Consider the following 250,163-nt stretch of genomic DNA (forward strand, 5'->3'; position numbering starts at 1 on the left):
GCAGGAGCAGAGGTTGCGTTCCTTGCAGCACCAATTCAGACTATTGCAGGAAGAAATGCAAAAAAGCCAAGCGGATAGAACAAGGTAAGGGAGAAAGGACCGAACAACTACAAAGACTGATAATAAGAAATACTCAGCTTCCACCAAATGTAGATCAATGATGAAGCAAAGAGTTCCAACAAATAGTACAAAGTCCAGTTTACAATACATTGCGAACACCAAAAATGCCAACATTTAAAGAGACAGACAATATTGAGCACTTTTTAACCATGTTTGAACGCATAGCTCAAGCAGCGAAATGGCCTGTAGAAAGCTGGTCGTTACATCTAGTTCCACTTTTAGAAGGAAAAGTCAGAGCTGCATATGTAGCTATGGATATTGAGGAGGTTGGTAATTACCAGAAGATCAAAGACACTACTTTAAAGAAATATGAAATAAATAAAGAAACTTACAGACACAGGTTTAGAAGCAAAATGATAAGAGAGGATGAGACACCGAAAGAACTCTACATCAGGCTGAAGGGTGTATATGAGAGAGGGATGACACCAAGAGAAAAAACAAAGGAACAATTTGGGGACACAATAATCCTGGAGCAATACCTGAGTATGGTGAGCCCGGAAATCAGAATTTGGATTACTGAATGTAGCCCACCCTCAGCAGAGAAGGCAGTAGAATTTTCAGAAGCATTTGTTGCCGCTAGGAGAGCAGAGGAAGAGTTCTGTTTAGAAAAGCACAACAAACCACGTCACCTCAACGAGCCCTGTAAGTTCGGGAGTGGAAGGGGTTATGGTCCTATGACACAATATTTTATTGTGTATAGCTTCACAAAGGCGTTTGAGTAACAGCAATGTGAGGGAGGAAACCCTTCAAAGCTGCTTAATGTCCACAAGAGAAAGTGTTAAAAGTGCTTTAATTGTAATCAAGTTAGATATAAAATTAGTGCATTTCCTAAATTTGAGAGTCAACTGTGTTTTATATCCAGAAGAGAGAACAATCTAGAATCATGGGATGACAGTGAAGAAAATGTCATATCAGTAAAAGTTAATGATAAGGAATTTAAAGCACTAATTTATACAGGAACAATGTCAGACTCTCATGTCAGTTAAAATATACAGGGAATTTGCGGGTGAAATGCATGGGGATGAAGAGGTCTACCCTACAGTTGAAGTTATCATAAAGATTAAAGGCCAGGCATATTGCTAAATGTTGGGTTAATGCAAACATGCAGTTATTTTAGGCAGACATGTGCCAGTTCTAATAGATCTTTTAATTACAGACCAGAATACAGCAGAAGCAATGGTAACAACCAGACTAGCGATTGACCTATAAGGGTTTTTCGATAGCTGATGCCGATGCCAATATTTAGACAGCAGTAGTGGCCGATGGCCGATATGTAAAGCCTATATTTAAATTCCTCAGGCAGTGAATAAACTAGAGGCATTATCATGATTTATTTTTTACAAAAATTCAAATTTGTAAAAGAAACCATTTAGAGGTCCTGAAATATATATGAAGTGGTCAAAAGCTTATGAAAACCACAAAAAAATGTAGGCGCTTGTCTTATTTATGAAAAAAATATGTTAGTGACTATATAAAGTGTTCATTACTTTATTCTTTTCAAAATTGTGTCTCCAGGGGTCTACTTTCATCAGGTATCAAAATTTGGAGATGATACCTCATACTGATTTGAAGTTATTCAAGCTGGAGCAGACAGTGGACAGAAGGCCTCTCCAAGTGTCTTTTTAGACCCCAAGCTCTCCATAAGGAAAATAATTATTTTTACTGCAAAAATACAATTTATATATCTTGTCTAGACCTAATGTCAACATCTTAGTGTTTTTTCTTTAATTTCTAAGAGAAATTCATCTCCTGTCCCTTTTATTGTGGAGGCTGCATGTCGAACCGCACTGCTAAGAGCTTCACAGTATTCAATCAGAGCGTCAGAGGTCAAGTGGACATCAGTTTTGCGCAGATCAATAGTTCCTGGTAGTGACATTGGTCATTCAGTAATCACCTCAAATCGACTCAAGCCAGTTTCCTTGTTATGAGGAGCACTGATGCTACAAAGTACTGCTGGAAGGGCTTCAGGCCATGGAATGCCTTCCTGATGCATCTTTGACAAGCATTCCTTGATGACATGGTTCAGTTCAGTTCAGTTGGTTATTATTATCCCTCAAAGATAAACTTTGTTTGCAAGCAGTCACTAACAATCCCATCCATACAGTAAAAAGACAAACATTAGCAAACTTGATCATGTATGCAAAAAAAAAAAGAAACAAACAGTATAAAGCGAAGAAATAAGGACCCTGGTTTGCTCTCTTATTTAACCATAAAATTGCACTAGGAATAAAAGAATTCTTAAATCTATTGCAGCGTATTTTCAGAAGACTGTAACGTAAACCCGATGGAAGACGTTGAAACTCCCCCTTCAAGGGATGATCAACAGATACAATAATTAACTCAGCTTTGTTCAATATATATTTCTTGTACAACTGTGATAAGGGTGCTTGCTGATACCCTGTAATCCGACTACTGATTTTAACGATACTGCTAAGAAGATTGTTGTTCTTAATAGTCCAGTTTTCAAACCAGGTAATAAATGCAAAATTCAATAAAACACTTATAAAATAAGTTCATGAGCTTTGAACACACCTGAAACCTACTTAGTTTTCTCAAGAAAAACACATTTTGTTGACATTTCTTAAGAATCCTGTTTGTATTTTGATCGAAGCAAAACTTGCCATCAATCACCGTACCAAGATATTTGTAACTACTAACCCTTTCAACAGTGGTACCATCAATAGTTATTGGGTGAATATCTTTTTCCACTTTCAAGATTAAGCTTCAAGAATGATTTTTTACACCACAACACAAACTCATCCACTACTGGTCCATAACTATTCTCACAGTCATGAAGTAGACTGACTATGACATTTTATTCTTTGGCAATTCCATTTCTATTCTATCCTTATACCTTCTTTTAGCAACTTTAATTTCTCTCTGTACCAGTTTACACATCTCGATTTGTTCTAATCTCGTTCCCTGTTTAAAGGTTTAGTGGAAATAGTTATGCCCACGTTGCGGTGGCATAAGCACTACATAGCAGAGTCAATGATAATTAATTATTATTTTATTAATAATTAATTAATTAATTCATTCTGCTAATCTCCATGTTTGAGAGCCATTAAATAATATGTAGTGTCCTTACCTGTCTTAATTTTAGCTTAGACAAGAAGGCCATCTTCACATATTATACAACAGAATTAGCTAGAATTAACTATTATTAATGAATTATGCTCATTGACCCGCCGTGGGTTCTTGACTCTGAAATGGAATCTGAACTAGAAGTTATAATTCCATACAAGAAAGGTGCACACACAAACAAATAACCAAGGATTGGTTTTATCACACAACTAGTTTATTAATTGTAAAATAGAATAATGAATATTGACTAAACATTCATATAATGAAATGGATTACTGTGGTCCGGAAGCTTTGGTCACCACTTTGAGTGTTAGAGGTCTGGTTGCCTCCAATGCTCTGGATGTGGCATTGAATTTTTGCTCTTCTAACTATAGTTTTCTATTAGAGATAAAAATTTAAATAGAAAAATCTGTTCTTTCTGGACCACGAGGGGCCCAAACTGTTTAGGAAAGTCATGAGAGTCTGACGCCTGCAGAGAAGCCTGCAGCGTCATTTCAAAAACCGAGTCATTTTACACTTTAGCCTTGAAAAAGGCTAAAAGAGAAAGTGCCCCAAGTGTCTGGAGCCTTGAAGTGAAGAGTCGAGTGGGGAAGAAGAAGGAGAAGGAGCAGAGTGTGTCGTTTGGCACCACAGGTTTTTAACCAGAGTTAAAACCAGAAGACCATTTAGACACCTTTACTACCGATTGGATAAGATTGGAGCCTCTCTTGCTCCTGATTGGCTGCTTCCTGTACCTTGGCAGTGACATCACATACAATTTATGACCCTGGAAAAGACAAAGTCTTGAAGACCATCTCCTTTGCATGAATCTCCAAGATTTTGAATCATACTTTTGCAATATAAAAGATTAGATGTTTACACAAAGTAATATAATTAAGACAACCATGTTCTACATAATTATTAACCAACTACACACATAGTATGTGGCTACCTTGGTTCTAAATAAATTCATATAAAACAAAAATGACTTTAAACACATGTAAATTAATCCCACCCATTTTGAATGTCCAAATGGAATTAATTTCAAACAGTTGTGCCCATATACAACTTGTTTTCCATGTAAGAACTTTCGGATGTTTGAGTCTTTAAAAAGGTGTAAGAAGACATTGTGTGAGTTTCAATCAAGATTGAGTCTGTGTGACTCTCTGCATACTTTTCTTGACCCTGTGGGTCCTTAAGTCATAAAAAAGGGTCCTTGGAGGGGGTTTTAAGAGCCTGTTCTGGAGGTTTATCTCACCTTCCATCTGCCTGTGTGGAGATGTCTCTGAAATGAGCTAAAAATTTGGGTATTTAAAAAATAAAACTCTCAGAAAGTCACAATTTCTTATTAGGAATTAATACACATTCATCATATCATACTACAAAGGCTAAATAATTTTTGTTTATTTGTTTATTATTTATAAGAGCCTTCAACTCTTTTTTTAATCCATGGTTTATTGTTAGGATATACTCTTATTTGTTTCACTGGTAGTACTCTTCACAAAAAGCCACGTAATCACTAACCACTTCTGTCAACTCATTAATATCCTTAAATTAATCTAAAAAAACATCCCAATCTGTACATGAGAAACAACCTTGCAACGCCAGAACTGAATTTTCATCCCAAAACCAAACTTGTTTTCTAATTACCTTCTCCCTTTTCAGCACTAATCTATAAGCTGGGACTAAATAAATGCAGTTATGATCTGCTAAGCAAATCTGCAAACATTCCACATATCTTGAGAACCACAACCACTAAGACATCCTGAAACCTGATGTAATTCATTTGAACATGTCTGAATGGACCAGGTGGAGCGGGTGATCCCACAGCAGGTGTTTTCACTCTTGTGCCAGGATTGTTTTTCTCACGTCGCACAGCTTTGAAGAACTTAACATGCTTCTGCTCTAAACTTTGGGTTCCACCAGACTTGAAGTTATTCAGTTGAGTCATTTTGTTAACCCCCACATGTCCCAGCGAGTGAATCTGAGTCGCTAGGTAGGAAAGCAGACATTTCGGAGCCACTAGATATGTCCCATGTCGCCAGATGGCATCTTTATGCAACTTGACATCATTCTCCATCCAACTCCAGACTTCGTCTCTTGAAGCATCCTGTTGCATTCGTTTGATATAAGAAATGGCTCGAACTTCCTTGTCTTGTTCAAGTTTAAGATGACAGACTGTGGTGTTGTCTTTGTTCGTTTTTCCATTGTCACTGCCGTCATGTTCGTGGTCTCCCTCTCTGGCAGTGAGTTTTGCAGCGGCATCTGCTAATGCATTTCCTCGACCTGTAGATGTACTTTCTTATGTGTGTGCTTTGACCTTTAAGATTGCGACTTCTTTGGGCAATCTTAATGCTTCCAAAAGTTCTTGGACCAATTGTCCATTTTTCACTGTCGTTCCTGCAGCAGTTATAAAACCGGGCTGTTTCCACAGTTGACCAAAATCATGGACGACACCGAAACCATAGCAGGAGTCAATGTAAATGTTGGCAGTATGGTCTTTCACCAGTTTACATGCTTCAGTCAGCGCTTTCAATTCAGCTTGTTGAGCTGATGTTCCTGGTGGCATTTGACCTTTTGCCAGGATATCAACTTCGGATGTCACTGACCATCCAGCTCGTCTCACCCCGTCTTCAATTGTTGAAGAACCGTCAGTGAAAAGAGTGAAGTCAGAATTTTGCAAAGGAATTTCTTTGATGTTCTGGTCCACTTCCAGTGTTGTCACAACTTCTTCGCACTCATGGTTGTCAGCCTGTCCAGGCATCATCCAAGTGGAAGGTTTTGACACACTGGCCCTTTTGATGATAATGTGGGGTGCTTCCAAGACTGCTAACCAATTTCCCCATCTATTTGCCGTTACTTGAGTGGCTCTGCTTTGATTTTATTTTTCAGCCGGTCATCTCGACAACGACTCACATGAAGTCGAATGTTAGCTGCATCAAAATATTGGCTTATACATTAAAGCATCTTATCTATTGAAACTTCTTGAGGTGCAGAACCATGTTTCTCAGTAGTTGGTCTTCCAACAACTTCAGAAACTTTGTTTTCTTGCATTTCAACTCTGCCCTTCTCCAATATAGTTAACACAGAGACAAACGTGCACACAAAGTGAGGGAGTCAAAAAGGGAGGGTGAAAAGATAAGACTTGATGAGAGAGCCTAGAAGGCCATTTAAAGCAGTGTGCAGCACAAATGAATTTAGCCCCCCTTTTTCTCCACACCACTGAGGCAAACACTTATGGAATAATTTGGCAAATGCCACAGCAAACAGAAAAATGCTTATGTATTTACAAAGAAAGTAGGCCTAAATTTTTACAAGTATTATACTCGAGTCATTTCCAGCACCCCATGTGAGGAAGAAAACCACAGTTACCGCTTTCACGTTGAACAGCAGCCTTAGTCAAATTACCACTTTCACGTTGAACAGCCGCCGTAACTAAATTATATTTACTTCGAAGTCATGCCAACCTCTAAGCTGTTAATCAATCCTTGGGATAACCATTTAGAAATATTTTTCAAACCTCCAAAGAGCTGATAAAGCTTAGGATCGCTATCTAATGTCTACAATCTTACTCCAATAACCTCATTAACCTCATAAAATGTAGTTAACTTAGCATCAAATAAGTTTTAATAAGGATAGCACCATTCAACCCACCACTGCGTGGTTTGGATGGATGTTTGTGTTTATGGGCCCTTCATCTCACACAGCACAGTAGGTATTGAAGTCAGCTCAAACTTGAATTTGGACTTTTTCAGAAGATGAATCTTGATTGATGTAAAGGCTCTTGGCTTTGGCGCGGCCAATTATTGGATTGAGGTGTTTGAGGTTGTCGAGAATGGATTAGACAAAATCACATGTGTAGGAACAGAGTAAAGATATTTTATTTTAAATTAGAGATGGAAAAGTTTACAGAGATGTTTCTTGGTCGCGACTTGGTTACTTTCTCCCACCATTAGTGGGAGCAAACACATATTATAGAAAATGTTATCACCCTCAATTGTTCCATAAACAAAAATTGTTCCATAAACCCCCTCCCCCCGAGAAGAGAAAGAGAAAAACAACTCTGAAAGATTTCACAGTAACCTAAAACAAAGTATAACAGTATCTGAATAAAATATGGAATTAATATGAAATTAATCACTTTCAAAAAGGCTTTATTTCCTTAGTCCTACATTTTAGCGTATATCCCCGTTATCCTGCCCGTTCGATTGGTGTATGATATGTACACATTGACTCAAATATTGCGCCGTGAAAAATCTGAAAATCTGTACTGTCACTAATATTTTTTCATAACAATTTCCAATAACATAGCAGAAATACTTATTTATCAAGTGGGATTATATATAAAGTGATTAAATCAATGAAAATCAGTGAATTTAAGCTTTAATTTGGTACATTAACTGTCGACTTTGTATCTGTAATACTTGAGATATACTGTCGGATATAACAATGAGTGATATTTTTATAAATAAAAAGCTAAATAACGATGGGTTTCTAGGTTACATCTATCAACTCAGTCGTTTATGATAGCAGATTATTGAGTGTATGTTACAAAGAGCAGCCAGTAACAAATAGTGAGAACTGAAAAAAAGAAAATAATTCATACAATTTTCTCTGGTGGTTGCTGGCTTGTACTGATGTACTTGTGCTCAAAGATGTCTGCCTGTAAGATGACAAAATGGATGCAAGGGGGGCTCTTACAGCAAGAATGACGGAGCTGCCCACATCATTGCATGTGTGTATTGTGTAAATATCGGCCTCTTGCACTAATATATTGGCTGATGCCGATATTATATAAAAATGCCTAAAATCAGCCCAATTAATCATCTGGTCGATCTGTGTCAATTTCATCCTACAACAGGACAACGACCCCAAACACAACTACTAAATGTGTCAGAAATATTTAGAATATAAAGAGTCAGCCAGTATCCTGACTGTAATGGAGTGGCCAGCACAGTCTCTGGATCTGACCCTATTGAGCTGTTGTGGGAGCAGCTTGACTGTCTGGTACGGAGGAAGACTGCATCAAGTCAATCTATGTTGTGGGAGATGCCCCAGAAAGAATGGGGTGAAATCTCATCAGATTACCTTGAAAGACTGACAGCTAGAATGCGTAGGGTCAGCCAGGCTGTAATTGCTGCAAAATGTGGCTTTTTTGATAAAAGCAATATTTGAAGTACAGAGTCGTCTTTTCCATTAAATTCAATATTTCTTATTCTGACGATGTCTGCATGTCCTGTTTATTTGCTGTATTTCCTAATCTTATGTGTGTTTCCATTGAAAACAATAACATTTCACAGTGTTCTACAACTTTTGAATGATAGTGTAGGTGTTCAAACATTCATTCATTATCTGTAACCTCTTATCCAGTTCAGGGTCATGGTGGGTCAAGAACCTAACTGGAATCATTGGGCACAAGTCGGGAACACACCCTGGAGGGGGCTCCAGTCCTTCACAGGAAGACACATTCACTCACACATACGAACACTTTTGAGTCGCCAATCCACCTACCAATGTGTGTTTTGGACTGTGGGAGGAAACCAGAGCACCCAGAGGAAACCCCAGCGGACACAGGGAGAACACACCAACACTAACAGACCTGGAGCAGGAATTGAACCCACAACCTCCAGGTTCCTGGAGCTGTGTGACTGCAACACTGCCTCTAAAGCATTCAGATCTATGTGTACATGAGATATCAACTGAAGTTCACCAAATGGAATCATATCACTTTTAGCTCAAACTTGCATGTACAATACCAGTTAAAAGTGACAAAGGGCTATTCACTGTATAGAACTGTTTACCTGCACAACCCAAATTATGGTCTCAAGCACATTAAGAAGGTGACCAATTCTACGAATTAACTCTTGACGAGGCCACAGCTGTTCACTGAAAACCATTCCAGGTGCCAAGAGTGTGCAAAGCTGTCATCAAAGCAAAAGGTGGCTCCTTTGAAGAATCTAAAGTATAAAACATATTCTGGTTTGTTTAACACGTATTTGTATACTACATAATTACATATGTATTCCTTCATAATTTAAATGTTTTCCATATTTATGTACAATGTAGAAAATAATAAAATATAAAGAAAACCGATTGAATCAGAAGATGTCCAAACTTTTGACTAGTACTGTTCTTGCCAAAATTGTAATTCAAACTAAGGATTACATAGCCATTTGGAATATTGCATTATCATTACATTATCGTTTCTATCACTACTGTTACACTTTCATAAACTGAGCAAAGTTTATGAAAGAGTACACTGTCAGAAAAACTGCCACTGTGGTGGAACCTTTTGCTGTCACTGTGGAAGTACCTTCAAAGGTACATATTCATGACTGGGTAACCTGGAGAATTGTGATTCAGAGGAATGGCCTGTCTGATCTGAACCACAGCGGTCTGATGTTATTAGACTTCTGTGCTAATCATGGTTTGTCCATGACGACGACCATGTTTGAACACAATGTTGCTCATAAGTGTACTTGGTACCAGAGCACCTTGGGTCAAATGTCAGTGATCGTCCTTGTGGCCTTGTTTTCTGATGTTTTGGATACTCGAGTAAAGAGTCGCTGAGCTGTCAAATAATCACCATCTGGTGGTGAGTTGGATCAGATGGTGGGGAAAGCTGCTGGACAGACCTGGTAGGCCCAAAAGTATAGTCAGGGCATGCTGGGAAAGGCTGGCAGAGGGATTTCAACTCTGACCTCCGGGAAAACTTTTTACACCTTCCAGAGGCGGGAAGGGCATGGATGAATGGACTCTAATATGGACTTCCATTGTGGCAGTGGCTGCATATAGCTGTGGTCAAAAACTGGTCAGTGTCATGGTAGCAGCACAAGAACTTGTTGGTGGACATGTGGGGGGAGGGACTCCAGATTTCATGGATGGGTACTGGCAGGCAAAAAGTTTGCAGATGCAGAAGCAAAACCTAGAGCATGTGAGGAATTTGGAGAGTCCATAGAGAATGACTTTCAGGCAGCCTCAAATAGGTTCTGGGAAACACTCTGACAGCTCAGGAGGGGGAGTGGGGATTTTGAGCTGTGCTCAATAAGGAAGATGAAACTCTAAACTCAACTGAGCATATGGTTAGGTTTTGGAAGGAGCACTATGAGAAACTCCTTAACCCGAGAGACATGCCTCCTGTAGGGCCAGATGTGCAGGGTGTCAAGATTCAATTTCCTTGGCACTGTGATGGTAAAAAGCTGAAGGCCCTTGATACTGTAGGACTGTCTTGGCTGTCACACCTCTAAAATATTTTATGGACCTCGGGAACTGTGCCTTTGGATTGGCAAACTGGGGAGGTGGTTCCCAATTTTAAAAAAGGGGACCAAAAAATGTGTGCCAATTATCATGGCATCAGTGTGCTGGAAAGGAGAATCCATCTGCTAGTCAAACCTAAGATTTTGGAGGAACAATGTGGAATTTGTCCAGGCCGTGGACTATGGACCAACTCTCCTCACAAATTATTGAGGGGGCATGGGATTTTGATACACCACTCCTAATGCTTTGTAAATTTGGAGAACCTGCATGACTGTGTTCCCCAAGATATTCTGTGGGAGGTGCTTTGGGAGTATAGGGTGCCAGGGCCGCTTAGCAGTCAGGGTTGTTCAGGGTGTGCATTGGACTATGTCAGGGCTGTGCCTTGTCTCCACTCATATTTCTGATATTCATTGACAGGGTGGCGAGACGTCACCTGGGGCAGAAGGGCTTTCGTCAAAGGTTTTCGTCAAGGGGTGCCATCTCTGCCAATTGCGCTTTCAAGTATGGATGCCTCCAGCATTCACTTGAGCGGTTATCAGCCTAGTGTGAAACAGTTGGTATACAGATCAGTGCCTCCAAGTCTAAGTCCATGGTTATATCCTGGAAACAAATGGCATGCTCCCTTCAGGCAGCTGGGGGGTTGGGGGGGGGGGTACCTACTCTAAGTCAAGGAGTTCAAGTATTGTGGGTTCTTGGTCACCAATGATTGAAAAAGGGATCCTGAGGTAGACCAAAAATTAAGTGCAGCATCTGAAGTAGTGCGGACACTGTACAGGACAATCATGGTGAAAGGAAAGCTGGGCCATACAGAAATTTACCAGTCAACCCATGTACTCATTCTCACCAAAATGAGTTTTCTCAGATTGGGCGTACTCTCCATGATCGTGTGAGGAGCTCAGTGATTAGGGAGGAGCTTGTAGTAGATTCGCTGCTCCTTCACCTTTAGAGGAGCCCGTTGAGGTGGTTCGGTCATCTGATACAGATGCCTTCCAGGACATATACCAGGCACTCACACATTAGATTTCCACACTGTACTTCAATCAGTAAAACAAGTTTTTTCTTATTAAGCATAAATGGGCATAATCTACCTGCAGCTAAACTCACGAGTATAAGCGTGCTCCTTCAACTGAAAACTCAATTCATCTGCATTCATCTTCAATACATAACCCAAATCACACAATGAAATATTAAGTTGGAGGGCACAATGCAGATGGCAGCAAGTGAGTTTGCAGGACAGCATTAGTCCTCAGTGGGGTTTTCCCTTCGAACTCACTTCCATCAGCAAGCACACAGGGAGGACCAGTGGAGAGAGACATAATTGAGATGACATCCTAACTGAGATGACACACTAAAGGGACCACGTCAAACTCCTTCTGAATCAGTGCACACTCAGACACCCATCAGAAGAAACCCATTGAGGTTACAGCTGATATGAGGAAGTCAGCAGTTCCAAAGTCTAAATCCAGAGGACAGCACTTTCTGCAGTCACTGGCCTTAAGTGTCACCTCCTTCAGGACCCCTGGCTGCATGTGGTGGCATGTCAAAAGGACATGAGGGAAAGTAGGGAAGAAAAATGAAAAGTTAAAGACATAAACGTTAAAAAGGTCACAATTCAGTCTTACTAATACAGTCATGGTTGAAAGTTTTGGCAACCCTGAATTTGTCCAGAAAATGAAGTATTTTACCCAGAAAATTATTGTAATTATACATGTTTTGTTATACACATGTTTATTTCCTTTGTGTGTATTGGAACAACACCAAAGCCAAAATGTATATAATTTCATACAAAAATTATAAAAATACAAAAATAACTGAAATCAATAGCTTTCTTTTATCCATTTTTCTCTTCCATCTATGTCCAAGGAGATAAACTACAGTGCCATGGGTTATAAACCTTTTGATTATGTTGCACACCGCGGACATAGGAACATCAAGATCTCTGGAGATGGACTTGTAACCTTGAGATTGTTGATATTTTTTACAGTTCTCATCTCCTCTTTCTGTTCTCCATGCTTACTGTGGAACTCAATGCACAATGCAAAGATTGATTCACCTTCTCTCATTTTATCTGGTTTCAGGTGTGATATTTTTATATCCCACATCTGTTACTTGCCACAGATGAGTTTAAACAAGCATCACATGCTTGAAACAATGTTATTTACCCACAATTTTGAAAAGGGGGCAATAATGCGTCTGGCCCATTTTAAAAAAAAAAGGGTTTTGGAGATATGTGCTTTTTTCTCTGCTTTTTGTATTGTTCCGATACACACAAAGGGAATAAAGGTGTATAACAAAAATGTAATTGCTAAATTTTCTGGGAGAGATTTTTTTGGAATGATTTCAGGGACACCAACACTTTCGGCCATGGCCAAGTAATACATTAAATTTTATAACTTTATATATTAACTATAAATAATAATTTATATTAGTTATATGACTACTATACTTATTCCATCTAAGTCTTTATATCAAATCAAATTTATTTGTTCAATGCTTTTTACAACTGATGTCACAAAGCAGCTTCACAGAATTCCAGTAAAGGCAAAGTTTTAACATGAAATGTAAAAGCCCCCATGTGAGCAAGCCAGGGGCGACAATGGCAAGGAAAAACTCCCTCAGAGCTGAGGAAATCAGCTCTTTGTCAGGTATCCACATTAAAACTAAATGAAGGGTTTAGGTGTTTCAGCTCCTTAACATGTGCCACCCTGTTTTTAAGGGACCTAATGTAATTGGACAATTGACTAAAAGGCTATTTCATGGGCGGGTGTGGGCAAATGCTTTGTATTGTCATTCTCAGTTAAGCAGATAAAAGACCTGGAGTTTATTTGAGGTGTGGTGCCTGCATTTGGAAGATTTTGCTGTGAAGAAAACATGTGGTCAAAGGAGCATGCAAGTGAAAAAAGCCATCCTTAAGCTACGAAAACAGAAATGTGAAAAAAAACCCATTCGAGAAATTGCTGCAATATTAGGAGTGACAAAATCTACAGTTTGGTACATACTGAGAAAGAAAGAAAGCACTGGTGAACCCATTGATGCAAAAAGATCTGGACGCCCACGGAAGACAACAGTGGTGGATCGCAGAATAATTTCCATGGTGAAGAGAAACCCCTTCACAACAGCAAACCAAGTGAAAAACACTCTCCAGGAGGTAGGCGTATCAATATCCAAATCGACCATAAAGAGAAGACTGTATGAAAGAAATACAGAGGGATCACTGCACGGTGCAAGCCACTCATAAGTATCAAGAACAAAAAGGCTAGATTGGACTTCGCTAAAAAAAAACTTCTAAAAAAGCCAGCACAGTTCTGGAAGAACATTCTTTGGACTGATAAAACCAAGATCAACCTCTACCAGAATGATGGAAAGAAAAAAGTATGGTGAAGATGTGGTACAGCTCATGATTCAAAGCATACCATATCATCTGTAAAACACAGTGGAGGCAAAGTGATGGCTTGGGCTTGCATGGCTGTCAGTGGCACTGGGTCACTAGTGATGATGTGACACAGGACAGAAGCATCCGGATGAATTCTGAAGTATTCAGAGACATACTGTGTGCTCAAATCCAGCCAAATGCAGTCACATTTTGGTCTGACCCTGTTATGAACTAGTCTTAAACTCCTTTGTCTAGCTGAATCTCTAAATTCTCATACAGTGGATTCATGGAACGCAAGAGTGAAAAAACCTGTCAGGCAGCTATCTTTCCTGAAATGTCCATCAAACAATCTAGACAGGAAATAGTCTCACACAGTCCCTCAGCATAGGTGACCAAATACAGTGCTCCATACTAATTTTAGCAAATATTTTAAGCAAAAACCTAGGCAAAACTTCAGAGAATAAAACCAAAACAACATCCAAATTTAGGCTTGTTGACCCATCTGATCGTCCAATGGACAATGAAAAAGAAAAAAACATCATACTTCACATGATTAAAATAAAAAAGTAAGTATTAAGTATTACTTAAAAAGTAATTTTAAGTATTACTCATACACTCTTCTATGAAAATCACATATTACAATATAATAAAACAAAATCCAATACTATGCAAATACATATAAGAAAAAAGAAATAAAAATATTATCACACTACAAGTCCTCAGCAATGTCAAATCTTAATGTAGTGTTGATGATGTTTTGAATCTGGGCATTTTATAAGTGTCCTTGTCCAGAATCCTTCAGTTCATTCTTTATTGCCCATATGTGAATGTATGAAGCCTTTCAGCATATCAGGATCCTTGAATAACCAACCAACTTTAGTGTTGTTCCCCAATATCATTCTAGAAAGAAAGAAAGAAAACACCAACCAGTATATATTGCAAAGACAACAAATTCATTAAAATATTGAAATATCAAATACAGATTAACACCTTATAAACAAATATGTAATTCACAATATGATACATTCGCATTACGGGCTGCATGGTGGCGCAGCAGGTAGTGTCACAGTCACACAGCTCCAGTGTTCGCGTGGGTTTCCTCCAGGTGGTCCGGTTTCCTCCCACAGTCCAAAAACACATGTTGGCAGGTGGATTGGTGACTCAAAAGTGTCTGTTGCTGTGAGTGAATATGTGTGTATGTTGCCCTGTGAAGGATGGGTGCCCCCTCCAGGGTGTGTTCCTGCCTTGCGCCCAATGATTCCAGGTAGACTCTGGACCCACCGCGACCCTAAACTGGATAAGCATTTACCCCACATGGAGTTATGAAAATTTAAGTTTGGGAGAAGGACCACGCCCAGACTCATCCTCTTCATCATTACGCACCATATAAAACCACTACTCTCTCTCCTTCTCATGGCAAAATTTGCACAGATGAAGTTGTTTTCTGTTTCAGTTGTGTTTTCTTTGTTACACCATGGAACTTGTGGTGTCAAGAGGAGTAATCATGTATTAATCTCATCTGGAAACAGAGGTTTTTAATCAAGACTGAACTATAGTTGACCCTTGATCTCCAGCTTAGCCCTTCACCAAGGCAAAGAGGAACTCCCCCCTCCCACCTTTTCTGTTGAGACATCACACACACACACACACAGACCCTAACCACCAGATTTGGTCAATGACCACCAGAGGTAATGGCCAAAAGCCGTTTGCAACCCACATGTCTCAATCAGTCATTGAGATAACAACACTTCTCCAAAAGCACACATGAAAGTCTTTTATATTCACAAAATAACATTTTGTGATATATATATATATGACAGAAGAGACCAGTTTCTCAAGTTTAGAAATAGGAAAGCTCTCCCATCCATGTCTTATACAGGCCTCTAACTGTTCAATCGTCTTGGGCCTTCTTTGTCCCACCTTCCTCTTTATGATGTGCCAAATGTTCTCATAGGTGAAAGATCTGGACTGCAGGCTGGCCATTTCAGCACCCGGATCCTTCTCCTACGTAGCCATGATGTTATGATTGCTGCAGAATGTTGTCTGGCATTATCTTGTTGAAAAATGCAGGGTCTTCCCTGAAAGAGATGACGTCTAGATGGGAGCATATGTTGTTCTAGAACCTGAACATAGTTCTCTGTATTAATGGTGCCTTTCCAGACATGCAAGCTGCCCATGCCACAAGCACTCATGCAACCCCATACCATCAGTGATGCAGGCTTCTGAACGGAGCGTTGATAACAACTTGGGTTATCCTTGTGCTCTCTGGTCTGGATGACATGGCGTCCCAGTGTTCCATAAAGAACTTCAAATCGTGACTCATCTGACCACAGAACAATCTTCCATTTTGCCACACTCCATTTTAAAAGACCCCTGGCCCAGTGCAAACATCTGAGCTTGTGGAGCATGCTTAGAAATGGCTTCCTCTTTGCACTGTAGAGTTTCAGCTGACAACGGCGGATGGCACGGTGGATTGTGTTCACTGACAATGCTTTCTGGAAGTATTCCTGAGCCCATTCTGTTATTTCCTTGACAGTGGCATTCCTGTTTGAGGTGCCGAGACGTTTAAGGGCCTGGAGATCACAAGCATCCAGTAGAGTTTTACGGCCTTGACCCTTATGCACAGCAATTGTTCCAGATTCTCTGAATCTTTTGATGATGTTATGCATGGTTGATGATGATAACTTAAAAGTCTTTGCTATTTTACGCTGGGTAACACCATTCTGGTGTTGCTGCACTATCTTTCTGCGCAACAATGGTGGAATTGGTGATCCTCTTACCATCTTGGCTTCAGAGAGTCACAGACACTCTGAGAATCTCTTTTTATACCCAATCATGTTGTCAATTGACCTAATTAGTGTTAATTGGTCTTCCAGCTGTTCGTTATATGCTCAATTTCCTTTTTCCAGCCACTTATTGCTACTTGTCCCAACTTTTTTGGGATTTGTTGACACTGTGAAATTTTGAATCAACATATTTTCCTTTAAAATGTTACATTTACTCAGATTAAACTTTTGCTCTGTCATCTATGTTCTATTACGAATAAAATATTGACATTTGCCATCTCCACATCATTGCATTCAGTTTTTATTCATAATTTGTTTAGTGTCCCAACTTTTTTCAATCCGGTTTGTACAATGCTCCAGAAAGCCCACGCCGAAAAATTTCATCTCGAGGGATACATAAGGTCACATGGTTTCATTTCTTTCATAGCTCAGGAGATAGCTGAATGCTTTGCTGGGATCAACTATAGCCTTTTTAAAATTTAGAGTAATTATCCCTCATAATCCATTTTATTATATGAATGGATAATCAATACTCATTATTTGATATTACATTTAATAAACCAGTTGTGTGATAAAACCAATCCTTGGTTATTTGTTTGGTTGTGCTCCTTTCTTGTACGGAATTATTAGTTTTAGTTCAGATTCAGTTTCAGAGCCAAGAACCTACAGTGGGTCAATGAGCATTATAATAATTAATTCTGTTATATTATATGTAAAGTCATCCAACATGATGACTGTCACGCCCTCGTCCTGTCATGTCTGTTTTCCCGACCATGTGCTCGTTCTCAGCACATGGTTCTTTGTTGTTGCCCTAGTCCCGCCTTTGTTCCGCCTCCTTGTCCTTTATTCTCGTTATCTGTGTCAGGTGTGTCTTGTTTGTTCATGTATTTAAGTTCCCTTGTGTCTCTCCTGTTTGTCGAATATTTCACCTTTGTTGTGTTTCGTGTCGAGTGGTTTCATAAGTAGTATCACTCCCGTCAGTTTGTCTGTTCCTCGTCCGCGCCTCGCTTCGTTTCCTGTCATTGTTTTGTTTCCCTGTCGTCATTTAGTCTCGAGTCTGTCTGTTTCTGCTTTCCCTCGTTTTGGTTTTTGCCCCAGTCCCAGTCTGTGTTTCGTGATTCTTTTTTGTAATAAAGTTTAACAGTGTTTTAGCAGGTGCGTCCGCCTCAGTCAGTCCGCCCCGCGATTCCTGACAATGACCTACCTGTCCAAGCTAAAATTGGACATGTAAAGACACTACGTATTACGTAATGGCCCCCAACCTTGGAGCTTAACAAAATTAATTAAGTAATTAAATATAAATCATATAATAATTAATTATCACTGACTCTACAAACTTAACATCACCGCATTCCTCCTCTTTTTCCCCCTCATTCTACTTCGCATCTGAGATTGGTTGTCTCTGTCCCTGCTACTCTTGCTAGTACCGCCTCATCAGGATTGTCTTCCCAGCATTGCCACTCTTGTTTACCTCACTCTGGTTCTCAGCACTCCTGCCAATATTTGCCTGCCTCCTCGGCTTACCATGGCCGGTCTCTCTGTCCGAGACATTCTTCCCGACTGCTTGACATCAATTCGCTTGCCTCCTCTCTGCCTCTCGAGCCTCTTTGTGCTTCCTCCTCCAAATCTCACTCCCCTCGCATCATGGACTGGACTTTCGCTAAGCTACAAAAGTTTTTTGGGGAACGCTGTGTTCCCTTTGCTTGCACCGCCCTCAAACTTTTTTCCTTGTATCTGGCCTCCTTCGTAGGTACCTGTGCGCACTGCAAATCTGGTCATGCAACCTAATGATGTCACACCTTCTGCATGCTCTGGCATCACCAAGAACTCTGAGGTCCCTCCAGGCATTGTTTCACTTCCCCCTGCTGCCACTTCTGTGATAGTTCGGCCTGAATCTACCTCCACTGCAGTTTCAGCCTGTGCTGTGTCAGCCTCTTCTGGCCCTCTGCCTGGTTATGGTGTCTTTTGTCTCCTCTCTTCTCCAATCCTCTGTTCTCAATATCCCAAGCTCCCTTTCCTCAATCCTCTATTCCTCTTTTCCCCAATCATCCTTCCTCTTACCTCAATTACCCATTGACCCCTTCCCTCAATCATCCCAACCCCTTCCCTCTGTCTGTCTTCCAGGTCCCCCTGCTGCCATGCCTCCTGCTCCACCCTGGACCACTTCCACAGATACTCCATTCACCCTCTCCACAGTTCCTCCATTTGGACATAGCCGTTCGCTTCGGCGGAATAAGGTTTTATGATTATCACAGTCTTTTCTCTGCTCGGGCCGCTGCACTACCCACCTACTGGGATGCCTTGGATCTGGAACTCTATTTTCGCATCTTTGCAGGTCGCACTGCACTCTCATCTGGCGTTAGCCTCAATAAACGTGTTCACAAAACCCATAACTGGTACACCTCATTCTTCCTCCAGTCACTCTGATTACCCTTTTCCTCAAAGGAATCTGAAAGGCTGAACCTCAGATATCACCAATGACTTCAGATATTTTATTACACTGCCTGAACATCGTTCCTAAATTAATGATCTCAGACTAGCACATGAGAAATTCTCTGAGGCGGAGCTTTTGTGGTCTAGCTTCACCCTTCACCCTTCACTAGCAGAAGCCGCCCAGGACTCCAGCCCATGTCCTTCTGAGTTTCCCTTCTTTGCCCTGCTTACATTAGACGTGGTCCTCACAAAATGGAGTTATTAAATAACTTAAGTTTGGGAGAAGGACCATGCCCAGATTCCTCTTCACCATTATGCACCATATAAAACCACTCTTCTCTCCTCACCTTCTTGTGAAGAAATTCACACCCCACCACCACCGCTACTCCTCCTCTTTTACCAATGATTTTGCCTTGCAAGAGTGGTCTGGCTTCACTCTTCTTTAGCAGAAGCCATGCAGAACTTCAGCCCAAGTCCTTCCGAGTTCCCCTTCCTTGACCTGCTTACATCAGGCGTGGTCATCACTTCGCAAATTCCCTCCTAGATTTATCCTCCAATGGCCGATTGGAGACTCCAGATTGTGAAATTGTGCCAGTTCCCTTTTCTATCTACTTCCCAAAATAGCATTGGACTGTCATTTCCACGACATATTGATCTCATAGCTATTCTAAAAAAATACTTGAAAACGAGCTTTTGGAAGATCAGCAGATTATTATTAGGGTCCTAGCACGTAGTGTGGGGACCCTATAGCGATTGTCGGGTTTTTTCTTATTATTATTATGGTCCTAACACGTAGTGTGGGGCCATATTGTAATTGTTCGGATTTTTCTTATTATTATTAGGGTTCCGAGCACGAAGTGCAAGGAACCCTATTGTTTTTGTTCAGATTTTTATTATGATTATTAGGGTTCCGAGCACGAAGTGCAAGGAACCCTATTGTTTTTGTTCAGATTTTTATTAGGGTTCAAGCACTCAGTGCGTAGAACCCTATTGTTTTTGTTACGGTTTTTAGGCTTCCGAGCACGAAGTGCAAAGGAAGCCTATTGTTTTTGTTCTGATTTTTATTATTATTCTTCCCCCAAATTTCGCCTGAAATGGATCGCACAGCCCAAACCGTAAGGCCTACAGACTTGGTACTTGGTGGAACAGTTGACAGTGGAATGAGACAGGTCCAAGATGGCGCCGGTGTGTGTGGCTGGCCGTCTGCTGCTCTCACTTTGCCTTGTGTTGTTGGTGTTGCTAAGCTTTGGCACTTCACATGTGAAGTCACTACTGGTGTATGATCGCCAATTTCTCCTGGATCTTAGATATAAAATCTGTGATGTAGGTGTTTTTAATCACAGTGGACAGAATCCTCTGCCCCTGCACCTATCGGGTATTCCGAATCACCTGCGCTGGGCCTCGGCCCAAACAATTCGGCGAAAGCGTCGCCGCGGTAAACGTGGCGGTCGGCTAGACAATCGTCATCCAGTTCCCGGCCACGACGTGGATTATCCCCCCAATTCGTTGTGTCCTGGCGTTTCCTGGAGCCCATCGACATCTCCCTGGTACCTGTCATCGGCCTGGATGAGGGATCCCGTCCCCGACGCCCCTGCTTTTCCTGGCTCCGCGAGCGTGGGGTGAATCCCCGCAACCTGAGGACGCCGGGTCATGCTCCTAATCTGTCTAAAGCACAGGCCTCAGCTCCTGCCAGGATCGGCCTTGTGAACGCCAGATCACTGGCAAATAAACCTTTTATCCTGAGGGACTTCTTCTCTTCTCAAAGCCTGGATTTTCTTTTTATGACAGAGACTTGGATTGGTGCTGGTGAGTACAGTGCTCTCGTTGAACTTCTGCCGGCTGGCTGGGGGTATTTTAATACCCCGCGGACGTCAGGCCGGGGAGGAGGAACGGCGACTGTTTTTAAAAATAATTTAAAAATGTAAACAGCGCGCTGTATCACCTTCATTTTTCAGTTTTGAAGTCACTTTATTTGAGGTGGGCCGCTCTGACCCGGCGCTGTGTGCTGTCATCTATCGACCCCCTAAATATAATAAGGACTTCATAAATGACTTTTCTGATTTTCTGGCGGGACATATGCTGAAGTATGATCGCATCCTTATCGTCGGGGACTTTAACATTCACGTCTGCTGTCCAGATAAACCGCTGGTGAAGGACTTTGTTAACATCATTGACTCTTTTAATTTAGTGCAGTATGTGTCCGGGCCCACACATGAACATGGACATACCTTAGACCTTGTTCTTTCTTATTGGGTTGTCTGTGTTAAATTTAGAGATCCATGATGGTGGGTTTTCTGATCACATGCCTGTTTTATTTGATGTTGCTTTATCCTGTGCTGCTTTTAAACCTTGCGCTCCTGCTCGGCTTGGTCGGAGTTTTAACTCTTTCACTGCCGGTCAGTTCACCTGCGCTTTCGACCAGCTTTGTCCTCCTCCTGATTCAGCCTCTATTAATACGGAGGACCTCAGCTTCTGGTTTCACTCCTCCTGCCAAACCATACTGGACTCAGTGGCTCCATTAAGAACTAAACAGCCCAAAGTTAAACCTGAGCCCTGGTTCAATGACCGAGCGCGTGCAGCAAAGCAGAAGTGTCGCAGAGCTGAACGCCGATGGAAAAAGGATAAGCTGCAGGTTTCATTTCAAATGTTAAAAGACTGCTGGCGTTCTTACCAGAGCACCATCAAAGAGGTTAAGAGAGAACACTTGTCAAATATTATTATGGCAAATTGTCATAAGCCACGTGTGTTATTTAAAACCATTGACTCTGTTCTTAAGGCCCCTCAGCCTGTCTGTTTGGAAGCATCTCCTGACATGTGTAATGACTTTCTGCACTTTTTTATTGATAAAATTGTTACTGCAAGAGCTCTTATGACAGCTCCTGCTGTTGACCCCTCTGACTCTGCCCCTTGCATGGCTGTGTTTGATAGGTTTGAGCCAGTGACTCTGTCACACTTGGAGGATGTGGTGGGCCATTTAAAGCCCTCGGGTTCTCCTTGTGATGTTTTGCCTCCTCACTTTCTAAAAGAGATTTTTCATACTAGCATGGCAGCAGGTTCTGGCCATTATTAACAGCACCCTGTTTTCTGGTGTTGTTCCTGTGAGTTTTAAACATGCTGTAGTATAACCCCTGCTCAAGAAACCTGGCCTCGACCATACAGTATTGGCTAATTATAGGCCTATTTCCAAGCTGCCTTTTATTTCAAAGATCTTGGAGAAAGTTGTTTATGCTCAACTGAAATTATTTTTGGATGAGCATAATATCCTGGAGGTTTTTCAGTCTGGTTTTAAAACCTTGCATAGTACAGAGTCAGCGTTGCTCAGGGTTTTCAATGACATTCTCCTGGCCAATGATTCTGGGGACCATGCAATTCTTGTCTTGCTGGATCTAACTGCTGCTTTTGTGTGTAGAACTTTGTGTGTTAGTTTTGCTGGCTCAGAATCCTCCTCAGCTCCCCTAACATATGGAGTTCCACAGGGCTCAATCTTAGGACCCCTCCTTTTCTCACTTTATCTGCTCCCATTAAGCTCTATCTTGAGAAAACATGGCATTGCATTCCACTGTTACACTGACGACAGCCAGATATATGTCCCTTTAAAGAAGAAAGATGCTTTCTTGATTAAACCACTGTTGTTATGTCTCAATGACATTAAAGACTGGATGGCTTTAAATTTTTTACATTTTAACGAAAACAAAACAGAAGTGATGGTCCCAGTGGGCCCTGTGAAGCCCCTCCAGTTGATTTGGGCCCCTTGACTTTGTATGTGAAGCTAACTATCTTAAATTTGGGTTTTAAGATGGACAGTGATTTTAAATTGGACCGCCAAATAGGCACAGTAGTTAGGTCCAGCTTTTTCCACCTGAGGCAGCTGGCAAAGGTGAAGCCATTTCTCTCACACGAGCACTTTCAAACAGTAATCCATGCCTTCATCACATCCCGGTTGGATTACTGCAATGCACTGTATTTTGGAGTCAGCCAGTCCTCCCTCAGACGTCTCCAATTGGTGCAAAATGCTGCTGCCCGACTTTTAACGGGCTCGTATAAGAGGGAAGTTATAACTCCCATTCTGGCCTCTCTCCACTGGTTGCCTGTGCACTTTAGACTACATTTTAAGATTCTCTTATTTGTTTTTAAATCTTTAAATGGACTCGCCCCACCTTACCTCACTGAGCTGCTACATCCCCACGTCTCTGCTCGGTGCCTCAGGTCAGCTGATCAGCTGCTCCTGGAGGTGCCGAGGTCAAATCGTAAGCTCAGAGGAGATAGAGCTTTTTCAATTGCTGCGCCGAAACTGTGGAATAGCCTACCATTACAGATTAGGCAGGCTTCTTCACTTTCGGTTTTTAAAACTTATCTTAAAACCCATTTTTATTCCTTGGCTTTCAACCCAGCATGAGACTTTTGTTTTGTTTTATTAGTGTTGTTTTTATTTAAGTTATTTATTTTTCCTTATTGGTTATTAGGGTTCAAGCACTAGAACCCTATTGTTTTTGTACCGGTTTTTTTCTTATTATTCTTTTTCTCCTGTAAAAGTCATTGTGCGGAAGAGACCGTAGGTCGTACAGACTTCCCACTTGGAGGGTAGATGTAGTTTGTGTGCATCTCGGAGGACAACAAAAATTACACTCATTGGCCTAATGGTGGCGCTATAGCGAAGTGAAACACGTTTAGGTTCATATCTCCTACACCGGGAGGCGTAGAGACAAAATCTTTTTTTTCACTGATTCTTTGGGTCCTGACAAATTAAAAACGCGTTAGTCAAAATTTCATTTATTATCACGCTAATTTGCATAATTTGCTAAAATTACTTTTGCGAACTAGTCTGTGGATTTTTGTCCAATTCTCTTGAGCATGGTGACAAATTGTCCGTAAGTGTCTGCAGGTTAATAATTATCAAAAAAATGTTAGAATTCTGATTCAAGATGGCCGCCATATGCAAATAAACCTCTTCGGCTTTTCGTCTGTTTTACTTAAAAATTCATAACAATTGTATACTTTACTCAAATGTGTTCAAATTGCATATTCCACTTCCAGATATGATTTGAGGTACGAAGTCAAAGGAGAAGCCAATATACCTATAGGGGGTGCTGTAAATGCTACAAGTTTATATCTCAGCATCCGTAAGGCATTTCGGACCGTCCTTTGGCATGCTGCTTCTATGGGCAACACTATAAGAGGAAAATTAAGGACAACGCGATTCGGGCAAAATTGTGATCGTCATCGGCCAATCAGATTTGAGCAGCTGTTTGACAACCTTAACAAGGTCCAATCATCATGAGACTTGACTGGTATGTTCCTGGGGGCACTTCCTAAGTGCATAAAAAGTTACGTAACGATGGCCACTAGGTAGCGCTATATCAAGAAAATGTGATATATCTAAGCAAAAATTAAGTGTATCGACACGCAGTTTGCTGCTTTGTATACCCTGCAGAGGGCCTAACAACTTTGTAATTGCAAGTGTTGTCAAAAAATGCATCGTTTTTTCTCAATAACCAGTTGTTCAAAATTGAACTTTTTCGAACTAGTCCGTGGAATTTGGCTCTATTCCAAAACAATTTACTTTGTTGGAATCTGCAGAGTTTGTAGGTAAATAATTATCCAAAAAAGTTCAACATTTGGACAAACTGTTGAAACAATAAATCAATTAGTTGAAGCGTGCTGAGTTTTTACATTCTTTCATCTGTAACTCAAACAGATGAAGCCCAATCAAGACCACACTTTACATACATATGTAGAGTCTTACCCTGAAGGAGCATGTATAATATGACACAAATCCATCAAAAGGGAGAGCTACAATTAGACAATTACATGTTATGTGCAGTTTCTGTGTTCATGTTGGATTTCTGTAATTGGGAGGGGACTGTAAGCCATATAGTGATGAAAGTTCCACATTTTGTATTATTAATTATTAAAATTCAGGTCCTTAGGATTCCTCTGATACCACACATGTCCATAAAAGTTAAATATCCAAAGACCAGTAGATGATTTAAAAGTCAGTATGTGCATTTGTAACAGCTCAGCTACATGATGGGACAGTAGTAAATTGTTTCACCAGCAGGTGGCACTCTAAGACCACATATTGCTTTGTTCATCTACATTGATGAGATCTTATTTCTGTGTACAGGTCAAAGGTCATAACATATGAACAAAAATATTTATCATAATTAACAACGGTACTCACCAGTCATATCATGTCCTTTGCTAAACTAAAACACATGGTTCATTAGCACTCATGAAGCCTCATCTGCCCAAAACTGCTTATGGTCTCTCTGTGCTAATGTTCCTTACACCAACACTAAGGCCTCATTGTGCAGATCCTTGCTTTAATGGACACCTCATGGACATGTGACATGCAGTTAGTGAATGATGTACTTAATCAGATTCCATGTTGTTGTTGATATTTACTATACACAATGGCTGCCATTGGCCACCGAGGTTTCAGCAGCTCTTTGAAAGTCCTAACAAGGCCCAATCATAAAGAAATATTTACAGGGTGTCTATGGGGCACTTCCTAAGTACATGAGACATTTTATAATGATAGCTGCTAATTGAAGATATAACAAAATCATAGATTCATTTTTACCTTGTTTGGCCTAAATGGTCCATGTGTCCTAAGGCCTCATTGACCTCTCAGACTGACCAAAGGTCCCAACTAGGCCCATTCGTGTTAGGACCCTCTCATTGCCACTTGCGGCTATATTTTTCTAAAGCACTGGGGAGCAGTCTCAGAAGCCTCCCTGCAGACTCACTCACACCTAATACAAGGAGAAACACAGTTTATATAGATAACATTTGGGGTGAGACCATCTTGCCCCTCCTATTTTTAACAAGGTTATTTACTAAGTGTTTTCTACCTCAACAAAATGCTACCAGGCTGTCTCATACTATTCCACACACCCTTCTCTTCGCTACAGGGTTCATGCCCGAGTCATGAACTCAAGCGTCTTTCTATACATATGACTCTTTTGTTTAAAACAAGCACATGTTTCTATATTATTTGTTTGTGACATTCATATGTCAGTCATATGTCTCTATATTCTTTGTGTGTGAGGAAAATCCCATGCCTGACCTAATGAATAAGTGGATTCATATGTTTTTCACATGCTCAATCTCCATCTCCATCGTTCCCCCCTTTTACGACTACTAGACGTGAACCCCTGCATGTTCTTTCATAAGTGTAAATAAAGGTGCATATACGCATTTATACAGTTGTTAGAATATACTATGTATAATAGCTGGATATATGTGTTTGAATAATACAGAGTATTGGACTAAAAATAAACTAACTAAACCATACCATAAAAAATAAAAATTAAAAATTAAACATATTAAAAATTAAACAATTCCTCCCCTGACAGGTCATACTACGGTATGATAGAATACTAGGCAGGTACCCTTAATAAGACACGTCCCATCAAGGATGGCTATAACACTTTTAGAAATGGCGACTGTCCTTGGATGAACTGTCCTGGGTGACTTTAAGAGTCAGTCAAAACTGGAGTCTGACACAGCTTATATACATAGACCATGCTCATTAGTCAAGCACAAACCCTCCCTTGGGTAATAGATCCATAATGCTGATTTGTCAGGTCCTTCTTTCTCCCATTATATGGGCAATTCCACAACTGCTCAGGCCTTATGGCCCTGTCTTCACACCCATTCACAGTCTTTGAGGCTAAACAGCCAATAACCAATAGGCCAAATTACATCCTACCATTGGCTACCATACAATATAGAGTCTATCTAGGAGTAGTGTATACATAAATATTTAGCAAGCTTAACTATCCCCGTTCCTAATAAACAAGAATGGCATGTGCAACTGCTTTTTCTTTTGGGTAAATACAAATGAATATATGGATAATTGATTACAGCAAACAACAACAAAAGGAATAACATATGAGTAAATACATGGATAGCATAAAACATGCAAAGAAGATATTTGCTCCTGAAGAGTTGTCTTCTACCTATTGTGATTTTACATCACATGGATAGGCACGTTGCTGAGTACAGGGAGAGGTTGCTAGCACTTCACCTCAGTCAGATGACTTGACGATCCAAATTGGAGTAAGGTCGGACATGACATGTCACATGAATAGTTCGAGAAGATCCACTAGATTGTACAGGTTGAAGTATGGGATGCTGTCCAATAAATGGTATAACACAACTTCCCAATATAAACAAAATAAGAAGAAACAAAAGTAACAACATACCCATTCTAACCAACACAGCTTTCCATTGGCCTGAAAATAGCCAAGACAACCATCCCTCTCCAGGGATTCCCCCCCTTGTGTTGGCCACATGTTCATCTCTTAAATCCTTTAACTGCGTCATAAATTTACTGAAATTACCATCTTCAGCAGTGTTCATAGGGATGTACAACACTCTTCTCCAAACAGAACACAAACACCATCATCAGGAGCTTGCATAGTATCAATAGCAAACCTATTTTGTACCACCATTTTGGAAGTTGCATCTAACTGATGGCCCAAAGAATAGCACCAATAGTGACATTCATAAATCTTTGCTGACTGTATCAAATATAATTAATCCAATGGGCATTCTTATAAGTCTGATGCCATGGAAAAAAGGCTACCCAATTGTCAATACTAGATTGTGACATTACCATGTGTTCAGCTGTAGTGGATATGATGAATGTGTATTAATTTCTAATAAGAAATTTTGACTTTCTGAAGATGTGATTTTAAATACCCAAGCTTTTGCTAGTTTTCAGAGACATCTCTAACCAAGATCGTAAGGTGAGATAAACCTCCAGAGCAGGCCCGTAAAACCCCCTCCAAAGACCCTTTTTTATGACTTAAGGACCCCCAGGGTCAAGAAAAGAATGCAGAGAGACACAGAGACTCAATCTTGATTGAAACCCACAATGCCCTCTTTAAAGGACACCTTTTTAAAGACTGTTAACTCTAAAAGACTCAAACATCCCAAAGTTCTTACATGGAAAACAAGTTGTATATGGGCACAACTGTTTGAAATTAACCCCGTTTGACAATCAAAATAGGTGGAATTAATTTACATATGTTTAAAGTCATTTTTGTTTATATGAATTTATGTAGAACCAAGGTAGTCACATACTATGTGTTTAGTTGGTTAATAATTATATAGAACATGGTTATCTTTTTCTTAATTATATTACTTTGTGTTAACATATGATCTTTTATATTGCAAAGTATTCACTCAGGGATGGTCAAGTCTTTGTCTTGTCAAGTGTCATAAATTCTATGTGATGCCACTCCCAAGGTACAAGAAACAGCCAATCAGGAGCAAGAAAGGCTCCAATTCTCCCTCATTGAGGACGAATCAGGTATTCGGGGCGGGTTTTCTAAACTCTATTTAAAAACCTGTGGCGCCAAATGACACAAGCTTTGTAAGGTTTTTCGAGCTTTTTGGGCTTCTGCCCCTTTTTCTCCGATGTTCGACTCTTCACTTCAAAGCTCCAGACACTTGGGACGTTGTCTCTTTTAGCTTTTTCAAGGCTAAAAGAGTAAAATGACTTGAGTTTTGGAAATGACTCTGCAGGCGTCAGACTCATGGCTTTCTTAAACAATCTTGGACCTTTAAAGCGTGGTCCAGATAGAAACTACAGATTAAGAAGAGCTATAGTTTAACCCTAGCAAATTTCAACGCCACACCCAGAGCATGAAGGCAACCTTAGACTTCTGACCCTCCAAACGACGACAACGCCACGAAGAGGACTGCTGCACGCACCCTCAGAATGACCTTCTGAGATGTGGAAACCTGCACAGGAGAGACCTGCATGGACGTCCCTCTCATAGAGGGCTATGTAGTGCAAATGCCACCGTGCATCCTACTTCCACTACATATAAATACTTTATTTAATTTTGACGCCCAACAGTAAGGCTCTGATTAATAGTCGTAATCGGAAGTTATGATTCCTATACATGAAAAAATCGCACACCAATAAGTTAAGCGCAGCCTTGTGCTTCAGCTATAAGAGCGGCCTGTTTAAGAGATACGGGCCTCACAACTGGTTCCTCCCAACCTTAATTCCCTCTAATTCATAACTAGGACCTGTTCCTAAATTAAGCCTTGAATGTGAGCGATGATTGTCATTTCACTGTTGTTTTGATTTAATGATTAGTGTGAACACGCTTTTCATTCGTGAAATTATTAGGCTGCCGCCGTGTGCCTAATTGTGAAGTAATACTGTGGGTTTGTCACCTGTGCTGCGTCACTGTTTAATCGCCTGCATGAAAAGCGTATGACACACCCGTGACAGGTTAAATTAATCACTACGCACGAATCTCCATGTAGGTGTACATTCTGAATCGCCCAAAAGTCTGCGAATTCCAGCTTTTGTTCGGCAAATTAGGTACCTCTGATATACGGCTTGTTAAAATACGTTCATAAATGCAGGAATTGTTTGTGTCAACCCATATGTAGTGAGACCGCGAATCCCGCGCTCATAATTGCACACAAAATCTCGTGCCTTGAATTTGTAAAACAACGTGAATAGTGAACTCGCTCTAAAGCGGCCCAAACAAAGGTCCCTGTTTTGTTTAAGACTGGCAATGATGTGTTTTCCCTTCAGTTTCCGAACTGGAATGGTTTAAATTATGCCAAACCAGTGAACCTACCCCAGGGGGAGGGGTTAAGTAAATAAGGTGTTGCCACTGACCCAGCCCTGGAAACATCAGGAGCCCTGTGGCTGACTTGTGCTATTGCAACTGAAGTCAATTTATGGTGCCCCCTTTCATATGATTTGCGCTACTGCATGTAAAATTTCTCTGGGGCACCCTTGTGTATAACTTGTGCTATTGCAACTGAAGTCAATTTATATTGCCCCCTTTCGCATGACTTGCGTTACTGCATTTGAAGTTTCTCTGGTGCACTCTTGTGTATGATTTGTTTAAGTGCAAGTTAATTAAAAGCAGTTTTCTTTCATATAGTACAGTAAATTCACATGTAAATTGTAAGTTATAATTGTTGTACTGCTTCTATCCTTTACTCATGCTTCCATAAGTGGAAGTAACCAATTACTGATTATAAAATCTATATTGGTTGAGGTGAAATAAAATAAAACTGCAGTAATTAGACATTAATGAGCATTAAATCTGACACACAACCCAGTCACCAAGCATCAGTGGTAAGTCCCCTGACTGATGTGTATTTGTAATTAGCAAGCTCAACAGGAGCCATAGTGACAGAATATAGAGCCATGATCCACAGCGCTGAGCCCTCTCACATGGCAAATCTGATGTCACAATTAATGGCCCTCCATTTAATGGAGAAACCTAAAGGCGAGGCCTTAATGAAGGTAGCCAGCCAAATGGCTACACTAGTAATAGAAAAACTCAAACACACTGTCCAGGACATAAACTTAGAAGCAGTGAAAACACAAATGATGAGCCCAGAAATGGAGAACATCAGAAATGCTCGCAAAGAGCCTGATCATTTAATGGCACTGCATGCAAAAACAGCAGAACTTGCTGCAGTCAGAGATGAACTCCAATTGTCTCAGCACCTGCAGTCAGAGACAGAAAGCAAGCTAAACATTGCTAAAGCAGAGCTAGAGAAGGTACGCTCACAGCTACTTAGCAACCAACAAAGAACTACTCACACTCAAAGGGAGCTGCAGAATTCGAAGTTCAAAAGTATTCCTGAGTCACCTTTCCTAGCACCAACAGGCCCTACACCAGCTCCACCACTGGAGGCTAACGGAGTCCTCCCAAACACAGCTGAACATAGGTTCTCTCAGGTTAGCTATGTGCCCCCAGCACATTACCAGACTCCCTCCTACAGGGACCTGGACAGAATTGCGCACCACATAACGCCCTTCGAACCAAAGCCGGATGGCTCAAATGAAATCTATTCGTACCTAAAAGACATAGATTTCTTTTTGCAAAGGTTCCCCGGAGCCACGGTAGATGACAGAATGTACCTGATCAGAATGACATCCAGCAGGGAAGTCAGCAGTTTCATTGAACGGCAACCTAACTATGTCAGGAGACAATATGATGTGCTCTGTGATGCTTTGGAGAAGGAGTTCTCCAATCAGCTGTCGCAGGCAGGACTGATGACAGCACTGCAAGTTAAACAACAAAGGCAGGAGTCACCCCGTCAGTACTATCACCACCTTAGACAAGCTTATTTCGGGCCCCGAAATGAACAGGGAATGGAAGAAGAGTTGGATTTCAAAACACTGTTTGTCCTAAATCACCATCCCAACACTAGTTATTATCTAGGGGTTGCAGCATGTCCATGCACCTTGTCTAGCAAACAGCTGCGTGACTTAGCACTCAAAGGCTTTTTAAAAGACCAACAAATTTTAAATCAACGGCCAGTAATGCCACAAAATTTTAATTGTTACACTCAGCCTTCCCCCATGGAGCTAGACAAAGCCACTAGGGCTGAATCATGGTATACAAAACCCGCTCCATCTCACAGGCTTACAGAAAATCGGGAGAATAATAAACATTTAAAATCCAATAGGAGTTCTCCTCACTCCAGTCCTCACTGGTCAGGTGAAACTCAACATCACTCAAGCCCCTGTGTTAATTTGTTAATGTCAGGGCACCCTCAGAATAAATACCCAGCCAGTAGGCATGAGAATCCAGCACCCAAGGAAAATATGTTGGACCACGGATGGCCCCAAAACTCTCACACACGCGACAAAACCCTAGACAAAAGCCCCTGTCCTAACTCGACTAACGAGAACAGGGATGAGAACTGGCACCAGTGTGAAAGCTCAGATGATGCGAATGAGTCTGAAGTATCTGGAATTAGCACAGAAATTCCAGTAACCACTGAACAGGTGTTTTCGCACCTGTGTAAAGAGGAGCGTCAGACAGCTGACCTCTTCTCAGACACTTCAGGTGAAACTGAGCATGTCCCAAGGACCCCCTTGCAGACTTGCACGTCTGACCAGTTTAATAAGGGGGGTGAAAATCAGACTCCTCTTAATGTCACGGTTGTTCAAAGTGATCCACCTGCACCACAGTTCCTGGGCCATTTAACAGAAAAGGGGGGTGCTCGTAGATTAAACCTGACCACAGTCCTGGAAAAGAAGCTTGTACAAGAAGCTGTCTTGGACACTGCATCAGACATCACACTGATGTCATCCACACTCTTTGATGAAGTGTGGGCTGCAGCAGACCATGCCCCACGGAGAATACAGTTACAAAACTGCTCCCTCCAAATTGTGCCTTATGGTTTTTGATACACTGGTATCAAAATAAAGTCTGTGGCAAGAGTGCTCATAACAATAGGACCCATAAGTCTGGTTCACCCTGTATATGTGTCTCCTATTGAAAACATTCCCTTCCTTATTGGCAAGGACCTGCTCAACAGGCTTGAGCCACTGATTGACTTCAAGTGTTTGAAGATCTGGGCCCAGGTTCACAAACTGCCCTGCCCATCTCACACTCACATCACCTTGAAGCTCAGTCCTGTCACCTAAACACCAGGTCCACAGAGACTATTAACACCTTTCACACTCCAGCAATGACAAAGGATGCCATGAGCCAGAGAATCTCAGCTCATGATGAACAAATGACTGTCCACACAATAACAGTCCCTTTTGCTAACACCCATTTGGATCCCAAATGGCCTCCAGAAAGAGATAAATTAAAAGACCTGACAAACCTGGGTAACCACAAAAACCCATGTGATTTTGATTCCATTCAATTCTCAAGTGCAGGACAAAAAGGGATTAAAGTGAAATATCACATAGTCCAGCAAAATACGTACAACACACAACAAGATAAGGGCAGCTTGCAAAACTCCTCAGAGCCGCATTTGCAGTCAGCCAGCAGAGACTGGAAAAGAGAAAAAAGGGGATGCAACAATGGTTATGACCAAAATGTGTTCCGTGAAAGGCTGAAAAGGGGGGACAAGTTGCAAAATTACAACTCAGTTAAACCAGCCCAAAAGTTCATGAAAAGTGAGAAACAGGCTAATAAGTCAGACCCACACAAGGTCCTAAATCTTTCCCCCACCTGTCATCCTCTGTTCAGGAATGTGAATAAAGATCAGCAAAGTGCTGACTTCAAATGGGTTCCTGACAACCAGATGGAACCTCACCAAATCACCATGAGACTTGTAGGGAACAACAACACCCTTGTTAAGTCATAAAAGAGCAGCAGACACCCAGAAGACCTTTAATGGTATTAATCGTCAGCTTCCACAACCGAATATATATAAAAAAACAAACAAACAAACTTTCATCTGTACTTAGGTTGTGTCCGCCTGATAAATTAATCCGTGGTATATAAATCTAGAAATAAAAATTCGAATTTCTACTTCAAGCATTGTAATCCATTCTAACTTGTGTATCGCTGTCCGTCACTATACACAGCTTATTCATTAAGCCACGACAAACTATTCAAAAGGGGGGTGACGCAGTCAGCACACAGTACTGTTTTAAAAAAAAATGTTTTTTCTTCCTCTGGAAAACTTATTTTTCTTTATTTCTTCAGCAATCTAAGGTGATAACGCTCACATTCAATGCCTAACAGGCCTATGCCCACTAGTCATGTTAAATCAGAGTTCTTAGTAGTTAGCATAACTATAGATGAACACCCTGCTTATACAGTAATTACCACTAAGGCAAAGATATGTTTTTAAGTATTTGCATGAATAACTACCCTTGAACATTTCCTTTGATAACAATAATATTTCCTAGTTAACAGACACTTTTAAAGTAAGAGGAACACTCATACCAGCATATTGGATCAAGTCCAATAAAGGTTTATTCTCATATTAACCCCATGGACCCTATATATAGCTATTTTGCTATTCCGTTTATTTGTCAGTGCCTCTTTCAGTTGCATTTAAACAGTAATTATGTGACATATTGAATATGGCTATGTTGTTTTATTTTCTAAAGAACCTTAGCTACTCAAATATGTAATCACTTGAGGTTTTCATGCTGACCGATAAATCAATTTTTCTATAAATTTGTCATGTTTTGACCAAAAATTTTACCTAGCGCCTGCTTTTTTTTATATATTTCTCAATGTACAGCCTTGAAATCATATTCCCACATCGGATATCTTGACACAGATTGTTAGTGTGAGGTGTCTTTTAGTTGAAAACATAAGCATTTTTGATGCTAATTTATTACATGTCATATTACTGTGATAAAATAAATTTGTAGCATCAGACGGACATATTTTTCTTGATATTCTAAGCTCTGGGATGTATGACTGATAAAGCTCTGACAGTCACAGCAGGCCCAGACTTTCAGGAATTTAGTTCAGGGCAAATATGGAGAATATCCCAACAAATAAAAAAACATTTTGGTACTTTGGCAGTTTTCTCAGATGCTGATAATGTTTACAATTATTATTATTATTATAATCTTTTTAAAAATGATGAAATAATACTTGTTTATTTAGAAAACACACAATAAATAATTATTTAAGCTTTTTAGTTTATATTTGTTGATCTAATGCAGTGTTATTTGATGTGAAACCTAAAAAAAACCTTGAAAAACTATAAATCAATAATAGGAATATGTTTTTGCTGATGACTCATATTTTTCCGCCCAGAGACAGCGTGGGTTGACGTTATGTGAGTCAAAACGAAACTGAAAGTAAACAGCGTCTTTCTTGTCCCTTTTTCAGCGGTTTTTTCTGATTTTAGCGCCTATCATTATAGTCTTTCATGACAAGAACATAACACACAGATTTTGAAGGAGCGCCTTGATTTTTAGGTGGTTTTTCACACTGGATTACTCCCAGAGGCTTCACAGCACCGCGATGAGAGCGCTATTTTTAGAAACGGTAGGATCTGCGCGGAGCTCACAGACGCGTTCAGACATTCAAGACTTACAAAGCTGATTATATAAGGTGTGTTTCTACCCCGCTCATTGCGGGGTTCGAGTTGAAAGGGTTAAATTATCCCAGAAAGGTATCAACCCTGAGTGTATGAATGAATGATTCCACTGACCTTGCTATTCACATTCATCTCTGCATTATCAGCTCAATGCTTCTAGAAAGAAAGCATGATCTGAAAGGGGGGATATGTAGTGGATATGATGAATGTGTATTAATTTCTAATAAGAAATTTTGACTTTCTGAAGATGTGATTTTAAATACCCAAGCTTTTGCTAGTTTTCAGAGACATCTCTAACCAAGATCGTAAGGTGAGATAAATGTAGTGTATGTTGGGTATACACCGTGATATATAAATATATATTTGATATATATTTATCAAATAATGAATATTGATTAGACATTCATATAATAAAATGGATTACAGCGATATATGAGGGAACAGGGAGATTAATATATGAGGGAATTTCTCTATGATAATTATTGTCCTAAGTTCTAAGAAAGGCTATTGTTTATCCCAGCAAACTTTCAGTACCAATCCATGAGCCATGAGAGACATGAAACCATGTGACCCCTTATGTATCCGGAGATGAACGGGGAGCATGACGCTGACGGTGCCTTCCGGCACGACTTCCTAGAGAATTGCAGACGCGGGCCTTGTAGGTTGCAACCGCGGGCGTTCATTTTCTCCCGAGGCTTTCAGACGCAGCCGTCGGAGCTGGTGGTGTTCTGAAGGTCTCTGAGGGGATTCTTCGTCGTCGCTGATCTGCTGCCTTGTGAGAGAGAGAGAGAGGGATGTCCATGAAGGTCTCTCCTGTGCAGGTTTCCACATCTCAGAAGGTCATTCTGAGGGTGCGTGCAGCAGTCCTCTTCGTGGCGTTGTCGTCAATTAGAGGGTCAGAGGTCTAAGGTTGCCTTCATGCTCTGGGTGTGATGTTGAAATTTTCCTAGGGTTAAACTATAGCTCTTCTTAATCTGTAGTTTCTATCTGGACCACGCTTCAAAGGTCCAAGACTGTTTAAGAAAGCCATGAGTCTGACGCCTGCAGAGTCATTTCCAAAACTCAGGTCATTTTACTCTTTTAGCCTTGAAAAAGCTAAAAGAGACAACGCCCCAAGTGTCTGGAGCCTTGAAGTGAAGAGTCGAACATCGGAGAAAAAGGGGCAGAAGCCCAAAAAGCTCGAAAAACCTTACAAAGCTTGTGTCATTTGGCACCACAGGTTTTTAACTAGAGTTTAGAAAACCCGCCCCGAATACCTGATTCGTCCTCAATGAGGGAGAATTGGAGCCTTTCTTGCTCCTGATTGGCTGTTTCCTGTACCTTGAGAGTGGCATCACATAGAATTTATGACACTTGACAAGACAAAGACTTGACCATCCCTGAGTGAATACTTTGCAATATAAAAGATTATATGTTAACACAAAGTAATATAATTAAGAAAAAGATAACCATGTTCTATGTAATTATTAACCAACTGAACACATAGTATGTGACTACCTTGGTTCTACATAAATTCATATAAACAAAAATGACTTTAAACATATGTAAATTAATTCCACCTATTTTGATTGTCAAACGGGGTTAATTTCAAACAGTTGTGCCCATATACAACTTGTTTTCCATGTAAGAACTTTGGGATGTTTGAGTCTTTTAGAGTTAACAGTCTTTAAAAAGGTGTCCTTTAAAGAGGGCATTGTGGGTTTCAATCAAGATTGAGTCTCTGTGTCTCTCTGCATTCTTTTCTTGACCCTGGGGGTCCTTAAGTCATAAAAAAGGTTTCTTTGGAGGGGGTTTTACGGGCCTGCTCTGGAGGTTTATGTAGTGGAGTATGGATCAAGAAATGAAAAATTCTGAGTGAGGAACTCTCCACTCTAACAAGAATTTTCGTCTGCAACAGAATCCAACATTCCACAGGATTGTATGTGTGTGCGCAGATCCATTTTAAAACACACACACAAAACTCACCTAAAGTCTACATCAAAGGACCCTGGTTACGGCCAGATAACAAGCCCATTTTTATGATGCTTTTAAGAAAGGTGGGGAGTTATAATCCAGTTTATGGCCGTGGCGCCTAAAAGGCGAAACTTATCTCGTGTAAAAATCAGCAGCTGGCAGCGCACTGAACTCGGCTTGACATCCTGGAAGCTCATCCGCACCGGACGAACAGCATGGACCAACAGCGACCCCAAGTGGACGTTTGCGAAATCGTGTTTCGCCCTACTGACTCCTAAATGCATACCGAGCGCAACAAGCGTTTATGAACATGTTTTATGCAAATCTGTATTAATTTCAACCCCTTTTATCGTCCTCAGATGAACATCTACCAACCAATGAAGTGATGTGTATTACTGTTTTCAATTATGAAAGAAAGTTCTGTCTCTATCTAAGGAAACAAATTAATATCTTCTAACATAAAATTGTAAATGGGACGTAAACACGACGTACCCAAGATAAAATTTTATGTAAATGTTTGATATTAATAATCCAGGACACTCATTGTGATATGTCACTAACATGTATAGGAAATTTCGATACGCGAAATTTCTATCTTATTACTTTTTGAATCTCTGATCCAGCCTTCCCCCTTTCCTGTCTCATGAAGCCAGTCACGTGAGCCTCGGACCCCGGATCCAATCAAAGGAAGGGCACCTCCCAATAAGGCGTGACGCGCTACCTTTGAAAAGGGGGTACCGACTCATTCTCTCTCTCTCTTACACTTCTCTCTCTCATTCATTTTCCGCTCTCTTACGTTTGTTTCTTAGCTCTCTCAACTTCTGAAGCTCTTACGCTTCTCTTTTACGCGTTCTCTTTGTTTTATTCCTTTAAGTTGCAACCTCTCGAAGCAAGACGTTTTATTTTCTTCCCTCCAACGAACAAAGACTTTAAGGACCTCGTTACACTACCCAGGAGACGTCTTGAATTAGCTAGAGTATAAAGTTTTTACTAGTAACGTCGAGGGATTTGAATACCTTCTTTTCTTTTAATTGTGTTTGTTTTATCGCCCCATCTAAGTTTAATCTCACGAGTGATCAAAGCAGGTGAAACTTATTCGTGGCCAGAATAAGATATCACCCCTTTAGATTAGTTGATAGCGGATATATTAGCGCTATAAGCCGACTTCTGAGGGCACTACTTCTGGAGAATCGAGCGACGAGGTAACTACTCTGAAGACGCCTCCCCTTTCTCAGGGGAAAACCAGCCAGGCCCGCGGTCCTCCGTGAAAAGGGAAATCCCGGCCAACGTCGCCACGCCCAAGGCCAAGAGTGTCTGACTCACCCTGGAAGGAATTCCCTTTCAACGAGCCTACCTTCAACGGCGCTGAGAGGATGAGAGGAATCGGATGAGGAATTGGAGTGGAGATCTGGCAACCCGTTTGGCTGTTTCTGTACCCGTTTGGAAGCTGTTTTGATCGCTCGGGTTTTCCTGTTTACTCGTTTCCATTGTTATTTCTATATTTATATCTGTTTTTATAACCTACTAACCATCCATAGATCTATCTTTTAGATTGTCTCCGCAGGAATATTCATTACAGAGGCACTAAAACTGCCACCGGACCCTGGAGTAACGTTCTTGGTGTAAGTTACTAAAATTCACTAAAAGCGGTAAGTACCTGCAATTCCATGGCTACTACTGGCTGTTTTGCCTGCTCAGAGTGTGGCATGTTTAGTTTAACGCCCTTTTCCACCTCTAGCGATAAATATAGTGGTTGTATTTGTAGTAAGTGTCAGCTAGTTAGCTCTCTGGTGGATAAAGTGGACCAGCTAGAAGTGCGCATCCGGAGCTTATTATTGTTGAGGGATAAACAGCGAGACTCAGTGTTAGCAACTCCGGGTGCCTTAGGGAGAGTTAGCACCCCCACGACTCCGGCGTTAGAGCCCTCACAGCGGGGTGAATGGGTGACGTCTCGGCGTCATAGCCGGAAAGCTAAGGCTGATGCTAACGCTGAGGCCAAAGCTAGCCCACCGGGACACCACGCTCCTCCGATTCGCGTGTCAAACAGGTTTGCCCTGCTCAGCGAAGCACCCGCTGAGGAGCCTGTTAAGAGTGCTCTGGTTATAGGAGACTCTATTGTTCGGCACGTGAAATTAGCTACTCCTTTAGGGGCGCCGGCAGTAACAGTTAGCTGTTTATTGGGAGCCAGAGCGCCGGATATTAGTGGCAACCTTAGACTGTTAGCTAATAGGAGATATTCGAGGGTAGTCATTCATGTAGGGGCCAATGATATTCGTCTGCGGCAGTCTGAGGTAACTAAGGGTAATATTAGAGAGGTGATTAAACTGGCCCAGACGATGTCCGATGCCGTAATCTGCTCTGGCCCCATACCAATGCGGCGTGGCGACGAAGCTTACAGCAGACTTTGGGCGTTAAACTGCTGGATGTCCAAGTGGTGTTCCGAAAATCAAGTGGGCTTTATAGACAATTGGTTACGTTTTGAGGGCAAGCCTGGTCTTATAGGTAGGGATGGTATCCACCCCACGCGGGAGGGTGCTGCCTTACTTTCTTGCAGTATAGCACATAGTCTTTTAGTTAGTCAGCAGAGTAGTGTAGATAGCTGCTGACAATCCAGAGCCGGGACCAGGCCGCAGACAGACAGGCTAAACCAACCGTCTGCGAACTGTCTTGAGATGTCACCCAGGTTCAACTGTATTGAGACTGTGTCTTTCCCCCGAACTAAATGTAAAAGTAGAAAAACAAAATCAGCCTGTTTCAGCAACCTAATCAATATTAAATCATACACAACACCTAGCAGCAACACCTCAGAACTAAAATTTGGGTTACTCAACATAAGATCACTAAACTCAAAAGCACTCATCGTAAATGATATTATAAGTGATCATAAATTCAATGTTTTCTGTCTCACGGAAACGTGGGTTAAACCAAATGAATATTTAGCACTAAATGAAGCCACCCCCCTAGGCTATAATTATGCACATAGCCCAAGAATATCAGGCAAAGGAGGTGGAGTATGTGTAATTTACCAAAATACCCTAGAAATTAGTCTTAAACAATGTGACACCTTCTCTTCTTTTGAGGTTCTCTCCACTATTATTACAAATCCGGTCACAAAAAAGGACGCATTTTTATTATGCAACATTTACAGACCACCAGGGCCTTACTTAGAATTTCTGAAAGAATTCAGCGATTTTGCTACAAACCTAGCGGTGTGCAATCATAAAGTTATAATTGTAGGAGATTTCAATATCCATTTTGAGAAGGAAAGTGACCCACTAAAAAAGGCATTTACCTCAATCTTAGACTCTATTGGTATTACTCAAAATGTAACAGGGCCTACACACTACTGCAGCCACACTTTAGACTTAGTTCTGACACTAGGTCTTAACATTGACAAAATTAATATCTTACCGCAATCCTCAGCAATCTCCGATCATTACTTAATTTCATATGAGCTACGTTTTATCCATAATATATGTAAGAACCCTCGCTATTCTACAAGGCGTATAATAAAACCATCTACCGCCCTACAATTTATAGAAAACCTACCAGAACTATCGACCCCAGTTCCAACTCCATCAGACCCAATGGACCTAGATGTACTAACTGATTACCTAGAAAATACCTGTCGATCTACTTTAGAAAAGGTAGCACCACTTAAACATAAAAGTATAAGACAGAAAAAGCTCGCACCATGGTACCGATAACGATAAGACCCGTACTTTAAAACAAACATTACGAAAACTAGAGCGGAAATGGCGATCAACCAAGCTTGAAGTGTTCCATTCTGCCTGGAAGGACAGCCTTATAGAGTATAGAAATGCCCTCACTAAAGCTCGCTCAGCATATCTGGCCTCGCTGATCTCCCATAATAAAAATAATCCGAGAGCACTGTTTAGTGTGTTTTCTAGAATTACAAAAAATCAAGCAGGTTCTGAACAACTAATTCCAGCAACTCTCACCAGTAAAGATTTTATGGACTTTTTTAATAATAAAATTGAGAATATTAGACAACAAACTCTAGCCACAGGATCAAATCCATCCTGGCTGCCACCTGATGTGAATGAAATAAAACATAATATAACTGTAAAAGAAAGACTTGAAACCTTTTGCCCACTCCCACAATTAGAACTAGAGAAGATTATCACCTCCGCAAACTGTACAACTTGCACACTTGATGCAATTCCCACAAAGTTGCTCAAAGAAGTACTACCAGCTATTATTGATCCTCTTTTAACTATAGTAAACTCATCGCTTAGTCTGGGCCATGTACCCAAAGCTTTTAAACTAGCAGTTATTAACCCTATGATCAAGAAACCAAATCTTGATGCTAGTACACTGTCTAATTACAGGCCTATTTCTAATTTGCCATTTCTGTCTAAGATCTTAGAAAAAGCTGTGGCCCAACAACTTAGTTCATATCTACATAAGAATCATATATATGAAAAATTCCAATCTGGATTCAGGCAACATCATAGTACAGAGACAGCTCTAGTCAAGATAACAAATGATCTTCTTCTTGCCTCTGATCAAGGCCACGTATCCCTGTTGGTGCTTCTTGACCTAAGCGCAGCCTTCGATACAATAGACCACAATATTCTCATAGAAAGGTTAGAAAACATGGTTGGAATCACAGGGACAGCCCTATTATGGTTTAAATCTTACTTAACGGAACGTTATCAATTCGTAAAAGTAAACAATCTAAATTCAAATTATTCTAAAGTAAGATTTGGAATTCCACAAGGCTCTATTTTAGGACCATTATTATTTACATTATACATGTTACCGCTAGGCACAGTTATAAGAAACCATGACATTAACTTTCACTGTTACGCAGACGACACACAATTGTATATTTCAGCCAAGCCCGATGACAAACACAGATTAAAGAAAATAGAGGACTGTGTAAAAGACGTGAAAGGCTGGATGTTGCGTAATTTCCTCCTCCTAAACAGCAACAAAACAGAGGTCCTGCTTTTGGGTCCAAAAGTGACAAGAAATAAATTATCAGACTTAATTTTAAATCTAGCTAACTTTCCAGTTAAACCTGGTTCAGCAGCAAAAAATCTTGGTGTCATAATTGACCCGGATTTATCATTTGATCAACACATAGGTAGTATCACTAGAGCAGCTTTTTTATTATATTATATATCTTAATATTGCTAAGATTAGAAATGCCTTATCCCTCCAGGACGCAGAAACATTAGTACATGCCTTTATTACTTCAAGGCTTGACTACTGTAACGCACTACTGTCAGGATGCACCAGCAGCAATTTAAGAAAACTTCAACTAGTTCAAAATGCTGCAGCTAGGGTCCTCACTAAAATTAGAAAATTTGAACATATCAGCCCAGTTTTATCATCACTTCATTGGCTGCCTGTTAAATTCCGCATTGACTACAAAATTTTGTTATTAACATATAAAGCTCTACATGGGCTTGCTCCTGAATATCTTCAAGATACAATTTCCTATTATGAGCCCCCACGTTCACTCAGATCACAGAATACTGGATTTTTAAATGTTCCCAGAATTCAGAAGGCCTCAGCTGGGGGAAGAGCCTTTTCTTATAAAGCCCCCCAACTCTGGAATGATCTTCCAGAAAATGTTCGGGACTCAGACACAGTCGCAATCTTCAAATGTAGGCTAAAAACTCATTTGTTTAGTTTATCATTTGGTAGCTAATGCTCCCCCATAGATAAAGGCGGCAGATCCGGGGGGTCCATGGACACAGGGAATTATAGTAAACTGAGATGCTGGTGCTGTCGTCCCGCCGCTTCACGCGTTCACTCAGGTTTGTTGACGGTGGAGCGGAGGGATGCCAGTGTTTCAGGATGCTCCCGTGTCTGTGTGTCCTCCTGGTTCTCTCCTTTTAGTTAATGCTGTCATAGTCAGATCTGCCGGAGTCATTAGCCACACTCTGGAAATTTTCATATTTTCTACTTTACAAACACAAAACAGTTCAAAACTAATTCCATCCCTTTACATCTTTCCGAGTAAACGACTGCCCACCTGTCTGTCTGGACACTGATGGATGACTGTCGAGATCCTCCTCCACGCTTCAGACCAGCTGCCCACGCTCCAGCAACCACCAAGTGCCTTGAAGCTTTCCCTACACTGAAGTTCTCATGGACTACTAACTATCATCACCAGTAGATTGACCAGAGGAGGATGGGTCACCCCTTGTGAGCCTTGGTTCCTCCCAAGGTTTCTTCCTCAGCTGGGGGAGTTTTTCCTTGCCACTGTCGCCCCTGGCTTGCTCACTTGAGGGTTTTACATTTGTCTTTACATTTCATGTCAAATCTTGTCTTACTGGAATTCTGTGAAGCTGCTTTGTGACAACATCAGTTGTGAAAAGCGCTATATAAATAAATTTGATTTGATTTGATTTGATTTGATGAGAGGCGAAACCCGGAGCACGGAGATCAAACCCGTGGGACCCGACGGCTCGGTAAACGGCCACAGAGTAAGCAAGCTAAATTCATCCATTCTCCAGAAGCTGGTGTCTAATTAAGTCCCTTGATAAATTTTATACCCTAATTAAAACCTCAGTAGCGACACATTAGTCATAAGTCCTAGTGCCTAGCTTATCTTTAAATTCGAATCGGCTTCCCCTGCGTTGATGCCGTGAGGTTTCAAGATTATGCTATGTTAAGTAAATATCCTTCATCTTTTTGTTAATAAATACTTGCAGTATTTGAAATCACAGTGTGTACACTCTTTTCATTAAAGGTCTGAAAATCCTGAAGATCTCACTTAGCTTGACTATTATTCATTCTCAAACTAATTATGAATTGCTTAAGCCAATTGTAAACTTTAATTACTATCATTAGTCAAATATCAGTAATCATAAGAGTTTGAATAAGGTCAACGCTATAAACACAATATATATTATTATTAATAAACCAGTTGTGTGATAAAACCAATCCTTGGTTATTTGTTTGTGTGTGCACCTTTCTTGTATGGAATTATAACTTCTAGTTCAGATTCCATTTCAGAGTCAAGAACCCACGGCGGATCAATGAGCATAATTCATTAATATTAGTTCATTCTAGCTAATTCTGCTGTATAATATGTGAAGATGACCTACTTGTCTAAGCTAAAATTAAGACAGTTAAAGACACTACATATTAGTTAATGGCTCCCAAACATGGAGCTTAGCAAAATGATTTAATTAATAATTAAATAATAAAATAATAAAAAAAATAATAATAAAATAATAATTCATTATCATTGAATCCGCTATGTAGTGCAAATGCTACCGTGCATACTACTTCCACTACACAGCTGGTATGTCAGTTGGCACTCCAGAATATGTTAAAGTAGGTTTTGAAAATCCAGTATCTTTACCTGCGAGCCAAGATGATGATATATCTCGCTTGTTCCAAGTTGTCGATAGATGCACAGGTAATAATGCAACCTGACCTGATAAAGTAACTGGAGCACAACATCCTTTCCAGGTAGGAGCTAAAGATTGAGCTAATTGTTTGCCATCATCACAAACCCAAAATATATCAGCCCCTGGTAGTGTACCCTCACCCAAGTCTATGTTCAATAACTTTGTTTTACTGTCCAGATCCCAACCTGTACTATTTAGCGTTCTTCTGCATCTGTGAACTATTCCTCTCTCAAACAATATGGATATGGCCATCCATCATCCTGCACCATAGGTGGAGGATGAGTGAATGGTCTGTAAAATGTTGAACAACTGTGAGCCCATTCAGGATTGTAGTTAACATCCATGCTTCACAATAAGCAGATTAATGGACATACTGTAGACTTGTTTACACACTCAGCTAAACCTCCCAATGAAATAATTTTTGGGACCACTTTTTTAGAGTAACATGCTAGGGCTTCCCATTTGTGCATAACTACTCTGTGTGAGTGATTAAGGTGTATACTCTCATAGCACATCAGCGAGTCACAATGTGCGCTTGACCTGTGAAAACAGTGAAAATCCCACGACTTGAACATTGTGAATTGTTTTGAGTTCCAGTTGATTGGAACTTGCCCTTTATGTCTGTAATTGTATCATTAGCTCCTAAATTCTGATACTTCACAAAATAATCTTGCTCTATCTTGGACTGATGTAGGTGATGTACCATTATCAATGCTAGGGCACAACGTATCTTATGAGACTGTTATCTTGGTTTTGTTGAAGCTGGATTGATACAATTGGATTTAAATACAATTTGCTATACCTGGCTTATGTAAGCATGTCATTGACCTCGTGTACTTCCTATTTCCTCTCATCAATGTTCATTCATTAAGCACATTGTATTCTCCTGGTGAAAAACTTGATGTCCCCATGCATACCTGCTGACTACTTATTGGACAGTAGCGTTCACAAACTAATCCTCCTGATGCGTTCCAAGGTAACTGCTCGCTTCTCACATTTAAGTGAAATTAGAACTGGACCTGTGTCATTTATTCTGACCTGCGTGAATGTGCTTAGTGATGTGAACACATGTGTATCATTCAAGTTACCTTGTGGGTCATTACCTGTGTAAGAAATACCTGCAGACAGAATGATTATCACAATTATGCTGGATAACATTAACAATACACAAGTGCTTCCCCTCAGTCCACAAAGTCCAGGATGTCTAAATGGATGCCAACCAGGCATAATGTCAAGTTATTCAGTCAGAGTTAATTAGTTTCCCTGTTACTTTGTTACTGCAGTAGAAGCGGCGCTTGGCTCACACCTCAAACTGAGTTAAATTAAAATGAGTCTGGATGACGGTTTACCAGCCGTTGCCTAGACTGTAACCTTCATCAATCAGAGTCGTCAGCTGATGGTTTTGTAGCTCTAGTGACGCTCCTAGTTACTGGTCTTTGTACTCCACTCGGACCTGGCTTGATGACGTCTGGTGCTGGCATTGTCTGGTCCCTTGCTTCTGCTCCTGTGTCTGTGCTTTGTTGTTGCACAGTGGGTGTAGCTGATGGGAGTGGGGATCTGGAGCTCTGGAACAATGATTAAGGTGAATCCAGACTTTTTGTTCATTTACCTTTACAGCTGTTGGGGTAGCTAGAATCACTTCAAATGGTCCTTCTCGTCTGGGCTCAGTCCAGCCTCTCTTGAACGTTTTGACGTAGACATAGTCCCCGGGGAGCACTTCCTTCAGTCCTTCATCAGCAATAGTCGAGGTCTTCTCACTGGTGGCTCCTTTCACCTGAGTGAAAATCTCTCTGTGGATTTTGTCAGACTTTTGACATATTCTTGTAGTTCTTTTTGCAATTGTTCAAGGTTGGGGCCACGGGTGGGTCCCCTCAAATACGTTACTGGCATTGGTCGACCAGTTAACATCTCATGAGGCGTTAGGTGAGTGACTCTTTTGGTTGACATTCTCATGCTCATCAATGCTAAAGGTTTTTTTCTGTTTACTGTCTGCCATAATCTTTGCAATCTTTGCACAAATTATTCCATTTTGCCTTTCTACTCTGCCTTGTGACTGAGGATGATAAACACACCCTAGTCTGTGTTTGATTCTCAGTGCTTGTGGGATTTTCTGAATCACTTTGTTCAAGTCTGAACTTATTTTATCAGGTATTCCAAATCTAGGTATGACTTCTCTAAGGAGAAATCTAGTTGCTGCATCTGCTGTTTCCCTAGTTGTAGCCTGAGCCTCTGTCCATCGACTGAAAATGTCAACCATCACAATTATGTATCTATACTTCCACACAGGTTTTCCCATGTCCATATAATCCATCATCACATGCCTAAATGGTCCATCTGGGACAGGAATATGACCTATAGGTGCAGTCATAGATTTTCTGTAGTTATATTCTACACACACACACAATATATAGTCAAGATATGATCTACTGTTGGAATCAAATAAGGAGACCACCAACCTTGCTTTATCTGATTTATCACTTCCTTAGCATTTTCTTACTTAACCATAGACAAACAAACACATAACACTTAACTTTCTTTCTGTGCACTTTTATTTTTCCTTCTCTTTTCTCTATATTTTTCTGAGCTCTTTCTCTTTCTTGTTATTACTTTTTATTCAGCCAAATATTTTTACGTATTTTGTTCTTTTTATGTTTTGCGGCCTTTGTTTTAACTTTTCAAAGGACCAACAACTGTATTTTTTAATTTTTGACTTTTATTTGGCTGGTTTTTCTATTGTTTCTCCTTTTTCTGGATTTTTCAAAAGTTTTTTAATCATGCCTCTCTTCCAACAAGCCTTCTTCACATATCAAATCACAACACCACTGCATTACAACTTTTTGTGGCAGAGAGACACAAACGCATCAATATGCAAAATTTATATGAAAAAAGGCTCTGCTTACCTGTTTTAATGTGCATGCTAAATTGACGTTGGTTCTCTCATCCCCAAAATGAAATGCAAAAAAGTTCTGGTGCTGATAACAATCTTTGCCACCGGTCGGGGTCTCTTAGGGTCCCCTTAGGACGGGCCACCAAACTGTTGTTTCCATGACATATTGATCGCATAGCTATTCTAAAGAAATACGTGAAGACTTCATCTGAGGTGCTACAGCAGTTACATGCAACACATTTATACCTTCAGTAACCTTCAGTGCTGAAAGTGTAAAATTCCCTAACGTCACTTCCTCCCTAGTTCTAGTCTGACCCTTTTCCGAACTGGTCTTGAACTCCTTTATCTAGCTGAATCGCTAAATTCTGTGTATTTGTGTATGATAGACTGCACCAAGACACTGTTTAATTCCCAGTTTATGCTAAATCTTTTTCACCATCTTATCCACAAACTCTTTCCCATTGCCTGGGGATATATGATCCAGATGTCCCCACCTGCTTATGACCTCTCTAAAACATAAAACATACCAACAGACTGAACATCCTACTGCTTGGTTGAACAAACATCAGGCCATCGTGAAAATCTATCCACAACATCTAACATATATCTTTTACCTTCAACTGGTTTTATCATATCAACAAAGTCCAAAACTAACTCAGGCATAGGACCCCTCAGAGTTGGACTGTAACCAGGAGGAACCATCACACCCCTCCGAACATTATTTTTCAAGCAAATAGTGCACCTGCCTATCACATAATCAGTCTGTTCAAGCAAACATGGTGCCCAAAAACCATACTCTGTTGTAATCTTTCTCTTGTCTTCACCCCTTGCAATGTGACCTAACTCCATATGCCTCCTGAATCATCAAACCTAACAGATATGGAGGTGCTATTATCAGCCCCTCAGGATTTCTCCAAAGACCAGTAGAATCTTGGATGGCACCTCTGTGTATCCACAACTGTCCATATATCTCAGAAATAGCTTCCTTCATTAACGTAGCATCACTGTGTGTAATTTTATCTTCTATATTGACTTCATGAGTGACCAGAAAAACTTCACCCAATTTGTCTGCTCCTGTAACTGCTTTTGCAGCTTCATCAGCCGATTTATTCTCTTGTATGACCTTCGACACATCCATTTTATGTGCTGCACATTTAGATGTGCAGGTGCAGGCTGTGGTATTACTTCTACTTACTTGGGCTTTTACTATTACATAACCAGCACTCAATTTTTCTCCTACACAATAACAAACCCCATTAGTCCAATATTCCAGGTCCACCTCACGCAGTGGGAGGGCTTGCAAATCTGATACAAACCTCAGGTATTTCTCTGCTCCTTGAACACAATCATGTGGTTCACCATCCTCTGGAGTTGGCAAATTCTTAGCTGGATTTACAGTAATGCACCTCAGTAGAGTAACATCTTCCTGCTCCTATGCCTAGGCTTAGAGCCAACAATAGTCTCTAAGCCTAGGCATAGTCAATGTACAGGGGCTGGTCATAAAATTAGAATATCATGAAAAGTTTATTTATTTCAGTAATTCTATTCAAAAAGTGAAACCTGTATATTATACAAATTCATTATACACAGACTGATATATTTCAAGTGTTTATTTTTTTTTTATTTGATGCTTATAACTGACAACTAATGAAAACCCCACATTCAGTATCTCAGAAAATTAGAATATTACTTAAGACAAATACAAAAAAAGGATTTTTAGAAATGCTGCGTATGCGTATGACATGGCACCCCAAACCATCACTGACTATGGAAACTTTACATTGGACCGCAAGCAACATGGGTTCTGTGCCTCTCCTCTCGTCCTCCAGACTTTGGGACCTTGATTTTCAAAGGAAATGCAAAATTTACTTTCATCAGAGAACATAACTTTGGACCACTAAGCAGCAGTCCAGTCCTTTTTGGAAGCAAGACACTTCTGACACTGTCTCTTGTTCAAGAGTGGCTTGACACAAGGAATGTGACAGCTGAAACCCATGTCTGCACGTGGTGGGTCTTGAAGCACTGAATGGGTTTAGTTTCACAATCCTCTCCAGGGTGCAGTTGTCCCTATTGGTTTGTACATTTTTCTACCACATCTTTTCTTTTCCTTTGCCTCTCTATTAATGTGCTTGGACACAGAGCTCTGTGAACAGCCAGCCTCTTTAGCAATGACCTTTTGTGTCTAGCCCTGCTTGTGTAAGGTGCCAGTGGTTGTCTTTTGGAAAACTGTCAGGTCAGCAGTCTTCCCCATGATTGTGTGGCTTACAGAACTAGACTGAGAGACCATTTAAAGGCCTTTGCAGGTGTTTTGAGTTAATTAGCTGGTTAGAGTGTGGCACCAGGAGGCTTGAATATTGAACCTTTTCACAACATTCTAATTTTCTGAGATACTTAATTTGGCGTTTTCATTAGTTGTCAGTTATAATCATCAAATTAAAAGAAATAAACACTTGAAATATATCAGTCTGTGTGTAATGAATGAGTACAATATAAATAGTTTCACTTTTTGAATGGAATTACTGAAATAAATCAACTTTTTCATAATATTCTAATTTTATGATGAGCACCTGTATTTATTTTTCTGACATTCTTGCTTTAATGGAAGTACAGATTGACAAATCTTCAAGGTTACATCATAAAACCACAGTGACTGTCTCTTATATGTATTTATTTACATTTTTGTTCATACATAGGTTTTGCTGAGTAATCAGAAAATGGAATGTGCTCTGGAACCCAAGACAAATTAGGTATTAGTTGTATTTGTATTTTCTCTAAATCACATGCTGACCCCATATATATAAAGGATCAAGACCATGGAAGTAAGTCTGGGGCAGTATTACAGGAAGATTCTCTTTTTAGCCAGGTTAGTCAGGTTAAGATTTTTCACAAATTCATATTATAGAAGTTACTACTCAGTCAACATTGACAGTTTACAGCCATGACTCTTACTTAGCAACCAACCATACACACATGCACACACACACACAAACTTAGAAATAAACATATTCAAAATAATGCAAACAAAATACAAACATTTAGTAAGCTCTATGGAACTTTCTAAATATCTGCACTTCCCTTTACTTGTTAAGGGGGCATGACCCTTCCCAGTTTGCTGTTCTCACTGAACAGCTTGTGTTCTGCACTGAAAAAAAAAGCCATAAGGGGAAAATAAAGGGAAAAAGGCTCATAAATAGAATCACCAATAGACTCAATACTTCACAAAGAGCTCATGCAGGTATTTACACAGAGGTTTGCAAGTGGCAATGATTAGAATTCGGGTGAACTAGAGCGCAGATAGCCTGAAGACGGGAACCTCTGGGTCAAGTGATCTCCCAGGGTGTTCTGGGAAATGGAGTCTCTGGAACGGCAAAAGACAGTCGGGTTTAAGGGGGGCGTGACAAAATCATGCACATATATACAAACTTGTTTATACTCTTAATAAATCATCTAGACATAAGTTGTTTTTCGGTTTCACAGTAAACTACTGTAAAAATTCCTGACGAATATTGATACATTTCTGAGAGTTTTCTAAAGGCTACTTCTCCATGTTTAGTTTTCACCTTAGGCAGGACTAACTGACTAGCTCCTAAAGATCTGCTCGGCTCATATCTCTGTAGCAGAGCTGATAAATACGCTGGTCCTACACTATTTAGACATTTTTAGACCAGTAACAACAACTTAAAGTCTATTCTGTAACAGACTGGTATCCAGTGTAAGGATTTGAAAATGGGGGCAATGTGATCTCTTCTTTTGCTGCTAGTGAGAACTCTGGTAGCTGCATTTTGAATCAGCTGAAGTTGTTTAATAGTCTTTTTTGGAAGTCCAGTTAAGAGACCATTACAGTAATCAATCCTGCTAGAAATAAAAGCATGGTTACATTTCTCCAGGTCTGGTTTAGTCAGAAAATCTCAAATCTTACTAATATTTGTAAGATGGTAAAATGCTGATCTAGTAACTTCTTTAACATGACTACTAAATCTGAGATCTGAGTCCGTTAATACACCAAGGCTGCGAGCCAGTTCTTTAGATATGAGGGCTCTGGAGTCCAGATTGCAGCCAATCTGTGTCTCTCATTGCTGTTCCCAAATAGAATAATGTCTGTTTTATCTTTATTCAACTGCAGAAAGTTGTGTCTCATCCAGTTAGTGATTGGTTGAAAGCACTTACATAATGAGTCAACTGAACCATATTCATTTGGGGACAGGTCCAAATAAATCATCTGCATAGCTCTGATAGGACAGCCCATAGTCTCGTAGAATCTGGCCAAGAGGAAGCATGTGTAAATTTAATAGTAGTGAACCAAGAATAGAACCAGGTCACTGGCACGTTCAAAGAAACATTATTATCTATTTCTACAAACAAGTTCTTGCCTTCCAGGTATGAAACAAACCATTTTATGACTGTTCCTGTGAGTCCAACCCATTTTGCTAGTCTATATATAAGAATGTTATGGTCAGTGATCTCAAAGGCAGCACTAAGATCAAGTAGTAGTAGACAAGATATCTTCCCAGTCAGTGTATTTAAGTGAATGTCATTAATGACTTTAATTTGAGCAGTCTCAGTGCTGTGATTAGCCCAAAACCCGGACTGGAATTTGTCTAGGCTGTTATTTATGGACATGAAGCTAGTGATTTGCCTGAAAACAAATTTCTCAGTGATATTGCCAAAGAATGGTAAATTAGAAATTGGTCTGTAGTTGCTTATCTGAGACATTTTTTCTTTTTTAGAAGAGGCTTTACAACTGCAGTTTTTAGTGAGCTCAGAAAAACCCCCGAGACAAATTAGGTGTTTACAATCTTGAGTATATCTGGTGCTATAGTGTGCAACATATTCTTTAAAACTTTGGTAGGTAGTGTGTCAAGACTGCAAGTGGATGGTGTGATGACTTACTGTAATCAATTAAAATTTCATTGTTAACAGTACTGAACTGTGACATTTCAACCAAGATATCTTTACGAGGTTATGGAGAGGGTACAGGCCCATGTTTGGATATTGATGTACTATTCACTCATCTGATGTTCTGGATTTTAGTGTCAAAAAACTCATTACATGTCTTAGTTGATACGAATCCAGGGAACATTTGTGTGGGTGAGTTTGTAACTCTGTTGACCACAGCAAAGAGGATTTTGCTGTGGTTAATGTTGTTGTTGATGATGCTAGAAAATTGGGATTGTCGTGTTTTGCATATTATCGCGTTGTATTCACATAGCCTGTCTTTGAAGATTTCTTTGTGAATATGAAGGCTGGTTTTACATCATTTGCATTCTACCTTGCAACATTCCTTCTTTCGGATTTAAACAACAAATGCATTTCTCCAAGATGCTTTCTGTTTGTAAGATGTAGCCTTCACTTTAACAGGAACAATCTCATTCATAACACTGATGATTTTTGAGTTAAAACTATCCAGCAGATCATCAACAGAGTCGTGTTTTTCACATGGTTTAGTGCATATTTTGCTCATGAAAAGTGTAACTGTGCAGTCTTTTATAATACTTTTCTTGACACAAACGTGTCTGCCCGTGGTGTTTAGTGAGGCCCATATATAAAAGAACACACAGCAGTGATCTGACAAAGAGACATCCTTCACAGTGGCTGATATGTTGAGACTCTTTGAGATAACTACATCCAGAGTGTGACCATGACAGTGTGTACTCACTGTATTATGTTGTGAAAGACCAAAAGAGTCCAATATGGTATGTAGTTCCATGGTAAGATTGTTCTTGGGATTGTCAATATGTATGTTAATGTCAGTAGAAATAAAAGACCATCTCTGTAAATTCATCAATAAAATCAGCGTTGTACTTTTGAGGCCTGTAGACAGTTACTAGTAATCTGTGGTGTTCCGTTCAGAACTGCACAGTGGTACTCAAATCATGTAACTGCTTGCATTGAAGAACAAGAACGATGGAACAGAACAGTTAGACCTCCAACTTTTCTACTGGCATGAGATACATTTAAAAAGAGTGGACTCCATTAAGACAGTTGCAGCACTACATTCATTTAGCAAAGTTTCAGTTAAAATTATAAAAGCAAGCCCATGTGCTGTAATAAAATCATTAATTAAATGTCAATTTTTTGTGAGAGATCTGATATTTAGAAGTGCTAACACAGTAACTTGTGCACTTTGCCATAGAATCTCGGTCTCATTTTATATATTGTAGATTGGCTACATTCAGTGTAGAAAATTCCCCTAAATGTGTAGGAGTTCAGGTTAGAAACCAGCAGGGGGCAGACGTTGACAGGGATAGAGCTAAGCGTAGGAGTTCTTGATTCATAGCGCAGTTGAAGTCTGTAGCCAGAGCTTCATTGTTCTATGCCTAAGAGTCATGCGTTCGTGAAGAGGTCTGTTTTTACCATTTATTCCTCTTTAAGTTAAGTATATGTTACCTCAGAGTATGTCTGAGGCTATTTTGATTATGTAAAGAATAATATAGCGAGTTGTGCATGCGTTATGTACACTGTGGGTTAGCCTAGCATGCTAGCTATGTCTATTAGGCTGTTTGTACCAGCAGGTTACTTTATGAGAATATGTTTCTCTATATTTACTCTGTGTATGTGTACTTCCAGATTACCATGTTTCTGTGCTCTGTACTCTCCTCTTGAGCTGTTATTCACTATAAAGATCCCGAACTGTATTCTCTGTCTCCGTCTCTATTTCTCTGACCGGAGAACCTTAATGGATGAGAAGTCCCAGCCTGTACTTCACCTATTACAAATCCTATATTCAAGAGAACTTTCGACCAAGATCTCTTTCACACAGTATCTGAAGTGAACTCCCTGTTCTTTCTCTCTCTGATAAGTACTGGAATGGGAGAGAGTACAGGAACCCAGGGTCCAAGCTTGCTCTGAAATCATGTACTGCTGACATCAGCACTGCAGCAGCCAGGACCCGAAAAACATCACTTATCCTCACCCCTATCAGCTGACGGAGAGGTGTGGAGCTCCTGCTGCCGAAGGGGCCATGAGCGAAGCTTCCTTTCCGTGGGTCGAGGAGCTTGTCTCTTTCTTTGAGGTGCTCTATGTGACATGCAGGAAGTCAAGCTAACCTGTAAGGTATTAAATAAAATAAAACGACAAATATATGACAATAGTCTCAAATTCAAATTGAAATTTTAAAGTTTCCAAAGTCAGTGAGGTTTTCGTAAACCTTCAGAACTGTTTTAAATATAATACTTTTTTTAATGCAATTTATTTTAACATTTTATTTAGTAATTTTACTATTTATTTTATATGTATCATAATGATTTAACTATGGAACTAGGCATTTTCAAGACATACATGCATTTTACATCAATGTAAAAAGCCCAGAATTAGAGTATGATACTTTCAGTATGTTAATCTAGCCTCACTGTCAGGATTCTGCCAGTTGCATTCTGTTTGGCTCTCTGTACATCCACATATATGCAATACTGTGTATCGTTTTGTACTTGCTCTGCTACTGGTCCAGCGTGAAACATAAAACTGCCTTCTTTAACATGTTATGCCATAATAGCAGACTTGTCATTGGCTCTTTTGTGTATCAGTCAATTTTTTTCCAGCAGTAGTAGGAGGTTCTTGGCCACATTAAGTATTGTAAGGTACCAGATTCTATCTAGAGACTCTGGGAAAGCAAGACTACATGAATATATGCATGTGCAAAGAGATCTAAACTTATAATTCAAACATTTTTTCATTTGTTTGGAAAAAAAGTCCAAGAAGGCATTTGCAGATTTATTGCAATTGTAAGTGTGACTGACCAGTTAGCTGTATCCTAATTGTTCAAGTTATTTCTTAGGATGTTGCAGTGGAGTGCAAGTTAAGAATTTTGGGTTTCCCCAGAATTTTCATGGGTATAATGATGATTTGGGGTCATTTATATCATACAAATAATGCTTATTTTGGATATGTTTTAGATTTTGTGTAATAAAGACATTTTGCGAATTAGTCCTACATATTCACTTTACTGAGTGAGTTACATTTAGGTAAACATTAATAAGTGCCTAATCAGTTTTTTAAAGGTATTTTTGCCTTGACCATATCATGCCTGAATATGTGGACAGATGTCAAGACCACCCAATTCTATTTTTTTTTTTACACATTTAATGTATGTAATGTAATAAAGTGTTTAAATCATTCTTTAAAGTTTCATGCATAAAAAACATCTAATTTTGTAATCGTTCTCCAGTCAAAGTAATATAAGGGTGAATTATTTAGGTATTTATGTGGTTTAGAGCAATGTAATTAACAATCCCTGAGATCAAGTAAAAAAATGTAAATACTAAACTATGCAGGACAAGACTACTGCAGGGCTAGTACTGGGAACCTGTGGCTTCCTCAAAAACAGAAAAACAGTTAATAGTTAAAAGCAGATCTGAAATGTTGGTGTGCTGGTCTGGGATTGGAGGACAAACAGCTTTGAAATGTCAGTGTGCGGATATGGGCCAGAGGACATACGGATCTGAAATGCTGGTGTGCTGATCTGGGCCAAAGCTAATCCAGATATAAAACGTGGCTACCTGATGTGGCCCCTCACTTGGGCCGAAAGAGCAAGGACTTTACTGAGAACTGGCCCTGCATTGTGTAAATGTTGGCCCAGATCCGTTAACTGGAACCATTCTGGTATTGGCCCCTTGTGCCGTAGGACACTGGGCCAGATCCATTTAATGGATCCAGGCCAGAACTTGTGTGATCTGGGCCAGTACCAAGCCAGGTCCTTTTTGCTATTTGGGTAGGTCCCTCCTGAGATTTTCCCTCGCTCCAATTTTGGCAGAATCTAAAATTGCATAACACCCAACATGTCTACGTGTGGCAGGTCCTACCTTTTGGGGCAACACATATTCCTTGTTGTATCTCCTTTGCACTTCAGAGTGCACGCCTTTTTCCTAGCCACAGAGGAAGACTATGTGAGAGTCTCTGTAAAGAGAGGCTTCTACATAGATTGCATTCAGAGACTGCCTACAGCAGCGCAACCCCTGCTTAACAGACATTAGACATATGCCAGTGGTCATCCAATGTTCCTGATGATGTCAGTCACCTGCCTCCAGAAGCCAGATCAGCTTAATCAGATCTTTGTTTTTTTCAAAGTCAGATCCACACTTGGTCTAAACTGGCACTGTGAAAGAGACAGATTAGGTTTCCGACACTGACTTGTTGCCTATGATATGCTGACTATGAGGAACATATATCAAGTATTGACTCACCAATATGATCCATGAAGTCATTCTCTTATACCACATGAGCCAAGTTGATCGTCCAGCAGCTGTGGGGAAGACCATACCAAGACTCAAGCTCTGTGCTGTCTTAACTGACACACAAAACTTTTGGCTAATGACCTTATTTGAGGAGATACCTTGTGAACTGATTCCAGTACTAAATTCTGTCACTTAAAAGTGTTTGTGGGAACTAGAGTAGCGGAGATTCATGAACTTACTGAACCCAAAGCCTGGTGATATATTGACTCTGCAACGAACCCTGCTGATGTACTCAGTACTGGATCCCAGCCACCCAATAGCACAATTACTCAAGACTGATAATCACTTGTGCCACCCAGGACAAGAATGAGTGTTGTTGCAAAATACGGATTCTTAGATGCAGAGAAACTATCAAGAGGCATCAACGCACATCTTTAGAGTGTCATAGGTGGAAATCCAAGCCAGCATACTAGAAGATTTCTGACCTGCCTCCCTCTTGTCTCTGACTATTTAAGCCCACCTTCGACTTAACTGGAGTGGGCTGTTTTGGACTGCTCCTCATTTAAGATAGGATAAAGAAAAGAAAAGTGGAGGGGTCTCCATAAGAGCAATTAACATAAAAGTGCTAACCACAATGGATAATGATGCATTCCTCATGGCACTTCAGACACTTTAGGTTGTTATTTGATATTAACATGTTAGCTCTATGTTGAATGAATATCGAATGTTCTAGAACTTGTATGCAATACTAACAGTGAACTACCATATTTCCCCACTAGAGGGAATGTTTTTTGCTGAATCGCTATAAAAGACTAACTCAACACTAACACTCCAGTGTTCAGACCGACATTCCAAGGGAGGACAAATCACCACAGAACTTGCCTTATTATATCAAATCAATTTTATTTGTATAGCACTTTTTACAACTAATGTTGTCACAAAGCAGCTTCACAGAATTTTGGTATAACAAAGTTTTAACATGAAATGTAAAGAATGTATAAATGTAAAAATCCCTAGGTGAGCAAGCCAAGGGTTACCATGGCAAGGAAAAACTCCCTCAGCTGAGGAAGAAACCTTGGGAGCAGCCAAGGCTCAGAAGGGGTGACCTATCCTCCTCTGGTCAATCTACTGGTAATAATAGTAATACTAGTTAGGAATCCTTGAAAACTTCAATGTAGGGCCATCAAGTCCAAGGCACTTGGTGGTGACTGGAACGTGGGCAGCTGGTCTAAAGCATGAAGGTGGAGCTCAACAATCATCCATCAGTGTCCAGCCGGACAGGTGGGCAGTTGTTTACTTGGACAAAGGTAGAGGGATGGAATTAGTTTTAATCTGTTTGGTGGTTGTAAAGTAGAAAATGTGAACATTTCCAGAGTGTGGCTAATGTTTTCTGCAGATCTGACTATGACAGCTTTAACTAAAAGGAGCAAACCAAAAGGACACATAAATGCAGGAGCATCCTGAAACACTGGCATCCCTCTGCTCCACCGTCAACAATCCTGATTGATTGTGTGAAGCGGCGAGACGACAGCACCAGTGTCTCAGTTTACAATAATTTCCTGTGTCCGTGGGCCCCCTGGAGCTGCTGCCTTTATAAAAACAATGATGTGGAGATGGCAAATGTCAATATTTTATTCATAATAGAACATAGATGACAGATCAAAAGTTTAATCTGAGTAAATGTAACATTTTAAAGAAAAAATATGTTGATTCAGAATTTCACAGTGTCAACAATCCCCAAAAAGTTGGGACAAGTAGCAACAAGTGGCTGGAAAAAGGAAATTGAGCGTATAACGAACAGCTGGAAGATCAAATAACACTAATTAGGTCAATTGACAACATGATTGGGTATAAAAAGAGCTTCTCAGAGTGTCAGTGTCTCTCTGAAGCCAAGATGGTAAGAGGATAACCAATTCCACCATTGTTGCGCAGAAAGATAGTGCAGCAATACCAGAATGGTGTTACCCAGGGTAAAATAGCAAAGACTTTTAAGTTATCATCATCAACCGCGCATCACATCACAAAAGATTCAGAGAATCTGGAACAATTGCTGTGCGTAAGGGTCAAGGCTGTAAAACTCTACTGGATGCTCATGATCTCCGGGCCCTTAAACGTCACTGCACCTCAAACAGGAATGCCACTGTCAAGGAAATAACAGAATGGGCTCAGGAATACTTCCAGAAAGCATTGTCAGTGAACACAATCCACCGTGCCGCCATTGCCAGCTGAAACTCTACAGTGCAAAGAGGAAGCCATTTCTAAGCATGCTCCACAAGCTCGGACGTTTGCACTGGGCCAGGGGTCTTATAAAATGGAGTGTGGCAAAATGGAAGACTGTTCTGTGGTCAGATGAGTCACGATTTGAAGTTCTTTATGGAACACTGGGACGCCATGTCATTCGGACCAGAGAGCACAAGGATAAACCAAGTTGTTATCAACGCTCCGTTCAGAAGCCTGCATCACTGATGGTATGGGGTTGCATGAGTGCTTGTGGCATGGGCAGTTTGCATGTATGGAAAGGCACCATTAATGCAGGGAACTATGTTCAGTTTCTAGAACAACAAATGCTCCCATCTAGACGTCATCTCTATCAGGGAAGACCCTGCTTTTTTCAACAAGATAATGCAAGACCACATTCTGCAGCAATCACATCATCATGGCTACGTAGGAGAAGGATCTGGGTACTGAAATGGCCAGCCTGCAGTCTAGATCATTCACCTATAGAGAACATTTGGTGTATTATAAAGAGGAAAGTGCGACAAAGAAGGCCCAAGATGATTGAACAGTTAGAGGCCTGTATAAGACATGAATGGGAGACCATTCCTATTTCTAAACTTGAGAAACTGGTCTCCTCTGTCACCAGACGTCTGTTGAGTGTTGTAAGAAGGGGGGATGCCACACAGTGGAAAAAAAATGGCCTTGTCCCAACTTTTTTGGGATTTGTTGATGCCATGATATTTTGAAACAACATATTTTTCCCTTAAAATGATAAATTCGCTCAGTTTAAACTTTTGGTCTGTGATTTGTGTTCTATTCTGAATAAAATATTAGATGTTGGCACGTCCACATCATTGCATTCAGTTTTTATTCACAATTTGTTTAGTGTCCCAACTTTTTTGGAATCCGGTTTGTATATGGGGGAGCATTAACTACCAAAAGCTAAACTAAACAAATGAGTTTTTAGCCTAAATTTGAAAATTGCGATTGTCCGAGTCCTGAACATTTTCTGGAAAAGCATTCCAGAGTTGGGGGGCTTTATAAGAAAAAGCTCTTCCCCCAGCTGAGGACTTCTGAATTCTGGGAACTAATAAAAATCCAGTACTCTGTGAGCTGAGGTATTTTGTGGAGGCTCATAATAGGAAATAGTATCTTGAAGGTATTCAGGAGCGAGCCCACGTAGAGCTTTATATGTTAATAACATAATTTTGTACTCGATGCAAAATTTTACAGGCATACAATGAAGTGATGATAGAACTGGGCTGATGTGTTAAAATTTTCTAGTTTTAGTGAGGACCCTGTCTATTTAAATTTCTGCTGCTGCACCATGACTGTAGTGCATTACAATAGTCAAGTCTTGAAGTAATAAAGGCATGTACTAATGTTTCTGCATCTTGCAGGTATAAGGCATTTCTAATCTTGGCGACATTGCGAAGATGTAAAAAAGCTGTCCTAGTGATACTGCCTATGTGCTGATCAAATGATACATCCAGTCAATTATGACGCCAAGATTTTTTGCTGCTGAACCAGATTTAACTGTAAAGTCAGCAAGATTTAAAATTAAATCTGATGATTTATTTCTTGGACCCAAAAGCAGGACCTCTGTTTTGTTGCTGTTTGGAAGGAGGAAGTTACACAACATCCAGCCTTTCACGTATTTTACACAGTCCTCTATTTTGATTAATCTTTGTTTGTCCATCGGCCTTGGCTGAAATAAACAATTGCATGTCATCTGCGTAACAGTGAAAGTTAATGTCATGGTTTTTTATAACTGTGCCTATTGGTAACATGTATAATATAAATAATAACTGTCCCAAAATAGAGCCTTTTGGAATTCCAAATCTTACTTTAGAATAATTTGAAGATACATCATTTACTTTTACGAACTGATAATTCCATTAAGTAAGAATTCAACCATAATAGGGTGGTCCCTGTAAATTCCAACCATGTTTTCTAACCTTTCTATGAGAATATTGTGGTCTATCAAATGGAAAGGTGTGCTGAGGTAAAAAAGCACCAACAGGAATATGTGGCCTTCACATAGGCAGAGGCAAGAAGAAGGTAATTTGTTATCTTGACTAGCGCTGTCTCAGTGCTATAATGCGGCCTGAATGCAGATTGGAATTTTTCTTATATATGATCCTTATGTATGTTCTTTTCTAAGATCTTGGATAGAAATGGACGACTAGAATAATAATAATAATTTAGAATAATTAATAATAGCTGGTAGCACTTCTTTGAGTAATTTTGTGGGAATTGCATCGAGTGTGCAAGTTGTACAGTTTGCGGAGGTGATAATATTCTCTAGTTCAGTAACTGTGGATGTGGGTAAAAGGTTTCAAGTTTTTCTTTTACAATTATGTTATGTTTTATATTAGCCACATTGGGGAAACCAGGCCGAATTTAATACTATGGGTTGAGTTTGTTGTCTAACATTTTTCTAATATTAGTTGTTCAGAAACTGCCTTAATTTTTTAGTTCTGGAAAACACACTAAACGTTAATCTAGGATTATTTTTATTATTGGAGATCAGACAGGCCAGATATGCTGAGCAAGCTTTAGTGAGAGAATGTCTATATAAGGCTGTCCTTTCCCTCAGAGTAGAACACTTCCAGCTTGGTTGATCACCATTTCTGCTCTAGTTTCCGTGATGTTTGTTTTAAGGTACAGGTTTTGTCACTGTACCATGTCTCATACATTTTCGTTTACGTGGTGCCACATTTTCTATAGTAGATCGACAGGTATTTTCTAAGTAGTTAGTTAGTACATCTAGCTCCATTGGGTCTGATGGAATGGGAACTGGGCTTGATAGTTCTGGGAGGTTTTCTATAAATTGTAGGGTGGTAGATGGTTTTAGTATATGCTTTGTAGAATAGCCAGGGGACATTTATTATATCTTATATATTTATTTATATATATATATATATATATATATATATTATATTATATAAATAGCTCATATGAAATTAGTTAATGACTCCTGAGGTTTGCAGTAAGATATTAATTTTGTCTATGTTAAGACCTAGTGTCAAAACTACGTCTAAAGTGTGACTACAGTAGTGTGTAGGCCCTGTTGCATTTTGAGTAATGCCAGTCTAGGATTGAAGTAAATGCCTTTTTTAGAGGATCATCCGCCTCAAAATGGATATTGAAATCTCCTACAATTATAACTTTATGATTGTGCACAACTACTTTGCAGCGAAATCACGAAATTATTTTAGACATTCTAAGTAGGGCCTTGGTGGTCTGTAAATGTAAACGTCCTTTTTTTGTGACCGGATTTTTAATAATGGTGGAGAGAACCTCAAAATTAGTGTAGGCTTTGCATTGTTTAAGACTGATATGCAGGGTGTTTTGGTAAATTACACATACTCCATCTTCTTTGCCTGATAATCTTGGGCTATGTACTATATATGTATTATAGTCTAGAGGGGTGGCTTCATTTAGTGCTGAATATTCATTTGGTCTAACCCATGTGTCTGTGAGACAGAAACCGTGAAATTTATGATCACTTATAATATTATTTACAATGACTGCTTTTGAGTTTAGTGAAAACTGAGTAACCCAATTTTTAGATCTGAGGTGTTCTATCATAAATGTATGATTTAATATTGATTAGGTTGTTGAAACAGGCTGATTTTGTTTTTCTACTTTTACATATAATTCTTCTAAATTTCTTGGTGTAGTTATTGTCCTATTGTCTTTCTTTTGGTTAAATCTTTATTGGCATAGCTTCCTCTGGTTAAAAAAGTAAAACTTGTATATTGTACTCATTCATTACACACAGACTGATATATTTAAAGTGCTTATTTCTTTTAATTTGATGACCAATTATGCTCCTTTATCAATGTATGCTTTGTGACAGCACAAGATCTGAGGTGTTTTTATAATAAACATTATTTTTGAGAGTATCACTGTCATTGCAGCTTTGCTGTAATTTAAGAGGAAAAGTGTCCAACACCTGGTCAAACAAGTCCCATTCAGATCCAATTAGCCTGTGTCCAGCCATGTGTTTTAAGACCTGGCCGTGTCCCTGACTGTGGTTGCCACTGTTTTTATCTTTTCTTCAGCGTGTTGTGTCATTTCAGATTTTCTTGTGTCACAGCAGCCACTGAGCAGAATTTGACACGGTAGGAATAAGCAAAGCTTCCTTCTTCCTCCTCAACGAAAAGAGCAGTTTTATACTTGTGTTGTTGTGTGTGCAGATCTGTCTGGCACCCTGTCAGGGAAAGAGTCTTTTAGATTAGTTTAGATTAGTCTCTCTGTCCTGTTTCTAGTTTGACCCTATATTTAGTGCTATATGGCCAACATTTCAATGAAGGTTGTCAATACATATTGTACCCCTATATCCTTCTAAGTGACTCTTCTCAGAAGGTGCAAGGTTGTGCTAAAGGTTAGGAATAGGTTTAGTGTTGAGTTAAACCTCCCACTTGAAGCTACCTCTCATTTGGAGGTGGCTCCTGCCTACAAAAAATTTTAGAAACAGATATGGACTGTATTACAAAAAGGGCAAAGTGGAAATGAGAAAAACAAGCTGAGATCAAGCCAAGAAATACTCCAGGGCCCAGAAGCACTAAATCTAGAGGCAAAAATGGAGAGAAACAAAGTGAGTATTTAACATATATAATATAAATATTGAACATACATAATAATGTAACCAGTTAGAACAGGTTTGAACTAGTCTTGACACTAGTGTAGGCTTCTGTTTCAGCTGGTATGTTGTATAACAAGCCATATTTTTGTGGTGAGTTTTTTTGTTTCACTTCCCCTTTATAAAGTCATCTGTTGCTCATTAGCTCTGTAACTTTTCTTTGTTCTCAGGGTGTGTCTGTGCTCCTATTGGCCTGACCCCAGAGGTGGCGGATTCCAATCTGGCAAACCTCACTTCTTATTTGAGGGTCCAGACAGTCTGTAAGCTTTGCTGCCAAGGCCCTTAGAAGATGAGCTCCATACTGGACTATGAGCTGCTGTCTCCAGGACCCCTACTGACTGGGGCCCCCAGTAGCCCCCTGCTGGCTGGGGATGCTGAGCAGCGGACGGCTTTTGCTTTTGTGGGCCTGCTGATGCTTTTCCTGTTCTTCTTGTTGGTACGCTGCTTCCGGATCCTTCTGGATCCCTATAGCCGCATGCCTGCATCCTCCTGGACCGACCACAAAGAGGGCCTTGAGAGGGGCCAGTTCGACTATGCTCTGGTGTAAAGCATCGCTTGGCGATGGTGAACAGGCCACATAGGCTCCACAAACACCTTGCCTCTGCATTTGCTCTGACTGTGGACAGTCCTGGCTGGAGTCAAACTTGGCTATTCTTCTTTGGTTTGTTTCTTTGGTCACTATAGTTCCTCAGGGCTACAGGGTTCCCTTTGCAGTATAGTTTCCCAAACCACAAACTATAAATAAACTTTCTTTTGGCCTTGAAATCTGCTTGGAAAATGTGATGAAAAGTATTTTGAATATATTATTTTAATGTTATACTCAACTTCTGGTATGCTCAACTTGTCTTTACTTCTGTTTAATGCAAAGGTTTAAAACCCCCTCATCAAATCATGTTTTGTTGGTTTTCTAAGTGAAAGTAAATTAATGGGGACCAGATATGTGTTCTCTGCAGGCAATGAAAATAAACAAAAACTGATGACAATGGTTGCCCAAGTTTTACACAATTAAATATTTATTAAAGACATATTTGTTGTCTTAGAAGTTTAGTGGTTCTGAAACTTCAGAAAAATAAATGTGCACTGCCTAGGCAACTGAATTCTCATGATTGTCACAAATAAAATAGAGTATTGCTGAGGTTAAGTACTAATGATGGATAAATAATTCTGGACCTATATGGGAAACCACCACAGTGTACAATTGCAGGCCTTGTCCTGTAAGTTGTGTAGTAGTATGACAAGCTGTATATCTATTTGTCTTGAATGCTGCTGTGTTGTGTGGTTGTAAGCCCTAGCTGATCTGCAAAGCTTTGTCATGAACTGTTTTAGGACCAGTAATTGAAGTTATGTAATAACATAACTTTGGGAGTAGGACCACGACCAAACTCCTCCTCTCAGCTCTATATATACCCCACAAATTCACGTCATTTCCACATTGGACAAACTCGCTTCATTTAGTTCAGGAGACGGATCTCGACTCAACTGCTTCATTACGTCAGCTCGCTCCTCCTTGCTGAGTCATTCCTGCTGATCTCCATATTCGGAGCCGTGTTCGGCCATTATCAAACCCACCGAGCCTCCTGTTTTAAAGCTTGCATCCACCTCCACCTCGTCTCCACCCTTTTCTCATATTCATTTATCCAACTGGGGGTCCGGCTTCGTACACATTCATAAGCCACCCTGAAGTCCTCCCCAAATACTTCTGAGTTCCCTCCCCATTTCAGACTCTACGGGTACGTACTAGCAAAAAGTGCTTACATTTTTTAATTCTGACTCAGATTTTGAAGTCAAATGATTGCTAAAATTCTATAATATTCTGTAAGCATGGGAGATTCTTAGCTCACTGGCTTCCCACTGGCATCCATTTGAAACCGAAGTGTGAAGTAAGGATGGTCCTGTGTTGCTTCATGTGAATTTTTTAAATTTGTACTCTACTGTAAGTTGATTGGGTATTTCTCAACTCTTTGTTTTTGCTAAGCTGGGGGCAAATGTGAAATAAAATGAGGGTTTATGCACTTGATGTTTCCAATGTCCTTAGTGAAAACGAGAATGGAAATGACCACCTTCCACTTACACAATCAATATAACATTTTACCACAACACAATACAATATCAAATATGCAGAATGTAAAAATAATGCAGCTTCTGTAGTTAAGGAATTACTGGGATAAAACAGTTTAAAAACCTACCCCACATTGTTTTTATTGTCATTGGGAGATTTTACAGAAGTACTAAATACAATTTTTCTTGATATGAAATTTTCTGAATTTTATAAGTATTCCTTCCTCAGAATGAAACCAATGGATGTTCCTACATAGCCTTTTTGGATCTTTTTATGGCTCCACAATCATAAAGATGACAATAACAGAGATATCAAGTTTGCAGATGTTTTTGAAATACAGTACAAACACGCACATTCGTTCTTTTACATGTAGTGGCAAATAAAATTATTATTAAAACAAAGATACAAAAGCATACAAAGTTCCCATGTTAGACAAAATGATTATGCATAAATATAGCTCAGGCTGTTTGAACAGTGCAGTAACTTTGATGTTCAAGACGTATTTGCTTTGTTTTAGCACCTAAGATAAAACAGCAGACACTGCAATCAGTTTATTATAAAACCAAAAACAAACAAACAATCAAAAAATATAATAAACCTCCATTCACCCATATCTTGGAGGACAGTGTCATGTAAACAATGATGGACGTCGCTCAGTATCTGGCGGCACTTTGACAGGAAAAACAAAGTCAGCACTTTTTTAAAGTCATTCTATCTTGCTGGATTTGGTGTAACAGCCTGAACTTCCTTAACGGAAAAACCCAACAAACTACATTGTACCTTAAAATATAATTTTTTTTTTAAGTATGTTGGTAATATTGTTTTTCAGCATTGACACAGTAGAGAAAATAGACACACACACAAAACAAAAAACTTTAAAAATGTCACAAATGCAATGCATGATTCAAGATTATATGCTTTTAAGTACAGCATTGGTGTTGGAATGGTTTAGCACCTTTTTTTTTCCTTGAGAGAAAAAAAGTAGAAAGGGAGTTGAACTGTCAGGCATCACGTACGTTGGATATTTTGTTCATATGTGAAAGATTTTGAGGACTGTGTTTGAATCCAATCCTGTGCTGCTTACGTTACTCAGGATTTTCTGTCCCATTTATGGCTGAAGTGACACTCCAGAGATGACTACATACACAGGCCATCAAAATTTACCAAAATAACCAAGCTGTCAGTAAAGATTAAGTAAATATATTGCCAAAAAACATTGCAGTGCTTAGTGTAGAGTAGTGGCTATTTGTGCTGCCTTGCCTTGGTAAGACTCCTCTAATGCTACCTCACCACTGTAACATGATTAAAACTAAGTCACTCTAGATAAGTGCAGGAGCAGGAATAGAGCAATATCCTCATTCTTTTATATAATTTTCATTGCTTTGTGCTGTCTTTGTTGTCAATCTGCTGTAAGCAAAGAGAGAGGAAGCCTAGCATGTATGAACAAGCCACTTAGTTTTTCTTTACTCTTTAACTAACCAGGGGTTTGTAAACACATTAGACTGTGGTAATGGTGATATCTGACTGTATGAAATATATATATATATATATATATATATATGTGTGTGTGGGTGTGTGTGTGTGTGTGCACATTTTTGATATTGTATTACTCAAATTAATTTTGCTCAAGCTTTAATATGTTGAGGCACCTGACAAAAAAGCTTAAAGCTATATGTCTCTTAATATTTTGATGGAGAGTGTATGTTGACCTCCTTACAGAAAAAGGTGTGATTGATTAGATTTCAAGAATAAGTTGGCCAGTGCCCATAGGCCCTTATGAGGTTATTGTGATAACTGACAAATGTATTTTGAAACAATTCTAAATTGATTATAAAATATTTTGCCTGTCTGTCTGATTAATTTGAGGCTGAATTGTAATGACACATTTTTGGATGAAAAATATTAACTGAGCAACAAAACTGCCTGGTTACAATGAGCACAGACAAACACATCTGCACACCTGATGAAATGAAAAATATTTTAAAATGTGTTGCTAATCTTCCGAATTCATTTGGTGTATAATATTTTTATCAATGTCAGGTATTGTAAGGAAGGGACTTTGGAAATATGCAGCCGTGCCACCAATCTTGACAATCACTTCTTTGAAGAAAAAGTGGTCAAAATTTGTATTTTCCACATTCACTTCCTCAACCACATATAGAAACTAAACCGCAAAAAAAAAAAAAAAAAAAAAAACATTTAAAGTTTGTAATGTTACAAAACATTTACATATATTAGGTCTAAAGCAGTTTATCCTCACACGTACATGTGTAATTTATGAAGTGAGAATGTGCCTATGCTGCCTTTCAGTATGGCAGCTGATTAAATCTCTTAAATGTATAGTCCCAAAACAGCCTCTTTAATGAAGAGTGTCACAAAAAAATGAAATATGAGATGGAATATGGGCACCTTTTATGTATTCTCAAACTGCCTTGCTTCTTTATTTTCTGTCACTGTATACCATTAACTAAAAAACTGATAATTCAGACAAATAAGTGTTGGTTAATGGAGCAGAATTAGACTAAGAATAAGTTTGAAGAATTTAGATGTTTTCTTTGTCAAACTTTAATTTTAAGCCATATAGGACTACATGTAGGGATACCCAACACTGTTTCTGGATTTCTTCTCACATTAATAGCCCTAATATATCACACTAAACATTCAGATATCACAATAAACATGTTCATATCCTATTTTTAACCACAGACCTGAACTGGATAAGAGGTTACCGACAATCAATGAATGAATGAATATCCTATTTTTAACACTGGAAATGTCTTGAATGAGCTTGACCACCTATATTTTCATGCCTGTTCAACTCCCATTTACACCTGAAATGTTGTGGTTATTGCTGCAGTCCTGCGTGTCATTTTTTTCTATTTTAAACAGTACGATCCATTACAAGTGACTCAATACTGAAATGAAGAATACCCTTTAACCTATTAATCTCTGAGAATAGGCTATAGAAAGGTCAGTGATTGATTGAGATATCACTGAAAACATTAAAGTCATTATATTTTGTTACATGAGACATATAATTTGTTTTTTATGTGCATTGTAAGGCATGATATAGGCACTTAGATTTTGAAAGATATACTGGTTGGTCCTATATTATACAAAAGAAGCATGTAAGATCTGGCACCAATTTTCATTCGCTGTAAGAGCTGTCACTAGTCTTTTGACTGCACAGAGGCTAAGGTTGTTAACAACTCAGATTGTCGCTCCAGCGACAATGCATGCTTTATAATTAGCAAGGTGAACAGAAGGCTCCTAACATGACTGTAATGTTTTGACATAAAATTAGTAATATTAGGGGCAGGTATATATTCCAGGATTGGGAAACTCTGAGGAAGTGTAAAAAAATAGTGTGAGGGTGATAAAAAGATTGTTCCTCAGTATAAAGCTCTATAGACATGGTCACCAGTGTATCTTCCTGCAGGTTTCACCTCCAAACCCTGTCTAACACACCTGGTCCAGCAAAACAAGGACATGTGAAGACAAATCGATTCTGGAAATACATTCCAGAATGTATAGCACACAAAAAATTGTCTTTATACAACAAATGTAAAAACTCACAGCAGAATTTAACAAACATGAGCTGATCTCATGTGAAAAATAATTAATTGCTGTCCAATGATACTGATACTTTTGTAATGTTGATATTAAAAAAAGTGTTAACTCTTTTTAAATGAAACACTTGAACTTCTAAAAGTGGACAGATAACACTCAAAACTACTACCTCACATATGCTGAGAAATACACATCTAACAACCTCATTTGGTGAGCATCACAAAGTGTGAATATCATATATGTTCAAACTTTGCATTAACATCCAACTGCAAATGCAGTTTACATTCACAAACAACCATGTGATGTGAGGTTGTTAGTTGCGAATTTCTTTGAGGGGCTGGAGAATGTTTGAATAGTTCTGAACAGGACCATCCATATTTTAGAAGAAGTGCTTGGTATGCCATCTCATGCATTCTGACGGATTTGTTAAGGAATGAAACATATATTTTTTTCTTACTAATTTCCCATCTAAACGTTCTGCAGAAAATGGGAACATTCACTGACTTAATTAGTGTCTTGGAAAAAATAACTGAAAGGTTTTCTAGGGTAGACTGTACCCTAATTAAAAACATAACTTAAATAACCTAAAATGTGTTAGATTACTGTCTACTGCAAGAGAAACAAGTTTGATGCCTGCACAAAAAAATACAGTCCCTAAAGCTGTGGAGGTTAATATTCCTTGTTTTTTGGCTGGATCAGGTATCAGATAAGGATTAGAGAAGAATAGCAGGACTGTAAATGTCCAGGAGCACGGCTGGTGACCCCTGCTCTATAGGATGGTGTGTCGTAAATCTAGGTTCAAAGGTCAGGCAGTCTGTGTGGCTGGCACTCAGTGCAGATGGATATGTAATTTGATGCGCAGGGCATCTCCAATCTCTCCAAGCAGGTAGTCGGTGTCATGCTGCTCTTCTAGCTCCTGAAGCTTATAGGGACCGAACAGGGGCAGCGAAACGATCTGTAGCACGTAGGAACCAGGTTGGGGGGGCTTACGGCCTAGACGCAGCACACTCTTACCGTCCCGTCGCTCCAGGAGACGAAAGTGCTCCCCCTGGTTGCCGTGGGTGATGACATAGCGTACATGGTGTTCCAGCGGCTCCAGAGCAGGTAACAGCTCCAGCAGTGGTTCTTTATTCTGCAGGGATGCCAGGGAGATGTTGATAGGGATGGAGTTCTGAGTGTCCACACTGGCCAGGCTCATTGTATCCTACACCACACAAAATACAAGACGGCAAGGGTTGAAGGGTGTTTCAGTGGACAGCAATATAATGTGATTATTTTTAACCCCTTAAACTTCAAAGGTTCCAAGTAAAAGGTAAAAGGAAAATCTGGACATCCTTTTCTCAGGCCTCTAGCTTGAATGCTGAATATAGTGGGCCAGGCTGCACTAATGTAAATATGTCACTTTTGTCTTCGCATTTAAGTTCCTTATATGGCATAAAACTGTATAATTAAATGTAAGCTTAACATAAAAATGTATTACTTTTCTTTTGTATTTCATGTTCATCATTTCAGCAGTAGAAAGTACTTATGAGCAGTTATATGTGGTATGTGTATAGGTTTGGTGTTAAGTCATTGCTAGCTATTTAAAGCTTTAATATTTTAGGATATAGTACAACATCTTGTGGTAGAATGGATCATATGCAAAACATTTAATGACAGATTTAACTTGGAAATTGATTGGATTCTTCTCCTTACTTTTTAAATATCCATTTCTTGGTGTTGTGTTGAGTGTGCTCCTGCCTTCGTGGTATAATTGTAGCCAGGAATATTGATTAGTCAGTGACTGGACCATCCAGACACAGTTGTATTTATACTATATAATAAACTGAGGTACAATCACTGCACTCAGGAGAGCTGCATTTCACTAAATATGAGATTTTAATATCTGTCAGAAAGGGGGTGAATACTTATACCTTTGTCATTATATATGTGAATACATTTTATAGGCCCAGTATATACACGCTATCAGCCATAACATTGTGACCACCTGCTTGTTTCTACTCTCGCTGTCCATAATCAGTTCCATAAAGTAGCACTTTGTAGTTCTACAATTAAAGAGTGTGGTACATTTGCTGCTCTGCATATTCTCTTTAATGACTTTCATACTGTGCTTCAATGATCAGGACAATTAGGAATTATTTGTATGTGTTGTGCTGATTTGAGTGCTGTTCTTTAACCCATCAGAGTTATTCCAGGACTGAGAATAGTCCACCAACCAAAAATATCCAACCAGCAGCATTCTGTTGGCAGTGTCCAGTGGAAAATGATGTGCGTGTGGATATTTTTGAGAAGGTATTTACAACGCACACTAGGGTCCAGAGCCTACCTGGAATCATTGAGCACAAGGCGGGAATACACCCTGGAGGGGGCGCCAGTCCTTCACAGGGCAACAAAGACAGACACACACACACACACACACACACACACACACACACCTACGGACATTTTTGAGTCACCAATCCACACAATCCAGTGTGTTTTTGGACTGTGGGAGGAGACCGGAGCACCCGGAGGAAACCCACGCGGACACGAGGAGAACACACCAACTCCTCACAGGCAGTCACCTGGAGTGGGAATCGAACCCACAACTTCCAGGTCCCTGGAGCAGTGTGACTGTGAAACTACCTGCTGCGCCACCATGCTGCCCCCTTCTGAGTTTTATACACACACCAAAAAAATAAATAAATAAAATAAAATAAAAAACACTGAAAAAAATAGGTTTTAACTCTGGAAAGCTCTACTGAGTTTATCAGAAAAAGACCAAAAAAATAAAAATAATAATAAATTACAGAAATATTTCACAGATCAGGTGGGTTCAGTTCACCCTTCTTTCATTCCCCTGTATGTTATTAAGGCTACATGCATTGCTTTGCCAATATTTACGGCAAAAAAACTGAAATACTCTTTTGCTATACCTAAATTGTGAAGCATAGTTAAATCAAATACACACTAATATATGCAGGTGTACGTTACTACATTACAGAGTTATAGCCAACAGAATTCTGAATAGCTAACCGAAAGCTAACTTTATTGCAGTATTAAGCTTCCTTTAGAAAGTTATTTAGATTACGCAATACACAATCAGCTAACCCTGTATGTTGATAACTACCTGTCTAGATAGCATTAACAGTACTTTCTGTTACTAATAAAGTAGTTTCTACAGTAGTTGCAGTTTAATTCCTGCTCTAAGTGCAAAAGTTTGAGGGACAGTAAAACCACAATCCTGAAACACTGCTACACCTTAAACCCATTTCAGGGTTGTTTCTACAGGTGTGGTGGCTATGACTTTAGAAGTGAAGGACGAGGAGAAAGATGTGGGAGTAAGGGAGCAAGAAGCAGTAGAGCATTTTTAAATTCTTTAAAGAACATCTTCCCTGCATGATTTTTCCTAGGATTATCCTTTTTTTATATTTTAGGATCCTTTAGGATACTTTATAAAAATCATCTGAGATAGAATGCATGTTTAGTCATAAATACCCAAAACAAATACATTTACAAAACTGAAACAACTACAAGTCTTAAGATGTTTTACAGTTAAAGTGGAAAATCAACCACTGCTGTCAAACACATTCTTTTCAATGCGATGTGTTGCGTAAAGCAGATTTTTGCTGCACCAATCTCAGTGGGAAAATGGAGTCTGCCATGGCAGACATACAGGTTCATATAAAGTTAAAATATTTTCAAGTTCTGCATGACACACATCAGCTGAGTCGCAGTGGTCAGTGCTATTGACTAATAGCAGGGCAAATTAATGGGTCTTGTATTTCCCTCCAACATGGAAAGGCTTCTCTCATAGCAGAGAGCACTTACCATTTTTGTGCCCAACCATTAAGCACCGCATACTACAAGGGAAGTTGACAGCACAGCTCATACCTTGTTCAGTTTGATTTAGCCTCATCAACAATTTTTCAAAACCAAGTGCATGTACATCATTTGTCTGGGGATTTTATTCACTGCTTAGAAGTACAGTACATGGTTGCCAGGAACAGTGATGTGTGAACTATGACCATGAAGCAAAGTGGACAGTCCAGTGTTACAATGAGTGCCATGCTTTGTACGCATTAAATATGAACCAGCCTTAGCTCTCCTCTAATCTGCCAGGCGTTAGAGTAGCCACTGCTTCCACATCAACTGGCTCAGGAAGAGCTTCTTCCCTGAGGCTGTGACCCTGCTGAACTCCACACAGTACTGCAGCACTATAGTTTATGTCATAATATTACTCCACTATTTATATTTGCAGTCTAACACTGCACTATTTTTATCTGCACAGACAGTTATGGTACTATATAAACCCACTGTTCATGTTATTTCTACTCTACTTATTTATCATTTTACATATGCTAATATGATCATATTTGTATTATCTCCATTTACTCTGCATATGTATATTATATTTGTATTACTACTCCGCTATCCTTAACTGTACATAATATAACCACTGTGTCACCTGCCACAATGAAAATAAAATAGAATGTAATCAAATGTATTCTAAATGTAATTTAATTTAATTTAATCAACAGTGAGCTTATTTGTTTTAGCATGTGTGAAGTTTATTATAGATGGGAAATTCAGGCAGAGGAAAAGAAAGTGTGTGCATTATGATAATAAGAATCAATCCTATTCCCACCTTGAGCTCATTGTCTGCAGTGTTGCGTCTTTGACGGCTACTCTTTCCTGCCTCTCCATTGATCTTACACTCATAGCAGGTTTCTGGAGAAAGGGCACTCTCATCATCTCCCTCAGAGCTAAACAGACCCTGGAAACCCACTCCTGTAATACAGTGCCTATATAACAGAACAAAACTCATTATATTACAGATGAGACAAATTTTCCAAATAATTATAATTGTATAAACCAGTGTCTGCATTTACAAACTTCATTTCTTGTGTTTATGATTTTTATGTTATCTTTGGACAGAAATGAAATTGTGATCAGCAACATCTTTTATCAAAACAGCAATTTAGAAATTAAATGATAACAACACTCTACTAAAGAATTCCATTCAAATATTCAAACATGACTTTATTTTAAAAATATATCTTAAGCATTAAAATACTGCAATGTTTTTTGCAGTATTATTGTTTTATTGTCAAAATATTCTGACTTATTATCAAATTATTAACTTTACTCTTTGAATATTAACCCTGCATGCTGGAATTTAATATGAAATTATTTGTTACCAGTACTGTAGAATGTAATATGTTGTAGTTGTGGCTACTTCTTACCCCTGTCCTGCTCTGTAGAAGCCTCCTGGGCAACCACACAGATATCCTCCATCTGTGTTGGAGCAGCCATAGCTGCAGGGGTTACTGCCGACTGCACACTCATTAATGTCCTGACACCCCCCTGCACCAGCCTGGAAATCAAACCCGGAAGGACATACACACTTGTAGCTGCCCAGAGTGTTATAACAAGAGGCTGAGCCACACATCTGATTGCCAGCACACTCGTTCTCATCTACAGAGGTGAAAATAGAAGGAGGAAATAAGAAAGAGGAAAAAAATTAAAGATTGTTTAATGATTATTATATAACATTACCTTAACATATACACTGGTAAAATGTTTTCCCCTATTAACACCCACCCCCACCCCCTCATTGTAATTAACAGAGAGGCTGCCAGAAATTTCAGTAATGGGAGCAGAATCCATTTAATACTTCAGACGAATTTGGATTCATTGCTTCTACGTTACAGCTGTCCAAATGCTGGCGCTTTTAATTTTCAGGAAATGTACTGAATTATTCACATGTATGTATTTGTCTGAGAATTATTATTAAATTGACATTCAAACATAGTAATGAGTGTGTTAGGTGTTTTGGTATTTGTTGTGTAGGTCTATTAGAAAGTAACTGACCCACACACTGGTTCCACTGGTAGTGCTGCACATAGCCTTGCGGACAACCACAGCGGAATCCTCCCAGCATGTTCTGACAGCCATGCTGACATCTGTGATTGCCCCCACATTCATCCACATCTGCACACAGACAAAGGTAGTTTCAATACATTTCAAAAGCTTCTTGCATATTTTAGGTGTTTCAGCAGGATTTCTGTTCTGAAATGCACAGACATGATAGTAATCACTAGCTAATCAACAGTGCACTATGGATCAGGAGCTAAAGATCAGGTAGGAACACACTGGACTGTTCCTTATTATGAAAAGTCAGTCTAGTTATTCAAACAGGAAAAACATGGGTAACAGAAAAAATAATAATTTTAGACTCAATTATCTTTGATCTGTAGAGATTTATAAAAGAAAAGCCACAGTGACATATTACACAACAGCTTCACTCTACAATAAAAATAATTTTATAATAATTGCTTTTCAAAATGAATGACTATTTTAATAATCTAAAACCAACTAATATAAATAAATATTTTTTTTTACTACCAAAGATTCTGTTACTAGACATATAAATGAAAGCAAGGCACACTAGTTCCAAATAATTTATAAAGCTCATTTATACTATTCAGTCATCTCTTCAAGACAAGAATTTAACAAGACAGGAAAATATATACCATATACCATATTTTGGCAAACCATCTTTTAAATAGATAAATAATAATAAAAAAAGATCATTATTATATTTTTGGTCATAGTTTTGTGACAGGAAGCAACAAGAAATGGCAAGCCTAGATTTCTGTTAGTTTCCCTGCTACCACTTTAAAATAAGACTACACTTATCAAAGTTTAGAAATGGTATGGTGAAAAGCCTGGTGTTACATGCTTATTATTCATTCATTCATCGTGTGTAACCTCTTATCCAGTTCAGGGTCATGGTGGGTCCTACCCGGAGTCACTGGGCACAAGGCAGGAACACACCCTGGAGGGGCGCCAGTCCTTCACAGCATGACACACACTCACACCTATGGACAATTTTGAGTCTGCAATCCACCTACCAACGATTGTTTTTGGACTGTGGGAGGAAACCTGAGCACCCGGAGGAAACCCATGGGGACACGGGGAGAACACACATCGTTATTAATTATAAACAAATAACTATTAATAAATTGATTTTGAACTATTTATAAACTTTTCTTATACTAAAGTGGTACAGCTTCCCCTGTGAAATTTAACCTTTCTTTGCTCTTTCTGTGAGCTAGCCGAATGCAGGTAAATCTCTCTTTACACAAACTGTTACTTTACCACCTCTGACAAGATGCCAAATCAAAGGCTCTTTTTCACATTTCAATTCAACCCATTTCTTCATGGCTTGACTACATTGGTGAGAGTACATTTCAAAACAGCAGCCAAGAAAACAAAAAAAGCAAAAAAGTTGACTATTCTGGATCAAAATCTGTTTTTTGTTTCCTGCTGCACTTTCCCTGATCCCAGCGGTAAGCATCACCTTCACACTCCAATCCGGTGCTGTCCAGGGAGAAGCCCTTCTGACACTCGCAGCTGAAGCTGCCAGGGCTGTTGAGGCAAGATGCTCGTGACCCACATGCACTTGGCTGGTTCATACACTCGTTGTTATCTAATAGGAAAACAGAAAGACCCTCACAAACACATTTCATTTCATTTAATATTGTTTTAAATAAATGAACTTGTATCTTTTACTCTTAGATAACTGCTGAAATTCTTAAGAGGTATAAGGCCCTGTCTGCTGAGGTTTTTGTCTGCTTTTAGGCCTCCTGTCCACAATGAAAGCATTTTTAAGTCCCTGAAAACTGAGATTTATGAAAATGCTCTCCAAGTTGGAGATTTTTTAAATATATCATTATCACTATTCTCACGTGGATGAAAGAATATTTTCATAAACGCTGCCATCAAGCAGCATGCCTGTCTCACTCACTATATAATGAAGTACATAAGTCATTCAACTACAATGTACATGCACCTAGCACTAGATTTCATATTTCCACATAAGAATAAATATAATTGAAGCTGTATTAGAAATATAAAATGCATTATTAAGATCTAGATTAGATCTAGAATTACATGACTTGCTTAGTGCACTAGGGAGTATGGTATGATTTGGAATAAAAACATCTGTTTCTTTTGTGCATTGTGGTGTTTTGATGCCACTCTTCAAGAGGTACTATTGCCTATGGACTGGCATGATAATACAGCTGTTTTCGTATTTGTCTGGAAGGGGACATTTTCAAAAATTGAGAGAGGAAAATCTCAGTTTTTAATATAAATGGATCCATGTGGATGGGGCCTAAGTTGATTCTGATACTTGAATACACATTGCTGATCTGCAATTATGCATCCAAACCACCTAGAAGCATAATTAAAATACAGCAAATATTCTCAGGCATGCTATGTTTACCTTTACAGTGGTAATGATAAAATGTATATGTAACAGTACAACATTGCCAGTGGAAGAACACCATCAGTTCCCAGCAGTTCCCACGCTTACCAATGCAGGCCGTTTGGTGTTGGGTAAATCCAGTGGGACATTTGCAGGTAAAACCTCCAACAGTGTTCACACAGAGGAACTGGCAGTTATGTTGCTTGGTGGAGCATTCGTCCAAGTCTATGTTCGAAAAATGTATTGTATAATTTATTGTGTACATAAATACATACCCTCCAGAATATCAATACATGTATACAAGGTACGCACCACCAAAAACAAAATATTGTGGCATTATCACACATACTCAAATATTACGTGGACCACAGCAGTCCTGGGATCAATGATAGAAGAGGTAGAAGGCTGACAAACTTTACAGAAACAAATGCTTACCTTTGCAAGTCTTTCCATCTGGCTGCAATATATATCCTCGAGGGCAAGAGCACAGGTAGCTGCCCTCTGTGTTCTTACACAGGAAATTACATGGCTTAGGAGACTGAGAACACTCGTCCAAGTCTAGGACAAATTGAAAATCACTAGTGAGAACAATTAATATAATAATCATTATTACCTCTTTTTTAGAATTAATCATATGTTTTTGAGTTATTTAACATAGCACACTCTTCATATATTGTACAAAATCATGAAACGTGGCTTCTTCACCCAAGATTCCCAGGAATATACTGTGTACATGTGGAATTTAAAATGCCTCTTGCTAGACAAGAGCTATAAAGTGAATGATATGGGGAGGTACTGAGATTCAGCCAGTATTGGCTGGAGCTATCTGGCATAGCAGAAGCACAGCTATCAACATTCCAACAGTAATATAAATTTTACTGAAATACCTACAAGTTGAAGCTGCAAAAAGCCATAATATAACATTTTATATAAAATATAGTTTCTTTGAATAATCTTTTATATAATCTTTTTCCAAACAAATCCTCTGCCCCATTCAGAACGTTATTCGAAGTTCGACTATATTACATCTGATAAGACTTCATATGCATTGCACTGCCATATGGCTTATGTTTATAAGATTCCACCCATTGGATAAAGCTTACTGTCCAATTAAGGCAGAGGTATTTACTTTTGCAAATTATCAGTCATAATATCCAATGGGGAGCATCCTTTGTCTTACTGGAATTCTGTGAAGCCACTTTGTGACATCAGTTGTGAAAAGCGCTATATAAATAAATTTGATTTGATTTGATTTTATTAATATGCACATATGCTCCCAGAATTGTATGGCTTCTGGAGGGGAACCTTAATGAAGTTGTCCAATAAACACTGATGTATCCTCCATTAAAACTGTATGCATTTGCATACCACAAATATATGTCTGGCTTACATGGGGCTATAGAGGATGTGCTTTCACTGGTTTTCAGACAAAAAATTACGCAGACTGAGCTTTCTATCAAACACAGCTTGAGCTAAACAAACATCACCACACAGCAAATTTACCAGTGTTACATAATTAATGTTAAATTAAGATTGTCAGTGTTAACATTTAGCACTCTATAACACTCTCAGTGTTAATTTATCACTAAAAGTGTTACTTTAACCTTGGTGAATTGGCTGTGCAGAGTGCAGTGATATGGAGTAAATATTTAGCACATTTTATTGATTAATATATTGCATTGCAGTATGAATAATTGTGAAGAAATATGGTTAACTAATATTGTTTTATGATGATATATTATGATGAAGCAGACTGTGCTTCCCATTTAGTGTTAAAACAATTGCCCCTGGATTCAGCCTATGTGAAAATTGGTTTCGTACCTTCACAGGAGCTTCCACTGAAGTCATTTGTGTATCCCAAGTTGCAGTGGCAGCGGAAAGAGCCCACAGTATTGATGCACTGGCCATTCTTACACAGGTTTGGTAAGACCTCACATTCATTAATATCTGAGGATTTTCAAAATAAAAAAAAACTATGACATTATGGTTTTGCTTTTCAGTTTAAAAATACTGAATCTGTATCTCCCCCTACAAATTCTGCACTGCAGTTTTTCAGAATGGCATTATAACAGTTTATTATATTATTATATAGTACAGTATTTAGAAAGTAATTTTGTGCATATCATGGTGTGGTCAGACTTGTAGTCTCCCTTGGTTCCTGCACTGCAGTTTTTCAGAATGGCAATGTAACGATTTATTATATTATTATATAGTATAGTGTTCAGAAAGTAATTTTGAGCCTATCATGGTGTGTTCAGGCTTGTAGTTTGGTTCCATTGCTATTATACTTATCGGGGTTGTATGTGAGGTTTGTTTAGATGCCTTGGTTTGTATTGCATTAACACTTGAAATGGACCACTTTAGGGACTGCAATTCTCTTTTTGCCCACAGGTGTCGCGAAGAATTTTACATGTCCTGAGGATGGGCCCATGTACCACTAGGGGAGCTTCATGGTGTAATCTGTGGCCCACATATGGTTCCCAACTGTCCCAAATAGGGAATCTTCCAGTTTTTGGACACTAAATGATGCGTTTCATACTGAACATATACAGAACGCATTTGTTCCACAGGGTGGGGCACCCGGACCGGGAATCAAACCCACAACCTCCAGGCTCCTGGAGCTGTGTGCCTGCGACACTACCTGCCGCCGGGGCACAATTCCTAAACAGAAAATGACAAATCTGACTTTTGATGTCAGTCCCTTTACTAAGCCAACCATCAGCCAGAGTTCATTCATTCATTCATTATCTGTAACCGCTTATCCAGTTCAGGGTCGCGGTGGGTCCAGAGCCTACCTGGAATCATTGGGCGCAAGGCGGGAATACACCCTGGAGGGGGCACCAGTCCTTCACAGGGCAACACAGACACACACACACACACATTCACTCACACCTATGGACACTTTTGAGTCACCAATCCACCTACCAACGTGTGTTTTTAGACTGTGGGAGGAAACCGGAGCACCTGGAGGAAACCCACGCGGACACGGGGACAACACACCAACTCCTCACAGACACCGTCACCCGGAGCGGGAAACGAACCCACAACCTCCAGGTCCCTGGAGCTGTGTGACTGAGACACTACCTGCTGCGCCACCGTGCCGCCCTCAGCCAGAGTTAGTGCCATCAATTCATTAAATACTGCACCCAATTAAGTCAGAGTTTCTCCTACAGGTTGATTTGCAGCAGTGCTGAGAGCAGCAAGGCAAAACACTGTAACAGTTACAGCTCTGTTTTTAGAAACTACATTTATCTAAATTAGATACACGATTAACGATAACATTATGAAAGTAGTCTATTAAACACAGGTCATTAAAACAATAAAACAGTAACAAACAGTAAAACAGTAAAACAATGGCAGCAAAAGTGTCTTAACCTTATTAGAGCCACTGGACATATAAGTTAAATGTCTCATCTTAATTTATGAACAGTTTAACATAGCACAGCAGTTTTTTAAATTGGTAACACAGTATTCTGCTTTACCCCTCTTCAGAAAGGCTACTGACGTTTCCTTTTCTTGGAAAATGACAGGCAAGTAACTTCTAATTAATAAATGACTGACAACAAAGTAGTCAAAAAAGAGTGACAGGTATATACTGGTTCCTGATTCCTACCCTGGGCATCAATTACTGTCCGTCCCCACCGACAGGTTGAGAGACCCTGCTGTAGAGCAACATCTCCACTGAAAAGTAAAAGCCCTACCATAAACACTCCACTCACCTCTTCCATCGGTCGTGTATCCTGGTCCAAGTGGACACATCTTCTTGTACTGGATTGTGCCAGGTAGTGGACACAGCTCACACTGCGCCCCCCAGCCACGGCCTCCGTTACAGCAGCACTCAGACTTTGTGACGCTGTTGCGATTGGTGAAGCTCTGCTGGCACATGGTCTGCAGAACCTCAGTGAAACAGAAGCCCTTACGATTATCTGAGGAAGTAAAGAGAAGGATATTTATTTGGTCTGGTCTACTATCCGTTATTAAACTTAAAACATAATACTTTAAATTGTTCATGCATTAAAATGCATGCCATTTGGAACCTAGTATGATAATAATAATTGTAATAATAATAATACCAAGATAGGGATTTTTGAAGGGAATACCAATGCTTGCAAAGTAAAGGTTAACAGTGTTTGTTAGGAAGTTTCTATGCTATCCCAAGTGTTTGTTAGATTGTTTATAAGTTGTTGCTATGCAGTTGCTATGATATTCCATGTTAAACAAAAACCAAATAGTCCATATAAAAGCAGACCTGGTTTTGTTTAAACAGGTTCAGTGCAATAACTGGTGCTAAAAGTTACATTGTGCAATAATTGATGCAGCAGTTGTGGATTGTGTACATAGGACAACTTTCATTCATTCATTCATTATCTGTAACCGCTTATCCAATTCAGGGTCGCGGTGGGTCCAGGGCCTACCTGGAATCATTGGGCGCAAGGCGGGAATACACCCTGGAGGGGGCGCCAGTCCTTCACAGGGCAACACAGACACACACACCTACAGACACTTTAGAATCGCCAATCCACCTACCACTGTGTGTTTTTGGACTGTGGGAGGAAACTGGAGCACCCGGAGGAAACCCACGCGGACACGGGGAGAACACACCAACTCCTCACAGACAGTCACCCGGAGCGGGAAACAAACCCACAACCTCCAGGCCCCTGGAGCTGTGTGACTGCGACACTACCTGCTGCGCCACCGTGCCGCCCCATAGGATAACTTATAGTTAATAATTTATGTTATGCTCTTAAATTTGTTACTGCCTTTTTAAAATAATGCTTTTTTAATTTTTTCTTGTTTCAGTTCCTTTTCTCTTAATTGGATGGGGGGGGCTGTAACCCAATTTCATTGTATAAGTACAATGTGCAATGACAAGGTTCATTTTGACTTAAAATTCATTAAGGTCCAGTTAGAATTTTCCCAAGTCAAGTTCTGGAACATAATGTATAACTTGCATTATGATCAGTTCCATATCCTGTACATATGGCCTTATAATCATAGCATCATTTTATTTAGTCAACAGCTGAATGTCAAATTAAAGTTTCAATTACATTTCAGCATTCATTAATTCATTCAATATCTGTAACCGCTTATCTAGTTCAGGGTGTGGAGCCTACCAGGAAACTTTGGGTGCACGGCAGGAACACCCAGAGGAATTCTACGTTGACACGAGGAGAACACACCAAACTCCTCATAGACAGTCACCCAGAACAGGAATCGAACCCACAATATCCAGGTCTCTGGAGCTGTCTGACTGCGACGCTACCTGCTGTGCCACCATGCCACCCACCCAAAACTTATTAATAATTATAAATAACAAACACGTTAAATAAAATTTTATTTTCTCACTTCAAGTAAAATTTAAGTCCCTAATGACTTTTGTAGTTGCAGTTGCTTCTTTTTTACTTTACTGCTTTTCCATAACCAGCAATTTGACTGGCTCTTTTTGCTAAAAAGCGGGACTTTATGCTTAAGGATGGGACTTTACCCGTAAACAGAATCCATGTTCAGCGTTATGTGAATATTTCAACCGGTAATCATTCCCTTCTTATTAAATCTGGTTTTACCTCACACAAAACTGTCATCCTGAAAGCGCCCCAAAACAGCTTTTATCACATCCCTTGAGCTATTTTTCTGGCCCTAGGACAGCGGTGTCTGGAGCCCCGCCCTGATTCACTCATTCAACTCACAGCGCTCATCATAACACAGATCTGATTAGCTGGGTAGCCTCATGTGTGACATGAAGAAACAATTAGTCTGGTCCTAGGTGGTTGCTAAAGTGTTGCTAGGCAGTTGCTATAATATCCCAATGGGTTGTTATAGCAGTTACTATGGTGTCTCTGGTGAAAGTAAACCCATAATACAGTGTTTTACTTTGCAAGCACTGTAATAATAATAACCCTATTACTTTTATTTACCTTTATTTAATATACTTAGCTTTGATTCTTTAGCTTTGTGTGCATACACAAATATATATATATATATATATATATATATATATATATATATATATATATATATATGGTTGTGCTTTAGTGGAAGCATATGTGTAGTTCTCCATGACAATTCCTGCTTTTCCTGCTGCCTGGAACATCTTACCGATACATTCGGTTCCTGTGGAGCTCGGCTCGAAACCTTCACTACACTCACAGCGGTAACTGCCCACAGTGTTCACACAGCGGCCGTTCTTACAAATACCAGGCTTAGTGCGGCACTCGTTTAGATCTGCCACATGAGACATGCAGAGGAAAAGAATGAGAGAGAGAGAGAGAGAGAGAGAGAGAGAGAGAGAGAGAATTAGTAAAGGCAGCCAGGGCAAATGACAGACATTTAGATGGGATAGGTTAGGAAGAAAGAAAGAATGAATGAGGGAGCAAGAAGGAGAAAATCAGAAAAATGTATTGATTTTGAAAGAGTGGGAGAGAAAAATACAGAAGAAGAGAAAACAAACAGAGAAAAAAGTGAATCAATCATTGTGGAATAACTTGTGCAATACAGCTATCAAAAGAATCAATAGTAACAGCATACATATACACTGAGCTGGCATAATTTTTATGCATGAGTGATACACACTCACCCATGCAGCCCTCTCCATCGGGTCGGCGAGTCATGCCAGCCGGGCAGATACACATGAAAGTGCCAATGAGATTTTTACAGGCCATTCCTCTACTGGCACAATCATCTAAACCCTCAGCACACTCATCCTGATCTATACTCACACAACAGAGAGAGAGAGAGAGAGAGAGAGAGAGAGAGAGAGAGAGAGAGAGAGAGAGAGAGAGAGAGAGTGTTTGCGTTTTATCTATTTTTTATGTTTTTATTTCAACTATTTTATTCTTCTCATTTTCCAACAAGCAAGACAGCCTAATAAAAGTTTCAGCATTGTGAAAATAAACTCATGAGAGCTCATAGAAATCTCCAGTTCTACACAATAAACGTATGATGTCAATCATAAGGTAATATCAGAAAGTTCCGCATAATCAGCAAATATAATCATTATGTGGTTGTGATTTTTCACCTCGACACATCCTTTGGTCATCCCTCAGCACGTATCCTGCAGGGCACATACACTCGTACGAGCCAAAAGTGTTTACACAGCGGAATGCACACAGTAGAGGGTTTAGTGCACACTCATTAATATCTGAGTGAAAGAGAGAAAGAAGAAGAATGAAAGAGAAAAATGAAAAGCAAAAGAAAGAAAGAGAAAGAAAGAAAAAGATAAACATACTAGTTAGAATAGAAAAACAATAAATATTAAAGTATTAAAAAACAAATGAACTGGCCTTAAATGAATACATTAGGCAGAGCATTGCTGTACAAGCCCCTGAATAGAAATGCAATACATCGGTCAAACTTTATAATTGCCCAGACTAAAGAAAAGCAATAATGAGCTTTGTGAATTGCTTCCTAAGTCTACAGATTCTCTCGCTATATTTCAACATACATTTTTAAAATGTTGTTATATTCCATCATTGTAAAAACAATACTTTCAATTACATTTGTTTAATCAATTTATTATATTTATAATAGGATTCAGAAGAATAAAACTCTAATTGACACTCATTAATGAACAAATGATTGCTTCGGAATTATTGTCCGGGATTTACAAGCTGGGATTACGCACCTTCACAGGTCATCATAGGTCCAGGTTCAAAACCCTCCTGACAGGAGCACTCAAATCCCCCCACCACATTAGTGCAGGTACCATTACCACATGGGTTCCCAATTGAACACTCATCTGTGTCTGAGAGTGGGGAAATCAAAAGGTGTAAATAAACATAATTCATTCCTCTCCCTTCAAGAAAGAATATGTATTTACTTATGCATCTTTATGCAGTTGTGTGTTTGTTGTGGTTGTTAATGCCCATGTTTATTGTAAATTTGTCTGCAATGACCTTTTCTTTGTAAAGGAATTAATCACATAAAAATAATGAACAACGTCTTCTATGCTCCTTTCAGTGGACTTTTAAGGGGCACTTAATATATGTAAAGCAGATCATAACCTAGGGGTATAACTACCACAATTCTGTATTATCACCAGACAACATCTGAAATAAACATGTTTAAAGCAAATAAATAGATTATTTTCCTGTCAAATATTCATTACAAGTTCAAATAAGTCAAAATGATAAAGAAGCCTACTATCTAACAACACTAAATTATAACATATATATGTCTTTTTTTTTTTTGCATTGCAGGTGAACAGCTGGATTTACTTGTTGACTGCTGCTCTGTGGACACAGTCACAGTTCTAAATTGCGATATCATAGTGACAGAATGTAGTGTTGCTTTATTATCAAAGGGTCCAAAATCTAATAATATAATCTTGCACACTTCAGCTATTTTTTGTACAATTTGTATGTGAACTTACCAACACAGTTGACCCCTGTGTAGTCTAGGTTGTAGCCGAAAGGACACTCACAACGGAAGGAGCCGTCTGTGTTGATGCACATTCCATTCGAACAGATTCCTGGGTTATCCAGGCACTCATTCATATCTGCACAGAAGAAAGAGAGCAAAAGGCAGACATATCAAAGTTGAATACCCATTGGACAGCACATTTTTTGTGTAGTTGCAACAGATTGGGGCTACTGTTTAGAGGACCGGACTGGGTACCGGAATGTTGCCAGTTCGATCCCTGTGGTCGGCACAAACATCCATCAATATTAAGTGCCCTTCAGTAAAGCACCTAACTGTGCGTTCACACTAGCAGGCGATAAGGCGACAAGCATCCAGTTCTTTCTTATGGAAGAACGTGATTTGTATCTGCGATTCAGTGACAAGAGGCAGGCGACAACTTTATGCAAATGAGTTATGACACAGGGAAGCAACATTCTAATCAAAGAAGCTGAAGTTCGGCCAGCTTCTACTCTCTGAACTTTTTGTTCCTACCTGCATTCCGTCATTCCGTTCCTAAGGATGGAAGAGAAGCTCATAATGGTTGTTTATTCTTTTCCCATGTTATATATATATATATATATATATATATATATATATATATATATATATAGGATGGCTGCCTGCTGCTCTTGGTGTGTGTTCACTGACCCTAATCATTAGTCTGAGTGTCTGTGTTCACTGCCATGGATGAATTACATGCAAAGGTCAAATTTCACTGTACAGTTATACAATTATCATAAAACATGTATACAATTATGTAAGTAAATGTCTTTTTTGTGTGGTGTGAAGTATTCTCACCCTCTCGGCCATCTCCTGGTCCAGGCAGGGCTCCATGACCATAGGGACACAGTGTATTAAATGCAGCTGCACAGAGATAACGCACAATATAAAATTAAAAATGTCATCAATATAGAACATACATTTACCAATGCACAGACATAAATGTATAACTAAATTATATACAGTAGCTGAACATTTCAATTTTAATACAAATCTTATACATTCACTTGAACCCCAGGACCCACAAGCTGTGTGACAGTGACAACAAGCCAGTAAGCCGCCCAAATCTTATACAATTTTATACCAATTACTGAAAATTTCATTGTTATTGCCTGTGTTACTGTTGAAAGCCTATATAATATATATGTATATATCTACAGTACTGTGCAGATGTTTTAGGCACCTAAGATAAATACATATATTTAAATAAATGCCTTTTCAGTAAGCTAGTGCATGTATAAATTTATATATAATCACAGGTAATAAAAAAATATATAATATAAATAAATATAATTAGTAGGTTTGGTAAACAATGATTTGTTCAGATTCTCCTTGATTGCATGAATTTGTTAAATCAACAGCACACATTATTTAAAATCATTATTTATTAATAAAATTTATTAAATCATTATTTATTATTTATTATTTATTATAAGTACAACTACATTTACATTCACAGCAAAAAGCAGATGCTCTTGTCAAGAGCGACTCACAAAAATGCTTAGTGTTCAAACAGAATGTTTATCCTAGCTAGTACAAATAGGTTTGAGTCCAATCTCCCATTGAGCTCAGACAAGAGCCAGTGCTGATACCTAGGAAGAACTAAACATAGTAAGTGCAATGCACAGCATCTAGTCAGTGCTATACCTAGAAAGAAGTTAAGTGCAGGTATTAGATGATAACCTCAAATAATATGGACAGCCACGAGGAGTGATTTGGAAAAAGTTAAACTAACATATTCACACACAGAATATCACACTTACTGGAATAATGTTATTTGGTTTTATCCAAATGTTGGGTGTGTTTTTTTTAGCAAATAAACACATACTGCTCAGATAAATAGCTCTTTAAATCTCAATCTTTGGTGCCTAAAACTTTTGCACAGTACTGTGTGTATGTATGTATGTATGTATGTATCTATCTATCAAGGTAAAAATAAAGTAAAATAAATGCAAGTATATTTAAATAATTCCAGTATGAGTATGTGATGATGCATATAAAACAGATGAAGTCACAGCTTATGCAAAGTAAAACAAAGCCAAGCTGACAAGTTAGTTGGTGTCAAAATTAAAGGCAAAAAAATCAAATGCAATCATTATGACAACTGATGCCAGCTGGAATTTTAAATGTTTACGTAGGTCTATGTTGTCAGATGAAGGGTCATGTAGGTGTCATGTAGCCTTATGAACACTGGCCTATAATAAATTGTTAACAATTTTATGACAACTGAAATGTACCTTTCGAACAATAGTGTAGAACAGTAAAATTACTTCTGTGTTATATTCATTCATTTAATAAATGTACTAATCATAAATATACATTTCAGTGAGAGTGTGTGTGTGTGTGTGTGTGTGTGTGTGTGTGTGTGTGTGTGTGTGCGTGTGCATTAGTGTAGAATGGCATGCAACTCACCCTCATTCTCGCGAGGGCAGAGTTCGCATGGGTCTCCCCAGCCTTCGCCTGGCATCTTACTGCAGCAGCATTTAGCTTTGGTTGTGTTCAGAGCTTTGGGCACAGAGCATTTACCGCCTTCAAAACGTGTGAAGCAGAAACTCTTCCTTGTATCTTTTTGGAAAGAGCAGGGGGAAAAAAAAGAACTTTAAATTTATAAACTTTAAACACTCAATTCCTAGAGGACTTCCAGCTTCCGGCACGAGTATTCATTCATTCATTGTCTGTAACTGCTTATCAAGCTCAGGATCGTGGTGGGTCCAGAGCTTACCCAGAATCACTGGACGTAAAGCAGGAACACACCCTGGAGGGGGCACCAGTCCTTTGCAGGGTGAGCCACACTCAAACATTCTCTCATACCTATGGAGATTTTTGAGTAGCCAATCCACCTACCAACTTATTTTTGGACCGTAGGAAGAAACAGGAGCACCTGGAGGAAACCCATGCAGACATGGGGAGAACACACCAAACTCCTCACAGACAATCACGTGGAGTGGTGGTGCTCTAACCCACAATCCCTCCCAGGTCCCTGCAGCTGTGTGACAGCGACACTACCTGCTGCACTACAGTGCTGCACAACACATGAGCATCTGCTTAGTTATTAGCAGATGCACTGAGAACAACAGCAGTTCTTACTAACACCCAATTTATAGTATGTGGCTATATAAACACTGGTATTCTTATGGATATATATTTTTTTAATATTGAAAATTTAAACACAACCCCTAAGCACTAGCCACAACTTCCTAAGGGAAAACAAGGAAATATGATGAGCCATATTTCAAAGCAAGCTTATACCAGTCACTTGAGAGATGAGGGGATTAAATGCATTTTTTTCTGTAAGTAGTTGCAGTTTTGTATGTCCTGTACTGTCCTATGTCTGTTTCCCTACCATGCACTCATGTAGCACATGGCTCTGTTTGTTTATGTTCTTCTCTTCGCCATAGTCACACATTTGTCCCACCTCTGTCTCATTAGTCTCTCTTGTCTGTTCTTGTGTGTGTAGATGTGTGTTTCTATGTCTCTGTGTCTCCTAGTTTACCCATGTCTACCCCGTTCCATGGCTGTTTCCTGTCTATCCCTCTCTAGTCCTGTTCAGTTTATTGTAGTTTGTTTTTTGTTCAAGTTTTTTGGCCTTTAAATAAAGTTTCTTGCATGTACGTCCGCCTCCTTGTCTTCCCTGCCCAGCCGTGACAACGTGTCAGTATTGGGGAGGGGGTGGGGATGAAAAGGGTGGGGTGGCTCTAATCAGCTAATTAACTCAAAACACCTGCAAAGGCCTTTAAATGGTCTCTCAGTCTAGTTCTGTAGGCTACACAATCATGGGGAAGACTGCTGACTTGACAGTTGTCCAAAAAACGACCATTGACACCTTACACATGCAGGACAAGACACAAAAGGTCATTGCTAAAGAGGCTGGCTTTTCACAGAGCTCTGTGTCCAAGCTTATTAACAGAGAGGCAAAGGGAAAGAAAATATGTGGTAGAAAAAAGTGTACAAGTACCATTACTTTCAAATTCCAAGATGGCTCAGCACGAGGTTCAGCGTCTCTCCAGATCTTGCTTTTTTGAAGTATTTATTCTATTGGTCTTAAAACCTTTTAGTCCAAGCTGCCAGTCAAGCATCTCATACAGTCAACATGCTTTACTTGACATTGGTATGAACTGCATAAACAATTTATGTAACGTTAATCTGCTCCCTCTGGAAATCATAAGGACTCCATTGACTCTTGAATCAACTCCCCAACTCCCCGGCTGAGCGGAGAACGTAAAGGAAGGCAAGGAAAGCACAGCGGACTGCGGACTAAACTAAAGCTGAACCTACATTGAACATCAGTCCCCATTATCTTTTCCTCTAATGTTCGGTCTTTGGTGAATAAACTGAATGAGCTGTGACTCTGGATTACAACAAATAGATGGATCATGGAGTCTAACATAATGAAACTAATGGAGATGTGGCTCAACAGTTACATCTGCACCCTGCTATTCTCACAGTTCTCCCATGACTGCAGATCTAATCAAGTTTGCATATGACACCACAGTCATCAGCCACATCAGTAACAATGATGAATTGGCCTACAGGGATCCAGCATCTGGCAGAATTCCTTTAACAACCTTTCCCTCAACACAAAGAAGACCAAAGAAATCATTGTGTATTACAGGAAATCCAAACACCAACATACTCTTATACAGATCAATGGAGCTGGAGTAGAATGTGTCTCCAGCTTTAAGTTCTTGGACATCCACATCTCTGAGGATATTTCTAGAACTAACAACACCTCTTGTTTAATTAAAAAGGTGCAACAGCATCTTTGTTTTCTGGGGAGACTGAGGAGGGATCATTAATTTCCTCATTTCACTGAAAGTGTATGGACCAACTGTGTAACCGTGTGGTATGGAAGCTCTCCTGTGAGAGGAAGGCCCTACAAAGGGTGATGAAAATCGTTCAGTGCATCACTAACGCACAACTTCCTGCCATCGAAGACATTCACCGCCAATGCTATGTACAAAGAATATTCAGGTATTTGTCTCACCCAAGCCACTCACAGTATAAACTCCTGGCCTCGGGGAGGATATACACGAGCATCCATGTCAGAACCAGCCAGCTCAGAAACTCAGCTTAGAAAGAAGCTTCTTACCCTCATCAATCACATTATTGAATTCTTCATTACAATGACATACACAACATACTACAATACACTACCATTTTACACTGGCTTCACAACTGCTTCATCACACACAACTGGACATATTTAACAATATTTATGTTATCAATATTTGTCTTATTTATAAATATTTTACTCTTGAACTTAACTCTTGAACTTACTCTTGAACACCCTGTATATAATGGTACAGTACTGGCATTTTGGCACTCTATCAGTTATTGCAAAATACTGCTATTTTTGCACTTTGCCATACCATATTAACTACTTTGCAACACCATAGCAACCACCTGGAATACCATAGCAAATGCCTACATATAGCATTTTTGTGGTATATAGGTATTTGTGCTGTACTGAACTCACCAAAGCAGCGTTGGCCATTATCAGAGAGAACGAAGCCAGGTTGACAGATACACTGGAAACTCCCTGGTGTATTAATACAGGTACCAAACTGACAGGTGTTGGGTTCAACTTCACACTCGTTAATGTCTGAAAACAGGAAGACAGACAGGGGGTGGGAGAGAGAGAGAGAGAGTTAATTGTTATGGTTAGATAGATGGGACACCAGGGACGTGCACACAAGAGATGACCAATGATGGATGTTTTGTGTATAAAGATTGCACCTTCTACTTTCTATTTTCTTTACTTTCTACATCCCTAGTGGGCTGAAATTTGTGACACTCCCACTGGAAAAAATAAAACAGCTACCAACATCACATTACACAGTGTGGATGTGTGCAGTTTCCACATACATTTCATCAGAAATGCATGGATTCTTTCTTCACATATCTAATAAATTTAAAGCTGATATTGACCTTATACCAATATCGGCTTGATGTGATACTTAAGCTTATATTTTTTGTTGATATTGGCTCAAAATTGATAACTGCAGGAGAGTATATACTGTTGATATCTGCATAAAAATAATACCTGAAAAAAAGACAGTACTGCTGAACCTGAATACAGCCTATTTTGCTGGTATCTGCTTTCTGATATCACAAAGCAACAAGTCCAAAAAGATTCACCTATGCACTGGTCATTCTGTACAGCATATCCAACTGGACAGATACAACGGAAGGAGCCATCCAGATTCTGACAGGTGCCAGGAGAGCAGGTTCCAGGGAACGTCACACATTCATTTATATCTAGAAGGAAAATAAGATCTCTTTATTAGTGGCTCAACGTAGAGTTATAATGTGCACCATAAATAATGGATACAAATTAGGAAAAATTGAATATATATAAAAATTTGCATTAGGATTTCATATGTTTACTCTACTAGATGATAAAATTAAAGAAAAAGGACAGTAAAAAGTAAATATAGATATGTAGGCTGTGGAGGTGTAACAGAGATGTGGAGTCTTACCCACGCAGTTTTTGTTATCGGGGGTGAGCTCATAGCCTTCCTGGCACAAGCATTGGAAAGAGCCAAGGCTGTTTATGCACTGTCCATGCCTACAAACCTGACCAACCAGTGTACTGCACTCATCCACATCTAAACACAAATAGACAACAAAACCAGACATAAGTACACAATACAAAATCTCACTCCCAAACACACAGATATTTTGTGTGTTTTGGTATGCGGGAATGCTGCTGAAATATAGTTTGTCCAAAAGTCTAGAATAAAGCTTTCAGTAATATTAAAATATGTTTGCAGATACATTTATAGAAGTGATTCTTGTATTTGATTCTAATATAAACTTTAAAAATTCAGTACAGTACATTTTCTACATACATATTTTTTTATATCACTGAAATAAAGCTGTTGCTATTTACATTGTGGGAGTATTCATATGTGGGACGATTTCATTAATGGACTAATAATTATGTTCTAAAAATCCTTGCTTATCACTCACAATAAATATTCCTATATTCTTTATTTATAAGTCATAATCCAGAAAAAAATAATAAGAATCAGACTAAAAAATACAAAACTTCACACTCCACATTGCCTTTTTAGCTAATGTTAACTATTCATGATACTGAGTGCTTTTGTGTGTGAACGACAACACTTCCTCTCCATCACTTTTATTTAATTGCCCAGGCCTTGTTAAGACTCACCCATACAATCATTGTTGTGTGTCAGCTCAAAGCCTGGGAAGCAGAGGCAGTTGTAGGAGCCCACAGTGTTTTTACATGTCCCATTTCCACATGGCTGCCTCTCACATTCATCAATATCTGTCAGAGGACATGAAAAAAACATGGAGTGAGTGGTAAGGATGAGGTAATGTAAAAGAGAGAGAAAGATGGTGAATCACAGAGAAAGAAACAGTAATGAACTGTTAGCTGTGTTCTTTTTCATGTCTATGCTGGTTTTCGAGATTCAGGGACACTTACCCATGCACATGGTTTGGTCAGCTGTAGCCCTGAATCCATTATGGCAGAGGCAGCGGTAGCTACCCTGTGTGTCGATGCACTCTCCATGGCTGCAGACGTTGGGTTTTTCTATGCATTCATTACGATCTATCGTAAAGAGTAAAACCATTAACTGACTTTCATTTTTCAATGTTTTTTTATTGCTTACCTAAGCAAAAATTAGACATTTCTCCACAAAACGCCACATGCTAAACACTGAATATTAAACATTCTGAATGAAATTGCAATTCTAAAAAAAATTTTTCTTTCAAGTACTATGTTACCTTATGTACATTAACTCTGTATGAGTCAATAAAAAAGTATGTTTTATACCAAAATGTTTGGCCAGGTTTAAGATGCAACATTCTGGGCAGTTTTACTATTCAGGACTCACCCACACAGGCTCCACTAGGGGAAAGCTTAAAGCCAGGAGAACATTCACAGCGATAACTCCCGGGGATGTTGATGCAGTTGGCATTCCGCTGACATAGGTTATCGCCACTGTTACACTCATCAATATCTGAAAAGCAAAAAAGTCATAGTGAAAATAAAGAAAGAAACAAAGTGGTGCGATCATTCAAGTGTGCTGCAAATGTCTAGTGAAAAAGCAATGAGAAGTCACATATCAACTCCAGGATTCTAAACCAAGAGCATCCAGGGGCTGTTGGGGCTTAGTATATTCACAATTAATGTCATACATATGAGGATCTGCATACTTTTTTGCCCCCTTTCATCTTGATCTTCAATGATAAGGCCACGTAGCAAACTATCATAGGACAGGTATCATTTGGGTGGTGAATCATTCTTAGTGCTTTAGTGACCCTGAGGTGGTGGTGTGTTAGTGTGTTTTGCAATGGCATTAGTGGACCAGAAGCAGCGGGACATATTTTATTTCTGTTATATATTATTATTATTCCCTTAATCAATGCACACTGGTTTCTCCACACCACATAACCATTGCACCAAGCAGCCTTTTGTTCTGATAATTGATTCCCCATCATCTGTAATGAAATGACCCTTCACCTCCAGTGGTTAAGGTGATAACAATCACTTCTGGTATAATCAGCAAGATGACAGGACAGTATAAATTTACTAAAGATTCAAAATATATTTAGAGGGCATTACAGTATTTACAATATATTTACCAAAATATATTATTGTGAGATATGAAAGCTGATATTATAAAGTCATTATAAAGTGTAACTATAACCAGTAAAAGATAAATTAAACTGGTTGCGCCTTATACCACCCAATAAATTAATTTGTACATTATTTTGCATAGAGGTTACTTAAGAAGTGTTGCCTTTTGTGTTTATCAAAGCCATCAAAGCAGCTTTTTTCCCTTTTAAAATGGGCAAAGGACAGAATTAAAATTTCAAAGTTATGTTTCTTAGCATCTTTTCATCAGCAGAAGTATACAGTAGGAAAATGTGCCATTGTTAAATATAGCAACACAGATAGACAGTGTGGTTGGAAGTAATTGAAGTCTTAATAACTGATGTTATTTTGTGTGTATAGGTGTGCTGGACCTTCACAGATGAGCAGAATGTTGTTGTAACTGAAGCCCATTGGACACTCGCAGCGGAAGCTGCCAATTTGATTGATACACACTCCGTTGGCACAGATCCCTGGGATCTCCCGGCACTCGTCAATATCTGAATCATTACACAAACATTTCTGATTAGACAAAAAGAAATAGCATGCCTGTGAGGACCCCTGGTTCAATGCAGAGTGACAAATGTCTTACCAATGGGTTTTCCCGTGTGAATATCAATGATGAAGCCTGGAGCCTGATTACCACACAGCAGTAGATACTCAGCTGAACAAAACAAAAACAAAAAAAACAGAGACAGTAGCTAAGCAATCACTATACTTTAAAAACTGAATAATTAACAACATTTATTATTATATATACAAAAATAACCGTTGCAATGTGGACCTAAAAATAATAAACATTTTAAAAAAAGCTATACATTTTATTTCAGTAATTCTTTGGGAAAGAAATGAAGCAGTAAAGTGTACTGTAATTTACACTTTATATTCATTTTTGATAACTTTGAGCACCCTTGAGATATGACTGATTCAGATTTTCAGAACTTCATGGTATCTCAGTGTAATAACCTCTGCCAATTCATCTCTATTAGTCACGTTCTTTGCAATGTATTGCCTTCCTGCCTTGATCCAGACACACCACACACTTGTGAGCCTTGAGTGTGTAACACTCTGTGTGCCCTGGATAGTAGCATATTCCCCCATCCCAATAGCCTTGTTTGCGTGTGCCAGCCTTTTTGCTCACTCTTTGACAATGTCATCCAACATCATCAAAGTGCACACTTCCAGGAATTCCTTAGGACAAGAACTGGGACAGTGGATTGTGTGCTATCAGGGGATCAGTTTAAGTCTTCTATATTCTACAATTTCATACTGTTTTCTCAGTTACTTGTGTCATAATTCATTTCAGGAGACAATTCAAAAGTTCAGAACACTGTGCATAAGCAAGTTTATAAGTTGAAGAAAAGCCAAAGCCAGAGAATATCTGAAGAAATTATGTTAGAGTTTTTAATACACTCACAGGTAGCAGGAGTGGGACATGCTTCACATGGCTTGTTCCATGCTTTTCCCACATTATATGAACAACAGCACATTTTCTTTGTCATGTTGAAGGACAGCTCATTCTCACATGTGTCATTAAAGTTACGGTAACACACACTCTTCCTCATGTCTGCAAGATAAAAGATAAAGAAATGGTAAAAAAAAAATTCCCACCTTTATATATGTATTTTGTGTAATGTATAAATGTACTAAAGGTGAAATATGCAGATGTTAACTGTCATAAACACAAAAATTTAATTAATGTGCAATTTCTATTCTAAAATATATCTAGAATGAATTAATTAATTATTATATATAGAAAGGCACTATCTAAATTAGATGGTAAACAGAGTTTAACAAAAATAATCACTTATTTTAGAATTATCACAATGTCAGGCATAGCATATATTCATATGCATATTGTGTAGTCCTACTGACATGCTACCCTTCTGTCATCCAGTAAGTGTGTGAATGTATTGATGTTATGTTTTATGTATTATGTTATATCTTAATGTGGGAAATTTTCTTTACCCATGCAGTTGTTTCCTCCATTGACCTGCATGTACTCTGGAGGGCAGACACAGGTGTAGTTGCCCAGAGTATTGTAGCAGGTTCCTGGGCCACAGATACCAATGTGGGCTGTGCATTCATCAATATCTGGAAGAACAAAGTGATATCAATTGAAACACTTAGAGGGTTGAATCATATTGCTAAGTCCTGTTTTTACATCCCTGAAATATCACAGCATGCATGGCTGAATAGTTGTGGAAGCATGGCATTACTTCCACAACTTTTTGTCATGTTATAACAGAATCATTATACTAATACCTGGTGACCTGGATGTATCAGAATGTCTGCGGTAAACCTATTTTAAACAAAAGTCCCCCATGTGGGGGACTCACTCTAATTCACTAAGGAAAATAAACTGGTCTTGATGTACCTACATCACATACATCGCCTCGAAAATTTTTGCTTTAGGAATTTGTGTTCCTAATGGTGCTGATTAACCCTAGCATGGCTGAAATTTCAGGATCCTGAGAACAAGAACCATCCTTCTTGCAGCCCATTAGTGGACTATTAACTAAACTTTCTTATGTAAATGAGGGTTAGAGAACTCTCCAAAGCAAGAATTCTCAGAGGGAGAAACAGAGAGATATAGCTACTATTTATTTTCCTTGTAATTTGATCTAGATTCATTGGTTAATTTCTCTGCCCTATTTTGGTGCACATTTTTCTTTTCTTACTGCCCACACATTTATGTTTTTATACATACGTATCAAAGACATTAGACAGGAAGATATTGATGTAGTTATATGTATTTTAATCTGTTTGAAAAATTTGTGATATATATTCATTCATTATCTGTAACCGCTTATCCAATTCAGGGTCGCGGTGGGTCCAGAGCCTACCTGGAGGGGGCGCCAGTCCTTCACAGGGCAACACAGACATTCACTTTTGAGTCGCCAATCCACCTACCAACATGTGTTTTTGGACTGTGGGAGGAAACCGGAGCACCCGGAGGAAACCCACGCGGACACGGGGAGAACACACCAACTCCTCACAGTCACTCGGAGCGGGAATCGAACCCACAACCTTCAGGTGCCTGGAGCTGTGTGACTGCGACACTATCAAATTTCATTATTATTTACTTGCAACATTTGCTTTTATCTTGGACTTGGTACAATATGGCAATACATTTATGAGGTAAATGCTTCAACAACTGGGTTGTATTTATTCAAGTTTTTGTAGTGTTTGGGGTTTTAGTCGAGTTTATGTTCAATAAAAAAAAAGCAATGAGACAAAAAAAATTTTGTAAAAATAATGGTCTAACAAATAACAAAATTTTAGCTTCTGATGAATCCTGAGTCTTGGCTTAGCCTAGACTTAGAAGTGAATCAATAAATGTGGAGAAAATGTCTCAGTCATAATGTGACCAAAAATAAATAGTAGTAATCTAATGAATTACAAAATACCAGCTTCAGATGAGTGTTTAGAAAGTCTAACATGATTTGCTGTTGGGGCTGTTTGTTTTTTAGCTGTCGAGTATAATACAGAATCGCCCTTGCTGTCTGTTCCAGCACGGCAGCGCAACCAGAGGAAGAGAGTGCGGTGAGCGCATTATTTAAGGTTGAGAGGCGTTAATGTTGGATTTTTGTCACATACAATAATATCAAAATCAAGTTCAGTAAACTAAAAGATAATTTCAGTAACAACAGTAAAAATAAGAACTTTTTTTTGTTTTGGTTTTATTTTGTTGTTTTCCATAATTTGAAAATGAAACTGAAACCTCATCTGCACTCTGTTGTAATAAATGGTGATTAAGAGCAGAATTCTGAATCTCTCAAAATCAAACCTGAAACTTACTTTACTCAGACCCAGTCTGACTGCCAAGTTGATGTTTGTCTCTAGTGTTTGGGCTGAGGGGGTTGAGGGGGTGTTGGTCTGTGTTTATATGTGCTGTGGGTCACTACCATATCAATAGGCTCCAAGTGTCTCACAGCAGGGGAACAGCGGATTGAGTGCACCATTTCACTTACGAAAAAAATTGTATCCTTTACTCATTCTAGTATTAAGAGGGCTACTCCAAACTGAGATATCAGAAGAGCAAACTCATCTGCTCATTCACACACAAATCAAAGAAAATATGTGGAATGTGACACGAGAGCTTGCAACCAATCAGAGGGTATAACAGACCTCATAAAAACAAGGATTAACTTTGGCTTGGCTTTTGAAAATTGCTGAACGGGTAAGATATTTCATTTTTTATAATCTAATAAAACAGGCAGCCAGGCTATAATTGTTGTGGATTTATATCTTGTAATGTAATGGATCTGCTTTACAGTGTACAGCTGTATTAACTGCATAGGACTGTTTATTTCCATATTGCTGCAGCTCAAAAAAAGCTGAGAGACCCATTGTCCCGATTTTAGTATTCTACTTTGTTGGTGTCTCGCCCTTGTCCTGTCTTGTCTGTTTTCCCCGCCATGTGCTCTTGCACATGGCTCTGTTTTTTATTGTTCATGTCTCCGCCCTAGTCCCGCCTTTGTTCCTCCTCCTCGCCTGTATCTCATTTGTAATCCTGCCCCCTCATTATCTGTTTCAGGTGTCCCTTGTCTGTGTGTGTAGATATGTGTTTCTTTTTCTCTGCGTCTCCCATGTCTACCCCTGTTCTCGGTTGTCTGTCAGTCTTCCTGTCTGTTCCTGCCCCACCGTGACAGTTGGATGTACACAGTAAATTCATCAGCGTTAAATCAACACTATTAGTGTAATAATTTAACACTCCCAGTGTTAACACTAATAGTGTTGACTTAACACTTGTGAATTTACTGTGTATCATTTTCTCTACATTCTGACAGTATATAATCAGAAAGGAATATAACAATATGCTAAAAATGCAATTTCACAAAGTAGTTTAATTTACATTAACCGGCATTAAATTTTACAAACACATTTACCTTCACGTAAAATTTACTATGTTGTAGTTTTTTTGTTTCCTGCAGTCAAAGAAAGTAAGTATTTGCATTTAACTCTTTAACACAGAAATACAGCAGGTTGTTTACATATGACGTCTCACTGCATGAGCTGCAGATGGAGGGCAGGAAGTGAATGTTCACACATGGAGCTCTATCACACTGTCATAATGCCTGTTGTTTGCATTGTTTCTGTTGTGAAAAATAATTTCTGACAAATTGTAAGGAGATTGCACCAGGTACCAAAAGTTGTTCATGTGGGAGGAAAAAAACTGTAAATGAAAAATTGTCTTTGAGTGGAGTTATGCTTTAAGAAGACATCTGTTACAAAGTATTACAAAGTGTTAAATATTAGGCATGTGTCTGTTAGTGTCTGTTAAATAAATGTAACATTAAATTGAGGCATGACTGTGCCAGCTGGATGATGTTCTATCACCTTCACAGATGCGTGTGTCCTCGTTGAGGTAATAACCTGGTGGACATTCACACTGGAAGCTGCCAAAAGTGTTCACACAGTTACCACCCTGACACAGACCAGGCAACTCCTGACACTCGTCAATATCTGTTAAGAACAAATACAGAGAGAGAGAGAGAGAGAGAGAGAGAGAGAGAGAGAGAGAAATAGACAGGTAAACAGAGACAACAAAAAATAAAAATGGAGAAAAAAATGCAGGGAAGAGAAGAAAAATTGAAATAAAAAGGAAATATATATGTATTAAGGATAAGGATGAGAAGGTGGAAATTGAAGAAATGTCAAAGTGTTAGTGAGAGAAAGTGATAGAGAGGAGGGGGTTGTTATTTCATACATTGGATCATAAACTGCAACACCATTAACCATCAGCTACAGTCTCAGCTATGGCAAGGGCATTACACGGACAATCTCAAATAAACTAATATGGCAAGGACAACATGAATGCACAAACACACACATAGCTTTCTTACCCTCCAGGATGACTGTAATTGGGTTAGGTCTGAAACCCTCTCCTCCAGGACAGAGAGTCTTATATTCAGCTGCAAACAGAGAGAACTCATGAGATCATATTTTATCTGACCATGATCAGCCCAAAACCTGTCCCATTTGGCATTAACCCATAAACATTAAATCAAAAAATTATAAACTATCTACTGATGCGAGTTGCTCAGAGAGAGCCCCATACAAGAGTTAATACTGGACTGAATTTACTCAGTGGAGAGAGCTGAAAGAGACATGACAAGACAGAGACAAGGCAGATGCTTTCTTCTTGTTTTGACTAGTAAGTAATGACATGTTTCACATTCTTGATGTGCTGCTGTGCTCGCTTGTAAGACATTTTGTTGACAAAAGTATTATAAACCATTTTTTGAAAGTTAATGTGCAGTTTACTGATTACTGAACTTTTTAGCATTAGACATTAATTCTGGTAATAAGTGTTTTTCTATGCTTTGTTGTTGTAATGGCTATAGTTAAATTTTGTGTGGGTGAAGTCCAAGCTTTGTTGACAAAAGTGTTATAATTAGCTGATGAACAAAGCTCAGTGGTAGTGCCAGCTAACTTTAGACAAATTTGTAGGTAGATTGACCAGAGCAGGATAGTTCCCCCATTGTGATCCTTCTCTCAAGGTTTCTTCCTCAGCTCTGAGGGAGTTTTTCCTTGCCCCTGGCTTGCTCACCTGGGGGGTTTTACATTTCATGTTAAAACTTCTGTCTGTACTGGAATTCTGTGAAGCTGCTTTGTGACAACATCAGTTGTAAAAAGCACTATACAAATAAATTTGATTTGATTTGATTAGGGAACTTTTTACAGGACATCAATTCTGGTTATTCTGGTGTTTTCCTCTTACATTTTATGTTTTTAAACATTGTCCAAAGTATATTATCAGTTATATAAAACTTTTATCAGGTAGTCAACATCATTTTATTCAATTACACAAATTCCCCAGTCTCAACATTCAAATGTTTAGCAAATACTGTCAAGAGAGACAATGTGTGTGAGTGTTTATAACTAGAAGAGCAAAAATCTGGTGAGAATATCCCTCGGCTTAGAAGCTCAGGGTGTGCAAGTTTGAGAGAAAAAGAGAGAGTGTGTGTGAATGTGTTTGTCTGTGAGAGATTCAGTGAGTATGTTTATCACTAGTAGCCCAGAGAGCCGGATTTGATTGGTCAGAATGTCGACTCAGAAGCTCTCTTTCTGTGTGTGTGTGTGTGTGTATGTGTGTTTGAGAGAGAGAGAGAGAGAGAGAGAGAGAGAGAGGGAGATGGGTGTGCGTGCATGATTTCGCAACAGTACTGTAGAGAAAAAAGCCAAGTCTTACATAATATTGCATATACATGAGTCACAGCTGAAATGTTTGTGAAAGTGTGTAGGGTGTAGGACATACTAGTGTTGGCCCTGGGGCATAATTCGCATGGGTTCCCCCAAGCTACACCTAGAGAACAGCAGCAGGAAGCTCGCGTCACTCCCACTCCAATTTCAGCATGGCAGGAAAGCTCTTCATCACCACGTCTTGTGGTATCAAGGAAACAGTTACCCACTCGTGTGTCTGCAGAGAAATAAAGATACGTAAGAGAGAGAGAGAGTGTAAGAGAGACAGAGAGAGAGCGTGAGGCAGAGAGACGGAGGGAGCGAGATGAGGTGCACGATTCTTGTTTCTATATTAATTCTTTCTGTAATAACACTCCTTGTTAGCTGCTATAAAAATCTCTGCTCCTACATTGCAAATGAGGCAATGGTGAGACACCCACTCACCCACGCAGCCCACTCCTGTGGGGTTGAGCTCAAAATCTGCAGGACAGTTACAGAGATAGCTGCCCGGCATATTCACACATAGGCCATTGATGCAGTTTACAGGATCAGCACATTCGTTGATGTCTGAGAAAGACAATCAATGAGAGAGAGAAATAATTGAAATAAATCAAAAGTGACATAGAATAAAAACATATGTAAAGCTAGGAATTCAGCTAGATGCTTGAGGAGTGTGAATGTGTTTAAAAAGATGACATCATTTTTATGACATCTACTTAAGGTCCACTTATGTCAGCAATTTAAGGTCCACTTGTGTTTATCCAATGGTGCTTATGTTGGCTAATACACAAACATTTTTATACTGTATGTTATACAAGGTTATTATTAATAAATAATATTCATATAATTAATATTATTACGGCTTTATTTTGTATCACTTAGTAGTTCATTCAGTAATTCTCTTCACCTGTGCAGTTTCCTCCACTACGATCCAGTTCATATCCATCATCACATACACAGCGGAACATTCCAGGCAGATTCTGACAGGTTCCAAACACACATATATTTTGGAAGTTGCACTCATCAATATCTGTATATAAATAAATAAATAAATATAAAGAAAGGTGAATGTAAAACAACAGAAATGCTCCCCATCATAAATATAGCATGTTGTAATATTACAATGTCTATGTTATATTTCAAAAGGAGTGAAAAAACTTGATGCTGATCATTTACCCATAATATATTACTGGATAAACATCTGTATTTAATATAAAATATCATTTATCATTTAAATGGGTAATATAATCAAAATAAAAAATGTAACCACACACTGAGTCACCTCCTAAACTGGTGTTGCAAAAATCCTTAGGGTGAGATTACTTCTTCTGGGCAGTAATTAAAAAATTTATGCTATTATCATTTGGAAGAAACAATTAATTATTTGTGATGAATTGCTATTATGAAATAATCACTCCAACCTGCAATAGCATGGGCATTTACATACCTACATATTAAATGTTTTAGGCCGGAAGGGATATTATAGAACTTGATTTCTAAGAGTTTGAAACATTGATTTAAATATAATATAAAATGTATGATTCCAGACATACATATATGCATTTCTACACATTCTGGAATACAAATATATTTTATTGTTTATTTTTTTGGGTGTGTGTGTACCTTGGCATGCCTTGCTGTCCTCAGTGGGAGTAAAACCCATCTCACACTCACAGCGATAGCCCCCAGGTGAGTTCAGACATTGACCATTCTCACACAGGTTCACATTCTCTGCACACTCATCCATATCTGACAAAAGGAGAGAGATAGGAAACATATTTAAAAATATTTCAGTTCTCCTCCCCACCCCTCTATATTTATACACAAGCTTCTATGGTCAGACTTGTATGTTGGGTTGACTAGTACTAGAATCCCAAACATCTCTTTATCAGTTAATAGGAATAGGATTAGTTTAATCTACTGACAGTTACATTGTGTACACTTCTCAATAACACATGTATATATTAATATTACTGCACTCTTTAACATGCAAGTCTTTGTACTATATTAAATATGGCTACAAAGCCTAGCACTAGCTCCAGTGTTAGCTTTAGTATTAATTAATTAAAAGTCATGCTGAGCAATATTCCTATAAATCACGAAAACCTATCACTTCAGCATTGTGCAATGTTTTAGGTTAGTTTTTGCAAATGGTCAGTTAACACACGGGAGAAAATATTGTGGCATCCATTTTTCTACTCTGTGTTTGGATGAAACTTGAAAAGGGAGAGAGCAGCCCATTGCATTATGCCTCTCTCATTTCTTTAAAGGTGAAATATCTGATATTTTAAATGTTAATATAGCAGTAAACAACTAGTTTCAAAGTAAGGGTATATTGGATAGGTGTCACACACCAACTGTGTGTGGTGTTCTCTGCTGCTTGTTTTCATATCCAGGACAGCTGTGCATGCACATTATTCCTGCTCTATGGAAACTTTGGCTAACCCCAATATTTATGCCCTCCCCATCTTTTCGGGACCATCTCTTCGGGTCGGTCCAAATTATGGTTTGATTAAATTTTCTTATATGGCTTAACAATTCATGTCAGTTTTCAAGAGTGACTGGCTTAAGTAGGCATAACTTCTTGTTGTTGGACTCCATATGTGCTCCTCTGTTTGATGTGGCTGAATATGAAATGTTTGTTTTGGTCTGAAATTCTGGTGCTCTAGAGCAATATCCACTGGAAGAATGTTGTATATTACACCTTTGAGGGTTTCTGTTTGACCACCGTTTGAATGAACTGCATGTTAATTTCAACAATTTTGTGGTATTCACTCTTTTATTTATTATTACATGGTCACAACGTTTTGGGAATTATATCTGAGTGTATATAGAGATCTGAGATGTAAATATAAATACTGAACAGAAATATAAATGCAGCACTTTTGTTTTTGCTCCCATTTTTCATGAGCTAATTTCAAACATCCAAGACTTTTTCTATGTACACAGAAGGCCTTTTTCTCTCAAATATTCATTCATTCATTATTTGTAACCGCTTATCCAATTCAGGGTCGCGGTGGGTCCAGAGCCTACCTGGAATCATTGGGCGCAAGGCAGGAATACACCCTGGAGGGGGCGCCAGTCCTTCACAGGGCAACACAGACACACACACACACATTCGCTCACACACTCACACCTACGGACACTTTTTTTTTGAGTCGCCAATCAACCTGCAACGTGTGCTTTTGGACTGTGGGAGGAAACCGGAGCACTCGGAGGAAACCCATGCGAACACGGGGAGAACACACCAACTCCTCACAGACAGTCACCCGGAGCGGGAATCGAACCCACAACCTCCAGGCCCCTGGAGCTGTGTGACTGCGACATTACTCTAACTCTGTGTTAGTGAGCACAACTCCTTTGCCGAGATAATCCATCCATCTCATAGGTGTTGCACATCAAGATGCTGATTAGACAGCATGATTATTGCACAGGTGGGCGGCACGGTGGCGCAGCAGGTAGTGTCGCAGTCACACAGCTCCAGGGGCCTGGAGGTTGTGGGTTCGTTTCCCGCTCCGGGTGACTGTCTGTGAGGAGTTGGTGTGTTCTCCCCGTGTCCGCGTGGGTTTCCTCCGGGTGCTCCGGTTTCCTCCCACAGTCCAAAAACACACGTTGCAGGTGGATTGGCGACTCGAAAGTGTCCGTAGGTGTGAGAGTGTGTGAGTGAATGTGTGTGTGTCTGTGTTGCCCTGTGAAGGACTGGCGTCCCCTCCAGGGTGTATTCCTGCCTTGCGCCCAATGATTCCAGGTAGGCTCTGGACCCCCCGCGACCCTAAAATTGGATAAGCGGTTACAGATAATGGATGGATGGATGGATGGATGGATTATTGCACAGGTGTGCCTTAGGCTGGCCACAATAAAAGGCCACTCTTCGATCTAATCTGTCTAAGGGGACTTAGATCTAAACCTAGGCTGCATTCAGAGTGGCATACTCCCTTACAAGTTCCTTCCTGTGTCCAAATACCTAGAACGTATCATGTATTATGCGAAAGGTTCCCGGATGTCATAATCAGTCAGGAGAGATTTGCTAGTATGCCCCCCCAACACATTATCCGAATCCCATGATTCACCTGGAGCAGAGCAGCAAAGAGTAACAGCAGACACACAGGAGTAGGCTTTACAAGTGTGAGTAAAACAAACAATCTATACTAATATTTCTCAGGAAATACTCAGCCTGTAATGTATAAAACACCATAGATAACTCTGTGGTGAGTTGAAAGACAATTTTATGGGGTACAAAGTAGTGATCGACCGATATGGGTTTTTTGATGGCCAATGCAGATGCCGATTTTTAGACATCAGTAGTGGCTGATGACCGATATGTAAATCCAATATTCCCATTCCTCAGGGAGTGAATAAACTAGAGGCATTTTCATGATTTATTTTTACAGAAAACCCTTCAAATTTGTAAAAGAAACCATTTAGAGGTCTTGCAATATATATGAAGTGGTCAAAAGCTTATGAAAACCACAAAAAATTTAGGCACTTGTCTTATTTTTGAAAATAAAAATTAATGTTAGTGACTATAAACTGAAGAGTTCATGAGTCCCATTACTTTTTTCTTTTTAAAATTGTGTCTCCATGGGTCTACTTTCATCAGGTAAAATTTGGAGTGGATACCTTCTACTGATTTGAAGTTATTCAAGCTGGAGCAGACAGTGGACAGATGGCTTCTCCAAGTGTCTCTTTAGACCCCAAGCTCTCCTTAAAGGCTAAGTACCAGCTATATGAAAGTGTCAAACATAAATACAATGGAATTTGAGTTCCTAACTTGTGTTTATTGTCAGCCAGAAAACATGTAATTTCTTACTAATTCAAGGAATAAGGTTTAAAAGACCGTTGGTTGGCTGCAATAATTCAATGTACAGTGGGACATCTGTGTACAAATGGCCCAAAATATCCAGAAAATGGACTAAATTTGTCAACTTTAAACGGACACTCTGGAGAGGACCATCCGCTCACTCCGTTGTCTGTAGTGCTCATTTCAATGGCACTTTTCCAACAATATGGGCATGTAAGGAAACCAACGAAAAGTGTTCAAAAACCTCAGTATACATGGAGGTAAACAGGGTAAGTACACTTACTTCACCTGTTTTAGTTGGTGTTAGTTAACGTTAGCTTGACTTGCTGACCCTTGGTGGGTCAGATTATACTAGGCTACGTAGATAGTTGCATTATGGAGATTTATACTGTCGGATGAATTCGAGTTCAACTTCGATTACATTTACAAGAATAATGGTACCTATATATTTGAGTTTAGCTTATTGCTAGGCTATTGTCATGAATTTAGCTAGCTAGATACTGTCATAACCGTCAGTCATAACGGTGTTTTACCGCGGCGTTGTTCAGCTGTTGTCCACCAGTGACGTCACGGTTGCGTTCAAGAATTTCCGTAGCGAGCTCGGGTTTTTCCGTCAATTTAATAAAATGGTCAGTTTTAAAGCAAATTAAGCATGCTATTTTCATTTTAATTTATACTTATATATGTCAGTAACTAAAATAATGTGAAATATTCATGGAGGTCCATTAAGTGGTGCTTAGTCTTTAAGGAAATTATTGTGGCCGTCAAACAGAACTGTTTGAGTCTCTCTCGCGGTGTCTGAGTCTGTTAGGCGCTGAAAACATTTGTGCCCTGCTGCGTGTTTGTCCTGCCTCCTTGGGTGCACATCGCCATAACTCTGCTCCTGATTGGTCTACAGACTTGATTAACATGCCTTGGAAAGCTGAGCGCCTAAGCTACGCTGCAGTGACATGGGTCCACGGGGATCATATTTAAATAAATTTTTGAAGATTATTTTTTCAGCCAGTACTCTTGACACAAACATGAGGATTACTCACGAACGGTTTGACGGAGAAGTTTTACTCAGATTTAGTCTCGTTTTGAAGGGGACTAAGGTAAGCGCTGCTGTGCTAACTTTGTGTGTGAGCCGCTTGTGGGCTCTTCAGGCTTCGAGAAGCAGCGGTTTTGTCATCGATGAGGAAGTTGGGAATATCTTATTTTTTTGGCTTTAATTCCTTAGCACTACATTTTTGTGTATATCAGGCATATTCAGGCTTTTTAAACTTTCACCTGTTTCTAATTAGTAATTTAGTGTCTAATAGGACCTGTGTTGGGATGAAATCTTGTATGAGTAATGTCCTATATTTCTGATTGTATGTATTTTTAGACCTTCTTTCCTGGTTTAGACCCTTTTTCTTCTATTTATGGTTTCTGATTATTAGTCACTGTTGTGTGATATTTATAAGGATTTATGGACTGGCTTCCTGGATTTGACCCTGCCTAATTGGACTTGGATTCTCTTAAAATAAACCTGCAATTGGCTCCTTAATATTGTTGTGGATTCCTGTGTGACACTTAGATCTGAGCATAAATATATTGTGTTTATAGTATTAAAGAGCTAGTGCAATTTAAATTACGCTTTGGGGTCTGTAAATGAAACGAAATAGCTTCAGCAGCAACAAAAATAAAATGCACAACTGAAAATACCAAAAATTCTATCTGACTGCCAGATTCAGTATTAGTGTGCTGGTGTACCAGAACATGAGAATCCATCTCCATTGAAGCCTTCTTTGCAGGTGCAACGGTAAGACCCTGGCGTATTTACACATTCAGCGTTGGGGTTGCAGTTGTGCTCTTCTGTTGAACACTCATCCAAATCTGAAGGTCAGAGGTCAAAAAAGAATAAAGGCAACATTAGGATGAAAAAGAAGCTCTTCTCTAATTCTGACACATTTACAGCAATGCTGTTTTCTAAGATAAACATTGACTGGTAATTATAAACAAGTGCTGGAATGAAAACTGATAATATAAATTAATATTAAGTAATTATATTAGATGATTCTTCCTCATGTTAAGAAAGGCCCATTATACCGACACACCGTGGCCTGGCTGTATCACTTACATAAATATTCTTGGTATTGTTTCATGATAAAAATGACTGACTGTACCTTTAAGTTATGTAAATGTCCTAAATGGTCTGCTGGTCACTCACCCACGCAATTGATGCCGTCCCCAGCCCAGCCATCTCTACACCGGCACTTGAAGCTTCCAGGAACATTAATGCAGGCAGCATGCATGTCACAGTTATGAGCTCCAATTTCACATTCATCGACATCTACATAAACACACATATAAATACTTTATAAATATAGGACATATATTGGGATATATAGAGCAAATACGTCACTTTCATTAATTTTACAGCTGCTATTTGCTCAGCTTCTTGAGAAATGGAGCACCATAATGCAACAGTTTCACCATTTAACCTAGAATGGAAAATGTGAAAATAAAGCAATTTTCAGCCAGAGTTTTTGGACATCTGTGAGTGGTACATCTGTGCTGATTAAAAATCAAAGTTCAAAATCTGATGTAGACCTGCTGTCACATTATTTTCTGATAATATCATCTTACAGAAGTTAAAATTCGGCCAATTTTAATCTCTTTATGTGATACTGTAGCAACTTATTCCCATATAAACATGTTTAGGTATTAGTATAGGGGTATTGTACACTACATTTCTAACCAAATATTAAGTGAAAACTACTTGAAAAGAGCACCTAAAATGACAAAAGTATTTATAATAATATAAATTCTAGTTTATATATATATATGTTGATTTTTTAAAAAAGTTTATATATTTGTAATGGTGCTCTAGGGAATTTGTTGTAGAGTATGCTTGGCCTGACCAGAAACAAACACAACACACATTCAAACACACACAAACACAAACAAACCTGTACAGCCAGTAGAGCCCTTCTTGACAAAGTAGCCCAGCTGGCAGTGACAGATGAAGGAGCCCTTGGTGTTCTCACAGTCACCGTGAAGACAGATGTTGGGGTTGAGGTCACACTCATTGACATCTATAAAAGTCATATACAAATGTGCACAAACAAACAGGTGAGTTCATTCCACTGATTTTAATGTAAAATACATGCAGTGTGTGTACAAGTGTGTGTTTGTGTGTGAAAGGCAGAAGTGTATTCTGACCCACGCAGGTGCGCATGTCCATTGAGGCCATGAAGCCATCGAAGCAGAGGCAACGATACTCTCCTGGGATATTGCTGCACTGACCACCATCACAGATATCAGGTGTGTCCTCACACTCGTCAATATCTGAGGAGAGAAACAGCACAGGATCCAGTGTGCTTAATTATGTTTACTTGATAAAAAGTACATCAAATTATATTTAAATTCAATTTAATTTTATTGGTCTACAGTTTTAAATAACCTTTTGCTGAATGCAGCTTTCGAGAAAAAAGTGCCAGAGAGGTAACAGTGGTAAAAATATAGCTCACATCATGAAGTAGATACCTTGAGGGTCAACACTCAAAAAGGAAACATATATTCTGGTCTACATCAGAACATATGATAGGAGCAGTATAAACGAGTGAATAAATGAGTGTGCAATAATAAGCACTCAACAAAAGAATATATATGAGAAGTCTATTCATTAAATAATTAAAAACAATGGATATGATTACAAGCCTATCAAAGTGAGTATGAGAGTTAAAGCTATGAAAAACCAACACTACTGTTAGAATATAGAATAGATAGAATAGAATAGACTATCAAGGCAAGGCACAAAAACTCCTCATATTAGGGGTAGGCTTAGGAAATAAATGTGTGTGTTGTGTACCAGCACAAGTGCGGAGGTCCGGCATCAGAGCGTATCCTTCACTGCAACTGCATTCATAACTGCCCTCTGAGTTTGTACAATGTGTGTCACAGCCTCCATTCATGATGGTACACTCATCAATATCTAACAATATAGAAAAAAAGATCAATATACAACACATCATGCCACATTATATAGTATGTGTTATATCTCGCTGAAGAGAAAGTACATCTTCAAGAAACTCAGAAGCTCTATATAATAGCAACTGGCACTAATCTATTCATTGATTAATGCTGTAAAAAAAGATGATGAAATTTGACTCACCCACACAGCCCTGTCTGTCTGGAGTGGCCTGATAACCTGTATCACATGAGCATTGGTAGAATCCCACAGTGTTGACACACTGACCATTCTTACAGAGGTTATCACTCAGTTCACACTCGTTTACATCTGCAACAAAGAGTGAGGAATAAAAGTGGAGAAAATCAATGGCCTCTTAGTGAAGGAACGACATTCAAATGTTAAACTTTTTCCTGTTTATTACAATCCAGCATATAAAACATAATAACAATTATCAGAGTAGAAAACCTTACTGCATGCCGTAGGCTGTAATCAGACAGAGAGCGGATTCATATTAAAATGCCCTTATATCCTTTGGCAAGATGGAGATTCCACAGACCAATTCCAATTTTTGTTTGCTTGATTTGTGACAAGGATTGCTAAACTTCTACCACAGATCATGAACTGATCTAATTTACAATTAACTTACAAAAAAAATATCACATCTCAGCCACACACCAGCTGACACTGCATATATACTGCTCTGGTGTGGCAACAAGACTGCACATGGGTGTAATAAAGACACTACCTGCATCCTCCAATAAGAATCATATTCTGCTAAGACCATTCTAAATAATCATGATAATCATGACTGATTTCATACATGACATTATGGAAATGTCTCTCAAACACCAGCTAGTATTGGCTGGATTCATTTGCATGAAGTTCAGCTCTGCTCATCCACATATGTAAGAACTTCAATATATATATTTAAGTTCTTATATACATATATTTTGTAGTTTAGGGGGAAGATAAATGTGTAGTGTGGTACGAGGAAAGCGAAATTAAGAGGAATCTGTTAATTTGCTGATAGAAAGTTTCAGGAGAGCTTTAGCGTCTAGGCTAGAATATAGAGGGATTAAAGAGGAGCTGTACGAAAGAGAGAGAGACAGAGAGAGAATCAGAATAAGAGTTAGTCAAGATATTTAATACATATTTCAGCATAATTAAAATGTGATTTATCTTCTCAAATCAACAGTAGTGTAACCGGTGAAAACTGCTAACACTTCAGTAGACTCCATAATACGTGTGGATTATGGAAGAAAGTTCTGGCCAAATTTGGTAAAATTATGAATTAACTTTCCTTTAACCCTTTGGGTCTAAGGACATGTTCTCAATTTTCTGAAATTCACCTTTAAAGCAATCTCAGTTCTCTCATTAAGAGAGGCCCATTGACCTAGAGCATGTTATGTAGAGATAATTGGTCTCTAACCCTGAAAAAAATTTAGAATATCTTTATTTCTCTTATGAAAACATCCCTTTACTCATGTGGATGAATTGTTTTGGTGACTGAAATAGTTTTATCAGTCTTAAAAACAAGCGAATACACCAGTTAGACACGGCAATAGGCTGAGGAGGCGTGTCTCAAGCTTATACATGGGCTCGCAATTCGGGATATACAGTATCGCGTACATTCGTGATGACATACAATCGAAAGAGCAGTTTCTACACATTCAGAGAGTGTTTGAATTGTATTTCTGCGCTGTGTTATCGCTAAGATATTAATAGACACATTGCGAATGGTCGTATTTTACGTGCCGACCCCAGAGGGTTAAAGTACCAGTTGATTTAATGTGGCAGTGGATTCAATGTATCAGTGTATGTGAGGTTGCATAGAGTAATGTGGCAGTAAATTTAAAGTATCAGTGTATTTAATGTTTTATTAGGATTAACATAGCACAGAATTTAATGCAGTACATCATTTAATGTACTACAGCTTTATTACTAATGCCACCAAGCAGTTTATAAACTACATTTAAACATTATTAACAGGTTTTCAAGCCAACTTAAAGTTCCTTTCTAGTTAATTATAAACATTATAAAATGTTTCCTTATACTGCTTCTATGGTTTATGCCAGTGGTTGCCAACCATTCGATTGCAATCGACAACGTCAATCTCCAAGACTATTAGAATTGATTGCGATATATCATGGTTGCTTCAGTTATCACATTTAAGTTACTATAGCTGCCTCATTCTGTATCCACAGTGGTTCACTAGCTAGTTATAAAGCTGCTTACATATAAAGCTGTTTGTGTCCACAAATTGTGAAGCACAAATTCATGACCTGACCAATAGTGCTATTGCTCGTACTGTCTCTGCCTTTTCTGAGCCAACATGGTGGCAGCACAGACGGTTTCTGTTACAAAATGAAATATATTATACAAATATATAAATGCAGATTACAAATTACAAAACAAGAGATAGTCACACTGTACCCCAGTGCTTTGTTGAGTTGTGCTACCTTGTCAAAATGTTCAACCATAGTGTTACCACATGCGCCTAAGTAAAATGTTAGGTAGAATATTTGGATATGCTAAAAGAAGTGCATCCAGAAAATGCTTCCAACAAAATTATATACAGGAGATCTGCACAGTCTAAATCTCCATATAAAGGGAAAGATAAATTAAATACAAGTATTTACAGTGATAAAAAATGTTTTTTCTTTTGCACATTTGATTAAAAATGTACATTTTTGGAATGCTGGCACATTTTTGTATAATAATTGTATAATGCACCTCAGGCAAACAGATTTACCATGAAAAACACATGAAAACTTTCAGATTTGTGGGTCTGAGCATGTGGATAGGTTAGGTATCTATAGGTTGCACAACATGTCAGCACAACACCTGTTTTGCATAGAGCTGTGCAGTGTACAGCCTCGGGCACTAGGTACCACCATTGCCAACACTCAGCTACACATAAATGAAGTAGGTAAATGGTTTCATTTTATGTTATTGGAAGCCAAGGGGACATATAAAGCTTTGCTATTTTAAGCAGCCTAATCCTAGCATTTATGGTGGTAGAGCTTTCATTTTTTTAGTTTTCAAAAGGTGATGATTATGTAAAATGTTTGGTGACCACTGGGTATGCTGTATTTAAGCAATATCTTATATCTTATATAATATCAATATCTAAGATTAAGCAATAAGTTTGTAACCACTGGAACCACTTTAACATACACTGACCTACATGCTGCACATTGTTTTCAAAGCACTCAAAAAGGCCTACCAAAAAGGACATTTTTTAGGATAAGCAATATATGTTAGGGGGAGATTATGTGTACCTTCACAGGATGAACCTTCAGGACTGAGCTGGTGACCTCGTGGACATTCACACTCATAACTGCCCTCAGTGTTTAAACAGGTTCCTCCACGACAAAGCAGGGGATCTCTCTCACATTCATCAATGTCTGAGAGAGAGAGGGCAAAGTGGAAAAAGAGGGGGGTGGGGGGTCCACCACTGAACCTTTTTAGAAAACATTTGGGAAATCTGTTCATCTCCAATCTTTTAGAGTAGAGACTTACCCATGCAGTTCTTCATCATCATGAAACCACTCTCATAGCCTTCGAAGCATTCACACTCAAAGCTGCCAGGTGTGTTCACACACATTCCCTGACCACACAGGTCCGGAGAAATAGCACACTCGTCAATATCTATGAGAGAGAGAGTTACAGGGTGTTAAAAGGGTGATAAGAATATTATCAAGTTCTTTTAATTAAATTACAATACAATACATGCATTTTAATCTTTGAACTGAGTGCATTACATCATGCGTATTTAAACAGTATTTTAATTAAAGCCTAAATGTGTGGATGTGTGAACTGTAGTGAGATATATGGACATAGTATGATTTATATTATCAAGATACAATAATATAAAAATCTGTATTCCAGTCCATTTAAAAGAACATTGAATTACAGTTATATTATAAAAACACAACCGTGGCATTATACTACTATAGATGAAGATTCACTTATTTATTTATATGGTGAATAAATTGGTTTCTGAACAGAAATACAGCTTAATGCAATATATGTGGCTTTTGCTTACCTGTGCAGTTTCTCTCCTCCATGGTCAGAGCAAAGCCACTATTGCAGCGACACTTGAAGCTGCCGATGGTGTTCCGGCATGTTCCATGTGTACACAGACCCTTAAAGACTTTACATTCATTCACATCTAAATAGAGGAGACACATAAAACCACAGAAACACCAGTGAAATGGAATGACTTTCACAAAAGGTACATAACCTATAATGACATCTGTGGCCAAAATGGGTACACTTTAAAGTAGCAGAATTCACAAACAAAAACTGGTGGCTATAAGGTGTTTTACGGCGGGCAAATGAACTATTAACATCCTAAAGTTCAGAAGAACATTATATATTACTTAACATACACAACATTCAGTGAATGAACAATACTAAATAATAATGCTAAACTCTAGCTTTATTCCTCTGTAGCAATCAGTTCTATTTGTGATTGTTTTGATATGATAAGTACCTTTTGTTTTTGTACCTTAGTATTGATTAATTGCTGTTGTGTAGAGTAGTGGGTAATGAAGTTGTTTTCTGTACAGAAGACTAAGGTTTCATTCCCTGCCCGGATTACCACACATTACACCAATAAAAGTCCTTAGGAAAAGCTTTATGCATTGAATTAATTCCAGAAAATAATTATGGTAAAGTTTTTTTTTTGGGTTTACCTTTGTAGAAGGGTCTACCAGTGAGAATATCCCCTCTGTTTGCGAATCCAGGACCTCTGGGGCAAATTGTCCGGTATTCTGGAGTTCCAGTTTTGGGACAGGCCTCGCACTCCAGCCCCCATGCAGCCCCCACAGAGCAACAACACATATCAACCCTGTATCGCCCTGGCAAAGGCTCTCCACACTCATCCTCATCCCACTTCATATAACACTGTTCATTGCGTACATCTGAAGGGAAACAAACAGTTTATCTCTTCGGACATACTGCATATACTGTATTTCTCATTTTTGGCTGATTTAAAATGGTTAGGTATATTTAATTTTGGCTTAAAAAAAGCCCAAACTTAAAACTCAAAACTATCTATGTTCTGGTTATAAAAGTAATTCACTACCTAACTACTTATGTGAATATATTAATACATGTTTAATATATAACAAAAAATAGTAAATTATAAACCCTTGTGAGCTAAGGGTTGTAGTTGCAATTCTCACCTACGCAAGTGCGTCCACCCTCATCCAGCGTGAGTCCCTCAGGGCATTCACAGCGGAATGAGCCATGTGTGTTCACACACACACCATTAGTACACACACCCGGGAAAACCTCACACTCATTAATGTCTAATGAGAAAAAAATAACACATTTTAAAAACATTTCACAAGCTTTTTATCATGACCCTATCAAAGGAAAATATATGTAAAATGTTTCTGTATAACAAAAATGCAAAAAAAGAAAACAAACTACTCTAACTCTGCGTGCATATGTCGACATGCTTGTTTGTGATTTACCTTCACAAATGAGACCCTTCATCCGTGCAAGTCCGCGAGGACAGGCAGTGTCTGGAGAAAGTGAAAGAAGAGTAATAAATGTCACACACAGTGCTATACAAGACTGTGTATGTACTTTTTTAATGCAGTATTAATGTGGAGATACATGCAATATATATATGGGATATATAATTATGTAAGTATTTAATAAATATTATTATATATGTTTAGATTAATATTTTTTATATTTTCAAATATATTTGACTATTCTTTATTAATATTTAAATGCATTGTTGTAAAATAATAAGAATATCTATTATTTTTATATTTTATTACTATTATCAATAGGGCAGCACGGTGGCGCAGCAGGTAGTGTCACAGTCACACAGCTCCAGGGACCTGGAGGTTGTGGGTTCAAGTCCCACTGTCCAGTGACTGCCTGTGAGGAGTTTGGTGTGTTCTACCCGTGTCCGTGTGGGTTTCCTCCGGGTGCTCCGGTTTCCTCCCACGGTCCATAAACACATGTTGGTAGGTGGGTTAGTGACACAAAAAAGTGTGAGTGTGTGAGTGAATGTGTCGCCCTGTGAAGGACTGTCGCCCCCTCCACGATATGTTCCTGCCCCACCGCGACCCTGAACTGCATAAGCAGTTACACACAATGAGTGAATGAATGAATTATTAACAATAATTATATATTGGGTTTTTTAATTACATTATTTTTACTGCAATATTATAACACAATAAATGGGTACATATGGGTTTCATATACGTCATATACAGACTTAAGAGATATGTGTACATATATCTAAAAATGGTATAACTTTAAAATAAGACTACAGTTATAAAGGTTTATAAATGGTTTAAAAACCTGTCTATTACATGGTTATTAATTAGGGTGTAAGGTCATTAATAATCGTTTGTAACACAGAGATAAAAAGGAAAACAGTGACCTCTTTTCTGTTTATTAGTAAAAGTGTCAGATAACTTACTGAAAATGTCAATTTAAAGAATAGGCTAAGACTAAAGAATGTGAATTTAGTCAGTTTCCTATGTTAAGGTACATCACATTAACACTGATGTAGAAAAAGTCACTCTGTTGGTGGTTAATCCATTGAATGGTTAAACTTATAAACAAATATGTGATGAGGCCAACAAGCTTAATGCCAACTGATGGAGGAAACAAAGTAAGGTCAGTTTTTGGCAAGACCTGACGTTTAAAAATGTAGATCGGGGTCCTCAAACATTTTAATCAAAGGGCCAACTCAGTGTTTTTCAGTCTTTCAGGTGTCAGACTGCCACCAGAGATGAAAACATCTAGAAAAAACACTATATATTATCTCATAAATATTTTGAAGTTAAAGATGTTTACCAAGACTAAAGTAATAATATTTTGAAAATGTGAAGTCAATTTGAAGTACAGGATGGCAGTTCGTTCCGCTTGCGCAACTACATTGAGTTATATGGTACATGTTTGTGAGTGCACCAGGAAAACTTTTCGCTGAAAAGTGCAGATATTATATCTCAAAAAAGCTGGACTGAATCATAGATGGTGGCACTGCCCCTTAATTAATACAAGATGTGATGTGGATGGCATCTCTTTTTAGAGCACTGTCTCCTTACAGCCACAGCCTCTCACATGTCAGGGAGAAATGATAAAGCCAATCCTATTAGCGATGTGGGCTCGGATGGCAGGACTCCCTACAGAATGGAACCTTAACTGTTTGTACAAAATACATTGTCTAGACACCAACGGTGCATTGTATTGTGATTGCTAGGGACAATTCAATAGTCGCTGGATTGGTATAGAGACATGTCCATTCCATCTCTTCCCAAATCTATTCCCTTAGCCAAACCACATGCTTTTGCTGTAGTTTAAAGGGCCGGATAAATGAAAGCAGCGGGCCATATGTGATCCACGGGCCGTAGTTTGAAGACCACTGGTGTAGATGGATATGGTTTCATTATTTGGTAAACAAAGGTCATTGTTGTTGTATAATAAAGAGATTTTAAACAATTTATAAATATCTATAAGTATAGTTTTATTCTAAAGTGGCACCTAAATAAATGTGTTTACTTACCAATTTCACAGCGTTCACATGGACTTCCCCATGCAGCACCCAGAGTAGAGCAGCATTCTGATTTGAGCGTGGCTCCATTGATGTTGACCTCACAGCGCCCATCCTGTATATTCAGCCAACAGGTACCTTTCATACTGTCTGAATTACAGAGAAAATGACAGAAAATGTTGGAGTATGTATTTGTGTGTACAGCTGTTCTAGATTATGGAGGGATTTTTGTGAAAATATTATATAATTAAACAAATAAAAAAATGTATTAAAAGGAGAATTTATTAATTAAATGTTTCATTAAATAATTAAAAATTGAAGTAAAATCTTAAGTATTTGTATGTGATTAATTTAATCATGATTTAAATGAGCATGTTAAATATTTTTAACTGAATTATTTAAATCATTTAATTAAGTATGTAACTATTTATGCATTTATTTCATGTCCATTGCAGCCTTGCACCATGAAACAATTAAATCTGTCAATATTATCCATCATCCATCAGTGGACGAGCTTAACTCCAATCCATACTAGATAGTCATATCTGTTTTGTAATGTTTGATGATACTAAAATATATTGTATGCAAAATAAATAAATAATCACTGATTTGGAAAAGAATATGGAACTAGATGGTAAGTGAAAAGCCCACAATATAAATACAATCCATTTAAATCCCCTGAATTGCAATTGCTGATGCACATAGCAGGAAAAACTCCACTGAAAAACTTAGGTACTGTATATTTAAGAAATTATATATTTAAGAGACAAGTCTACATGTCACTGACTATTATATCCTGTACTGACTGTCAAATGCCACATGGTGTGCACAAACATAGGGTAATGAGAAAATAAATATCCCTTACCTGAGCCACATAAGAACAATGTAAACTGCATTTACATCCCCCTGTGACTGCCCAATTTGATCCATTGTAATGGATCCCCTTATGGAGACTTTATTATCAGAAATAACAGCTTGCATGTTACGTGAACAAACGCTAAATTATACACACAATTTGATGTAAATGCCCTACAGTGTCTAGAGAAAATCTGAATTGTTTTCACTGATGGTTATAAGAACCAGATGTCTTAATGTTTAAGGCAGGGATTTTCAACCTATTGTTCTGGGGACAGGTTAGAGAAAACGCTAAAAAATAGATAAATATAATACTAATACTGTGGTGTCTCTGTCCTGACGGTCCTTAGCAATTCATTTTTACCCACTAGAATCTGGCGAATAATACTACTGATTTTTGAGTTGTGTGTTTATGTGTGTGCTGCATGTGTGTTTAGTCTTGGCATGCAGCGAGATGTGGTGTTGTGGGGGATTCACACTCTCAACGAAGGGGGTCTTCGCTACACAACAAGACCAAATTGTTTCTCATTCCCTTGCTTTATATGCTTTTAAGGGTTCAATAAAAGTAACTTAAAACATAGTAATGGCTCAGTTTTATTATCCGCCTTTGTTGAAATCACAATGGAATTTCTCTGACTTTTACAATATTGTATCTAATGGGCTGCATTAAAAATATTGTTTAAAGTTTCAAAATGTAAATGTTTATTTCTGAAAATGAATTTTTAAAGTAGAAACACAATTTACTGTAGATATAATTACCCTTTATGTCAACCAATTATTTAAAAAAATATCAGAAAATATCTGTAAATTTCTCAACAATTAAAATCTTTCTACATCACAGTTTCGGAATTATTTAGAAGAGCTCCAAATCATCACTTGAATAATGTGGTGATGATTAAGAAATTCAGCTTGCAGGGAAGATCCTTACCCACACAGATAGTGTTGGTGGAGTCCAGTTTGCTGCCATGAGAACACTCACAGGTGAAGGAGCCAGCCAGATTCCTGCATATCCCATTAATACAGGGACTGGACTCACACTCATTAATGTCTGAAAGACAAAGATGTTCAGGCAAAAATTTGGAAATAGGACAAAATATTAAAGTTGTCGTGTTCCAAAAAGATTAAAAGATTTTCAAATGATACATATGGGTTTAAAATCTTATTTGCTAAATGTGTTTGGCAATTTAAAAAATTATTCATTCTGTGTCAAAGATTTGCATATCTAAACAGAATACTGATTTATGAAGTGAAAAGTTGCCTGTAAGACAGTGACATATCACCTTCACAAGTCTCTGAATCTGGTTTGAAGACAAAGCCTTTGGGGCAGGAGCAGGTGAAACTGCCAGGTGTGTTCCTACAGAGGCCATTGTCACACAGCAGCCGGTTCACCAAACACTCATTAATGTCTGAAACAGAAGAAAACTAGAGAGATGAGGTACTGAATAGCTCTGGAAGGCAAAAACCACATCATATTTGATGGAGCTTCTTAAGTCCAGTGTACACTACTCCATGCTCTATGTAAAGCAGTTTAAGAATGTGTTTGCATAATATCAGATAGCCCTTTTAAAAAATAAATAGCCTAATTTTGAATTGTCATACATTCTAGCCAGGTTCAAAAAGGTTGCAGAACCTGAAAGGCTCTTTCCCAGCTGGAACCAAAGAATAGTAGGTTTTTCAATACAAACTTGGATTAAATCCATGGGTGTGTCAAGCTAAAGAAACTCAAGAATTACCCACATACTTAAGAGTTATGGGGGAGTGTTTTCAATTTCTAACTTTCAAACCAAAAAGACAATTGGAAAAAAAATAAAAAATAAAAATAGTCACTCTTTTTTCCGTGTCTGTGATCATTCCAGTTCTAGGTGCGTTCAAACCACTGCAAACACTAAATAAACCATGGGGCTTTCTTGACTCTAGAGAGATCCATTTATCTACAGTTCTGGGGTGTGTTTCCCGCACAAATACGGAGCCTAGCATTAAACTGCATTGTTAAACTATCGACCATTTCTCAAAACTGTTGTATTTTGCTAGTACCACAGTAGTTAAACCATGTTGATTTAAACAACTGTAGTCTGAACTAAAATGGTTTAAGATGTTTTTGGTCTGACTTACACATTTTGTAAAATTATGTGAAAATATGAGAGCTGTGACTGGAATGATTCATATTCTAATCATATATAATCAGCAGCAAAAAGAATAATGTTACTTGAATTACAAACTAATGTGTATTTTAAAATAAAATAACTAATAGTAGTAATAGGCAATGATTATTTTGTAATTTTTTATTTTGTGGTACCGTGGGCTACACTTGAAAACCATGCCTTTCTGTATCACACAGTAGTGGGTTTGAGGCCCAACTGTGTTCGCTGTATCATTTTTATAATGGCAACTGAAGCTCTCAATGATGAAAAGTTCACTAAAGTACTGCAAATTGCTCTCTGTTGCCTCTTCTGATATATGTATTTGTAGTATATTCCAACTTGATAACATCTTTTTACACACCCACACACATAAATAGTACAGTTAAAGAGCCTTTAGAAAAGGCTCCTCTTTGTAATAAATGGTTCCTCTATTTTTACAAATTTGAAATTGTAATAATAGAAGAACCCTTTTTTTGTTCCATATAGAACCCTTTTCTAAAAGTTGCTACATAGAACCAACTATAGCACATTCTCCATCAATATGAAGAACACTTTCATTATGCAAATAAACCTTTAATCATGCAAAGGTTCTTCAAGTGTTCATGGTTCTATATAGGACCATTTCCTGCCCATGGCTGGGCTGTCCCCTGAACCCCCAGAATACCCTTACTGTAAACTCATCTGCTCATCCTGCTGTCTCAACACAGAGACCCTCACCCCCAGACCCACTGGCTTTGAAGCATCTGCTGCCATTGCAGAAAATATCTCCTCAAATCCCCAATGCCTCCCACCCGCCAGAGAGTAATTAATATTGCTCTTTATTTGTATCAATATAATGTATCAGTATAATGAGTGACAATGAGTAACAATACCATTACATAGTGTGGGGAATGAAAGCTGCTAATCCTTAAATATTGTTCTCCTGTTGATTTCATTAAAACTGTGTTTTTAATAATGGTCGTTCAATTAAAAAAATCACGATGAGTTATTTAAAACCATGGGTTAAATGATGATTGTGTATTAAGATTAGGTTTTTTATATACATTTTTCAAATGTATTGTTATATATTTTAAATTAAATGTAAACATTAATAATTTATTGATTCTTTCATTATCTGTAACTGCTTATTCAGTTCAGGGTCGCGGTGGGTCCAGAGCCTACCTGGAATCATTGGGCGCAAGGCAGGAATATACCCTGGAGGGGGCGCCAATCCTTCACCAGGCAACACACACACATTCACTCACACCTACGGACACCTTTGAGTCGCCAATCCACCTACAAATGTGTGTTTTTGGACTGTGGGAGGAAACCAGAGCACCCAGAGGAAACGGGGAGAACACAGCTCACAAACAGTCACCTGGAGCAGGACTTGAACGCACAACTTCCATATCCCTGGAGCTGTGTGACTGCGACACTACTTGCTGCGACACCGTGCTGCCCTAACTTTAATAATAATAACATTTAATTTATTTATAGGCTACATGTGGTTCACAATATTTTTGGTGTTATTCAAAACTTTAAAACTACCCACTTTTTTATTAAATCATAGGTAACCATTATATAATTGTATTTATAATTTGCAAATATATATACATTAAACTACCCTAATTCTAATGTGCTTTCTGTCATCGATGATGTTGTCACCAGGAACTAAGCTTCTAACCACAGGTGTCACGCCTTCGTCCTGTCAGTCTGTTGTCCCCGCCATGTGCTTTATTTGCACATGGCTCTGTTTTGTTTATGTTCTAGTCTCCGCCTTTGTCCCGCCTCCTCGTCTGTCATGTGTTAACCCGTCCTCGTTATCTGTCCAGGTGTGTCTCGTTTGTGTCTGTATTTAAGCCCTCTTGTGTCACGTCCTGTTTGTCGTACATTTCTCATTTCACATTTATCCTATGTCTAGTCGGTCGTGTTTCCTGGTCTGTCCGTCTGTCTCCAGTTTCTCCGTGTTTGTTTCCCTAGTCGTTGTTTCGTGTCTCTCTCGTTACTTCGTTTACTCTTTAGTCTGTCAGTCCCGTTTGCCCTGTTTAGCTCCCCTTGTTTAGTGTAGCCTGCTTGGCTCCCTGTTTGTTTTCGTTTTGTTAAAGTCTCTTTGTTTTGTTGTTGTTTTCCTTTATTAAATATCCTGTGTTTTAGCGAGTGCGTCCGCCTCCCTCAATCCACCCCTCGCTCCTGACAACAGGTCTCAAGGTCTAGTTCCAACTACACAACAGTGTTTGCGAACGTTCGGTGGAACTACAGTTTGGAGAAACACCTGTGTCGTTTAATGATGGTTTGGACTATGCAAGTTACAAACATAGTTACCTCAATAGCTCCAATGACGGTTTTGAGAAACACTTGCATTGCAACTGCATCATTCAAATTTTGTAAGCTGCTAATGTGGTTAGCACCTATGCTTTTGGGAAACACACCCCTGGTTAAAACAGATAGAACTGAGAAGTGACAAAGCCTTAGTTCTTAGTTTAAAACTGGTTAAAACACAGGCCAGTTTGCTGGAAATAAACAAGGCTCTAAGAATCCTGAATGGAACAAATTGAAGATCCAGATTTCATTTGGTCGGAAAGGGCAGTGAATAATTTTTAAATCTGTGTGTGATACACACCCACGCAGTTTTTGCCACTGGAGTCAGACTCATAACCAATGTTGCAGATGCAGCGGTAACTTCCTCGCAAGTTCTCACACATCCCATTCTGACATATATCTGGGTCCAGAGCACACTCGTTTATGTCTGAGGAAAAAAAACAAATCTACAATGTTACACTGTAAACCTGAATAAGTTAGCAGAACTAAAAAAATTAAAAATTAATTAAGTTCGTAATCTAAAAAATGTCAGTAGTATGCATACATTTACTTTAAGTGTCTGGAACATTTCATGCTTAATACAACAAGAAAAATATGCATTTTTGGTACTCAATACTATTAAGTACTATTAACTAATTTAACCGTAAATTAATTCATTGTCAGTAACCAAGGCGCCAGTCCATCACAGGACACCACACGCTAACACACTAAACTTTTGAGGGCAGTGACCCGATATGGGTCTCGAATCCACAACCCCAGGACTCTGGAGCTATGTGACAGTGATTCTACCTGTTGCGCCACTGCCCCTTGCACTGAAATAAACACATGAACCTGTCCAAAGTCACTATAAGCAGTGAACTCCAGACCATTCACAATCTGGGCTGAAAATTCTTGCACTGGTCTTTTGTCTGTGGCTCCAGACATCACGCTGCATAAACCCATAACATTTAAGAGATTGGTTAAAATAACTGAATTGTTTAATTGAGTGAAACTTTTCAGTATATTTTAAGTTAGAATCACTCAATCTTATTAATTGTTTTGAACATTAGGTTTTACAGTGTAGATCTAGAAAAATAGACATGAAACAGGGATGGAAAAAGACTGTGATTACATATATGTGTATCTCTGCATGCATGTTTATGCGCACACCTCTTCCATCTGCGGTAATGCCAATTCCACTACTGCAAACAGCCTGGAACTCAGCTGGAGGGAACAAAAGATAAAAAACAATCATTTTATAATACATACAATAACAAATATGTACATACACTATAAATATGTAAAACAAATTGCAATATTTAGAAAATAATGAGTTAAATAATGTGTTAACATTATACATTTTAGGAAGAGAGACTGTGTTGAGTAAAACTGCTGTTTTATGCACTTTATACCAGAGTAAAAAATTAAATCACTGCCTTGTCATGTATGCCTTTTCTATTTTGGGCAGGAGTTCTGGGCTTTATGCACATTTCAAAGCAAAAACCCAACCCACTTCCTTATCCCCAGTTCACTCTACTCTGCAAGCTTCAGGACCCTCAGAGGACCAACAGACGAGTATGATTAGGGTGGTATATCATTCTCAGCACTGCAGTGACACTGACTGCAGTGTTGTGCTTATAAGTGTGATTTTTAAAGATTTTAGTGTGACTTAACAGCATCTTGTGTTCACTAATGGAAGCTTAGAAGATGACAAACATCTGACTGTCTGACTGAGGGCATTGTGTTTAAAAACTGAAGCAGGCAGACACTAAAACAACATTAAAACTACGATAAAACAATGATTAAAAACATTAATCGTGTTAATCACAATGACATTCTGTAATTAATCACGATTTTTAATTATATATTTCCTTGTTTTTCAGGGAATGAAGATAAAACAAATGGTTAGTGAAAACAGTTTTTTTACTTTATTATAATATTTCAGAGAAGCTTTTTATGTATTTGTATTTGAATCTCTTAATTTATAAGAGATAAATGAGTGAATTAACAAGGCACGAAAAAAAAGCCAAAGTTCTTGTAGCAGCAGCTGGAAATGTATGTTGGAGTAAGAAAAGGACTGCAGCATGTAGACGCCTGAAATTTTTCTATAAATTTTTATTCACTGTTTGAATTAGCAGAGTAACTCATTTGTAACTTGAACTGTTTAGTTTTGTATCACTTTCAATTTGTGTTTACTTTCATGCATTTAGCAGTCTCTTTAAGGACTACGTTTCATTTAAACAGTAGATAAATGTGCAGCTATATACTGCACAGCTGTGTGTCAGTCACAACAACAAAATTAATGATATTGGGCCAATATAATATGCCTCTATTAGATATATCATGGAAAATAAGATCAGTGTGAAATTAACTTTTGTGTCAAGCAGCAAAAAAGTTGTAAATGAAGCTTTATACCTCTATTCAAAACAAGCAAGTCTGAGCCGTTCAATTTGGCTCCCATTTAGCTTTTCTCTGTGCTTCCCTTGCACACCCCCTTTTAAATTCATACTACATGCTCCACCAAACAACTCACTCCAGAAAGTTACAGAGACAGTAACTCAAAATTCCTTTAAATTTCCTTTAGAGAGTAACTGTACATTGAAATATATGGATGTAGCATGTGTCTGACTGTATTTCAGGCAAAATTACTATTTATTTTGTCAAACGACTTATTATGTAAACTGATGCAATTGTTTAGTGCTGTGCTTAACAATTGCTGAATGAAATAAAGACATTCTAATGAAGCTAATATTGTCTGCTACTATATCTTTAAAAAAAGACACTAATTTTGGACAAGAAAATATAGCCTATACTTTAGGGATAAAAAACAAAAAACAATTGAGAGTAATTGTGATTAAATGCATTTTTTTTTATCTTTGTGCGTTTTCTTTGCTCTAGATATGCACAATTGTAGACATCTAAAATATTACAGGTTACACAAAGAAGTAAAAAGTAATACCAAACACATGAGCATTTCTAAATACTAGGCAAAAGTCTTTACCAGAGGTACGAGCGGGGCATGGCTGGCATGGCTGGCCGAAGCCGTGTTCAGGGTTGGCACAGCAGCACTCAGACTTGGTCACAGCCCCAGGAAAAGGACGCGAGCATGTACCCATTTTAATGGCTCCATAGCAGGTTGTGCGCATATGTGTGTCCACACACACTCTTCCATCCACATCAATGGCCAGGCCAGGTGGACACTCACAGCGAAAAGAGCCCTCAGAGTTAATACAGCGTCCATTCATACAGATTCCTGGTGTCTGACATTCATCAATGTCTGAGATTGAAAAATAAAAAAACCAAGATATTCAAAATACAGCTCAAATCAGATTAATTAATTATAGTCTCATTCCTTTAGGACACACAGCTTTTTACAAAAATAAAATTAATATATATATAAATATTTTACAATATTTACAATTTTTATATTTAAATATTTATTCAGCATATTTCCATCTTCTGTACTTGCTTGATCTGTTTAGTATATTACATTTCAACTACCTGTACAAGAATGTACTAAAATTATAGACGCCACTTCTATTGAAGGATTTCCACTACTTTAAACATTTTGTGGAATATCCATAGGAAAGTGTTGGACAATAAAATTAGAAGCTCTGAAACAGATGTACGTGAGCATAAAGTTCTCATGCGTTTTCTCCAATAATGTCACTCCATCCAATTCCATTGGGATGAGCTGGATATTTGTTAGCCCCTCACCAATGTTCTTATGGCGGAATGCAATCAAATCCTCAAAAAAATGTCCCAAACTCTAACCTAAAGCCTTCTTTAAAGCTTGGTCTGCTGAACTGAATTTGCTCGGTTTGCATTTCCACAAGCATGTTGTCACAGAATGAGTGCAGTGGCAGTGATAATTTAAATAGAAAATGGAGAGGCACTGTTTACCTTTTAACATTTCATTTGTCCATCTTTCTACCGTGATGAGTTTGAAATTTCAAATGCACTGTCACAGTGTGCAAATGCATAATATGCATACCATTTTAATTATCATTTTTGCATATATATTTTTGAATATGTTCATTCAAATAGGGAAATACAATATATTTTAAATAAAGATGCTCAAAGCATTCAACTCTCAGTTTAAATGAAATATCAGTAGATGTCTATGAAATTACAAATTACTGAATTAGAATTTTGAGCTCCAACGGCATTTACGTATAAAACTACTTAAATTCAAACTTTGGATTATGTTGCTATTTTACTGATTTATTTTTTTTTATTTGCTACAGATATGTTTCCATAATTTTGGTGGTAAATAATTGCTTCTAAATCTGAAATAGATATCTGCTCACCTGTACAGTATCGTCCATTTGGTGCCAGGGCAAAGCCATGTTTACAGATGCACTTGAAGCTGCCATCTTCATTTATACACATGCCATTCAGACACATGTTGGTGGTTGCACATTCATCATGATCTATAAAGAAAGGCGATAGAGTAAAATGTACAGTGCCATTCTTGCTGTTAAAGTATTCATATATGTTATGAAAAATAATGTAAAATGCTTATTAATTCTTGCACAAAACAAGTCCACATACCTCACTAATGCTTTTACATAAACGAAATAACATCAGTGTAGAGAAGTTAGTGAACCAACTTCAGTGTTACATCCAGTGGAAGCAGTGATATCCAATGAAAGTAAAGCGGTGAATTTGAATGCTCACCTATGCAGTTTTTACCATCAGGACTGATCTCAAAGCCAGCATTGCAGATGCACTGAAAGCTTCCATCTGTGTTTACACAGCGACCATTACGGCACATGACTCCATTAACAATACATTCATCGATGTCTGAAACAAAAAAAAAATTAATTGGTTATTGTGACTGGTAAGAGGAACCTTATCAATATATTTTGAAGTACATACCAATGCAGGCCTGTTTGGTGGCAGTGCCCTGGTAGCCCTCATGACATTTGCAGTGGTACGATCCCTGAGTGTTAACACAGTCTCCATTCACACAGGGATTACTGATACACTCATCCACATCTACAAGAGAATTACACGAGAGATTTCTTTGAAATGTAAAGTACATTACTAAAAAAATGTATTATTATTATCATTTTTACTACTACTACTATTGGGAGCAAAGCTTTGGGTATGTTATAAATAACACAATGAAAATTGCTCAGTCAAGCTAGGCAACAAATATTGATCAAATTATTTTCTGAATGGTATGATACATTGGAAGACTTTACAAATTGTACCTTGGCAATTCATTTTAAATTTCTCCTCCATCTCTTGGTTGAGGGCAAAATCCCTTTAATTATCAGGTTGTAAGTGGCTGCTTTTTCAGCTAGACATGTAGTCAAGAGTTCATTCTTGGATTTACACGAGTCTCTAGTTTTCACAAAGGCAGAGGTTTCCTTTGGCTTACAAGTCTCCCTTACAAGCCTTATATGGCTTGCCAACAGATCTATTTTACACCCAGTATTGAACTCTTTATGTGAAACTCCCTTAGAAACCATGACCCAGGTACCCTTAAAGTGGGTTTTGCTTAAAACTACCTTTTTTTCCTCAGCAAAATGGGTCTTGCTAGTGGTATTGTTGCCATCCATTGTCAAACAATCTCTCTAGCTTGGCTGACATGTCCTAAAACCATCACCTGTGTCCTGTTGGTGTTCTTGAGCAGTATGTGCCATTACCAAAGGCCATCCAGCATACTGACCAGGTCTTTATCTGCTTTAGTGTCCCTGCTGCTGGTAGCCCACTCTTTAGGCAGAGACTCTCATGTTGGGTAGCTCAAATCACTCATTATTAAGTCATAGAATGTAGCAGTTGCTATGCTCCCTGATAAAGTGGTGGGGCAGTCCACATGCAGTGTCTCAGCTTCATGCTTAATAGCATCCTGGTCATTCCCCTCTACCTTTTCTAGATTCTACAGATCTCAACTGCAAGCTTGGATGCATCAGTTCTGTCCAGCCATAGCAGGTCACTGTTCCTCCCTTAGTTGGAACACATCATTCAATACACTGCATGAAACTGAATGTTAATTACGAATGTAATTATTGTTCTATGAAGGCAGGATAAGTACGACAAGTATTTTGACTGGGGTGAGTCGTTCCATCTTCAAGGAGCTGCTATGTCAAACACAAGATGTTGTTGGTATAAAGTCTTGATCTGTACTATGCACACCCAAAAGCTGTGCTGCCACTGGCTGTCATCCTGTATTCATGGAACCAAAGTTAATTCATAACTAACAATTTACAGGAAACTTTAACCAAAAGTATAAACATTATATTCTTTAATCTTCTCGCACAGATATTGTTTTGGAAAAGCCTATAGTCCCAGACGACAAAGTTATTCCTACTGAGAAATATGCTACTCAATCTACAAGGCCTCTACGTAATTTGAATTTTGGGTGGATTTTTAGGTCAAGCAACTTAGAGTAAACATTCACTAGTAAAAATCTGAAACGTATGTTAAACACCACATGTCAAATACAAGGGGACACACCATAGAGTCATACTGGTTTCAAATTCCACTTTAGGAATAACACCACAGCCCACACATTTCAGGTGCTTGAATCATCTTTGAGCCATGTTTTCAGTACATGCTATTAACAACAACTTGGAAGACAAATCTTCCAGAAAAACAGAAAAATATGGTAACATCACATAATGTTACAAAAATCAATTTAGCTTAAATAATTCAATGCTAGCAACATATCAGTGACATTACTGGCTTTAAAAAGAAAATTTAATAGAGGCTGAGTCTTGCAGAAGTAAAGATGGGGTGGGGTTCATCATTCTGTGAAGAGACTGCAGGCAAAAGTGCAACCAATGACTGTAGACACCATGGATCACACCAACAGTGAAACCAACAGAGGGTCTGCTGCCTCTGCTTTCTGGTAACAGTATGATGTGTAGCTCCTCCTTCCCCTTTCTATGGCAAACCAGCCAATTTTCAATCTGTTTGTTCTCTTCTATACTGACTTTCCATCTTCAATGTCTAACTCCAGCAGTTAGTTTTCCTTTTGTGACCATTGTGACATTTTTATTTTCCCCAGAAGTCAATTTTCAAAATGCTATTCTACTATATACAAACCGGATTCCAAAAAAGTTGGGACAGTAAACAAATTGTGAATAAAAACTGAATGCAATGATGTGGAGATGCCAACATCTAATATTTTATTCAGAATAGAACACAAATCACAGATCAAAAGTTTAAACTGAGAGAATGTATCATTTTAAGGGAAACATATGTTGTTTCAAAATTTCATGGCATTAACAAATCCCAAAAAAGTTGGGACAAGGCCATTTTTTACCACTGTGTGGCATCCCCCCTTCTTCTTACAACACTCAACAGACGTCTGGGGACAGAGGAAACCAGTTTCTCAAGTTTAGAAATAGGAATGCTCTCCCACTCATGTCTAATACAGGCCTCTAACTGTTCAATTGTCTTGGGCCTTCTTTGTCGCACCTTCCTCTTTAAGAGGGACCAAATGTTCTATATAGGTGAAAGATCTGAACTGCAGGCTGGGCATTTCAGTACCCGGATCCTTCTCCTACGTAGCCATGATGCTGTGATTGCTGCAAAATGTGGTCTGGCATTATCTTGTTGAGAAATGCAGGGTCTTCCCTGAAAGAGATGACATCTAGATGGGAGCATATGTTGTTCTAGAACCTGAACATAGTTCTCTGCATTAATGGTGCCTTTCCAGACATGAAAGCTGCCCATGCCACAAGCACTCATGCAACCCCATACCATCTGTGATACAGGCTTCTGAACGAAGTGTTGATAACAACTTGGGTTATCCTTGTCCTCTCTGATCTGGATGACATGGCGACCCAGTGTTCCATAAAGAACTTCAAATCGTGACCACAGAACAGTCTTCCATTTTGCCACAATCCATTTTAAAAGACCCCTGGCCCAGTGCAAACGTCTGCTATTTTACGCTGGGTAACACCATTCTGGTATAGCTGCACTATCTTTCTGCGCAACAATGGTGGAATTAGTGATCCTTTTTACTACTTGCCGTCAGAGAGACACTGACACTCTGAGAAGCTCTTTTTATACCCAATCATGTTGCCAATTGACCTAATTAGTGTTAATTGGTCTTCCAGCTGTTCATTATATGCTCAATTTCCTTTTTCCAGCCATTTATTGCTACTACTGAAATTTTGAAACATATTTTTCCTTTAAAATGTTACATTTACTCAGATTAAACTTTTGATCTGTCATCTATGTTCTATTATGAATAAAATATTGAAATCACATCATTGCATTCAGTTTTTATTCACAATTTGTTTAGTGTCCCAACTTTTTTGGAATCCGGTTTGTATAAGAAGGGGGTGTTACAATTAAAAATGATATGCCCTTGACTGGTCTGAGACCAACTGAAGGACACACCCCCTTCTCCAAGACCTGCTCCCTTGTAGTACAGCTAGTTGATCATACTATTATCATGTTGTATTCTGCTGTTGGTGGCACTAACAGAAATTCTGTACCATTCCTATGCACATCTCGGCTTCTGATACGGAGTGAATACTTTCCCTTCCATCTTTAACATGGCCACAATGTCATTTTAGTATTAGCAGAACTTTCCTCTGCACCTCACATGTGGCATTTACATTCTACCACCTACAGAACTTTCTACTATACATTGAGCCTAAAGTACTGTAGCCACAGTTGAATTTACTATTCCATATTGAGTGGTGTAATGTTTTTTTTTCCTCACCTGCAGAACTCATCATTCCATCTCAAACAGAGCAAACATTATAATGTGGCCATGACAGAATTATTTATTTCACCTTATATCTTGCACTGTTTAAGGTGGAATGGAAAATTCTACCATGGCCACGGTAATTTCTGCCCTGTTTATGTTGGAATGGACAGTTATTAAATGCCAGTAACTGCTGTACATATTTAAGTGGAAAGGGAAATTCTAATAAAAGAGCAGGAGCAATTTGAGAAAAGAAAAATAATTAAAAAAAAGGTTGTTTACCGGCTATAAAAATCCACTCCCCTGATTCCAACATGGCACTCTGAGAATCTCTCAGTGCTGTAAGCAGAGGGTGTGTTTACCCAAATGAGGAGGCATGTCTGTCTCAGCCTCTGGTCGCTACTGCACAGAATCAGATGCAAATTTGACACCATGGTGGCCAATTTTGGCTTAATTTCTATGAAAAGTAAGGGAATGGAAGCATGCCATCCATGTTTTCACAGTCACTAATTACAACAATTCATGTATAATATTTCACAACTTAAAATAGTAAATTAATTAATAAACTACAGTATTTAATATCATTAAAAGATTCAGAACATCTGCAGAAACCTCTATATGCAAGGGACAATACCCAAAAACCAATATTGGCTGGTTGTGATCTTCGAGCCCTCAGGTGGTACTGAATTAAAAACAGTTAGGTTTCTATAGTGAAAATTACTGCATGGGCTCTAAAACACTTCCCCAAACCACTGTCTGTGAACAGAATTTGTCACTGCATCCACAAATGAAAGTTAAACTCACAAATCCAAAGAAGAACACATATAAATGAGAAACATTTCCCCCTTCTCTGGGCCTGAGCTCATTTCAGTGTCCTGTGGCCAGAAACATTTAAAGCTCTTTTTCGGGAAATAATGGAAACTGCATTCTAGGGGGTAAAGAGGAAACTGCCATCCCGCTTCTTATAAGCGCTCAAAAGTCAGCATTCCTGATGGTTTGGAGGTGTATTAGTGCAGATTAGTTGCATGGGTGACTTGCATATCTGAGAAGGCACCGTTAATGCTGAAAAATATATGCAGGTTTTGGAGCACATTGCTGCCATCTAGACAATGTCTATTTCTGGAAAGGCATTGTTTATTTCAGTAAGAAACGGCCAAGCCATATTTTGCATTGATTACATTATGGCTCCTTAATTCAGATGCTAACCTACTCCCAACATGTCACCAGTTGAAAGCAATTGATGCACGATTACATTTCACTTTTCAAACTACACCAATTTTGGTGGTAAACATTCCTGTGGCAAATTGTTTGTAATGTTTTTGTAAACATTTTTTTCTGGCATTAAATTCCAAATGGGCCAATCTTTTTTTGAAAAATAATAAACATTCTCATTTTCAACATGAAATAATGTTGTCATTGCACAATTTCAGTTAAATATATATATATATATTTTAAATTATTGATAGATCATTGCATTCTTCTTAATTTACATTTACACAGCATCCCATATTGGTTGGAAATAGGGTTTGTATTGTCAAAGATTTGTTCCTTCTCCTGTGAAGCATTTTTTGGGATACAATGATTTGTTTTGTAATAATTCAACTTAAGTTAACTGTAAAAAAACAGCTTGGGTTTTACCAATACACTCCCCACGAACATCTTGTTTGTAGCCCATGTTGCATTCACAGCGGTAGCTTGTGGTTGTAGGAATGCAGCGACCATTCAGACACAGATTTGTGAAATGTTTACACACATCGATGGTTGTACTTTCATTTGTTTTCAGTGGGCCTAAGAACAAAATAAAGAGGCAGTGAGGAATATTCCAATTCATTTAAAAATGCAACTTATTATATGAACAGAAGTCTGCAAACACCTGTTCCTCTATAATTTCTTCTGAAAATATGGTAATAATTTTTGAAAATGAACTAATTTACCAGAACTAAATTAACTGAACTATGCTAAACATAACAGGGATTAATCTTGAACAGAACTGAAATTTACTGAATTTATCTGTGTTGAATTGAACTGAACAGAATTTAATTTACATGAATTTAACTGAACTGGACTGAGAGTTAAATAGTGAAAAAATAACTAGAGATAACACCTTTAACATCTGGGGGGGGAACAAAAACAAAAAACATGTAAAGCCTGTTGAAAACTTCTGCCATTCATTATTTTATTTTATACCAAATGTTAATATATTAATTAGTTAATATTAATTCAATACTATTTTTTTTTCTTTAGAAATAAGCCCCTCATTTACACTCACCAATTATGGGTGGGCTGCCGCCATTTCCATTCTCAATCCTGCCTCCTCCAATGCCACCAGTTATGTAATCACCATTGCCATTTTTTCCAGGTCTCTTGAAGCTGTAGCTTCCACCATTGCCTCCACCACCAGTTCCAAACGGAATGCCCTCAAAACATAATCTCCGATATTCATCTAAACACAAAGAAAAAATACAATATTACACCTTTAAAATATAATTTATATGTTCTGAAACATGTAGAGATATATTCTACATCAATCCCACTAAATTATTCAGACTTACAAATGGAAAGCTAATGGCAATTTTGTCTTTGTAAGTGAACAATTAATTTAAAAATATTTCTGTATTGTGGCAGTGATGCTGTCAGTTTTTACAACTGTTCTTACAGCAGGGCATTCTCACTTTATCCTTCTGTTCACTAGCAGTTCAAAAAATATTCAAATATATTGGCACATATAAAATATTTTACCTGCTAGTATTAATTGAAAAAAATGTCAGTTTACATTCCGCAAGAAGAACAGCCAAAGTGCAAATTAAAACACTTATAATAAAACCCTTTTTCATAAAAAATGGTGCTTTTCAATTTCATGGTACCTAACTGACCCCATTCTGCTTTTTTTGCTTTTCCAGTAGGCAAACTTACTTGAAACTGGGTACTTTTTTAGTTTCTGCCCATCTGTGGTTCAAAGTAAGCATGACATGTAAACCTTGGAGAGCACGGATTGAGACTTGCCAATTAAGACAAAATGTAGACATCCAACACACACCAGGTGCTTGTAAAATAGCCACGCTACAGTAGTAATCATGTTTGTTTTATCTGACTCACAATGCCAGCTTGTAAAAATTATGCTGGGGTGTTTTGGAACGATACAAATGCTTGCTGGATTGTTGGCCAAACAAAAGATTCCAGTGAGACCTGGACAAAGCAACAAGGAATAAAAAAACTACACTGATCTCTCTGAACTGGGGTGCGGAGACATGTTCAGTCCCAAAACACAACAACAAAATGTGAATACATGATGAGAAAACAGAGTTAAATATTGTGTTTTGTGACGTCAGGGGCTATATCTGTAACTGTTAGTGGAAAAACTACGAGGAAGCATGGACAAACAAGCGAGTAAAACCAAGTAGAGTACATTTAAGCAGATCAAGCAGAGTAGTGAGTAGGTACCATGCAAAGGAAAAGCACCAATTGTATCACCCTGCATAGTGAATACGAGAAATATATGACAAACTACAGGCCTATATTTATTCATGCCTTTATTCAAGAGCAACAATGGTGAGTAATTTACCCTTTCACACAATTCAAACTCTTGAAGAATTCAACCTTTTAATGGGGACAAAGGAAAGACTCAGAATATTTGGACAAAAGTGTTTAAACAGATTATCTGACAATGAGCAGTTTGGCTGGCCCTATGAATATTTGCTGGTGAAGTGTGCTGGTGAAGACGGAGATGAAGCAGAAGACTGAGGGCTATCTCACACTTTGGCAAACACTCAAACCATGCATTCTTGTGGATCATACACATGTTCTCGCAAACTCTCCCGCAATCACAGGGCCATGGAGATGGCTAGCATGTGGGTGAGGAAAGGAGCTATTGAAAGAGAAAGAGAGAAAGAGAGCGAGAGAGAGAGAGAGGGAGGGAGGGGGGGCACCTTATCCTGGCTTGGGTAAAATAAAGTCTGTAATCCTTTATTTTAGCAGTTGTCATCTTGTCATTAGTTAAAGTTTTCATTATGTTTGTTTTTGTCACGCCCTCGTCCTTTCAGGTCTGTTGTCCCCGCCATGTGCTTTATCTGCACATGGCTTTGTCTGTTATTGTCCTTGTCTCCGCCCTTGTTCCGCCTCCTCGTTTGTGTCATTTGTTAACTGCCCCCTCGTTATCTGTCCAGGTGCATCTTGTCTGAGTCTAGTATTTAAGCCCCCTTGTCTCACGTCCTGTTTGTCGAACATTTCTCCGTTGTCCTATGTCAAGTCGGTCATGTTATCTGTCTTCCCCCGTCGTCGTTTCATTTCCTTTGTCGTTGTTTCACCTTTGTTTTGTCCCAAGTCATGTCGTGTTGTTTTTCTCCCGTTTTCTAGTCAGGTCATGTTTGTTTCATAGTTTTGTCGTTCTGTGTATCTTCTGTCCCTAGTAGTTTAATATCCTTGTCTTGTTGTTTCCTTTGTAGCTTGTCTTTGTTTTGTTATATCTTTTGTTATATTAAACTCATCGTGTTTTAGCAAGTGCGTCCGCCTCCGTCAGTCCGCCCCGTGATCCGTGACAGTTTTATTTCCATTAATCATTTAAAGAATATATTTTAACTAAAAATGATTATTATTATATGTATTAATAAAAAAATTATAAATAGAAATACTGAAAGTGATAATCATATGTAAGAATTTTACTAAAAAAAATTCACTAAAACAGGTTGAATACAAATATATATTAATATAATATTTAATGAATTACAAATGGCTTACAATTGTTATCCGTGCAATTTAGCCTGTTTGAATTTTTATTTGAAAGATCATTTGAACTAACTGCACCAGAGAATAATTCAAATAATTCACCCACATGTCCAGATAAAACCACCTCATATTATGAAGAGTGGGTGGAAACTGCCTTCAATGACTAAATATAATTTGATTTGTGAACACACACACACACACACACACACACACACACACACACAAATTTGACCCAAAAGGCAATATCATCATCATCAGGGCAATTTTATTCTATTTCTTTGGAGGGGACACAAGATTTGTGTGCATAATTCAATGCCTCACAATGCCTTATTCACAATGATTTCACTTTAAAGCAGATAACTCCATTATATGTGCTATCTGGGCATTGGTAGTGGCACAGTATTTATATTCAAAATTAAGTGTTTCTGTATCAAACATGCTCACCAGATCCACGAACTGGACACATCTCTGGAATGTGGCCAAGAGCCCAGCAGCGTCCCATATCACAGCAACATTGTTGCTTGGTGAACTGACCAGTCAGCTCTGCAGCACAGCGGCCATTAGCCAGAGCAGAGAAACATGTTCCAATACGATGGTCTGAGAGAGAGAGAGAGAGAGAGAGAGAGAGAGAGAGAGAGAGAGAGAGAGAGAGAAATGAAAAGGGGGCTTGAGAATTTCACAAACAGCAACTTGTCAGAGCTACACTGGAAAGGATTTTCCCACAAGATTTGAGATTGCACAAATAACATGGCAAATTGAACACACTTCCAGGGTCATATGTGTGTGTGTGTGTGTGTGTGTGTGTGTGTGTGTGTGTGTGTGTGTGTGAGTATTTATGGGAGAAAGAGTATGAGGTTGAATGTTTGAGGTTCCTGTTACTATTATTTATTTACATCCCTAGACATATTATTGCTCTACATGGTGTGTGTTACATATTGCATATGCTTGTTCAATACAACAGTATATTTGTCAAAATTTCACTACACTAAAATGAACCAAATTTAATTAAACTGAACTAAATTTAAATAAAATTTAATAGAACTGAATCCAAATAATTAAACAACATCAAACCAAACTGCTCTGAAATTAATTGGTACCACTTTAGAATAAGACTACACTTATAAAGGTTAATAAACAAATTGTAAACCATTTATGAATGTTATTAATTAGGTTGTAAATGCATTAAAAGTCATTAATAAACATTAATAACACATAGATAGAAAGTACAACAGTAATAACACATAGCTAGAAAGTACAACAGATGTGAACCGACATCCATCTACACTGTTAAATATCAAAAATCTGGATACTGATTTTACTTTGTCTTCTCCTTCAGTCAGTTTTATCCCTGTCAGCTTAAGTACATATTTGTTAAGTTTAACCATTTATTCACCATGTTTTATAAATTAACCACCAACACAATGTCTTTTTAGACTAATATCACATTGACTAATGTCAAATGACTAATGTCACATTCTAAAGCTTATTCTTTACCTCAACATTTTTAGTAAGTTCTGACACTTTCACTATTAGACGAAAAAGAGGCCACTGTTTCCCTTTTTATCTCTGTGTTACAAATGATTCTTATTGACATTTAAGATGGTTACAACTTAATTAATAACCATTTACTAAACAAGTCTTACTTTATAAATGTAGTTTTATTTTAAAGTGGTGCCAATTAATTAATTAAATTGAACCAAATTGAAATTCTCATCTCTAAATCTGAGGTTAACTCAATAACCTCAATTAAATTAAACTGAAATACATATAATTGACATCTAATTTAAAATAGTTAAAATGAAATTGCTAGAATTTCCAAGTAATTATTTATCACACATCACAGATCCCCATCACCGTATCCCTCTTTTCCCTTGAGGGGCGAAGCAGGAAGCAAGGTCAAAATAATGTGGGAAACTGTTAGCACATGCATAATGATGGTAGCACCTATAGATTATGAGGGAAGTTCTGAAGGTCAACACAAATCAGTAGCCCATTAATAATTATGTTTTGCATTGGTTTGCAAACCAGTCAAACTGCATCATTAACAGCAGTGAGAAAGTTTGTCCTGATTCTTATATTCTTATGCAGCTCTGACATAGAAACCATAAATCAGACATTTAATAAATTGAATAATAAAAGTTAATATTCAAAAATCTTTTAGTGGCTCAAGGTTTCTTGTGGTCAGGGTCTACAAGGAATGTTAAGGACATGTGAAAGGTTAAGAGAATAGAAGAAGTATGTGAGTGAGTGAGAGTGGGTGAAAGCAAAGGAGTGGTGCATGTCAATTAGCCTGGCTAATGAGGCGGCTTTCTGGAATTAATCAGTTCCATGTGGAGCAATCCTGGACAATTACACTCAACATAAAGCAGTGGTCCGGCTGGAGGCTGAAACTGTGCATTTAAACCTGACCAGCCATCCCACAGGGGGACCTGGGGGGGAAGGAGGGAGAGAGAGAGAGCGAGAGAGAGAGAGAGAGAGAGAGAGAGAGAGAGAGAGAGAGAGAGAAGCGGGAAATGGAACACAGGAGACAGGAGGAGTGGGGCATTTTTTTTTCTGCAGATGATGGCTTTAATTGAAACCAGACCTTTTCTTTTCTTTTTGGACAAATGCTGTCTTTCTTTTTTCTTCTTTCCAGACTGGATTTTCATGGTGTGACAGGGTTTTAGGTGTGATTAGTGTCGACTTCAACCGCTTCAGTGTGTTCAATGGAGCAACATTGAATATCCTCTATCCTGGAATGTTCTACAGTCCCACTTAAACATTCAGCAATGCCAGAGCACTCTATAGTCTACCTAAAATTTATAAACACACCAAACATTCCTCAAGCTCCAACAAAACATACTATCATCCAAACGGAACAACTTACATTGAAATACCCATCAATAATCAGAATGCTTTTCATTTTAAGCCCTTCATTTCTAATTTAATTCCAAAACAGTTAATGAATAATTATTTGTAGTACTGACCGAATAGTAGGCTTGAAAACTATGAAAACTTAGAATTAAGTTTGCAGTTAATGGGATTAGTAAAAACAATGTGTGTCAAGTTTGTTAGACAGAGAATCAAAAGGGGGCCTTTAGGGGCTCCTCTTTAGAATAAGCAGTGTGCATTATTATATTCAGAGTATGGCAGCAATGACAGTGTGTGACCTGAGACTTTAAACATTTACTCCCAGAGGACTTACTCCTGCAGGACAGGAGGTTAGCAAAAACAGATGGAGCACCTAAGGAAGATATTACATTTTCTAGTAGACAGGATCAGAGAAAGGGGGAGGAGGGAGTGAGGGAAGCAAGACAGACAAAAATAAAGAAACAGAAAACAAATAAAGGAGACAGAGACTAAGCAGTAGAAAGTCAAAAACAGAGAGAGACACTGAGAAAGGACAACGGGGTATGAAGATTGTGAGAAGGGAGATATTCAAATAGAGAATCAAAATAAAGTGAAAGATAAATGCTAAAGATAGAGAAATGATGAAAGCCCAGAAAAAATAACCAGAAAATGAAAAAGGGCAAAAGAAGATGAAGGACGGAGATATATTAGACCATTATCCTCATGGCTGGAACCTCTGCACCATCTCCCTAAATATATGTGCTGGAGAGTATTTCATCCCTCTTGGGAACACCAAAACACCCTACAACCTTACCAGACAACTTTATGTCCTCACCAGAATACATTATCCCACATGACAATTTATAGCCACACTGGAACACCCTACAACCACAATAGAACACACCATAGCCCCAGCAAAACACTGTAGTGATACACTAAAATTATGTCCCATTAGAACATTATACACTTACATTATACAATAGAACACTCCATAGCTACAACAGAATAATGTAAAGACCCACCAAAACATTCCCCACCCACACCAGATATTTATACTCAATAAGAACACACTACTGCCACAGAAAAACATTATACATACACACTAAAATAAAAAACACCCCCCCCAGAAGAGTACAGGCCCAACAGAGCACTCCATATCTGTAAGAGTACATTGTACAAGGTCACCAGAACGCTCAACAGCCAGAGCAAAACACTCTACAACTCCAGTTGAATGCAATACAGCCACACCAGAACACTTCACAGCCTCAATATACACTACATCCCCAACAGTGCACTTTAAAGACCCTACAGAACACTCTCCAAACACAGAAGAACACATAACCCCAATAAATAACCCAGGCAGAAAACTAAACAGTTTCACCAGAAGACTCCATAGCCCCAACAAAGCAAGCTAGAACATTACTAGGAAAACTGTACTGTTCCATTGGACAGCCTCACCAGAATGTTATACAGTTTTGTCAGAACACATCCCAAGCAAAACACTCTACTGCTCCACTGGACTACTCTACAGCCCACTAGAGTGCTTTGCCCCACCAGAATGCTCTACAGCAGGGTTTTCTAACTTTTTAAATACAAGCCCCTGAGTGTTTTCTATCTCTGTCAAAGTAAAATATATATAAAAAAAAACTTGGACATCCCATTCTGAATGTTAATTAAACATTTAATGTTAAGTAAATGCCTTTGTTTTTATGTTGTCTTCCCTCTATACACAATATATTAAACACGCTTGAAAATTCAAGTGAAGTTTCCGTTCCATTTACAACTCTTTGGGTATCAAAGCTGACGTGCCAGTCTGTGCGTGCAGCAAGCCACTGTTACTACTGTCACTCACCAACCCATAGCAAAAGACTTGTGCATCAATTCCAACTGTCAAACAGCACTGTGAAATCGTCTCATGCCACAGCTCCATGCCCCTCCATGGCACCATGGTACCATAGGACATAGGACATACCATGGGACATAGCTTGAGACATTGTCACTGTGACACACGCAACACACTCTTTGCTTTACAAAGAGTTTGTGTACAGCATGTACTCCTTTACATTAACCCTTGCACAAAAATCACTGAGAAACTGTCTGATGTCCTTGTGGATTCTTCTGCCTCCTCATTTTTGCCACTTACTAATTAATGTATCTTTCAGACCTATTATTATAATGTGTAAGCTACCAGTCCATTTTTTAAACTGCTAGATTCAACTGCAGCCAATCAGATACTTTTCATCGGCAATTAAATTCTAATAAACATATTGAAAACAGGAGTTTAGCATTTTCCACTGTAGGCACTCATCTTAATAGTTCTTCCAAAGGAAGGCAGTAACTGCAGTGCTATTGACTAGAGTCTATTGGGTGAGAAATTAATTGCTAAGAACTGTAAGAACAGGGACACCACAGTGCTATATTTATCTAACCAGTATTTGAAAAAGACCTTTAAGATCATAATGGATATACAACATCATGTGTAAATAGCCATTTATATACATAGATGATTAGTTTGCACTGAGAACTCATCTTCTCATCTTAAGAAACAATTTACAACAAAAGTATGTCTTTAAAATGAGGTCTCTGGTCTATGTGAAAATTTACGTACACAACTAGACTCTGCTGAGAACAAGTGTCTTTCACAAAGAGTATTTGTGAAACCTTACCTACACATCTGGACCCATCTGAACTGGTGATATAGCCATGGGGACATGTGCAGACGTAGCTACCAGCAGTGTTGGTGCATTCTCCACCATCACAAACACCAGAGATGGTATAGCACTCATCAATATCTAAAACACATACACAAAAACTAGTTTGTCAAATATTCAAATAAAAACAGTCTCCCTCTTTACTCCACATGAGGTCTATCAACAAATTTTATGTCTTCACTTACTTGAGTTAAGACACATAATTAATTGAATCATATACTCCACCAACTAGCAAACTATACTGACTCTATGCGTAAATTACCACAAATTCAAATTGCATTTTTCAGTGTTAGGTAATCACAGAAAAACTTTCATATGTTTCCTGAAAGGATATCTGAAGGGAAATTTTCTCCAACTTGTCACCTTGCCACATTATCAAAGTATCAAAGTAACAGTGTTACACTTGTCAGTTAAAAAAAACACATTTCATATTAGATGTCCAATTTCAGGTTTTTGCATTAGACTTAACTGCATTATGTTGGAATATTAAAAGGACATGGGAGCTTGCTATACCTCTATGTATGTTTCTGTTTATGACTCTGCCCCAAGTGTAAGTGTTCAAACACCCCAGGACATTGTTCACAAGTGGTGTAAAAAAAGAATCTTGAGTTTGAGTGTAGAATAGGTTCAGCAGCTGCAGTAATGCCGTTACTGTACTGGACTGTCATGGAAACGTGAGAGCTCAGCCATAAAGCAAAGCTTTCAATTTAATGGTCAATACATATCTTTAATATTTAAGGATTAGCAGCTTTCATTTCCCACACTGTGTTATGGTATTTTTTCCAGCAATACTCTCTCATCTTGTCCCACTTAGAAAAATAATGATATTACAGGTTTAAGTTATATGTTGGGGATATAATAATTTAAATGTAGTAGTTCAAGATGGATTTGAATATTATTTTATTTTCTGAAGGAATGTCAACATGTCTTTTGAAACAGAAACAGATTTATAAATTCATTAATCACTTTCATTAAACACAACCCATCACTTTTTCCACAGAGCACCGTTGGACAGAATACATCTCCTAATCGCCATACATTTCCTACTCCACACTTCTAGGATCAAGGAGAATGTAGACCTGATTTACAGGCCTTATTTAAAGTAGGGAATGGGTAGAAGGGATTGGATATAGAAAGTATCAAACAGGGTCTATAAAAGTGAAAAATGTTACTCATTATACAACTTGTACTTTAATACAAATAAAGAGATATATTAATTACTCTCTGGTGGGTAAGGGACATTGGGTATCTGAGGAGTCATTAACTGGGGTCTGGAGGTGAGGGTCTCTGTGTTGAGGAAGCAGGATGGGCAGATGAGTGCCCAGACTAAGGGGAATCTGGGGATACAAGGAACAGTGCAGCCCTGGGGGAAATGCTTCCAAATAGAACCCTAAAAACGTTTGCCCTACCCTTGTAGAACAATCATATTTAAGTGTGAGATTAGGACATATACATATAGCAGTTGTTTTCTTACAGATTTCTTACAGAGGCAACGTAGAATATTTTACAGTACATTAATCAATAAATTTTTCATCAGTGAGAGCGTCAGTTGTCATTATAAAAACTATACAGTGAACAAATTCGGGTCTCGAACCCACCACTGTGCAATACAGAAAGGTTGGGTTTTCAAACATGTAGCCCACTGCGCCACTGAGGAACACTGCTTGAATGCCTCGGCTGTCAAATGTAAAATATACTTACTTAAATATACTTACTATATATTTTTATAATAATAAATGCAATTAAATATAATTTTTTTGTTACAAAATTATCTTACTGCCTATTACTACTATTTTTATTATTATTATTTTTACTATTTTATTTAATTTAATGTTTAAATATGCATTTATTTTTAATTCAAGTAACATTATTCTTTTTGCTGCTGGTTATATGTATGAATAATTTCTGTCATAACTGTCATGTTTTTGCACAATTTTACAAAACACACACACACACACATTATATATATATATATATATATATATATATATATATATATAAACAAGTTTTCCCCGCTCTGAAAGTCAGACCAAACACATCTGGAACCGTTGTAGTTTAGACTAGGATGGTTCAACTACTGTGGTGCTAACAAAGTATGACGTTTTGGGAAATGGTTGGACTTCAGATGCATCGTTAGCTTAACAATGCATCGTACCATGTTAGTTCAATGCTAAGCTCCGTTGTTGGATGGGAAACACACCTCAGATATTATAATGAGCGCTGTGACTGGAATGAGTGAGCAGGAGTGAGCTGGGCAGGAATCCAGACACCACTGCCCTGGGGCCAATAAAAAAAAGCCCAAGGGACGTGGTAAAAGCTTTTCTGGGACACGTTCCAGACAACAGTGTTGGGTGAGGTAAAACCAGAAACATTAAAATTAAGGGAACAATTACCAGTTGAAATTCTCATAATGCTGAACATGGACACTTTTTACAGATTAAGTCCTGTCATTCAGCATAAAGAGCCATTCAACTTGCTGTTAATAGATAAAGCAATAATAGCCAATCAGATTGCTGGTTGTGGAAAAGCAGTAAAGTCAACAGCAACTACAAAATCATTAGGGATTTTATTCAAAATATGCATTTTTTTTTCCAAAATCATAGTTTTATTTGTAAATTTTACTTTAAACGAGAAAAGGATATTTTATTTAGAGTATTTGTTTTATATAATTATTAATAAATCTTGATGTAATATATTAAAATTTAATTGAAACTGTAATTTGATTTGACATTCAGTTGTTAACTACTTAAAATGATGCTATAATTATAAGGCTATTATAATGTACAGGATATGGCATTGATAATAATGCAAGCTATAGATTATGTTCCTGACCTTGGCTTGGGAAAAGTTTTGTTAATTGGACTTTAATGAAATGTTAATTGATTAGCCCTATAATGGAATGTCATTGTCAAAATAACACCTAGTATCTCTTTTGCTGTCTTTTTTTAATTAGTTGGAAATTTAGTGATGAATATAACAATGGTATTGGTTGTAATATAACTGTGTTATTCCTAATCATGAAATACAATTTGGAGATATAAGGGTTTTATTTGACATGAAAATGCTATCCTTTTAAATGCACAGGTTTATTACACCCTAAGGGTTAGGATTTTTAAACTACATTTTGAAATGTTCAGCCTTGTGTTATATTTACAGTTAAATTTATTTTAATATAAGCTAGTTTTAAATCAGTTAAAGGGAATGTCTACGATTGTGGGTAAATGCAGCTCTAAGCTCTGTGTCTTTTAAGGTGGAACAATATTTATTACAGAAAAGACAACTGTTGTTTTTATGTGGCTGAAGTTTAAATTGTCTGAAGATTTTATTCACTCTTTGAATCTCATTTGTAACTAGAGGTCTGCATTTCCAGGAGGAAACGCGAGATGTTGCGCCGCTGAAACCCCTGTCCCCCGATCCGCATCTTTCCCGCTTAAAGTGAGGCCGTGGATATGGTAAATGCGTGGGTCCCTAGGTGACGCTATGGTGAAGGAGTTGACTGCTAAGCTGTTGGTATGGGGATGTTAAGAGAGCACTCTCTCACAGGCAGTTTACATTGGACTCTATGGAGCTCCGTAGGCCGTGAATGGAAAACGACACATTTTGAATTCCGCTTTAAAAACAATTCCACCTTAAGAAACCCACAATTGTATTGAGACGTCCACCTTTAAAAATGACCACTGTAAATAAAGGTTAAAATGTTGAAAGGCAGCTAATATATTTTGAAGGCGGTATTCTAAAAAAATTCCACCTTAAGAAACCCACAATTGTATTGAGATGTCCACCTTTAAAAATGACTACTTGAAATAAAGGTTAAAATGTTGAAAAGTACAACTACAATGTACTGTAGCCAGTATATTGTGAAAGAGGTATTCTTAAAAATTCCACCTTAAGAAACTCTGGATAATTAAGACGTCCCCCTTAAAAATTAGAGACCTATGTATTTCTGTGTCCCTCACAGCTCTCCCCCTACGTCTCTGCCTCTGCCCCTCCCCCTCCCCACTCTCTCTCTCTCTCTCTCTCTCTCTCTCTCTCTCTCTCTCTCACGCGCACGCTCACAGAACACAACTGACAGACTCACGATTCAATGAATTTCGACCGGGGTGGGGGACCCTCCAAAAAAATCACCCGTAGCTCGAAAACTTTTCCAGGTCCAAAAATGAACGTAACATACCGTAGCGACAAGGAAAGTTTGGCGCTCGAGATGGTGTATAATTTTTGCACTTTGAGCGAGAATTGATGGTGTAATGGCGAGTTAAAAACAGGCAGAATTTTGAAAGTGAGAAAGGGAACTTCTCTACCATTTAAAATTTAAATGAAGACTGTAGGTGAAAGTATAAGGAAGTTATGGTGAAATGTTCGGCAGAAAATTGAAAAAGAAATAAAATCATTTCAATGCATTCCTATGGGAGTGTACCAACCCTCCGAACAAATGCTTATAGCTCGGAAAGATTTTCCCAAATCACTTAACTGTATATATGGAGACTCTGGGGATCTGGTATAAAAAATCTGCAGATTGAGTGTGAATTGAGCGTGTTATGACGAGTTAAAAACAGGAGAAAAATTTAGAAACCACACTCTGAGCCGCTCTAAAAATACATGGAACTCTTTGGGAGCCGAAACCCTCCCTAGTGCCGAACAAAAATTTATAACTCAAAAACCGTATTTTCAATAATATTCAAATTTACAGGTGCTAGAAAGGAAAAGTTTCTCTACCATTTAAAATTTAAATGAAGTCTAGGAGAATTCATTTTATGAATTAAATTAATTCTAGGTGAAACTATAAGGAAGTTATGGCGAATTGTTTGGCTGAAAAGTGAAAAAAACGGTTTTCGGGCAGAGAAGCTAGAGTGCGGTGACATCACCTACTCTAACTGCCACCCATTGAAATGAATGGAGGGATTTTTGAAGGAGGGATAGAAAGGGAAGGATGAGTGCAAGAGGTCCGAAAATGGATGTGACGACTGTCTGAAATCTCGTGTCCGTAGCTTGAAAATTGACCGAGTTAGAGGACTTTGAAAATTAATTCCATAGAAATGACTGGGGAAAAAAGGGACCGATAAACGAGTGTAGCGGGCGAACGAGTGCAGGTATCGGAAAGCTGTATACAAGCCCACATCGTCGCTATAAGATGCACAGCAGCAGACGCAACATAACTTGAGTTGTTTAGTTTGGTTACGTTTTGTAATGCAGGCAGCCATCATTGGAGACGTCTCAGTTTGGAGAAATTTCCACCTTGAGTGGTCTAAAACTGCAAAAATAAGGCAATATTACCCACGTAAAACAGTAATAGAGCAATCCTCATTTCAGACCAAGCCAATATGATTGTTCATTCATTTACAGACACTGGGGCTTCGTAAACAGATTAGACCAGTTTCGAGCATGCAAACAGACCAGAGAGCTATCAGATGGTGAGGAAAGATCTTCTGAATTTCATAAAAAGTGTTTTTTGATTACAATCATAAACCATGCCTTTAAATGTTATATCAGCCAGGACCAAATGTGCACAAGTGTCTCACCTTCACATTTCTGGTTGGTCTCACTCTGACGATGGCCTGCAGGACACTTGCACTCATATGAACCCACAGTGTTAATACAGTTTCCCCCAGCACACAGGCCAGGGATAGCTTGGCACTCATCAACATCTAATGGAGATAGAGGGAGAGAGAAAGACATAAAACATAAGGAACAAAGTATATGCTGTTTATATAATAATATAATTAATAATAGGGGTGGACAGTACGACAAACAAAAAATTAAACGTGTTATAATAGACACAAGCAAAAAAGTGGCATATTCAAAAACACTACAAGTACAGTGGTTGTTATTCAGTGTTTGAAACACACTGCAGTATATCTAGTTCTTGTATGAAAAGTACATACTCTCATTTATTCATTCATTATTTACAAGTCTCACAGAAAAACACCAATGCATTCGGGCACAGGGCCTTCTTCAACAGACCTCAATCCAAATTCTCAATTTAGAACAGCAGCTGAAATTCTGAAATAGGGACACCAACTCTATATCATGTAAATAGATCAACAGAACAACTGGTGTCATCAAAAAAGTACATATCCAAGAATATGAAAAGAAAATATTTAACTTTAAAGCAAGTTTAAACCCTGTTATTTATTATGCTCTATTGATAAAACATATTTAAAATAAACCATATTCCAAATATGAAGTCCAACAGTGAGATCACCTAAAGCTCTCATTCAAAAATGCATTTATTTTCTAACAGTTAGAGAAAACAGATGCAGATTTCCTTGTTCCAGTTTAGATGTTAGTGCAATTCCTTGCTTTTCTTTTTTAAAATCCAACAAGTCAAGCATGGACTAAAGCTTGGAACAGCTTGGAAAACCTGGCACAGAATCACTCTCACGAGAGTAGAGTGCTTGTGCAGAGAGGAAATGCTCTCACCGCTGCTGCAACGTTCATTTCCCTTAAGAGTGAAATGGCCAGCTAAGCAGAATGAAGCAGTGACTTGATCTGAATGGACCTCTTCCTCTCTCACACATAAACACACAGACATTTATAAATGTTTTGTTTTCAGCTTAATACTTGAACTCAAGTATATCATAATTTTTAAATGGAACTTATTGTGGAAAACTTACTTCTTCTGTGTATTTATACTTTAATTTGGGTATCTGGAGCAACTACCAACCCACAAGCTAAGGCAACTCAGTATTTTATTTTTATTTTTGGTGGGCAGAAGGGATATATTACATTGTCTGTAACCGCTTATCCAATTCAGGGTCGCACTGGGTCCAGAGCCTACCCGGAATCATTGGGCGCAAGACAGGAACACACCCTAGAGGGGGCGCCAGTCCTTCACAGGGCGACACACACTCACACATTCACTCACACCTATGGACAATTTTGAGTCGCCAATCCACCTACCAGCGCGTGTTTTTGGACTGTGGGAGGAAACCGGAGCACCCGGAGGAAACCCACACGAACACGGGGAGAACACACCAACTCCTCACAGACAGTCACCCGGAGCGGGATATAATATGTCCTCTTTATTTCAAGACAAGCACCACTAAGACAACCGTTCTTATTAACTAAGAATTAAATACATTAACACAGCATCAACACTAGTTGCATTACTTGACCACTGAAATAAAGACCTCACATTAACTACATTAACACTTCTGACACAGCATAAACTCCACTGACTGAGCGAATAAAACAATGAACACCAACTACATTGACTCATCATTGTTTCCCGCACACTATGTGTGTAAACTCCATGACAGCACTCGTTCAGGATCGAATTAAATACTTCACTTTAACTAGAGAGAGAGCAATAGTTAAAGTGACGTATTTGATTCAGAGTTTACACACACTGTGCAGGAAAGAATGATGAATCAATGTAGTGTTAATTGTTGTAATTCTGTTCGTTAAATAAATATATTGTTAAATTGCCAATATGTTGTTTCTTCAAACTTCAATCATCCAGTCCAACAACCACAAAATGAGTCAATGGCAGAATAAGATGTTTGGCATCGCCAGAGAGGATTTGCCAAATTTTTCATGGGTGCAACCGACATACTCAGCTGTACTGCTCATCCCATAAATGCATGTTCCTAATAAACGTGGCACCATTTAAAAGGGAAATTAACAGGTTTTACAACAGTATAAGATTTATTGCCAAGAAGCATTGTTACAACCAAGAAATAATCTACCAAATACAAATTTCCTTACTTTTTGTGCATGTGTTATTATTATATATATTTTTTTATTTTTTAGAAATAAAAAAAACCCTAAGAGCTGTTTTTATTAAACAGAACTCAGTGCCATTCACAGGCAGAAACTAAAGAGCCTAAAACTTCATCTAGCTCAGAGACCACATGTGCTTTTTGTATTTTTGGTGTGTGTGTGTGTGCACATGTGTGCTTTTTACTCAGGCCAGGCAGACTCCGAGGATGGGGCCAAACATTAAGCGCTCTCTTTAATGTTTGAGACTTGGAGTGTTGGTCCTAAAAAGAAGCTACTGGAACTTGAAATTCTTTAAAATTCTCCAGCAACCTTATTTCAGCCTGCCACATCATTAACATTCCGTCTGTTACTCTGAATAACAAAGTAACTGAATAATGTAAAACGGGCAAATTTCAAATTACATATACATATATAAAAAAAAATATTTTATTAAGTTAAATCGCAATGTACTGGTCAATACCAAAGACTTTAATTTGAATTTAAATTGAATAAAGTCAGTATTTTGCTACAATATATTGTGGCTGAGTGCGGTATTGTCACTGTCACACAGCTCCAGGGAGCTGGAGTGTGGGTTTGAGCCCCGCCCTGGGTGATAATCTGTTAGGATTTGGGGTGTTCTCCCCATGTCTGTGTGGGTTTCCTCCGGGTTCTCCGGTTTCCTCCCACAATCCAAAAACACATGTTGGTAGGTGGATTGGCAGCTCAAAAGTGTCTATAGGTGTGAGTGAATGTGTGAGGGTGTTGCCCTGCTAAGGACTGGCACTCCCTCCTTCCTTGTGCCCTGTGATGCCAGGTAAGATAGACAGCGACCCTGAATTGGACAAGTGGTTATGGACAATGAATGAATGATTGAATACTGTATTCTGAATTTATTGACAAATCTGTCCACTGGGTTAAATAATAAAAGTTTTGTTTGTATTGACTGGAATTATAAAAGCAAATAAAGACTGAAACATGCTGGAGCAAATTCTGAAGTCTTCTAGGAAGCGGTCAAGGTTTGAGTAAAATAGAAGTCACCAGAAGTTGAACTCTTTAGGCAACTGGGAAAGCAGCCAAAAACAGTGAGGTGGAAAAAGTATCAGTTCCTTTCAACATCAACATATTGCAGCGCTTTGTCCCAGGCTATATAGGCTCATGGACGTCATCTAAGAAGCTATATAAGTTCATGCAGGTCATCGAAGACAGGGTTTTTAAAACTTTTTTTTCTGGTGACCCACAATTTGTCCATGGTGTTTTCACATGACCCAGGCAACATTAAATATATATATATATATATATATATATATATATATATATATATATATATATATAATACTATATATAATAATACTATATATATATATATATATATATATAGTATTATTGTCATGATTCGCGTGGCGGACTGACGGAGGCGCTAAAACACAGAATACTTTATTTAAACAAAAGAAAACAAAACAAAGACAGGCAGACTAGGACAGAAAGACTTAAACAGAGACCCAGACTAAAGAGACAGAAGAAAGAGAACAGACAGAGAACGAACCGAAGTGAGGGACAAACAGACTGGACTGAGTAACAAGACTACGGAAGCAAAACAATACGACGAAACGACTTGACTCGGAGGGTAACAACACAAAACGAAACGACATAACTTGACTGGGAAAGAGCAAAACAACAAATGACCGATCACAGGAAGTAACACACGGGAGCTTAAATACTTCATACAAATGAGACACACCTGAGACAGATAACGAGGACAGTGGACAAGGAGGCGGAACAAAGGCGGGACATGGGCGGAGACAAGGACTACAACAGACAGAGCCATGTGCAGAGAGAGCACATGGCGAGGAAAACAGGCATGACAGGACGAGGGCGTGACAAGTATTAATTTTTCTGCGGCTGTATGAGGCACTTTTTTTTTTGCAACACGATATGCAACTTTATATGATGCTAAGTGCAATTTGTCATTGTGTGACAGCACCCTACTTAGCATCTGTGCTGACAGCCTTCCTTTGGAAGAACGACAGGGGTTTATCCAAATCACCATGACGGTGGTTAAATGACATTGTAATTTTCCCGGCTTCAAACTTTCGTTCACCAGCTTTTCACCGCAAGTAAGGCTCATTGGCTTATCATCTTTACTTGCATTGGGACAGTTTACAAACCAAACTTTAAAAGTTCATCTTTATAGATCCTAGCACTCATTTTTTTGTTTTTTCTTAACTGGCTTAGCAGCAACGCAATTAGCTTGTAGGTCACTGCCTTCTCCCCTAGAACATTCTCCTGTTTGTTCTTCAAGATTGCACACCTTTTCAGTTGTTTCTGGAGCCCATTTCTTTTGGCTCACGACCCATTCAAGGGTGCCGACCCAGAGTTTGAAAAATCCTGATCTAAGAGTCTATAAATGTTCATGCAGGTCATCAAAGCAATGGACTTTGAAGTCCATATTTGTAAACAAATAGTAAATAAAAACAATGATAATATTTGCTATAGTTATTGTCATGAATACAAATCTAAATAAAAACACAAAAGTATAAATATTTATTTTCTTGTGTACTGCAGGCTAGTGTAAAATGTGGTCTTTACCTGATTATTTGGCTGAGTCTGAGTTATTAGTGTTTTATATGATAGAAAGGGGACATATGAAAAACTCACTTTATGCATGATTTTGTATTTTCACTTGGGTCTATACTGCTCCTGAAAATATTAAACTCATTATGTCTGTGCTTGTCTTCTTCTCTTTTGAAACTTGTGTTCATGAGAGACCCGGGAAATTTGCGCTTAGAGTGAAAGAAGAATCAGTTCAATCAGTCTTTAATTAATTCTCTGTTTTTAACATAGAACTAATTTGAATAAAGAAATGGGAGATTTTGTGATACAGCGCTGCAGTAAAACACCAGTCCGATCCCATTCCTTCATTTAAAAAAACAAACGTGCTTTGCATAAAACAGACGGACATTTCCTTCTGGTCAGCGTCTGAACTGTTCTTTGTGTGTGTGGGTCAGTTTAGCAGTGTGATCTGTTCACACTGATGTCAGATATAGGTCATATTATATAGACAGTGTAAACAGCAGAACAAAAAACCCGATTTAGTCACGAAATCAGATTTGGTATACTTTTACCTGTTGTGTGAACGTAGCCTAAGATACTTGCCCGAGAGCCTCCGGAATGGCCAGTTGCCGGGAAGAATCTGTTGATGCCGTTGTCTTCTCAAGTCCAGCAAACTGCGGTGGTGGATCCGCAGATGATTTCTCAGGTTACAGCCACCATTTAATAACAAATTCCACTGTTCTGATGAGTTGTGCTACCTTGTAGCAATCTGCCACATAGTGTACTTTTATACTTACAGTTGCTTAAATAAGACACACACTCTGATAAAGCGTATCCAAATAAAAAAAAAAAAAAGAAAGAAAAGAAAATGCTGACATAAGTATAAGCAGGAGATGTGCACAGCCGCTCCTTACTCATTTGTCTCACCATTTGTTTAGAAATACACGTAATTGATATTCAGTTTGTTGGGACTGAAATAAAGTGTAATATGATCGCGGTCAGCAAAAATCATTGAGGTTAGCTCAAATAATCGCAATCATGTGATTATGTAATAATAGTGACAGGTCTATTTGCAGGTGGCTCCTCTTCATCTTGCTCTGGGTCAAACTCAGGATCGAACATATAGGGTTGGATTTGTTTTCTGTAATTTTCACGTGTGTAAACGTTCAGTGTAAACATGGTATTGGTGGGGTGTGGCCAGCAACAACGTATTTGCATAAAACTGACAGAGGCTCATTCTGAAAGAGAGTGAAACTGGCAAGAATAGAGCTGGTGAGATCTCTTTATGTGAGAGTGATTTTGTGCAGAATACTTAATGAGCATGTTTTGTATAGCTCATAGACCTAATTCTAACAGGTTCTAAGTCAAAATAACCTGAAATCACAAAATCATTTCATAAATATCTCCCCTACATCCCATATAAAGCTGTTATTTTTACAGCGAGGGTCATTTAATTATATAAATTCTCAAAATTACCTGAAGTTCATTCATTCATTCATTGTCTGTAACCCCCTATCCAGTTCAGGGTTGGAGTGAGTCGAAAGCCTACCTGGAATTACTGAGCGCAAGGCAGGAGCTCACTCTGGAGCGGGTGCCAGTCCATCACAATGCAACACAGACTCACACATTCACCCACGCATATGGACACTTTTTGAGTAGCCAATCCACCTACCAAAGTATGATTTCAGACCATGGGAGGAAACCAGAGCACCTGGAGGAAACCCACATGGACACTGCAAGAACACACAAAACTGCTCACAGAAAATCACGCAGAGGCGGTGCTCAAACACAACCCCAGGATTCTGGAGGTGTGTGACAGTGACATTACCTGTTGCAGAAACCCTTTTACATTAAATGAGTTGTTTCAAGAGCTATTTTGCCTTCATTTGGCAGATTTTAGGGGTATTTTCTTCACCAAAAAACACAGTAAAAAAAAGTGTAACACACCAGTAGCACTTTGGGCAGATACTAAAGCATATAGAGTAATTACCTGTCATTTTGCCCATTTGTCTTTTAAAATTTACAATTATTTGTCCTTAAAACCAGAGGTTCACAACAATGTGGATCACTTGGTACCTGGCCTCAAAAAAAGCCAGCTATGTCATGCAGAATTAGCAGCATAACCACAGAACTTCTATTTTTAAAAAATATATATATTATTATAATTTTTATTTACAACCACATATCCCTTAAATTAATGACACTAGAAATTATCAGTAGAGGAAAAAACAACTGTGATTTAGACCTGGTCAGGCACAGAAAAGACTGTTTACTTTAGAAAGATCACAGCTTTTGTAGTGTCATATATTGATACTGCTTCACTGCTTAGTCTGGCTGGACACTGGGCCAGACAACAAGTAAGAGAGACCATTATTTGCTCAGTTGAAGCCTGGAATGTTGATGTGGCTGAGGTGAAACTCAGTTCACATCTCTTGCTCACTCTCCCTTTTGCTGTGTATATGTCTTTATCTCACACTTGCATTTTTCAGCCTTTAAGAGTTTTCATTCTCAGGTTTAAGGGCTGATTTACTATGAGGTGCCATTGGCTGCTATATCAAGTTTACATTGCTTGCTGTAGCAAATTTTGTGATATGAGTGATGTCAAGTGGAATGTCAGACAGAAACAGTATATTTCGTTGTTGCAGGCAACAAAATGTAAGGTAATTCAATGAATCCGGGTATACTGGTAAATATATATAAAAAAAATTAGCCTGCAAATTTAAAGCATGAATATGGCAATGCAGTTAAATAACCTGACTTCCAAGTACATTTAAAAATGTAAAATTTTCCAGCTTGGTGGATTTTTATCAAATTAAATATATCCTTGATTAGCAGTACTTTATAGTATTGTACAGCTGACAAAAACGTTTATCAAAACGTTTATCTTAGCACAAATTAAGAAAACTGACTTTAGAATTTGTTTTTAAGAAAAACATTAGCCTAATCTAAACTAAAAAAAAAAACAAAAAAAAAAAACCTAAGCAGAAGAAGCTCTAACTTGTCAAATGGGGATATGAATGTAGAGCCACATTCAGAAATATTTCAATCATAAAGATAAATACTTACAGTTATGAGAGCTATTACTCTTCGTCAACTGATAGTGTTGAATCGCATCTAAGACAAATCACTTGATTTCACTAAATAAAACCATCAGGTATGCTTCACCTCAGAAAAATGCTTCAAAATTAATGTTTTTAAAAATAATGGAAAAATTAAAAGGGAATTATCACAAAAAGATGTATTTCACTTTATCACTATCACTATCATACTTTATCTTTGTTATTATCATTGTGGGAATTCTGACCTTGGCAGGCTCCACTGCGGACATTGGGGATAAATCCTCTGCGGCAGGGATGCGGCTGGGCAGGGCACATCTCACATGGGTGACCCCAGGCTCGGCCAATAGTGGCACAACATAGCGTTTTGGTGCAAACAATGCCACTCAGCTGACCCTGGCACATCTGATTATTGACCTGAGTAAAGCATGGCCCAGTGCGGTAGTCTGTAAAAGAGAGACAAGGAAAGATGACATTGATATGGCATTTTTATATAGTAGAATATAGTAGGATTGTACTATACTGGTTTTGGAGTTTGTGAATACAAAATCTCTGGAAGCAGATGTTGACATCTATGAATAGGAAGAGACACAGGCAAAAGACACTTTCAGACACTAAAATAAAAGATTTACAAAAGATGCAGTGACTCTGCTATGATTCACAATCATACAATGCCTGATGAGCACAAAGAGGTACTGAAATGAACAACTGCTACTTAAATTCTTTCCTTACCACACTGCTTCTTTGTGAGTGTGTGTGTGTGTGTGTGTGTGTGTGTGTGTGTGTGTGTGTGTGTGAATGTGTGTGTGTGTGTGTGTGTGTGAGTGTGTGTCTGACTGTGTGTATTCAGTTTCTAAACGCCAGCCTGAAAACCTGTTTCCCACACTGGGTTTCATTCCTACTCCTACAATAAGATAACTATATAACTCTATAATGGGTAAGAAATGTTAGGCTGCTGTCAGTAACAACTTTCCCCATGACAAACAGGCACATTGATGGCTGAGATTTAAACAGACATGGCGCTGACCAATTAAGTTTGATGTCCAACACAGATGGTCCCTCAGCAGTTAACAAAGCATGTTAGAAATGGCCACAGCTAAACTGAAGAGAAGAAATATTTCACATTTATTACCACATATCACTGTACGTCCTGTGGATATGTTTTTTTTTCATGTACCCAATTTTGAGCCTGCAAGTGTTGTTTCATATAAAATAGCCACTTATTCCAAAAAGAGGTCATCCAAAAAATTCAACAAAATACACTATTATGCTTGTATACTTGTCTATATAGACATTTTGTATTTTTATGTGCAGGTAATCTACAAGGCTTTATTTAGGCACTGAGTTAAAAAATTCCTTTAGGCTCCTAAAAATAAATTAATATATTTCCATATCAATGATATTTTTTGCTGCCTTCTTATGGAACCACATTCATTACACAGATGGAAAATAAATGTCACAAAAGAAACTAGGTCAAGTAAAAAGACAAAGTGAATTAAAGAAAGAGTGAAAGAGGGGAAAAAAATAAACTCCCATCTTTATACGCTTTCCTGTTCCCACACCCTTATACTTTTCTCCTCGCCACTTAACTTGACAATATTTCCTGGATGATTTGAGTACAGGAATGTGTATCGTCCTCTAGCTGAGGCGACGGGCTGGGCTCACCCTGCTCACATCTGGATTCGATTAATATTGCTTAGTTGTGACCATAGAGGAACAAGCTCCAGCCCAGATCCCTATCCCTATATCCCACTCCCTAATTCATCTCAATTTATCAGGCTCCCTTTCTCTCTTCTCTGCAATAATATTGGCAATTGCATTGATCAATCACACATAGTGTAAATCCAAACACCATGAGAAAAGCATTTGGGCCAGCAAATCCAAACCATCTGAGCCTGGCATATACTTGAAAACAGCCTAGATCATGTCTAAAGGAAATGGAAATAAAAGGGGAAAAATATGTACATCAAGTACTTTGGTGTAAAAATCCTCCATAGACAAAAACAAAAGACACAGGAAGACCTTGCTGGTGTTGATGTGTGTTAGGAGGCAGGATGGTCCAATGATTGGCCCTGTTCACACTGAAAGAATCTGGATGGCTGCTGAACACTGGCAAGGCCCTGCTCCATTATACCCACCATGTTTGATCTGATAGAGAAGCACAGCCCCAGGGAACTCGTGGCTGTATTCAAAATCGCACAGAATCCATTAGAACTGCTCCAAAACATTCAGAGCCAAGTTCAGCACAGTCCTGTCTGTGTGTACTTATGGATGAAGAATAACACAGCGAATCATTGTGGGGCCAAACCTCATTTTAAAACCTGTGAGCTCATATTAATGGACCAGACTTGGTTTCGTTCTGGCCAAAAACAGGCTGGCGAAGCTGAGAGTCATGCTGGCAAACGTCACAGGAACGTATGGACCCTGTTCCCAGAAACAAGCCCACCCCAAAAATTCAGACAGTTTAGGAACAGGGGTGTGCATAGTTGGTGAAGCAGACAACATTCTGAAGCAGTTTCTACTGATTACAGTCCAAGGTACTCAAGTGATCAAAACCATTCACATACAGCCCCAGCTGCAATCATTTCCCTTTCTTCAATTGATTCAATGAATGCCAGACATATATGGCATAGAGTCTTTGACTTACTATAATCACAAGATGTTACTTGAAACAACAAAAACTTTTGAAGAATGGAGCTAATTCACATTGGTAATGAGGTTTAGATAAGACTATCAACATATAATGTGATCTGATGGTGGGAAATCCAGTTCACTACACACTCCAGTTATTCAGACTATCTTCATCATGCACAATGCTGAATGTGATAAGCTGTCATGAAAGACTGTAAAGGAATGAAAAATAGGTCCAGTTTAAGAATCGGTGACTATTGGTTTGGTAGGCTGTGCCTTGGGGCCCAGTGTAGCTCTGCAATTAATACTCAGGCAAAGACGGAACATCTGCCAAAAATGTTTTGTAGGGTGACTGACTACGTTTTCTCTTTTGATGAGACCTACTAAATTGAACTAATTCAAAATCTTTATTAACAGATGAATGCTGCAGTTTCTCTGGATTTTTTGCTTTTTTTAAAGCTAGGGAAAGGAGAGACATGGTCCCAGAAGAAACAAACCTCAGGGACAAAACACACTACACCACCTAGGTCAGAGTCTAGGTAGACAGGTTGTAAGTAATAAGATGATGGAGGAAATAAATATCAAAATGGCATGCTATAGTATGAGAATTCCATGCAGAACTTAGCTGGACCCCAAGCCTCAGTGTTTCAGACCAGATGGCCCTCTTTTCTTTTACTGGAATTTTCGTTCTCTGCTGTTATTCATGACTAGAATAACAGAGCTCTAGACTGCTGAAGTATGAGGATGCAATGATTCTTAAATGTTAAAAGTATTGGATTGCCAGCAGCCTGGAATATTATTACATAACTGAATGTATTAACAATTGCTACAGTAAGGCCCCATCAACACTGATCATTTTATTTTTAAAAACTGATATTTTTGTCTGTGTTTTGGCCTCCCATCCACATAACAACAGCATTTTAGAACACTGAAAACAGAGGTTTTTCGAAAATGCTCTCCTGGGTGGACATTTGTCACTGTTCTCTTGTGGACAAAAGTAAACCAAGGATTTTGGAAATGCTGATATCACGCATGTCTGTCTCTATAATGAAGTACAAAAGTCATAAAACTACAGTGTACATGCAGCTAGCACTAGATTTCAGATTCCCACATATGAATAAATAAAAATTATGCTGTATTAGAAATATATAATGCACTATTAATATCTAGATTCAGTAATTTATGACTTGTAGTGCACTACATAGGGAGTATGGAGTAATTTTGGATTAAATCTCTGTGCTTCTCTCATGCTTCATGGTGTTTTGAAGCCTCTTTTTAAGAGGTACTATGGCCCCCTACTGGGCTGGCATAGATGATACAGTCATTTTTGTATTCTTCTGGATGAAGGTATTTTCAAAAACGAAGAGAGAAAAATCTCAGTTATTAAAAGTAAACAGATCCATGTGGGTAGGGGCCTCAGTAACAGAAAAATGCAATGATAAATTTGTGGATTGCAAATTCATTGATTTGCTGTCAGTCAAATTATATATTCAAATAAAAACTGAACAAAAGTTCTCCACTGAGGCAAAAAAGAAGCCAGTGGAAAATGTGCCTGTCGTAACAGGGATGTGGACATGTATGCTCACAGCGATAAGGATATGCTTGATTACAATCCATTGATTTTGCATTTTAAACCTCGACAAACAAGACCACTGCAATAGAGGTTTTATAATTATTTTGCAAAATTTATATTGTACCTTATTTTTTGTTTTTTAGAACTTCCACACAGAATTCGCAGCAGAATATTCATGATTTTATTTTTACAAGAAATGACCCAAATGCCTTAAATATGTCTTAACTAATTTATTATTAATTTGTACTTCATTCAGTTGTAACTAATATGCTTCCATTCAGTATGTGCAGACCTATGAATAGGCAAATAGTTCTTGCTTCTGTCTCCACACTCATCTGCAGCTCATAAATCCCGTCCAAGTTGACAGGATTGGTTTCTTAGATATATGACATAAGAAACACTATCAGAATATCATATCAATGGCTATCAGAAATCGCCCTTTTGAGACTGCTTTTGTAACAGTGAAGTTTCAAAGTGGAAATCCTCAGCAGTAATGCTGACAGCTTATTTCACTTATGATTCATAATCTATCACACACAAAGCACCATATGCACATATTAACAACAGAAAAAAATTTAAGTATTACAGTATCTATTGCTGGTAAGTAAACATGTTTTTTTCTGTTCAGACAAATACCTATAAGAACACAGAATGAGTAACATAAAAGGATAATTTACATTTAATCCCCTGTTGTCATTTACAATGTGATAGTTTGAAAATGTCTTGTATATTTCAGTATTCAAATATTTTTACTCATCCCCAAACACAACAAGCAAGCTAGAATAAAATAACACTGCAAATCTAGAAAAGGACTGTCCTATAACTTGGTAACTACATTGTACAATGTCTAAGCTGAGCTAATTTTTTCCTGAATGGACCATCCATCCATTATCTGTAACCGCTTATCCAATTTTAGGGTCGCGGGGAGTCCAGAGCCTACCTGGAATCATCAGGCGCAAGGCGGGAATACACCCTGGAGGGGACGCCAGTCCTTCACAGGGCAACACAGACAGACACACACTCACACCTACGGACACTTTCGAGTCACCAATCCACCTGCAACGTGTGTTTTTGGACTGTGGGAGGAAACCGGAGCACCCGGAGGAAACCCACGCAGACACGGGGAGAACACACCAACTCCTCACAGACAGTCACCCGGAGCGGGAATCGAACCCACAACTTCCAGGTTCCTGGAGCTGTGTGACACTACCTGCTGCGCCACCATGCCGCCTCTGAATGGACCAGCCTACCGCTTTTATGGCTCCCAATTAGGGGATGTCTCAACAGGAGAAACTGCTCCTTCTTCTGATCATACATTTCCATAACACTTCTAGAGCTCAAAAGGCTTGAATTTTTACAAGAGAAGTTCATCTGTGTGAGCCTCTGCTTCAATATCAGCACCAGTTTGTGGTTCTGTAATCTTTTGCCATTGTTTTGAACTGTTTCAAACAGTGTACAATCACATTTTCCTCCAGCAAAATAGCAAGCAGCATTTTTCATTAGAGGCTAGTTTAAGTGGTAATGCAGAACACAGATACGTTTGTGAGGAAAATCACTCATGCTCAAGGTTTTTTCAACAGCTTTATTTCTAACTCACTGAATCCTTCTTATGACTTTGTATCCAGCATACATTTTTCTTTCCAAGGAACTCTTCACCAGATGGCCCAAAATGATTAAATATACTCCAACTGCATGAGAATTTGTGCTGTTCATTGGAATCTTATTACCAATAACAGTCATCCTTGAAAGAATGGTTAGCTTCTTGCTGGACAAATAACTTTGTAAACATGGCACTGAAGACAAAGCCGACCTTTTACTGAAATTGCCCACAGCTTCCCTAAAATGTTTCTGAAATGTGAATATAAACTAAGTTTGAATTAAAACCCAACAATGAAGGCAATTACAAACAGCCATGACAAGGACAAGATATGAAAATACCTTTTGTATTTAAAATCCCTTTTTTCACTACCCTCAAAACAATGTGATTTTGCTGTAAACTGCTGTACATTTCTTTCACAGTAACACTGCTTTCTTAAATTACAGTATGTTCTTTTATTCTGCTGTGAATTCTGGTGTCACATTAGGGGTACATAGGGCTGTATGCTTTCAACGTACATCATATAGCTTTAAGTGTAAAACAATATGTTACAATGTACATTTATAAAAATTCTTATATAATGAACACATTTTTTAAAGACATTTGAAATGTCCTGGCTGTTGTATAAACACTGTGCATATGAGTGGTGATGTAGTGAACTTTAACAGTTCCCTCCAGACATAAGGCAGGAGCTGAGAGCTTCCAGCTCTTATTGCAGGGTCACTGGGTACCTGCAGGGTCTCAAGTCTACTGAAGGGCTGGGGGGACTGCAGGGGTCCAGTGGCCACCAATTGCTGTCTAGTGAGCAGAATGTTTGTGCTGGCCTACCCAGACCAGGCTTTGTGTACACAGCTGGGGACTTCATTTCTCCCTTCTATTCCTCCTTCCCTCTTTAGCTCTTCTCTTTTGTCCATTCTGCATCAGGAAATTTCTAAGCAGAATTGAGTGTGCCTCTCATTCCAACCTGGCCTTATTTACTGCCAGATGCAGTACCCCTCCCCCATTGTGTTTTCCAAGAAATTGAGCCCAGGATTCTGGGGGAAGGGGCAACAGAGAGAAGAGTATAAAATGTGTAAGCAAGGGTCATATGGCCAGTTCCCCTCTGGTGGAGCGTCCAACCACCAGACAGGAAGTTATTTTGCATTTTCACTCACATTACCTCACCACTGAGGGATTGCAAGATGTGGAGGCAGTGTATGTTTTACAGCTACACTAACAATTTTATCAGTGAGCCCTTTGTAAAAAACAGATTCCAAAACTGAATTACAGTAAAAAAAAAAGTCTGTGGTCTAAATATATATATGTATACAGGGTGGGCGATTTACATAGATACACCTTAATAAAATGGGAATAGTTGGTAATATTAACTTCCTGTTTGTGGCACATTAGTATATGGGAGGGGGGAACTTTTTAAGATGGGTGGCGACCATGGCAGTAATTTTGAAGTTTGTTTTTTCAATGGGAAGAGGGTCATGTGACACATCAAACTTACTGGGAATTTCACAAGAAAAACAATGGTGTGCTTTGTTTTAATGTAACTATTCTTTCATGAGTTATTTACAAGTTTCTGACCACTTAAAAAAATGTGTTCAAAGTGCTGCCCATTGTGTTGGATTGTCAATGCAACCCTCTTCTCCCACTCTTCACACACTGATAGCAACACAGCAGAAGAAATGCTAGCACAGGCTTCCAGTATATGTAGTTTCAGGTGCTGCACATCTTGATGGTATGGTGTGGTATATGGGGTACAAAGACAGTGGGCCCATTTCTTCATCAATGGAAACCTCAAGGCCACTGGATATAGGAAATTGCTACATGATGATGTGTTTTCCTCTTTATGCACTGAAGCTGGCATGTTCCCTGAGCTTTTCTAGCAAGATGGGTGTCACTATGGGTGTCAGGTCCGAGCATTCCTAGATGAACAGTTTCCTGGAAAGTGGATTGGTCGTCGTGGGCCAGTTGAAAGACACCCAAGGTCTCTCGATCTGACCCCCTTAGACTTTTATCTTTGAGGTCATCTGAAGGCAATTGTCTATGCTGTGAAGATATGAGATGTGCAGCACCTGAAACTACGAATACTGGAAGCCTGTGCTAGCATTTCTATGCAGTGTTACTATCACTGTGTGAAGAGTGGGAGAAGAGGGTTGCATTCACAATCCAACACAATGGGTAGCACTTTGAACACATTCAAAGTGGTCAGAAACTTGTAAATAACTAATGAAAGAATAAAGTTACACTAAAACAAAGCACACCATTGTTTTTCTTGTGAAATTCCCAATAAGCTTAATGTGTCACACGACCCTCTTCCCATCAAACAAAAGTTGGATCCAATGGCTTACTTCAAAATGGCCACCATGGTCACCACCCATCTTCAAAATTTTCCCCCCTCCCATATACTAATGTGCCACAGTCAGGACGTTAATATCACCAACCATTCCCATTTTATTAAGGTGTATCCATATAAATGACCCACCCTGTATATATACAGTGGAACCTCTACCTATGAACATGACCCGGTTCGTAAGTACAAAAGTTCGTTTCTCGAGTCAATTTTCCCCATTTAAAATAATGGAAAAGCAATTAATGCGTTCCAGCCCACCCCGAAAGTCACCCTTTTTGCACTGATATATGTTTACAAAACTCTCAAATTAGTAAAAAAATACATGTAGCATTACTAAAAATAACAAAGAAATACAGTGGTAACAGTAATAAAAAAGTTTTAAGTGGTTACATATCGCTACCTTGAAGACGTGACGACTGGCTGGAGGAGTAACACAGGCACTGGCTGTATGACGTGAGGTGGGGGGTCGGTGGAATAACGGAGAGCAGGTGGGTGAATGTGGGGAGACGAAGCATAGATACGGCTTAACTTAGCATGAATTTCAATGTCTGCTATTTAAACTAATGCTAAATTGCTAAAACTACAATTTGCTAATCTTAAAAGCTTACTCAAGTCTGGGCGCGCTTGGAGACTCGCCTATAGGGGTCAGTGGCCATTTCCAGCCGCCGGCACAGCGGAGGCTCGGGTTCGTTTCTAGAGTCATGGTTCGTTGGTGGAGGCAAAAAATATTCAAATGCCCGGTGATGTGATATAAAAGATATAATATAATATTATTACGTTTTACAGTCCAAGAAAGCCTGTCCATTTAGAAAAGTGAACAAATAAACCAAAACCTGAAACATATTAAAGGCTAAAGCTGTGATCTAAATATAAATAAATGAACCTACTGACTCTGTGCCAGGTCTCACCTTGTCATGTGTACATACAACTTTAAAATCTGCTGTGACTGATTTATTTGATTTGAAATTTCATCTGTAAAGCTACAGTTACTACAGGCCCAGAATCTCCATTCTACAGTACTGCTGTGCAAAGCCCATTTGGGTCAGTGTGTGAAAGTTTATCAAACTTGAACTCACAATAGTTCACTCACAAAATGTATTCTACATAGTGACTCAACATTAATTATTACAAAATAATTTTTGACATTTAGAAAATTATTGTTAACTTCTTACACACTATTGGCAAACATTCAATTATAAGGATCTGGGGCCTCATTTATAAAACTCTGCGTGTATTCTGTATTCTGAAAGTGAGTATGCGCACAAAAGCCAGAAAATAGCATGCGCCCAAAAAAAGTTGGATTTATGAAACCGTGCGTATGCACAACTGAATGCTGTTTTCTCTTTATAAATTACAACCTTCTTCAAAATATGTGCAAATGTGCGCAGCTTCATGTTCCGTCTCCATAACGTCCACATTTACCTATATATGGTGAGTGCAAATATATTTGTGAATATTTAAATATGGGCTTCCCATCTGTTTTTGTGTGAGATAGTGGACAAAGATAGAGGTCTGAAAGACAAAAAGGAGAAACTTTGGAGACTGCATGGTAGAAGTTATTGTTTCAGAGGTCCAGGTGAAAAAAATGTGTTGCTTGGTGGCCTCAGTTGTGGTATTACAAACAAAAAAGTTATTGCGAGCTATTGTGTGTTAGGGGAGACCTATAATAAAATGGCAACCGGCAAAACAAACAGTGCGAGATAAGGAAAATAATAAAAAATGAAAAACTATGAACATTGGTGCCAGCATTATCTTACCTCTCTCACACTGTGGGCCAGTGAATCCATATACACACGCACATCTGTTAGGTCCAATGCAGCGACCACCATTCTGACACCCACTCTCACACACAGCTGGAGATTACACAGTGCATTAGAGTTTAGAGTCAAAGCAAACTGTATATTCAACTGCATGACATTCATAAAAACATACTCTACATGTATGAGAGGGTCACTGAAGTTCTCTCCAAACCCATGTTTTGTAGTGTTTGTATGTTTTTTGTGTGTGTGTGTGTGTGTGTGTGTGTGTGTGTGTGTGTGTGTAAAGCTGTGTCTAATAGACAGAGAGCAGAATTTTCATTTTTAGTCATTAAAGAATTTTTTGAAAAGCAGATTAGGACTATGTATATGCAAATTAGCTGCTGTTTTATATTATCCCTTCGCGTATTTAGGAACAATCACCACAGGAGCAGTATTTTAAAGTGTTTTTACATTGTGAAAAGCAACTCATAAAGCATCATAATTCTTTGTAATCTTTTGGACTAAACAATGAGATCAATTATGAGGTAATTAATGTAGTTGAGCTGAAACCATGTTTTAGATTTTGTAGCAAAGTAACACCACAGATAGGACAAATTTTTTTGTTTAAAAGCTGAATTCAGAAAATATATTGCGTAATACAACATATCATAGATATGGAATTATTCAATATTGATTAAACAGTAACCCTGGTGTATATGGGAGAGGCAGTAATTAAATTATTTACTTACGCTGGCCACAATGATTGCCTGTGTACCCCTTCTGACACACACAGGCATCCTCATTACAGGCACCTCCGTTCAAACAGCGGATGCTACAAGACTGGACTACACAAGAAAACAAAGTGATAGAGAGAGAGAGAGAGAGAGAGAGAGAGAGAGAGAGAGAGAGAGAGTTGGGTTAACAATGTAGAAAAACCTAGCATTGTACAAAGGTGTTCCATTAAATATTGCCCCTGTAGTCTCAGCAATTCCCTATTGTTGGATGTACAGAACAGATGACTAATAAAGTAATATTTCACAGTCTTAAGTGATTTTACCATATACCATAATGTAAAGAGCAGTCACTCCACTCCTATAAATAGTCTCAATGTGGCTTTAAATTACTAATTATGATAGTAATTAATGAATTATTTGTCTGTAACCGCTTATCCAGTTCAGGGTCATGGTGGGTCCGGAGCCTACCCAAAATAATTTTTAAGGCAGGAACACACCCTGGAGGGGGAGCCCATCATTCACACTTATGGACACTTTAGCGTCACCAATCCACCTGTGTGTTTTTGGACTGTGGTAGGAAACCGGAGCTAAAACCTGGATGAAAAATGGCCCATACTAAAAACAAAAACACATAAATATCGCAAAAAGAGTTTCATGCTCAGACGAAGTGGAAAAGTTAGAATATTGCTAAAGCACAAATGTGCAAAAGGGCAATGGAAAAGGGTTTTTCAAATAAACAATGCCTTTTCACACTGTCTATGCGGCAGATCCGGACTGACCCTGCGACACTCTATCCGCATTACTCCTCTACACAGTTTACCACTCTGTTCTCACACCATCACCCAAGCTTCTTATTTTAGAGCATTTGTGGAATACTGCAGACACATACAGCACTGAGCAAAAGTCAGAGACCAGCATTTTACATTCCTCTCAAAACATCAAGAAAACTCTCTACCACTGAAATGACACAGACGCCCCTAACCATAAATATTACATCAGGCTTTTTTATATAAAATCAGTTTTTGGTATAAACAACCCACTCATATGTTTCCCTCATCTCAATGCTGTCCCTGATCATGGAGCCTATGTCATCAGACGTTCATTAGCAATGAAGTGTAGTTGAAGGAAATAATTTCACTTTTTTTTCTGCGGGTATTTCTTTATTGCGCAAACATATCAAAATGATTTGGATGGAAACCCACCTAGTAAGAGAAATACTCTTCCATAAAATTATGTAGCTTGTGTAAATATGTGGGCAAGATTCATGTATGCAATGTAGCAGGCTGTGGCTTACTGCATTCAGGGTGTGTTCAGACAGGTCAGATTTGGCTCAATTAAAATTATGCCTAAAGTGATTGCTCTGTTTAGTGCAGATGGTCTGTTGGTTAAATGTGCATTAAAGACAGTACGCAAAAGACTTACGTATTCTCTATAACGTATTCTCTATATACTTGACCATTTTTTGGCTTGTGCAGTGGAGGAATTTCTGGTGCTGTTTTGACTTTTTACTCATTTTACCACTTCTCACAAAATAACAGTCATATGTGTCACTTTTTCTTGTACTTCTGATTGTTTAGTTCGATGATAAAAACTGTCAAGAACTGCCAGGGAAACTACCAAGGGAAACGTATTATAAGTAATATGTGAACATACCTTAAAACAGAAATATGATGTGTGCTGTCATATGTATATACACATTTTACATTCTACCTAAGTAATCAGACTGCAGAACAGGTACTAATTTCTTCTTTTGCTTTCATGTAGTCATACAACATCCAGAAAAAACTTCCTAATAATGACATCAAATTTCTTACATATAGTATTTGAAATGGCTTCCCTAAAGTACCCTTAGACATGATTAAACTACCAGTAAGGGCATATATTTTGCTCATGTCATATTAAAACCCTCTTTAAAACAGCCAGCTTAAAAAAAAAAAACATGTAGCAAAAGTTTTTGGCAAGTACTGTGGAACTTCTCAGAAGAATGCTCAGAATATCTTGCTGTATCTGTAATGTCATGAGACCAAGATGTTTTCTTGTTATTGGGTGTATATGTGGGGACATGATTGATCACAAATGGTAGGCATATGGTTTGTGCATGCAGATTTTCCTTATTCTCTGAGCAATGTTTGTTGTCATAAAAACAGTACACTCCCTGACAGACTGCATTTGTTCTATCCAAACAGGGGCTCAGAGCCATAACAGCTCACATCCATAGCTGATTAAAAACAATTTTTTTTACTTGTTGGCCTGCCCTAACCACATCTCCATCAAGAACAGTGAAGGTTATGGGTATCTTTCATCTTAGCTTACATGAAGAAGCTTACATGGAGCTGGAAGGAGATCAACCATGATTATTCTCACCCTTTGGTGTTTAACATCTGTTAAAGCTGTATATTGGATGGTTGGGCAATAGGATGTACAAAGTCCATATCCTGAAAAGTCGAGAGACTGTGCAAAATGTAAATTAAAACAGAATGAAATGATTTGCAAATCATTAAAATCCTAAAATGAAGATGAGTGGCACAATTCAAGAATTACATTTTCCAACCTACAATAATAAAGAAATGTACATAATATCATTAAAAGTTTCAGAGAATCACAATGAACTTATTTTCAAGTGTCAAGGCACACAACCACCATCGGCTGGTTGTAGACTTTGGACTCTCAGGTGGCGCAACATTAAAAACAGACATGTTTTTGTTTTGGAAGTCACTACATGGGCTCAAAAACTCTTCCCACAACCATTGTTTGTAAACCCAGTTCATCACAGCATCCACAAACATATGTTAAAAATGATATATTTATATGTTTATATGTTTATATATATATATAAACATATATAAAGCTTCTGCCTTCTCTGCATCCAAGCTTATTTTAAATGGAGTGAACTTCCTCCAAAAGTTACATAGTGCAGTTTCTCCAGTGCTGAGCCTGAAATAGCAAACAAAGATGTTTTGTTCTCACTATAACAGGTCTGTGAGGAACTTCGTGTGTTCTCACTGTGTCCGTGTGTGTTTCCTCCAGGTGCTCCGGTTTCCTCCCATGGTCAAAAACACACATTAGTAGGTGGATTGGTGACTAAAAAGTGTTCATAGGTGTGAGTGTGTGAGTGAATGTGTGAGTTTGTCTCGCCCTGTGAAGGACTGGGTGTGGGTGTGTTCCCTACTTTCGCACAATGAATCCAGGTAGGCTTTGGACATACTGCAATGCTGTACTGGATAAGTGGTTACAGACTAAGAATGAATGAATGAATAATTTTAAGGTTAAAATACTACCTTTACTTTCTTTAAATGTGGTCTTTGTAGTATTTTCTATTAAATATACGGTTTAAATGATTTGCACATCATAGCATTTTTTAAATTTACATTTTACAAAAGGGTCTATCATTTGCATTTTTACTTTGTGATAGTAAAGTTTTTATATAACAGGTTTCTGTTTGTGGTTAATAAAAAGCTGTACTATAACTGAACTATTATGAGTTTTTGCAGAATGATGTCTAAAATTATAGATGTAGAACCAGTGGGTGACACTTTTCAACCAAGATGGCAGATGGTCTGGGGTTACGATGCTTTTTACTGAATTTCAGATTAGATTAGATGAAATACTTTGCATGTGTTTATACTTGTAGTTCGGTTCCCTGAGTCTGGATTAAACATGATAAGAACCACATCATAATTTGTTTAAAAATGAACAGAGGCTCTCCTGCTCAGGCAAATTCAGTCCACTTATTTGGTGCGAGTTTAAAAGCAAGCATTCACACCTACTCTTACAAACTGCACTAACTGAAGAATAACACTAGGTTTTGCTTTTTATTCCAATCAATAAATTAACAAATATAAACACATATTTAGTGTGATGCATGTGTGTGTGTACTGTATGTATGCTACATTTTATATAAATACATGCATGCGCACACACACAAATATACACACATACATATATATGGGGCGGCACGGTGGCGCAAAGGGACCTGGAAGTTTTGGGTTCGAGTCCTGCTCCGGGTGACCTTCTCCCCGTGTCCGTGTGGGTTTCATCCGGGTGCTCCCATTCTGAACTAAACATTGAAAATTTTTTTGTATTTACTGTGTGCACAGTACTGCATATATATTACACACACACAAAAGTTTAGACTAAGAAAGCCTTCAACTGTTTAAAAAAACAACTTAAAAAGATGACGCAGTCATTGAATGTCTCCTATTTCGTAATGTTTATGAAAATAATGGACGTTGTGTTCTCTAGATAAAAAACAAACAAACAAAATAAAAAATCATGATTGTTACCAGCTTTAGTTCAATAGCCCAGTGTTTTTCATTTTTGGGGGTTGGGGGAGGAGTATTATAAGAGCTCACAGAAATGGTAAATTGCACCCCTGTGAACGCACAGCTAATGCTGCAAAAACCTTTACAAGTTCATAACATTCATTATGTTGTACAATCATGTTTTCAATTTAACACAGGTCAAACATTAAAAAAAGTTTTATAATTACAGCTTTTTGGTTTTTTTTATCCACTTCACATACTTTTTTGTACTATTCAGCCACAAGAATAAAACCACTGACTGCTGAAGTGAATAAAATTGATCATCTCTTTACAATTACAACTGTAAAGAGGAGGGCTTTATAAAACTGCTCTTCTGTGGTACGCAAACAGATCGGCTAACCTTAACTCCCCAGTAGCCAAGTAGCCATTTGGCAAACAATGTTTGTCAGTTTACTGGTGATCCTTCCTTGGAACCCTTTTACTATGTATTAACCACTGCATACCAGGAACACCTCACAAGATCTATGTTCTTGGAGTTTTCTCCGGAGGTTCTCAAAACTATGACTATTACAATTTGGTCCTTGTGAAAGTCACTCATATGTTTACACTTGCACATTTTTCCTGCTTCCAAAACATCGATCTCAATAACTTACTCTTTAACTGTTGCCTTATATATCCCACTCCTTGTAGGACATATCAGGCCAACATAACAAGAAACTTCACAATTTTTGATTTATTTCTCAGTTGCATTAACCTTGTGGTCAATTGGACTTCATGTCCTGACATTGTACAAATACAAGTGTGTGTGTGTGTGTGTGTGTGTGTGCGTGCGTGTGTGTGTGTGTGTTTTTCTTGTGCCCAGCCCTAATTCATTAGACATGAACAAGAATGATCTCATCGGCTAGACGTGCTGAAAGCCCCCTACATGTCAGGGTGTTTTAGCTATGGTGACCAATTCTGTGAACACTTCACATGCATGTACACACACACAGATGTGGGCGAACATGGAATCCTCCCCGCTTCACAGTATGGCTGTCCACATACCCGTCACAATCTGAAAATGCAGAGTCCTCCGGAGAAAAAAAAAGAAAAAAAACATTAAAACTATTGTATTTATACTTATAGCTGGGTGATATGGCCATAAATCTATTAACATTTTGTCACACTGTGATAAAGGGCATATACAGCTCTAGAAAAAAATAAGAGACCACTCCAGTTTTTTTCTTAGATTCACATCTCCACATGTACAGCAGCCATTCTATTCAAGTGTTTATTGAATACCTTCACAGATGCTTTTCATTCTACTTTATGAGGCTGATTAGGTGATCAACTGAACTAAATCCTATTCTAACGAGCAACAGCATAAGAACCACTTCTGCTTTCATCACTATTCACTTGTTATAGAACTACCTGGATGGGAATACATTTCTAGGACCACCCAAAAGTAAGTGTAGTCAAAATGCTTCCATCTAGAAAATTTCAAAATCTGCAGTTCATAAGAACATGGTCAAGCAACAAACACATGGAACAATAAAGCTTCAATACTGGCAGAGGTCGAAAACAATTCGCTACTGACCGTGACGACTGCCACTTCATTTGAATGTCATTTAACAATCGTAAGATGACGTCAGTGCCAGGAGTGGCGTAAAGTTACCCAACAGCAATGTGAAAGCCTGGTGGAAAGTGGAAAGACGAATGAAGGCTGTGATCAAAAATCTGGGTTATTGCACCAAATATTGATTTCTGGACTCATCCTCATTCATTATCTGTAACCGCTTATCCAATTCAGGGGGGTCCAGAGCCTACCTGGAATCATTGGGCGCAAGGCAGGAATACACCCTGGAGGGGGCGCCAGTCCTTCACAGGGCAACACAGACACATTCACTCACACACTTTTGAGTCGCCAATCCACCTACCAACGTGTGTTTTTGGACTGAGGGAGGAAACCAGAGCACCCGGAGGAAAGCCACACAGACACGGGGGAACACACCAACTCCTCACAGACAGTCACCCAGAGCGGGAATCGAACCCACAACCTCCAGGTCCCTGGAGCTGTGTGACTGCGACACTACCTGCTGCACCACCGTGCCGCCCACATTAGTAATGTGTTGTTTATAAATGAATATGAGGTTGGTTTCTTTGCATTATTTTTGGTCTAAAATTTCTGTATCTGCTGTTATTTGGAGCATTAGTAATTTAAAAAAAAAACAGATGTTCTAAAATACAATATTTTTATTTGGAACTTGGAATAAATGTTTCCAGTAGTTATAGAATAGAATAAATAGTAATAATAGTAGAATAAAACAAAACTGCTCAGCCTGGTCAAACACATACCCATCAATAACTGATCATTTTGAATGTGTGCACATAGTATGCACATTACTCAAATTCACAAGGAAAGATTTCACTGGAACAATAACATTTTCTTACAACAAAAAATGTGTCTTGTGTAACATTCTTAAGGCATTACCACCTCAAGCGTTTAAAGAAGCAGCAAGAGTAAAAAGACAGATTAAGAAGAGTTTAAAATAATAAATAAATGAATAAATAAACACTCCCAAGTGCTGAACTGTAAACATAATTCATGTTCCAAGTTACAAAATGGTAACCTCTCCACCCTAATCACTATAAAAACTAAACTGTTACGAGTAACTAATCAAGTTTAAAAAAAAAAGACTATGGATTCCAAGAAATTATTCATCCACCCTACATCTCAGACTTAGCCCAGATGATTTTTACCTGTTCTTAAATCTGGAGAAATATCTCAGTGGAAAGCAATTTTTTGAGTAAAGAAAATGGGGAATTGAGATGCTAAAGGCAAGATCTACAAATGTACAGAATTTAAGGGTGATTCTGTTGAAAAATAAAAAATAAAATACATTTCATATGTTTAATTTAATATGTATATACCAAGACCTTATGGAATGCACTTTGTTTTTGCTTTGAAATACAGAAATGGATAGCTGAGAAGTGCTGTGGTACCTTAAAAAAAAAAAAAAAGCTAGCATTACTTCAGATGCAAAGCTGAATGTTTCTCTTAACAGTATACACTTTCAGTCATTTTCAGAATGTAACACCAGATTGCACCAGTGGCCAATGAAACGCCTGATACTCCTTTAAAATAACAACATTAATAAGGCATCTTAGTGCACAGTATATTAAAGAATATAAGGACTGAGCAGCTACTTGGATAGAATTTTATGACCTAAAATATTGTCTATGTGGAGAATTATGTTTTGAGAATGACATGGGTTAATAATGGGTTAAATGTAACCATGCAAATGAATATTGAGCTAACCAGCTGGCCAGCCTAGTCCTAGACAACTCAACATATTTTCCCCCAGTTCTAGGTAACTTTAAAAGCAATGGAGTTGAAAGCTGGATTTTGAAATATCTCAAGAGCAAATTACATCTCTGAGGGCAGTTGTCATGGGCTTTTTGAGAGCCATTGGCTGACAGCTGATTCTGTGACAGAGAGTGTATGATTGTGGCAATTAGCCTGTAATTACGGTGAAGGAGAAGTCAGAAGGAGGACAGGTTTTTATCCCCCCATGCAGCTGTGATTCCTTGAACACAAATTTACTGCAGTCGAAAGCCTTGTCTGTGGTTTGTTATTTATGGAGTAATTACAGATTTATTGTTGGGTCATAAACATGGCCGCTCCCTCCACAAACAAATCCTCAATATGCGGCTGTTTAGGCATTACGTTGCTATTACTAATCTCTTAGATCTCCAAAGCTTATCCAGAGAGATTGGGTGAGTTTCTCTGTGTGTGTGTGTGTGTGTGTGTGTGTGTGTGTGTGTGTGTGTGTGTGTGTGTGTAAGAGAGAGAGAGAAGTTAAGGCACTTTCACCATTCCTCAGCACACCAAGTTTCCAAAGAGATTACACGTCCAGTTTCCCATGATTAAGTCAGTCAATCGAACCTTTTTAAAACATATGAGACTCTATAGACTACATGTAGTTGTGGATGACTTTTTCTTTTTTCCGTATGACCACATTATTCCAGGCACACATTTCACACTCTTAGTCAACTATCCTACATAAACACAATCAATCAAACGTCTTTTTTCAATGCTTGCTCATAAAGAAAGGTCAATGGGAAGTTTTACAACAGTGCATGCAATCTCAAATTCACCACGGCTAGACATAAAAATCCTCACAGTTCAAAAGCTGACCTCAAACCCAAGATTTTTACACCATAGACTGTCAAGGCCTTTTCACGCTGGTTCAGTTTTATGATGTATGTGAAATATCGCACCCCCTAACACTGAACTTAACAACCCAGGGACATGTTCAATAAATAAGGCTAGCACTGCTAAGTTGAACATATAGCTTTAACACAATAAACATGGTTAATACCCAAAAATCGTTTGTTTTTTTAAAGGAAAACTATATAATATTTGGTTAGTATTTTGGTTAGTGGTTGGTATCACAAGGACAGCCCTATCATGGTTCAAATCTTACTTAACGGAACGTGGAATTCCGCAAGGCTCTATTTTTGGACTGTTATTATTTACATAACACATGTCACCACTAGGCACAGTTATAAGAAACCATGACATTAACTTTCACAGTTACGCAGATGGTATGCAATTGCATATATCAGCCAAGCCTGATGACAAACATAGATTAAAGAAAATAGAGGACTGTGTAAAAGACATGAAAGGCTGGGTGTTGCGTAACTTCCTCCTTCTAAACAGTAACAAAAGAGAGGTCCTGCTTTTCGGTCCAAAGGTGTCAAGTAATAAATTATCAGATTTAATTTTAAATCTTGCTGACTTTCCACTTATACCTGGTTCAGCAGCAAAATATCTTGCCATCATAATTGACCCGGATTTATCATTCAATCAGCACATAGGCATTATCACTACGACTGCTTTTTTGCATCTTCGCAACACCGCCAAGTTTAGAATTACCTTATCCCTGAATGACGCAAAAACATTAGTACATGCCTTTAATACTTCAGTACTTCAATAAGTACATGCCTTCAACACTTCAATAAGGCTTTACTGTAGCACACTACTGTCAGGATGCACCAGCAGAAATTTAAGTAAAGTTCAACTAGTTCAATATCTCCTCCTTGGATCACCACCTTAACGTGGTGGAGGGGTTTGCGTGCCTGTGTGAGCCTAGGAGCTATGTTGTCGGGGGCAATAGCCCCTGGTAGGGTCTCCCAAGGCAAATTGGTCCTAGGTGATGGGCCAGACAAAGAGTGATCCATAAAGACACAGATGAAAAAGATAAGATCATGGACACAGCCTCCCTTGCCCGGAGCAGGGTTACTGGGGCCTCACCCTGGAGCCAGGCCTGGGGGAGGGGCTCCTTGGCGAGCGCCTGGTGGCCGGACTTTCACGTATGGGGTCCGGCCGGGCTTAGCCCGAAGGAGATACATGGGTCCACTCTCCCATGGGCCCACCACCCGTGGGAGAGGTAGTAATCCGGGTCTGGTGCAATGTGGATCGGGTGGCGGTCGGGGTCGGGGGCCCTGGCGTTTTGATCCTCAGCTTTTGGAACATGGAACGTAACCTCTCTGGTGGGAAAAGAGCCTGAGCTGGTGCGCGAGGTTGAGAGGTACCGGCTAGATATAGTTGGGCTCACCTCGACACACAGTATGGGCTCTGGAACCAATCTCCTTGAGAGAGGCTGGATGCTCTTTCACTCTGGAGTTGCCCAGGGTGAGAGGTGTAAGGCAGGTGTGGGCTTACTCATAGCCCCCCGGCTTAGCGCCTGTACGTTGGGGTTTACCCCAGTGGACGAGAGGGTAATTTCCCTGCGCCTTTGGGTTGGGGAAAGGGCTCTGACTGTTGTTTGTGCTTATGCACCGAACAGCAGTTCAGAGTACCATGCCTTCTTCGGGACCCTAGAGGGAGTGCTGGAGATCACTCATTCTGGGAACTCCATTGTTCTGCTGGGGAACTTCAACGCTCATGTAGGTAATGACAGTGAGACCTGGAGGGGCGTGATTGGGAGGAACGGCCCCGCTGATCTGAACCTGAGTGGTGTTCAGTTATTGGATTTCTGTGCCCATCATAGTTTGTCCATTACGAACACCATGTTCGAGCATAAGGGTGTCCACAAGTACATCTGGCATCAGGATACCCTAGGCCGCATTTCGATGATCGACTTTATAGTCGTATCATCTGACCTGCGGCCATATGTTCTGGACACTCGTGTGAAGAGAGGCGCTGAGCTGTCAACTGATCACCACCTTGTGGTGAGTTGGATCAGATGGCGGGGGAGGATGCCGGACAGACCTGGCAGGCCCAAACGTGTGCTGAGGGTTTGCTGGGAACGTTTGGCAGAGGAACCTGTCAGAAAGATCTTTAACTCCCACATCCGGCAGAACTTCGACTGCATCCCAGGGGAGGCTGGTGACATTGAGTCCTAGTGGGCCATGTTCCGGACCTCCATTGTTGAGGCGGCTGAACAGAGCTGTGGCTGCAAGGTTGTCGGTGCCTGTTGTGGTGGCAATCCACGGGGTGTCCACCACCGAGTGCGGGGGGCTGTCAAGCTGAAGAAAGAGTCCTATCGAGCCTGGATGGCTCAGGAGACTACGGAGGCAGCCGACAGGTACCGAGGAGCCAAGCGGCTCGCGGCCTCGGCAGTCGCTGAGGCAAAAACTCTGGTGTGGGAGGAGTTCGGTGAGAACATGGAAAATGACTTTCAGTCGGCTCCGAGAAGTTTCTGGCAAACCGTCAGGCGACTCAGGAGGGGAAAGCAGTTTTCCACCAAAACTGTATATGGTGGGGGTGGGGAACTGTTGACCTCGACTGGGGACGTCACCAGGCGGTGGAAGGAATACTTCGAGGATCTTCTCAATCCCACCAGCACGTCTTCCGTAGAGGAAGCAGAGCTTGGGGACCCCGGGGGGGGCTCGTCTATCACTGGTGCTGAAGTGGCCAAGGTGGTAGGGAAACTCCTTGGCGGTAGGGCCCCGGGGGTGGATGAGGTTCCACGTATGGCTGGCAGTAAGTCAGACTGGTTTCCAGTCGGAGTTTGACTCCGTCAGGGCTGTCCGTTGTCACCGGTTCTGTTCACAATTTTTATTTTTTTGCCGTAGCCAAGTGGCGGAGGGTGTCCAGTTTGGTGGTCTCAGGATTCCATGTCTGCTTTTTGCAGATGATGTGGTCTTGCTGGCTTCATCGATCCGGGACCTCCAGCTCTTGCTGGACCAGTTTGCAGCCGAGTGTGAAGCGGTAGGGATGAGGATCAGCACCTCCAAGTCCGAGTCCATGGTACTCAGTTGGAAAAGGGTGGAGTGCTCTCTCCAGGTTGGAAGTGAGATCCTGCCTCAAGTGGAGGAGTTTAAATACCTCGGGATTCAAGAGTGAGGGAAAGATGGAGTGTGAGATTGACAGGCGGATCGGTGCAGCGTCAGCAGTAATGCGGGCTCTGCACCGGTCCGTTGTGGTGAAGAGAGAGCTGAGCAGAAAAGCAAAGCTCTCAATTTACCGTTCAATCTACGTCCCAACCCTCACCTATGGTCACGAGCTTTGGGTAGTGACCGAAAGTACGAGATCACGGGTACAAGCGGCTGAAATGAGTTTTCTCCGCAGGATGTCTGGACTCTCCCTTAGAGACAGGGTTAGGAGCTCGGACATCCGGGAGGGACTCGGAGTGGAGCCGCTGCTCCTCCACGTCGAGAGGAGCCAGTTGAGGTGGTTCGGGCATCTGGTTCGGATGCCTCCTGGACGCCTTCCTGGAGAGGTGTTCCGGGCATGTCCAACGGGTAGGAGGCCCCGGGGCAGACCAAGAAAACGCTGGAGAGATTACATGTCTCGACTGGCCTGGGAATGCCTCGGTATACCCCCGGAGGAGCTGGAGTCGGTGGCTGGGGAGAGGGAGGTCTGGGTTTCTTGCTCCGACTGCTTCCCCCGCGACCCGGACCCGGATAAGCGGTGGATAATGGATGGATGGATGGATGGATGGATGGATAGTTCAATATGATGCATCCAGGGTCCTCACTAAAACTAGAAAATTTGAACATCAGCCCAGTTCCATATCAGTCACTTCATTGGCTGCCTCTTAAATTCTGTATTGATTACAAAATTCTGTTATCAACGTATAAAGGCCTACATGGGCTCACTCCTTAATATTTTCAAGATATTATTTCCTATTATGAGCCTCCACGATTACTCAGATCACAGAATACTGGACTTTTAATAGTTCCCAGAATTCAGAAGGCTCAGCTGAGGGAAGAGCTTTTTCTTATAAAGACCCCCCACATCTGGAATGATCTTCCAAAAAAATTTTGTGGACTAAGACAAAATTTCTGCTTTACATACATCCAAACAGATCAAAGCTAATTCCAGCCCTTTACCTTTTTCCGAGTAAATGACTGCCAACCTGTCCAGCTGGGCTCCTGCTCCAAGATTTGATTGGATTGGATTATTTCTAACTTAAAATTACAGATTCTAAATTATTGTGATGTTGCACAGAGCTGTGATAGTGAGAACAGAGACACTGTGGCTGCTACGTTGTGCCCTCTGGACCTGCTGGTTTACTGGACCAAGAAACTTCTGATTCACAGTTCTGAAGCTGGTCCAAAATGCAGCAGGTAGGTTTCTGACTAACACAAAAAGAAACACATTACTCCAGTGCTGGCCTCAATGCACCGGTTACCAGTGAAATATAGGATAAACTATAAGGTTCTTTTATTTGTTTTTAAGGCATATAATGGGTCTGCACCCATATATTATATAGCAGCATGCTTTTTCCAACCAGCGAGCTCTGAGGTCTTCTTCTCAGGATCTGTTAGTGCCCAAAACTCATTTGAAACTCAAAGGTGATCAGGCTATGCCCCGAGTCTGTGGAACTCTCTTCCATTCTCCATTAGTTATGCCTCCTCAATTTCATCTTTTAAAACAGGGCTTAAAACCTGGGACTCACATTTGAGCAATGAACGGTGGAAATTGTAGACATCTAGGTTTGTGTTTTGTTGATGTGATATTTGTATTGTATTTTATGTGATGTCAACACACTACAGAGGTTTAATATTGTGTATATGCGAGAGAGACAGCAAAAGAGGGAGTGTGTGTGAAGCCATGAGAGCTGGTCGTGTTTATTTGAGACAGAAAGAGACGAGAGAGAGAATGAGTGAGGAGAGTGATGGGTGTGTGTGAGACTTGATTTCACAATAGTACTTTAAAATTTAATTACACTAAACAGCAGGTAGGAGAGCTCAGGAGACCATAAAAAAGCTCATTCTTACATTGTGTTGCTTTAAGACATAAATAAACTACTTCTCTTACATTTAGCACAACAAAAAGAGAGGAATATTTGTCACTTAAAAAGTAGAATATATTATATAATCTTTCTCAAACTTTCTCAAGGTTTCCACAGTTCTTTGTTTTGACAGAGGATAGCGAAAAATGCACAAGATATTTATTAAAGGATAGTGAAAGGCCAGATTATGGGACAGAACTTGGCTGAATCTCAAATGGTTTCCTGGATCCTATAAATGTAATATGTAGTTCATAAAATAAAGGCTTCTATACCCAAATAATGCATTATATGGTGACTAGACAGCAATAGAAACTGAGCCTGTCATGTAGGTTGGTCTGAAGACTCTACAATGACCATTAAACAAATTCAATTAAATATGTACCATGCAATGCTAGTGGTTTTACAAATGCAAATAACTGTCTGAAGTGACAAATGTTTTGGTAAGATGCTAAAAATACATTCTAGTGTAGGGGCATAAAGTGTCATTCCTTTAGTTCAGCACAATTGTATAATTTCCCAGCTCAGACACACTAGTTCTTGATGCACAATACCACTGATCAGATAGATTATGCCTATGCTTATAAATTCATTCCAACATAATTGTGCATGTTGTTTGTTTGGTATGTAATATATATACACACCTTCATGCTACTTTGCAGGCTTATGAGCTGGTGAATTTCAGCCCAGTTTATATATAACACTAACTTCTCTTTATGTTATGGTTTTCATTCCATAAAAGGCAAGATTGCAAGTTCCCATAGATCACAGATCACACATTTAAAATCCATTAATCTCAAATGTATTCAAATTCAATTCAGCTTCAGGTTTTTTAGTAACTTTGGAAAAGGGACAGTGACTATACCTGCAGCAGCTGCTGCCCCACAGCTAGGGGCAAGATGACCACTGGAGCAGGTACACATGTTGGGCCTGGAGCAGAAACCATCACCACATGAATTCCTGCAGATGGCTAGGATGAGAAAGAGGGAAAAGAAGAAAAGAGTGAGGCAGGGAGAGAGAAAAGAGAGAGGAAGGCAAACAAGATAAAAAAAACTGCTATAAAAAGAAGTTCAAAATAACTCAACTATAACCTATTATTCAACTCCATTCTACAAAGTGTTTTTGAGTGACCAAAAATTACTTTTATAGCCCAATTCAAATCATTAGAAGCTGTGCTGTACTACACTTTGACTATGTTAAAACAAATCAAATGAAGCATTATAAAGCTATATAAATTTCTACAAAATAAAAATGTTGAGAGAGAAATGCATAAGACAAAACATGAGATTCAGTAGTTCTACTTACGGACTATGCACTGGTTGCCCCCGGGCAAAGTTTTCCATCCAGGACAGCAATAAGAGTGAAATCGGGAACCACACACATTGGGCCTGAAACAGATCAAAAATATATAAAAACATACTTTATGCCACATATGAACCTCTCCATATAATAAACAAAGACTTGAACTAAATATAAAGCTTAAAACACTTTCTGGTCTTTGGTATAAATTTGTATTTATATTGCATGAACATCCATAAAAGGACACATTCTTGAACATGGCTACACAGAAAGGGTGCAGTTTGTCCTGGATATCTAAACTTACAGAGACAGAAATATTTACCATGCTCCCTCAGCAACTCATCCAAGAGCTTTTTTTGGCCTGAATCCATCTATGCTGCCCATTTAATGGAACAAATATAAGGAAATGTATAGTCTGAACACTAATGTCAATAAAGAAATTATTTGACCATAAATCTAATTTGCACACTCCACCCTTACCCAAAAGTACTCTGTCAACCAGGGCCTGTTCAGATGTTTGTTGGCTACCAAAACTACAAGTTTAAAGCAGCTAACAGTTCTTATTCATGAATTCATTAATTCTTAAAGCTTATAATTCACAAATTAAATTGGTATGAACTGTATACTCATATTGCATAATCTTATACTTGAGTCTGTTTCTGTAAGTTATTTAAGGAATGATTCAGCAAAAATTCTTTACCCTTTTCAGATTTTTTATTAAATCACTGTTATAATCAGTCAGCCAAGAGATTAATCCTTAATTAATGCTTCAGACAAGAGGCTATGTAACAGTAGATGTCAGTAATTGCTAAGCTAAAACTACGCTAAACATGCTCAAATCACATGTCTTCATTAAGTTTGTGCAAAATGTTTTATAGTTTAGGGCACCATCTGACTAAATTTCATTGTGAAACCACTTTAGACATGCAATGTCTCAGTCCACTACACTATATTATGTTCACATTTTCTGTTTCTATATATAAAAATAACACTTTTTCAAAAATGTACCACTCAATCCAAACAATCAAAAGCATAGATTTAATAGAGCAATACGAAAAATAAAGTTTTACTGATCTAATAAATCTACAGTGAGAGAAAAATTGCCTAAATTAGACTTTCTGATAAACTAACTTTTAATGTATAATAATTGTGGATGCACAGTTGCATATCTGCCAATACTGATCCAATACTATTGAATTAATAAACTGCTTCTCTCTCTACATGGATGAGACTTATGATCTATATTATCTGTAAGCGCTTATCCAATTCAGGGTCGCTGTGGGTCCAGAGCCTACCTGGAAATATTTGGGCGCAAGGCAGGAATACACCCTGGAGGGGGCGCCAGTCCTTCACAGGGCAACACAGACACACACACACATTCACTCACACACGTGTGTGTGAGTGAATGTGTGTGTGTGTCTGTGTTGCCCTGCTCCACCCCACTTGAGCACAGCATTTCTTAAATATATCACATGCCTTGTAAATGTTGTCATGTGACTCAGTGGGCTATTGTAGCTGGGCGTCTCTACCTGTTGTATATTTCGTTTCAAATTAAAAGCGCTCTGTTTCTACATTGATTATATGTATTGGCCAATTTTTTTTCTGAAACCCGATACTGCTAAATTTTTTAGTATCAGACTGATACTCAATGCTAGTGTCAGATCGGTACATCCCTAAAAATAAGAGACTGACATGTTGTGTTAACAAAACCAAAACCCTCAAATGAGATCATCAAATATATTGTGATGTATATACAGGCTGTGATTGTTTCCTACCACTTGCAGACTGCTTGGACCCAGTCACCTTCAAATGTGGCAGAAATGCTGCTTTCTCTTCATTACAGAAAAACCAAGGGAAATCTGATCATTCTCTACTAACACCTTTAATTCTATCACCACTTGTTTATGTTTGCCAAACAAGCCACAAATTGCATCTGTCTGTCCAACAATATTACCAAACCCATATTATATTCTTCCACAATTCTAGATGTTCAATCATGCCTGAGAAAAAAGAAAATCTGTATTTCAAATTTTAATGGATTTAAAAAAAAAACAGTGGTAAATAAGAAACTAAAAGATGTAGGGGTAGTTTACAGAACAAACTACGAAATGGACATTCAGTGACTGGGATAAGAAAGAGAGGAGTAGATAAGACAAAAAGGAAACAAAGTTCAAAGAGACATAAAGTAAGAAAAAAAGAGAAAAAGCTAAAGAAAAACAACAAAGGAAGAGAGAAAGAAAGAGAGACACGCAGAGGAAGAGGACATACACTGATCAACAATAACTTTATGACCACCTCCTTGTTTGTAAAAGTACTGTCCACCCTGTCATACAGGAGCAATTTGTTGATCCAGAATTACAGACTGTTGTCTGTCTGTGGTACTGCATTCATTGTTAGCAGATTTTCACACTGTTCTTCAATGATCCAGACACTAAAAAACCACCACAGAGCAGGAATGATTTGGGTGGTGGATCATTCTGGGCATTGCAGTTACAGTGACATGCTGGCGTTGGTGTGTTAGTGTGTTGCATTAGTACAAGTAAATCAGACACTGTGAATTCTATTGGTCATACCTACCTTGAAGTCTATTTTGTAGATGTAAAGTCAGAAAGAGTAGCTCATCTGTTGCTGCACATTTTGTGTTGGTCATCCTCTGCTGTGTATGATCCACTTGCCAGCATAACACACAACATAACACCACCATGTCAGTGTCACTGAAACACCGAGAATGATCAACCACCCAAAGCATACCTGCTGTGTTGTGGTCCCGAGTGGGTCTTGACCATTAAAGAACAGCATGAAAAGGGGGTAATAATGTATGCAGAGCTATTGACTACTGTGAATAATTGTTTATCAGAAATGTGGTCCTGTATGGTCAGGTTTTCATAATGTTATGGCATACAGAAACAGTGTGTGTGAGACAGATACAAGGGCAAGAATAGAATCTTAGGTAGAGTGAGATATAGACAAAGAAAAAAGGGTTAGAGTTAGCAACAAAGAGGAAAAAGGGAAACATTTAAAAGAATTGATTACAGAAAAACAGAGAGAGCACAAGATATCAAGGAAAGGAGAGATGTGAGTGAGACAGAACCAATAAGAGTGAACAAAATGAATGAATAAGAGTGAACGAATAAGAGAAGAACAAAAGTCAAAGGTTAGGAAGTGACAGAGGACCCATATCCAGGAGAGAATTTGATTGAGAGAAAAATAAGATTGAAAGAGTTCGAGAGTAACTCTAGTAAGAGAGGTGAGAAAGCAATTGAAAGGAGGTGAAAGGGTGAAGGAGATGTAGAGGTTGAGGCAAATGGGTAAGAAGGACAAAAGGAAAGGGTGCAGAAGGAAAGAGAAACAGAAATGGTGGGAAAGGGGTCCAAATCGGCAGGAGGGAAAGAAAACAAGTTGAAGTTAAGTGGAGGGGAGGGAGAGCGGAAAACAAAGCCATGGAAATTAGGCCAGGCCATGATAGAGCACCAGAAACCGGGGGGCAAAAATCCTGAGGGTCACATTTCTCAATCCAACACATGCGCTCTTGCAGACTGAAAAATGAGCTCTCACTCACATACAGAATGTGAAGAACTTGCCAAATGAACACCACCAAACAGCTCTCTCCTCACCAATCGCTCTGAATGCAATTCAGACATTCAGGAACATTGTCAAAGCTGAAGTCAAAGAGAGTTTGATACGTTCTCTTGCTGGGTTTGTTGTTCCTTATCTCACCCTTACAATTGTATTACACCATTGGGAACTACAATGGTTTTAAAAATGTATTGATATGATAAGGATGTAAACAAAGTACTTCAGCATGTGAAATACTTGGTTCTAATGAAATGTCTCCAAAAATTTCCTCACAACAAGCTGCTAAATGATTTGGTTACAAAGCACTTGATCACCTGACTTATAATATGTAAACTCCATGGAATTGGCTTATCCATCTCACTCACACATTCATTCTCTCACATTTAAGCAGGATGCAATATATTGCTTTTCATTAATGATACTTAACATACACATTTGTAATACTGATAGCAAGTGTTCAAAATGGCTAGCACAATCCAAATTCATAACACAGAGACAGTTGTCTGTCCTTTCCACTCCTCCACAGACAGAGTTCATGCAGGTTGCCAAAACTGAACCTAGATGAACAAGCGTGAGGTGAGTTTAAGAAATTTGGACCTTCATAGCTACAAAGAATGCAATAATCAACCTGTTTACACAAAATTACATATATAATTTACCTACCTAACTATGCTAGTGAAAGGTGTGGCCACTGTGATTTTTCCTGTATTTACCATTGGCTTTTCAACTCCACCATTGATGTTTCACTAGACAAGTCTAATGGTATCTTTCTGTCCGAATATTCCCTTTCAATATACATATAATGTATATATAATAATACATATATACATATATATACATATATATATACATATATACATATATATATACATATATACATATATATAACAATACATATAATAATACATATAATACATATAATATACATATAATTTTAGGTTGCAGCTGTTTGCTACTTATTCACAATTTTTTATATTCAGTCTTTTTGTTCCACTTTAAATGTGCCTGTTTATGAGACTAGTATAGACATTTTTCCTGTTCCACCTTAAATAGGTAACTATGCAAAGACCATATTCCTCACGTTCTTCTTTTAAAACACATAAACAACAGAGTTGACTTTAATCAATATATACAAGTGCTGGTCATAAAATTAGAATATCATGAAAAAGTTGATTTATTTCAGTAATTACATTCAAAAAGTGAAACTTGTATATTATACTCATTCATTACACACAGACTGATATATTTCAAATATTTATTTCTTTTAATTTGATGATTATAACGACTAATGAAAACCCCAAATTCAGTATCTCAAAAAATTAGAATATTACTTAAGATCAATACAAAAAAAAATTTATAAATTCTGGCCAACTGAAATGTATGAACATGAAAAGTATGAGCATGTTCAGCACTCAGTACTTAATTGGGGCTCCTTCTCCCTGACTTACTGCAGCAATGTGGCGTGGCATGGAGTCGATCAATCTGTGGCACTGCTCAGATGTTATTGACAGCCCAGGTTGCTCTGATAGTGGCCTTCAGCTCTTCGTCTTCACAATACCCCATACATTTTCTATGGAGTTAAGGTCAGGTCAATGCTGGCCAATTAAGAACAGGGATACCATGGTCCTTAAACCAGGTACTGGTAGTTTATGCAATGTGAACAGATGCCAAGTCCAGTTGGAAAATGAAATCTGCATGGAGCATGGAGTGCTCTAAAACTTCCTGGTAGATGGCTGCGTTGACCTTGGACTTCAGAAAACACAGCGGACCAACACCAGCAGATGACATGGCACCCCAAACTATCACTGACTGTGGAAACTTTACACTGGACCTCAAGCAACGTGGTTTCTGTGCCTTTCCTCCAGACTCTGGGACCTTTTCTGATGAAAATTTACTTTCATCAGAGAACATAACTTTGGACCACAGTTAGCAGTTCGGTCCTTTTTGAAAGCGAGGCACTTCTGACGCTGTCTCTTGTTCAAAAGTGGCTTGACACAAAGAATGCGACAGCTGAAACCCATGTCTTGCATATGTCTGTGTTTGGTGGTTCTTGAAGCACTGCAGTCTAGTCTTTGTGAATGCCCTCCACATTTTTTAATGGGTTTTGTTTCACAATCCACTACAGGTTGTGGTTATCCCTATTGCTTGTACACTTTTTTCTATCACATCTTTTCTTTCCCTTCACCTCTCTATTAATGTGCTTGAACACAGAGCTCTGTGAACAGCCAGCCTCTTTCGCAATGACCTTTTGTCTCTTGCCCTGCGTGTTTAAGGTGTCAATGGTCTTTTGGACAACTGTCAAGTCAGCAATCTTCCCCATGTTTGTGTAACCTACAGAACTAGACTGAGAGACCATTTAAAGGCCTTTGCAGGTGTTTTGAGTTAATTAGCTGATTAGACTGTGTCACCAGGTGTCTTCAATATTGAACATTTTCACAATTTTCTAATTTTCTGAGATACTGAATTTGGGGTGGGCAGCACGGTGGCTCAGCAGGTAGTGTCGCAGTCACACAACGCCAGGGGCCTGGAGGTTGTGGGTTCGATTTCCGCTCCGGGTGACTGTCTGTGAGGAGTTGGTGTGTTCTCCCCCTGTCCGCGTGGGTTTCCTCCGGGTGCTCCGGTTTCCTCCCATAGTCCAAAATTGAATTGAAATAAGCGGTTACAGATAATAAATGAATGAATGAATGAATGAATTTGGGGTTTTCAATAGTTGTCAATTATAATCATCAAATTAAAAGAAAATAAACACTTGAAATATATCAGTCTATGTGCAATGAATAAGTATAATATACAAATTTCACTTTTTTAATGGAATTACTGAAATATATAACTTGTTCATGATATTCTAATTTTATGACCAGCACCTGTATATGGCTGTACATTTATAGTGCTTATTTGTTCAGGAGAAAGCTAGCAGCTCAGCTTGATTTTTGTAGTTATACTGGGCTCCATCTTTCCGATATATTGCCAATATTTACTCTCATTTCACCAAGCATCTCTGGATAAGACAAGCAATATCTCTTCTGTTCTTGTAGGAACTTAAAACAATCCTCCATGAACAGGACACAATGTGCCAACCAACCAATTTTCTCTTGAGGTGTTTTCAGGTCAATATGGGTATTCCCAAGCCCATCACTTTGATGACTCTATTGTCTGGGCAAGATTTGTTCAATAATGCAATTGAAAATGCAAATCTCAAAATACTACACAAATTACCAAATACACAATATACTACACGAGTCAAACAGATTCTCCCTATTGCAAGTCATAACTTTATATAGATCAATTTAGATTCCCATTCTCTGTATCACTGCACACTATACTTGAAACTCTTTAGTTTTGTGGAGCATCTGCCCTATTTTACAAATAGGCTGTATAGGAGACTGTCTTATATAATCATAAGAATGTGTGACTTGTTTTTCCACTGCACCACAGACCAATTCTTTATATGTCTAAATGATACTTGGCATTGAGCATGGTACATTTCTGTATAATACGTATAATACTAATTTGCATTGCAAGCATTCAGCAAAGTTTAAGTAGAAAATACAAAGCAGATCGTCTCAAAAATCGCCAGAATGCTGTCATTTGACTTCTGTGAGAATGGTGTATATGTTGACTGAATATTCTAATGATTGTGCATGACTGACAGTCCTGACCAACCCTTTTTTACATTACCATGACAACACACATAGCCTTGGGACAAATGACTGTGTCTTGAGTCATTGCTTGTAAAAGAGAATGGTATTTTCACAGCTATTTTGGGTTTACTAAGATTTTGATTTCTGTAATAAGAGTTACCCAGGGCGGCACGGTGGCGCAGCAGGTAGTGTTGCAGTCACACAGCTCCAGGGACGTGGAGGTTGTGGGTTCAAGTCCCACTCTGGGTGACTGTCTGTGAGGTGTTTGTGTGTTCTCCCCGTGTCTCCGTGGGTTTTCTCTGGGTGCTCTGGTTTCCTCCCACAGTCCAAAAACACACGTTGGTAGGGTTGGAGGGTTGGATTGGTGACTCAAAGTGTCCCTAGGTGTGAGTCTGTGAGTGAATGTATGAGTGTGTGCTGCCCTGCATTCCTGCCTTGCCCAATGATTCCAGGTAGGCTCTGGACCCACCATGACCCTGAACTGGAAAAGTTATAGACAATGAATGAATGAGTCCATATACAAATACAGACCTTAATGGAACAGATGTGAAGTTCTGAACAAATGTCAAGTTTAAATGCCAAGTGGATTTACACAGAAGCTTGGAACAACTGCTGGGTTTGCTCAATTTGAGGCTCTGAAAAAGCAGCGGTTTACTCAGCATGAGGCTTAGAAGAGACACAGACAGTCACCCAGAGTGGGACTTGAACCCACAACCTCCATGTCCCTGGAGCTGTGTGACTGCAACACTACCTGCTGCGCCACCGTGCCGCCCTGGGTAACTCTTATTACAGAAATCAAAATCTTAGTAAACCCAAAATAGCTGTGAAAATACCATTCTCTTTTACAAGCAATGACTCAAGACACAGTCATTTGTCCCAAGGCTATGTGTGTTGTCATGGTAATGTAAAAAAGGGTTGGTCAGGACTGTCAGTCATGCACAATCATTAGAATATTCAGTCAACATATACACCATTCTCACAAAAGCCAAATAGTGTACATAAGCACATATTAATATGTAAACTTTAAACGGTACATATGTGTATACAATATTAAATATATGCGTGTCCAAATGTTGTTTAAAAAGAAAAATATGTAAATGATATGTTTTGCATCGTTTCAGCATCACAGTCAATAATCTAGATATCATCCACAGACCCCACTTCCAGAAAAATGAGAATGCTTTGAAACAAGAATCTGTGATTTATTAATTTCCTTTCATTTTTATTTAACAGACAAAAACACACAGAAATTATTTCCAGAGTTTTCACTGAACATTATTTTATGTAGCAAATACAGACACATTTAAAAGTTTATGCCTGAAACAAACTCTAAATAAGTTGAGACAGACGCATGTTTACCATTGTGTTATATCACCCTTCCTTTTAATTACACTTATTAATCATTTGAGGACTGAGGATACTACCTGAGATACTCAGATACTAAGCTTTGCCCATTCTGCCTTGACAAAAGACTTCAGCTGCTTCACAGCCCGTTGTCGCAATTGCCTCCTGTGCGGCATGAGTCAGATCCAGACTGAATATAGTCCAGTGAAGCACACATTCTGCCATGTTTTTGTAGCACACATAGAATGAGGCCTGGCACTGTCTTGCTGAAATAACCCTGGATTCTCAGGAAAATTTTAAACTTAACATTAGTATATGTCTCTCTAAATTCCCAATGTTCTCCTCCACATTAAAGGAAACTCCTCACATAAAAATCTCCTATGTCATGTTCACTGATATACCCCCATATCATGAGAGACGTTGGCTTTTGCACCTGTCACTGATAACAGTCTGTATTGTCCCTTTCCCCAATAGCACAGTGTCAATTTTATATCAAAAGAAGCTACAAAAATGGACTCCATGGACCATCTGAGATGAGCTTGAACACTTATTTTGCCCCTGTCCCAACAAATTTGCAGGCATCAAATTTGTTTATATTTGCTAAACACAACCAAGCTTTCTTTACACTTTTCAGTAAAATAATGTTTTTTTATAACAGCATTTACTGCATTTTACAAAATGTCCCATCTTTTCTGGAAATGGGGTATGGAAACTTTGAAAACTGACTGATATAGCAATATTACAATATTCATTCTCATTTAACTACCATATGTTTTTACTAAAATTATACTTCACACACAATCTCTTGTGGCCTAATTTTGACCTGAAGTGCAGTGGAGCTGGCTAACTGAATTAGATAGTAGCCAGCTCTGCGCAGCTACACTCTGTAACTTTGCCTCCACTCTGAGTGGAGCTGATGTGATATATAAATAATCTCTATGTGCAAGGGATAAGGTATAAAACCAGTATTGTCTGGCTGTGTCTGTCAGATCATCAAGGTTAAAAATAGACATGTTTATGATGTGGAAATCACCCCATGGGCTCAGGAACACCTCCCAAATCAATATCTGTGAAGACATTGCAGTTCTTCTAAGCATCTACAAATGCAAGCTAAAACTCAAACATTCAAAGAAGAAACAGAATATAAACAGGATCCAGAAAACTAATACCTTCTTTGGGCCTGAGCTCATTTAAAATTGACTGAGCCAACGTGGAAAATTGTGTAAAACTGAAATTCTTTTTTCTCATCCTTTGGGCTAAAGACGAGAGGGTCCATCCAACTTGTTATAACTACAACAGCATGACTTCTTAGTAGAGTATTCTGGGTGCTAATCTAATGCTGACTTGTTTCTGGATTCAAATGCAAATAAGAACTATTTTTCAAGAACAATAAACATTCTCAATTTCAACAATTTAAATATTGTCTTTGTATTGTTTTCATTATTAAATCATCATTAAATATATGCATCTTATCATATATCATATGATGCATTTGCATATCATATATGCAATTTTCTGGGTGATTGTGAAAAGCTGTGTGATTTTTTTTAGATGATGTGTCTGTGATTTATATATGTGCTAAGACATCCCTCTTCTAGGGAAAATGGGTACTGGTGTTTAAGGAGAGCTGTGGAACTTGACTGGGAAACTTAAAAAAATTTGGCTGCAGTACGATTGGCTACATTTGATTTTCTACTTTGAAGAATATTCTCAACCTGGCAAACATTCAAAAACAACTCCCTCAAGGCCACTGATGGCCAGCATTCAGCATTTCTTCAAAGGTCTTTGAGTTCTTGCTCTTAGGGATCTCAGAAAGGTAGCCTGGCACTGCTGGGTCAACATCATATTTTTTTCTCACCATAAGCCAAGAGAGTTACAAGAGCCTACTCAGTTTCCAACTGTGTGTGGGCCATATCACACTTTACTTTGAGAGCCAGGAAATCAGTCAAATCCCAAATCACCTACATCTACACACCCCTAGTGTAGTCTCATACTGGGGGATAACAATTTTACCAAGGCAAGCACAAATGTAATAAATAAATTGTAGAGCTTTAAATAAAATATGGGGTTTCAAAGAAGAATTTTAATATTTATTCCCATTACTACTATGTAAACATCAATAATATTTACATTCCATTGTTAGCCATAATTTAAACAGCACTCTGTTGGATTCACATTGACCCTACTTTAGATTCAACTAAGTGTAGACCAGAAAAAATACCCACTTGCCACTCCCCACCTCCTTTTCACAGATCCTCAGATAGGCCTTTTCCACCAAAAGAACTTTGTGGTTTGAACAGATTCTGTTCAGTATTCTTAGAACTTAGATGCCATCCAGCCTGTGTAGTATGGCATTTTAATTTAGCATATATGGATCTTGATATCCGTGGATGGTCTTGAAACCAGTCCCCTGCACTTTCTAAAAGCCAGATGAATGCTTAAAATTCTGTTGTTTTTTTTTTGTTTTTGTTTTTGTTTTTTTGTTTTTTTTTTATAAAAATACTAGCTTAATAGTACTTCTGTATACTTAGGTATAAGTAAAATTAAAATATTTGTTTTGCAACACACTTTTATTGTGCATTTAACCGGTCGTAGCTCTACCTCTGCACAGCCCAAGTTATGGCCTCAAACACATTAAGAAGGCATGAAGTTCTACAAATTAACTCTTGACTAGGCCACAGCTGTTCACTGAAAACCATAGCAGGTGACAACCTTAAGAAACTGTTTGAGAGAATGCCAAGTGTGTGCAAAACTGTCATCAAAGCAAAAGGTGGCTAATAAAATTCTTGTTCAAGACCAAACAATCTGTGGGTTATTTTTAAGCTTAATACTAAATGTATATAAATTTATATAATACCTAATACAGAATACCTAATAGCACGCTGTTTGTGTTTATTCCCATGTTTAAGCTCCACAGCATCTACCTGAGGTTTGCACACAGCTTCTTCAACTGTCCTTGTTTTGCAAATAAAACTACAGCTAAGTAAATTAATGTGTATTTGGAAAATTCCTTTTTTTGGAAATTGCATGTATTTTTCTCAACTAAAAAGTTTGTGAAGGAATTCAACCATGATCTAATATTAGCTAGGCATGTTTTTTAAAAGAGAATTTTCAAAGCTCCAAATCTATCATTAAGTATTAGCTATTTTGTCCTGGTTTTATAATCAAAAGTTTATCCTGGTTGTACAATCATTTCTTGGGTATTCTAATTATTTTGTCTATTCTAGTCAATTCCTCCTCAGTCTACTAAAGTCTAGTATACTTCCTGTTATTTTTGTACATTTACAGCAAGGAATATAGATGATGTTTAGAAGAGTGTTTGCAATTTAGTTGTCGTGTGAACCATCCAAAAGTTTGACAGTGGGCCAACAGCAACAGAGTATGAAATGGGGGTCATTTAGTTAACGACATGTACAAAGACCCCCATTTTTTGCCCTTGACAAGGGAATACTGAAGATAAGAACAATGTAGAAGTTATGCAAGTTCTGAGCTGCTTTGGATTACTCAGTATGTTTCCAGCACAATTGCTGCATATTTCTAAACTGTGCAATACAAATTAGCATCAGTTCTTCATTACTGTCAAGATCAGATATTCACGCAGAGTTGTACTAGAAAATTGGCCAAAACATCTAATCTGGTAAAGACAACGCTTGGCAGATAAAATCTTTTGATCATGGCATTGCAGGAAAAAAGGTTCCACTGCTCATGATTTTCCATAAAGCTTTCTATCATATCATGTATGAAAAATGGACACCCAATACCAGGGTGGTATTTGAACCTGCCTGAGTTTTTCAGACACTTTTTGACCAAATAAGAGCACTGCATGGCCGTGTTTAATGTAATCAAACATGATACTATTTAATGGCGGTTTTTTGTAAGCCATGTTTTCAAATGATTTCTCACTAGCAGCTTTAAAACAAATCGCCTTTGTAGCCCCCACCCTCAGCCTTCCACCCCACAAGTGATGGGAATACCTCATTTCCTGTGACCATTTGTAGAGGAAGATGTAAACAGGGACAGATGAGTGACTGATTGCAATAACTGATGCTGACATATGAGACCAGTGAGAACAAAGCATCCCTTGTTGTTCAAAAAATGAAAAAAATATACAAGGAAAACACAGCAGGCACTCACACTCCCCCTCCTGCTGCTCCGCAGCATGACAGACACAGCATAAAGTCTTGTAAGCCAACATCATTGTGAACTGCCTTAGACATTTGACTGATGGAAATTTTCTAAAGGTTGGATACAGACCTACCAGTGCTTTTAAATGTACTTTAAAACACATGAACCCTATGCATTTGTTTGGCAGTCATCCAAAAAAGTCTGAAATGTATACAGTCGCATGTCATGGAAAACTTGAGGCACACTGTCACAACACACTATTTCAGCACATAGAGCTATTGTGAAGAAGTATTTCATTAAATTAAATTCCTGTTTAATTCCTGAATCAGTTCAGCCAATTTTATATACTGCTGAACTGATTCAAGATTATGGTACACATTAATAAAGTTTAAATACCACTCACTCCTTAGTCCATATGCAGAAAAAAAACTGCAAAAATAAAAATCACGCCTTCACAAAAACCAATGCCTTAATATAGAGTTAACAATTCAGCCTACATTCATTTAATGAGGCCCAGTAAAGTTGAGGTTATAAGGAGGTGCAATAAGAAGTACTCATGTAAAATCTGGAAGTTTCTTACCCCCTTAGTGTATCCTGCCCTCTCCTGCGGACCCTCTGCTGGACCTCTCCCTCTGGTTTAGAGCTGAAGCGGCTAGCCTGCAGGCCTCCATCACCTTGTCCATGCACTGCCTGGAGAGATGAACAGCAGATGGCTGCCCATCCCAGCACCAGAATCCAAGTCCCCATTGGCCTGTACAGTTCTCACTTTCAGTCACTCACACTGATCCACTGTATGGCCCTAGGTTCCACTTGTCGTTTCCAGCTCCACTGCAGACTGATTGCTGGGGTTGGGAGAGGGAGAACTGTTTAGAATATGTTGCTAAGTTCTTACTGTGCAGTTTTAATTAAATCACTACTTAAAGAGGGGAAGAGTGATTTAATGTAGAATACTATCATAAGGAACAGACACAGTCCCCATATCACTATTTCAGACATCAGAGCATTGTGTACAGAACAAAATTATAGGGAAATTAAGTTGTCCGCTAATAACCAATACCTACTATACACTTTCTATAACACTACTATAGATAGTAGAGGTTGCTAATATTATTGTATGCTATGTTTTCGACACAGTAAATTGAATTTTTGCTAAGGCAAAGGACAGGTACATACAGAGGTGTATTTTTTAACTAAAAGAGTACTTTGTATACTCTACACACTGCTACCAAAGTACACTGTAGAAAAAAAGCAGATAGACATTGTGTTATTGCTCATTTAGATTTTCTTTGTTAGCTTGTTTACAACAACAAAATGAGTTCAGGCCATCTCAGAACAACTCCTGTAATTTGTCCTATATGGGTTTGAGTTGGTTTGCATAAAATGAGGTGTGTTTTCCATAGAAAAAATGAAAAAAACAATAGAAGCACTAATTCTCTACAACAATCTGCTTTCAAGCATCCACAAACAGCATGTGGCATTTGCAGTGTAACCCTGATGTGACACGCCGGCTGTTTTCCAAATCTAGCTCTGATGAGAGGGAACTCTTGCTCTTGGCTAAGAGAGAAGGTATGTGTTTATACTGGACACAGGTGTGCTGTCTGAGAGATGCATCAGCAATACTCCAGGCATGATAGCACTCAACAATCCTCAAAGCTACACCTACTTAAATCTATGGTATACAGCCCAACTATTTATTTTAGAAGGTTATACATCACCTCACAAGAATGCTAATTCTACCTATGGCTAGTCTGCTTTAAATAAACAAATTATATTTAAAAATCAATTAATACAAATAGCTAGCAATTCCCATGATTAAAGAGGAATACAAAATATAAATCAGAATTACTGCAAAATTAAATTGTCTGAAATGAAAAAAATAGAGTTGTTGGACGTGAAATACTCTGTTCTGGAGAAATGTGCAGAGTCAGGAATAATCACAATGGTCATTGTAGGAATCAGACATCTAATTTAGAGCCTATAAAAGTTCCCACATGGAACACTATTAGACGAAACTGTTATGAATAGTTAATGGCCCTGAGACTTGCTTTATATACAAAAATGTATTAAAATTTTAACAATTTTTCAAAAACACGTGTTAATGCATTTTTGGTAAGGTGGTACATTTGGTACAGTCCGATAAACTGGTATTTCACTGACAATTGAGCCCTTTTAGCAAAGAACCATAGCCTATATCCACTATTTCCATTTTTTGTTAAACTGCTTGCTGTCCAGATTTAGCAGTGGATATAAACAGGTTTTCAGTATGAGCATATGTTCAAACAAAAAAATTATAGCCAGGTAAACAGAAGAAATACTTTAGTGACTGTTTTATGTTAAATAGTTGACACTAAACAATCTCCTATCAATCTTAAGTTGTGTTTAAAATTAAATACATCTTCTTTCTTTGCAAGCACTCAGTAATCAAAATTATTCATTCAAATGTTGCAAAGACAAGTTTATATTCAGTGGTAAGTTGGGAAATAGCAAGTAAAACATATATTTCTTTTGTAGACACTGTAATCAGTGGTTCCCATCAGTACCACTATAAGGAAAATTCAAGAGGAAATATTTTTCTACAATACAGCAGTGTACACAGAAACAGTGTATGACTTTTTCTTTTTTTATTTTATTTTTTTTGTGATTGTGACTGTGAATGAATTATGTTCCTGTGGGATTTTATTAAAGAAATGTCACAAATGCCCTTAAATCTCTGAGAATTATACTCTGTAGAGTTCCACTGCAATCAATGGCACATTACAATAGCCTATTATGTAGGCTCAATCATGCAGTTTTCCTGAGCAAAGCAATTTCAAATTACACAGCAGCATGTAACACATTTTACAAGCCCACGTAGACAGCATTAGTCACTCATATCCTTGAAAAATAGCCAACACTCCAGTTGGAGCTAAATAATGAGCCTTTAAAGACTTGGAAATGATTGGAAAAGTCTCAGCTTCAAATGGGCTGCGAAACACAGGCTGCTGACCGTTTACTTTCAGGGCCATGCATTTGTAACTGAATAAATCCAGCTCAAAATTAGTTTGATGACAATAAGTCTGCAATAACTGGCAAAACTCTCCACACTATTTTATACAAAGACATGTCTGTTCTCAATGGCTAGACAGTAGTGATGGAATTAGCTGACGTGAATTAGAGCTGGCTCACAGACACAAGATACACTAGTCAAATCATGGATACAGCAGCTTGAACGTTTTGTGCGGGTGGAAAATTAACACAGGAGAACAAAGAAAGAATCCCCAGCCACACTAAGTAATGCTAACAGGCAGGTATTATACACCCTCATCAGGTGAGAAATTTAATCAGCCACAACTGTGCTCATTCCATTAGCAAATGGAAGAGGATTTTTCCATTAGTCGACCAGTACTTATTAATGAATTAAAACTGAATTTTAGACAGAAACTATATATATATATATATATATATATATATATATATATATATATATATATATATATATATATATATATATGTGTGTATATATATATATATAGCCTACTTACTCCACGATAAAAATGCCTCCAACCACCTTTCAACATTACTGTATGAAGGGTGATATACATAGATTGGTATAACAATTAACAAAACTCAATGGTTCACCGATATCGAATATGCGACACATGAAAAAAAAAAGTATATCAGGTAAAATGGTGATTTTTGGCATTCCATACTATTTCAAAATGTTGCCTTTTTCTTGCTCTTTTCTAAAGTCTTCATTTTACTGTTTCGTCGATCTCCGAAAGGAGGTAACTGCACATTTGTGAAATGGAAGACAGCAAAATAGCAAGGAAGCGTATTACCTTAAAAGTGTTGAAGTTTGTCCACCACCAGAATCCGTTATCAGTTTCCCCTGAATGGAAAACTGCACTGCAACCTTGTGAGAAAAGAAAAAGTTAGTGAATTACCCCGCTGAGGAGGAAAGGGAGGTGCTTTCTGTAGAAACAGGAGGAGGAGGAGGAGGAGGAGAGCAAACCCACATACCACTACAACCAGGAGTTAATTACACTTCTGAACACTGTATCATATTTCATCCATACTTAATTCCACTAGAATCAATGGTATTTTACAGTGTGTATGCTTTTTTAATCTGTAACGCAATGTACACATACATCTGGCTATAACTGGGAGAAAAATTCGACCAATTTTTCCAAACCTCTACGTATTTCAATGGATGAGTGGGGAACAAAGCCATCCATAGTTTTTGTTGTGAAATGCTGAAATGCATCGAAAACGTACAAGGCAAAACTTACTGTATAGTAAAGGAACTCTGCTTAGGTTTTATATGTAAAGTTGATCATGGTTTATTAGTGTTATACTCGACAAAAAGAGTCGATTATATTGGCGTATTTTCCCTGGAAAAATTTACCTGCTGATTCAACGTTGAATTGTACACGGACCTGACTGCCGTCTAATCCACTTTTCCTTCAGACTGAAAATTAAATTTGAAAAAACGACTAACAGAGTCACATTAAAGACATTCTTTTGGAGGTCATTTGATTGTATTAACTGGTCCCGAATTAACTGATTTTAAAATGTAATAGAACATAACAGTTTTACCCGTCATTATTATGACTTTATATTGCCAGCTACATAGTAGAAATTCCAGGTAATGCCGGAATGAGCCCATGTGTTAAAAGCATCAATGAAGTTCCAGAGGATTTACAGTGAATTCATGTAAACACACTGCACAGGGCACAGTCCAATACATGAATTACATAGAATATTTCCAGGCGTGAGAACCTAATTCTGTGGACATTTTCCAGGGATCCTATTTGAAAATGGCTTTTTCTCTAGAATCGATCCTTCACACTAAACCAAATAACCTTACATCTTGAAAATTTCCCCTTTAAATCACAATTCCCATTTTAGGATTACTCTTTACATATATTTTGGCTCTAAATATGCTATATGAGCCTTATAAATAACCTTCTTAAATTCAGACAAAACTGAATAGATGCTAAACACAAAGAAGTGGGTGGGTGTATGTGTGATTATAGGTTTGTATGTATGTGCATGTGTATTAAGCATTTTTTAGGACCAGATGTTCCACCCATGATTTTGGAAAAACATGAGCAGTTTTACTTGATTTGTCCCTAGCAGTAAGAAAAAAAACAAAGGCAGCCATGCTTTTATAGAAATGCAAAATACGGTAAGTGTTTAGCTTTTGGTTCCTGAGAGTGAGGTTTTGGCCAGTAGAACTGTGCCACCAAGGAAAGCCAAGGAAACAAGCCCAAAGTGTGAGGAATACAAAATGGTGTGTATTCAAATTAGATGGCATACACTAAGTTTGTTTATTTTCTGTGAGTCTTTAATTGCTGTCTCACACTGTAACACTCAGGGAACCTTGTGTCTCTACCTCTTACCAGCTGGGTGGCCAAGCAGCTGAACACAACCCAAATGCTCATAACACTGAAGACACTGATGAGGTGAAACAGCAGGTTTGGAAAACACTGAATACTCTAGTACCAAAACTGTTCCAAGAATAGCTCCTGCCTTTGTTCTCAGGGTGCTGGGGCCTTTTAAACAACAGGACAAAACATGCCCAGCTCTCTTTTTCCTAGGAAACCATTACAGGATAATTTATATATATATGTATATATATATATATATATATATATATATATATATATATATATATATATATATATATATATATATATATATATATATATATAAAAGCATACATTTCCTTCTGAATATTTAATTGATAAACTTACTGATGAAGGTAGTTCAAGAGAAGAATTCTGTAGATTTTCAATATACTGAAGTAATACAGAAATGATTAACTGTAGAGAAACTTACACACTCGCAGTCCTTTATGGTACAACAGAATATGGAAGTTGCATTTACTCTCTAAAACCATGAGTAAACCTTCACATGCCTTTTAAACAGTCATTTGTTCATTCATTTTTCTGTAACCGCTTCACCCTACTTGGGGACGCAGTGGGTCCAGAACCTACATGGAATAATGTATTGGAAGGACTCTGGACATAGCACCATTACAGGGCATTACACACTCACAGTCATTCACACATTCACACCTATGGACACATTTGCATAGCCAATCCACCTACTTACATGTGTTTTTGAACTGTTGGAGGAAGCCAGAGCACCCAAAAGAACACCAGCCAGGTACGGGGAGAATAAACCAAACTCCTCACAAGACCATGTCTGCTTCCTATCACCAACACTGTATTTTTTTAACTCATTATTTTGTCTGGATTGTACCATTTTACATCAGACCAATCTGAACAACAGTGTTTATATTGTCAATTTGACTATGCAGAACTAAAAAAAAAGAAAATTAGTGTAGTTTTCCTTTATGTGGCATTTTGATTACAATTTTGCCTGCACCATCACATTTTGTTGTGTTTAATCACTGTATACAATGTGCTGTGGAGTTGCAGAATTATTTGCAGTCTGTTTCCCAGCCCCCATGGGCCATCCTGCTTCTGCTGTGGAACATGGGATAAGAACAACATTTTTGGCTCAACCTCCCTTCCCCCAAGGCCAATGCTGTTCACCCCCATCCTTCCTAAACAGAACCACATTTTCTGCAGAGCCCAAGAAAATGGTTTCCTTTTTCTTGTTCTCTCAAACACATCTCTAGTTCTGTCCATGCTCCAGAAGACAAAAATGTAACTTTTTTTTGCGTTTTTGTATCTCTAGGAAAATCTGACATATGGCCCATAAAACTGGACATGAGGTTTATTAAGTTCACATGAAATTTGGGGAAAATTTACATGTAGTCTTTATTGTTATTACTCAGAAGTTGTTTCATTTTCCAAAGATGTCTGTTGTATTAATATACAAAATTCAATATCATGTTCCTTGACAACCCCTGCTGTATCAATTCATTCTGATGGCTAGATTATCCAATGACCAACAGGTTAAAAAACACAACCTAGCGAGCCACAAATAACATAAAACGTATAGAGACAGCCATGTCTGTTTTTCCAGTCATTAATTTGCTCCATTGTAATTATTTTTTTTAAACAGCTATACAACTGGAATAAGAAATTGCGTTATGAACTACCATCATTCATTCTGTTAACAAGCTTACATCTCAGAATAACTAGCAAGTAAAAACCTCCAGAAAATATGTAAATAATTTTAGACTTTCAAGAACTGTTTTTAAGAATACAAATCAAATTAAGCATCAATTGAGTCTGCTACTGATTGTGTGTTTTTCAGCATTCAAAACTCAACAATAAATGTGCTTGTCCTCAAAAAACAGAAAAAAATATTTTTGGCTATTTATAAGCTGTCTAATTTTTGCAGTGTTTAGCAGATCATGGATAACATCTTCTAGAACAATGAGATGATGATGCAATTGGTCCTCTGAGAGTTGAATATATGCTGTCATGTAAAGAGCTTGGCAAGTGTCACTTTCAATAAGATGCAAGCCTAGTGTCTTTGCCAAAACTGTTCTGAACCACTTCTGACTTCCAGCACATCAAGCATTAGGTAGCAGACAGGAATGGCCAACTGTGCTGACAGGACACAGCAGGAACTCAGAATCATGGCTTGTCCAGTGGTGAAATCACCCATGCCCATAACCCAATACAACCCAATTTGCTGGAATGGTTCCTCTGATCATATACCAGGTATAGTCCATTAAATTAATCTTAGAAATGCTTCCTTTGAAATGAGAATCCTCTAGAGAGATTTGTTGAAAGTGTTTGTCTGTGACTTTCACTACAGCTAAAGGTCACTATAATGCCAATACAACACCTCTGTTATTTTATTTGAAAGGAACCCTGATTGTAACTAAGGGGCGTATTTAAGACACTGAGACCCTTGGTGAGTATTGTAGTTGCAGAGAGGAATAGCATGGATAGATGTATAGATTCTGAAGTAAAAGGGTTTTGTTTAGAAATGAGAAGAGAGTCAAAAATACATTAAGCTTCCAAATGTACATGGGTTTTCACCTTATGCATGTAGATAAACCATATTGCTGTGGCTTTTATGTACATTTAGGATAAACAAACTGCTTTGTTTACAGTTAAAGCATCTTGTATGGTCATATGAGTGGCAAAGAGAAGCTGAATGGAGGTTTTGGATGTGTTTCTGAGCTGGGTTTGCGGTGAAGGCCATAGGCTTGGGTGGAGCTTTACTCAGCTTGAAGAAGCTTCCAGCTGGACACCCTGTAGTCTTGTGGTTAGGCCTTTGAAAGAGAAATGCTAAACAAGGATTCTCCTCACATATGGGAAAGGAGAAAGCATGGAAAAGCAACTTCCACTCTAAAGGAAAGACCATGTGTTAGATGTAATGTTTTAATAGACATTATGGGGGTCAGTCTGAGCTCATTAGACCAAGCCAGGATCAGTTGAGGCCTTTGAATGGCCTATGTGGTCAGAAAGGGTACACTTTGTGGTTGGCGGCTAGAAAGAACAACTACAGCTGACTTGACCATCAATTTTTCTTTGAATAGGCAGCATTTATTTGCCCAAATATTTTCAGATGTCTTTATTTTCAGATGAAGTTATTTAGGCTCCAGCAGTTCTGCATTATACAAATTTTTATTTTACATCTCTGCAGCACTGGAAATGTAGGGTGAACCAGCAAAGATGTGTCCAGTGTCAAAAATGTGCTTCTTTAATTTTGCACAGAACCTACAAGGCTAACACTTCTTTTTAACACATACATTTAATTCCTTCTCATACCATGAGTTGTTTTTCCTTGAAGTCAGTTGTTGTGTATTAGAGGACAGTATGATGTATGACTTATGAGTCATATTTAGTGTAAGCATTCTTCAAAACATGAAGCTCCACTGCATCGTTCCTCACTGCTGGTTTATGCAAAATAATTAGAGTGTTACATACTTGGAGGCCAACAGTATATTCTACGTCAGAAATATAAGGCTAATATGTTTATTCTTTTCTTAATAAAATTATACATATATATATATATATATATATATATATATATATATATATATATATATATATATATATATATATATATATATATATATATATATATATATATATATATATATATAATTCCTCCACTTGAATGAAAAAAGTCAACAAATATATATATATATATAGCTATTTCATGACTTGTTTTTATTCAAGTGTAGGAATTTTTAAGAATGTTCCTTGAATCACACTATGGTAAAGCTGAGGAACACTGAATTCTCAGCAGCCCCTTAATTCAAATGTCAAACACTCTGTTTTTTTTTTATTTATTTTATTTATTTATTTATTTATTTTATGATCCCTCAGAAAGTCTAACCTCACCTACCCTGCAGCAACAGATGTACACAGCCTGTGATGTAGCTGAAGAAGAATGCAGGACTTCAAACGTGAGTCGAAGACAAAAGTAGGTTGTGTTGAGACTGTGAGAGTCATCCCGTAAAGTCCATTCCAGCAGGTCCCATCCATCCGTTTATCCCCAAGTCCTTGTGTGGGAGAATCCAGGGGTTTGTGAGCCTGGTGAGGGGTTCCTGAACTGATTGAAAACATTTTATGTCATCTCTGTGGCATGCTTTACAGAGAGAAACAGAGAGAGAGAGAGAGAGAGAGAGAGAGAGAGAGATCCCCAATTCAGTGTTGGTTGGAGGAGTTTCAGTAGGTCATGCATTAAGACTTCCTGGAAGAGGACTCAGAAATTCCATGATCCTTATAATAGTTGGAAGGCAAAAATGGGAAATTAGAGGCAGAAAATCAGAATTAAGCGGAGAAGGAGAAAAGCAGAAATAAATTGGTGTTCCACTGCTGAAACAAAGAGAAAAAAGAGGCTTTTAAGGTTTGCAATATATCGATTGAGTAATCCAGTTTACTGGAATTTGCTTCAATCATACCCTAATAAAAATGACTTTCCTTTAGAAGAACCTAATTTTTCTCCAAAGAACCTTTCAGTGCAAAGTCCAGTATTTGAATGTTATGATTTCTACAAATGAAATGTGTGAATCTGTCACATAATGTAAACCTTCCACACTCATCTAAATTTTGTAGTTTTTCTAACCTGTCTAGGCACTTTCAAACTGAACTGATTTCTTAAGATTATTTTCATTTCATTATAGACTTCTTTTTCATTTTTTTTTTTTGGTTTTGTTTCCTTTGCTCTGTTTTGCATTTGCACAGAGTGATAGATATAGAATGGAGAAAGTGAGGTCATTGAATATCCTCTCCTGATTAGCACTCCTCCCAACTGTAACTGTTTTCCATAAGCAGCTCTAAGCATTCGGCCTGCAGACTGTATGCAATATTTCTTGATTTTCTTCTGTATATTTACAGCCCGCTAAACATGAGGGAGCAATTGAATGGGTTACAAGCAAATGAGGTACATGACATAAAAAGTCCACTCTGAATGTTTTTGTTTACATCTCATCAACAGAAATATTTGATATCTAATAATTTTATATATTGAAACTATGCAAATGCTATAAGTGTAATATAAATATTCTTTGCTAATTGTGATATCAATATCATAATGGCAAATATTGAAACAATTTAATAATAGATATCATAGCCTTAATGTATATAATATATAGCCTTTTTGAATGTAGTGTCTGATGAAGGATTATATCTTCTATCCTATATCACCCGTATTTGACTAAGTTGTGAAAAAAAAATCTTGATAAATTTGATCCTGTGCCATGAGATAAGTGGATGGAGGTGAGTTAAAAGAATGATTTGCAGTTTTGAATATGTGAGTCTAACAGTCTTTCTTCATACACAGCAAAAGTGTTTTAACTGTACTGTAAACTTGTCATGTACCCGTGTTTGGGTGTAATTCTATAATTTATGTAATTTATGTTTAAGTGATTTTTTCCCCATTCTCACTTTCGTGTCATGCTGCTGAAATACATTACAGCACCACATGTTTCCAATAAAGAGGATTTTGTTCATATGTTCCATTCACTGGTTGATGATCTCAGCCCCACCCCATGCATGGAATTTTGATGGAATGTTGGGAGATAAGAAACATGCTAATGATAATAAGTCAAGAGGTGAGGATTTAATTCTATTGTCAACACAATGCAGAGGTCACATGAAAAGATTTAGGCATCCCTGGTGAAAGTGTATGAGTTTAACATTTATGAAAAATTTAAAACATAAAATTGTCCTAATATGCAAACTGACAGACAGAAAATAGTCCAACAACAGTGAAAGACAATAGTGGAAAATCTAATTATCTGCTATATATTTCTAATATACATTTTTAATATAGGTGGGGAATTGAAGAGCTGAATGGTAGAGTTGAATCAGACACACAGTAAGAGAGAGAGAGGGAGAGAGAGAGAGTGTGTGTGTTTGACTGTTTGAAGGTGTTGGGTGAAGGGGCTGATGTTTTTGAAATCTGGTTAGTTTAAATACATTTTTAAGCCTAAAATAAGCAATGCCACTTTTAGAAAAATACACTGAAATTGTAATATCACAAGGAAGACCTTGTTATATTTTTAATATGCATTCATGTACAAAATTATAATTTGGAGTCATTAGGAATATTTCTGTTTGTCATTGTGTCATAACATTTGCATCAAAAGTAAAAATCAGCTTTACACCTGCAAAAGTTATACAAAATAACAAAAAAATTGAACTACAAACCCTGAATTAGACAGCTACAATATTCATTCAATCGTTTATTTTCAGCATGCCACTTTCCCCACACTCATTATTAAATTCGGTTTGTGCGTGTGTGTTTGAGGGAGAGAGAGAAAGTGAGAGTTTAGATGGGAAGCCCATAGCACATGAGGGTCCCTGCCCAGTAATAATAAAGCTGGCCTCTGACCAGTGGCCTGATTATTATTTGGACAGTGGGCTCTAATCTGACCCAGAAAAGACCAGTCAGTGCAGTCGACAGAAAGCAACCCTCTCACAAAAGTATGTTTAACAAATGGAAACTTTGGCAAAATGTACTTTATTTATTTATTTATTTATTTATTTTGCAGTGTCAAACATTTCATCCATCTATGTTTGTATATCTGTCAATATATATAGCTGTATATATTAGCTTATATCACTCTGTACTGAGATTTGTATGTTCAGCAACAGCATGTTATTTTTTGTTTGTTTGTTTGTTTTTAATTATTTGTATTTATTAATATTATTTATTATTATTTTAATTTCATAGCAAATGCTTAACTGCTTTGTAATGTCACCTTCCTGCTTCAGCTAACAGGCCTCAGAAAGACCTTTATGGTCTTGGTTTATGGGTGTGAACTTCAGGTGAAGCAGATGTACCCGGGACAAATGGCTGTGTGATCATTAGCTGCTACAGCAACAGATGCTGAACTTCATCACCAGCACAGTTTACCTGTAGCCACTACTTCCCACACACTGCAGCTGTTTCTCACAGAGCTTCAAAGCAATATTCTGTGTGTGTGTGTGTGTGTGTGTGTGTGTGTGTGTGTGTGTGTGTGTGTGTGTGCGTTTGTGTTTTAGTATTGCTAACATAACGCACATGTGACAACAGGATTCTAATATCTGTGTGACTTCATGCTAATCAAAGATTTATATTCAAAGAACTAACTAATATTATTACATCCTATTCAGTATATATTTTATAGTGTTTCAACCATATTATTATATTACCGCTCCTTAAATTCTTCCATTTTCAACAATTTGCAACTTTCTCATCCATAATGTTGAGGTGAAAGGAGTTGGAAACACAGGGATTACATTAAAATCTAAAACAAAATTATATTTTGTTTTTCTGTGACCTCCAATCTCCTCAGAAATACATTACCTTCTAAAAGATTTATAACTTTTGCGTAAATGCAATTTTGACAGGAAATTAAATAATTGAAGGGCAGTTCCCTGTATTTTTCATGCTGCGAGTCATAATATGTACTATGATTAATTAAATCATTTCATACACAATTAATTTGATTCACTGTGATGTCTGAGATTATCAACAGTCCGCAGAAATGTAATTCATTAGCTTATCTGCAGCCTATTTAACCCCCATGCAGTGCCTTCATCTGTTGGAAGTTACGATTATCTAAAGTGGAGAGGCTTCAGCAAATTTTAACTACATCAGCAGACCACCCAGAAGTTCTGTACATGACATTGCTCTTTGAACTTGTGTACACACAAAGCCCCTAATGTAATCAAACACACACACACACACACACACACACACAAATTCACACTAAACACATATCTTATTGTTCCAGTCACATTTTTACAGCTTCACTCTCTTGCCTCCATTCCTTAACTAAGTTCCACTATTTGGCATCACCTCTGTTTTGCCTTGTCAAATTGGAAATCTATTTGACACTGGGTTTGGAAGCAATGCATTAGATAGACAGCTGTGTTTGCAGGAGAAACAATCTTGCTTAAAACACACTTACACCTCTCCACAAATGGCCTGCAATAAGTCCAACCAATAAGGTCACCAGAACCAGTGAGGGATTAAAGAAACAATAAGTCTTAAAAAAAGATACTTCTTCACATTATGAAATACAATTTTGAAAGGATCATTTGAAAAATTCTAGGATTTTTATTTCATAGGCATACAGAATTATTTTACTGATGTGAAATGTACCATTCTGGAGAAAGATAAGGTTTTACAGTGACACTGATAGGGCCCAATAGACATGTTTTCATAACAAATATAGTGACCAGTGAATTTACATATGTATAATTCATAATGAATTAATTCATAATTCATTAATTTTACATATAAGATAACATCTGCTACAATAATATGTTACTAGTTAAACACTATTTTTAACCATATTTCTTAAAACATTTATTTAACTTTCAAAAGCACAGTTCAGTGCATGGATTGAGCAAGATATATCTGAAGAGTCTTTCTAGTTTAGTTAACTTTCCAGGTGATCTCCCACCTAAGTACTAACCAGACTCAACTCTGTTAGCTTCTGAGGTCAGACAAAATCATTTGTTCACATTCAAAGTGTATCAGCAAAAATACCTACATGATGGATTGACAGGCTATATCCACATTAAAACTTTTTTTAATTCAATTCAATCTGTCCATATTTCTGCTGCATTTACACATTCCATTTACAATTCACTTGCTGATTCAGCAAGACCAGCCCTCCATAGATGTGTGCACATATTAGATTGCAAATAATTTTACATGTATTAGTTGTCCAATCTATATTGCTTATTCTCATAATTGCTTATATTTTTGCAGAACTTGAATAAATAAATAGATAATATGGGAGATTTTACCTAGCCTTTATTTTTTATTTATTTTTGTTAATTGCGGGGGCGGCACAGTGGTGCCACAGGTAGTGTCACAGTCACACAGCTCGAGGGACCTGGAGGTTGTGGGTTCAAGTCTTGCTTTGGGTCTGTGAGGAGTTTGGTGTGTTCTCTGTGTGGGTTTCCTCTGGGTGCTCTGGTTTCCTCCCACAGTCCAAAAACACACATTGGTAGGTGGACTGGCGACCCAAAGTGTCCGTAGGTGTGAGTGGGTGTGTGTGTTGCCCTGTGAAGGACAGGTGCCCCCTCTAGGGTGTGTTCCTGCCTTGCACCCAATGATTCCAGGTAGGCTCTGGGACCCACTGCGACCCTGAACTGGATAAGCGGTTACAGATAATGAATTAATTGATTAATTTATTTATTAATGTAATAACGGTTTCAGTTTCATGGCCGGTGAAACATTTTTGTATAAAAAGATTTTTAATTCTACTGCACCACATCTACAGCACCTTTTTTGTTAAAACATACACACATTATATTTAGTCTTTGAATACATTTGTCTGTGGCTGGGAATACAGTAGATAGAAACAGAAGTTTAAATGATCCCTGTTTGTGTCATTGTGTTTGTGCCTTATCATTTTTATTTCCATTGTTGTAATTCTGTGTTTTTTAAGATGTTAATTGCTTTAACCCAACACCATGAAATGAAAATATATTAGCCAGATTCACAGTAAAGCTGATCTAGGTCAAATACCCTCAAACGATTACGTTGATCCTTAACCTGTGACAGTCACACCAAAGTGATTAGAAGTAATACTATGGATGTCTTATGTGTATGCTGCAGTGATATTGGTAAAGCTGTTTACATGAATTACTCTGGTAGAGTGTAGGATCTTAAAAAGTAAGGAGAAAAATGTATTTAAATTAATTAAATTACTGGACAATTTTTACAAAGTTTTCTACTGCTACTGAATAAGGCTTAGGAAGATTTTACTTCTTTCAAACTATAATGTGATCTTTTTCTATGTTACTTTCTAAAACCCACACAAATCAGTTTTAACTGTACAATGAAACAGTAGTCTCTTTAGATCTTTCAGTGTGTTCAGCTATTATAAATAGCCAATCAGAGTAAACGTTTTTATAAATGCCTTCCTTTGAAAAAGCCACAACTGTCATTCTTGATTAAAAGTATAAATGGCTGATACTGTTTGACAATAAAATTGCCAATAGAAACAGATTAAATAAAGATGTTTATTTGACAGATAGATTGACATGTTCACTGTGCATCCCGTGTTTGCTTTGCACAGATTTACAAATTGGCACATGTTTAATGCTGTATTTCAGAGTCATGTGAATTACACAATTTATTCTTATTTGTAATGTGATCAATATATGTGTGATTTATATATGTGGTTATATATTTTGTTACAGGAAAAATTGCATTACTGCAATACTTGTTCCAACATGGAAAACGCTCAGCTCTGGTGTGCTGTCATACCCAGCTCTAACATCCAACATTAAGAACTTATATACTATGGCATAATTCACTACAGAAACCAGACAAGCTGAGTAGTAGTTATGCTTAGAGTGTTCTTGGCTTCATGTTAAGGTTGCAGACAGGTATTACAGTTGATCTGAATTTGAGAGGCAGCCCTTTGCATACAAAGTCAGACATCTGTTTGCACAGCATTAGCAAGTGGGATCCTGTCTGGAGTGTTGAGGTGCAGAAGCAACTCTGCAGATCTCCCACGAGGAGGAGGAGGGGAAGAGGCTTTGAAGTGAGGCCTGGGGTCAGTCTCAGCATGGGGGATGGGTGTAGCCCATCATTGAGAGGTGAAACATACCAGTTGTTTGATACCACATACTGAAGTAAACCAGAGTTAAGTCAGAAATGCAGAAGATGGCTTAGGACTGAAAAGTCATTGGTTCGATTCCCATGACCAGCAGTGGGAAAATTGGGGGCAGTAGGAGTAAAGCAAAAGCACTGTCCTCCTCCCTCAATCCATGGCTGCCCGCCACTGTGAGTTTGTGTTCACAGCCCCTAGTGCACTAGTGTGTGTGATGATGTTGGATAATTGAATTACAAAAGCCAGTCCAATGTCACCAAATATTATTGGACATATTTGTATTATTTAAGAATCTAGTGCTGAGGACTTTTAAATTTGGCAGGCTCCTGATATTGTGAAATCCATTTAAATATTCCACCAACACATCATTCCCATTCTGGAGTGCCTTGAGAGAGTTCTCAGAGACACTAATATGTTACATTAGCATGGTGACATCCATAGAACCCAGCTTATAACTGTGGGTTATTTATGTATGTGTGTATGTATGTTTGTATGTATGTATGTATGTTCATGTGTATATATCTATGTATTTATTTATTTAATCATTTATTTTTACAGACTTTTTTTAACCATATGCTGTTTGTTTGTGGTGTCAATAAACATAATAGAAATAGATAAGTCATTGACCCCAGAGAGAAATTCAAATTCAGTGACTAATTTGCTAGATATAATATTCTTGCTAAATATTTACACAGTTCATGCAATAATTATTTTTAGCAATGTATTAATGGTGAATTGCCTTCATGCCATCATGACATGCAAATTCCATGCTGTAAAAGAGCAATATTTAACATATTTACTGTACTCAATCTTAGAATGTCCAGGGTTTATCTAAAGAGATTAAGGAAATGGAGCAGAACATTGTTTGTGTTTTGGCCAGTGATCTCACATATCTGAAAAATGTTTATAGCTTAAAGCCATGCTGAGCCTTTTAATCTTCTCCAGAACAGGTAAGCAAGTAATTAGGAAAACTATAAATAATACAGATGTGTGCATGGATTTAAATGGTAAATTTCATGATTTGTGTGTTTTAATGTGGAACAGAATATTCAAATCAGAAGCTAGTGAATAATGCCAATATTAGCCTCATAAACTCATACATTTAAGCTCAAATTAAATGTTTCAATACACATTTAAAAGACATTTAATATGGAACAGAAAATCTATTAGGAAGATAGCATCAGCCCTGTCTAGTGAAACATTTAAGGTGGAAATGGACAGTCAAATGCAAAGCTTGTAACTGCATAAAGAATGGCAAAAATTCTTTCATGTTTTTGACTTTTCACTAGCATAGGTAGATATTTTTTGTGAAATTATATACACTTTTCAGTGTAAATATGTTTATTTTGCCAACCTGGCATTTACAGGTTTGTATCGGGGCTGGAGTGGGAGGGGGCAGACAAATCTCACCAGTGATTTCAATTCAGACTGTTGTACCCATTATATGTGCACAGCAGGCAGCAGACCCCAAAACAAATGTTGTGTGAATGTTTTAGGTGTAGATTCCAAGCTTCCACTGAACTAATGCCACCTCTTTACTCCCTTTGTGTTAATGACTGCCCTCCTGTCCGGGTGACACTGATGGAAGCCAAAGACTCCTGCTCACATGCCTTGAGACCAGTTATCAGCCCTCCATTCCCAGTAACAGCTTCACACCACATCTGTGGCCCCTGTCATCACCATGCAATAACTCCTGGATATTTGATGGGACTGATTCAGCGCAGTCTTTTACTAAAGACCTCCATTAGACTCCTAGTCTGCTTCTACCTGCAATTTAAATTGAATCTCTAATGTTTATCATTTGTTTGACCAGAGGAGGATGGGTCCCCCTTGTAAGTCTTAGTTCCTTTCAAGAATTCTTAGTCCAGCTGCAAGGGATTTTTTCCTTGCCACTTGCACCTTTGGCTTGCTCAGCTGGGGATATTAATTTAAATTTTGTTTTAATTCTCAACTTCTGTAAAGCTGCTTTGCAATATCATCAGGTTGTAAAAAGCACTATACAAATAAATTTGACTTGACTTGACTTGATATTTGTGGTTCAATCTTCAACAGATTTACTCATTTTAGGAGCCTAGGACTGCATAGGCTTAATATAATATGCTAGTCATCATTCTTTACTGAGGTGTGCCCGGAGTGTTATACAGAGTGTTAGAGCATATTATGATTAGGCGTGCATGGTCCCAAAGCACTGTGTTATTACTTCCTTTTAGATTGGGTTCTAAGGTGTCTGCTGGTTTTTGAGGCTTCAAACCTGCCTCACTAGTTGACTTAATCACAGTGAGTTAGCTGAGTTTGTATGGCAAAGCCACTTCAGACAAGAGTGGAATGTAAATATTCTGAAACACACTCTTATTTGGCCTGTAAGAAGAGGTAGTTTTTCAAGCAAATGCCTAAACACCCTTGTCTTGTACTACCACATTTGTGTGTGGCCGGCATTCAACACAGCCAAACATCTCCTAGAGTTTTACCTGTGAAATAGGGAGGAAGAATGTAAGCTTACTTGAGAAACAAATAGAGTGTTTAAACAAATAGAGTCTTTTGGGTTTTTCTTGGTCTGGGTGTTTTCTCTGACATCATGATTTGTGGGAAATCTATGCCTACTAGCTCAAAGGAAATCATCCTAAAACTAAGCCCTTCTCCACCTTTTTCTCCAGGAATCCAAGAGTGAGGGCTTTTAAATCAGGGCCTTCATATGCTCACAGCTAGGAAGGAATGTGGTTCTCACCACCATCACCACTTTGCCTCTGACAATCTATCTTAGTTATGGTCCTAATGGCGGTCATGTGCTCTGTCAGCAACATAGGTCACATTCCTGATGCGGATTAGCTAGAATTCCAGCAACAGTTCCAGTGCTTGGTGGACTCTTCACATTCAGCCTGTAACAGAACAGCCTGTGACAATTGTAACAGACATTTGTGTTCACACATACAGCTCTTCCAGGTAATCTCCAGAAAAGTTATGGGCTCTTTTCTATATTGTCTTCAGTAGCAAAACACAATAAATATTTGTGTTAATAAGTTAATAAGTTAAATGTAATTAATGAAATCGGTTCAACTTAAAAAGAAAATAGTACAAACATTTTTCAGAATTAAATGTACCAAGATGTACCATTGAGGAAACCATTACAGAGACAGTTTTTTTCTGAGAGTGTATGTGAAGTGTAACACCACCTTAAACCATTTTATGGTTTAAGTTCGGATAGTGTCGCCAGAATATTTCCTTTATGTACAACATTCTCTTAACACTTACTTTCATATTGCTGTCCAAAATCTCCAAAATAGTAACTTTATAGGAAAAGGACAAATCCTTCTTAAATTTCAGGGGAAGTCAGTGTAAAAAGTTTTATCCAAAGTAATTCTGGAGCATTTCTATTGGTCCATTCATTATGAATTTTTTTACATGATGTGAAGGACAGCTGCTATGTTCAAATGATACAGTAAACTAAAAATTGACTACTTTCATTGAACAATTGACACTCTTCAGTGGACAATGACAATATGGTAAATTCAGTAGATCAACAGAGCTATACATTGTTTTGTTATAATTGTTAGAATTTTACTTTGACTCGTTTTTAAAATTAAAATAAAACATTATTAGCCTCCCTGTTGTCAATAGTCAATTGTGTACCTGGATAACAGCCTGCAGTCATTTGCTATAGTTTTTTTCAGGAGATAAGTCTCTGACACATTTTCTGAGGAATGCCAGCTCATTGTTCTTAGGCAAATCTCTCAAGATCCTCAGGATTTGATGGCCTTCTGGCATGAACCTTTTTCACTTCACCACACAGATTTTCAATTTTCACAGGGATTTATTTCAGAGCTTTGTGCAGGCCAGTCAATAACATTAACTTTGGTCTGTTTTTTTGGTAGTTCTTCACCAGGAGTAATGTATGATTTGGGTTGATGTCATGTTTAAAGGGAAAGTGACTAAGACTAAGTTTTACTGCTGACTGCTTAATGGTTTCTTTCAAAATCTTCACATACATGTGCTGGTCAAAAAATTAGAATATCATGAAAAAGTTTATTTATTTGAGTAATTACATTCAAAAAGTGAAACTTGTATATTATACTCATTCATTACACAGACTGATATATTTCAATTGTTTATTTCTTTTAATTTGATGATTATAACTGACAACTAATGAAAACCCCAGTATCTAAACTAATGAAATTCAGTATCTCAGAAAATTAGAATATTGCTTAAGATCAATACAAAGAAAAGGACTTTGTGGCCAAATTCTGGCCAACTGAAACGTATGAGCATGTACAACACTCAATACTTAATTGGTGCTCCTTTTGCCTTAATTACTACAGCAATGCGGCATGGCATGGAGTCGATCAGTCTGTGGCACTGCTCAGGTGTTATGAGAGCCCAGGTTGTTCTTATAGTGGCCTTCAGCTCTTCTGCATTGCTGGGTCTTGTGTATTGCATCTTCCTCTTCACAATACCCCATACATTTTATATGGGATAAAGGTCAGGCGAGTTTGCTGGCCAATTAAGAACAGGGATATCATGTACTGGTACTGGGAGCTTAGGCACTGTGTGCAGGTGCCAAGTCCTGTTGGAAAATTAAATCTGCATCTCCATAAAGTTGGTCAGCAGCAGGAAGCATGAAGTGCTCTTCCTGGTAGACAGCTGCGTTGACCTTGACTTCAGAAAACACAATAGACCAACACCAGCAGATTACATGGCACCCAAAACCATCACTGACTGTGGAAACTTTACACTGGATCTCAAGTAACATGGATTCTGTGCCTCTCCTTTCATCCTTCAGACTCTGGGACCTTGATTTCCAAAGGAAATGCAAAATTTACTTTCATCAAAGAAGATAACTTTGGACCACTCAGCAGCGGTCCTGTCCTTTTTGTCTTTAGCCCAGGTGAGATGCTTCTGATGCTATCTCTTGTTCAAGAGTGGCTTGACACAAGGAATGCAACAGCTGAAACCCATCCATCCATCCATCCATTATCTGTAACTGCTTATCCAATTCAGGGTCACGGTGGGATTCCTACCTGGAATCATTGGGCGCAAGGCGGGAATACACCCTGGAGGGGGCGCCAGTCCTTCACAGGGCAACACACACACATTAACATATTCACTCACACACTCACACCTACGGTCACTTTTGAGTTGCCAATCAACCTACTGACATGTGTTTTTGGACTGTGGGAGGAAACCGGAGCCAGCTGAAACCCATGTCTTGCATATGTCTGTGCGTGGTGGTTCTTGAAGCACTAACTTCATCTGCAGTCCAGTCTTTGTGAATCTCCCCCACAGTTTGGAATGGGTTTTGTTTCACAATCCTCTCCAGGGTGTGGTTTTCCATATTGCTTGTACAAATTTCTACCACATCTTTTCCTTCCCTTCACCTTTCTATTAGATTATTCTATTATCTATCTCTTTAGCAATGACCTCTTGTCTTGCCCTGCGTGTGTAAGGTGTCAGTGGTCTTCTTTTGGACAACTGTCAAGTCAGCAGTCTTCCCCATGATTGTGTAGCCTACAGAACTAGACCGAGAGACCATTTAAATGCCTTTGTAAGTGTAGCTGATTAGAGTGTGGCACCAGGTGTCTTCAATATTGAACCTTTTCACAATATTTAAATTTTCTGAGATACTGAATTTGGGGTTTTCATTAGTTGTCAGTTATAATCATCAAATTAAAAGAAATAATCACTTGAAATATATCACTATGTGTAATGAATGATTATAATATACAAGTTTCACGTTTTAATGGAATTACTTAAATAAATCAACTTTTCATGATATTTTAATTTTATGACCAGCACCTGTATCCTTCTTTCTTCATGATTCCTTCCACCTCTACAAGATTCCCAGGTCCAGATGCCCTGAAGCATTCCCACAGCATCATGTTTCACTATGGGGACAGTGTTCTTTGGGTTATGGGCCTCTCCCTTTTTCCTCCAGGCATAAGCATTGTCTCTAGTTTTGTCTCATCTGACCAAAATACAAGCTTCCAGTATGCATAATCTTTCTCCAGGTTGTCCTTAGTGTACAACAGTCTGGCTTGAAGGTGTTTTTTCTGCAGAAGTAGAGTTTTTCCTCACAAAGTTTTTCCTCAAAAATCATTCCTGTGTAGGGTTCTACTGATTTTGTACTGAATTCCTGACTTAGTCATTCAATAGTGTCTTGGCAGTTGTTCGGGGGTCTTTCCAAAGTGTTTGAAATCTTGTGCTTCCTACCTTTGCCAAACTTATTCTGTATTGTGTGGCTCTTGAATTTCTTGATAATATTTCTCAGTCTCTTGGATTGTGCTGTGATAACTTTGTTCAGGCTTTTCCAGCTTTGCAAGTCTCAATACTTCTTTGTCTCAAGTCTAAACTGATTTTTTTGTCACTTTCTCAAGTGACAGCTCCGACACTTACTGAAGCCTTTAGATGTGTGCAAATTGTGAGTAAATGTATTAAAATGAATCTGTTTGGAGAAAATAGGCTTTGTGTTTGGAGCATGTTTAAAGAGTAGCTCATATTTAGGTGATCACCCCCAACCCTTTCCTTTTAAACAAGAGGCTGTGAGGGTAGTCATTAAAAAATAACTAGATAAATATCTAATCTATCAACCTCCAAGCCTGGGAGTTACTGAAGTGCTTTTTTTTGCTGTGGACCCTCAGGAGCACCACTGTTTTATTGAAGTGTTAATGAGAAATTGTTTACGATTGCAGGGTGACAAGCAAAGATGGTCACACAAACATCAAAAAGTAGTCTTTGGGCACTTTCACACATGTAAGACAACCCAAACATTTTCCAGATTTTACCCAAAGGACCTTTGTGTGAACCTGGTGAATGTCCTTAACATTTGGCCCAAACATTACTGGGTTTTATTCTGCTAGCCTCCCAGTACAAGTCCGGGTAATATCCGAATGAGCCCATGTGTGAACAAAGCCTGTAATGTTCCAGAGAATCAGGCCATGCCTCCTGATTGTGCTGAACAGGCTTACAATATACAGAACATTTCCAGTTTCAAGAACACATATGAAATGGAAATTCTACCTCTGTTCACTGAATGTGTGGAAGAACAACTCTGGAGATTTATGGGCCTGATTCTCCAGGCTTTTTTTGGAGTGCATATGTGAAAATAACTTTCAAGTGCTGGGAGCACACTTCTACTAATACTTCTACAACTTCTATTAGTATTCTATTCTCTTTGTCACACCCTAATTTAGTAATCTCCATTTCTTACCACTAGGTTTCTCCCATCACATTTTGCTACCAAGCTGGTAAGCTGGACTAACACAATCTTTCACATAAAGCCCTACTGCAAACGTCTGCTAATGCAGACAGCTCAACATGCTTGGAGTAGAAAAGTGACCTATAACTTTGCTACATCAGATAAGTGATGCTTGCACTGGCTCACATTCTTTTCCTACATTATTTTCATTATAAAAATCTTTATAAAACTCTTTGAACATACAAGCGAAATAAAATAAAAACATGAATATTTTATCTATATGAAGTGTCTCTTTTGTAGGAAATGTTTTGTACAGTGCCCAACCTGCTCCAAATGGTCAGGTTGGAACACAAAATACTTGCACATATGTGTGTGCTGTCTAAGTCAAGCGGATACAGTTGGAAATGATTTTAATACAGGCTCTTAATGGTAACAATTAAGCCAGTAAGGATAAAAGGGCAATGAGCTCATAGAGAAACATGGTGAGATCATTTGAGGGCATCAAAAGGGTAAAGCACTGCCTGTTTCAGGAAGAGAAAAACAAGGAAAATAATGCCAAACAGAGCCATTTTGGTCAGTTTCCATTATCCTTTCAGATGAATACAAATAAACACACATTTTCATGACCCCATTTTACATCAAAGCATTTGGCAGCTATTATGCAGCACAACACAACATGAATATAGAATATTACCCAATCATATGTATTGGTTTAAAATGATGTGTTTGCTAAGAGGGGAAGTGAATCCCAGTCTAATGCATGGAGGGTAACAGATGATATATAGTTAGTATTAACATCTTAAAGTCTCAATATCCTTAGGCTTATTTTACAGTTTGTACATGGAAAATGATTACCACTGACTGAAGTATACTTAAACTGTAGGAATGAGGAAGTCTGGATCCTGGCTATTTTATAAGTTTAATTTTAGCCCTAATCCTTTGGACAAATTGCTAGCTTGTTCCACTTGTTATCAAACAAGCATGCCAGTGAACTTTAACCTGAGAAAATAATTTATAGACTCCTTGAAACATTCTTATTTAGCATTAGGATCAATTAGTCATATGGATAGTTGAAGATGTTGAAGATGGCATGATGGCTTTAAGTAAGACATGAATGAAAGCCACTATTTGTTGGAAGTATTCAGTTCTGCATTCATTCTGCAGATTCCCCCAGGGCTTGTTGGCAGATTGCTCAATTAGTCTTCAACTGCCCGTCTGCCTGTGTACTTGTTAAACATGAAAAAGCTCCCAATGTATGTTTTTTTGTTCTTTTATAACTCAAAAGGCCTAAGCCTTTAAAAGCATGTCCAGGTTTGGAAATAGTACTTAAAGGCCAATTATTTGTTTATAACAGTTTAGACAGAGCTCATGTTAGCCTGAGAGGCTGCTACATTTACAGTCATGGCAGAGGCAGAGTGTAATTTATGGCAGCAAGATCTTATTCCCATTTGGTTTAATCAGAGTAACAATTACCACAACTGAAATGTTAACAAAATTCCTATTCATGTGTTTTTATTGTTGAAAAATTGTTTTTGTATATTACATATCAAATAAATACAACATTTCATTGACACATCACATAAGTATTTAAAATCACAGAAATGTCAAACACAACCAGAGATCCCAGCTATCCAGATGTAGATTTAAGAAGATTGCCAGAGCTGAGAGATTCAACACCACAGTCTGTGTGCTGCTCAGACAATTAACATATGTCTGTTGTGTGCAAAAACTCATTTAAAAGGAAAGTCTTTTAAATGCTTGGTGTGTGAGCACAGCTTTGAAGTGGAAGATCCTCTATTTTGGCCTTGAATGCCATCAACATCAAATGAACTAATGTTTGCCAGGTAATTAATGCTAACACACAGCAGGAAAAAAAAAAACTCTGCATCAAAAACTTACCAAAGCATACTGAGAGAGCAGAAGGTTAATTATATATATATATATATATATATATATATATATATATATATATATATATTTATATCAATGTTCATTCCATATATATCGACATCCATTATTTCAAATATTTACTGTTTTTACGGGTCTTAGATCTGGCAACCCGTTTGGCTGTTTCTGTACCCGTTTGGAAGCTGTTTTGATCGCTCGGGTTTTCCTGTTTACTCGTTTCCATTGTTATTTCTATATTTATATCTGTTTTTATAACCTACTAACCATCCATAGATCTATCTTTTAGATTGTCTCCGCAGGAATATTCATTACAGAGGCACTAAAACTGCCACCGGACCCTGGAGTAACGTTCTTGGTGTAAGTTACTAAAATTCACTAAAAGCGGTAAGTACCTGCAATTCCATGGCTACTACTGGCTGTTTTGCCTGCTCAGAGTGTGGCATGTTTAGTTTAACGCCCTTTTCCACCTCTAGCGATAAATATAGTGGTTGTATTTGTAGTAAGTGTCAGCTAGTTAGCTCCCTGGTGGATAAAGTGGACCAGCTAGAAGTGCGCATCCGGAGCTTATTATTGTTGAGGGATAAACAGCGAGATTCAGTGTTAGCAACTCCGGGTGCCTTAGGGAGAGTTAGCACCCCCACGACTCCGGCGTTAGAGCCCTCACAGCGGGGTGAATGGGTGACGTCTCGGCGTCATAGCCGGAAAGCTAAGGCTGATGCTAACGCTGAGGCCAAAGCTAGCCCACCGGGACACCACGCTCCTCCGATTCGCGTGTCAAACAGGTTTGCCCTGCTCAGCGAAGCACCCGCTGAGGAGCCTGTTAAGAGTGCTCTGGTTATAGGAGACTCTATTGTTCGGCACGTGAAATTAGCTACTCCTTTAGGGGCGCCGGCAGTAACAGTTAGCTGTTTATCGGGAGCCAGAGCGCCGGATATTAGTGGCAACCTTAGACTGTTAGCTAATAGGAGATATTCGAGGGTAGTCATTCATGTAGGGGCCAATGATATTCGTCTGCGGCAGTCTGAGGTAACTAAGGGTAATATTAGAGAGGTGATTAAACTGGCCCAGACGATGTCCGATGCCGTAATCTGCTCTGGCCCCATACCAATGCGGCGTGGCGACGAAGCTTACAGCAGACTTTGGGCGTTAAACTGCTGGATGTCCAAGTGGTGTTCCGAAAATCAAGTGGGCTTTATAGACAATTGGTTACGTTTTGAGGGCAAGCCTGGTCTTATAGGTAGGGATGGTATCCACCCCACGCGGGAGGGTGCTGCCTTACTTTCTTGCAGTATAGCACATAGTCTTTTAGTTAGTCAGCAGAGTAGTGTAGATAGCTGCTGACAATCCAGAGCCGGGACCAGGCCGCAGACAGACAGGCTAAACCGACCGTCTGCGAACTGTCTTGAGACGTCACCCAGGTTCAACTGTATTGAGACTGTGTCTTTCCCCCGAACTAAATGTAAAAGTAGAAAAACAAAATCAGCCTGTTTCAGCAACCTAATCAATATTAAATCATACACAACACCTAGCAGCAACACCTCAGAACTAAAATTTGGGTTACTCAACATAAGATCACTAAACTCAAAAGCACTCATCGTAAATGATATTATAAGTGATCATAAATTCAATGTTTTCTGTCTCACGGAAACGTGGGTTAAACCAAATGAATATTTAGCACTAAATGAAGCCACCCCCCTAGGCTATAATTATGCACATAGCCCAAGAATATCAGGCAAAGGAGGTGGAGTATGTGTAATTTACCAAAATACCCTAGAAATTAGTCTTAAACAATGTGACACCTTCTCTTCTTTTGAGGTTCTCTCCACTATTATTACAAATCCGGTCACAAAAAAGGACGCATTTTTATTATGCAACATTTACAGACCACCAGGGCCTTACTTAGAATTTCTGAAAGAATTCAGCGATTTTGCTACAAACCTAGCGGTGTGCAATCATAAAGTTATAATTGTAGGAGATTTCAATATCCATTTTGAGAAGGAAAGTGACCCACTAAAAAAGGCATTTACCTCAATCTTAGACTCTATTGGTATTACTCAAAATGTAACAGGGCCTACACACTACTGCAGCCACACTTTAGACTTAGTTCTGACACTAGGTCTTAACATTGACAAAATTAATATCTTACCGCAATCCTCAGCAATCTCCGATCATTACTTAATTTCATATGAGCTACGTTTTATCCATAATATATGTAAGAACCCTCGCTATTCTACAAGGCGTATAATAAAACCATCTACCGCCCTACAATTTATAGAAAACCTACCAGAACTATCGACCCCAGTTCCAACTCCATCAGACCCAATGGACCTAGATGTACTAACTGATTACCTAGAAAATACCTGTCGATCTACTTTAGAAAAGGTAGCACCACTTAAACATAAAAGTATAAGACAGAAAAAGCTCGCACCATGGTATAACGATAAGACCCGTACTTTAAAACAAACATTACGAAAACTAGAGCGGAAATGGCGATCAACCAAGCTTGAAGTGTTCCATTCTGCCTGGAAGGACAGCCTTATAGAGTATAGAAATGCCCTCACTAAAGCTCGCTCAGCATATCTGGCCTCGCTGATCTCCCATAATAAAAATAATCCGAGAGCACTGTTTAGTGTGTTTTCTAGAATTACAAAAAATCAAGCAGGTTCTGAACAACTAATTCCAGCAACTCTCACCAGTAAAGATTTTATGGACTTTTTTAATAATAAAATTGAGAATATTAGACAACAAACTCTAGCCACAGGATCAAATCCATCCTGGCTGCCACCTGATGTGAATGAAATAAAACATAATATAACTGTAAAAGAAAGACTTGAAACCTTTTGCCCACTCCCACAATTAGAACTAGAGAAGATTATCACCTATGCAAACTGTACAACTTGCACACTTGATGCAATTCCCACAAAGTTTCTCAAAGAAGTACTACCAGCTATTATTGATCCTCTTTTAACTATAGTAAACTCATCGCTTAGTCTGGGCCATGTACCCAAAGCTTTTAAACTAGCAGTTATTAAACCTATGATCAAGAAACCAAATCTTGATGCTAGTACACTGTCTAATTACAGGCCTATTTCTAATTTGCCATTTCTGTCTAAGATCTTAGAAAAAGCTGTGGCCCAACAACTTAGTTCATATCTACATAAGAATCATATATATGAAAAATTCCGATCTGGATTCAGGCAACATCATAGTACAGAGACAGCTCTAGTCAAGATAACAAATGATCTTCTTCTTGCCTCTGATCAAGGCCACATATCCCTGTTGGTGCTTCTTGACCTAAGCGCAGCCTTCGATACAATAGACCACAATATTCTCATAGAAAGGTTAGAAAACATGGTTGGAATCACAGGGACAGCCCTATTATGGTTTAAATCTTACTTAACGGAACGTTATCAATTCGTAAAAGTAAACAATCTAAATTCAAATTATTCTAAAGTAAGATTTGGAATTCCACAAGGCTCTATTTTAGGACCATTATTATTTACATTATACATGTTACCGCTAGGCACAGTTATAAGAAACCATGACATTAACTTTCACTGTTACGCAGACGACACACAATTGTATATTTCAGCCAAGCCCGATGACAAACACAGATTAAAGAAAATAGAGGACTGTGTAAAAGACGTGAAAGGCTGGATGTTGCGTAACTTCCTCCTCCTAAACAGCAACAAAACAGAGGTCCTGCTTTTGGGTCCAAAAGTGACAAGAAATAAATTATCAGACTTAATTTTAAATCTAGCTAACTTTCCAGTTAAACCTGGTTCAGCAGCAAAAAATCTTGGTGTCATAATTGACCCGGATTTATCATTTGATCAACACATAGGTAGTATCACTAGGACAGCTTTTTTACATCTTCGCAATATTGCTAAGATTAGAAATGCCTTATCCCTTCAGGACGCAGAAACATTAGTACATGCCTTTATTACTTCAAGGCTTGACTACTGTAACGCACTACTGTCAGGATGCACCAGCAGCAATTTAAGAAAACTTCAACTAGTTCAAAATGCTGCAGCTAGGGTCCTCACTAAAACTAGAAAATTTGAACATATCAGCCCAGTTTTATCATCACTTCATTGGCTGCCTGTTAAATTCCGCATTGACTACAAAATTTTGTTATTAACATATAAAGCTCTACATGGGCTTGCTCCTGAATATCTTCAAGATACAATTTCCTATTATGAGCCCCCACGTTCACTCAGATCACAGAATACTGGATTTTTAAATGTTCCCAGAATTCAGAAGGCCTCAGCTGGGGGAAGAGCCTTTTCTTATAAAGCCCCCCAACTCTGGAATGATCTTCCAGAAAATGTTCGGGACTCAGACACAGTCGCAATCTTCAAATGTAGGCTAAAAACTCATTTGTTTAGTTTATCATTTGGTAGCTAATGCTCCCCCATAGATAAAGGCGGCAGATCCGGGGGGTCCATGGACACAGGGAATTATAGTATACTGAGACGCTGGTGCTGTCGTCCCGCCGCTTCTCGCGATCACTCAGGTTTGTTGACGGTGGAGCGGAGGGATGCCAGTGTTTCAGGATGCTCCCGTGTCTGTGTGTCCTCCTGGTTCTCTCCTTTTAGTTAATGCTGTCATAGTCAGATCTGCCGGAGTCATTAGCCACACTCTGGAAATTTTCATATTTTCTACTTTACAAACACAAAACAGTTCAAAACTAATTCCATCCCTTTACATCTTTCCGAGTAAACGACTGCCACCTGTCTGTCTGGACACTGATGGATGACTGTCGAGATCCTCCTCCACGCTTCAGACCAGCTGCCCACGCTCCAGCAACCACCAAGTGCCTTGAAGCTGTCCCTACACTGAAGTTCTCATGGACTACTAACTATCATCACCAGTAGATTGACCAGAGGAGGATGGGTCACCCCTTGTGAGCCTTGGTTCCTCCCAAGGTTTCTTCCTCAGCTGGGGGAGTTTTTCCTTGCCACTGTCGCCCCTGGCTTGCTCACTTGAGGGTTTTACATTTGTCTTTACATTTCATGTCAAATCTTGTCTTACTGGAATTCTGTGAAGCTGCTTTGTGACAACATCAGTTGTGAAAAGCGCTATATAAATAAATTTGATTTGATTTGATTTGATTACTGTTTGGCTTATATTATTCTTCCAGAAGCACATTTGTGAAGTCAGACTTTGATATTGGTTGAGAAGGCCTGGCTCACAGTCGACACTCTAATTCATCCCATAGGTGTTCTATCGGGTTGAGGAGGTCATCTAATTAATCCCAAAGGTTTTCTATTGGGTTGAGGTCAAAACTCGGTGCAGGCCTGTCAAGTTCTTCCACACCAAACTCCATTTGGTCCAACATCCATGGCTTTATGAACTTTGCTTTGTGCACTGGTGAGCAGTCATGTTGGAATAGGAAGGGGCCATGCTCAAACTGTTCCTACAAAGCTGGGGAGTAGTTGGGGAAATGCACTGTTGAGGTGCTATTGGGATTGTTGGTGATGTAGCACATAAAGTTCACATGGATCTGGTGGCACTGAGCATGCATTAATGATGCCAGTGGGGCTAGGTACAGCCCTAGTCACCAGGTAGGCCAGTGTGGATTTATGGTTGTTGAGTTTAAAGCTAGCTTGTAGGCGGGTGGATCTGGGACGCCAGATTTCACTATTGAGTCTTCTGGAGGTGTTGTCGGCTTAATTTAACAAAACACTGATGAGGGGTGGTGCCTACCTGTTATATATATGTATATTCGTATGATGTATATTTCATTTTTTTACATATGAACAATCAAACTCCCTATCTTATGTTAACATCAGAATATGCTAAATATAACTAAACATAACCAGCTATGTCTCAATCAGCACTCAGACATTAATTTATTTTAATCAAGATTCCATTATTGTCCTACACTCGTGGTTCGCTTAACTCATAAGGTGATGCCTCCTTTTTTGTAAGGCAGTTGTTCTTTTGTGCTACACCATAGTATATGCTCAACCTCCTGTGTTTGCAAAAGTTCTTCAATGCTGCTTATTTCCAGACAGAGTCTCTTCTCAGAGACTGATTTTGTGGACTTCAGTGCATCAGCAAGTGAATTATTATCTGTGATGCAGATTACTGGTGGCGCATGTTCAGAATTACCAGTAGTCCGTTCGGAGTGTAGTGTTACCAGAAATATAGCATTATCAATTCCTTCAGATGTTGCCAATGTTTGACTAGCAGGTGTGCTCCATACAATCATCTTAACTCTCTTTGACTACCAGGAAACATGTGAGAACTTTCCATTTTCTCCCATTACAAAAATACCCACCTTGACTACCTCCATTTGAAAGATTTCCAAACGAGGCATCGCTCAACACAATAATTTGTTCAATCATCAAGTGTTGAAAGTTTAGAACTACATTCTTGGACTTTTTGTACACTATTCTGTTTGCTTCATGGACTGTTTGGACAGTTGCTGCTTTGAAGCTTGATGCTAGGTTGCTATGTCTTGAAAACCAGAGATCTGGCCTGTTTGTCTTGAAAACCAGAGAATCTGGTCTTTTTCCTCCTCACAGAGAATCATGTAACACAGCTCATGAGGGGTCTATATGTATGGTTTCAAAGTCTATACAGACATAACAAAAGTTGTCATGGGCTTCACCTCCAACTTCATTCAATCATTCATTATCTGTAACTGCTTATCCAGTTCAGGGTCCCAGTGGGTCCAGAGCCTACCTGGAATTATTGGGAGCACACTCACACCTACGGACACTTTTTGAGTCGCCAATCCACCTACCAATGTGTGTTTTTGGACTGTGGGAGGAAACCAGAGCACCCGGAGGAAACCCATGCAGACACAGGGAGAACACATCAACTCCTCACAGACAGTCACCCGGAGTGGGAATCGAACCCACAACCTCCAGGTTTCTGCTTTACCAACACCAAAAAGATTAAAACTAATTCTATTCCTTTACCTTTTTCTGAGTAAATGACCTTCCACCTGTCCGGCTGGACACTGATGGATAACCCATACTCCCGCCACCACCAAGTGCCTTGGAGCTGCTCACTCTACATTGAAGTTTTCACGGACTCCTAACTATTATTACTATTACCAGTAGATTGACCAGAGGAGGATAGGTCACCCCTTGTGAGCCTTGGTTCCTCCTAAGGTTTCTTCCTCAGCTGAGGGAGTTTTTCCTTGCCACTGTCGCCCTTGGCTTGTTCACCTGGGGATTTACAACGCTGAAGTTGGTTACTTATTCGCCAGTTTCTTATTCGGATTCTCTGTTCCACCTTAAATGGTGAAAAAGTTGCCTTCTGTCGCCGCTAGATGGCAAAGTACGAACACACCTTCCATAACATGGAAAAACTACACGTTTAGCTTAATTCAGTGGATATTATATCTTTATTTTCAAAGAGTCTCAAAAATGTGAAAGTCTCACTGAAGACACAATATAACAGAATATTAATATCCTGAAGATGATGAAATTTTACTGTGGAAATTTTATATAATTGCACTATAAACATAGCATTGGACATGATAGAATGTGTGGAGAAATTGCACATTTGACTAAATTCATTGGATATTATCTCTTTATTTTCAAAAACTCTCAAAAACCTGAAAGGCTCAATGAAGACACAATATAACATACTATTAATATCCTGAAGATGAAGAAATCTTACTGTGGATTTTTTTTATAATGACCCTATAAACATAGCATTGGAGATAATATAATATGTGGAGAATATGCACATTTAGCTAAATTAACTGGAAATTATCTCTTTATTTTCAAAGTGTCTCAAAAATCTGAAAGGCTCACTGAAGACACAATATAACAGACTATTAATATCCTGAAGATGAAGAAATTTTACTGTGGCATTTTTTTGTAATTGCCCTGTGAACATAGCATTGGACATGATAGAATATGTGGGGAAATTGAGCATGTGCCTAAATTCATTGGACATTTTGTCTTTATTTTCAAAGTGTCTACAAAAATTTGAAAGTCTCACTGAAGGCACAATATAACAGAATATTAATATCCTGAATATGAAGAAAATTTACTGTGGAATTATTTTGTAATAACCCTATAAACATAGCATTGGACACTGTAGAATGTGTGGAGAATTTGCTTATTTGGCCTAATTCATTGGACATTATCAAATCAAATCAAATCAAATTTATTTGTATAGTGCCTTTTACAACTGAAGTTGTCACAAAGCAGCTTCCCAGTTTCAGAACAGAATTATCTCATTATTGTCACAGTGTCTCAAACATCTGAAAGGCGAAGATGCAATATAACAGACTATGTTATCTTTTTATTTTTTACTTTTAAAGTGTCTCAAAAATCCGAAAGGCTTATTGAAGACACAGCATAAAAGACCTAATCCTAAAGATGAAGAAATGTCACTGTGGATTTATTTATTTATTTATATATTTTTTGTCATGGTCCTGTGAACATTGCATGTGACATGAACTTTGGAAGATGTGGAAACATGAACTTTTGTTATACATTCATGTGAAAAGTTAGGACACCCCATGAAAGCCTTTGTCTTTTTAAATATTTAATTATACGAACACATGAGCTTCATTTGAACAGTACTGAGAGATGGAGCTTATGTAACTAAACAAATAAACCTGAAGAAATTACTTAAAAATATAATATGTAAAACAGGGGTGGCACGGTGACAGGAGGTAGTGTTGAAGTCACACAACTCCAGGGACCTGGAGGTTGTGGGTTCAAGTCCTGCTCCAGGTGACTGTCTGTGAGGAGTTTGGTGTGTTCTCCCCGTGTCCAAATGGGTTTCCTCCGGGTACTCCGCTTTCCTCCCACGGTCCAAAAACACACGTGAATAGATGAATTGGCAACTCAAAAAATTGTCCCTAGGTGTGATTGTGTGAGTGAATGTGTGTATGTGTGTGTCACCCCGTGAAGGACTGGCACCCCTTCCAAGGTGTGTTCATACCTTGCGCCCAGTGATTCCATGTAGGCTCTGGACTATGGACTTTGTATGTCCTATGGAATTTTTATTTTTTAATTGTTAGATTATAAAGAATCTGTAATTGACATTAAAGAAGGTGTAGTACAAATATTATATCCCAAAGTGTAGAGTTTAATTCATAAATGTGTGTTTGTTTAAACACTGAATGTCAGTGTATATTCATGATGCCTGGTTATTTCCAATATTATTATTATATTATTATTATGCCATTTTATAGCAATTAGTAAGGTTGCCTGGCAACATATTAAGATAAAAGAGTGCCTTAAATATGAAAAAAGGACAAAAGGAATTTGTGGTTTTCCCCAAAAAATAAATCCCAAATAGTTAAAGCAAAAATTATATTTTTACATATATTAATGAAGGTTGCTCTGAAGCAAGAATTAGCACAATTTTAGGCAGCTTAGCCCAGTGAGGCTAAACAAGGCATTTAAGATTAAGTTTCCCTTTATTTATTTTATTTTAAATTTATTTAAAGGGCATTATTGACCATAACAATATAGAAATGTTTAAAATTGTGAAAAGATCATTTAATTAGATCATTTCACAATTTTAAACATTTCTATAAAATGTAAATAAAATATTCTGATTCAGATGTTGGTCTTGATTGACCTACAGCCAAGATGTGCTTTCAGTAATATTCTTTATGTCAACAAGACTTTTACTGATGCACTGGGTGTAATTGTCATGAGTATCAAAGTGTTCAATTTTATGAACTTTTTTGAAGTTTCTTACATACCATATTCAAAATCTTCATCATAATCTTTATAGCTCAAGACATGAGACCATATGAACAAATGTTATTTATCATGATTAAGACCAGCTCTCAATAGTTATGGTCTCAATAGTTAAAATGTTAAAATAAACTTCCTTTCATTTTTCTTACTCTGTAAATAGACACAAAGCCAGTTAGTCCTTGTTTAACCTCACTGGCCCAAACTACCTAAGACTCCCTATTAACTAATGTTACATTTATAAATTTTTCACTTGGTACTTTGACTGTTTGGGATGTAATATCTATCCACACATAGGCTTGGCCTTTAGGCTTTGTACTTGCAAACTTTGCCTTGTTTAGCCTCACTGGGCAATATGTTATTATTGTTATTCATATTGTTATATGAACATGTTATTATTGTTATTCAATATGTTATTCATATTTAAGCCTCTCTTTTATGTTAAAATGTTGCCAGGCAACCAGACTAATTAAATGGCATAATAAGTGAAGTTATGTAATAACATAATTTTGGGAGTAGGACCACACCTGAACTCCTCCTCTCAGCCCTATATATACTTCCCCAAAGTTCCCCCTCTTCCCCAAAGTTTACCTCCCCATTTCAGCCTCTATGGGCGTGGTCCGTACTAGCAAATAAGAATATAATAATATTGGAAATAACCAGGCATTGTGAATATACTCTTTTTAAACAAACATTGTGACATTTTTTCATCTTTAGGATTCTGAGAGTCTTTTATACTGTGTCTTCAATAAGCCTTTCAAATTTTTGAGACACTTTAAAAGTAAAAAGATAATGTCCAATGAATGAAGCCAAATATGCTATTTCCCCACACATTTACATCCAATGCTATGCTCACAGGGAGATTACAAAAAACAATTCTACAGTAAAATTTCTTCATATTCAGGATATTAATAGTCTTTTTTATTGTGTTTTCAGTGTGCCTTTCAGATTTTTGAGACACTTTGAAAAAAAAGAGATAATTGCCAATGAATTTAGTCAAATGTGTAATTTCTTCATATTCTATCAGGTCAAATGTTATATTCACAGGGCCATTACAAATAAATTCCAAAGTAAAATTTCTTCATATTCAGTATATTAATAGTCTGCTATTTTGTGTCTTCAGTGGGCCTTTCAGATTTTTGAGACTCTTTGAAAATTTAGAGTTAATGTCCAATGAATTTAGGCACATGCACAACTTCTCCACACATTCTATCATGCCTAGTGCTGTTTATAGAACAATTATATAAAACTTCCACAGTAAAATTTCTTCATATTCAGGATATTAATAGTCTGTTATATTGTGTCTTCAGTGAGCCTTTCAGATTTTTGAGACACTTTGAAAATGTAGAGATAATGTCCAATGAATTAAGTCAAATGCACAATTTCCCCACACATTCTATCATGTCCAATGCTAGATTTATAAGGCCATTATAAAAAAATTCCACAGTAAAATTTCTTCATCTTCAGGGTATTAATAGTCTGTTATATTGTGTCTTCAGTGGGCCTTTCAGATTTTTGAGACTCTTAGAAAATAAAGAGATAATGTCAAATGAATTAAGCCATATGCACAATTTCCACACATTCTATTATGTCCAATGCTAAGTTTATAGGGCCATTATTTAAGAATTCCACAGTAAAGTTTCTTCATCTTCAGGATATTGATAGTCTGTTATATCGTGTCTTCAGTGAGACATTCAGATTTTTGAGACTCTTTGAAAATAAAGAGATAATATCCAATGAATTTAGTAAAATGAGCAATTTTTCCATATTCTATTATGTCAAATGCTATATTCACAGGGCAATTTAAAAAAGTCCACAGTAAAATTTCTTCATTTTCAGGGTATTAATAGTCTGTTATATTGTGTCTTCAGTGGACCTTTCAGATTTTTGAGACTCTTAGAAAATAAAGAGATAATGTCAAATGAATTAAGCCATATGCACAATTTCCACACATTTTATAGTGTCCAGTGCTATGTTTATAGGGCCATTATAAAAAATTCCACAGTAAAATTTCTTCATCTTCAGGGTAGTAATAGTCTGGTATATTGTGTCTTCAGTGGGCCTTTCAGATTTCTGAGACTCTTTGAAAATGTAGAGATAATGTCCAATGAATTAAGTCAAATGCACAATTTCCCCACACATTCTATCATGTCCAATGCTAGATTTATAAGGCCATTATAAAAAAATTCCACAGTAAAATTTCTTCATCTTCAGGGTATTAATAGTCTGTTATATTGTGTCTTCAGTGAGACGTTCAGATTTTTGAGACTCTTTGAAAATAAAGAGATAATGTAAAATGAATTAAGCCATATGCGCAATTTCCCCACACATTCTATCATGTCTAATGCTATGTAATGGGCAATTACAAAAAAATTCCACAGTAAAATTTCTTCATCTTCAGGGTATTAATAGTCTGTTATATTGTGTCTTCAGTAAGTCTTTTCGATTTTTGAGACACTTTGAAAATAAAGAGATAATGTCAAATGAATTAAGCCATATGCACTATCTCCACACTTTTTATCGTGTCTAGTGCTATGTTTATAGGGCAATTATATAAAACTTCCACAGTAAAATTTCTTCTTCTTTAGGGTAATAATAGTCTGTTATATTGTGTCTTCAGTGAGCCTTTCACATTTTTAGACTCTTTGAAAATAAAGAGATAATATCCACTGAATTAAGCTAAACGCGTTTTCCATGTTATGGAATGTGTGTTCGTACTTTGCCATCTAGCGGCGACAGAATGCAACTATTTCACCATTTTAGGTGGAACAGAGAATCCGAATAAGAAACCGGCGAATAAGTAACCAACTTCAGCGTCGTTGGGGATTTTTACATTTTTACATTCTTTACATTTGTACATTTCATGTTAAAACTTTGTCTTACTGGAATTCTGTGAAGCTGATTTGTGGCAACATCAGTTGTAAAAAGCGCTATACAAATAATTTTAATTTGATTTGATTTGACAGCTCTGTTCCCTGTAGAAATGCAGCTTTTATATCCATAGAATTAAGTGTACACGTTTTTTGACAAATAAATGTCTAAAGTAAGTGACTCTGAAGCACATGTGGGTGAATCCTTTTACAGTTCTGACACTTCCAACTCCCCAAAACCTCTGGATACTAATTGTACTTTTGGAACTAATATGTCTAAATATGACTAAGGCGTCTCTTTGAGAGTACACAACCACATAGAAGAGATGCCCTTTAGCCCTTCATCCCTAATCTCCTCAAACTCATTGTTGTCTCTCCGATTCTTTATATCTTCTTGCTTGTCAATGTCAAATGACACATTTTTCTTGCCATACATCCTCACTGAATTCTGCAATGCTGATATCAGTAACAATAGGTTCTATCTGAAGATCCTCTAAATTGGATATGTCAATTGAATCTGTGGTGCCTGCAACATTGGTGGGCTTTATGAACTGCAGATTGTACCAGGTTTTATATTTACCTGTAGCTTGCCTGCACGCCATAGGATTTTGCTGTGTGTAAAATCCCACTGATTCCAACTCTTGATTTCAAAACATAATGTGTTATTAGCTGGACATAAGTTCTCTGCTCTGGACTGCCATGTGTCTCTATGTTGCTATTTGTGTGCTGTGTTTAGCAGTTTGAATGTTATCAGTGCATCGAGATAATCCATTTTGTATTTACATATCCATGAGTGCCATTGTTCAAAATTGATTTTATCAAATCAAATTAAATGTATTTGTATAGCATTTTTTCAACTGATGTTGTCACAAAACAGCTTCAAAGAATTCCAGTAAAGAAAAAGTTTTGACATGAAATGTAAAAATGTAAAAAATGTAAAAATCCCATAGGTGAGCAAGCCAGGGCAAGAGTGGCAAAGAAAAACTACCTCAGAGAACCTTTTTTTTTTTTTAACTGCAGAGAGCTGCTAAAGGACAGGTGATCACTCAGACTGACTAATGTGGTGTAAAGTGTGCCTTAAGCCCACCCAAACCTCTCAATCAAAACAATGAACTGTATACAAAACATGGACTGAATTCTCATTTTTGTCTTTGTATGTTCAAACTGAAAGTGTTTAGCCTTTTTCATTTCTCACATTCAGTCCAACAATCAAACGAATAAAATGTACACGGACCCTGCTGCTGCCACTAGTTCAAAGCAATAGAGCAGCAGACTATGCATGTGCACTATATCGAATCAATTGGTTGTCTGCTCTATGCATTTTGCCTGTGAGTCCAGTGAAGCATTTTTGTCAGTGTTTTGTCATACCCATAATAATTCAAGTCGTATGCAGAAGTCTTTATATTACTGATAGTCTGTATATTTTTGAAGTTGTATTCATACAAAATACACACAAAACAGACTTTTGTGTACAACTTAAATATTTATGTATGAATGTAGATATGAACAAACACACATTTATTTTTTACGGTAATCTTACTCCATAGAGTGAGGGGCAGATTCTCAACAGCTCCTAAACCGAGAATGCACTTTTCATTGGTTGTGACCTTTATTTATCCAATCTGCAGCCAGAGTCATCTGTCCATCATTCAGTTCTGCAGCCAATGAAGACACAGTCAACCCTACAGAGGGGTGTTTTGTAGCCACGCTGAGAGCAGCAAGTCAGTGCTGAAGACCTGGGAACTGCAGCTCTGCTTTAAGACAGAAATAATGTTGGCATTGTGTCCTGGAGAAACTACATTTCAACTACATTTTCTCCCTCAACACATCACAGATCAATTTTTGAATCAAATTATTTATACATTAAAATCATATTAGAAATTTTCATAGATTAACATTCATTAGAGTTTAACACAAATATGAGTCCTCAAAAAACAATTAATTTTATGACATTTTGATTGGACATTTTGATTGAGTTTTTTAGACTCTTAGACCAATAAGATTTTTTTCACTTCAGATCTTATTGTAATTAATGAGCAATTTAAAATAATAGTTATTTTAAACCTGTAATACAGTATTTGCAAAATACATGGAGTGATTCTGCTTTGCCATTGTCCAAAAAGACTACTGACAGGCACTGTCTTTCCTGATGGCAGTTGGCTTAATAAATGTCTGACAACAAAAATGTTTTATCTGACTGACTACAGTCAAATAGAATTTACAAGTGCATACTGGTGTACCGGCCTCTGCATTCCATATTTTGATTTCAGAAGGTTGGCAACCCTACGCACACGAGAAGTTGTAGTGAGTTTCTTGACAGTGAGTTTCATTTCAAGACATAAATAAAGAAAATCATTAATTGAATGCCTGTTACAATCTTTAAACAACCAAATTGAAAAGTCGATGATGCACTAGTTGAAATAGCATTATGCTAACAGAGGAAATCTGATTATTGATGAATGTAAAGTAAGTCTGCTGAAAAATCCAATTAAAATGTTCATGTATAAAACACTGCATGATTAAGGGCTGACTGAATCTATGTTTATGTTCTTTCCTGACGTTATGACTGTATATTTTACAGATACCTGAATATAATGAGTTAATAGTTGTTTACAACTCAGTTTGTTTTTCTACCTGTAGATAGATATTCAAAATGTTTTATTCTGTAAAGGCAGCAGTTACTTTTGGCTTTGCTTAATCTGTACCTCATCAAAGAAATTTGCTGCTATGAGGCAATTACCCCAGACCCCCTTGGTTAAAGTTAGGCTAACCCTAACCCTAATCATTAATCTCTAGTAACGGCCCTGTACATAACCATAATTACTTATTAAATTCCTCTTACTTAACCATTAATTACTACATTATGTCTCTCTCAAAGTAAAGTAAATTTTATTTAATTACATATCAGCTAACAGTTAAGTCATCTGCACTCACATAAATATTTAACCCCAACTTTTAAGATTTATGCAATTTTATTACATGACAAATTCCCATTTACTTTTTGTTAGGTAATTTTAACACAAACTTATCAAATAGACCTTACATGATGCATATTCATTTATGTAATAAAGCCTATTTATTTTAAACGCATAATCCTCAGGTTTATCTATTAAGTATTAATAAAGTATAATTACTCTAAATTAATAAAAAATAGTGTATTTATTTCAAATACATAAAGTATATTGCTTGAATTGCAGAATAATCAGGTTACCTATACAAAATAAATGGCATATATTTATTTGAACTACATTTCATTTGTTATGTAATAAACCAAATTAATCAAAATGCATTACAATTATGCAATTCCTTTCCATTCAGTACAATCTTAATGATGCATAACAAAAATCAGACCACCTTGTTGATCCTACAGATTTATTAACATTAAAGCCTCACATTAAAAATAAAGACATGACATTGCACTTACATCTTAATGATGTTTCAGTCATAATTATTTATTTAAAGACAATTTTGGCTTGTGTACATTTACTCCAAAACCCTAGGTTCCAGTTTGGCAATTTTTTCCTTCAACATTAGGGAAACAAATATTTGAAAAAAATATTTAAAAAAAATACTTGAGTGGCAACAGGCTTTGGTAGGAACTGAAGAACTTTTTTAGAACAAATATCTTTTAAACATTTAGATTTCCATTGAATCTGGAAAAATTAAAGAAAAACCAGGGTTGAGCTGAGCCACGACAACAACGCCAGCTAACACATTTTAGGAACTACCTACCTATGAACCCACTTACACAGCCACACTCATAGATCACTCCCCTGTTAATTTAAAGGTATTTCTTTAAAAGCACTGCATATATGCATTCTTGAGAATGAGATGGATGCGAATTCAAGGTAACAATGACCTTTGACCACCTCCTAAAAGCCTGAGACGAAAGAAAAAGTCAAGGATGCATTTTGTGTTCTTGTTAACATGAGATTGTATACAGTCTACTCTCAAATTGTGCACTTTTCTATCATTGTGACAACAACAATTAAAACTCTGAATTATCCTTTACAGTAGTAGTCTTGTTCTCACCTGTTTATGGGTTGATCCAACACTGAGGGTAAGGTTTTTTGCTTCTTTAATATGGGGGGATTTCTGGTGAGACTGCTCTTTTCCTAATGAAGCCTTTGACCTGCCAGGAAAAAAAAATACAATTAACAAAACATATATACAAAATATATATGAAAAAATACAGAACCAGGAACCCCCCACTGATTGTGTTATGTAAATACGTAGTCAGTAACTGGAAGAGCCAAGGAGAGTAGGAGTAAAGGGAGGGTTGGAGGGAGGATGACGGGGAAGAGAAAGGACCAACCTTTCCCTATCCTAACCTTTTCTTTTCCCCAATTTACCCCTAGCCTGTGGGAAACGTCCCCCTTCTAGTCAATATTCATCCCCAACAGCAAAAACATTTCATGCTCCCAAATACACTGCTTTATCACTGACTTCTTGACATCCGGCTTAAACTTTACTTTACAGCTCAGATCCTCAGCTGCCTTTTGACAGGGAAAAACAATAAATATATATATATATATATATATATATATATATATATATATATTTAAATATTTCTCCGTGGACAGCAATCCTAAACATACAAGGTATGCTAATGGAGGAAGACAAATGACATTATTTTTGTGGTGGGAGATAAGTGAGTATGACAGAAAGATACAGAGAAGACCAGGGTCTCCTCTACATGCAATTGATCATGGTGCACTGCCATGGCAAAATAAAAGCTGCCATGAAATGGACAACAGCTAATCAGTCTTGTATTGGTTATAGTTTCAATTAAAATGTCCACGTACTTGCTGTGACTTCAAAGAAGACAAGAAGGCTTCCTTCTGCATGATGTTCTCAAGGTGCTGAAGTTCATAAGCAGACAGTCCACAACATGCATCCTACCACTCCCTCGACAAACACAGTAGAATCCAGCTGATCAGAACCAAGAATCAAAGTGATTTGAAAGGCATTTCTTAAAAAACACTGACATGACACTTACAAAACATGCTGCTGGGTCATAAGAACTATGAAGTGCCTGCGTCCTTACCTTGTTATTTTGGCGAGAATTGCCATCCCTGGCATAGCAAGGGCATTTAGGTGCCAGGACCCGGCCTACTTTATCCTCAGGCTCCTCTGGACCAAATGGATTTACTACCTACAAAATAACAGCACTACCATCATTTGCCTTACGGGAATTTCTCATTCTAAACAAACAACCCATTGGACTCATTGATGAACTATTGGTGGTCAATGTAAGGTCAATGTGTCCTCGTGTCTATCCCATTCTTATGAACTCATTATCAGGCACATCTGGATGAGAATTACATCTGGCACAAAGGACAGTAGGGTGACATACCATTCTTTAACCAGTGTGTCCAGGTCTTCATTGCAGTAGATGCTCAGACATCTCAGCACACAATCATGCCTCACGTTGATGTCTTCATTCTAGAAGAAAAATAAAAAACAATGTATACATGTCAGTGGTAGAGACACACTAACACACCGGTGCTGATGTTAACAAAGTCACTGACATTTTCCTACTTAACCACCCCATCACCTTGCTTTACCCCACTCAGGTAAAGCTCACACAGATCTAAGGCCATTTAGTAAACAGCAATTTTTTCAGACACTACTACAATATGGCAGAACATCAAAACAGTGCACTCTGTAATGAATACAGTGTAGTACAGTTTCAGAGAGAGCATAAGCCTCCCTATCTCTGTCTGTCCCACTCAGTATAACTATCAACCTTTATCTGCAACACTTATCAATTTATATTTATCCCTCTACATAATTGTATCTATCCCTCTATCTACAATCCTATATATACCCATAGAACTATCTATCTACAAGTTTTTATCTGTCTATCCCGCTACAAAACTGCATGTATCTACAACTATGTCCATCCCTGTACAATGGTCTTTCTATCCATCTACAATTGTTTATCATATACAATAGTTGTATTAGGAGATGGAATTCTTTCTAAATGTATCTGGCTCCACCTGCTGTTAGGTCAGCGTATTAAAACCTATTCATTAGTATTTTTTCTATTATTGTTTCTACAAATTCCAGCCACAACAGGTGTGTTAAATCATAATTTTACAGAATCACAGTAAACACAATATAATGTACACTATATGGTCAGAAGTATTGATAAACCTACAACATTACAACAGAAGCTTTCATGACATCCCATATAGGCATTAAATGGAGTTTGTTTATCTTTTCCAGCACGTATGGAACTCTGCAGTTATTGAGTCAAAAGAGCAATGATGACTTTTTATGCACTGTGCACCTCAGAAATAGGCAACAACCCTCTGGAACTGTACATTGTCTGCCACTTGGTGGCTGTGTTTCCTAAATGAATCCACTTTTCAGTACTACATAGAAATGTTTTTGGAATGACCCTTTCTTTCAAAAATGTTTAGACCAGACGGCTTAGATATAGATATATTTTCATATATTATATTTTCAGTTTTTTTTAAATCTGAAAGAGTGGAAATGAAAGAATAATTAATACTTAATGATTTATAGCTATAGAAATTTTTGGGGAAAAAGGCATGGGATCATTTGTTTTACTGTTGTAATTTTAGGGAACACATTGGAAAAAAGAAAATGAATAGAAATAAAATATATATTCATTGTACCCATTTTGAAGGTACATTTCATTCTGTGAAATTGGAGTTTAAACTTTTAATTTTAGTTCCTGAAGCAAGTAAGGCTAGGTTACTTTTAAACACCTCTGGTAATGGAACTGAATGAAATTCTTTCATTCAATGATGGTGGTCTGTAGCAATACTTTTGTCTATATAGTGTATCTCTTATTTTCATCAGTCCAATTCTAGGGAAAAAAATCTTTCACCATTCTCGTTCACAGTTCTCTTTCAGCAGGTAGTGTCACTGTCACACACCTGGTACCTGGAGGTTGTGGGTTCGATTCCCGCTCCGGGTGACTGTCTGTGAGGAGTTGGTGTTTTCTCCCCGTGTCCGCGTGGGTTTGGTAGGTGGGTTGGTAGGTGAATTGACGACTCAAAAGTGACCGTAGGTGTGAGTGTGTGAATGAATGTGTGAGTGTGTGTGTTGCCCTGTGAAGGACTGACGCCCCCCCAAGGGGGTGATCCCGCCTTGCGCCCAATGATTCCAGGTAGGCTCTGGACTGACTGTGACCCTGAACTGGATAAGCGGTTACAAATAATGGATAGATGGATGGTTCCAGGGACCAGAGGCCTCATTTATAAAGGGTGCTTACATACGAAAATGGGTCTGTAATGTGCATACGTAACATCTCCAGCAGAAACTGTGATTTAAAAAGAAATATTTTGCGTAAAAAGTAGCATATATTTATGCAAGGTTTGACCCATGTGTACCCAAAAAACTTTGTGTAGAGAGTGCGCATATTGGTGGTAAAATACTGAATTGCAAGTAAATGTGCAAACCATCCTCACACTAATCTGTCTATAACGCATAAAGATCAAGAAGCAAAGATTAAAGAAAATTTAAGGAAGAGTAACACTCACTTGTTAAAAATACATTTAAAAATGCAGAATATTAAAAATGTATTAGTTACATTGCTTGTTGTATCTCATTCTACTTTATTTGTAGTATTGTTATACTTTCATACTTTTATTGTTTTACTTCACTCTGTTTTATTCAGATTTTTTGTTTAAATTATTTTAGTCTTTTTTGTTTTATCGCACTGTAATAAATTAAGTTGCAAAGCACCTATTAAACTCTGTTTTGAAAAGTGCCATATACAGTGCTGGTCAAAAGTTTGGGTACATATAATTGGTGTTATTCACCAATTAAAGGGCTATTCACTGAAAAGAACTCTGTAGCCCTACCTCTGCACAACCCAAGTTATGGCCTCAAATACATTAAGAAGGCGAGCAATCCTACAAACTGTTCAATGAAAGCCATTCCAGGTGACAACCTCATGAAGCTGATTGAGAGAACACCAAGACTGTACAAAGCTGTCATCAAATCAAATCAAATTTATTTGTAAAGTGCTTTTTACAACTGATGTCACAAAGCAGCTTCACAGAAGCAAAAACAAAAGTTGGCTCCTTTGAAGAATCTAAAGCATAAAATATATTCTGGTTTGTTTAACAATTTTTTGCTTTTTGCAATAGTTTGACTGGTACTGTAAGTTATTATTATAAGAAATTAAACTCCAAAATAAAGACAGTAAATCATTATGGGCTGGTAACAGTGGCAGATAATTACAAGCCTAAACAGCTGTTTATTATTATTGTTGTTGTTTTTATTATTATTATTATTATTATTGACTTGCACAGAATCACAGGTCTATATAAATAGGCAAGAGGCTGATTCACTGTCTGTCCAAATTGTTTTTTAGCACTACAGAAACCTAGCTGTCTGACAAATAAGGTGAAAACATTTTTTCAGACATTGTTTGGCAAAAAATGATGACGGTTAATGAGTCGATTTAACACTCTTCATTGCTGCAACCACATGCTGTCACTCAACTAACTTGCATTTGTTTGTAATGCCACGACTGAGGCCACCAAACACATTTTTCCTTGCCTCCAAAGTTTCTCTTTTTTATCTTATCAGTCCTCCATTGTCTTCACAATCTCATGCAAAAACGAACAGAGAAGCCCATATTTAAATATTCACAGTGATTTCATTTGACTATGAGAAATAAGATTCTCTGGTCTGATGAGATGAAGATTGAGCTTCTTGGTGTTAATTCTAAGCCTTATGTGTGAAAACCAGGCACTGCTCATCACCTGCCCAATACAATCCCAACAGTGAAACATGGTGGTGGCAGCATCATGTTATGGGGGTGTTTTTCAGCTGCATGGACAGGACAACTGGTTGCCATTGAAGGAACGATGAATTTCTCTTTTAATAAATTCGCAGAAATTTCTACTTTTTTCTGTCAAGATGGGGTGGTGAGTGTACATTTAAGGAGATATAAAATGAACTTGATTTTTAGCAAGTTAAGTGAGAACACACTAAACTTCTCAGGACAGCGACAAAATGTGTTTATTAATATTATCCTGCAAGACAATATTTTAAATATGTAATTAAACACACAACCTTCAACTTTAAACATTTACATTTCAACTGGAATTAAAAATCAAATACTAATAACTGAAGTTATGTAATAACATAATTTTGGGAGTAGGACCATGTCCAAACTCCTCCTCTCAGCCCTATATAAACCCTGCAAATTCATGTCATTTCCACATCAGACAAACTTGCTTCATTTAGTTCAGGAGACGGATCTCAACTCGACTGCTTTACTACGTCAGCTCGCTCCTCTGCGCTGAGTCATTCCTGCTGATCCCCATATTCGGAGCCGTGTTTGGCCATTATCAAACCCACCAAGCCTCCTGTTTAAAAAAAAAAAAAAAAAAAACTTGCTCCCACCTCCACCCCGTCTCCACCCTTTTCTCATATTCATTTACCCAACTGGGGGGTGGGGTGGGGGCGTCCGGCTTCATACGCATTCCTAAGCCACCCTGAACTCCTCCCCAAAGACTTCTGAGTTCATCTCCCCGTTTCAGCCTCTATGGGCATGGTCCCTACTAGCAAAATATATGCTTTCAATAGTAATGTAATATGCCAATAAGACTTTTGATTAAATGTTGTAAAGAGACAAATAATTTAATTTAGTTATTTTAGATGTTACAAGTTAATCAAACTTTGCTCCTGAAATTTCTCAAGATCTGTTTCTCACTGTTTTTTTTTTTTATCTTGCCCAATGCACCATATGTGTGCAGAGAATTATGGGTAACTGAGGGCCATGAAGGATAAGTCTGTTGCTTCCGTCTGAGTTAGGCTGCATTTCTCAGCTGTATATGAAGGATCCTTCACATGGAACAGCCTTTTATGACGTAGCAGCCAAGATATGCAGCATAGGTTTCGGATTATATTATACCTGTGTCTGTGTTTCCACTGACCAAACAAGGGTCTGTGTTTTCATTGTTTGTCTATCTTCAGTCTACTCCTGAACTACTCTACTCTACTCTATGATGGTCCTATAGTCCCCAGGTCGTTGTATATTTTCTGTATTTAGTTTCTTGTGTTTGTTCCTCTGGCCCACTCTATAGCGCTGCTTTAGTCATGTTCATCACTCTGTTCATCTCCCTGTTTTACACTGTCTAACAATTTTCTCCACTTATCTTCGTCAATACCTCCATTTCTGTTGCTGGTTCTGTGACTTCCCCCACACAACATGACAGTGCCAGCAGCATGTGTTTCACTTTTATAGTCTATATATTACAATCTATATACAGTTAAATCCCAAATTGTATGGGATTAAATATCCTGGAGTTCCTGTGTTTTATTTCTGTATAAATCAGTGCTTGTGTGATAATATATCTGGGATTAAAATTTCCTAATTCAAATCTCAACCATTGTCCATATATTTATTTTATTATTGTATGTTTTTTTGTGTGGGGGTTAGAGAAAAAAAAAGGTTTTTCAGGAGAGCGCACATGCATGCGGCTATTGTGGAGATTGAGCCTTTCAGGAATAATAATTTAAAAACAGTCTGAACGGTCACTGGCAAAAACAAGATATTTACCTTGTGCAATCTCCATCTGCTTCATCCTCTGCTCTGGGAGAGCAGTGTTCATGTGCTAACTCCAAGAGACAACAATTAAGTGTTAAACTTTTGTGGCCTGCTCCTTCTGGATGATAATTCTAAGAAAGTGGTTAAGTATTTCTGTGTGTGTGGTATAATGAGAACACTCCTCTTTTTAACTATGGCCAACAGCTAACATCAAACAGGATGTCTCACACAGACAAACAAATAAGAACCATTACTTATTTCCATGTTTCATAATAAGGTGCTAATACTGCATACATAATATGCAAGTTGTTTTGCTATGCAGTTCACTTGAGGGTAATGGTCCATTCAATTATATAACCTTAAAGTATCTATTGTTAACATATCCCCACCATATAGTAAAGAAGAACCAGGGCCCCAGCAATATTTAATTCATTAAATAGCAGTACCTTCTCAGAGTACCTGGTTGGGGCGCTACATATGTATAAACATACACAGAACAGGGAACATCTCTTAATGCTGCACTTTAGACATAAGTTTAAAATATACGTCATAATTTCCTCCTTTCGAGACTGTTGAAGTCTCGTAAAATTAAAGCAACCCAACCCATACATTTTAATGTTATAACAAATTAATGATAAATCCCTACACACAATTTTAGTATTATCTGCATTACGATATAGCAAATGTTTATGGAGTGTGAGAGTGAAAGAACCTGCCAGGCAGGAATCTTTCTTGAAATATCCTTCAAACATTTTAGACAGGAAAAATTCTCACGGTCTGCCCAAGGCGAACACATAAAGTACTCCTGTCCAATTAAAATTTGCTCTATATGTGTAGGAAGTTGACTAAAGTAAATGTGTATAGAATCTCAGAAAATCAAACCAATGTCCAAATTCAGTCTGGTCGACCCATCGAACCTTCCAATGGACCTGTCCCTACCTGACACACCCCTTGGCCCTAACATCGAGAAAAAACAAAAACATCTGAGATTTCAATACACTTACACAGATTACATTTCATCAGTCCATAAGTCATCATAATAAACACTTGTTACAATTTTTAATATCACGTGTATAATGGTTTATCAATATCTACTTCTAATAAACCAATAGAAACATATGACATAATAATGTCTCTCCAGCAATTTTGTCATCTGATGTGATGATGACATATTGAGCTTCAGCAAGTTTTCACCATTCTGTTTTAAAGTCCTTCTGTTTTATTGTCCTCTTGAGTTTTTTGGATCCCTGTAGCACTTCAGGGATCTCGGACAACCATCCACCCTTACAGTGATCTTCCCCCTTTTTATTCTGGAAGAAAGAAACAACAGCCAGTATCTTTTCCAAAGATGATAGTTGCAAATAAACAAATACAAATTAATAGTATTAATACTCATACATTAATACGTGTTATAAGCTACAGTTTATACTTCATCCTACAATCTTTATAATTGATTACTAAACAATAAACCTAACAAAATAATAGAATAATATCATAATTGAATAGTAAATATATAATAGTGGATATTCAAAATGGATATCTCTCAACCAGGTTGTTTTCCAAAATTTCCTCCTCATGTTTGTCTGAGTCAGTTCTACTTAATAATGGCATCTGTACTTGATCTCCAGGCGTTACAACTCCAACCCATTTCAAAATCATAGCGTTTGCACAAGTTAACAACAGTGTATAAATACAAAAAAATACACACTGCTAAAATAGACTCATCATACCATGGGAATAATCCTATATCCTATTTTTCTCCTACTTTTTTCCTATACTGATTGGTATAGATGATATGGTAGGCTTCCAAACTATGAAACTGAACCATTTCCCTTTTCTTTCTTCTCCCAGAAATACCTTCAGAATTCCCTTCATCAGTTGCTTCACCTTTTTGGAGAGTATAAACCTCATAAGGAAGCTTTAATATTGTCATATAACAACAGCCTGTCCACTCATATGGTAGAAATAAGAATACTTTATTTCCACAAACCCACCAAATATCCTTAAAATTTACTATAGTCACATTTACAGGCAAAATGTTATACTGCACCGTTAATGTTCTACTCTATTTGCTATCTGGTGTATGAAAATTCACTTTAAACAAAGCATCCTTAGGTTTAGGTTCCTTAAAATTCATTATATAATGAGCACAATCAGATATTCTCATAAACATTCCCTGTCCATTGTGAATATCATTGGAATAAAAACAGTCTTTAGTCCCAGACTTTACTTCCATCGCATCGGCAATGCTGTCAGTATATTTTCATGCTGATCAAGGAAATTCACATATGGCAGCTTCACCAACCAAGTACAATTTAATCTAGGTCTAAACAAATGCATTGATAAAGCCATTATTCTATCTTCTGCAGAGTTTTGCTGATATAATAACCATGATAAAGCATAAGATTTACACATAGCATGCAGTGGTTCTGGTACTGTCTCTAAAATTGATGGCCAGGTGCTTGGTGTTGGAACATTCTTACAGAAGGGGTTATTTGCAGAAACCATACGTTTCTAGCTGCCCATGGGTCTGTGATTTGTAACACTGAAGAATCAAATCCATATGCTTTCCATTTTGCTTCTCTTTTCTGTAATGCATGGTAATGGTCAGTCATTTCTTCAGATGTCCAGTCAAAATCAAAAAACTCTTTCTGCCCTTCTAAAGTGATTTTCTGAGTTGTTACTACACCATTTGAATCAATGTCTTCCATTGGGTTTCTAGCTTCAAAAGTCACTTTACTAATATTCACTTCATGCTCTATATTTAACACTGGTTTCTGTGTTATGTTTACTTTCTTCTGCAATGGAAAGGACATTACTTCAGGAGTCTGGGTTACTTTTACAACATTATGTGATCTTGTTATTCTTTCATTTACAACAGTTGAGATAGATTCAGATGTACTAGAAGCAGAAGTTAACATTGGCAGTCTAGTAATATTCATCTCCTTTAATGGCATATCTAAAGTAGTAATCTGATTTGTTACATTATTTCCTTTACTTATTTCTGGAGCTAAAGTAATCGGTTTAATTTGTTCTTTAGTAACCTTCTGAGTCATTGCTATAGTGGTTTGGTTCTGAACTCTTTTAGTAGATGTAAAAACTTCAATAGGACTCAGTCCTTTATCATTTATCACTGTATAAGTTATGTACCCTTCTCTCCACACATTTTGAAATGGCACAAATTTAAGCTCTGGCTTCAAATATGTACAAGTGTATTCCCCTTGATCTTCCCATGTAACATTGCGTAAAAGAATTGATAACCAATCATCTCTAACTTTGAACCACCTAAAGGCATTAAACAAAAGATACACATTCTTCAAAGGTGATGACGTTGTTGAAATTATCAGAGGCACTAGTGTAGTTAGATGTAATCCATTTACCGCCTCAGTAACTTTCGACACTGAAAAAATAAAATTCTCAAAAGTTTCACTCTCTTTAGTTCTCATGCCATTTAGGTTTAACCTTTTTTCGAAATGGTCTTGGACTCTTTTCTTGATGCAAGTCTCTGAACTGTTTTGAAATGGAATTACTGCTTTCTGGAATGGGACCTGCTGTTTCTGGGACATACTGAAATTCAATTTCTCCAAACTTTTTGTCTTGTTTACAAATTGCTGTGTCATTTCTGGCATGGTCAGAAATATACACAGAGTCATCAGCATCATCCAAACCAGGGACAATCTCCTCTTCAGGAGATTTACTCTGGTTTGTTTCCTGCATGTTATTTTCAACCTGTTCTCCCTCATGTTCTTTTGGTTCTCCTGAACCTGCAACCTCTCCTCCCTTTGTGAAAGGCTTCTCTTCACTTGGTGCTTTAACACAATGAGATAAATAATATCACGTTGGAGACACTTTAACTTGGACTGCTGTTCCAGTACTGCGAACTACTCCAAAAGGTCCTTCTCTGCGTTCGTTAAAACATTTTCTTCACCTTGTCTCCAGGCTGCACTGTATTCTTCCTTTGATCATCCAGCCTCTCATGCTCATCCTCTTTCTTTGCTTTTTTGAAATGTATGTGGATATTATTTTATGTAAATTAGCTAAGTATGAAACATATGCCCGCATGTCATCTTCTAAAAGGGCTAAACTTGGACCTTTCCCACTTGTACACAAACATGGAGTTGGCATTCGTCTGCCTGTCATCAACTCATTAGGAGTCATGTGTAAATCACGCAGCTCAATTGTGCGACACTCCATTCCGTCCTTATCCTCAGCACCGGCTCCCCCCAAGGATGGGTATTGAGCCCACTTCTCTATTCACTCTACACATTCGACTGCAGTTCTGCCCACCCAAAGAATATCATAGTGAAATTTGCTGATGACACAACGGTGGTGGGACTGATACCGGGGAGACGAGACGGCCTACAGAGATGAGGTCCTGAAACTTGGTGAGTGGAGTGCAGCTAACAACCTGGCACTGAATATCACTAAGACTAAAGAACTCATCCTGGACTTCCGGCGGAACAGGACCGCTCCTGCCCCCCTACACATGAACGGTGAACGTGTGGAGCAAGTGGAATCTTTCAAATTCCTTGGAGTTCACATCTCTGCAGACCTCTCTTGGACAGTCAACACCTCTGCACTAGGCCCAGCAGCAGCTTCATATCCTGAGGGTGCTCAGGAAGGAGCAACTACACACGCGCCTGCTGGTGACCATCTACTGCTCCACCATAGATAGCCTACTGACCTATGCTGTGACAGTGTGGCACTCCAGCTGCACAGAGGCTGACAGAAAGAGACTACAGAGGGTGACCAATACTGCAGGAAAAATCATTGGCTTCTCTCAGCCTTCCATAAACTCCATCTATAATTCTCGCTGTCTCAGTAGGGCCAGGAACATTTCTGAAGGATACCACCCATCCTGGCTTCCACCTCCTTAACCTGTTGCCTTTTTGCTAGAACCAGCCAAAACAAACAGACTCAGGGACAGCTTCTTTCCCAAAGCCATCACGTTACTAAATGGGAATCTGCACTCACATTTACAGTGTCTCATCATTTTTGTCTGTCCTATTTGTCTTTTGTGTACTTATGTTGAGTTCTTGTCTGTGCACAGTAGCGTTTTTTACACAGTAGTTTTTATTAGTTAGTTCTAACTTTTCTGTTTAAATATTGCACTGTGGGCAGTTTTTAAGGAGCAGTTTCCAATTTTGTTGTACTATGTATACTGTGTATGCTGTGTATAATGACAAAGGCTTTCTATTCTATTCTATTAATGCTAATGGAAGTGCTGCTATCCATTTTAAACCTGTGTGCTGACAGATTTTAACAATCCGATTTTTCAAGACACCATTAATTTTTTTACAAATCCCTTGACTTTGCAGATGGTACCCAGCACCCAGACACACTTTAATTCCCAATTTTTGCAAAATTAATTTCACTGTTTTATCCACAAACTCTTTCCCATTATCTGAGGATATTCGATCAGGAAATTCAAGGTGGAAGTCCCCACCTGCCTATGACTTCTCTACACAAAAACCTGGCAACAGTTTGTGCATTTTTACGCTTAGTTTATGGCATGTTTCCTCATCTGGTGCACAAAGAATATCATCCATGTATTGAATGACAGTACTTTTTAACTTCTGGTCTACCCAAACTAGATAATCTTTCAATACCTTATGTTTATATCCCTGTGGTAATCTCTTGTATTCATAGAATTGTTCCTTGTATGTGAACCCAAATAAACCCTGATTTTCTATACTTAGTGGAACATTAAAAATGCACCACATAAATCTAATACTGTGAAATGTCTTGCATCTGGAGGAATTTGGGCTAACAAAACATGTGGATCTGGCACTTCCACTGGAAAGTCTGCTCCTACTTCATTTACTGCCCTCAAATCATGTACTAAACGATAAGAGTTATCTGGCTTCTTCACAGGCAACAAAGGTGTATTATTCTGCGGGTTCTGTGTTATCTTCAGAACATCTGCTTGAAGACCTACAATTTGTGGTTCAATCCCTTTGATTGCTTCTTCATTCAAAGGATACTGAGGGTCCATGGAGGTTTTGTTCAACTTCAACTTTCACTGGTTGGACTGATTTCACAAATCCAATGTCAGTGCTCATAATCTTAATAAATTGCTGATCTTCACTCCTCCAGATGGAAAGATTCTCTTTCAGTGGTTCAAAGACAACTTCTGCTTCTGCCATCATTTTACCTATTTGTTTCTGCTTACAGTTCTCAGACACCAGCAAAGTCACATGTGGTACACTCTTTCCAATATCAAACTCTTTATGCAAATAATCATTTTTTTCTGTCTTTTTAGCAGCTCCATGTGGTCCCAAAATTATGCAACATGAGCGTAATTCAACTTGCTTTGGGTGATGACTCAACCATTGTTCTGCATCTGATTTTTCAGCATCCATAAAATATTTCAGTGTACGCTGAAATGGATACTCTGGAACCTTTGCATCAGGCATGTTTGCTACAATAAACTTCTCCCACAGCTTGGCTGGTTCCAATAATTCTTCGCTAAGATTTCCAATCCAAAATACTGAAGAAGCTTCAGTCTCCATTTTCATCATAAATTAATCACTCTGCACTTCCACCAGGCAGCCATCTGGTGTACATTTTATTGTTCAATTCAGTCTGCACAAAGCATCTCTTCCCAAAAGTGCAATAGGTGTATGTTCTGATACCAGTATGGGTATTGTAGTCTTCAGATGTTTATAGCAGAGCTCAATTGGTTCCGTGAGAGGAATCAGCTGTTTTACTCCCTCAAACCCGATTGTCCGAATCATCCCTTACTCTTCCAACCATTATCGCTGTCTTCATTCTCTGTTTCATCAGAACTTCCATCTCTTGAGTCCTTTTTGCTTCTATGCGCATCTCCTCTTTTTTTTCTGCTTTACCAGCATTCATCTGATTACTGGGTCGTATCCACCCATAACCTCCTCCTGGTCACTCAGATCATCATCATCTCCAATGGTCCTCCTTCTCATTCTCAGGTCACCTCTAGTCTGCAGACATAGAGTTCTCTTCTTGCTTTTGGAACTTGGATACAGTTTTATCGTTGTCTCTGCTTGTCCTGTTTCAATTATGTATTCATCTTCATCCTGAATGTACTCTTTAACTGATCACTGGAAGCTGAGGATAGACTTCCTCAGTTTTCGCTTCCTTCTCATAAGGTGGTGGTGTCTTAACTGAGTCCACATTTGAAAAAGGCACATTAACTTCTGCCATTTCTTTTTCTATTACCTTAGTAAGCTGACCTATTGCTTCTGCACCTTTCTCCCACTTTTCTTTTGCAGCCTTTATCAGTTTCTGACACTCTTGCTCAAATAACTGGAGAATGTCAAGCTCTATTTGTCTTTTTTCTTTTGCTTTTCTCCTTGATGTCCTGCTTTGTATGTTGATACAAGTACCTCCATCGTTTTAATTACATTTGGGTTAAATGTCCCCTCTACTGGTAATGGCTGGTCTATGTCAGGTCATTGCTTATAAAATTTTGCAGATACTTTTGCAATGCCTTTTATTAAAGGATTATTTTTCTTAACTATATCAACAGGAGTATCCCCTTATGAAACATTAGTGCCCATTTTTGGCATAATAATGAGTTAATATGTTCCCAGCTTACACTTTTTAAATATTTCTCTCCCTTTTTCCTCTGTTTTTAGGCCACTATATTACCACAATGAACAGAAATTTAACCCAAATTAAACTTCAGAGAAATCAAACTTTAATATGCAATACAAATTCACACCACTAAATCCTCTTTACTAAGTAATACAATTACTAAATATACCCTAAAATAAGCATTCTATAACTACCTTTCAAACAAAGAATATATAAACTTATAAGGCTCAACAAGGCTTCTACATATGATAATTACCACTAAATATTTGCAACACCATTACACCTGGAGCAAAGCTTAGATCAGAAAACCCCTGCCCACACAATTTGTATTCATAAACCACATTCATAACTCTTAATTGAATTATAAATTAAATAAACATGTTATCTTAAAAGGTACTATGTCAGGTACTCTATTACAAATAATGGACCAAAGGCAAATAGATAAAACAAATAAATGGATTTCTAACTATTACTTTTTAATAATAAGACCTATTAATGATTGAATCTAAATGTATTAATGCAAGTGTTTGTGAAAGGTAGTTTGTGATATAACTGGCCTTTTCTAAAGTCTGCTCTGGGTGACTTCAAACTTCAAACCCCCTTTTTCTTTTGGGCCATCTGCCTACTGTCTGTGGTCCTCCACCATCTCCGCTTGTCTCACACAACCCACAGGATAAGGGAAACAGACAAATAGAAATTTAATACATTGAGCTTACTTTTTGGTAATTAAACATTCAATATGATTATTTGTATTTACCAACACTTTGGTAATTCATAACACTTTATCCTTCATTCAATATTGTATAATTATTTTACATGTAAAACAAACTCCAACAAGTGTCTTCAATGGGTTAAGGCCTGAATAACTCCCCCTTTTCTAAACAGCAGAGAGTTTAAAAGTGATTGATGGCAAAGAAAACCCAAGTTCATTCATAATAAAGCATGCTTTAACATCTGGTTTTGCTTTCCCAATTAAACATAAATATGTCACTAATCATTCTATGGTCACTATATAGTGATTTTCAACACTGCATCTTGGTTCTTAAAAACTTAGTATATCAATATTATTTTAGTAGTTGCAAGTTGTATTTTAACATATAAAAACATTGCAGTGGTATGTTTGAAACCCTAGAAATCACTACTGTCAAACACTCAGAGTTTATTTCCAATATTCACATATTAGTATTACTTTTACATTCATCAGTTGGCAGCTAATTAATTGTTTATATACAGTAACAGTACTGCACAAGGATATAGACACCAAAGATGAAACAATTTAAACCCCTTTTTCTGAGCAATAAATGTTAATTTACTAA

The 250,163-nt window shown here is 38.2% G+C and overlaps 2 protein-coding genes across 2 annotated transcripts; one reads left to right on the top strand and one right to left on the bottom strand.

The window, feature by feature from the left end:
• Positions 1-63,021: 63,021 nt before the first annotated feature.
• On the top strand, positions 63,022-65,193 carry LOC136671530 (cortexin-1-like). Its single transcript, XM_066647243.1, has 2 exons — positions 63,022-63,078; positions 63,294-65,193. The coding sequence occupies exon 2, from the start codon at positions 63,413-63,415 to the stop codon at positions 63,668-63,670; it is 258 nt and encodes an 85-aa protein (XP_066503340.1). The 5' UTR covers positions 63,022-63,078; positions 63,294-63,412; the 3' UTR covers positions 63,671-65,193.
• A 7-nt stretch (positions 65,194-65,200) lies between these two features.
• Positions 65,201-197,013, bottom strand: fbn2b (fibrillin 2b). The gene is made up of 65 exons (XM_066647244.1): positions 196,907-197,013; positions 193,669-193,930; positions 180,409-180,491; positions 179,969-180,073; positions 165,633-165,728; positions 164,902-164,997; positions 155,251-155,448; positions 147,215-147,340; positions 141,654-141,779; positions 136,603-136,755; positions 133,706-133,879; positions 133,075-133,224; positions 127,641-127,760; positions 127,440-127,565; positions 127,070-127,192; positions 125,761-126,036; positions 123,930-123,983; positions 123,082-123,207; positions 119,622-119,747; positions 119,270-119,389; positions 117,499-117,636; positions 115,442-115,492; positions 115,148-115,273; positions 114,656-114,883; positions 114,004-114,129; positions 113,478-113,606; positions 113,237-113,362; positions 110,157-110,282; positions 109,854-109,976; positions 109,205-109,330; positions 108,952-109,077; positions 108,210-108,332; positions 107,753-107,875; positions 102,841-102,966; positions 102,125-102,247; positions 101,662-101,784; positions 101,294-101,455; positions 99,879-99,947; positions 99,373-99,498; positions 95,998-96,123; positions 95,447-95,596; positions 94,622-94,693; positions 94,404-94,529; positions 93,269-93,394; positions 92,857-92,982; positions 92,581-92,697; positions 91,883-92,011; positions 91,542-91,661; positions 90,880-91,005; positions 87,816-87,968; positions 86,202-86,267; positions 85,375-85,500; positions 84,628-84,747; positions 84,022-84,144; positions 83,581-83,712; positions 83,103-83,228; positions 80,726-80,932; positions 78,828-78,953; positions 77,442-77,564; positions 77,115-77,231; positions 76,098-76,226; positions 74,606-74,725; positions 73,978-74,209; positions 73,380-73,536; positions 65,201-69,956 (listed from the first exon to the last, which is right to left on the bottom strand). Exons 2-65 carry the CDS (start codon positions 193,833-193,835, stop codon positions 69,582-69,584), a joined length of 8,595 nt encoding a protein of 2,864 aa, XP_066503341.1. The 5' UTR covers positions 193,836-193,930; positions 196,907-197,013; the 3' UTR covers positions 65,201-69,581.
• Between the last annotated feature and the right edge of the window lie 53,150 nt (positions 197,014-250,163).

This window comes from Hoplias malabaricus, chromosome 16 (genome assembly GCF_029633855.1).
Source record: "Hoplias malabaricus isolate fHopMal1 chromosome 16, fHopMal1.hap1, whole genome shotgun sequence".
Classification (NCBI taxonomy): domain Eukaryota; kingdom Metazoa; phylum Chordata; class Actinopteri; order Characiformes; family Erythrinidae; genus Hoplias; species Hoplias malabaricus.

What these genes read in the sequence shown, in the direction of transcription:
- LOC136671530 (XM_066647243.1), top strand. Translation starts at nt 63,413, where the DNA reads ATGAGCTCCATACTGGACTATGAGCTGCTGTCTCCAGGACCCCTACTG.
- fbn2b (XM_066647244.1), bottom strand. Translation starts at nt 193,835, where the DNA reads ATGGGGACTTGGATTCTGGTGCTGGGATGGGCAGCCATCTGCTGTTCA. An exon ending in AATTACAGTCATCCTGGAGG is followed by an intron (nt 99,499 to 99,878) that starts GTAAGAAAGCTA and finishes TGTTCTTAACAG; the next exon opens with ATATTGACGAGTGTCAGGAG. An exon ending in ACACAACAATGATTGTATGG is followed by an intron (nt 92,012 to 92,580) that starts GTGAGTCTTAAC and finishes ATTTGTGTTTAG; the next exon opens with ATGTGGATGAGTGCAGTACA.